This window comes from Saccoglossus kowalevskii, chromosome 8, assembly GCF_978046115.1.
Source record: "Saccoglossus kowalevskii chromosome 8, keSacKowa6.1, whole genome shotgun sequence".
Classification (NCBI taxonomy): domain Eukaryota; kingdom Metazoa; phylum Hemichordata; class Enteropneusta; family Harrimaniidae; genus Saccoglossus; species Saccoglossus kowalevskii.
Window position 1 is genome coordinate 33,718,958 of NC_140648.1, and position 205,129 is coordinate 33,924,086.

At 34.9% G+C, this 205,129-nt stretch overlaps 7 protein-coding genes across 7 annotated transcripts in view; 3 read left to right on the forward strand and 4 right to left on the reverse strand.

Moving 5' to 3' along the window:
• LOC102807083 (uncharacterized) overlaps positions 1–1,150 on the reverse strand; it is an 18,427-nt gene extending 17,277 nt beyond the window's left edge. The window contains exon 1 of the mRNA XM_085503000.1: positions 811–1,150. Within this exon, the coding sequence (XP_085359126.1) occupies positions 811–979 (169 nt within the window). The 5' untranslated portion in view covers positions 980–1,150. The remainder of the gene's footprint in view (positions 1–810) is intronic.
• Positions 1,151–6,254: 5,104 nt separating this feature from the next.
• Positions 6,255–13,445, reverse strand: LOC144361507 (transmembrane protein 145-like). The gene is made up of 6 exons (XM_085503001.1): positions 13,326–13,445; positions 9,149–9,223; positions 8,959–9,027; positions 7,355–7,582; positions 6,984–7,059; positions 6,255–6,384 (listed from the first exon to the last, which is right to left on the reverse strand). Exons 1-6 carry the CDS (start codon positions 13,437–13,439, stop codon positions 6,308–6,310), a joined length of 639 nt encoding a protein of 212 aa, XP_085359127.1. The 5' UTR covers positions 13,440–13,445; the 3' UTR covers positions 6,255–6,307.
• Positions 13,446–26,682: 13,237 nt separating this feature from the next.
• LOC146739533 (uncharacterized) lies at positions 26,683–27,414 on the forward strand. The gene has a single exon (XM_085502847.1). It carries the CDS (start codon positions 26,683–26,685, stop codon positions 27,412–27,414), a length of 732 nt encoding a protein of 243 aa, XP_085358973.1.
• Positions 27,415–33,612: 6,198 nt separating this feature from the next.
• Positions 33,613–80,995, forward strand: LOC144350930 (DNA replication ATP-dependent helicase/nuclease DNA2-like). The gene is given in 31 exon segments (XM_085502848.1): positions 33,613–33,918; positions 42,944–42,994; positions 43,184–43,238; positions 43,569–43,697; positions 45,005–46,161; positions 46,738–46,823; positions 47,332–47,406; positions 49,872–50,033; positions 53,679–53,703; positions 54,541–54,603; positions 57,325–57,410; positions 57,551–57,679; positions 58,347–58,470; positions 58,971–59,072; positions 59,282–59,402; positions 60,595–60,739; positions 61,809–61,985; positions 62,691–62,798; positions 63,308–63,448; positions 63,861–63,983; positions 67,771–67,868; positions 69,956–70,057; positions 70,267–70,382; positions 71,847–71,975; positions 74,393–74,586; positions 74,763–74,964; positions 76,136–76,222; positions 76,613–76,702; positions 78,200–78,400; positions 80,157–80,360; positions 80,924–80,995. Coding segments are annotated over 31 exon segments (4,599 nt in total). The 5' UTR covers positions 33,613–33,873.
• Positions 80,996–89,954: 8,959 nt separating this feature from the next.
• Positions 89,955–112,310, reverse strand: LOC100366661 (lysosomal alpha-glucosidase-like). The gene is made up of 18 exons (XM_085502515.1): positions 112,239–112,310; positions 110,887–111,366; positions 109,929–110,086; positions 109,271–109,439; positions 107,308–107,404; positions 106,397–106,635; positions 105,515–105,646; positions 104,605–104,715; positions 99,462–99,575; positions 98,879–98,963; positions 98,461–98,578; positions 97,310–97,443; positions 96,345–96,496; positions 95,716–95,864; positions 94,608–94,749; positions 92,878–93,100; positions 91,794–91,996; positions 89,955–91,543 (listed from the first exon to the last, which is right to left on the reverse strand). The coding sequence occupies exons 2-18, from the start codon at positions 111,328–111,330 to the stop codon at positions 91,478–91,480; spliced, it is 2,736 nt and encodes a 911-aa protein (XP_085358641.1). The 5' UTR covers positions 111,331–111,366; positions 112,239–112,310; the 3' UTR covers positions 89,955–91,477.
• Positions 112,311–132,912: 20,602 nt separating this feature from the next.
• Positions 132,913–166,036, forward strand: LOC102809469 (uncharacterized). The gene is made up of 33 exons (XM_085502516.1): positions 132,913–133,069; positions 134,572–134,791; positions 134,897–135,377; positions 135,801–135,976; positions 137,809–137,952; positions 138,447–138,553; positions 138,954–139,140; positions 139,871–140,026; positions 141,204–141,404; positions 142,456–142,683; positions 143,811–144,040; positions 144,502–144,694; positions 145,466–145,699; positions 148,032–148,196; positions 148,902–149,114; positions 149,561–149,661; positions 150,539–150,689; positions 151,217–151,390; positions 151,702–151,800; positions 152,785–152,926; positions 153,027–153,169; positions 153,845–154,014; positions 154,802–154,928; positions 155,208–155,377; positions 155,755–155,968; positions 159,882–160,112; positions 160,882–161,096; positions 161,391–161,583; positions 162,539–162,994; positions 163,517–163,731; positions 164,580–164,805; positions 164,996–165,211; positions 165,901–166,036. Exons 2-33 carry the CDS (start codon positions 134,578–134,580, stop codon positions 165,936–165,938), a joined length of 6,210 nt encoding a protein of 2,069 aa, XP_085358642.1. The 5' UTR covers positions 132,913–133,069; positions 134,572–134,577; the 3' UTR covers positions 165,939–166,036.
• Positions 166,037–169,444: 3,408 nt separating this feature from the next.
• Positions 169,445–191,480, reverse strand: LOC102810038 (uncharacterized). The gene is made up of 28 exons (XM_085503002.1): positions 191,217–191,480; positions 190,845–190,925; positions 189,974–190,174; positions 189,121–189,276; positions 184,930–184,975; positions 183,987–184,116; positions 182,523–182,672; positions 181,604–181,773; positions 181,181–181,364; positions 180,955–181,073; positions 180,439–180,559; positions 179,519–179,758; positions 178,846–179,010; positions 177,877–178,053; positions 177,353–177,432; positions 176,706–176,823; positions 176,216–176,331; positions 175,406–175,535; positions 174,950–175,146; positions 174,398–174,488; positions 173,447–173,648; positions 172,780–172,958; positions 171,759–171,914; positions 171,411–171,553; positions 171,141–171,277; positions 170,689–170,786; positions 169,793–169,943; positions 169,445–169,567 (listed from the first exon to the last, which is right to left on the reverse strand). The coding sequence occupies exons 1-28, from the start codon at positions 191,266–191,268 to the stop codon at positions 169,488–169,490; spliced, it is 3,870 nt and encodes a 1,289-aa protein (XP_085359128.1). The 5' UTR covers positions 191,269–191,480; the 3' UTR covers positions 169,445–169,487.
• Positions 191,481–205,129: the final 13,649 nt, after the last annotated feature.

A 205,129-nucleotide genomic window follows, 5' to 3' on the forward strand; every position in this document is an offset into this window, starting at 1 on the left:
GATAGGTACATATTGGTTAAACCGGGTATAGATAGGTACATATTGGTTAAACCGGGTATAGATAGGTACATATTGGTTAAACCAGGTATAGATAGGTACATATTGGTTAAACCAGGTATAGATAGGTAAATATTGGTTAAACCGGGTATAGATAGGTACATATTGGTTAAACCAGATATAGATAGGTACATATTGGTTAAACCAGGTATAGATAGGAAAATATTGGTTAAACCAGGTATAGATAGGTATATATTGGTTAAACCAGGTATAGATAGTTACATATTGGTTAAACCAGGTCAACACTGTACTACAATGTATATAGGCAAGGATCGTAGACAAATTCACAATTAAAAAACACATGTTATTGTTTTTAATAATAAAGATGGCAATTGTCAAATTGATGTTTTTTTTTGAAAAATCCCATATTGAAGAGTAATTGAAAACAATACTGGTTTACCATATGTTAAGCAGACATCAGTATTTATTTATTTATTTGCTCAGTTTTCACAACTTATTGATGAAAAATATGCCTATGCCTCGTACGAATTACACAAAACTCTGCATTATACCTACAGACCCCCGTATCACAGGTTAACAGTTTAAATTTTTAAAAATTATCTCAAAAAGTATTTTATAGTAAATTATTTTTTACTGAGTCACATAATTGAATTCGCCATAAGTGAAAACTCAGTGGTAGTTTGAAACTTTAAACAATTGCGTGTGGCCAGTCGAGTATTGCTAATACATGTATAACAATGTTTATTGTTTACATGCAACATGCGATACGTCATCGAAATGAGGCAAACCTACCGTGTCTTGGCGCATCTAATGGTGGTTGTTGGTTTCCGTTTGAAGTTGTCTTCAGAGGTACACTGTCCAACAACGAATCAATTTCTTCCAACTCATCGATGACCGCAATGATATTTTGTGGTCGACATTCCAGCTCGTCCTCCGAGCTCGTGGTGACGTCTTCAGACATATTGTTGCTATAAACCAAGCGGATACAAGATCTCGACGTCGTTACAGCATTGGGGAGTTACACTGAATATCACTGATATGGGTAGATATGAAGAAGCAACTTCCAATGCAAACTGTTAGTGTATGTCATCTTCCCCAACGACATTCAGCTGTCATCGCTGTTTGACCTAAGTCACATGGTGGCAGTCACGTGATATATCCGGTAAATGAATATAGGTTTCACACTAGAATTAGAAGTTATTTACTCGACGCATGGAGGTATATTTAAACTCAGACTAGTAATATTGTATTACTAGTCTGAGATTTAAATTATACCTCTATGCTCGACGTTATAATACGGCTAGATCTTTTGATCATTCGGAAACCAAGATTTGCAGTGGATTATATCCGATTATATGTCGTAATTCACTCTTTTCAGAGAGACAAAGGAATTATACAAACGCACAACACTACATGGGTTCTTCCCATCCGGGATTCCTACCCCAAACCGTGATGAGATGAGACGGGTGCCGAAATTATAAATTGTTTCATTGTGCCGTTATGTATATATTCATTTCGCCATTATTTAACTATTATTTCATTCATTGTTTCATCAGTATTTTATCATTGTTGTGTTATTTCGTCATTAATGTGTCAATTTTATATTATTCTAACGTTATTATGTCGTGTTTTTTTGACAGTATTATATTATGTTTATTTTATTTCAACATCAGGTAATTATTTGAACATTATTTCACTTTGTCTTATCTTATCGTCATACTTATATATATGAACCAATTCGAAATAAGTCTGTCTGGCTGGTTTCCGATCAGCTTCCGGATTTCCCTGAACACACCCGTGACCAAATACACCACCCTTTCCTAATTTTGAAACAGCGCCAATAAGAATAGTTATTGCCTTATCGCTGCCTTATTGACTGACATGAGAAATGTTTACGCATTTCATTAGAACTTGGCTTCTATGTTTGTTACGTTAATGAACAGCCGTGTGCCATCTAACGGGATTGATTTTCTAGTGATCCTAATTCAATATGGATTCCCCTAAAAATCAAGTTGGGTCAGTGTATTGGCTGCTGGGAGAGAGGTTTTCAAGAAGAAAAGAAAAATAACATTGTAGGTGACTAGAGGTCTTCAAGAAAAATATAATAATTGAATGTGATTGTACGTGACTTAAGGCAAAAACGATAATGATGCGGAATCTGATTTCCTTCGTTCTAGGCTTATTTTGTTTCTTAAAATGTGAATTACGGCTACATAATTACAGCTTGCTCGATCATCGGTCGTTTACCATGTCTCCCGAATGCAAAATAACGACGCATGCGTTGATGGCGAGCGAATGGAAACTGGCTCACAGACGGAGTTTTTTTGCAAGCGGCTAAAAAAGACCCCACAACTTATAGTAGATTATGACTTTGAAAGTATACTTAATCAAATCTTAAATTTGATATCCAGCTACATTATTTACAGTTGGGCAGAAAATATTTATTTATATTGTCTCTAGATTGCAATATTACGTTCGTGGCTAGGAAGACTTTTATTGTTATTGATTAATCATGATGGCGTCAAATAATGTTGAATTAATCGCAAAATAAACAGATAATACCGATGAAAAAATAAAAACAATGGCAAAATAATATATATACATCACATATTCAAGTTAAAATAATGACATAATAATGATGAAATAATGGCATATTAATGAGGAAATAATATAATCAAGACATAAAAATGATGAAATCATGGCATACCTATGGTGTACACATGTGACACACTCATCTTACTTACCCCATAAATTTTAACCAATCACGCCTCGTTTTGAGACGCATATTCTACCAAACTCGTTCATTACATAACAATTTATTTATTACAAAAATGTCTATTACGTGAAGGACAACAAGATAACTTTGCTTCTGAACGTATTTGTTAAAAAAAATATAAATACCAATCTTCGTAACCCGCGTGTTTGTGGACGTGTTCACTCGGACCCACGGCAGTCGAGTCAAGAGTTGGGATTGGGCTGAACAGAACAGATCGCAACATTATGCTCTCCGTAATTAAGTATTCAAACCGAACTTTCAAAAAATATATTTTCACCCACTATCACCGGCGACATAGCGTAGGAATGAGAGAGGGGGATTTGCGCATATAGCCAGAAAAACCATCGTTGGTGGCGCCATAAAATTTCGAAGTCTCGTGTTTATCAAAACGAACTTGTTAAATTCAGTGACTGTTTAATATGATATGAAGCAGGCACAGTCTTCTAATTACCATCATAGACATCACATCAAGGCCATAAATATGTGGGTGCGGTGTTTTCTGATCAATGTTTTCGATTTATAATTGGACTTTCAAATAATATTCATGAGATATCAGTTTTAGTAATTTCTCTCCTGCTTCAAATGTTGATGATATATATAGTTTGGCATTTTATAATTCATCCCAATATTTACTAAATATTCTAATTACATTCTGTAAAATATAGAAATTGAACATTGAAATCAGGAAAACTAAAATTATAATTTTCAATGTAAGGTTCAAAGTTTTTTATGTACAGTTTTATGTTCTATAATAAACGTATCGAGCTCATGTCATCATAGGTAGGTAACCTGGGGATTACTAAAACTCCTTCTGGAAAATCCATAATAAGTTAACTTTAATTGATAACATTTTTTGAAACTTCAATTCAAAAGTATGTCAACAATTTGTAGGCGTTAACTGGAGGACGACTGATAATTCTTGCCTCAGTTAATTAGGTCGTTTCCCTCTATTCATTAAAATAGTTCTTAACATTATAATGGTACGGAATAACATAAATATTGGTACGGAATGAGATAATATGATGAAAATGAAAATAATTTACATAAACATATTTGACTTTTGTTAAAACTATTTTCAGTATTGCAATTGTAGTAGATATTTTCACAACACTTCGGTCACATTACAAACTATCATTGGAAATATTAAAAACAAATTGTTATTTATTTTATTGCAGATTACAATAATGCAACTAAGACCAACCAGAGACTATGTTCACACTCATCAGTCAAGCTAAAATTTCTTCTACTTGAGAACTAATTGATTAGTAAAAATAGTTATCACACAATTTCAATTACTAAAGTTCGATTATAATTCCGTGTTGGGGCCGGTAGATATTTCATTGTCGCACGGAGTGAGAGATGTTGTACATTGCATGGTAGAAACATGCTTGGTAATGAAATGCCTTTCCGATTTGAATGCCAGTATTGAGGTTTGTTCTACGAAAATCTAAGAAATCAGCAATCAGACGCAATATTTGAACACCAGTCTTTTTAATTAATTAATATCAACTTCTTGTTCTTTTCAATTTGTTTTATTGTCGTTTGCTTACAGCTTTCTTGACGATGCTACATCATTCAGTAATCCTGTACTTACGGTCCAAGGCAGTATACTTCAATAGAACTCCTCATGTACTTCTGTGCAGTCACAAAAAATTACATCTCCAGTCCAAACATCTAATTTTTGGTGTTTTTACAACTACATCAAGTTAAAATAATGACAAAAATAATACCTCTCTATTTGCACAGTAATCACGTGATTACATGGTACCATTCTTTTGTTGAAATATTTATTTCATATTATTTGAAAAAATATACTTTCTAAAAATATATAACTTGATGGGATTCAAAGAATATGTTACTTCAGAAATGTGCTATGCAATTGCAATAGCAAAAACCTTTACTACATCCTTAAAACCTTCATGTTTCATAAGCACACGCAACATGTATTTAAACTAAATACAAAGCGTATAAAGGTTTGTGTTTGCGCAGTATGGACGTTATTATGACAATGTGTCTATAGCATGTGTCTATATATATATAGCATTTGGATACACAGCACATTGAACATTCTCGGTTAAAGAAGTCAGACATTGTGGCTTACAATTTTGTTGTCTTATTTATTTATTTGTTGTCGTATTATTAAAATATATTTAAGCATAAACTAATTAGCTTCTTGCCCAAATGATACAATTTAGACAGTATGATATTTTAGACATTGTTGTAAGTTCTCTGAATACCATACATATATAATAAGAATTGAAGTGGAGTTCTTCATATTAGACAATTCCCATCCATGGTGATATATATTTAAATGTATTAATATCATTAATCCTATTCAATGTATATTGAATAATCTTCCAGATATATTTAGAAATGACAGTGCCAGACCAATCATTCTTAATAATAAAAAAATTTTACTCAACACGTTGATGATTTAGATACATGTCAGAGAAGATACACATAACATTGTTGCTCTTCACTATAAGTGTGAAAGATGCAAATTAACTGTAAACAAAACCAAAAACTGTGGGTTTCAACACAGAATAATAATCAACCATTACTATATTGTTTATCTTAGGTGTTAGAAAAGTAACTCCAAATGTTGGCGTGAAAGGTGAAATTGGTAGAACACGAACTTGAATAAGGATCATAAGAACAAAAAAAGCACAAATAAAGCAGTTGTACAGACTGTCGAGAAGTGCACTAAAATAATATATAATAAATGTTACAAACTGGCACACAAATATTGGGAGAAAATCATTGGACAATTTGAATTTAATGAAATCAATGCAGAACAGAAAATAACAAATATCTATCAACTCTGAACAATAATGTAAGTTAATTAAAAATATAAACGATTATGATGGAAGAAACAAATACATATTAATCGAAATATAAAAAAAAAAGTACAACAGGAAGAGAATTATCACAAAATTTCGAATCAGCGACCATAATTTGGAAATCGAATTAAGTAAAGAAAACCGTGCATACAAGAAAAAGAAATTTGCTAGACATATGTAGTAGAGAATGATTCAGAAATTCAATTCTAGATTAATAATTATGTAAGAAAGAAAAGTCATTATTTAAATAATGTGATATCAAAACCTAGAAAAAGGAAAGACTGAACAAATTATAACAATATGCAATAAATATTACAGTATTGTATATCATTTCAATAAATGTTACAGTATTGTATATCATTTATATAATAATTGTTTTCTTTGTAATACTTACTAGTCTATGTGTATTATATTTATGTTTTGTCTTTACTGTACAGTACCCTCAGATGGTACTTGTAGAGTAATACAGTTATAACATAATGTACGAACGTTTTCAGACATTTGTACATTTTATAAATATAATCTAAACAATGTTTGGAAGAAACGAATTAAACGAACCAATAATTGTCATCGCTTCAACAACGGACTCGGTGATTCCGCCGTCGAGAGTACGGTGATTCATGCGAGCCGTATGTCAGACAAAAACACTTTGGTTTAAAAAGAAATAAGTCTTCTACACCCAATTAGCAATTCTGTTCGTCAGGACGCTGATTACTATAATTATCCAAACAGCAACAGACCGCACTGGACCTTAAAACAAATATTAACATAATTTAAATAGAGAAGACAGCATGTCGCGAATAACTTAATGAAACCAATTAATCAATATATATTTGTCACTCAATCTAAACATATTCAACATGACTGTGGTGGCTGTACAACTGGCATAATGTGATTTAAAAAATAAGAATTGCCCTAATAGCAGGATTTTAAAGCACGATGGTTTATTTTCATTAACACCATGTATTTTACGCACGTTGTTGTGTACGCCGCTAAAAGTCCAATATCGAACACCACAACAGAAGGCGGTGGTCGTCGCGCTGCGCATGTACGACATTTGTGTTGATAAACATTGATTTTCGCACAATCCAATGCTCTCTTTGAATGGAAATCACAAGTATGAGGTTTGACCTGGGCACGACTTTCACTAATCACCGCCGGTGATTCCTTCGATACCTTCCATTTATCTAAAAAAAAAACCTAATAAGAACTTGGTAACGTCTCCGTTTGTACAAGTTGATCTGTCAAAGTCGCCATCTTAGTTTATGTGAGACCCATGTATCTCGCGCATGCGTGGCACGACGACTACGGCTGGAATCAAAATACGAGGATGGGTTTTGTTTGCTCACATTTTGTAGCTGTTTCCTCCTCGCATTCAATATGCTGCCCATCAGTGGTGAAATTCATTTGGTAGCGAAGTGATAACTATGATAGAGACAAATAGATAGTTATTACACGTATGCCACAGAGAGATATGTACACGTGACATATTAGTAATCATCAATGCTAAATTGAAACATTTAAATTTGCCACGAAGGCAATTGTTGACAAGAACGTGCAGTTGTTCGTTCATTATTTAAATGATGATACTACATTTTTATCAGATGTTTTCAGACTTATATCACGCCCCTGTTAATTGAATTCAAATTGTTGTTGTACTATTAAGTACATTCCAGTTATTTATGGTATGTACCAGGAAATTATTATTTGCCAGACTTACTTTATTTGCATAGCAATTACTGACCGCGATGTTCCATGTTGTCATGTTACTTTTCATAAAGGAACGCCCACCAACACAGTCAAATATTTGACCACTGACTGTTAAGTTGTAAAGGTCATCTTCTCTCCCAATAGTCTTACGTATACAGCCAGACCATGGGTAAGCGTCTGTTAAATTTATAAACTGGTTGTTTTTTACGGACAACACAGATTCCTTTGCGAAACAGTCCTGTAAAAAGGAAGTGTTTGGGTTACCATTCATAATCCCACCATGACGTCATACTATATTATAGGTGAAAATGTTGTGTAACACTTGAATGCTCGATCTTGTAGTATACACTCGGCAAATGATTGTTACATGGTTTATGCTCATCGAATAAAATATGCCTTTATTAGAATACATAATTATGAGTGTGCATTATAATCATTATATAAATATGTATAAGTATGTAAACACTTGCATTCCTACTTTTTATTATATGCAGAACAATTAAAATTGAGTATTGTGATCGTCGTGAAAGAATAAAATGAAATACGTTTGGCCACAAATCACAAAAACTAATAAAAGCAAGGTCCTGGAAGGTTGTTGTGTAAAATCACCAAAACAAACATAATTGATATTGTTGTAATCACTCGTTACTTCACTTTATTATTTATATAACTACCTTCGATTTCAGGATTTTGGGGGTAAGATATCTCAGAAACTTTACATAATACAAAACCCTTAATATGATGATTAAGATTCAGTGAAAGGATTTCTACAAATCACTCAAAGTTATAATGCTACTTTGCAATTTGCTTTGCAACTTATCTGAGACCTGGGTCACGTGGTCTACATAATGTAATTATATGTAGTATTCGTATTCAATAACTATTCTTCATTTCTTTATTTATCTACATTGTAAATATTTTGAACAATACTATAACTGTAAATTGATTACTGGGTTTACTGAGTGAAGATTTCAGTCAAAATGTGTAAACTTTGTGCATATTATTAGTTAGTGGTATTTGGTAGAAAATGTGGACTGAATCGCGGGATTCATTTCTAACCGCTGTGCTTTTCTCCAAGACATCAAAACTATTTATACATGTATATTGAATAAACGTGTATTGTTTTGAAAACTGTGCGTTATCCTTATCTACATAGATTTGCTTGAAGGAATCATTTGTTTTACGCAAAAAATGCATGAATGTGTTATAAATTTGAAATAGCGCTTGGATATTCAGTGCATACACAGGCTCGCTTTCGCAATTTATCGTTCTGTACCAAGTGGTACTCCTTGTATTTGCATTCTTTTTAAATTTATTTCAGCGGACGAGTCACTGTAATTTTAAAGGAATTGGATGGGATCTATCTTTTGCGTTCATGGCTCGGCGAGTGAATGAAAGAACCCCGTTTAATTGGATTTGAATGAAGTTCGAGGATCTTTTGGGTGAGCCACAAGACATGTTTTTATGCCACAAATAGTGACCTATTTAATCATGGTATTTGAAAAGTGTACCCTATCTGAGAGACAAAAACAAGTCACATTCAAATCCAAAGTAACCGGGCTCATTTGCGTCTATAGGGTTTGCAACGGTTGAAGCGTTTTAAAATTGACTTACATAGTTTGTCTTGGATGCCTGTTCAAACTGATCTTGATAGTACATTAAAATATTCTGAACTTGGTAACTCTGAATTAGTTGATAGAAAATAAAAATTATGACTGTAGAGACAAATCATATATATATTTGTGTCTTCGAGAACATCGCACAGTCGAACAGACATTGTAATTACTATATAATTGGTACTCACCGTCGGGTACTCAAAGTGAAATCGGAATCTGTTAATACCTGGCGGCATACAGCGTAATCCCAAATAATACCAGTTCTGTGAATGAATGAATGAATGAATGAATGAATGAATGAATGAATGAATGAATGAATGAATGAATGAATGAATTTCTGTTGTTATGCGTTCGTAAATCCTCCAACACGGTGGAGTCAATTCCAGAGTTTGACTTCAGTTGAGTGCTCGCAGCAGTGGTAAAAGGATTTGGAAGATTTACGCTAGTATAGCTTCCTAGAAAATCTATGACCTAGGACGTTGAAGAAATTCACCTTAAAGGGTGGTGCTCGTCATGCCGCGCATGTGCAATTTTATTGTTGATAAACATTGACTTTCCCACAATCCAATGTGCTCTTCTATGAAAACCAAAAGTACAAGTTTTGAAGTAAGCACGACGCACACTAATTACCGCCAGTGACTCCTTCAATACCTTGCAATCACCAAAAAAATACCTAGTTAAAGCTTGGCAACAGTCAAAGTCGCCATCTTTGTTCACACGAGATCCATATCTCGCGCATCCGTGGCGCGGCGACCTTTGTAATTATTACTTATAGAGTGTTATCGCCCTCTGTGATGAAATGTCGTGATGAACGTTTTGACCACGGCGTTGTTGACAACCAGTGACAAAACGTGCAACGTGGCACTTCATGGAACTTCAACGCGTGAATATCACCACGCGTCAGTTGTGACGTTATTTGCATCAATAATAATGTGGTCAATGCACAAAGAGAATGGCGGAACGTTCCGCTTTACAATCGAGTTGGAGCTTATTCTATTTTTTGTTTCGCTGAACATTCATAATTGGTTACGATTCCCCACCCCCGAGTACATAATCACATCCTCCTTCACTTTTGTTAATCTACCATCATTTGAAGGAAATGGGTTCATTTGAAATACCCCTCATCTTTGTCGTAACTTGGTGAAAATAAGGATATAAAACATGTGTTTTCTCTCGAACGCGTTGGTGCTTTTAATAAAATAGTTTATAAAATTTACGGTTTATAAACATTTATAAACTTGAATTGCCGTTGACCAATCAGAATGATCGCCGTGACGTCACCGCGGATGAATAGACGCTTTTGAAATTCAGGGGACAACCCAGTCTTCGCGTGTGCGTAGGCGTATCGACCAGATTCTTATTGCAAATTATTATAGTTAATCCAGTTGTGTCAATTGGATTTAAATGAAACGTTTGGTATGTTATAAATTAGTTATAAAATATATAAACGGTTTCCTGAAAGCACTGTATGTCGGGATAAGGTGAATTGGACCTGGGTATATTGAAATGTCTTAAAGTAAAGGGGATTCCAAATAGTATAAGAGACGAAATTAGATCGTCTGAGATATAAAACTCGGGATAAGAACATCGTGCGAAAAAGTGCGATTTTATTTACTTTTATTTGCGGCGATTCACTTAGACAATGCAAGTTTGTGAACGCAAGTCTATGAGAGCAACTGTAGCTTTTCTATATACATTCAATTCCAACTTTTAACAACTTTAAAGACATCAAATGTACAAGCAATAACTAAAATTCCATCGAAAAGACTAAACCTTAATACAAGAAGTACTATGGAACTATGGCTGCCCAGCTACGCGTCAAATATTATGATCTACACAACAAAAACTTTTATTGAAATTAGGTTGTTTTAATTTGAATTGCTAATTGAAAAAGATGCTATAAACACGTATTGAAAAGTGTTTCTATCTAGAACATGTATTGAAAAGTACTTAGTATTACATCACTTTTAAAAGTGGTTTTACTAGACACACATTTTGTAAAGTGTTAACAATGCAGTACACAACTGCCGATGCTTTATCTATTGCACGTTTTTCGTAACGGAGTAACAATATTATCATAACTTCGGCTTCATTTAGGATAACTTCCAGTTCCCTTCTTTCCTCAGAATATCTAAAAGGCGTCACTCGGTCCAAGTTGTTGATGCTTCTTTAACGAGTATGACACCAGTCCACATACTCCCGATAATATAATTCAATCATAAATGAGCGTGCGCACGACACAAGTTACACGCAGCAAATCAATGCCCATCGTGAACACCGTCGTTTACGAAAAGTATCTCAAAATGTTTGCAAAGAAGTAGCAAACTAAATTATTGTTCAATATTTGTTTTCATATTGTATTTATTGTATAAATAACAGTTAAATAATTATGTATTATTAGAGACTTGGTGGAGCTCGTTTAAATAATACGCAAATTTGCACAGGTGTGTGATAATCACCATATTAGATGGAGTTCAAGATGAGACTCCGCCAATAAAATAATAACTATGAAGAAAATGAACCTAATGATTAGATCACAGGAAATTAATAACAACACCGTGCATGTTTAACTCCATTGGTTATGCACACTCGCAAAATATATGAATATATATGAAGTTGTTTATTTATCGAAATTTATCGCTACATTCACAGTATGTCAGCTGACAACTTGAATGGTGAGGTGTGTGAGCATTTTTTTTCTAATAAATATACTGCATACAGTCGATAATAAGCATTGAGTTTATGATAGATGCATACCGTAGACGGTATACAAAAGTGTCCTGTATATAAACACTTACATAATCGGATGTTTTAGGTTGAAATATGTCGTATACATAAACACTTATAGTCGGGTGTGTGTTTTGTGTGTGTTTTGTTTTATGAAGTATTTCAGAATAAAATAGTGTGGAAGAAAGGTGTTCTAGTTACTCTTATGAAATTGTGTACATGTCATATACATAGACACTTATGAAACATGCATATTCGAGTGTTTTACTTAAAATGTTACACGTGTGTTTGTTTTCTGAAGTGCTTCAAAATAAAACAGTTTGGAAGAAAAGTGTTTAGTTACTCTTATAAAGTTGTGTACATGTAATCTACATAAACACTTATGAAATATGCATATTCAGATATATTACCTTGAAACATTGCTCGTTTTGGTTAGGAAGTGCTTCATGATAAAACTATTTGGACAAAAAGTGTTTTAATTACTCTCATGAACACAAATGTGTCTTATACATTAACATTTATAGTCTGTTTTTTGGGTTGAAAGTGTTTCAAATTGAACAGTTTTTATAAAAAATGTTCAAATCATACGTGAGAATGCTCAGATGTGATTGGAACTACAACTACCGTTCACCAAGTGCAGAGTACCAAATTTCGGTAGGTCACGATGTACTTAATTCACCACGTCTCTCGATTTTCAGTTGTATTTATAGGTTGGTAAGACTATATAAGCATACATACAATTTATTCTTCCACAACCTGGTGCTTGACATGAAAAGAATTCTGAACGTAATGTCATGACAATCTAATTATGCCCAGAATTACGTCACTTTCGGTGATTGTCTAGTTGGCATATATACCATAATGCTTACTTACGAGTCCCCAGACTTTTCTCCCATTTATTTTAATACTGCTTGCATAAATTTGGATGCATTAATCCATAAATGTTATATCAATAAATACTTCAATGATACATTTATGTCCCCGTAACAGACTCGGTGAATAAGTGCATTTTTGTGTGTTTACAGTGTGCATAATTTCCATAAAAACGTTTTCTAAAAATATAAAAAAACACTTCTGTTTTGATAGAAAATACGAGTGTTTTATAATAGAATACACATATTTTTAATTGCAACAGTATGATTTTGATGTGTTTTAATGAAAAGCATGAAAGTGCTTTAAAGATTTACAATATAGTACATATTCAAGTTGTAAGATATAGTGTACGTGTTATCCAGACAGTATTTCAGTGAGTGTGGCAATACACATCGACTTGGGAATATAAATGTGGGTGAATTTCCCTGTATTCAAAAATCACATCAAACCCGTACATATTCAACGAGACAATATTGTCTTGGCACTTCACTCAACTTTTCACTCTGTGTGCAAATCAACCGGGTTCGACGATGGTTGTTTACCATACACAACCCGCATTTGCATGTATTTGAAATGTATATAATTATGTGAAACTTACAAAGATCCATTCACTGTGCCCGGAAATGTACGAGTGGTTGAACCCGTTGAAACGTGGGAAGGCCTAGTTTGACCTACTAAGAGACTAAGTTGATCGTTGTTTTTTATTCAGTGTTATTGTCAGTCAGTTTCGTGCTATAAATGCTAGAAGAGGGCAGCGCAACTCACCGTGTTTTTAGTATGTAGCGTTCCTTCTATTACACTGGCACTTGCGTGGGCATACAGTAGAATTAAACACATAATTGGTACCAAACATCTCGTCTTGTAGTTGGCAATCGCCATATTCGCACCGGGATATGCACTCGCCTTACTACATCTATATGTGACCTTCACTACTATTCCCAGAATTCCTTGCAGCAGAACAAACTGCTTACACCATTCAGTATTTCCACGGGGAGTAGAAAAAATATAATATCTTTTATTACCAAACGCTTCAGCGTGGTATTAAGATTTTGTTTTCAGGCTTGGGTGGTACCAAGGTGGAAAATGGTTGCACATATGGGGGGTAATTCCTGGAATTGCAATAGAGAGGGTTCAGGCCGAAATACATATATATAGTGTTTCCATGTTTCGTCTGATATTTCTGTGGTATTCTGCTGCTGTAAATAATGCAAGATTTGTTCCGAAATTCAGTGTGTTGTGTGCACTCCAGGGTTATTCGTTTTTTTGCTCAAAACACCCCTATTTTTTAATGGCAGAGTCGAATAGCTTCACTCCCACTGGGAAATCTGCATTGTTACTTGAATGAGAGCTAACTAAACACATTTTCCAGACCGGCGAAAGTGTATGCAACAGCCAATTTTAACAGCCTGTCACGTGATTTTAGTCTGAATGTCAACATCAAAAGAGGCTAATCCATTTACGCAGGTATAACTGGGAATAGAATATGTGAGGGATTGTATCAACAGAGATGTGTATAATGAAAAGTAACATCTATCCTTCTTTTGCATCGCTGAGCATTTCTGTTTTAGTATACTGGTTTGAAAATGTTGAATTTGCATGATTTGCAATGTGTTTTTTTACTGAAACTCCCCTATTGATCGAATCCCGGGTTTGAAAGAAAACGGCACACCACGTGATTCGTTTGAATACAATGGTGAAGGCACGCAAGCATGACTTACGTTGTCAGCAGTAGTCGCTGAGCTTCACGCTACAACTTCACTTGTTATGTTGCTTGTTAGCCATGGATTGAATTAATCTTGATTACCGGTTAAAATGTTGCTTATTTGGCGTTGGTGATCTTTATTTGGAACTGGGTAACGTCGCCAGCAGAAACCTCCTGGGATTTTGATGGTTGCGCCTCCATGGCAATCGCTAATTTTACTGCGGGTGGATCTTCCAAGAGCCCTTCGGGGTTTATAAAACTCATTCAACATACATAAAGTTCTCTCAATCGTAGTAGTCCATGTGATGTACACCTAATATGCCAAACATGTTGCTGAACGATTTTGCCAATGAAAACAAGCCGGTTGGCGATCCACTCCACTAAAAAAAAAACTAGCAATATGTTTTCGGCTGTTGCCATGGTAGGACATGAACGTGAAGCTAACGTCGGTTTATAACTAAAACCGGGCACCGTATACAAAGTTCGCAAAAAAACATTCAGTCCTCAGAAGTCATTTTATTTTATTGCTAGGACGTATGCTGTTGTTAGGGATTGGTCAGTTACTTCGGCCTGGGGTGGATCAGTAGGGGGGTTACCCTGTTTTTGATTTTGCGAATGGGGGGGTCACCCTGTTTTCCACAATTCACACACGCGCTTATGCATATATTTTTTAAAATTTTATTTCAGAACAATAGATTAAAAAGTTAATCGTACAAATGTGTTTTTAATAATAACTATTACCCATATTGCCTATAAATTTGTTGATGCAAAAAATGTTATAGGCTAAATATTTTGGGGTTGAAGTTGACAAATAACTAACAGATTATGCAATGCGGCAGAGCCCCATGAAATTATACAGTTAAGTTTTGAACACATCCCAAGTCCATGTGATATCAGATTATTTTATTTAAAGTCTGAAGTCACCATTGTATAAGATATTTACTGGATTTATCCAATTGTAGCTCAGGCTGGAGACGGAAAAACACAGCAATTAGTACAAAGAGCAGTGACAGTTTTTGTTCAGCAAATCAAAAAAGTTAAATGGATTCATGTATATAAATAAATAGTTTTTTTGTTTTTTTAACTTTTAAATATGCATATTTTGCTCTGTAAAATACCAAAATCCAACACAAATTTATACAAAAATCAAAGTGTCCTTTGTTTTCATAAGCACAGACTGTGCTTCAGGTGTAAAGCTTTCCTGGTCTATAAGATATGAAAGATATATTAAATCCAAATTAGTTTTCAAACCGCCTAGATTCAAATCCTCTTTTCCTATCTTATAAGGGCGTTTATCAAGTGAGTACTCCACAGCTTTGTTTTTATTTACTATCTTTAGCAGCATAGATTTCCCTACTTCCTGCAGCCTTTTCTGTAGTCGTTTTTTGTCTTTATGCTTCCCCTCCCCTCCTAAGGTGACTGGTCTATTAAATGCAAACACTAAAAAATACGGCAAACCACGATATTTTCAATGCACATCATACATTTTGTAATCATGTCAGAGTCAAAACTTAATGTTTCTTTGTTTTTCGGGGGGGGCAGCATGTTTTAAAATATAATGTTAGGCCGGGGGTCGCCCACTTTTTGTTGTTGATAGGGGTGGGTCAACTGAGATTTACAGCTGACAAAATGGAATCTGCCGACCCCCCCCCAGGCCAGAGTAACTGAACAATCCCTTAAATTTATTATTTCCAACCGATAGTATTTTCTAGATTGCGGGCAGCATTTACAGTTCATTCAAAGTTCAAAGTTGCGTCGGGATTACGTTGATACAGTGTAACAATGTCGGCGTCAGTGATCTCTTACCGGTGTGCAACGTAGCCAAAATAAAAGGCATGAATACAAGACTAGTGGGAGGTAATAAATTTGGGGTAGAAGGTATTCAAAAAACAGTTTTTGGCTGTTGCCATGGTAGCTGTGGACCAGGATTGTTTTGCCAATTAGTGACGGTACGACCTGCCTGTCAATTATAAACAAAATTAGCCAAGCCAAAAAAAATCTCAGTAAATTGTTGCCCACACTCAAGCGGATTAGAATGAGCTACGTCCATGCTTTTTAATCATAGAAATGTAGGGTGTGATACATTTGGCGTGAAGGTATTAAAAAATTCATTTGTTGGCTGTTTCCATGGAAACGGTGGTCAGAATTTGTTTTCAGATTTTACAAATAGTAACTTTGTGCCCACACTCAAGCTGAGCAAAATGAGCTATGTCTGAGGTGTTGTATCCAACATTTGTAGGAGATACATTTCCTGATAACTAGGGTGAAGGTGTGACCTACCTGCTAAGTTTGAGCGAAATCGGCCAAGCCAAACAAATCACAGAAGAATTAATACCTGAAAACACTAGAAATCACACACACACAGATACACAAAATTAAAGTGATTTTAAGGGCAATCCAAATGGAGCGAATCGCCAATACCATGTTCATTTGCATATTGACCGTGAAAATACCAAAAACATCATTGCATGGGTGATATGCAAATTAGTTTTAGTCAAAATAAGTTACTGCTTAGAAGTACCATTACTGTTGTTCAAATTTCATTTCACTCGGCAAATATATTCATGTACCAAAACGTAAAGTATCGTACTTCTAAACATTGTTTTATTTCTGCTATGTTTCGAAAAACGCTACTCTTGAACGGACTACTTTATTCGCTCTCAGACCTCATTTGCATATGGGGTGTGGAAGTACTGATTTTGATTTCAGGGACGAATCAAAATAAACTGCAGTATATATGTAATAATGTGGAATAATTCCTTTCACTGTGAACATTTTTTCGCTAAAATAAATTCCAGTGAAAATGCCATTTCCCTCATACTCTATTGAGACTTGACACAGCACAGTGAAAATTTGATTCACACCGTATGCTTGAAAACTTTTCATCGAAAATAAATTAAGTGAAATTCTGTGTGATTTCATGAGAGTTGAAAATGATTAAAATTATATGACACCCAACCCTACCACTCCATACACAATGTAACCACACCTCAAAAACATCCTTTCACCAGTGTATTCTATTTGAATTCAGGAGAAATTTAAATAAACAAATTACATGACAACGAACTTAATTATAATTTCAACCTCTAGTTCAGCACTGATTAAATAAACTACCTCGTCTTTATGCCAACTTGAAGTTATTCAATGCCTACACCAGTGACTTCAAAATCTATGTTTCATTTCCAGGAATTTCACTTGCTATTAATTGTATGGGAGTGCCAGTCTTTTATTTTCTATTGTAATGTCAATTTCTTGTGATTACTCGGAAAATGAAGCTGTAACCACAGACCACAGTGCTGCAACTAAATCCTGGTATAAGCACCGGTTAGGCAGTCTTGAACTATGCATGTGAAGCCAGCTGAGAGGTATATCCAATCCTATAGATTCCCATTGTTTGGTAACTATTTGCTGCAAATGCAACAAAAATCAATATAAAAATATTACCCACACAGCATTCTACAGGTTACTTGTTTAAAATATAGTTTGTCTTTTATCTACATCCCATATATAATAGACTGTTCTCCTTGCCAATAGTCTTCGCTGCCTGTTTACAGTTACCCGCTTATCTTTATTGATTTATTTAATCAACGACCGACCAATATTAATATTTACTTAGTAATCAACCGTATACAATGTCAATGTTCAGTGCACAGTGGATATATGAACACTGATGCTTACCAAGTGTATATTATTGTGTAAGAAAGTCACTGATAAGTGGAGCATTCCATTATTTGAATAGAGGGCGAAGGTGATTGGTAAAAACGTTTCATTCTACAGAACGGGTAGATGAAAGCCCGGGGGGCACTCTATATGCCGTTACTACCGTTACTATGTGCGTTCCAAATTTAGCGGGGAAAGGGGTGTTTTTAACCTTCTAAAGCGGGCCCGCGCGGGAGGCAAATATGCCCCCTTTAAAATTCTAATGTCTGCAATAAGCCCCCAGGAATTAACTCACAGGGTTGATGCGCCCGCTGTAGGCCTCCTGTTGCAACAACCACACCCATACACCGCCCTAGACCATAGCTTGTTTGAGTTGATCACACCCTACTTGAGGGACAAAAAAACGGCAGAGAATGCTCGCAATAGGAGTAGGATGTTCTCAATAAATGTCTGCACTTGGGGGTATTTTTGTTTTCTTCAATGCCATGATGTCTGCTCTAGGGGTACTAAATTTACAGTGCGTCCGCAATAGGAGGTATGGTTTAGCAATGTGCTGCCAGCCCTAGGGCCTATTATTTATGTGGCTTTAGATTATTTTACTCTCGATGTTGAATCTGCACGTAAATAAACCGAGAATATTATTTTTTAGTTTCGCTGCGCAGACTGACCAATAAATCACTCTAATTGTTCTGTACTACAGAGTCATTTATGATGAATTAGCAATTTATGATGACAACATTTGCAAATTATTATTTGCTTGCTAGGCACTAAAGATAGCTTCATTGTCAATTGCTTAGACAAATTTATTGATTTTATTTAGGTTTAGTTTTGTCTTTTTTTGTTAAAAACAGTTTTTTATACTCAATATTATTTTCAGGAATCATAAAACATGTAAAGCTGAATGCATATTGATTCCCAGTAAACTGTATCAATATTTAATTGGTATTTTTATGTGCTAGTTGAATTTCCAAAAAGAATTAAATTAGTATTTTTGTAAGTGTGGCTTTTTATGTTGTGAGACCTTTTGTGACCCAGGATATTTAAGTTGGATTCTAACTATTGATAAAATTGCAGTAAAAATGGCATTTAGAAATTGCTTTCTTGAAATTCTAGTACTCAACAGTTTTTTGTTGTGTTAATTGCATGATATTCAACTTTTCATAAGTCTTATGTAGTCCGCCATCTTGATCTCATAGTAAAGAGTTATGGGTATAGTGTGACATCATAGCCATTGTTGTGAACAATTGATAGATGATTTTATTATATTGTTTGCCTGGACTTTTTCTTTAAATGAACAAAATATTGCTTCATAAAGTCTTGAATTAATTCTGATTTCTAGTTGTAGACTACATCTAGATTGGGTAATTTATCACTTGTACAGTATCATACGTTTATTTGGTTAGTATTGTATAATATGTATATTTGGTTGAAACACTAAAAAATGTAACATGAAACCAAACCAAACCGTTTTTGAACAAAATAATGCAAGCCATCACTGAGAAACACTGTAACCCAGTATGGCCTGATAAATCTCTGAGAACTGATTTCGAACAAATGCGATCGAAACACCCAAATAACACGACACACAGTATAACATAACAGTATAATACATTTGTAACAAATGTTCAACTGAATCAGGAAATATTCGGACATCGTTCCAAAAATGGACTAAAAACTCTGACCACACTAATAGTGTCTAATCTGTCAGTATATCATTAATTTTGAAAACAACATTTTGTAATAGTAGGTTTTATCAGTCAACGCACTTCAGAAATATTTTACGTGAAAACCATGCAATTACAAAGCATCAATAAACAATTATTTACATACCTAAGTTAATGTTTGGTATTTCTATGAATCGGATGTAGAATGAACTCATGTATGATCTTGTAATAGGTGTGAGATTAGTAATAACAACATATACAAACGATACCCAAATATAAAATCATTTAAAGCGAGAGGGTCGTCAAGCGATAACAACACACGCTAAAAATGCAAAGGCTCATTGTTTGTAAACAATTACAACACTATGGTCATCTGACGTATGCGCAAGCGACGACTCCTTCGCTTTAATGAATGTTACCAAGTCCAAAAAAAAACGCAAATGGCTGACAATCGACAACAACTGACATACACCACATCGTATTAGGTCAGTAAGAAATACTATATGTGAAGGTGTATATGGTGTTTCGCAAAAAGTGAGTTCATCCTGTTCCACATGTGGTAGCCGCCATATATAAGATAATCAAGTAGTTTATATATGAAACCTGATGTCTACATCAACCAAGTGTTTTTGGTATCTAATTGGACAACTGGTGATATTAAAGTTAAAATCGTGTATTTTGTTACAAAGCCTGCCATTAAGAGTTGACCATTAGAAATTCGGGGAGGAGGGTACTATTATTATTAGCTCCACTGTTCAGTTGACTTTGTCGAGCGGAGCTTATCATATGAGTGATTGTCCGTCGTCGTCCGTGTTAATGTTTTACTTTTTCGACTTCTTTTTGAAAACTACAAGTCTGAATACTTTGATACTTAGTGTATATGTACCTTGGGTAGACCTATCTTAGGTTTGTTCATTTCATGATGATATCTTTAATTTTCTAATGTTGGTGAATATTTTTATCATTTTTGGTAAAAAGTGATATTTTGGACTTCTTGTTAAAAACCGCAAGTCAGATTGCTTTTATATTACATATATAGGTACTACATGTTACCTCATTCAGATTTGGTAATTTCGTTGTGATACCTTGAATTCTTGAAGTCCCATTGCTTTGATATATACATATTGTTCATTTCCTGATAATATCTTCTGTTCTTTAATTGAAATGTGCATTGCTAACAGCTATTTCAGCCTACAGGCTGCTTGTTTTCAAGATAATGTTGCTTTTTTGTCTTGTTTTCCTCTTCCAAGTATGTGTGGAATTTGTTTTCATAAATTTATTTGTTTTTCTGCAGAATTTATTTTCAAAAATGTTCTTTGTATAAGTTTTTTTTTTTTTAAATATCAGCATCCCACTCAGACTTTTTTATGGTCGGGGGACATGTCTGGACATGGACATGTCTGACATGTCAAGTTCAGGTATATCTGTATAAATGTACGAGTATATAATTTGAATATAATCACTAATGATGATGATGAAAATCTATAATTTTAGCAAAGTGTCAAGATTAATATATTTTTCAAAAAAAAATACATTCCTTCAATGTTTTTTCAATTTTCTTTTTAATCAAAATACATGAAAACATACACCCCTACTAACTGCTTTAAATGTGCAATAAACCATTAATGACCATGTCAGGTAAACAGAGTCATGTAATTGAGCAGTTATTCCTTAAAACAAATACAATCATAGATTTACAAATGTAAACTGTTACATGTTATGGCGCCATCTATAGAGGGAATGTAGGGAATATGGGTTATGTTTCTACACTCTTTTCACACGTTTCTGGTATTATTTGGAAATAATATTATTAAATAATCAAAATTAAAAGAAACAACATTATTTCCTCAAGTAACATCTAATATTGAATTTATATAATGGTATATTATTACATGGTATATTATTACATGGTATATTATTACATTGTATATTAGTACATTGTATATTAGTACATTGTATATTAGTACATGGTATATTAGTACATAGTATATTATTACATTGTATATTAGTACATTGTATATTAGTACATGGTATATTAGTACATGGTATATTAGTACATGGTATATTAGTACATTGTATATTAGTACATTGTATATTAGTACATGGTATATTATTACATTGTATATTAGTACATGGTATATTAGTACATTGTATATTAGTACATGGTATATTGGTACATGGTATATTAGTACATGGTATATTATTACATGGTATATTAGTACATAGTATATTATTACATTGTATATTGGTACATTGTATATTATTACATGGTATATTATTACATGGTATATTAGTACATGGTATATTAGTACATGGTATATTAGTACATTGTATATTAGTACATGGTATATTAGTACATGGTATATTATTACATTGTATATTAGTACATTGTATATTAGTACATGGTATATTATTACATTGTATATTAGTACATGGTATATTAGTACATAGTATATTAGTACATTGTATATTAGTACATGGTATATTAGTACATGGTATATTAGTACATGGTATATTAGTACATAGTATATTATTACATTGTATATTAGTACATTGTATATTAGTACATGGTATATTATTACATTGTATATTAGTACATGATATATTAGTACATTGTATAATAGTACATGGTATATTGGTACATGGTATATTAGTACATGGTATATTATTACATGGTATATTAGTACATAGTATATTATTACATTGTATATTGGTACATTGTATATTAGTACATGGTATATTATTACATGGTATATTAGTACATGGTATATTAGTACATGGTATATTAGTACATGGTATATTAGTACATTGTATATTAGTACATGGTATATTAGTACATGGTATATTATTACATTGTATATTAGTACATTGTATATTAGTACATGGTATATTATTACATTGTATATTAGTACATGGTATATTATTACATTGTATATTAGTACATTGTATATTAGTACATGGTATATTAGTACATTGTATATTAGTACATTGTATATTAGTACATGGTATATTATTACATTGTATATTAGTACATGGTATATTATTTACATTGTATATTAGTACATTGTATATTAGTACATGGTATATTATTACATTGTATATTAGTACATGGTATATTATTACATTGTATATTAGTACATTGTATATTAGTACATGGTATATTATTACATTGTATATTAGTACATGGTATATTATTACATTGTATATTAGTACATTGTATATTAGTACATGGTATATTAGTACATTGTATATTAGTACATGGTATATTATTACATTGTATATTAGTACATGGTATATTATTACATTGTATATTAGTACATGGTATATTAGTACATGGTATATTATTACATTGTATATTAGTACATGGTATATTATTTACATTGTATATTAGTACATGGTATATTAGTACATGGTATATTATTACATTGTATATTAGTACATTGTATATTAGTACATGGTATATTAGTACATTGTATATTAGTACATGGTATATTATTACATTGTATGTTAGTACATGATATATTAGTACATGGTATATTAGTATAAGGTATATTTGCACATAGTTGATCATTGCGCAAACACTTTAATACAGTTATCCTCTTGGCTTGCCACCACAACATGACCGAATGGCTTATCATTAGTAACACTGATACCTACAGGAATACGCAATGCATTCTGATCGTTATCAATACGAGAAACAAACACACCATGAGAATCATATTTCATAAATCTGTTATTATTGGTATCAGAAACATACATATTGGCATCGTTATCACAAACAACATCATACGGACAATTGAACTGATTATAACCATTTCCCTTACTGCCAAAACTGAATAAGAATACACCATTAGGATTACACACCTGAACGCGATGGTTGCTGTAATCAGCCACGATGACATTGCCCTTGTTATCGACGGTCATTCCCCGTGGATTGGCAAACTGACATTTCCCACTACCATGAGAACCGAATGATTTAATATATCCACCATCTTGGGTGTATATTCTAATACAATGTGCACTGTAATCACTAACATACACTCGGTCATTCAAAGGACTAATATCATTACCCATAGGATATTTAAATTCCTGATTCCCAAAGCATGTAATTACCTTACTGTTTTTATCAAATGCAGCAACTTGTTTGATACTATAACCTGTTATGAAGTAGTAACCTTCCTTTGATATAGCTACATATCGTGGGGCAAATCCGGATGTAAAATTAGTGGACTGAAGTACACGTTGGTGTGTCCCATACAAAGAAAACAACTGAACACTATGATTACCTTGATCACATACAGCAGTTACCCCATTCCCACCTACACTAACACCTATGATATTATTGAACTGGCCTGAACCTTTCACACCATATTTGCATAGTAAACCCTTATTAGGAATTATGGAAATCACAGCTGGTGTTCCCGTAATAGGTTTGTTAAAAACTGAAACTGAAACTGATAATTCATGTGTTCCTTCTACTTTACATTTGCATTTTAGAGAAACTGTTTTGTCTTGGTTTTCTATGACTTTCACCTCCTGTACATTATTATCAGGTGGTCTCAGCTCAGCTCTGATCTTCTTTATTGACGGTAGTCTAGAATAGTCATCATTTGTTGTCAAGGTAACTGTTATTTCTTCATTAATTCTTGCATATTTTGGGACATCTCTGATTTCAAGGATGCATTTGTGATAGAGCGTAACTCCAAGGATTTGTGTTTCCTGAAAATCATATTTCTGGAATTCAATATATTCGTCTTCTACTGGGTGTTGTTGGGTGTTAACTTCTATCAGTTGTTGTATCTGTGATGTCATTCCCTTCTTTGCTGGCATTAGCTGTGCATCATTCCCATAATGCATTAGTTTTTCCCTAAAGTCACGTGTATGTTTTATTTCATTCTCAGCAATTTCAAGTTCTTTAATTTGTGCTTCCAAATTTTGTTTCTGGGATTCATATTCCCGCTTCATCTCCGCCATCAGGTTATTCCCATTTTCACGGATCTTGGATGTGATTTCTTTGATTGTCTTCTCTATGTGTTCGTTCAGTTTCTTCTTTTCTACTTGAAATTGATTCTCTAGAGATTCTGACGTTCTTTGATTTCCTGTTTACTGTTGTTTGCTTGCAGTTCTTTTTTTTGTAGTACATCCATCATTTCCACAAGGTACCCTTTATATTCCGATGCCGCACCATTCAGGTATCGGTAGTTATGCTCCACCAGTTTATGATCCAGAGCAGTACACTCCAAACATATCGGGATATTGCATGTATCACAGTAAAACTTCACCTGGTTGTCATGGTGACTGCTACAGTAAACTGGAAGCTGTATATTAGCTGGGTTAGTGGAACGTGTATCGTTATATGTTTCAAGGGACATCAGACGGTGGGACTTTAAACATGGGAGCTCTTTGTGTCCCTGTGTGCAGACGTCACAAAGTCCAACTGCACAGTCCAGACATCTAAGTTTGGGGTGTTCCCCTTTTACAATTACCGCAAACAATTACCTCTATCGTATTCCCGTCTCACTTCTTGTCAAATAACCCAGCGAGCTCATTGAGAAAGAAATTCTTTGGAATACTTGCCAGTCCTTCAGGCAGGTCGTGACCTTTTCTACATGTCGGACATTGCACACTCTTTCCCCCAGCTTTCTCAACTAGCTTACTGACACACTGTTCGCAGAAGCTATGAAAACACGGCAGATTGACTGCATTTCTATATCGCTCTGAGCAACAGACCAGAAAATCTTCATCGATTTCATCTAGTAGTTTTGACTCAGCGGTCGCCATAACGCCGAAGTTGTGGTCGAGCTGACTGAACTATTATAAACTTTAAATATGCGGTAGAGTTATTTTCGTGAATTTTGCTTTTTTTGTTATTACTTTTGTAAAGTTATTGGGCTCATAATTTTATCAAAATTAAAACTGAAACACATCTAGAAAACCCTTTTTTTTTTAAAAAAATAAGTAAAACTACTTGTATAACGGGATACTGTACAATTTGTTTTTGAGATAAAAGTCTGGACGCAAACAATAACATTGACTTATTGCACCAATCAGCTTCTTTTCGCCAGCCAATCATAGCCAGCTTGTGCACACGGACTGTAGCGTCCCTACCTCTTTTGTTTTCTTTTGTTCAGCAGTTTCATTCATTGTTTTTTACGCGTCACTGCTCAAGCATTGTATTCTCTTCGCTCGTTATTACAATCATTGCATTCTTCTCTTTGTCGAACAATCACTTTTTTCAAGCATACCATGGCTCCTCGTGGAAAAGGGCGTCAGTCAAGGAAAACCAGTGGTGTTTCACCCAGAATACAACCGTATTTGAGGCCTGTGACGCGATCACGTTCAATACCGACACCCTACCAACTAGCCGCAGCCATCGTGCAGCCGTCCGTACCCACCGTCGCCCAACCAGGCCCATCGCATGGTACTATTGAGTCAACGGGGAACGTACAACCAGTAACGTCAGCGATGATCAATGACTTGCAAGGCTCGATTGCAAATTTAGCCAGGTTGATTGCAGTGCAGACCATTCCCCAACCGAATCGTCCATCTGTACCAGAAGTTATGAACGGCACTCCAAACGGAAGTGGAGTAACGAACACACAAACGCAACCGATCGAGAACGAAGCCACGACAACAAATGCGACCTTCCTGGAGCCACGATCAGTTTCTAACCTGCTACAGACCCGAGGCATTTCTTCGGAGGACCTTCCTTACGTAGAGCTCGTTTCATCGTCGATTCGGCGGGATATATTGGCAGGTTCGTCGTTTCCGAGAAGCAGCCCCACTCGCACAATAACAGCCGTGCCCAATACCTTGCGAAATAATGTTCGGCTAAATGATGCTATTTCGCACTTCCAGGATGCTGCCCTCAGCTTGAGGACACACCAGTCCTATGCAACAGGAGTGCGTGCATGGCTCCGCTTCGCCACCCTCTTCGAGTTACCTGGTGCTGCAGCATCCTATCCAGATATTTCCAGACACTGTAATTTACTTTGCAGCTCACTGTGCGTCCAGTCTGCGTTTAAAACTTTCTACGATTAAAGTTTACCTCGCTTCAATTCGAAACCACTACATTCAGGGAGGCTATGGAAACCCCATGATCATATCCGAGGGCTTGGAGTTCACTCGTCTATCCCATGTGTTGAGAGGGATTCACAGGATACAGGGTTCTCCATCTCGCCCGCGTTTGCCCATAACCGTGGACATCCTTAAGCAATTGTGTGTGCTTCTGCAAAGCGGTGTATATGGCAGCTACACGGATTTACTTTTGCGGTCATCGTTCACCCTTGCCTTTTTTGGCTTCTTGCGCTGCAGCGAGTTTACTGCCCCAGTGAATGCGTTCAACCCCAATATTCATCTCTGTATAAAGGATGTCATCATCAATAATAACAAAGATGCAATAGAGTCTGTAACAGAACACATCAAGTCTTCAAAGACAGACCAGTTCCGTCAGGGTTTCCACCTGCAATTATTTCCAACAGGCAGTGCTGTTTGTCCGGTCACCACAATGTGTCATCTCCCGTCTGTTCGCTACCAAATGAACGCACTACCTCATGACCCACTACTGGTGCTACCAGAAGGAACCCCACTCCACAGGGAATTTGTTATCAACGCACTACGTCTCTTGCTAACGCGGCTGGGTCATGACTCACTTATTTATGCCGGTCATTCATTCCATATTGGAGCTGCTACAACTGCTACAACGCCTCATAATCCAGACCATCTTATCAAAACCTTAGGAAGATGGATCAGTGACTGCTACCGGACCTACATCCGCGCACCTCAACAGCTTTTAAGAGAAACCTTTATCGTCCTAGCATCTCCATAAACCGCGTTCGGACAATTACCACCTGCATCACTGGCCACACATGGCTGTCCTAACAGGCCCGAGGCACTTCCCTCGCCCTGTGTTGCGCAGTTCCATGTCACCCATGCCCCTCTCCCCCCAGGCTGCACATAGCTGTCCCACAGGCCATGAGGTTACTACCTCCCCCTGTGCCGCTCAGTTCATGTCCCCTGGGCCGTGAGAAGTTCAGTCTTAGTTACCTTATACTTGAGCAGACCACGCAGACCGTGAACGTTGTTCCCCCTGCACCACTCCCTGGTCTGTTCAAGTTTGAGTCACCCTACTAACTTTTTTTCTTTCTTTCAGGTCTCTTTATTTTATGGGGGTCACTTCGCTCCACTAGCAGCTCGTGTCCCTCGTTTAGGCATTGGATTTCATCCTGACCCCCATTTCAAGGTCGGGCGGCCTCATACAGGTTTTCCCCCTCCTTCTTTTGGATCCCGAAATCCTTTGCTCAGGGGGGCACGTGCTGCCTTGGTGGGTAGAAGTGGGCCCCCTGCCCAATTTTGTAGTTTTTTATGAACTGTATATTTTTAAACTGTAATTTTATTAGTTTTGTAGTTTGTGTATGTAAGTCATTTTTTGCTCAATAAACTTGTCTTTGCCTTTTACTTGTTTACCGTGTGGAGTGTCTTTACAAATTGTTCACTTGTGCCTGCACAAGTGTGAGTTTGTAAAGACATGGAACCCTTGAGCTTGGTACAATTTTAGGATTCTGGTTGCTCCGCTCTCAGCCAATCACAGCCTGTTTATTTCGACCAATCAGCTCACATCTTTGTCAACCAATCAGCTTCTTTTCGCCAGCCAATCATAGCCAGCTTGTGCACATGGACTGTAGCATCCCTACCTCTTTTGTTTTCTTTTGTTCAGCAGTTTCATTCATTGTTTTTTACGCGTCACTGCTCAAGCATTGTATTCTCTTCGCTCGTTATCCCACGACCATCCCCTTCGTCCCCCTCTTTTTTTTTTCTTTTTTTTTTGGCTATCTTCTTCCCACCAGCCTGGGCATTGGATTTCATCCTGATCCCCATTTCAAGGTCGGGCGGCCTCATACAGGTTTTCCCCCACCTTCTTTTGGATCCCGAAATCCTTTGCTCAGGGGGGCACGTGCTGCCTTGGTGGGTAGAAGTGGGCCCCCTGCCCAATTTTGTAGTTTTTTATGAACTGTAATTTTATTAGTTTTGTAGTTTGTGTATGTAAGTCATTTTTTGCTCAATAAACTTGTCTTTGCCTTTTACTTGTTTACCGTGTGGAGTGTCTTTACAAATGACTTATTGCGTAATTGGCATAATCCCTTCACGACGGAAACAGTGCACACTGAAGACGACTCGGTCATATCAACTCCGGCTCCTGATTATTGATCAATCACAAAAAAGAGGCCCCAAGGAAAAACTCAAAACGCAGTTCAGAGGAAGCGAAACTTTACCTATAACAGAAACGCATTGCCGACAGTACAATGGGGTTCACACTTCAAGTTTGAGTATTCAAACCAAGAGGGTAAAATTTCGTCAGCAAACATGATCAATTTCCATCTTCCAAAAAGTCTGGCAGACAATTTAATATCAACCGAAAATCTGTATTGGTCGGACGAGCAGTTGGGAGAGGTCGGCGAGGTTTGAAAAAACTAGTGTCTTATGTGGGATTGCCGCCAGGCCATCCATCGACAAAGTTCCGTACAAGGACGCCGTTTCCGAAGTTGCGGTGGAAGTCGAGTGTCTGCTAGAACAAGACAAAACGTCGGATGTTGTTGAGTTAACTAGCACTAGGGGTTGGCGTTTAGGCATGTCGACCTCTTTCTCCGGTTACTAGGCAAGCGTTTGTTATACAGACCACGCTTCGCATGTAAACATGATTTGAATATATAATGAGATGACGTCATTTATCTCTCTAACTGTTCAACGTTATGCGGGGCCACTGTGTACTGTAACAACTTCGCTTCTTTTTGGAGGATGAATACGGACCCAAAACTTTATAGTTTTGGATTTTAATACTGCAAGGCTACTAAGTGACTCCATGTTATGTGTTTTGTTGTAAAAATCAGTCCATCTGATGCTTTAAATGTCCAAAATTAGCTCAACGTGACAAATGTTTTGTTTTTTGGCGTTTCCAGGCAGAAGAAATCTGACGCCATAGAGGTCATTCAAGTGAGTTGTGCGTTGTCAGAAATTGACCTACTTTCATGAAATTCACACACATTGATAACGTATTGGCGCAGAATAAAACCCTTGAAGCATTTTTTGATAACTTCTCGCAATAAAAAATAAAAGGCTTTTAAATTCCTTGTCTATGGGTGAAATAACAGGAAAAATGTAAATTGTCATCACCTGCACGTCAATAATACGCTACATATATCTTTGATCTGCTTATTCAGTGCATGTACATGCTACTGGCTGTATGACACCCGTACTATTTGTAAGACATTTTTCATTTATATTTTATTTATTTAAAATGTAATACAATGAATAATAAACTAAGCTAAGTAGATGATAACTTCATAAACCCTACGATCTATTGTAGAGTCACAGCATCTCTAACACTAGAACGCAGTGGAACCACTGCTACCACCTGTTCATTTGTGATAAAGTACAGCTGGCTAAGGGGACTTGTTTTCCGGTGCTGACAACAGAATACAAATGTACGTGGAAATTCATTTAAATACGCAGAATAAGTCACGTGAGCGGATATGCTCGATGACCGACTTTACATTTCCCGGTATTTTATAAAGCCTTGATTATGTATTGACACATTAACATGACAAATTTGGTGATTTTCTTAATACAAGACATGAATGTGACTGTCACAGTCTTCGTCATTTATTTTATTTTATTTTATTTATTGTTGCTACCCTTTTAAAGTAGTGGCTCACTTTTACAGGAGCTGCCAAATTAAAGATACATTTCTTAAAAAAGTACAAGAAATGTTACAGATCAACAAAAATAACATATAACAAAATTAATATTAGTACAATAAAAATAACATTACAATCTACTTATTAGTGTAAAAATATTGTTCTAACATCCATGTCATCCTTCATAAGTTTGTCTATGGCGTAACATATTTCTTTGTTATAACCTTGAGTGGTATCTCTTCGTTATTCAGTTGCTGGAAGTTATCAGATAAATTTGTTTCTTTCATCTTCAATAACATTTCTTTTATTTCACACATTAAATTGTCCCTTTTTATTTCAAAACTTGGACATTGCAAAATAAAATGTTGGAGAGTTTCTTCATCTTTTTCACAACATGGACAAATTATGTCATCTTCACTATTATTTTCCCATTTTCTTTTTTTGATGCTAACCTTTAAAGTTATTTATTACCTGAAGATATTTCTCACTTTTCAAGCTAGTTTTGAATTTTCTATAATAATTCAGGCTTGATTTTAACTTCATATCTTCATTTGATATTATAATACTCATAGTACTAGTAATAAAGTAGTGCATTGTGTACACACCCATAGGCGGATGATTCAGCCAATGTGAGCAACGTGGGCACAATTCATCGTTAAATAATTTCCAAAAATATCATGTGATATATCAAATGAAAGGTATTTTAATGTAGAAGTCAATTCTGAAATAGTTTGGTGATTTTTTTTTCTATTTTTTCATATAATACTAAAAAGGCAAATGTATGTAACATATTCACATTATTCTCAGCACCAACATGTAATGCATTAAAATTAAGGTAATTTTATGCAGAAATATATTCAAGATATAAAATTGGATGATTTGTTCACGGGATAAGAGTAATATTATCACCACAGATCAGAGTTCTATATTACACGTATGTACCTTGGCACAAACAATGGTCAATGAGCTACACAAGGATGCAATACAACCGCTCCTCATTTTTTTATTTTAGCTGTTACAGATCTGCCATAATTTTATCAAAGATAACAATATTTTGAGAACCATATTTTTGAACCATGACCTGTGCTAATATTAATTCCCATATTCCGAGAACAAATCATCCAATTTTAAACACATTTCTGCAAAAAAATGCCTTTATTTTTTACGGTAACATGTTGCAGTCTGATATGGTGTGAAAACATTACATAATTTATTTAGGGCTCAAACATTTAAACAAATTTGCATATAATTTGGTCAGTTTTTAGTGTAATAGCAGCTTTTATTACATACAATGAGAAGTTGATAATAATAATAATAATGGGAAGTTAATACTTTGTGTGTCACAGTGATAGTTTTTGAGAAACTATTCGCTAATGTTAGAACAATTCCAAGAAAAAATGCATTTTTGACACTTTTTAAAACCTAGAATATTGAAATAATTTCAGTCACAATATATGATTTTTGATGTTACCAGCCTAAAATTCAAGATATGGAATAATATCTCTGTCATAAAACCCTATGAAAAGAGCGTTATACCGTAATACTGGGGAAATGGACACTATCCACTTACATACAACCATCATGTTCTCAAAATTAGACTGATGGCACCAACATTTTTTACGTTAATATTTTAATATTACTCCGAAGTACAATTTATCGCAATAGATTCTGGGTAATTTCATTTATCAGTAGGCTTCTATCTTAAAATACTTTTTTACGAAATGTCAGTTTGTACATTGCACATTGCAGTTTGTGATGGTTCATATACCACTATGTATGTAGGGTTTCATTAATAACGTGGTGTTAATTTCAGGGTAAATAACATTTTTGAAATTATCATCGGATTACATTTTCTGATTACAGTCATACACACATATATAGGTAAACCCATCCACATGCTGACATAATGCAATTATATAGTGTCTAATATAAACACAACCATCTTAGCACGTTTGCACGTTTATTTTACCAGAAAACACAAATTCATGTCCCCTCCATGCTCTGTCCTTACATATGTTGGTATCAATTGAATTACCAACGATCATCTGGATTACGCATAGCTTCTCTGCGATTTACGCTCTGTAAATTTTATGCGAAACTTGGACCCCCCCAATACATTTTGCTGGATCCGCCCCTGAGTGAGAAGGCAATATATACCTGATTGATGTGGCAATAATATAAAACGATTCATTACTTATGATTGCATCCTGTTTGTAACTCCTCTATTGTAAACTCTTACATTTCACTGGTCTAATATGACCTTCACGAAACTCCTTGCAAATGCTTTCACGTAGTCAAATATGACTTTATGTTCACCTGCCCAATAAATATAGTCCGAGTACTGAATTTCGGCGATATCCCATCATCGGAGTCATGATGGTACGCTGAAGATGTAGGAAATCACGCTATATTTAGACATTACACAGAGCATTTAAGGGCGACCATCGGCAAAAGTTATTGTGTCATTTTCATTGGGATTTTCTATTTTCAGTGTTCTTCCTGTCTGATCATTGTAACGTTTCCAATAGTAAGTTTGTTGTGAGATATCACAGAAAAAAATCAAATGCACAAACGGAAAATGATAAGAATGAAACAATGTAGTCGTTCAAAAAAATGTAAAATCATTGGCCCCACCCACACTAAAAAACTATCTATCACTTTAGTCAGAAAATAAGAATGTTATGTTATTCTGGAATGCAGCTCGCCCTCCACGTCAGTCTTTATCGCGTGTTTTACTTTGTTTTTATAGTTAATAAGAAACTTCTTCACTACGTGGGTTGTTCTCACAAAATAATGTGTACTGGTACGGGGTAAGTGTGTTGTCTTCTCGTTTTAATTAAAACAAAATAATGTGTACTGGTACGGGATAAGTGTGTTGTCTTCTCGTTTTAATTAAAACAAAATAATGTGTACTGGTACGGGGTAAGTGTATTGTCTTCTCGTTTTAATTAAAACAAAATAATGTGTACTGGTACGGGGTAAGTGTGTTGTCTTCTCGTTTTAATTAAAACAAAATAATGTGTACTGGTACGGGGTAAGTGTGTTGTCTTCTCGTTTTAATTAAAACAAAATAATGTGTACTGGTACGGGGTAAGTGTGTTGTCTTCTCGTTTTAATTAAAACAAAATAATGTGTACTGGTACGGGGTACGGGGTAAGTGTGTTGTCTTCTCGTTTTAATTAAAACAAAATAATGTGTACTGGTACGGGGTAAGTGTGTTGTCTTCTCGTTTTAATTAAAACAAAATCCCAAAGTGCGTTATAACAGCCTGTCTATGAACGTTTTCATTTATTGTGCCAGCTGCCGATGAACTTGCAGAGCATGCCGGGAATTATGTGGCGCGAATATCAAAGATGGCGATTTGGAGAAGTAAATAGCGATCACTTCTCCGGGACTGCTTGAGACAGCTTGAACGTATCTAGTGCAGGGGCTGAGCACACGTCATTGATCGGTAATGCAAACTCTGAGTTTCCCAAAGTGATTTTCTGACCAAAGGTCTTCAAGTTGATTAACAGCGAGTTCGAGACTATTCAGACTTGACCGAGTTAAAAGCTAATCAGTCACGGAGGGGATTTGCAACGTGACGATCAGTGATGGTGAAGACAGAAAAGACAAAACGTGTCAAGCGTAAACAGTCAGTAAGTAAGCCAACATTGTTTTATCGACTACTAAAACCAGGGTCAAGCGAAAAAAAATGTAGTAGTCTCTCCTTGCATTGTTTCGACGTACAACTTGACTCGGCTGAAGCTAGCAGACACTCCCAGCAGACAGTCGAACTCGGCCGAAGCTAGCAGACACTCCCAGCAGACAGTGGAAGCTAGCAGACACACTAGCAGCCACAGTCTATCAGGCATAATAATGCTTTGAATCAAAGTTTATCACATCTTTTTGAATCACGTAATCATAGTTTGACATCAATATATTAATGTAAATGGCTAATATTCATTTAAACAGAGAAATTCTAACAAATGTACTCACTCCCCCTGAAAGTGTATCTCTATGTGCATGTATATAAACACTATTCCCAATATTTTTTGGGAAATATTGAGTGTGCACCTTATCCACTTATATGGTATGAAACATACATGTATTGACTACAATTTGTGATAGGTGATATTTAATAATTAGCAGACATTTTTAAAATATAGAAATCATAATTATGGTAGAACTGCTCTTTTTGCTAGCAGACACTAATTAAGTTGCAAATTACAGTTAAAATATTGAGTGTGCACCTTATCCACTTATATGGTATGAAACATACATGTATTGATTACAATTTGTGATAGGTGATATTTAATAATTAGCAGACATTTTTAAAATATAGAAATCATAATTATGGTAGAACTGCTCTTTTTGCTAGCAGACACTAATTAAGTTGCAAATTACAGTTAAAATATTGAGTGTGCACCTTATCCACTTATATGGTATGAAACATACATGTATTGATTACAATTTGTGATAGGTGATATTTAATAATTAGCAGACATTTTTAAAATATAGAAATCATAATGATGGTAGAACTGCTCTTTTTGCTAGCAGACACTAATTAAGTTGCAAATTACAGTAAAAATATTGAGTGTGCACCTTAACCACTTACGTGGTATTGAACTTACATGTATTGACTACAATTTGTGATAGGTGACATTTAATAATTAGCAGACAATTTTAAAATATGGAAATCATAATTGTGGTGGAACTGCTCTTTTTGCTAGCAGACACTAATTAAGTCACAAATTACAGTTAAAATATTGAGTATGCACCTTAACCACTTATGTGGTATGAAACATACATGTATTGACTACAATTTGTGATAGGTGATATTTAATAATTAGCAGACAATTTTAAAATATGGAAATCATAATTGTGGTGGAACTGCTCTTTTTGCTAGCAGACACTAATTAAGTCACAAATTACAGTTAAAATATTGAGTATGCACCTTATCCACTTATATGGTATGAAACATACATGTATTGACTACAATTTGTGATAGGTGATATTTAATAATTAGCAGACAATTTTAAAATATGGAAATCATAATTGTGGTGGAACTGCTCTTTTTGCTAGCAGACACTAATTAAGTCACAAATTACAGTTAAAATATTGAGTATGCACCTTATCCACTTATATGGTATGAAACATACATGTATTGACTACAATTTGTGATAGGTGACATTTAATAATTAGCAGACAATTTTAAAATATGGAAATCATAATTGTGGTGGAACTGCTCTTTTTGCTAGCAGACACTAATTAAGTCACAAATTACAGTTAAAATATTGAGTATGCACCTTATCCACTTATATGGTATGAAACATACATGTATTGACTACAATTTGTGATAGGTGATATTTAATAATTAGCAGACAATTTTAAAATATGGAAATCATAATTGTGGTGGAACTGCTCTTTTTGCTAGCAGACACTAATTAAGTCACAAATTACAGTTAAAATATTGAGTATGCACCTTAACCACTTATGTGGTATGAAACATACATGTATTGACTACAATTTGTAATAGGTGAGATTTAATAATTAGCAGACAATTTTAAAATATGGAAATCATAATTATGGTAGAACTGCCCTATCTATTTGCTTGCAGACACTAATTAAGTCACAAATTACAGTTAAAATATTGAGTGTGCACCTTAATCACCTATGTGGTATGAAACATACATGTATTGACAACAATTTGTTATACCGGTAGGTGACATTTAATAATTAGCAGACAATTTTAAAATATGGAAATCATAATTGTGGTAGAACTGCCCTATCTATTTGCTAGCAGACACTGTAATTTGTGACTTAATTAGTGTCTGCTAGCAAAAAAAGCAGTTCCACCACAATTATGATTTCCATATTTTAAAATTGTCTGCTAATTATTGAATGTCACCTACCGGTATCACAAATTGTAGTCAATACATGTATGTTTCATACCACATAGGTGGTTAAGGTGCACACTCAATATTTTAACTGTAATTTGTGACTTAATTAGTGTCTGCTAGCAAAAAGAGCAGTTCCACCACAATTATGATTTCCATATTTTAAAATTGTCTGCTAATTATTAAATGTCACCTATCACAAATTGTAGTCAATACATGTATGTTTCATACCACATAGGTGGTTAAGGTGCACACTCAATATTTTAACTGTAATTTGTGACTTAATTAGTGTCTGCTAGCAAAAAGAGCAGTTCCACCACAATTATGATTTCCATATTTTAAAATTGTCTGCTAATTATTAAATGTCACCTATCACAAATTGTAGTCAATACATGTATGTTTCATACCACATAAGTGGTTAATAAGGTGCACACTCAATATTTTAACTGTAATTTGTGACTTAATTAGTGTCTGCTAGCAAAAAGAGCAGTTCGACCACAATTATGATTTCCATATTTTAAAATTGTCTGCTAATTATTAAATGTCACCTATCACAAATTGTAGTCAATACATGTATGTTTCATACCACATAGGTGGTTAAGGTGCACACTCAATATTTTAACTGTAATTTGTGACTTAATTAGTGTCTGCTAGCAAAAAGAGCAGTTCGACCACAATTATGATTTCCATATTTTAAAATTGTCTGCTAATTATTAAATATCACCTATCACAAATTGTAATCAATACATGTATGTTTCATACCATATATGTGGATAAGGTGCACACTCAATATTTTAACTGTAATTTGTGACTTAATTAGTGTCTGCTAGCAAAAAGAGCAGTTCGACCACAATTATGATTTCCATATTTTAAAATTGTCTGCTAATTATTAAATATCACCTGTCACAAATTGTAATCAATACATGTATGTTTCATACCATATATGTGGATAAGGTGCACACTCAATATTTCCCAAAAAATATTGGGAATAGTGTTTATATACATGCACATAGAGATACACTTTCAGGGGGAGTGAGTACATTTGTTAGAATTTCTCTATTTAAATGAATATTAGCCATTTACATTAATATATTGATGTCAAACTATGATTACGTGATGCAAAAATATGTGATAAACTTTGATTCAAAGCATTATTATGCCTGATAGACTGTGGCTGCTAGTGTGTCTGCTAGCTTCCACTGTCTGCTGGGAGTGTCTGCTAGCTTCAGCCGAGTTACGTCTTGTACAACTACAAAATGACATTCTGAGATATAAAAGCAGCAGAGCCCACCAAATACGCCTTGTTTCAGGCGGATCAGTTGGTTTAGTCAGCTGATTTGACCTGCCCTTGATTGCAATACCATATTTGGGCATATTACCCATAGTTACGTGCCCATTAATTAAAGCTCTTACACCTATGGATTACTTATCATAATAATAACTTTATTAAACTACTACATGTATGCCATCAAATAAAATACAAATCATAAAAAATACAGCAGCTAAAATAAAATAAACTATGATAAGATAAAATTAAGAGATTTTAAAGACGAGAAGGGAAAAACTGGAAAAAAAAATTTCAAAAAATTTCGGATTATGAAACACTACTGTAAAATGACTAATTTTCACTGGGTTTAAATTTCGCTGATTTACCATTTTAGGCATATTCGTTGGGTTTTAAATGCATGGTTTTATCATTTTAATAATGTGTCTTTTATGCTAAATTTTACATATTCACTGGGTTTTAATTTGGCGCATTTTCCAGTCAGCGAAATAAGCAAAATTAAAACCCAGTGAATAATTAATTAACCCTTTTACAGTATATTGTGTACTTTCTTTATCTTTAGACCAAATTTACTGTGCGCTATTCATTCAGTGCGTAATTTCAGTTTATTCCCAAAAATCTAGTTGTGGGTAAACACGTCCTCATACATTTACATATCATGTTGAGTGACTGACTGAAGACAAAGAATTTAATTTGCATACTCATTTGTTGACCATCCGGCTTTATAATAATAATAATAATGTTTATTTCCAAAGTACCATAGGTTGCAGGCCCTAAGTACACTCAAAAATACATCACTAGTATATGCGGTCACAGGTTACACATGGTAAAGATTAAACAAAAATTAATTACAATAGTTAGATATCATTAAGAATTGCTTCCTCTAACAACATTTCTCTATTAAGAAAAGAATAAAATAAATATTTAGCACAATTTCTAACAGTTCGTGGATTTTTGTTGGTCATTTAGGTTAATGAACTGGTGTTGTAGGTGGGGCTGCTTAGTGTATATGTTTGGAATATAGCGCTGCCTCAGCTCGTCGTAGGCGGGACAGAGAAGTAAAAAATGAAACTCATCTTCAACCCCACTACGACAAACTGGACAGATCCTGTTGGTCTCGGTATGTTTAGATGGCGTCCCTTTTCAATCATTAGACTACATTGTATGTGATGATGTTCTGAATTTTAACATAGCAAGTCCAAAAGCTGTTTTCATTTCAATTACAAGATACGATTCTAGTTCCAGGTTACGTTTATATAGTTTATATGAAGTTAATCTTTCAAATGAGTCTACAATACCACACCATTTTTGGAGATCTATGTCAAAACACCGCTGACGAAACAAGCCAAGAAACGCATTTTCATCCCCCGCACCCTGGTTGTACCACAACTCCCCAAATCCATAACTAAATAGTATTTCTTTTAATGACTTAACCCAGCATGTTTTGTTTGAGTCAGCCAGTGTGCATTGAAAATTGTAACATTGATAAACGTAACCGTTTGGGTTCATTTTAAGTATTTTCAGCCAGTATTTCACCATTCTACCTGAACGAAGAGAATACATTGTGGGACGACCAAGTTCCCCTCTTACTGTGCGTGAATTAATGGTGTATTACGAATGTGAAGCAAAAATTTACAAAATTTGATGTGTACATTTTCAACAGCTGGAGACTCAAAATGACCCCAAATCTCGCTACCGTATTGCATTATTGGAACAATTTTTGTATCAAATATTTTAAAACATAGAGAAATAGGCACTGGTCCAATTTTACATATAATAACCATTTATTTAGTGCATGGAGCACTTTTGTTGCCTGATCTGCTAGATGTTGTTGGCATAATGACCAAGAACCACGTAGTGAGAATTTTATACCCAAATAAACGTATTACGGCACTACTTCAATTATTTTCCCATCGTATCGCCCCTGCTCGTATCTTCGTAACGGTCCTCCATTTCTAAAAACTATTACATTGGTTTTGGTTAAATTAACTCTCAAATGATAATTATCACAATATGATTTCAACTTATTAAGTAATCTTTGCAATCCAATTGCATTATGAGACGTCAAAACTAAATCATCCGCAAAAAGAAGATAAAATAACTTAATTAAACCCACAGAACAACCAACACTATCACGTAAAAGCTTGTCTGCCTGAAGTTCTACGTGAAGGTCATTTATAAAAAAAGAGAACAGAAAGGGTGACAAAATACAACCTTGACGCACTCCAACCGGACAGTTAAAGAAGCCTGTCAGACCATCACTTGTCAAGACACATGATTTTACTTGTAAATACATAGAGTTAAGAATGGAATACATTTTACCTCCAATACCTGCTTTACTAAGTTTGAAAAATAAAGCTACCCGATTTACTCGGTCAAATGCTTTTTCGAAGTCAATAAAAGCACAATAGAAACGTCCCCGTTTAGTTGCAAGATATTTTTGTACCAATGTGTGAATAATAAATACGTTATCTATGGTGCTATAGCCTGCCCTGAAACCCGCTTGTTCTTCTCTAGTAAATTTAATAATTTCATCCCATTTATGTAGCCTATTGTATAATTGTACCATCCGGCTTTATTACAATGTATATCCTGTGTTATCTATAAATAGTGTTCATTACGCGATCGCGATCAAAGCACAGACAAACATCACGCTGTTGTATTTTAAGCTTTTCTGTATATTTCAATTTATAACATAATATATCAGCAGTGTTCTCACCAGATTCTGTTTTTGTGGGGTCATAAAGGCCCATCGTTTGAAAAAAGCAGGGCCATAAATTATATAAAATAGGGCCGGGGTAAATTGGTTTAGGGAAATGTCCACCTACCTGTCAAAGGATGAAAATTTCCATGGTGTAACCATTAATGGGTAAATAAAATTGGATCAAGGTGAAATTGCAGCCCTTATTGAGTTAACATTTATAAATAATCATAAAATCATCACACACATTAGTTTAACATATGTTTATTCCATTACTATTAGTTTTGAAATTATTACTTCCCCGTGTCATAGCAGTATTATTTTTTGAGAATACACACCAACTACAGTACATCAAATCTTCATCATCCCTGTATTTTAGCCATGGATGAGTTGCAGGGGTTTCCCTAACTTTCAAAGTAGGAGGCTAAATTAAAATAGTAGGAGGCTCCCAACGGCTGCGTAGCTTCGCAGTGCAATGCGAGCACGTTGCTTTCGCGGGGAGGGCAGGAGTGGGCCCCTCTCCGTACACCAAAGACTTTTAGAAAGTGCAAGATATATTCGTGGCATTTGGTGGCAGGTTTGAATATATTTTTGCCCATTTTGCATGTGGGCATGTGGTTTAAATAAAGACCAAAATAGTAATTTGTTTATTGTGAAAGATTGTATTTGTGATCATTTTATTTATACATGTAGTAATATTATATAGCAAATATATAGACATCTTAAAGCAATAGCAAAACTACAGGTTTAAATTACCATGCATAACTATAACATTTGCAGTAGAACCAGGCATGCCTTGCAATGTAAGCCAGTTATTACATATTACCGGTACTAACACTACAAACTTAAATTCATAAAATCAGCCACAGTGAAGAAATATAAAATTTAAAATTATAGATTCATGTTTAAAATCTATGAAAATACACCACCACGATAAATATCATGTACTTACTTAAATATAAATACTATAGAATATTTTATTTTCGCTTGGAATTTATTTTCGCTATTTTCGCTGAAAGGATGATTCCGTGAAAATAAAATCCAGCGAATATACTTTTTTTCCTATATTTCACATTAAACTCATCAAAAATCAGTGAAAATAAATTCCATACAAAACGCCCAAAAAGCCTTTTCAGCGAAAATTTAATTCCAGCGAAAATAAAGTATTCCACAGTAATATAAAACATAAATAGGTCTGGCATAAAATATGAATTAAATTATTTTAATTATCTCAGTTGTATTTGTATGTAACTGACGTGATGCTCAGTCTCACCATGGTGTGTCTGAACGACTTACTTTCTCGTATGGTAAACAGGAGAATCGTTCCACATGATAAATCCAAAAAAACATATCCAAAAAAACGAACTCGGTGATCGGTGAATGTTACATTTTTATCCAAAACCATGGTAAACATGATAACAGAACTCGCTAGTGAATGGCCTGAGTTTCACAGTGACAGTGACTCATCACGATCGAGTCAGGGTTACAAAAATCATAAATTTTTCGTAAATAATTGCAAAAATAACGAAACCGTACTCGACCATGTTAGCGCCCAGGGGACTCAACTCGAAAAAGAGTGCAAATGAAAATATTGATTAATAATGTGACATGTACCACCAGAATTTACAGAATTGAAAACATTATCTGTCGGAACACAGTCAAAGTCAAAATTATCTCCACTGACGGAGGTGTTGGATCGTACACAAACTCTCGATGAAAATCACTTTCTGCCATGATGCATTTGGACACAATTTTTTTTCTGCATCAAATGTGGCCCGATTTAATTGAAATTTTGTGCAAATGGCGCAAGGACGCAGCCTGGTGAGTACACTGTATCAGGGGTTTCTAAACAGAGGAACAGGGGCGCAGCGCCATAATACTATCGACTGGCGCCCTCTTACTGAATTGCCGATTTAGCTTTCAATTCATAAATATATTTCTTGATCCACGCACTTCCATGCTGCCGTACAACATGAAATCGTTCTCAATATATTTTTCTTTGTGAAAACTTCCCAGCAACACCAGCTGACAATGTGTCTGGACACCAAATACACTAAAATTACTCTAAATTTATTTGAAAGGTGATAACCTTCCGATATGGCGTTACCAGGTTAACAGGTCGATTGCTTGTGTGTGCTCATTTTTTCTAGAAAAAACCCTGATATATCATAGGAGTTCTAAAATGAAAAAACCTGGCCACCAAAGAATTTATAGTCAGTCCGCAGAGTGCTTTGAAGATGAGCCTATCGACAGTTACAACAAAAGTTGCGATGGTCACGGTGACACCGACAGTTCAGACAACGAAGTGGAAATCCTGGATACAGATGCTGGTTCATGGTGGAATTACAGTCTGTAAATAAAATTGGCAATGATATTAATTTTGATGTGTCCTTACTGTAAAATGGGATTGTCGTTTTGGCAAAAAACATGAATCCAAAATGCAACTCCACGATTGACATTTTTCCGGCATCGTAAAAAGAGTGGACATTTTTTCGATGTAAACCGGTAAAGTTGGTGATCACAGCTTGTGGCATTGGAAAGGGTCGTCGCGCAATGTGTAAATTTCGTAGTTACATAGGATTACCGTCCTATTGTAACAAAGCATGGTTTTACTCATAGTAGAGTTGAGTAAGCAGATACTATACAGATAAAGTATATTGACCTACTGGTTTTATTTTTCCCATTTATTTTGACAATCCATGGAAGCATTCAGCAGGAGTCCTGTTGAATACGGCCATTGTCTTGTAGGATTACTATTTATATCACTAACCCTTAACTTTTTTGTATCTCTATTTCAGCCGTCAGCTGGTGCAACAAACAACTCGATATTACAGTATTTTGGAAAAAAGGTTTGATATTTATATTATTACTGCTGAATGTTATTTATGAATTGATCATAACATTTTTGAAATGAGTATTGCAGCTGGAATTGATGGATGAAATAAAAGTTATGTTGGAAACATATAGCATAGAATCCAGCAAATCTGAGTACACCGACCTATCGTAATGACAATAATAGTGTTTATTTTATTTACTAGCAGGATGTACAGAGTAAATTATTTTCTTCAGTTGGAAGTAAGAAAACTGTCTCAGGTAAGACAATAAATGCTCCAATCAAAGTATGCTAACTAATTACCGTAGTTGTCCAGTCATGTTGCGTTTCACAATTGTTGATTTTTACTCATAGTGATCATAATAACGTACAAATAAATAAATTTGTTGTATTGTTATGAAATGCAAGTAAAATTAGTTTCATCGTAAGCAAATAATTCCGGTCACATATAAACGCTTGATGCTGTCATTTCTTTCTAAAATTCAGACAAAGAATGCAAAACAGAAAGTTGTGATACACATTTTTACCTTATGACCAGAATGAAATTTTAGATGAATACGTAACTTTATGAGTAATTTATATTTCCAAAGGTCAAAAACAAAGTACACCAAAGTATGAAAATGCCAAGAAAACGGGAGAAAAGTCTACCTTCACAACCAAAGACAAGTCAAGTCATTGTACTATTGATCTATGTACACCTAATGCTGCGAGAACTTCAGGTAAGATTCTCCAATGTGCCATAATTAACTTGTCTTGTCTTAATGTAAACCAGTCACATTTGTTATTTCCAATACTGTGTTGCATATATTAACCCTTATCTGGTCAAGTCAGTGTGAAAGTACATGGTGGCTGGCAATATAAAGGTTAAAGCCCATCTCCACTAGAAGCTTATACATAAACTTATAATTGCATTTATTCTATACTGGCTCATTAAAATATGACTTTTTTCTGACCAAAGGCACACCTCTGTTAAGTATATTTATTAAAGTGATGATATGCGCTACTAATAGGGCAAATACAGTATACTTTCTATTAGTACATTGTGATACCCGGCAATCAGAAACTTGGAAAACCAGGAAAGGTGTATGTTCTTGGATCTAGTAGTGTCTCTTTCTAGTGTCTGCATTCCTAGCAATAACAATTACTTACAATCAGCTATTACTGTACTTCATAACAACGTATCAGACTATGGGTTGTTGTTTTGGTACTGTTATATTATGTGAAATGCGTGTGCACAGTGGCATATCATGCCAGATGAACAAACAAACTGTTGACTTGTACAATAACAACAGTTAAGATTAGAGGTAGTAACTTTTATGGTATTGTTTTCTGTCATAAATTTATTTTATTTTGAAGTAGACGAGCCATGCATACACTAATGTAAAAAACTACCTAGATTCTTTATGGACAAGGTTGTAATACCGTACATCCCTGAGTATAAGCCCAGGGGTCTGAACATGTAAAATAGGGAAAAATAAGAGGTGGGCTTATACTAGAGGACCATCTCAGAAAAAATAAATTTTTGGTGCGTTTAAAACACACCAAAAAAATGGGTCGGGTCTGTAGGAAAGTTGTCGAAGGCGTACGAAAACTCTCGATACAAAGCTATTTCCGCCATGCCATGGTTTCATCATAATTTGACCTGAACAATTTCCTTCGACCTACAGGTCACATCTTTCATTAACCAATAAAAATGCTGTGTCATACAGTCAAAGTTTTCCAATTATTGACGAAGTATTTTTTCTCAATACAATGCGGAAGTGAATTACCGCGATGTTGAAATGTGATCTGTTAACACTGATTTCGACAAAAAAACTGTGATGTTTTTCCCTAAAAGTTGTTGATTCGCAATTTTGGAAAGGTAAACTGAGAGTGAGGGAAGTATTCTCACCTTTCACGGCCGCCAACAAGTCGAGTCGATCACACTCCATTCACGATAGTCTCAATAGACAAGATTATTCATAGAAAAAGGGGAGGGGCTTATACTCGGGGAAGTACGGTAGTTACATTATGTTTTTCTTTATAGTTATCCCAGATACTCCTGATAGTACAGCTTCTTGTCACCCTTACTCTGGTGGTTGTCATGGAAATTCACCAGGTGTGGAGAAAGACGAGGTTTTTGTATCACCAGATAAATCACAGGAAGCTAGTAAAGAAATGGACTATACCATTGTGAGTGAGGGGGATGACTCTCTGTTGAGTGAAGGGGACAGTGATGTGATACCAGGAACACCTCGATGTAAAGTCAACGCAAGTGGACACTCAGTTTTGGGAAAATTTGGTTCTCAATTTGGAACACGATCAGATGTGATGAAAGTCAATTCTAATAATAAGGTCCGGGAAAGGGATGTTGAAACAGCGGCATTTCAAAAAGATAGAATTAGTTCCAGGGTGATTATAAAACCTAAAACGGTGTTGAAACTTTCCTTGACGAAAAGAAAGGTCAAATCACCGAGCAGTTTAGATTCAGTACAGAATAGTACCACAAATAAGTGCACTGATGTAGACATGTCAAAATGGAACAGTTTGAAAATCAAAAAAAAGAAAAGTCCTTCTCTGAAAGGAATAATCCAGCTTCCTGACCAGGACCAGGAGAATGATGTTAACGATACTGGTACTGATGAATTGGCAGAGGCGGTTGCTGATTTGAAAGACTTAGGATACATTGGTGATTTGAGAATCAAAAAAACAAGGACTCCTCTGTCACACGGTAAACTCAGGTACTCCTCATGGTCTGGTGCAGTTCTAGGAAAGAGGTCACCGATCAAAGGTAACTCGCCTTGTAAAAAGAAACCCAACAAACATTGCGCTGACAAGGTACCAGTGAGGTCATTGCTTAAAGAATTAAATATCTCTGTTGAAGAAATTGACATCGAAGAAACAAGCTCTGCTGGTGTTTCAAGTACGCCAATAAAAACACCAAACCATAATACGAAAATTGGGCATCATGACATTGACATTGACTGCATGTCTGATGGTGATTCTCTGTGTAATAAGGAGTCACATGACCCACCCAAATATTCGTTTGGTGATGAGTCACATGATCAGTCGTTTCACAGTGCATTGTGGGAGTCTTTGGATGAGTCCATGCTAGCAGCCATGGACATGGAGAGTGATCATGGTAAAGATAAGAATCTTGACAAACCTCAAATGGAGAATTATCACGAACGAGATAAAAACAAGGTAAATACTCACAATTTTGTTTCTCTGGTTTCTGTCAAAATACTGCAAAAATGAAAATAAAAAACTTGAACACCTTGAAACCAGAGTCAAATTCTTTTTTTTAGTCTTTTATACTGTGCCGTATATTTGTAAGAAAAGATTCAGTTTTATCTACTAGATAATACTTATTTTAACTGCAATTATTTTTTACTGTACCTACATTTTGGACTTTTTGTATGAAGTTTACTTCCACTAAAGTTGAATTTAAAATATAGAAAAAAAGTTATTTTGGCTGGATTTTATTGTCACTAATTCATCCGTTCCACAAAAATAACCAAAATAAATTTCAAGTGAAAATATGCTACTTTTCGGTATTTTGTGAAACCATGCAAGACTTGATAATCAGCCATTTGGGTATACACAAACATTAGACCTTGTATTTAGCCCCCTCACTGCTTCCGAACTCAGAATGAGGCTAGTGGGGAATACAAATAACAACATACTTGTTTTATAAGTCTATCACGTTCTCTAGTTCAGAATAAATCTAGTGTGGAATTTAAATAACTGGTTATTGTATTTTTGTATCATGTCTTTTAGATTAAGCATGATGATTGGAAAGGTGAAGAAAAACCGTTATTTCTACAAAATCGCTACAAAGTCGTCAATGTTGAGCACTATCCGGGGTATGTTTTATATATATTTTTTTGATAAGTTTTTTGTGCCAGGCGACAGTTCCCAACTTTTTTTTATGTGCCACGGAAACCATATTCATGTTAGGAACTACATGACAGAGCTGTATGCAGCCATTTGTCTATCAAATGGCAATTTAATGCACAATCCCTTTTTCAACCAGGCCTGTCAAACACAAGCACCTGCACAGCTTAGCTAAGGTTCCCCCAAAGTCTAATTCGACAGTGAATGAATGAAATTGGCCTGGCACACTCACCCAGAGTAGGGGTGTTCAGTCTGAGGTAGAATTTGAACTTTGGTCTATCAATGTCTGATGCAACAACCACTATGTTAGTTCAATGTTTTATAGTTTAGTAAATTGATTGACATGAAAAATGATATATTTGTTTGATGTGCATTATGTTGGTGACGTATTTTCATTCTTCATCAGTTCCCTTTCTTCAGATGCATGTGAGCAATTTCAATCTTTGATAAAATTTGTTATTTTTATCTGGATTTCAGATCCCTTATTGTGAAGGTAGTCTCTAGGTATGATGAACAATCTGTAGAGAAGACGCTAGTATTACAAGGAGTATGGTATGTGATCACATCTTTTATCTGACTGATGTACAATTGATTACTGTAAACCACTGTATAATTGTGAACTGCAATCTCTATTATAATTAGATTTAATTAGTCTGTGGTCCACCAATCACATGTCTGTGGTCAACCAATCACATGTCTGTGGTCCACCAATCACATGACTGTGGTCCACCAATCACATGTCTGTGGTCCACCAATCACATGTCTGTGGTCCACCAATCACATGTCTGTGGTCCACCAATCACATGACTGTGGTCAACCAATCACATGTCTGTGGTCTACCAATCACATGTCTGTGGTCCACCAATCACATGACTGGTCAACCAATCACATGTCTGTGGTCCACCAATCACATGTCTGTGGTCCACCAATCACATGACTGTGGTCAACCAATCACATGACTGGTCCACCAATCACATGTCTGTGGTCCACCAATCACATGTCTGTGGTCCACCAATCACATGTCTGTGGTCCACCAATCACATGACTGGTCAACCAATCACATGTCTGTGGTCCACCAATCACATGACTGTGGTCAACCAATCACATGCCTGTGGTCAACCAATCACATGTCTGTGGTCCACCAATCACATGTCTGTGGTCCACCAATCACATGTCTGTGGTCCACCAATCACATGTCTGTGGTCCACCAATCACATGACTGTGGTCAACCAATCACATGTCTGTGGTCCACCAATCACATGACTGGTCAACCAATCACATGACTGTGGTCAACCAATCACATGTCTGGTCCACCAATCACATGTCTGTGGTCCACCAATCGCATGTCTGTGGTCCACCAATCACATGTCTGTGGTCCACCAATCACATGACTGGTCAACCAATCACATGTCTGTGGTCCACCAATCACATGACTGTGGTCAACCAATCACATGTCTGTGGTCCACCAGTCACATGTCTGTAGTCCACCAATCAAATGTCTGTGGTCCACCAATCACATGTCTGTGGTCCACCAATCACATGTCTGTGGTCCACCAATCACATGTCTGTGGTCCACCAATCACATGTCTGTGGTCCACCAATCACATGTCTGTGGTCCACCAATCACATGTCTGTGGTCCACCAATCACATGTCTGTGGTCCACCAATCACATGTCTGTGGTCCATGAATCACATGTCTGTGGTCAACGAATCACATGTCTGTGGTCCACCAATCACATGTCTGTGGTCCAACAATCACATTTCTGTGGTCCACCAATCACATGTCTGTGATCCACCATTGACATATCTGTGGTCAACGAATCACATGTCTGTGGTCCACCAATCACATGTCTGTGGTCCACCAATCACATGTCTGTGGTCCACCAATCACATGTCTGTGGTCCACCATTGACATATCTGTGGTCAACGAATCACATGTCTGTGGTCCACCAATCACATGTCTGTGGTCCACCAATCACATGTCTGTGGTCCACCAATCACATGACTGTGGTCCACCAATCACATGACTGGTCAACCAATCACATGTCTGTGGTCCACCAATCACATGACTGTGGTCCACCAATCACATGACTGTGGTCAACCAATCACATGTCTGTGGTCCACCAATCACATGTCTGTGGTCCACCAATCACATGTCTGTGGTCCACCAATCACATGTCTGTGGTCCACCAATCACATGTCTGTGGTCAACCAATCACATGACTGTGGTCAACGAATCACATGACTGTGGTCAACCAATCACATGACTGGTCAACCAATCACATGTCTGTGGTCCACCAATCACATGTCTGTGGTCCACCAATCACATGTCTGTGGTCCACCAATCACATGTCTGTGGTCCACCAATCACATGTCTGTGGTCCACCAATCACATGTCTGTGGTCCACCAATCACATGTCTGTGATCCAATAATCACATGTCTGTGGTCCACCAATCACATGTCTGTGGTCCACCAATCACACGTCTGTGGTCCACCAATCACACGTCTGTGGTCCACCAATCACACGTCTGTGGTCCACCAATCACACGTCTGTGGTCCACCAATCACACGTCTGTGGTCCACCAATCACACGTCTGTGGTCCACCATTGACATGTCTGTGGTCCACCAATCACACGTCTGTGGTCCACCAATCACACGTCTGTGGTCCACCAATCACATGTCTGTGGTCCACCAATCACACGTCTGTGGTCCACCAATCACACGTCTGTGGTCCACCATTGACATGTCTGTGGTCCACCAATCACACGTCTGTGGTCCCCAATCACATGTCTGGTCCCCAATCACATGTCTGTGGTCCACCAATCACATGTCTGGTCCACCAATCACATGTCTGTGGTCAACCAATCGCATGTCTGTAGTCCCCAATCACATGTCTGTGGTCATATGTCTGCAGTCTACCAATCACATGTCTGTGGGCCACCCATCACACGTCTGTGGTCCACCAATCACATGTCAGTGTTTCACCAGTATTTCCATTTATTGTTTCTCGCATAGGTGTAACACATTACTGGATGTCGGGACAAAGATTGGCTTGCACGGACAATTTGATTCTTCAAACACTTGTATTTTAAACCAACAAGAGAATTTCCTTTTGGTGGAACCAGATATTTTGTTGACTGGAACCAATATTGCATCTAGTATCCGTTGTGTTAGAAGGTAAATATTGCATCTAGTATCCGTTGTGTTAGAAGGTAAATATTGCATCTAGTATCCGTTGTGTTAGAAGGTAAATATTGCATCTAGTATCCGTTGTGTTAGAAGGTAAATATTGCATCTAGTATCCGTTGTGTTAGAAGGTGAATATTGCATCTAGTATTCGTTGTGTTAGAAGGTAAATATTGCATCTAGTATCCGTTGTGTTAGAAGGTAAATATTGCATCTAGTATCCGTTGTGTTAGAAGGTAAATATTGCATCTAGTATCCGTTGTGTTAGAAGGTAAATATTGCATCTAGTATCCGTTGTGTTAGAAGGTAAATATTGCATCTAGTATTCGTTGTGTTAGAAGGTAAATATTGCATCTAGTATCTGTTGTGTTAGAAGGTAAATATTGCATCTAGTATCCGTTGTGTTAGAAGGTAAATATTGCATCTAGTATCCGTTGTGTTAGAAGGTAAATATTGCATCTAGTATCCGTTGTGTTAGAAGGTGAATATTGCATCTAGTATTCGTTGTGTTAGAAGGTAAATATTGCATCTAGTATCCGTTGTGTTAGAAGGTAAATATTGCATCTAGTATCCGTTGTGTTAGAAGGTAAATATTGCATCTAGTATCCGTTGTGTTAGAAGGTAAATATTGCATCTAGTATCCGTTGTGTTAGAAGGTAAATATTGCATCTAGTATTCGTTGTGTTAGAAGGTAAATATTGCATCTAGTATCCGTTGTGTTAGAAGGTAAATATTGCATCTAGTATCCGTTGTGTTAGAAGGTAACTATTGCATCTAGTATTCGTTGTGTTAGAAGGTAAATATTGCATCTAGTATCCGTTGTGTTAGAAGGTAAATATTGCATCTAGTATCCGTTGTGTTAGAAGGTAAATATTGCATCTAGTATCCGTTGTGTTAGAAGGTAAATATTGCATCTAGTATCCATTGTTAGAAGGTAAATATTGCATCTAGTATCCGTTGTGTTAGAAGGTAAATATTGCATCTAGTATCCGTTGTGTTAGAAGGTAAATATTGCATCTAGTATCCGTTGTGTTAGAAGGTAAATATTGCATCTAGTATCCGTTGTGTTAGAAGGTAAATATTGCATCTAGTATCCGTTGTGTTAGAAGGTAAATATTGCATCTAGTATCCGTTGTGTTAGAAGGTGAATATTGCATCTAGTATCCGTTGTGTTAGAAGGTAAATATTGCATCTAGTATCCGTTGTGTTAGAAGGTAAATATTGCATCTAGTATCCGTTGTGTTAGAAGGTAAATATTGCATCTTGTATCCATTGTTAGAAGGTAAATATTGCATCTAGTATCCGTTGTTAGAAGGTAAATATTGCATCTAGTATCCGTTGTGTTAGAAGGTAAATATTGCATCTAGTATCTGTTGTGTTAGAAGGTAAATATTGCATCTAGTATCCATTGTTAGAAGGTAAATATTGCATCTAGTATCCATTGTTAGAAGGTAAATATTGCATCTAGTATCCGTTGTGTTAGAAGGTAAATATTGCATCTAGTATCCGTTGTGTTAGAAGGTAAATATTGCATCTAGTATCCGTTGTTAGAAGGTGAATATTGCATCTAGTATCCGTTGTGTTAGAAGGTAAATATTGCATCTAGTATCCGTTGTGTTAGAAGGTAAATATTGCATCTAGTATCCGTTGTGTTAGAAGGTAAATATTGCATCTAGTATCCGTTGTGTTAGAAGGTAAATATTGCATCTAGTATCCGTTGTGTTAGAAGGTAAATATTGCATCTAGTATCCGTTGTTAGAAGGTAAATATTGCATCTAGTATCCGTTGTTAGAAGGTAAATATTGCATCTAGTATCCATTGTTAGAAGGTAAATATTGCATCTAGTATCCGTTGTGTTAGAAGGTGAATATTGCATCTAGTATCCATTGTTAGAAGGTAAATATTGCATCTAGTATCCATTGTTAGAAGGTAAATATTGCATCTAGTATCCGTTGTTAGAAGGTAAATATTGCATCTAGTATCCGTTGTGTTAGAAGGTAAATATTGCATCTAGTATCCATTGTTAGAAGGTAAATATTGCATCTAGTATCCGTTGTGTTAGAAGGTAAATATTGCATTTAGTATCCGTTGTGTTAGAAGGTAAATATTGCATCTAGTATCCGTTGTGTTAGAAGGTAAATATTGCATCTAGTATCCGTTGTGTTAGAAGGTAAATATTGCATCTAGTATCCGTTGTGTTAGAAGGTAAATATTGCATCTAGTATCCATTGTTAGAAGGTAAATATTGCATCTAGTATCCATTGTTAGAAGGTAAATATTGCATCTAGTATCCGTTGTGTTAGAAGGTAAATATTGCATCTAGTATCCATTGTTAGAAGGTAAATATTGCATCTAGTATCCGTTGTGTTAGAAGGTAAATATTGCATCTAGTATTCGTTGTGTTAGAAGGTAAATATTGCATCTAGTATCCGTTGTGTTAGAAGGTAAATATTGCATCTAGTATCCATTGTTAGAAGGTAAATATTGCATCTAGTATCCGTTGTGTTAGAAGGTAAATATTGCATCTAGTATCCGTTGTGTTAGAAGGTAAATATTGCATCTAGTATCCGTTGTGTTAGAAGGTAAATATTGCATCTAGTATCCGTTGTTAGAAGGTAAATATTGCATCTAGTATCCGTTGTTAGAAGGTAAATATTGCATCTAGTATCCGTTGTGTTAGAAGGTAAATATTGCATCTAGTATCCGTTGTGTTAGAAGGTAAATATTGCATCTAGTATCCATTGTTAGAAGGTAAATATTGCATCTAGTATTCGTTGTGTTAGAAGGTAAATATTGCATCTAGTATCCGTTGTGTTAGAAGGTAAATATTGCATCTAGTATCCATTGTTAGAAGGTAAATATTGCATCTAGTATTCGTTGTGTTAGAAGGTAAATATTGCATCTAGTATCCGTTGTGTTAGAAGGTAAATATTGCATCTAGTATTCGTTGTGTTAGAAGGTAAATATTGCATCTAGTATCCGTTGTGTTAGAAGGTAAATATTGCATCTAGTATCCGTTGTGTTAGAAGGTAAATATTGCATCTAGTATTCGTTGTGTTAGAAGGTAAATATTGCATCTAGTATCTGTTGTGTTAGAAGGTAAATATTGCATCTAGTATCCGTTGTGTTAGAAGGTAAATATTGCATCTAGTATCCGTTGTGTTAGAAGGTAAATATTGCATCTAGTATCCGTTGTGTTAGAAGGTAAATATTGCATCTAGTATCCGTTGTGTTAGAAGGTAAATATTGCATCTAGTATCCGTTGTGTTAGAAGGTGAATATTGCATCTAGTATCCGTTGTGTTAGAAGGTAAATATTGCATCTAGTATCCGTTGTGTTAGAAGGTAAATATTGCATTGTTTTCTTTCAAATTCCCTATTTTAAATTAATGAACCCATTATTCAAATTAGAGAACCATTATGTAAATTAATGATCAAATATGCAAATTAATTAACCATTATGTAAATTATGAAATCATTGTGTATATTAATAAACCATTATGCAAATTAAAAGAAAACAAAAACATATTTACTCTGTTTTGCAAACTGCATCAGAGGTAAAGTCTACTGGAAATATACAATAACATGTTCATATTATTTATTCCTTTGTTTATTAATTTGTGATATTCTGTTACAGGTCTGTCTTGAGTGAATTTTTCAAGGTATGGTTAATGTGATATTTTTAAAATAAGCATTTATACCTGCACAGTTGTATGCATTACTGCTTTTAATTAATATAAATATTATTAATAGCTGATTTAAAATGTCATTACATCAGAGGTTTTGTTTTCACTGGTACTTTTTATACACATGTACAATACTGTACACTGCGTAATTTTTCACTGCTGGAAAATGTTGTTATATTATGATTTTATGACATTTATGAATGCAAAATTTGGCAAAAGCTGCTGTTAATTCATGTTGCAAAAAATTTTACTGCTATAAATAAACTTTTTTTACCCTTCATCATGTATAGTGCACAGTTTCTTTCAAATTTGTGAATCAATTTTGATCAGGGCGCGTAGGCAATGGAAAATTATGTCCAGAGATTTGTTTAAACAAGAGAACAGGGGTGCAGCACCCTCATGCCATGGGGAGCAGATCCTTTGGCAACTTTAAAATTCTGATTGACCAGAGATCACATGTGGCCACAGTCTTCAACTGTGACCTATCTGATAGTAATTTTGGCCCGAAGGAAGCAATAGAATGATCCATTTTAACTTAGAATTATCAAAAACTCCACACCCTGGTAGGGAGAACCCCATCTCCCCTACTTTGTGGCGCCGCTGAATTGCAGTGCTGCTTCTTGCATTTGTTTTCTAGAAAAATCCCTCATGTCCATGTGGTTCCAAAATTATGAACAAAATTATCCAGAAATACATAAATATGCATAATGATATAATTAAATTGTGGGTGGGAAAAGCAATGCTGTTCAAAAATTAATGTAAATATATTTGCTAGTGTTTATAACTATTCAGTATGACTTGTTTGCTGTCTAGGGCTCTGATTTCAGTAGTAAAGCCATGGCATGCGGTACACTGCTTCATGAGGTATTTCAAGAGGTGAGTTTTTCTTTACAATACAATAGAATAGAGCTTTATTGAAACCGTAAAGAAGATATTACTTTTCTTTTTCGGACAAAAACAAAAGACATCTGATTCACCTTTGGACAGTATCTTCTTCACTGCAACTGTCTAAAGTGTTAATAATATTTCAATATTTGATATTTCAATAATTTACTTTAATATTAACTTTTCCTTCTTAATTCTGTTTTGAAAGTCTGGATTGATTTGTTTTACCACGTTGTTAGTCCCCGTTCGGACGCAGTCCGAAAACGGGGACTTATGTTTTGCCCTGTGTGCGTCCGTCCGTCCGTGCGTCCGTGATCACCTGTATCTCGAACATGCATGGACCGATTAAGTTCAAACTTCACTCATACATCACACATTATATGGGACATATGCACATGCATTTTTTTCATGATCCGATTAACGATAGCCGAATAACGGTCATTTTAAGGCCGAAAATGCATCAAAATCGCACATTTTCATCATTCCGGACCCGGATCTCAGTTATGCATGGACGGATTTTGTTCAAATTTGGTACATACATTAAACATAATAGGACCTTGATGCACGTCATTTTTTTTTGGATCGGGTTCGAAATGGCCGACTGGCGGCCATTTTGTTTTAAAGAATTCAGTTCTGGATCCGTATCTGAGACATGCTTGGATTGATCGAGTTCAAACTTCACACACACAAGGTACATCATGTCACAAATATGTATGTGCATTTGTTTCATGATCTCATTAACGATAGCCAAATGGCGGCCGCTTTAAGGCCGAAAATGCATTGAAATCGCACATTTTCACCATTCCGGACCCGGATCTCAGTTATGCATGGACGGATTTCATTCAAATTTGGTACATACATTAAACATAATAGGACCTTGATGCACGTCATTTTTTTTTTCGGATCAAGTTCGAAATAGCCGACTGGCGGCCATTTTGTTTTAAAGAATTCAGTTCTGGATCCATATCCGAGACATGTCTGGATTGATCAAGTTCAAACTTCACACACACAAGGTACATCATGTCACAAATATGTATGTGCATTTGTTTCATGATCTCATTAACGATAGCCAAATGGCGGCCGCTTTAAGGCTGAAAATGCATTGAAATCGCACATTTTCACCATTCCGGACCCGGATCTCAGTTATGCATGGACGGATTTCATTCAAATTTGGTACATACATTAAACATAATAGGACCTTAATGCACGTCATTTTTTTTTTCGGATCAAGTTCGAAATAGCCGACTGGCGGCCATTTTGTTTTAAAGAATTCAGTTCTGGATTCGTATCCGAGACATGCTTGGATTGATCGAGTTCAAACTTCACACACACAAGGTACATCATGTCACAAATATGTATGTGCATTTGTTTCATGATCTCATTAACGATAGCCAAATGGCGGCCGCTTTAAGGCCGAAAATGCATTGAAGTCGCACATTTTCACCATTCCGGACCTGTATCTCAGTTATGCATGGATGGATTTTGTTCAAATTTGGTACATACATTAAACATAATAGGATCTTGATGCACGTCATTTTTTTTTTCCGGATCAAGTTCGAAATGGCCGACTGGCGGCCATTTTGTTAAAGAATTCAGTTCTGGATCCGTATCCAAGACATGTCTGGATTGATCAAGTTCAAACTTCACACACACATGGTACATCATGTCACAAATAGATATGTGCATTTGTTTCATGATCTGCTTAACAATAGCGGAATGATGGCCATTTTAAGGCCGAAAATGCATCAAAATCACGTATTTTCACAATTCCAGAACCGGATCTCAGTCATGCATGGATGGATTTTGTTCAGATTTAGCACAATGTGTTGTACATATGCAGGTGCATTTCGGTCATGATCTGCTTTGAATGTATATGTCACTCAAATATGAACGGAACGGGGACGTGTCATTGACAATGACTTGTTCAGTGTATAATTTACACAGTTAATAATTGTTTTTTTTTTCAATATCGATCAAAATATAGAAAAGATAACAAAAATCTAATAAGCTATAACTACCTTAGTTGTATTATATTTTAAAAAGTAAAAACATAGATTTATTTACACACAAAAAAATGGCTTCCCCTAACCTGTTGCTAGTGGTAAATTTCATTCAGATTTGGCAAAAATATATTGTGTCTTTTAGCTAAGAGTAATTTTCTAAACAAGAATAATTCTTCTTTTAAAACAATATCATTTCTCACAAAAAATGGAATTTAAACAGAAATACACAATACTAAAACATTTTAATTTTTCTTCACAACCTGACAAATTCATGGTTTTTAAATTTTTTCAATTTCCAAAGTGGCTAAACAAAATTGTATATGGTTAATTGTGACTGAAACTATTTTTTCGAAATCCCAAAAATACACAAGAAGTATTCAGTCATTTTGTCAAGGCAATATATAGAGCTGAAAATCCACTTGCCCAATGTGAATAGGTGACTTTTCATTCACAGCTATATCTTGTGAAATGCGAGAAAACGTCAATCAAATGTCTGCGCCAAAAATCAAATGATTTGATTTGAATATTTTTTTAATAGTTAAAAGAGAGAATTGTTTATTGAGCTGTATCGGTCTTTCAGTCAAGAATTATGGCATTGACATACCCATACTTTACCACCATCAAATGTGTACAACTGGGGATCTGACAGGGAACAGAAAATGGTCTACTGGATCTGTAACATAACCACAATCTGTTTATCTCTCCACAGGCAATATTGAAGAGAAATTTCAGCAAGCAGAATTTGAGTAATATTATCATGACAACAATTGCTAAGCAACCACATCTCAATAACATGTAAGTTACAAGAATGCCTGTTTGGTTGTCAGGTGGTGAAAATGGCCGGATGTTCACTTCTGAAAATACTTTCGCTAAACTCAAATTGCTTTGGGGACAATACAAGTGATTTAATAATACACATAACTATATATTCACAGGTACACTCTGGGATTACAGGAAGCAGATATGTTGGATGTTGTGGAACCTTACATACAACCATTAATGCAATGGGCAAATATCTATCTCCAATCAACACCATCTAATAAATCAGCTGTAGATATCAAATTGTAAGTTACAACACACAGTTTCCATCCAATGTGAAAGTAGGTGCTTGCAATATTTGTGAATTGACCTTTTCTCTGAGTTTCCTAAAATGCTCCATTCTGCCGTGTGGGGGCGCTTCAAAGCAACATACATGTGTATCAAACTGTTCAGATATGGTGGCTATATTGATTTATATTGGAAATGATCTTGAAAATAAAAAACAGTTAATAAATTAGAAAATGAAAATTTAATTTATTGTGTATTACTTCTCGTCAAAGTGTTTGGTTAAGAACATAGAGCATGAGATAATATTGGCGAGTCAAAAGTTTGTTCTAGTATGTTTGTGATACAGTCACCGCATATACCCACCCTCATACAGTAGTAATGGAATAACATTCTTCATTACAAAGAACTCAGTGCAGGGTGTACTTCACTGGAAATGTGCTAGGTACATGTATGTACATGTACCTTAATTAATTTTCGTTTTTGGCATGTGTAACATGAATCAAATTTTTTTCAAGAAAGAGATTCCCTAGTCCCTATGTAATACTGAACAATGGAGTACAATCGTTCTACACCACTCCAACTTTGGTGCATCGAGATATGACATTTTTTTTTGATGTACTAACATGTTGATTGATAAACTATATATTACATGTGTTGACCAATGTTTGTTTTGTTAATACATAGTCCAGGAGATCAACATTCTACAAAATATAATGTATGTGTGTCTGATGTCAGAGATATTGAGGATAATATGTGGTGCCCACATTGGGGAATAAAAGGCAAGATGGACATCACGGCTGAAGTTAAGGTATAATACAATTGCGTCATTTTCACCAGAAACAAAAAATTATGAACTTTGAGGGAAAGTACAATGAAATATGAGTCACACTGATTGACTTTCTCAGGATATTGTGAACTTTCCTGGGAGCAAAAATGTAACAGTAATTTTAAATGAAGATGGTACTGGACAGATTCCAATTGCTGAAGGTACCAGATAGATGTGTAGCAATTGGACCAGGTACCACCAGACAGATGTGCTCAAGAACATTGGCATAATTATCCATGTCTCACAAAATGAAAGCGATTCACTGCGTCAGAATCATTACATATGCTGTACATTGAATTGATATTTATTATTCATGCATATTACTGTGAAAGGGAGTTTTATGTAATATATTCTGAATTGTAAATGAAGTCATCAAACGAGGCACTTTTGAGATGGGCAAGGTTTCCATAATTTATGTATGTTTAATACTTTGGAACATTTTGAGTTGAATTCAGCTTCTGACTTGTATGTCTATTTCGTAGATCCATAAACAAACTACATATCCAAAGAATACAACCACACGAATTGTACCATTAGAGTTGAAAACTGGAAGACCAACAAATTCAGTGGAACACAGAGGACAGGTAACATACATTGCATATTGTCTAGAAATTAAACTTAAAATAAATATATAGCTTATTGCAAGGTGTATGGTTGACTACAGATATGAATTTATACTAAAAATGCCAATTTATACTAAAAATGTGTTTTCAATTTGGCCAAGCCTTTCGTACATATACCCTATATTCTCTTATTAAATATTAATTTGTCTATTTATGTGATTTAATTACAGCTTATTTTATACACGTTAATGTTAACTGATGTGATGTCATCTAATATTGATATGGGGTTATTGCTGTACCTAAAGAACGGAGACATGTTATCGGTTCCAGCTAATCACATGGATAAACGAGGTAGGGCCAGTGTTCACAGTGTGATGCTCTGTTCTTATTTTCACTGTATACTCGGGGCGGACATCCGGGCATTTTCACTGCCTGGCAACCATCGCGGTGAAAACAAAGGCCGAAAACTTTCGGAAAATGATACTTTGGGATGGCTGTTGAGACTCCTCTGAATAGTGTAACAAGATTAGCCCTACGTGTGTAATATATAAAATCAGTTGTTCGGGATTACTTCAAAGTTGAGTTTGTGTTGTTTTCTCGAATTTTCACCGGCTCGACCGGCGTAACACAGCAGCGCGCACAGAGCCTATAGAAATGCATGTACAGTGGTGCACGTCTTAGCAACGTGGAATGTCCTGTGACGTAGCTCCGCCCCCGAGAATTACCAGCATATAGTCGTTAAATATATCTGACACATAATGTGTGGGAATCACATTCTGGAAGTTGTTTGATGGGATCTGCCAAATTCCTTGTTGACATTGAACTTGATGGAATGCGATCTCTCTGTTGGTTTACTATTCATAGTTGTGGTGAAACATTACTATATTACTGGTGACTTATGATTCGCTGTTAATTCAAAACTGACTCTAATTCCTGTATTGTTTACATACTGTAAACCATTAATTTTTCAATTCAGGATTTTATGACATTCGTGAAAACAATATTTCGCCAAAGTCACTGACATGCCCTGTCATAGAACATCAGAGAAATTTTCCTTGCCACAAAATTTCATGATTTTTAATGATTTGCAACAAATTATTGTGCTGTATCAAGTAAGTCTCTGCAATTTGTGTAAATATTTACTATCTGTCACCGAAACGCCATAAGTTGCAGCATGCCATAATTTTGCGGTATTTTCCTGGGTATTTTTATCCTACCATACAAGGAAATGCGAATTCCAAATATGGAATCATTACGCGCGTAAGCGTCCTCTAATAATTAAAAACACACATGGCTGCCACACAAAGAAGTTCGCTGATTTTGTTCTAAACTTTTTTTCAGCATTTCCATGATGTATTCTTGGAAGTAAAAGATGTATAATCATAAGATTATTACGAGGATACTTCAAAATATGCACTCATACAGTACGCCGTCGCATCGACCTCCGCTGCTCCGTCAGTTGATACTCCTGCTGTACTGTCTTCGTGCATACTTTGAGGTATTCTCGTAATAACCTCATAATCTGTATATTTCATTCCTCCAGAGTTACTATATCTTCGAAACCAGTTAGCCTATTATTTATCACAAAAAACTGAAAAAGATGAAAGCAGTAAACTGCCCGATTTAATTGATGATGACTTTACATGTAGTCGATGTCAACACTTACAGAAATGTGCATTACTATACAAGTAAGTATGTCCCAGGTATCTTTCATTTTCTCGATATATATTTTGTCCACTATTTTTCCCATCCCAAAGAAAGTCAATCTTTCAGACCACTTTTGTGCTAAAAATGTATCAAAATCTTGACAGGCATTCCTAAACCAGACCTCAGTCATGGATGTGGATGGATTTTGTTTAAACTTAGTACATACATTGGATATTCAAAATGGTTGACTGGTCGCCATTTTGTTTTAATGAATGCTTCTACAGAGAGCCATATCTCAGAAATGCCATGAGCGATCATGTTTAAATTTTATATATAACTCGTACATTATGTCAAACATGCGCAGACATTCACAATGACCATTTTAATGGTAACCCTTAAGACATGATGTATGAGAATACTAGTAATAGCATGTTCGAATCCCACCACGATATACAAGAATAATCGTAAACATAATTGCATATTATATAGTATATAAAAAATGTATGAAATAAACTTTGAGCTGTATATATATGTGTGTGTAATTCTTGCCTCAACCAAAGATGTAAACCCAATATGTAAATTGCATGTAAAAATTCTATAGCTTGACAGCAAACTTTTGTTTGACTGGCAACACAATCAAAATGGTGACTCCAAATTTGCATTTCAATGACCCTCAATTACAGGACGAAATATTTGCCAATTATGATTCTGAATAAAAGTCATCAAAATAAAGCATTTGAGCCATTACGAAACTAGATCTTGTTTATACATCAATAGCTATTGTTCAAACCTTGTACTTAGAAAACAAATGAAAATGGCTGACGAGTGGCCATTTTGTATTAACAAATGCAATTTTAGAGCCATATCTCTGACATAGCTTGCAAACAAACTTACAGCTACATTATACATCACATTAACGTTATAAATATTAGCATTTCAGATTCTGATTCACTCTTTCCAGTTTTGTTTACTATTGAACCAACTGAGACTCTTGTCACGCTAATTTCAAATTGGCACCAACCCTTGTAGGATATTGACATCTCACTCAACTACAAAGTAATAGACAATCTTAAACACAGATTCATCGAAATATTGTTTTCATTTTTTTAGAACTGTAGACAAGGAGGAAAAAAGTGTGTCTGAGCGAATCCTACAGATACTACATGAGGAAATTGATCATCTAACAACAATTCACTATGAGTATTTTACTAAATGGTATAAATTGTGTCAACTTGAGATGAAAGCTATGAAGAGAACTGTGTTGTGGAAGAAACCAGCAATAGTGAGGTATACACCCCCCCACCCCCCCGAATAACACGGCCCAGGTCCTTTTCCTTTTTATTCATTGTTTACTTAAGTTTATAGAAAGTATCAATGTGATTTTTTCTTTTGGTTCTATAGTTACCAGTAGCCAATCAGCCATGGCCTTCTATAGTTTTCAGGAGCCAATCAGCCATGGCCTTCTATAGTTTTTAGGAGCCAATCAGCCATGGCCTTCTATAATTATCAGTAGCCAATCAGCCATGGCCTTCTATAGTTTTCAGCAGCCAATCAGCCATGGTCTTCTATAGTTATCAGGAGCCAATCACTCATGGCTTTACAGCTAGATGACAGTATTGGTTTCAAATACTCAGTTCTTCATGTAATTACATGTACATGTTCACATGCAAGGGATATTTCAATACAAAAACAACAAATTCAGCTGAATTTTGTTAGCAGTTGGCTTTCAATGTTATGTCCGAATGCTCCATTTGGTTGCAAAGTTTGGTATTTTTTCCTGATTTGCAGAAATTTGAAAAAAAAAAAAAAATTCTCAACTTGTCTCTTTATTTGGTTTTAAGCCGTATTCAAGATGGCTGCCCCCATATAGTAAATATCTATAGAAGATTAATCGGATTTATTTGTTTATCACTTGTACTCAAGCTGACTCTGCATTTATATTAGCCATATCTTTAGAGGTTTAATATTCATACTTGTATACATCCATTGCAGAGAACAGTCTGGTAATTGTCTCAGTCAGATGCTGGTTCAGGGAAGTGTTGAGAAAAGCATTGATGGACATTATGTGACTGTATTTAGCAGATGTGCCCAGCTATCAAGGTATTCAGAGTCATCTACTGTAAAACACTTTAGAATATTAAACTACTTGTCATTTTAGTGGATTGATTCAATCTTAATACAGCTAAAAGTTTCCCTTCAATTCTGTATCTTGGCAAAACTCAGATACATGGAATGTAAGTATCTTGTATCATCTGTGTTGTCATGCAGTAAATTATTTAGCAAACATATTTCCTGGAAGACCCTCACTCTTCATACAGATCCAAAGAATACACTTTCATTGGCTGTAGGAGTCATTTAGTAACGATGAGTTTTTGCATGTTTCCTACAATCGATTGTGATTGGTCTAGTTGCTTTCAACCGGCATTTGATATTTATAAACCATTTTATAAATATTGAAAACTCACTGTATTTTTACAGGAACATGAAGCAAAATTATGTTTATCTGTTTTCTTTGGAGATGTCATTCTACGTTATTAGTTTGTCAATCTTTCTAGGGAAGAAATTTAGTTTAATTTAATTTTATATGTTTTTGATAATTATTTCTGTAGTACTTTGCCACCAATTGACAGCGTTGGTATCATGACTGGTGACAGACTTGTTGTCAGTTTACAAGATCTGAAAAGGATTGCTTTGTGCATTGGATTTGTTTTGGGAATCAATAATAAAACTATCACCATGGCAATAGAAAAGTAAGTCATGTAAGAATTAATCTCTAAATTGTTGAGTAAGTACCGGTAAGTAAATTCATACCACTAAGGAAATATATTTACAAGTTGTGATTGTTTTAATAGCTTAGTCCACAATTGATTGAGCCGAGTTCACAATTGTCAGTAAAACCTGTTGTTTTTTTGATTTTTGCTAAAAATTTCACTAGTTTCATCAATTTTGTCAACAGAAGACACTGTGCAAGGGTGAAATAAGTGGGGAGGGAAGAAGAATGACCGGCAATTTTTTTGATGATGCGCATGCTGACCAAAACTATATTTTTTTTTAAGTTTAAGCGTTACATGATCAAATAAATTTGTATTTTGGTATCAATGTTGCATTTGAATGAAACATAGCGAGTGCAATAAATTGAGATTACCTTGTCTTATTTTTCAGAGACTTGGATGTTTATTATGACAGACAGACCACTGTGTATAGGTTAGACAAAGATGACGGTTTCAGCGTTGTCTGTACAAGTCTGAATAATCTTTCACAAATGCTGTGTAAGAAAACACACTGGTAAGTTTGATATCATATGTACCCATAATGCACTGTGATTTATCACTATAATTAATCTGAAATATTTTTTCATGCTGTGTAATTTGCCAGAATTCTGTTAATGCTGTGTAAATTTTTAAAGTCTGTATTAAAATTACCTCACATGGCTTTATCAGCCTTTTGATATGCATTTTGAGGGATTTAAAAATTTTCATATGCTTGGTAGGGGGGAACGGAATTATGGTAGAGTATCAGGTGGGATTTCAATTTTATTTCGAGAAAATAATGAAGATAATTTTGATATAAAGTTTATTTCTAGTAACTCACAAAATATAAATTGGGCTTTGATAACACAGAGAAACCACCCGATTTTGTTAATTGGTAATGTATATAGAGCACCAGAAAGCTCACAATTTGCTGACAAAGATTTTTTCGATACTTTAGAATCTGAAATGTTAATTTATACCAGTAAATATGAGTGTAATATTATAATTGCAGGAGATTTTAATGGTAGAACAGGTTGCAAATCTGATGGTATTGATCTGGATTGCACATACTTGCCAATGGAGGGGTTTGAAAATATGGGACAAAGGGCTGATAAACGAATTTCAAAAGATGTGGTAGTAAATAATTATGGGATGGAATTACTTGAATTTTGTTCAGTGACTGGATTAAAAATTGTGAATGGGAGATTATTTCAGGAAAGAGGGAGTGGCAATTTCACTTTTATATCAGAACTTGGTACGAGTGTAATTGACTATGTGTTAACAACAGAGGAGGTTCCAGTTAAATTTACTGATTTTACAGTGGGCAATAGAGTTGAATCTGACCACATGCCTTTAGAATTTGTTTTAACTTACCAAAATGAGGTGGGGGTAAATCCAACTAAGGATAGTTCGGACAATTGTATTGTTAACAAAAATGACACATCTAGGTTAAGGTGGGAGCAACAGAAAAAACAGCAGTATCTTGATAACTTTCAAACTGAACCAATTGAACAATTAACTTTTACTTTTAACGATAGTATTATTATGGGAAACCTCGAGGAAGCAGCAGCGGGTTTGGTGAACATTGTCTCTTTGTGTGCCACTGACATGAAAACTGAGACCAAAAATAATATTAAAAAGAGAGAAAATTTAAGGTTCGATAAAGAATGTTCGGCAACTAAAAAAGAAGTATTACGTGCACTAAATCAGTTTAGAAATTCTCAAAATGGGAAAAGTTTGGAATATTACTTAAAATTAAAAAAGAAATATAGAAAATTGATTAAAGAGAAAAAGTTAAATTATTTGGAAATGAGACAAAATGAACTTGTAAACTTAGCTGCTTATTCAAACTCACGGCAATTTTGGCAGAAATTTCGGCAACGAAACGAAAATGTGTCTAAAATTATTACCCAGAAAGAGTGGCATGATTATTTTAAACATCTGTTTAATAACAATTTTATAGGGGATGAGGATATGGCGGATTTTTTTGATTCAGTAAATGATTATGTAACAAGGTTAAATTTTGATGACATTGAGAACACAGAGGTTGATAATACTGACCTTGACTGCCCTATCACACAAGAGGAAATTAAAAAGAGCATAAAGAAACTAAAAAATAATAAAGCCCCTGGGCAAGATGGAATTTCTTCGGAATTTTGGAAAGATGCACCACAGAAAATTGTTGAAATGTTATTTACTTTATTTAATGTATTACTTGAACAAGGTTATTTTCCTGAAAATTGGATTAATAACACCAGTGTATAAAAAAGGGCATAAGGATAACCCTGAAAATTATCGGAGCATTATGCTTTTAAATGTTATTAGTAAAATATATATGAATATCCTGACAGAAAGATTGACAGTATGGTTTGATAAATATAGTAGAATTGTTGAAAATCAGAGTGGTTTTAGAAAGAAACGAAGCACATTAGATAATATGTTTATTCTGAGCACAATTATTGATAAATATGTATTTCATCTCAATAGTCGATTATATTGTGCTTTTATAGATTATGAAAAAGCATTCGATAGGGTCCACCACATTTCACTATTTTATAAATTAACAAAGGCAGGAATGAGAGGCAGACTATTAACAACTTTGTTCTCAATGTATACACATGTTAAGGCAGTAGTTAAAACCCCACATGGTGTGACTGATCTGTTTAAAATTGGAACAGGCCTGCAACAAGGCTCAGTTATTTCCCCATTACTTTTTTGTTTTTATATAAATGATATAGAAAAGGCTCTTACACAAGGTGTTGAAACTGTAATCTATGTAAACACTTTAAAATTAATGTATTTATTATATGCTGATGACCTCGCATTATTTAGTAATCTACCATTGGTCTACAGCATCTTCTCAATAGATTAGCAAATTACTGTAAAAGATGGAGGTTAACAGTAAATTTGAATAAATCAAAAATTGTTGTTTTTCGCAAATCGGGTAGACTAAAGAAATCTGAAAAGTGGTTTTGGAACGGGAATGAAATTGAAATAGTCTCAAAATATAACTATTTGGGGGTTCTTTTTTCTAGTTCAGGTATCTGGTATCAGGCCCAAAAACACATTGCTGAACAAGCAACGAAAGCCATGCACAGTATTAAAAGTATTCTTTACAAATATGATGGGTTCAAACCAGCTATTGCGTTTCGTGTTTTTGACTGCAAAATTCTCCCAATCCTGCTTTATGGCAGTGCAATATGGGGAACACTTAAATCTTACGATATAGAAACAGTTCATCATAAATTTTGTAAATTTGTTTTAGGGGTACACCCAAAGGCCACAAACTCTGCTGTGAGGGGGGAGTTGGGAAGACATCTAATTAGAACACATGTGAACAAAGAAATAATTCGGTATTGGTTAAAATGTATAGGTGGTGATTCCTCTGTTTTAGTAAAAGAATGTTATGGCTATCAATATGACAGGGTACAAAGGGGATTCAATTGTTGGGCAACATATGTTAAGGATTTGTTATGTAATTTTGGTTTTGCACACGTATGTGAAAGCCAGTATGTGAATAACCCAAATTGTTTTCTGCTACAGTTTAACCAACGGTGTCTAGATATTTCCCAGCAACAGTGGCATGATCAGATTGGTAATAGTTCAAAATTATGCACTTATTCTAAATTTAAAAAATTATTAGCCGGGGAAAAATATCTGGATTCTATTACTATAAGTGTTTTTAGAAAATCTCTCGCTTGTTTTAGAATATCTGCTCATGAGCTCATGATTGAAAAGGGTAGGGCATTGGGAATACCACTTGACCAAAGATTGTGTCCTCTTGGTTGTAATCTCATTGAAAACGAGTTCCACTTTCTATTACAATGCCCCAAATTTGAGGAAATTAGAACTCGTTTTATACACAAGTTTTACTATTGCCCAGCGCTTGAATGGAAATTTATTTTGCTACTGCAATCTGAAAATACACATATAATACAAAATCTTGCAAAATACGTATTCTACTCTTTACAAAAACGTCATAGTTTGTTGGAGGGAAATTTAACTGAAATATAAATTTAATTTGGTATTCATAGGTGAAGTATAAATTTGTAATATTCAGACAAGCAGTAGCAGTGATTATTCTTGTCAAACAATTTATTTATTTGTGTTACATTTAAGTGTGTACATTATGGCCTATGGCCAATGGTACTGAATAAATATATATATATAACCTCATTATCTATTCAAAATCACCTCAGTATCAATTTCTTCTCAGCCAATCACAAAATTCTACCAGAACTAAACTTTATTACCAGATGCTGTCAGTTTAATTTATAATATCATGGATGTACAATTTCAATCAGTTGTTTGATTTGTTTCAGTGTGCATCTGAGTGAGTTAGTCGTTGATCTGAAGAAACCAGAAAGTGATGACAAATCTGAGTTTATGTGCAAAGTACCAAATGAGCAATTAGAGTATGGTGAGATGTACACATCATTTTACTACACTGGCACTGTGATGTGCTACACTAGCACTGTGATATACTACACTAGCACTGTGATATACTACACTAGCACTGTGATATGCTACACTAGCACTGTGATATACTACACTAGCACTGTGATATGCCACACTAGCACTGTGATATGCCACACTAGCACTGTGATATGCCACACTAGCACTGTGATATGCCACACTAGCACTGTGATATGCTACACTAGCACTGTGATATGCTACACTAGCACTGTGTTATACTACACTGGCACTGTGATTTACTACACTGGCACTGTGATTTACTACACTAGCACTGTGATATGCCACACTAGCACTGTGATATGCTACACTAGCACTGTGATATGCCACACTAGCACTGTGATATGCTACACTAGCACTGTGATATGCTACACTAGCACTGTGATATGCTACACTAGCACTGTGATATGCTACACTGATGCTGTGATATGATGCACTGGCACTGTGATTTACTACACTGGCACTGTGATATGCTACACTAGCACTGTGTTATACTACACTGGCACTGTGATTTACTACCCTGGCACTGTGATTTACTACACTGGCACTGTGATATGCTACACTAGCACTTTGTTATACTACACTGGCACTGTTATATACTACACTAGCACGGTGATATGCTACACTAGCACTGTGATATACTACACTAGCACTGTGATATGCCACACTAGCACTGTGATATGCTACACTAGCACTGTGATATACTACACTGGCACTGTAATATGCTACACTAGCACTGTGTTATTCTACACTGGCACTGTGATATGCCACACTAGCACTGTGATATGCTACACTAGCACTGTGATATGCTACACTAGCACTGTGATATTCTACACTGACGCTGTGATATGATGCACTGGCACTGTGATTTACTACACTGGCACTGTGATATGCTACACTAGCACTGTGTTATACTACACTGGCACTGTGATTTACTACCCTGGCACTGTGATTTACTACACTGGCACTGTGATATGCTACACTAGCACTGTGTTATACTACACTGGCACTATTATATACTACACTAGCACGGTGATATACTACACTAGCACTGTGATATGCCACATTAGGACTGTGATATGCTACACTAGCACTGTGTTATTCTACACTGGCACTGTGATATACTACACTAGCACTGTGTTATTCTACACTGGCGCTGTGATATGCTACACTAGCACTGTGTTATTCTACACTGGCGCTGTGATATTCTACACTGACGCTGTGATATGATGCACTGGCACTGTGATTTACTACACTGGCACTGTGATTTACTACACTGGCACTGTGATTTACTACACTGGCACTGTGATTTACTACACTGGCACTGTGATTTACTACACTGGCACTGTGATTTACTACACTGGCACTGTGATTTACTACACTGGCACTGTGATATGCTACACTAGCACTGTTTTATACTACAGTGGCACTGTGTTATACTACACTGGCACTGTGATATGCTACACTAGCACTGTGATATACTACACTAGCACTGTGATATGCCACACTAGCACTGTGATATGCTACACTGGCACTGTGATTTACTACACTGGCACTGTGATATGCTACACTAGCACTGTGATATACTACACTGGCACTGTAATATGCTACACTAGCACTGTGATATGCTACACTGGCACTGTGATATACTACACTAGCACTGTGATATGCTACACTAGCACTGTGATATGCTACACTAGCACTGTGATATACTACACTGGCACTGTAATATGCTACACTAGCACTGTGATATGCTACACTGGCACTGTGATATACTACTCTAGCACTGTGATATACTACACTAGCACTGTGATATACTACACTAGCACTGTGATATACTACACAGGCACTGTGATATACTACACTAGCACTGTGATATACTACTCTAGCACTGTGATATACTACTCTAGCACCTGGTTGCATCTAGAAGTAGGATAAATTATAAGTCTGCATTAATAATATCTCATGGGAGACGCGTAGTACATGACAAAAATATTGGATTCTAAATAATCCCTTTTTTATTCTTTATTTCAGTGAAGCAGATTATGAGTTCAGTAAACTGTATTCAACAGAAAGCCATAGAGCGTGTGTTGTTGTGTAGAGATTATAGTTTAATAGTAGGCATGCCTGGTACTGGTATGTATTCAACAGAAAGCTATAGCGTTCAGAACACAGACTCACAGCTAAATATATTTTGTCTTTGTATTGAAAAAAAAAATAATTTTCAGCTTGGTGGAACAAATATTAATCACCAGATTGTCTTTTGAATATTATTTTTGAAATTTTTTTCTGATAACTCTAGTCTAATAATTTATTAGAATATTTCTGATTGTTTTGTTTGTAAGGTAAAACCACGACTATAGTTGCTTTGGTGCGAATTCTTGTAGCATGTAAACTATCAGTGCTTCTCACCAGTTATACTCACTCTGCTGTGGACAATATTCTGTTTAAATTACATCAGGTAAGATGGTGATGACTTGCCATGCGTCTCTCTACTGTTTTTAGTGCAGTAGTGCGTGCACTTGAGATTTTTCTATGGTCAAAATAAATAATATTTTTATAAATTGATGATTTATAATGCAATTGTTGGTTTGTATGTGCTTCTATTAAAGATACACTCACAATAGAGCAAATATGATATATAAAAATACATCACATGCTGTGATCTGTTGCCATAGTAACTTTCTTATTTCTATATTTTGGTCGGCAAGATTGACCTGAGATTTCAACAATGTCATCCCTCTCCATACATAGACTAATATTGTTGGACCAGTTTTTTAGCTCCGCTGTTGACTTTGCCGAGCGGAGCTTATCATATGAGTGATTGTCCGTCGTCCGTGTCAATGTTTTACTTTTTCGACTTCTTGAAAACTACAAGTCTGAATGCTTCGATACTTGGTGTATATGTACCTTGGGTAGACCTCTCTTAGATTTGTTCATTTCATGATGATATCTTCAATTCTCTAATTTTGATGAATATTTTTGTCATTTTTGGTAAAAAGTGATATTTTCAACTTCTTGTTAAAAACCGCAAGTCCAAATGCTTTGATATTACATATATAATTACTACATGTGGTTCTAACTCAGATTTGTTCATTTCATGATGATATCTTCAATTCTCTAATTTTGATGAATATTTTTGTAATTTTTGGTAAAAAGTGATATTTACGACTTCTTGTTGAAAACCGCAAGTTCAATTGCTTTGATATTACATATATAGGTACTACATGTGGACCTCTCTCAGATTTGTTCATTTTGTAATGATATCTTTAATTCTCTAATTTTGGTGAATATTTTTGTCATTTTTGGTAAAAAGTGATATTTTCGCCTTCTTGTTGAAAACCGCAAGTCCAATTGCTTTGATATTACATATATAGGTACTACATGTGGTTCTAACTCAGATTTGTTCATTTCATGATGATAGCTTCAATTCTCTAATTTTGATGAATATTTTTGTAATTTTTGGTAAAAAGTGATATTTTCCACTTCTTGTTGAAAACCGCAAGTCTGATTGTTTTGATACTATACATATTGTTTATTTTCTAATGATATCTTCTGTTCTTTAATTGATGTGCATTGCTAACAGCAGAGCTATCTCAGCCGAGAGGCTGCTTGTTTTTTTTTGCTTTGTTTAAATACGTTTATTTGTGTATGCAGATAAATGCTTGTTTGTCCAAGCATGGTCTACGATACAAGGAATATGTGGCTATGTATAAAGTCAATTATTATCACAGCAGATTGCTCATTTCACTTCATCTACAATTACTCTGAATTTAATATTGAGTTCTGCATAAATTGTGTTACGGAATGTTACATGAACCTCACAAGTTTTCATCTGCACGTGAATAAAAATTATTAAACTTATTGTTACTGTATACTTCATAGATTCTGAGATCCTCTGATCTTTTTCTGGTTTTTATTGTAGCATGATATTGATTTCCTGAGAGTTGGACCGGTTCACAAGATTCATTCGTCAATTCATAAGTACAGTGATTCAAAACTCAGTAAGAAATGTCAAAGTGTTGCAGATCTTTCACAACTCTACCAAAGCAAGGTAGTGTACTTTTATTAGCTCCTTTGTCGAGCGAAGCTTATCATATCAGTGATTGTTCGTGTCATCGTCGTCCGTGTCAACTTTTTACTTTTTCCACTTCTTGAAAACTATAAGCCTGAATGCTTTGATACTTGGTGTATATGTACCGTGGGTAGATCTCTCTTAGATTTGTTCATTTAATGATGATATCTTCAATTCTCTAATTTTGATAAATATTTTTGGAATTCTTGGTAAAAAGTTATATTTTTTGACTTCTTGTTAAAAACCAGCAGGCCCGATTGCTTTGATACTATACTGATTGTTTTCATTTTCTAATGATATCTTCAGTTCTTTAATTGAAATGTGCGGAGCTATCTCAGCCGACAGGCTGCTTGTTTCATGTGTACTCAGATCATTTACAGTGTGTCTCAACTTTACTGAGGTCATTGTTACAAATCCTTCCAAATTCTTGTGTAATTCAAAGTGTGCTCTCTGTGTCATATTTTTTAGCTCCGCTGTCTTCTTTGTCGAGCGGAGCTTATATGAGTGATTGTCCGGCGTCCGTTGTCCGTGTCAATGTTTTACTTTTTCGACTTCTTCTTGAAAACTACAAGCCTGAATGCTTTGATACTTGGTCTCTATGTACCTGGGGTAGACCTCTTTTAGATTTGTTCATTTCATGATGATATCTTCAATTCTCTAATTTTGGTGAATATTTTTGTTATTTTTGGTAAAAAGTGATATTTTCAACTTCTTGAAACCACAAGTCCAATTGCTTTGATATTACATATATAGGTACTACATGTGGTTCTAACTCAGATTTGTTCATTTCATGATGATATCTTCAATTCTCTAATTTTGATGAATATTTTTGTAATTTTTGGTAAAAGGTGATATTTCCCACTTCTTGCTGAAAACTGCAAGTCTGATTGTTTTGATACTTTAGATTTTGTTCATTTTCTAATGATATCTTCTGTTCTTTAATTGAAATGTGCCTTGCTGACAGAGGAGCTATCTCAGTCGAGAGGCTGCTTGTCTTTGAGGACTACTTGGGGGGGGGGGGGGCACCATCCAATGTGGATGGAATGTTTCAAAGTCATTATTCTAACTTAGAGACATCACATAGAAATACATGCCCTAAAATTGTGTCTATTGCAAAATAATTCAAATAAATAAACAGTTCTGAATTATTGTATTCAAAATTGTTTCATTTCAAACTGCGCATTCACACATACAGTTTTTTTTAGAATGCATACTAATTAGGTACCTTGTCACTGGTAAAATTTATTGAAAACTTTATTTGCAATTTTGAGCAATAGTACACATTAAAGAAAACAACTTTCAACAGTTTGCTGGACTTTTAGTTTTTCAGCTCATAGTTATAGAATCAGTGAATTTACAACTACTGTGTTGGCTAACAGAAATCATTTCAGCTCATAGTTATAGAATCAGTGAATTTACATCTACTGTGTTGGCTAACAGAAATCATTTCAGCTCATAGTTATAGAATCAGTCTATTTACAATTACTGTGTTGGCTAACAGAAATCATTTCAGCTCATAGTTATAGAATCAGTCTATTTACAACTACTGTGTTGGCTAACAGAAATCATTTCAGCTCATAGTTATAGAATCAGTCTATTTACAACTACTGTGTTGGCTAACAGAAATCATTTCAGCTCATAGTTATAGAATCAGTCTATTTACAACTACTGTGTTGGCTAACAGAAATCATTTCAGCTCATAGTTATAGAATCAGTGAATTTACAACTACTGTGTTGGCTAACAGAAATCATTTCAGCTCATAGTTATAGAATCAGTGAATTTACAACTACTGTGTTGGCTAACAGAAATCATTTCAGCTCATAGTTATAGAATCAGTCTATTTACAACTACTGTGTTGGCTAACAGAAATCATTTCAGCTCATAGTTATAGAATCAGTCTATTTACAACTACTGTGTTGGCTAACAGAAATCATTTCAGCTCATAGTTATAGAATCAGTCTATTTACAACTACTGTGTTGGCTAACAGAAATCATTTCAGCTCATAGTTATAGAATCAGTCTATTTACAACTACTGTGTTGGCTAACAGAAATCATTTCAGCTCATAGTTATAGAATCAGTCTATTTACAACTACTGTGTTGGCTAACAGAAATCATTTCAGCTCATAGTTATAGAATCAGTGAATTTACAACTACTGTGTTGGCTAACAGAAATCATTTCAGCTCATTTTTACTGAATAGGCAAGTTTTTCAATGCTCAGGAGTACTCATTTATGCAAATTCAGCCAATCATGCCATGAAACATATTTGTCAAAAGATAACAAGTTTGTCTGCAGTATGTGTACGCAATATTAATACAACCTATTCTAGAAGACAATAACAAGAGAAAGTCAGAAAAAGAAAAGCTACTTTATTACTTTATTTCTTTTTCATAGTCGGTAGTTGCCACCACGTGCCTTGGGGTGAAACATGTTTTATTCAGTCAGCGGCGATTTGATGTTTGTATCGTAGATGAGGCGTCTCAGATCAACCAGCTGGTATGTATTGGTCCACTCTTATGTGCTGAGAGATTTGTCCTTGTTGGCGATCATCGACAACTACCACCATTAGTGAGAAGTATTGAAGCTAGGTAAATTTTGCGAAATTATGTAGATTTTTACAACCCATTTGTTAGGGGTAATATAAGTATAGTATACAGAAAATATTTTCCTGCACTGACACTGTTGACAGTGGCATCACAACATATTCAGCAACACTGCTGCATGTTTTGTTGGCATGCTGTAATTACATTGTATTTGTTTTTAGGGAACTTGGTATGGATGAAAGTTTATTTCAAAGACTGTCAATTCATGAGAATTGTAAAACAGAACTATGTCTACAGTATAGAATGAATGAAGAAATTATGAGTATAAGTAATAAACTGGTGTATGATGGTAAACTGCAATGTGGTAACGATACTATTGCTGATGGTAAACTCGTATTGCCAGACAAGGCAGTGTTTGTACAGGTGAGTCATGTAATCTGCTTATGTTAAAATTTTTTTTATTTGAATACAAGTGTGGATGTTGACAATCTACATATGAATACAAGTGTGGATGTTTACAATCTACATATGAATACAAGTGTGGATGTTTACAATCTACATATGAATACAAGTGTGGATGTTGACAATCTACATATGAATACAAGTGTGGATGTTGACAATCTACATATGAATACAAGTGTGGATGTTTACAATCTACATATGAATACAAGTGTGGATGTTGACAATCTACATATGAATACAAGTGTGGATGTTTACAATCTGCATATGAATACAAGTGTGGATGTTTACAATCTGCATATGAATACAGGTGTGAATGTTTACAATCTGCATATGGACACAAGTGTGAATGTTTCCAATCTGCATATGAATACAAGTGTGAATGTTTAATATATACATATGAATACAAGAGTGGATGTTTACAATCTGCATATGAATACAAGTGTGGATGTTTACAATCTGCATATGATACAAGTGTGAATGTTTACAATCTGCATATGGACACAAGTGTGAATGTTTCCAATCTGCATATGAATACAAGTGTGAATGTTTAATATATACATATAAATAAATAAATACAAGTGTGAATGTCTATAATCTGCATATGAATACAAGTGTTGATGTTTACAATCTGCGTATGAATACAAGTGTTGATGTTTACAATCTGCATATGAATACAAGTGTAGATGTTTACAATCTGCATATGAATACAAGTGTGGATGTTTACAATCTGCATATGAATACAAGGGTGAATGTTTACAATCTGCATATGAATACAAGTGTAGATGTTTACAATCTACATATGAATACAAATGTAGATGTTTACAATCTGCTATGAGTACAAGTGTAGATGTTTACAATCTGCATATGAATACAAGTGTGGATGTTTACAATCTGCATATGAATACAAGGGTGAATGTTTACAATCTGCATATGAATACAAGTGTAGATGTTTACAATCTACATATGAATACAAGTGTAGATGTTTACAATCTACATATGAATACAATCTCCATTTTTTTTATTCATATGAATAATAGATTTGAATAAGTTCTTGATTTTTTGTCTAAGAGTGCCCACTATGTTTGTCATACATAATTATTATTGTATTTTTGTTCCCTGTTGGTTTGCACAGATGCTTGAAAACAGAGGTTGGTCACACTCATGGTTGGCTGAAATCATCGCAACTCAAGGACCAGTTAACTTTTTAAACACAGACAAGGTTTGTCATAAAAAGTAATTTAATTTCCTGTCACACGCTGGTAATCTGAGGTCTTATTGCTGTATTGTGTTTTACATTTGACATAAACAGCTTTTGCAAGATGCAGCTCAAAGGTTCTTGCAAATATCCACAAATTACAACATTTTTGTAGATTTGTTTGTTATACGAGTTTTCAGATTCTTAGGGGGGGGGGGTCATCTTGGATGTCATTTTAGGAGATCAATGTTTCAACAGAGTATAGAAAACAATGGACTGTTTGCATGTGTTGTTCTGTGTGTCCTATGTGATATGTTCTACATGTTAAAGTTTGAATTTATCAATATTCATGTCAATGAAGAATTGACATTACTATCACTTTGGTTGCGTAACATTTCTTTGTTTCGTTTTCAGATTCCTGCACCTCATGAGAAGCGTCATACCAGTTTAATAAATAAAATAGAATCACAGCTTGTTAGTTTATTGATAAAGGCTTTGTTAAAGGTAATTGTGTTTTTCTTTCCACCAGCAAAATAGAATTTTTCCACTTTTTTTTTCTTTTTTTTCTTCTAATCATATCATTAATGTTAACTATATAAACATGATTTCCTATTGACTCCAAGTATTGGTCAATATGTTTAAAAAGAATTATTTTGTAGAAGATAAGAAATGTTGCCTTTGAAAGGTCAAAGTTCAAAGTTTAATGATCTTAAATTTTGAATCTGCCAATGCAAATGTAGTGCAGTTCTGAGTTTCATCTCTTGTATATACATAAATTTAAGATTTAATAATCTCTAGAATGTTCAGCCCATACAGAAATGGCTTAACACAACATCTACACACGAAAGATGAACATAATCCCAGAAAGAAAACTCAAATATTCTATTATAATAACATAACTAATTTCAATTTGAACAATACTGCAAAATGTATGTTTGCCAGTGATAATATTAAAACTGATACAACTGTATACTCAGAATGTATATCGTAACAATAGTTACAATAGCTAGTTCTACTCATCAAAGGTCTTTTTAGTCCTCGTTCAGACGCAGTCCGAAAACGGGGACTTATGTTTTGACCTCTGTGTGTGCGTGCGTGCGTGTGTGTGTGTGTGCATGTGTCCGGACCTGTATCTTAGAAATGCCTGGACCAATCACAATCAAACTTCACACATACATCATACATGATATTATACATATGCACGTCAATTTGTTTCACGATCTGATTCAAGATGGCCGAATGGCGGCCATTTTTGTGCTAAAAATCATCAAAATCAAACATTTCTCTGCTGTTTACAGATGGATTTTGTTCAAACTTGGTATATACATTAGACATTATGGGACCTTGATGCAAATAATTTTGTTTTTCAGATAAGATTCAAAATAGCCGACTGGCTGTTGCTGCCCTGCAAAATTGACAACTGGTAGACAGTTTTCAAGACGGCGCTTTCTTCATAGTAAACAGATGTACCCATAAACCAATTTTGACAGGAAATAGAAGCATGGTTTAGAAGCTATTTTTTTTTAATCACTTTTGACCAAAAAAGAACATTTTTGTGCATATTTCAAACTACAGTGTCCATAGAAAAAAAAATACTAACACAATTTTAAAATTCATACAATAAGCTTTCCGAAAATATATAGTTTTGTGGACAAGGGAGGTCATCTTGGTTAACTAATTAACGAATTAAAATACCTGTCAGGTAAACTGCATCTCTACCTTGAATGCTTTGACTGATTATATATTCAAATTTTATATATTCGTTATACATCATGTTATATATATACATGTATTCAAAATGCTGTTCCAGAGCAATATCTCTCAATATGGACAAGTACTTGTTTGACATGGTTATATTCCAGCTATATTACTATAAATAAAACTATATATCTTAAATTTGATAACTAACGGGGACTGTGCCATGATGCATGGCTTGTTCAACATTTTCTTTGCTTTGTTGTTTGTTGCTTTGTAACAGTTTATTTGTGATTGTATCCATAGTGTGGCTGTGATGCGTCTGGTATCGGTGTCATCGCGCCATATACGGAGCAATGCAAATTAATAACCAATCAGCTCACCACACTGCCATCTCATCAACAATTAGAAGTCAGTACCGTTGATAAATATCAAGGACGTGATAAAAACGTCATTATCGTGTCGTTTGTCAGATGTGCTGAAGAGGATAAAGCGGGATCAGAACAGGTATTATTTTTGTTGTTGTAATTCTGTCATTTTTTATATAAATAAATTAACACTTGCTTCAAACATGTTTCAAAATGCAGGCCAAAACATTACCAAATTTGGATATTTTTATTTTTAACACTTTTGTTTCGTTCATTATAAACTTAGCAGACAAGTTAAAATAGTATCTCAAATTCTACAATAATAGTGAACTTGAAACAACTATGGGTCACCCCCCCCCCCCCCCACTTCAGCTTTATTTTATTTCAGTGTTGTGTGATTAATCATGAATCCTGAGAAAGTTCACAGTGTAAACAAAATTCATTCAATGCTTTGGCCATCACAATGTCTGTGACCGGTATTCTAGTGTTTGTTTACCTATAACATATCTCAAATCAATATGCTTTTAATGTGTGAAAATAAAATCCATTCTTGCGCTCAATGTATTTGCTTTGGCCATCACAATGTCTGTGACCGGTATTCTAGTGTTTGCTTACTTATATCGTATCTCAAATCAATATGCTTTTAGTGTGTGAAAATAAAATCCATTCTTGCGCTCAATGTATTTGCTTTGGCCATCACAATGTCTGTGACCGGTATTCTAGTGTTTGCTTACTTATATCGTATCTCAAATCAATATGCTTTTAGTGTGTGAAAATAAAATTCATTCTTACGCTCAATGTATTTGCTTTGGCCATCACAATGTCTGTGACCGGTATTCTAGTGTTTGCTTACTTATAACGTATCTCAAATCAATATGCTTTTAGTGTGTGAAAATAAAATTCATTCTTGCGCTCAATGTATTTGCTTTGGCCATCACAATGTCTGTGACCGGTATACTAGTGTTTGTTTACTTATAACGTATCTCAAATCAATATGCTTTTAATGTGTGAAAATAAAATTCATTCTTACGCTCAATGTACTGTATTTGCTTTGGCCATCACAATGTCTGTGACCGGTATACTAGTGTTTGCTTACTTATAACGTATCTCAAATCAATATGCTTTTAATGTGTGAAAATAAAATTCATTCTTGCGCTCAATGTATTTGCTTTGGCCATCACAATGTCTGTGACCGGTATTCTAGTGTTTGCTTACTTATATCGTATCTCAAATCAATATGCTTTTAATGTGTGAAAATAAAATTCATTCTTACGCTCAATGTACTGTATTTGCTTTGGCCATCACAATGTCTGTGACCGGTATACTAGTGTTTGCTTACTTATAACGTATCTCAAATCAATATGTTTTTAGTGTGTGAAAATAAAATCCATTCTTGCGCTCAATGTATTTGCTTTGGCCATCACAATGTCTGTGACCGGTATACTAGTGTTTGCTTACTTATAACGTATCTCAAATCAATATGCTTTTAGTGTGTGAAAATAAAATCCATTCTTACGCTCAATGTATTTGCTTTGGCCATCACAATGTCTGTGACCGGTATACTAGTGTTTGCTTACTTATAACGTATCTCAAATCAATATGCTTTTAGTGTGTGAAAATAAAATTCATTCTTACGCTCAATGTATTTGCTTTGGCCATCACAATGTCTGTGACCGGTATTCTAGTGTTTGCTTACTTATATCGTATCTCAAATCAATATGCTTTTAATGTGTGAAAATAAAATCCATTCTTGCGCTCAATGTATTTGCTTTGGCCATCACAATGTCTGTGACCGGTATACTAGTGTTTGTTTACTTATAACGTATCTCAAATCAATGTTTTTGGTGTGTGAAAATAAAATCCATTCTTACGCTCAATGTATTTATTTTTTACAGACCCAAGGTATACTTCAAGATATTAGACGACTCAATGTTGCTATCACACGTGCTAAACATAAATTCATAATGTTGGGTAGTGTTGAAACCTTGTCAAGATATGGGCCATTGAAGTCACTTTTAGATTTCCTGCGGGGAAAAAAACAAATATCCTTTTAATCTCTAACTATAAATTTTCTGTGTATTGTGGTACATGTCATGACAGTGAGACACAGGTTGTCTTGTTTCATATATTATCTAGTATCAATTAATTTGCATATCAGTGATAGCGAGATATTTTATTGATTATATGCATAGCATAAGTATCATTATTATACATCTATCATCGTAACGCCATAAGTCACAACGTGTCATAATTTGTGGTATTTAACAGGGTATTTTCATCCTATCATATTAAGAAATGTGAATGCAAATTCAAAATATATAATGATTACGCGCGTAAGCGTCCTCTAATAATAAAAACAAACATGGCTGCCACCACAGTTTGACCGTACTCAACACAAAAAAGTTCACTGATTCTGTTCTAAACATTTTGGATTTCGGCATTCCTATGGTGTCTCTTTGAAGAAAAACATGTATAATAATATGGTTATTATTAGAATACCTCAAAGTATGCACTCAGACAGTATGTCGCATAACGAACTTCGCTGCACGTCAGTCGATACCCCAGCTGTACTGTCCTCATGCATACTTTGAGGCATCCTCGTAATAACCTCATAGTATAACAATATTTTTCAATTTCCTTAATAATCAATATTACATTTTAGATTTACCAGTTGGTGCCAATACTATGTATGAGGAATGCTTCTAGTAGAGAAACAAATCAGGTTCCAGCATGAAACAGATGACTCTGCAGTGCCAGATAAAATATAAATTTATATTAATTATAGAGTAATTTATTTTGTTTTTCTAGTGTAAGTATGTGTATGTAACAATTCATTGACACAGGAAATATCTTCAATTTTGTAATGGTTTGAAAATAAGACTTTTTACTTACTGGTATTGTTACTTAGTATAATTGTAAAAAACTGCCAAATATTTGACCTTTTTTCAGTATTTCAATTATGAAATTGCTTTTATTTAAAAAATTTATATTAATGAAAACTGAAATAGACAATACTAAATATTTTTTTCAAATTAATAATGATAATAAAATTTTGCATAGTAATCTTGATTGAATGCAATGAATGGAATTCAAGAATGGTTTAATTAGTGTGACTCCAGTGTGACCTCTTCGTGATTCTAGTGTAACTGTAGTGTGACTCTAGTGTGATCTCGGCGTGAGATAAACCTAAAAAAAAAAAAAAAATTTGTTAAAGAATTGATATTTCTTGGAAATCTTGATCGATAATTGAGAAAATATATATTACTGTATTGTCAGGACTGGAAAAAAAAATCGGAAATAAATTGTATGTTGGTTTAATTCTTTTTCCGTGTAATGAAAAGTCTGACCTGGTTTGTGTGATCTTTAGAGCATTCTTTGTACCTACACATTCAGCTTGATGTACTCAGGAGTCTGAGCAGATAAGTAAACATATTTTACCATTGTCATTGTCATACTACTAGTATATCATGTACATGAGAAAACAAGTAATTTGTAACTGTCATACTTATCCAACTAGGACAACTTTCAGGTGTGGTGACAATGCTTTAATGAAAATGACAGAGTTAAATTATATATATATATAAAAAAATAAACGTGTATTTATGGATAGATATGATTTAAATAAAATAATTGCTGAGAATCAAGTTTAATAGACTAAGTGTTTTGTTCTTTCAACATGCATACATATTCCTTTTCTGAAATAAATCTCCAGATTGACAACAGCCATGTACCTTGGTTGGCCTTTATCAAATTTCTCCACACCCCCTCGAAATGTCATTGCAGTTGAAGCGCCCTCATAATCGTCGTGGTTAACGTTGATATATTGAAGATAATATTAATAATAATATTAATATTATAAATAATAATAATTTATAATATTAATATTATAAATATTAATATTATTAATATTATCTTCAATATATCATACTTATCAGTCCGAGCAGCGTTTATTTATTTATAAACTACTATTGTGGTTAACGTTGGGGGCGCGCTATATTCAATTTGTGATAGCAGACGACATTAGCGAACCGCAACTTATTTTGAGTTCTGGAGGCCTTGATGTTTTACTGGAAAGTTATTGCACAATGCTTCATACCCCACCAGCTAATAACAATAGATAATCATAATCATCGCGCGAATATTGAAGGAAATATTACTGTTTTGTTAGACCGTCATTTAATTTTCACTGGTCGTGACTGAGTTGTAGTGACCTCCTAGTATGTGGACCGTTGTCATCCAAACTTCTAGTTCCTGGACCTGTAACACACATCGCGGCTGCTAGAACTTGTGAACAGTGAATATTACAATTATAGTGAAACATCATTGAGGTTGTGCCGACTTTGGATTATATTAGTCGTGAAACACTTTTTAAAATGTTCGATCGGAGACTAAAATCTGTTTTTATGCCCGTATTTGTTCATTTGTTGTAAATATTATGTTTATTGCTAGGTAGTAAGTAACATTGCACATAATGCCAAGACTAAACGAACAATCTAAATTAATTTATTGTTATGTCAGTGACGATGACGAATCACACGTTTCTCGTCTTCCATTCATGACATCAACAAAGATGTCGTCAGAACACAATGGAACAGACGCGTTCCGTGGGACGACGACAGATGCCCCACAGAAGCCGCTCTCATCGGAACGTCTACGCTCTGTCGCATCTCCTCAGTATATTTCCCGCAGAAATATCAAATACGATTTCCACTTGAATTATCCATCGGCAATTGTGTTGTTTCACAATACCGGTAAGTTGTCATTCTTTAAGTTCATATCTATATATTATTCTGCATATGGGCGGGGCTGTTGGGAGAACTCACTTTCGTCTGCTTTGTTTACATACTTCCACGAACCGAACGAAATCGACTACACTGTAACTATGCGATAACCACCCTTCAAACCCAGATTAAATTTACTTCGAAAATCATCTTTTTTTTTTCTTTTTTTTTTTGATAAATGCAAAATAAAAAGATATTTTCTGTGTTGCACTGAGTTTTCAGAACTTCACATCACATGAGGACCATGGAGCAGTATGCAAAATGTTCTACATGTGGTCATACCAATTGTTGTTATTACGAGTTTTAAACTATTATGTTATAGCTTAATATTTTCTTTTGCAAGTATTTTTGATTTCTATTCTTATTCTACTTTCAGAAGCGATGAATTCATACCCGTTGCCACCCAAAACGTCTATGGATGGCAATAACCATCGTCGACGTCTTCCTGGTAGACACAAGTATGTTTTTCTTGGTGCAAAGACGGTGAAGGAACTGACTGATGAACATCATAGTTTGTCAGAAACTCTGTTTGACTCTGCTGCTTACAAAACAACACCACCACGGACTATTAAAAGTAAGCAAATACTTTTTTGTTAATGAATAAACATTGTTTAAAAAAGTTAAACAACCCTTCAAAAATATAATTAAACCCTGCAAAGATTGTTCTCAAAACAAAATTTTTAGACCAAATTGATTGTGGTTGCAAAATATTTTTTGCATGTAATGCTCATTAGAAACTAAGATTATAATTAAAAACAATAAACTATGTTGTGCGTGAATTAGTGCACTTTAAATAAACTGGAATAAATGTTATGGTACATGTGACTGCAATTACAATCACATACACAATCAAAAATATTGGAAAAGATATACATTATTTAAAATACATGAGCAATGGTTTAAGCTTACCCATAGATGTAGTTTACTGTCAATTAAAACAAAATCAAATCTGAAAAATGGTGAGTCACAACCTTTCGATTTTTTCTGAGTTTTTATAAAATATCTATACTATTGAGCTTGATAACCCAAAGATAATATTTTATCTCGTGTATTGTAAACTAATGCATCTTGTAAACAAATTGTTTTAACCTAAACATATTCACATTTTAATATTTTTATTATTTATCAAGTTTGTAATTTAGTGAAGGGAAAAAAAGAAAAGTACAAATATAAGTAAAAAAGAATCAGCAAAATCAAATTCAACACAACTGACTGATTCCCAATATTTAATATTTATAAAGTTGAAAACAAATGTCATCGCCAAAAAAAGCGACCCAGTTTGCACATGTGTAGTGAAAAGCTGAAAAAATGGACAGTGTACAGTATTGGTAGCTTTGCAGCACAACATGGAACTAAAAAAAAATTTGTTATAAACGACTTATAAAACACAGCATTGTAATTTCAGAGAAAATAAAAATATACTTCATTCAGAAAGAAATGTTTCATCACTGGGCTACCCCCTCCCTGAGTTTCTAATAGTCAACCCATAACAAAAATATAATATGGTGAGGGAAGGAATAGCCACACTTTTCTTTGATGCAGTATTTTGCAGATAAATACACTGCACAAATAAACTACATGTGGAGGCAGACAACTATACACCTGTTAAGTCTTATTACATCACCTGCTGAAAACCTTCTCCACAAATGAATGTGGATGAATACAACTGCAGCAGGTGGTGTGTTAATAGACGGATGGCTAGCTAGAGTTTTAAATTCATAATTTTATATTTCAGGTGATATGTTACCATTACCATCAGCTGCAATGCCATCAGATGGAGCCTTCTACTATCCGCAGCCTCCTTGTGCACCAAAACCAGCTCCAGTAAAAAGAGGACTAGTAATGAGGCGGGCTGACCCACTTAAGAACCTGATAGCTAGGTGTGCCTCACCTGATGATATCGAAACTGTACATTTAGATGATGTTTTTCCCACTAAGGAATACCAAGCTCATTTCAACAAAGGTAAGCAACTGTAAACTGAGAATAAATTAATTAGTACACAGTCATCCTATTATGAGTATTAATGGTGCAAGTGGATTGACTAGACTGGTAATTGGTAAGAAACATTTGCCAAATCAGCTGACATTGAATAGAGAAATTAGCAAGATATAGCAAATGGGTAAAATTTGACTAATGAAACAAATTGTAAATTTTCTTTCAATTCTGAATAACTTGATGCAAATTTGCAAAAATAATAAAAATATGCTAAATAATATAAAGAACAAAATCTAGCATTTTCCACCTTATGCTTTAAATTTGTTTTTGTACTCATTTGAAGTATTAATTAGATACCAAAAAACATTTTATTTTTTGGTGCAGGAGCTAAAGATGACTATCCACTTGGACTTGAACCTGGTGTTCCTAGAACAGAATTCATGAAAACACCTGATTTCCATATCGTTGGAACAACTCCTAGTCCAACTGATTATTATCGCACTGTGTCTGTTCACAATTTTGAAGAGGATTTCTACAACACACGCAATCTCTCTTCTCCGTACAATGCAGCAAGTGATATTGAATCTGACATATTGCCACCATCACAACTACAGCGAGCCAAGAAAATCATGGATCTTAACCATTTACCTCAATATGTTGGATTGAAAAAAAGGGCTAAACAAAAAGCTTACCTGCAGCATATTAAACATCCTAGCTATGGTGATGTTGATATTACCCAGAGACCATCACATCCGTCTTCATCTATCAGGAACCCACATGGTAAGTACATGTATATGACTTGTATGGAGTTTTGAATTGAGGATTGATACGTTTTCATGAAAGTTTTTAGAAACTGTCAATACTTAATAATAGATTTCTTATTGCTATATAAGGTCATATGTGGAAAAACAATGGGGTCATGAACCAATTATCAAATATGTTTTTTTTGCCCTATGTTATGAGAGATAGCACGTGTTCCACTTTAAACCTACTCATTTTCGTATTGATCAACCTGGAAATAACTGAAAACTTCTTAGCATGTTCGAAAACAATTTTGAGCGCTACGCAATTCCACATGCAGTGATAGAGCCAAGGCCACAATTTACATTGGTGTGTGTACCTCTCTATGGCGTCACTTGTTGATAGATGAACTTTTGAAAATTTCCTCAAAAACTGCACAAACAATTTGTATACCAAATAGTTTTTTTCATAAGCAATATTGTGTCAGAATGCACAATTATAATGAAATTTAACTAATATATATATATATCATAATTGTATTTTTGTAGGTGAAAAGCGACCATTGAGTGGTGTGGCTTCGTCTGCTAGTGAGTATATGGCTGACAATGAGAGCGATGCAGCTCCTTCCCCATCATACCTGCCTAAAATTGACACTCCATTCTTCATTCCATGCCCACCTAAGCAGCCACGACCACCGACCGGTAAGAGAAGGAATAACCAGAAATCAGTAAAATCAGCCTACCAAGATCCATCATTTGAATCATCAGACTCCTCCATTTTCCCAAGCATAAATCAGTCTCAGCCAAAAAGAAGAGTACGTCCAAGGGCAGCTCATCATTCTCGCCGTAAATCATCTGTGCCAAGTCTGCCTGCAGCTGACATCAGCACTGGTATTGTAACTCAAGCTGTTACTCAGAAGAAGAAAACAAAGTCATCCAAAAAATCTTCCCATTTGGATAAAAATATGTACAGGAGACAACCAGAGCAGTTCATTTCAGATGAGGATCTTCTGGAATTGGATGACTATGAACACCTACTGGCTGAAGACACCGCAGAGATGGAAAAAAGAAGGAACCTGAGGGGTGGTATGGCTGCCAGACTGGCTGACGCCAGGCACTGGTAGACCTATGGTGTTCAGGGCGACTGCATGGCATGATTAGAACTGGAAAAAGAATAATGCAGTCTAACATTTTTTTAGGAAAGATATGTATAGAAACAACAAATTATATAAACAATAATTCTTGAACTTGATATCTAGTTCAGGATAACAGAGAAGATATATTTATTCAATTTTTAAAATATTGTGAAGAATTGATGTGAAAGACACTGCAACCATTACTGAAGTGTGACATGAAGACGATGCTTTATTAGCTGCAAAGAACAAAGTATTACAAGAACAGGAATCTACCATCTGATGTGAAATGAGAACTACATGTTCATTGTAATGAAAGTGGAAAAACAACTAGAATTCTTATGTGAAAGATTTCAATGAAATAGAAGTGCAGCTTATTACTACCTGTAACTTGCTGACTGCACTGGACCAAGTTGACTAACATTGACTTGAGAAGCTAATAACTATTTCACAGTTATCCCACAATTCACCAGCATACACTTATCAACTGCACCAAAAAGATTACCAAGTTTCACTGACACAGAGATGCAAATCATAGATGAATTAATTGTAAATGTACTGCAACATTACCAAGTCTGATCAACATAGGCTTGTTGATTGTACCTAAGCGTACTAAAAAAATACCAAGTTTAATCAAAGTAAACTTGAGACATTATGAACAGCAGTATAGAAACATGAGATCATCTGGACAAAGCACTTTGATTGTATTAGAGATCGGACAACAACCAAGTTTCACTGACACAGAGATGCAAGTCATAGATGAATTAATTGTAAATGTACTGCAACATTACCAAGTCTGATCAACATAGGCTTGTTGATTGTACCTAAGCGTACTAAAAAAAATACCAAGTTTAATCAAAGTAAACTTGAGACATTATGAACAGCAGTATAGAAACATGAGATCATCTGGACAAAGCACTTTGATTGTATTAGAGATCGGACAACAACCAAGTTTCACTGACACAGAGATGCAAGTCATAGATGAATTAATTGTAAATGTACTGCAACATTACCAAGTCTGATCAACATAGGCTTGTTGATTGTACCTAAGCGTACTAAAAAAATACCAAGTTTAATCAAAGTAAACTTGAGACATTATGAACAGCAGTATAGAAACATGAGATCATCTGGACAAAGCACTTTGATTGTATTAGAGATCGGACAACAACCAAGTTTCACTGACACAGAGATGCAAATCATAGATGAATTAATTGTAAATGTACTGCAACATTACCAAGTCTGATCAACATAGGCTTGTTGATTGTACCTAAGCGTACTAAAAAAATACCAAGTTTAATCAAAGTAAACTTGAGACATTATGAACAGCAGTATAGAAACATGAGATCATCTGGACAAAGCACTTTGATTGTATTAGAGATCGGACAACAACCAAGTTTCACTGACACAGAGATGCAAGTCATAGATGAATTAATTGTAAATGTACTGCAACATTACCAAGTCTGACCAACATAGGCTTGTTGATTGTACCTAAGCATACTAAAAAAATACCAAGTTTAATCAAAGTAAACTTGAGACATTATGAACAGCAGTATAGAAAGATGACATCATCTGGACAAAGCACTTTGATTGTATTAGAAGTACTGAAAGATAACCAAGTTAGAACAACATTGACTTGCCGATTGTACCCACTGTGTACCGAAAAATGCCAAGTTTGACAAAAGTAAACTCAAGACAATACGAAATAATACAGTAATAGAAACGGGATGTACTGAAAGAACACTAAGTTTAAAACTTAGACTTGCTTTTAGAACCAGATGTGTACTTAAAACGATACCAAGTTTGACAATCAAGATTTGAGACCAAGCAAAAGAGACTGCAGTAATACTTGTCAATGCTGAAAAATAATTAGCTCATCTCATCACAAAATGCATCAGACCCATGAACCTATCATTCACCAGATCAGTGATGGTTGCAGAACACTTCACAATATGCTATACAATTCTTTAATATCTTGTCTTTAAATATTAATAAATGATATAATACTCAACATGTTATGTTGTCAATGTTTATTGATTTTCTCCCAAAAGTCGAAGAAAATAGTTCTTAGAATGGTTTCGTTCTAAATATACAATATGCACACACTACAAAGTATCAGGGCATTCTTGGAAACTTTATGGGTGTATACTCAACTGCAAAAGGAAATATTAGAAAACAACTTTAGATGTCAACTAAATGACTTGTCTTTTGAATTAGCTGTTAGCAAGGCACATTTCAATTAAAGAACTGAAGATATCATTAGAAAATGAACAATATGTTTTGTATCAAAGCAATCGGACTTGCTGTTTTTAACAAAAATTCAAAAATATTTCTTTACCAAAAATGACAAAAATATTAATCAAAATTAGATAATTGAAGATATCATCACGAAATGAACAAATCTGAGAGAGGTCCACATGTAGTACCTACCGGTATATATGTAATATCAAAGCAATTGAACTTGTTGTTTTTAACAAGAAGTCGAAAATATCACTTTTCACCAAAAATAGAGATTTGGACATGAAATGAATAAAATTGACCAAGAAAGAACCATCCAAGGTACTTGCATATCAAAGTGTTGAAATTGTAAAGTTGACAACGGACAATCAGTAATATGAACGGCAGTGGAGCTAAAAAGTTGACATGGACGTCGACGAATAATCACTCATATAAGCTCCGCTCGACAGTGGAGCGAGCTAAATATAAATAAATTTTTCCAAAAAATGTTCAGGCAGTACTGTAGGTTTCACACTACAATTATTTGTATCAAGCACACATAACCCATCCAATTTTGAAAGCAACTTTTTTGAAAAGGATGTCATGTATTTCATTAATTATGATCCTGAATATGCACGCCTTAGATTTGTGATTGGAATGTTGATGAAAACCAACTGGTTTTGAGGCGAGACGATACATTAAGAATGAGCAGTCAGCAGAGTTGACTTTTCAAAATACTAGTGTTGCAAATTGGCTTCATTTTTGGGATGATGCTGATTTTAAAAACTTCACAAATTGCTTTGTAAATTTTCATTTACAAGGGGGTTTACTGCTTGTTTTCTGTATGAAAATATAAACCTTGCAAACAAACCTTGACACAGATACTTAATTCCTCGTCACCTATTCTATTTATTGCTGATGATAATGAATTATGAACACAATTTGTACACTGAGAGTTGTCTACATGTATGGCAGATACAAATAAATTAATCAAACTATAAGGCCTTTGCCTTATAGTTCATTAATTTATTTGTATCTGCCATAAGTAATGTAAAAATCACATGCTTGCAAAATCAAAATTTGTATTTAACATCATGTACCGGTAATGTACATACTATGATAAGTTAGCAAGCAGCTGTCAAAAACACCATATCTGAATAAAACAATCTTCTAAATATGTCATAAAAAAGAGCAATCAACATACATTTCCAGTTTTGACCTAAAACTTAAAATATTTTCATGAAAATCAAATGAAGGTACACTCACTAATAGTATAGTTTATATATTCAGCCATGCATTACTTGTTTTGTAAATTGAAAACCAACAAACTTAGTAAAAAAAACAAATGTCTGCCATCATTCTGTTTCATAAAATTGTATTTTGGATTTATATATTACATACAAAAACACAAATATATAGGTTTGCAGTGTTTAATTTTATTAGGCTCATTATTTCAGATCAGAATTATATTGTATTTGCATATTATGATGTTAAGAAAATGTTTGGCACATCACAATGGACATTTTATACTAATATGAATGTACATGTAAATCTAGCCAAGGCAATCAATGTAAATCAAGCCAATCACAATTGAATAATCTGCTACTTGAAGATCTGGTACCTGCACAATTTAATCTGGTTTCCCTGCCTACTAGTCTGTGATTATCAATATTTTGTGTGTACTTTTCAATTCATGCAAAACAGCACCATGGGATATTAAGTAAAAGCAATATTCATAAATAGCACCTAAACCCCCAGAAAACAAATATTTCTCTCTAGTTATTTGCATGCTGTAGCCAGTGATCCAACAAGGTACATATGTAGGTATCTTGCATGTATTTAATGTTTACTTATTTCTTATGTATCTTATGACCTTAAAGTGGTCCTGAGAATTATTTAGACAGTCAGTTTGCAGGATAGTGTGCTCTGTAGGATTCACTGTTGAGATTATCAACATAGTGATTTTCTTCATTTCTTGAGTATCCACATTGTATGTGATTCAAAAACAATTTTTAAACACTTCAAGATAACCTGCTCATATATATTCTAACGAATGATCTAAACTGTGCATGTGTCAAAGGATCGGCGCCATCAAGTCTAAATTGGACATAATGCAAAGTTACAAGGCATCTTGCTGACTGACTGACTAATTCTCAGAATGGCTGTAAAAGGTGGTGGTTGTCGTGTAGCACATTAATGCATAAAATCTATGTTACATTCATTAATATCTTGATTAATACGTGTCGCAGCGGCCACCACCTTTAAACTATGATTTAGGTCAAAAGTAAAATACAATACTGTGTATATGTTATTTGTTAATATGAACATCGCACGGATCCATATCTTATTTTACTCTTTGATGCTAGGAGTGGCTGGATGCTAAAGTGGTTTTTGGCAGTCTCAATGTCGTAATCAATACTTCCAAGTGATGTTTATTGGCACCTTCATTGGCAATGACATGTCCGATACAGTCAACATCTGCAAAACCAAGTTCACAGTTAGAAATAAATTATGATGATGTAATGTATTTCTGATATTCTGTTATCAAACCATGTGGCAACTTTGCAACCTTGTAGCATGTACAAAGATGTATCCCTCTACAAGCAAGCATGCTCTAAAAACAAAGACAAAAACGAAGTGTTTTCTGAAAATGAACATAGAGGGTGCTATTTGAAAAGAATGAATAAATTTGTTGAAATAAAATGTAGATTTTCAATTCATTACCTACCTGTGTTTTGCTATCATATGTAAAAGTTGCTGCTTTACCATTGGCTGAAACACTGGTTGGTTGCTTAGCAACACCAAACACTCTTGTTGAACCCAGCTCCATTTTATCAGCATATGGATATCCATTTTTAATAACAGTGGAAGTGATTTTATTATCAACAGCTGAAAACTTCATAAATATGTATTTGCCATTTTCATAAGTACCTATTGATATATAAAAAGAAGATTCAGATATTTGAGTAAAAAAGTATTATGGTGGTAATACTTATACAAAGAACAGGGAGAAATATTTAGATTTATTTAAATGACAAGCAAGGGTATAATATCCACATTATAATTAATATTCACATCAGTTGTGAATAAGTTAAAAAATGGTTGTCCCTTGTAATGATTTGAGGCTATGACGTTTAGTTTAGTTATTTGCATAATGATATTGATACATTGTATGGAACATCTCGTGAGTATTTAGACTCAGTTCCAGGGCCTAGCAGTTGAGAATAAACACCTTGGCTACAAGTGCTCCTCTCCAGTGTGTTATTCTCCTCCCGGATCTGGTGACCAATACTCACTTGGTTCACTCTACCTTGAGAAGTCTGTTCTCAGTTTACATCCCTGTTCAAATAATTTCTAAAAACAATTACTTTTCTTTTTTAAATTTGAATACTGTAATATAAACATGATTTTCTCAAAAACGAAGCTCTGTTTTTTATTATTGCTTTTACATTATAAAAAGAATAATATCTGAATGTAAATGAAAAAAATTCTCTGTTTTTGTGAAACTGAATTGCTTATACTGAACATCCTGCAAACTGAATTCTTCACTTTTAAAACACAGCTGCCAGGTTCATCTGTCCATGTGAAAACCGTGCTCTTGTATGAGCAACCAATCAGAGCTCGTTACAGACCACTCTCTAATAAGACATGGTCTAAATGGTTGACAAATCTCTTTAGTAGGAGCTGCCTATGGTCAGATGTAGATGATGTACACCAGAGCCTCTACCAGCAATTTTAATCAAATTTTTGTGACACATCTTGACAAGGTGCTTTACACATCAGCAGGCATACAGTATAGTATGTTTACTAACTTAATGTGTCGCCGTCATCCCAGAATAACTCTCCATTAGCTACAGAACCCATCGACATTGCTACAATCAGTCCATATTTGTTATTTCTACTTGCAGTAGTGGTGGTATTAGGATCCTGTGTCGGCAAGATACGGCCGCCTCTCACGTGTAGGTTAAGTTTATCTAGCGGAGTATCTAGGGTTATCATTTTTCCTTTACTTGGTTGACTGGTCACTCTTGTACCCTGGATAAAATGAATAATGTAACTGATAAATAGAGACATCAGAATCAAATCATATGTAAATCCAAAAATGTCTTGGAATTCCATTTCACTACAATGTAGGTTTTATAAAGCCTACACTCTTAAATACATAATGGACATATCCTGACATACACTGTCATTTAAATAAGAAGAAATGTCAAAATGCAATGGTTTATTTTCTACCTTAAAGTTGCAACCTGAGTTTTATTGGGGTCTTGAGACCATGACAAACATAGGATAGTTTGAATAAATTGTGCATTATGAAAAAACAAACAAGGAATCATGAGAATTCTGATTTGTTTTGAATCACTGTGACCCACAGAAGTAGTTTAAAACGAAAGCATACCTTTGAATCAACGTGTGTTGGAGCACTATATAAAAGTTCAAATACTAATTAAAATTGGTAGCTGATAGATACTCTGTAGAGTATTTGCATTTGAACATTTATTATATATTTTTCACAATCGCCACTAATTCAGCATCACACATCAAATGGTGTCACATAATAGTCCCAAGAGACCCCAATAAAGCTATAGAAATGATCAGAGGTACATTACTTGGGGTTTGCAACTCGCATAGTACTGTATGGTGACATCATGTCAAGATCCAATTCAAGTCACTTCTCGTAGATAGCGAGACTGAGGCTACGACCTTCTGACATGACACATATCAATGTTCAAGGTTTGTAATGAAAAAATAAAACTTTTCTTGTCGCTATCATAGTGAAAAATGTAATACATCGAAAATGTACAGAAAATATAGTTCTCGTAATCCGTCATACCGTGGGCAGCTATTTTGATCCACCTGGACATCCCAGTATCCTAGTTACCTCGGGCATGCGCATTCGCATTTTTCTGAGTTGGAACGCTTATGCGAGAGCGAGATTGTGACGGGATCTTGGTATCATGTCACCGTAGTTACAAACCCCAAGTAATGTACCTCTGAAATGATGTAATGGTTATTGCACAGTATTCAATATATGGGTCTCATTAGACTGGCACAGTCGGGGCGATTAATTTGTTTTTTTTAGTGTAAATAAAATAAAAAATTTCGCGAAATCATCCCGACTGGTTTATTCTGCAGGAAATTCATTGCTATTACATATTCATGAAAGCACATATTATAATGAAGTGGGCGCAGAAATACGTGCATAATGAGGTCAACATGGTAAAGGTCACACTGCACACCCAACATGGCGGCACATTGAAATTGTTGTTGTCGTCGTAAATAGACTTAAAAAGTAACTCGTACTAGTCGTAGAATTAAAAAAAAACACACCTCCATTTCGCGATTTTTCTTATTTTATTTAAACTAGAAAAACAAATTAATCGCCCGACAGCGCCAGTCAAGGGTCCCATATCAATGAATACATTGTTTGTTCAAGTTCAGTACAATGACATTGTTCTCATGCAATGCACTATGGGAATTTTATGCAAATAGCAACCATACATAAGAATCTTGTATCACAAAGAATGGCCATAATACTTACAGTGTAAAAATCATACCAGGTGTCAGCCGGAAAATAAGCATTGACACTGGTCGCATTCTCCTCTAATACTGGTGATATGAGTAAAGATGATCCCCACAGAAACTGTCTGTCAATGGTGAAGGCCTCTTGGTCCATTGAGAATCTACAGTGAAATTTTGGCAAAATATATTGTAATTGTACAATAGCTTCAGTTGTATATAATTTACAGCAGACTGATTATGCAAATGGTTGCTGAGATCTCATGGAGTAAAAGAGCCTTTCCACTACTACAACGCCGTTCTACATAACCATGGTATTCAGAAGAAATGAAACACGAATTTGGCAACAAAAACAATCAAATGGATCGATTGGTGATTTTCGGCTCACTGTCAGACCAGATATCTGCTGCACAAATTGAATGATATGATTTTGAACTTAAATTTTTTTTTTTGTAGCTCAATGTCAAAATGTTGATCTTTGAGAGGGAAATATGACATTGAGATATCCTTACTTCGTCAAAGTGACCATCATCAAATGAGTATAGCACCATTATTGAGTTTGGAAATGCATACATCTAACGCAATGTTTTTACGATATGACCTTTGACTGTCCTGCCTTTTTACATTCAATTTCATGGATAATGCAAGATCTCTCAGTGAAGAGAAAATAGTCTACATAAGCACTTGGTCCTGAGCCAGTTTGCCTGAATGCACATCATCTGTGGCTGTTGTTTCCAAAGATATCTTCCGAAATTCATATGAATACAAGGATGTCACAAAATATATTTTGTTGCCCTTTATTGTGAGTGCATGAAGGGAACATGTTGTTCATATTTTATAAATATTTCATCATGTGTAAACTGGATGCCTTCAATACTGAATCAACATACAAAACAAAACTTGTACATTAAACTATCTGCCTAAAGCTGCATGATCCATCCATGGTAGCCTGAGAAACTGAAACAACTCAGACTTCTTTTTAAATCTATTTCACGCACAGTTTAACATTCTACAATTACATTATACAAATGTATTTATTATTAAATCAGTAAAAAGTGTAATCAAAATAGATAGCATGACAATACTACCCAAAGACATTATTTCTCTGCAATACTGTTAGGGAAACTTACTCAAAAAATAGTGGTCTGACAATGGTTGAACCAGTCACATGACCTTTGTGGAATAAAGTATATAGATATGGTAATAATGAATATCTAATGAGAAGAATATCTCTGGTAGATTTCTGCATTGCTGGACTAAATGACGTGGGGTCTTGATCCTATGTATAAAAACAAAGAAATAAATATACAACTCTCCATACAAGGTAACAGGGCAATGTGGAGTACTTCACATTGTGAAGCTTTGATGTAAATTCTTTTTTATGCTGTAAAAATGTGATGCAACTGTTTGTGACATTTTTTTGACACTAAATAAAAAGTCTGACCCACATTTCAGTCAAAATGTAGAATTTAGAACCTCCCATTTTTCAACAAAGTATAGAACTTTCATTAAAAAACTGAAGATCTATCCATACTTTATGAAGATGTCTCTGAAAAGTAACATTTTCAAATAGCACATCAAAAGCATACGGTCCACTCGGTTGTGAAGTTTACACTAAAAAATAATCACAGCCATCAATATTTACCCCAATATTAACTTTCAAGTTGATGATGACTGAATGCATAGTACTAGCTTCACAGGCTGGACATTACTATTATAAATTATGAATTAAATTTAAACCTCATTATTTGCATCCTACCTTTGACCCCAGTGTGTTGTGATTTCGTGAGAATGGATAAAAAGCTCCTAGTTGCTGCCATCTTTGGCAAAGTTCTTCTGTGGTGGTACCACCAAAACCACATATGTCAGCACCAACCAATGGAATACCAAACAAGTTGAAATTTAGTATACCTGAAAAAAACAAGTTGTTATAAAATATTTTCATTTTAAAATGAATATAAATTTAAAGGCCCTGGGCAAATCAGAGTAAATACTAATTTCCAATTGTTTTAATGTACTGTAAGTCACGTCAACTCCCGCAAGAATAAGATAATCCACATTATGAGATCATTGGTCATTCTAAAGTGCATTCATTTGGGGGGGGGGGGGGTGATTGCAACTTTTGAAAGTTCAATTAGTGATGGAAAATACATGAATACAATAATGTCCTATTAATTAAAAAATTTCCAAAAGCAACAGAAATAATTTGTTTTTTCATTCAAACCATATATGAACACTTGAGCCACATTCATGATGGATTTGCATAAACTCGTATAAACAAATTTCTCAATACTCAGACAAGTAGTAAATAAATAGTAGTACAACTAAAAGTGGTCAGCTATTTGATTCATTCAGGTGAAAATTTTTCAGTTGTAAAGTTTGATCGATATAAGATACAGGTACACGCAGATGGTAGCAGACACAGTGATGATATTATTTAAGTCCCTGTTTTCGGACAGCAATAATCTCACTTTTATTTCTGATATGCGAAATATCTCTCCATACCATTAAGCCAAAAATGGCTAAGTCTATATTAATGGTATTGCAGGCACTTTTTGTAAATAGCTTAGAAAACTGTCAGGAATTTGTTATGTCAATAGCGTTTTAGACACATACATTATTAGGATGTATTTTCCATCTCAATATATTATATAATTCACTAACATTATTGTAAACACTATACATGAAAATCATTGAATGTAAATCATATTACTGATGACTCACCCGGTATTGAATACCACATATCTTTCCACAAACTGTTATTATCTCCCAACCAATGCCCACCATATTTGCCACTACTAGGGAACGTAGATCGTGATATCACTAACGGTCGCTTTCCTCTGATGTTAGCAAGGGCACTGTAAATGTAAGAGAAAGAAAGAGGCATGACATCCTATTTAAAAATATAAAAATTCAACTTTACTATTGTATTTCATGTATTCAATCCATTATAATCTTGCTTTTTGTCTATTTGTGAAAGTTTCAGCAATTCAGAATTTTCTGAAAATACTACAGTAAGACATATTAAAAATGCAATCTATAGGCCATATATTTGTTTACATTCTACATGCTTGCACAGTGACTGGTTGGCAAGAACCGGGGATTTGCACTTGGAGATAACATAACAGTGTTGTTTACTGCTGTTGTTTTTAAAGGGCGGTGGTCGTCACGCTGCATTTGTGTTGATAAACATTGATTTTCCCATAATCCAATGCACTCTTTTAATGGAAATCACATGTATGAGGTTTGACCTGGGCGCGACTTGCACTGAATACCGCCGGTGACTCCTTTGATACCTTCCAATCACCTAAAAATATATAATCAAAGCTTTGTAATGTCTCAGTTTGTACTCGTTGTTAAGCGCAACAATCAAAGTCGCCATCTTTGTTTATATGAGACTAATATATCTCACTCATGCTTGACGCCATGACTACCGCCCTTTAAATATACATGTAAATGTATATGTTCCTGTTAATAAAACAAGTTATAATAGCAGATCCCAAGCCTGTGTAGACCAGTAAGGGGCATTTGTTATCACAGATTTGCATGACGGTTGGCAAAAAATGTAAACATGATGTCACAGTACAACAGCCAATAACATGTGAAGCTTATTAATGAATCTACATGTATACAAAAATAATTAATAATTCTGAACAGTATCTGGTCTGGTTAAATCATTGACTCTACTTATATTAAGTTTGTTACCTGATGGAGAAGCAACAAGTATTATTCAAATCCAGTGTTCTGATCAAAATATTGTAAAACCTTGATTGTGTGCATTATGCAATCACAGATCCAAATCCATTATTTTTTTTATTTTTCATTTTTAATTTAAAAAGCTCTTGCAAAGTTTTGAAACATGATATGATACCTACTCATGGGAAGCGATCATTTCTGACATTCCATATAAATTATGTACATTATAATGTGTTGACCAGTATTGCTTGGCTGATACACATACAGTAAATGCTGATAACTTATCGCCAAGTACATCTGAAATAAAAATAATAATGACATTAGTCATGAATCTCACTTTTTGCAGAGATATGCCATGTTTGAAAATACGATTGATAACCCTAGACATAAAGTCCTGGCTTTCAGTTCATATTGAATTATATAATATTAATTCATTAACGTCTATTATAAATCACCACTATCAGAATTGGAGATTTTTATGATGTCATAGCTTGGTAATGTAAACATCTAATCGCAAGTAAATTTATTTCAACAAAAAGCCTACAAATTTAACTAAATTTATAAATATATGTAATATTAGATTGTGAATACATGTACCTGGTGTATATGGTGGGTGTTCATAACTGTTGTCGGGGCAACCAAGTATTGATCCATCAACAAAATTAGAAGGTTCATTCATATCCTATTTATTAAAATAATAAAAACCAAGCATTATTAAAACTATTTTCATAAGTTAATTTGATAAAAGTAAACACAGCTGACATTGAACATCTAGAAAAGTTTGTTTGTTTGTTTGTTTTGTTTGTTGTTGGCTCAAAATACAGTACAAAAGTACAGTCAGCAAAGCAAGGCACTTTTGCCAAAAATGGATTATCACCTAAACAGGACTTACATGCATTACACTCAGATCATACTTACTGTAAAATACTTTATTTTCACTTGGAATTAATTTTCGCTATTTTCGCTGAAGGAATGATTCAGTGAAAATAAAATGAAAGCGAATGTACTTTTTTTTCTATATTTTACATTCAACTTGTCAGAAATCAGTGAAAATAAATTCCATACAAAACACCCAAAAAGTCTAAATTGTAAAAGTGTAAATTAACTCCAGCTAAAATAAAGTATTTTACAGTATAAACAATTTTTAAACAAGTTCACAGTTATTTTAGTGAAAACTTACAATCCATAAACCATCGTAATTGATTTTATCATGATACGCCTTGGCTTCAGCTGTCCACCATACTTTTGTGACTGGGTTGGTAAAATCTGGGTACACAGTCTCACCAGGCCATACCTGTATAGAAGAAAAAACATTTTGAAGCAGCATATCCAGATGTTTGTACATCTATTGAGAAGAAACATTCATGGAAATCTGTTACCACCAGACTTTCTCACCCACATTTTTCTGTACTTTTTCTTTAATATTTCTTCTATATATTTTTGAGCCAACAGAAAAAATTTGAGTCAACTTTCAGTTTTTACTCCAAAAATTAGGTTAATTTCATCCCTATCTTCTGAAGGAAAGTGCAGACTATAAAAAAAACTATTTTGTGAATTTGTGATGAAAAAGTTAGTTTATAAAAAAAATATGAACTGCCTCATTGTGTGACTACTGTATTATATGAAAAGTAAAAAAAAAAAAACACCCTTTATGAATAGCTATCATGTTGCAAGCTCTGCTTTAAATAGTTAGTTGGTGTCCAGTGGAGGGAGAAGTCAACAGTACTATTGCCTCCTGAGAACCTACATCTTCAAACACTGCAATCTTTGTTTGAAGTGAGTTTTTAAACTAGTATTATAAAAACTATCATTCTGTTCTAATAGCTGAAACATATTCCTGTGAGTTTTCATTTGTCGAATGAACTGTTTGTCAAATACAGAATACATATATTTTAGAACAATTTTCTTTTTAAAATGTGGATGAAATGTTTTGCTTTTTATGTATTGTTTTTGATTTGATAACTTTGAACTAAACAGATTTTCTATTAGCTTCAGATCTTGATCAAAGTTTGGCACCCAGTTCATAGGAGTGCCTATATTGATTTTCTGACATCTTGTTTTCTGTAAAGATTTATTGGTAGGTTTGCAAATGTGTATCAGACTGTGCAATCTCTCCATGAGTTGGTTTTGAAACCCAGTAAGGGATTCTGAGATACATTACCAAGGATATTATTACAAGATAAATCATTTGCTTCATTGAACACATACAACAAAGCATATTTCCACTGAGATCAGTGACCTTTGATGTGTATCACCAGTGATCAGTCAAGTAGAAACAGTCGAAATATTTTATCAGTTTTTCTCAATTTTTGCATGATATTTTCATACAGGACATCTGTTGTTCAAACTCAGGGAAGACGTTATACTGATGAACAAGGTGACCAAGTTTGATAAAGTTTGGAATAGAATTAGTAAAGTTATCATGCACACAATAACAATTATTAACGACGACGACGACGACGACGACGACAACGCCGGACAAAATCTTTCCCTTAATATACCTTTCCCTTCCATCTTTGATGGTACGGGCAAGGTAAAAATGCAAATGATATTAGACCCAAGCGATATCCCCTGAACAACTAGTGTATTGTTTGTACCCATCTTTTGAGAAAATGATAGAGAAATCACAAGCATGACAGCCAGAAAGATAAAGAAATTGTAATTGGCATAGTAATTATGCAAATTTGACATGACCTCCATAGTTACAGTGGTTTACACTTGCGGCCACTGATGGTTTGGTATCTTAGCTACAGATGTTCAAAACTAAATTTTGATTGACATTGTTATTGGTTAGTGTAATTGTATTACGTCAATACATATTATACAATAAAATTATCAAATTACTTTTCTAAACACATAAAATGATGACTTGTAATGCAAATATGGATGTTTATCATACTATATTAACTTGTGATATTACACACTCCATGTCACTTGTGAATACTATAAACTACTGCCATATGATACAAAATAAGTGAATTAGATGAGTACACTTAAGGCAGACCTCAGTTTTGAAATACGGTAACACACATAATAAAGAAAACATTATCATATTGCTGATTAACATGTAATAATTAATGTGTGATACCAAAACATTGACAGACAGGGTAAAAAATCTAATTTTGATTACAGTCCACATAATAATAACAAGCCATGCGTGGCACAGTCCCAGTTAGTTATCAAATTTAAGAGAGTTTTGTTTATCTTAATATAGTTTGAAAATAAACATGTCAGAGATATGTATCCAGAAGCTGATGCTTGATTATGATGATTTTTTAACTTTAAATGGTTGACATTCAGTCATCTTGTATCTGATTATCGAATGAGTACTTGTCCATATTGAGAAATATTACTCATAGCAATACATCTGTGTTTGAACATAATCCGTCAAAACATGTCAGAGATATGGCACTAGAACTGCATTGATTAAAACAAAATGGCCACCAGTCAGCCCGTTTTGAATCCGATCTGAAAAATAAAATGATGTGCATCAATGTCCAATGTATGTACAAAGTTTGAACAAAATCCATCTGTAAACAGCTGAGATCCGCCGATCACTGGTAGCATAGTGGTTGTCGCATCAGACTCATGATTGGTAGACCCAAGTTCAAATCCTACTTTAGGCTGAACATCAAAGGGTCGATAGCTACCCTGGTTGAGTGTGCCACAGACTCAATAGGAAAGCCAATTCCACTGGCCGAGATTCATTCACTAACGAATGCGACTTTGAGGGAACCTTGGTTAAGGTCCGCAGGTGCTTGTGTTCGACCGAGCCTGGTTGACGCCAGGAAAGCGCATTAAAAAAAATTACCATTTGACAGAGAGCTGGCCACACAGCCCTGTCATGTAGTCCCAAACATGAATATGACTTCTGTGGCAAAATGCATCATGTGTCAGCACTAGCACTTGCAATTCGCACATACAAAAAAAATTAAAGAAAGCTTAGGAAGAACTCCCGTGTGCTGAGAGTATTGAAGACACATTAAAAATTAATTCAAAATTACTTGTACTTGAGATATTGATGGAATAGCTGAAAACTAATTATGTAAATCAGGTAACTGATATGAACAGATTTGAGTGTGAAACTAATAAGGCCTGCGTAATGTAATATCTATGTACCAAGTTTCATTATAAATGTGATTAGAACAAAAAAACTATGAATTATTATTATTAGAAATGTGATGATGAATACTCTTTAAAAGTTTCATTAAAATCCAATTGGTGGTTCTTTATATATCAGTGGAACATTCATGGAAAAAATTAACTAATTATGCTAATAAGGTGATTAATATGCACAAATATTTACCCCAAAACTAATCAGGTCTCTGCACAGTTCTTAAGTAACTGTGTACCAAGTTTCATTGAACTGTGATGATTACTACTTGACATATCAAAAGCTGAAAATTATGCAAATTAGGTAAGTAATATATACTTATATTACCCTATCACACTATCAGGTCTGTGCAGTGTCCTATGACATCTATGTACCAAGTTTCATTGAAATGTGATGATTACTACTTGAAATATCAAAAGCTGAAAATTAATTAATTATGCAAATTAGGTAAGTAATATGTACTGATATTACACTAAAAACTATCAGGTCTGTGCAGTGTCCTATGACATCTATGTACCAAATTTCATTGAAATGTGATGATTACTACTTGAAATATCAAAAGCTGAAAATTAATTAATTATGCAAATTAGGTAATTAATATGTACTCATATTTCCCTAAAAATTATCAGGTCTGTGCAGTGTCCTATGACATCTATGTACCAAATTTTATTGAAATGTGAGGATTACTACTTGAAATATCAAAAGCTGAAAATTAATTCATTATGCAAATTGGGTGATTAATATGTACTGATATTACTCTAAAAGCTATCAGGTTTGTGCAGTGTCCTATGATATCTATGTACCAAATTTTATTGAAATGTGTTCATCAGTACTTGAGATATCAGAGGAAAAGCCACAAATTGATTAATCATTATGCAAATTAGGTAATTAATTAATATTGCACAGATTTTTAGCCAAAACTAATTAAATATGCGCATTAGTTCAGAGCATCTATGTGCCAAGTTTCATTAAAATCCAATGGGTGGTTCTTTAGATATCAGTGGAACAGTCATGGAACAGCTAAAAATCAGCTAATTATCATGCAAATTAGGTAATTAATATGCATGGGTTTTACCAAAACCTAATCAAATCTGTGCATTGGCCCAGAGCATCTATGCACCAAGTTTCATCAAAAACCGATGTATGGTTCTTGAGATAGCAGTGGAACAGTCAGATACACATACACACACACATACATACATACAGACACACTAACTGCAAAGACACACTAACTGCAAAGACTCCCATTGTGTGCTTCGCACAGGGGAGTCAAAAAGGTCAGGAGAGACAGTGACACTCAATGTCCAGAACTGTCGCCTGGCACAAAAAAAACAACATTTTTTGAAAATGAAAATGAGGTCAACATTTGAACAACATACAGAGAAAGCCATGGTAAATATAAAATGAAAAAATAGTTTTTTTGAAATTCTTATGACTGACATTAAACAAAATGATTTTAGCAATGACTCCAAGCAAGTGTAGTAGAGCGCATTGATAACCTGACTTGTATCCATGATGTACGTACAATTACAGTAACCTTGCTCCCTAATTTACACAACACAGACAGTGTGACGAATACATACCACACCAACAACTGTGTTGTTCCTGACTTTAATAAAGACATCAAGGGCTAAACCATTCTCATAGGTTGGGTAAGTACCACTTGGCTGAACATTACTGATACCTGGGTCCTGTTATTAGTTTCAAAACATATTGAATATATTCATTTCTAAATAATATTAAAGAAATGAAACACAACTTTAAAGGTATATAACAGTAATCATATTTGTTGTGCACAAGTTTTATAGCTGTATATTACAGTTAATTTGTTTTCTAAGAGTGATAACTGTTACATCACATGGTTATGTTATCTAGGGTACACGATTACTGTGAACCGCTTAATTTTCACTGCCAAGAATTCTCATGATTTGAAAATTTTATGACATTTGGAAGAGAAAATAGTAGTTGACAGTATTTTCTACCTTTGTACCAATTTAAACAAAATTAATCAAGTAATAATCATTATTGCATAATCATATCCTTATTTGGATATTGATTCAGAAAAAGAAAATTACAATAAAGACGACAAATGTCTTGAAATGTTTTGTTTTTGGGAGGGCTGAAACTCAGGTAGTAAAAACATGGACAAATATCCCCATCACTGTTATAAAACTACCTAAATGTTGTGTTTCATATTACATGTGTTTACCTGGCCTTTCACAAGTGAACCATTAGCAAAAGTAATGAATGCTCCAATTGACAAACCATCATCATAAGGGGCATAAGACCCCTTAGGTTGTTGGTTACTGATGCCTGGATCCTAATGGTGGAAATAGTTATTATTTTCATGAACAAATCAAAACATTCAGCAATGCATGATGGGAGAAAAATGGCAAAAACAAATTTACACTTCAGACAAATTAAATTGATATAGAATGAAGCCATACAGTAAATTTCGTAAAGACAAACATTTTTTATATAAAATATTCATAAATGTTTTATACATTTCAAATGACGACATTGTTTTTACCAGAAATAAATTATTATATATATCTAGCAAATTAAATCAACCAATGATCGGAGGAAGAAAACTCACAAAGACTCATGGGTAATTATGGGCATTACCAAATGGCTTCTATATATCCAATGACAATTTATTTCTGGATTTTAATAAAGTGTAAACGTCTTTGCAGGGTTAACATTTATAAATTTTTTGTCAAATTCCATAAAAAAAAACCCGTCATGTCGTCATTCAATTCACTGTATTCAATGGACACACATATAAAGCGGATAATTTTAACGTGCACTAGATGAGGTAATGACCCTTGACATTCAATCTCATAAGAATACATCATCCTAATAAGTTGAAGTTGGTTCAGATTGGATATAATCAATCTCTAATGTGTGCAAACCTCACTTTCTGGCCAACTGCAATGATACGATACGTACGATTCATCATCGATATATTCCGTCAATGTGAAAATGAGGCTTGAAAAACAGTCAGAAATGGGCGTGGCATGATAAAAGCAAATTGGGGTACTATAAGTATATGCACACTATCGGTACCTTTTACAGCCAGATATCGATTATAATATGTGATGTACTAGCAAAATACTTACAATGATATTAACATAATGTTGTCCATGGTCGTGTAGATCTTTCACAACATCACTTAAACCAGAAAAGTTTGTCTTATCATACGTCCAATCAAGATGTTTATCCATATAATCAATGTCATTCCATTGGCCATCCTACAATTTATAAAAATAGAACTTATGGGATAAAACTGAACCAACAGAGAGATTTCTTTCAGCACAAGTTATTCATCTTAGGATGTCTATGGGGGATCTCAAGGTTATTCTCTACAATGGCTCCACATGTCTGCATAAATTATCACAATGCCATACTAGTTTAAAGTCAACATTATAGTTGATCCGTCGTCATGAATATCACCAAAATATGCTTGGATTTTGATCACTGTAGCACCCTGCATGCCACTCTCCCTTGCAGAGTCTTCTTGACCTAGGGAGCCACAGAGAGCCACAACTAGTGGGACGTTCCCTGGCAACTACCTAGCTTAGTGATAAAAGACCCATAGTCTCAGCGACGGAGAATGCCTGCATGCAAAACGTAATTGAACTGCGGCTTGGTACAATGCAACAGAGGAGATGTAGCTTCTATTTTCTATTCTTCTATACATACGAGAAATGGTGAATTATGGGGTCTCAATGTTCAAAAAGAATCAGTGCAACTTCTATTAGGGATGAGGCTTCTATTATGTACTGGATGCCATGAATGGACTATGTACTGTGAATGCATATTCCATACATGTAGGGCCGAGATCTGATTTCGGAATGGTTCTCTTGAAAGATGAATTTTTATTTTATAGTTAAATTGTAAATCCAATAATATTATGTATTATACTGGTTGAACTAAATCTACAAGCTACTAGTCTGAAAAAAAAAGTAATGAAAATGTTATAAATAAATTTTGTACATTACCTGAGGTATTCCAGCTTTTCTCATTTTCTCTACTACTTGCTGTGTTTTATCAGAACTGCCATACCCCCACCTGCATAGATGAAATCCCAGACTCCAATATGGCGGCATAAACGGTCGGCCAATCACCTCAGTGTATTGCTGTATCACCTGATCAGGACTGGGACCCAAGAATACATAGAAGTCTAGGATACCACCAATAGTTCTATAGGTTATAGCTGGTGTGGGCTGCAGAATCACATCTATGGGAGTAAGAAGTGAAGGGATTCAAACATGAACATAAAATATAGCATTTTCTGAACTTGGCAATAGATACTGTAATTTTTTGCTGCTAGAAATTTTCTCATTTGATGATATAATAGTACGGTATTTGTGAAAACAAAACTTTGTCTCTGACATTCCATGATGTACATAGGACTCAATAGGAATTATCACTGCTATAATGAAATGTGTCTCTGACGAAATAAAAGTAGTATACTGTACGGTAGTACTCACTGCTGCAGAGATAATTTCTGGTTCAAGAATTTGACAGTGTGCTTCAAATGTGATAGAAAATTTTATGGAATGTTGCAATATTTAGTAACCAATCAGAATGAACGTAACAACAAGCACACTGCCAGGATGAAAAATTGTCTATGCAGTTAGTTCACATTAATTATTTTATCTTTTGCATTCATGGCAGTAAATTGACTAATGACTGAAATGATCAAGCAAGGACTCTTGGGAAATGGACGTTACCGATGCTTGCAATATTTAGTAATCAATCAGAAAGCATGTAACAATATGCACACTGCCAGGAGAAAAATTATTGTCGTCTATAATTGACTGTGATCAGAAGGTATTTGCATTCATGCTTTTTCTTACAAGATTCCCTTACATAATTTTCATTTGGGTGATTCCCAGGGTGTACTCACCCATTGCATTACTATTCAGTAGAAATACTCCATGTGAGTAGCCATCTTTACCAACTGCCAGATAAAATGGATGAGATGCATACAGATTGGTATTTTCCTGAAAAAAAAAAATAATAAGTCTGACTCAAATGCGAATTTAACTTTATACATTATTATTTGGGGTTTTCGGGGTGCATTCTGATACACTGTATTCAATCTACTAGAATGTATCAATATAACAAACATATTCAGTTACAGTGAATTTTATAAAGTGATAGGTCAAATCGCTAATTAACCAATCAAAATTATAGATGATATCAACGTGTTCAAATTACCATAGCTCATTTAAATATGTTAATGCTAATGATCGCAACACGGAAGAGATTTGCCAATGTTGTACATATTGTACAATCTTTTGGCTTGGATTTTGATGGGAAAATGGCATGATTTTTTTTAAATAAAAAAATAAGTTGTTTTCAAAAGATAAACTTAGCATTTGAAGAATAATTTACATTGTTTACAGTGATAACAGCTCGTTAAACATCATACTCTTGAATAGGTGTCAATGACTGTGGTAGAACTTAAATTTGACTCTTTTAGGCGTCAGGAATGATTAAAATAGCACCTCAAAATACTGCCGAAAAATCATCATCCTGGGCGATTTCTTGGTCCCATTTTTTTTTTTTATGTACCAAGATTCATTGAAATAATATGATACGAACTTTAGATATTGATGGAAAAGCTGAAAACTGACTAATTATTGTGCAAATCAGGTAATTAATATGCATAGATTTCAATGTTAAACTAATAAGGTCTACACAATGTCACATCTATTTACCAAGTTTCATTGAAATGTGATTAGAACCAAAAAATTATGAATTATTATGCAAATTAGATAATTAGATAATTATTAATATGAACAGATTTTAACCCAAAACTGAGCATTAGTACACATTTAGTACATTTTTTGAGATACACAACATCCTTCGAAAAGAATGAAAAGGATTACATTTCTTACATGTAAAACTAATAAAATTCCCACAATAAATTGACTAATTCTAATAAGCTAACAACTATACTACAACTGTACTGTACTATTTTAAGATAATCTTAATAATGTTGTTGCGTTAAATTTAGGGGAGGTGCCAAAGGGATAGACATTTTGTTGTTGTTGTTTAATAATATTAAGAATTTGTTTTCATTTTCAAGTGTGGCACTTCTTTCTCTGCTGTTTCAAATAAGCTATTCCTTTGTGTCTGGTATCGTGAACATGTCATTATGAAATGATATTCATTTTCAATCTAGTCATTGGTACAGAAATTACAACTTCTCTTTTCCACTGCAGTGTGAGTATGTCTGCCTGTTTCTATTTTGAGGCAGTGGTTTCCCAATCTGAATTTTATCAGAATTTGTCGCAGTTCAATATTTTGGAGTTCAGTTAGGTAGCTTTCTAATTTAAACTCTGTTTTAAATATTCTATATGTTCTAAGTTTATTTTTTGAATGAGCATTTGGTCTGGAGTCATTATGAATTTCCTTTTTCCAAAAAAAGTGAAATAATTTTTTCATTTCATCATTGATGTTTTGTAATTTTTGTGGTGTTATTATTTCATGCAAATTATGTTATTATATATTTTACCACTGTCACACATCATGAAAAAATGATAAAGCAATTTTACATAAATATTAATTTATTTCAAGACAATAAATATGTGATATATTTCTCGTGGTTGACAATGCAATAACAAAACAAGCCACTAGCACTGTGTATATTTTCCCCCCAGATCTTGTGCCATTTTACCCCTAGATCTAGTACTATTTTGGATTAGTGCTATTCGCACTAACCACTAGCACTACGCCCATTTCAACACACATACTTGCACCTTGGTACGGTATATTCAAAATACCAGTAAATAAATGAATACGAGAATTATTCAGGTCAGCAGAAAAGCATAAGGAAATGTGAAATTAAAATGTATACATACCACAGGTGGTATATCTCTGGCCCACATTGTTAACCTTGTCCAGTTAAGACTGTGAAGAAATCCTGCTCTGTGTTCACCCAAACCATAAATGTAAGAAGTTGGTAGAATTGACGAGATTTGAATAAACTGATCAGTAAACATAAATGATCTTGTAATATTGGTATTAAATCTACAGAAAAATATATTCATAAAATTAGATTAATACACTGATGTTATTTTTGCGGTTATTTATGTATGGTAAGCAATTTTTGTGATATGAAGCTTCTAGTTTCTAGAACAGTCTGCCACTTGAGGTGAGAATTCACCTAGAGTTACCAAATTTAAAAGGACTTTAAGACGCATCAATCTATTTTGCTGAAAGTAAAATTCCTCATAATTTATTTTGTTGCTATATGCAAGTTTCATTGATTGATTTATTGTCATATATGTGTACCGTATATGATTACTGTAATTGCTTCAATTTTGCGAAGGAAACATTTTTCACAATTCAGAGGGTCAAGGAAAATTGTGAAATTTTGTATCCAATCAGGGAAAATTTTTTTTTATTTCTACAGCATGTCATAAAATCGTGAAAATTTACATTTGTACATGGTTTACAATAATTTAAATCCTCAATAAATAACACAGCTCTACTTGTCTATAATAATACACAACTTACAAAGTCTCATTCATTCCTTGTCCCGAGTCAAATCTGGCTACTCTTAAACTGAATGGCTCATGCATGAAGTCCACTTCATAATTTGGACGAGGCACCTTCTCAGTAACCTTTGGTGTCTCGATGGGTACTTCATATCTCTGACTATTAGCATCATAAATCTGGAGATGAAAAACAGTTATGTATTGTTTTCAGATTAAAGTAATTTATGAATATTGAATAATTATATAATATTTAGTGTTAAACATACTCTCAGCCGAACTAATGCATTCCCTTCATCTTTATAAATATTTAAAATGTTCATAATTTGAACTGAAATGAGAAGTTTTAATTGGTTGATTGAATAATAATAATTGATCAATTGTTGTGCACTGTGCTTGTTGTATTCAACTGATATTGACATTTATAAATATTTATAAAAATGAGCAGAATGCACTGCGTGGACAAATCACAGAACTGCTTGCCTTGTGTACAATGTATTTAGTAATGTTTTATAAATTTCAAACACAGACTCTTGGGAAATGGGCATTACCAAATAGTTTCTACAGCCAATGAAAGCAATCTTCTTTAGATTTGAATGAAGTATGAGGATTTTTCAAGATAAATGTTTGATAAATATTTTTCAATGTTTTTAAAAAATTATATTTTTGCATTATATCAATATATGCACTTTTACTGGAAATATTCCATTTTTTATCAAGAGAATAATGAACAAGTGGATCTGTCCTGAGGGCTGTTGGTGGGCCTTACATACGGGTCAGTCTGCGAATGTTCCCATGGTAATGTACTGAAGTCATGGAAATGCCAATCAGTGATGATACAGACTTCTGGACCATCTACGTATTTACATAGCAAATCACGAGGCCATTTTTAGGTCCACTGCCAAGTGCACTCTGAATGACTGGATTCCAGGCTAATTTGAGATGCACTTCTTCACGGCACATGCAATTGGGTGATTTACCTTGAAGTGTAGTCGAGTATTTGTTTCAAAATAAACATCAAGTTTTAACTGCATGATGTCTTTTGGGTAATAGCTGTGAGTGCTTCTCCTCAGATCACCAGTATACCCATAATCTGTTTCTTTCAAATTAGACAGACTATACGTAGGGTAGTCAGATGGATAAAAACAGTATGGCACATCTTGTGTAGGAAGTAGTCTACCTCCACGGCGGGGAGGAGTAGTGTGGTTTCCAGATGATTTAGGAAGTCTCCAACAACAACCCCGTGCTTCACATTTAGACTGAGTAACACCGTCTTCAGGAAAGCAGTCAAATCGAACATTGTCATCAACGTTGCACTGTTGTGTGTGGGCCCGTCCTGCGACCAGGAGGAAGACGACCAATGCCAGACACCGAGACATACGGACAATGGTGGCGATGATGTAACAGCTATGTGACGATTTCATGCTGAAAACACTAGAAGAGCATTCCCAGAATACAGCCTGTGAAGTAAGAATTGAAAATAGAAAAAAATGTGTCTTTATATTTCAACCCCGCCCACACTATTTGTTTTTATAACCATGGACATCCATGTTATAACCGATGCTAGCCCTGAGTACAGTCCTGTAGGTTGGCCTCCTTCCGCTGATCATTCGGCCCCCACAGTCCTGAGAAGTCGCATAGACCGGGGATTCGACACCCGCCTACAAATTTATGGCGGAGAACCGTTCTGCAGTTTACATGATTGTAACCAGCTAAAACATCTATCGATCAAATCCAGCGATCACAAATACCCTTTTTGTGGCCGAAAAACGAACCTACAGCACTGGAACGTTGGCAAAAACTAGTTTTACGCAACGAAACAACATTTTGTTTATAAATACGTCAAGAACAAGATGGCGGCGTATACTTTCGGTTGACGTTGGAAAATGTCGATTTGATCGACTAGAGTGGGAAATCTTATGTAATTTCACTTCCAGTTAAGGCATTCAGAATAGTTAGACGTGACGACCTGCTTATTTTTTAACTGCAAAGCTGAATGCCTCTTAAATCGCCCAATACATTCCTTCACAATAGTGTCGAATCCCTGCTCTATGCGACTTCTCAGGACTGTGGGGGCCGACTGATCAGCGGAAGGAGGCCAACTTACAGGACTGTACTCAGGGCTAAACCGATGCTTGCTGCAGTTTATGCAGCTCTCTTGGTCGTGGTATACGTCAAAATAGCTTAAACGGCCAATAAGAGCTGCTAAACTGCAGCAAAACCGATGCTTGTTATCAGCAGTTTATTATGAAAGTAATATACACAAGGGTTGAATTTTGAAATTCAAACTATACCATCTAATGAATGCATATGTGGGCTCTCGACAACTTACTTCGTAGCTGTGCGTGCTAAACAAGTGATTTGTCTCGTTAAAAGTCCGTCCAACCACAGTCCCTCTATTCGCTGATTGTAGCACAACTAGAAGGTCAGGCTGAATACTGCGTGGCGCACGTGATTGTGATGTCAGGTGATCAGAAATAAACAAATCTCCCGTGAGTCAATTCGATATTAAAAGCACCCCCCCCCCCAAAAATCACCCCATTTCACACTTCAAAACGGCAAACCCTAAAACGCAGAATTCGGAATTGCATTAAAATAATATATAAATTATAAGTGGACTTTAATTAGTCCAATTTATGCCAGTCACATATTTGGTAGCAAAATAAATTGTGGTTTTCTATAAATTCTCCAGACTATATTTGAATCGGGCATGCATGTGAGCTCATATTATATAAAGTGCCTGAGAAATGGTCACCCACACATTTCCCATTTTGGATTTGTGTTACAATTAATTAGACAGTTATTGAATTTTTGGTTGAAAATGATTACTGGTGTTCGAGTAAATTTGAGATATTCCCCGTGTTGTCGCTAGTCCACATATCCCGAAACAGTTGACTCACGACTGTTTCCTTCTCTAGCCGAAGGCGACACCACAGTGATAGAGGGACTGTGGCGACACCAAACGACAAAGTATGAGAGGAAGCCATACACTTGCACTGTGCTTTTATTATACTGCGTCATTTCACGATACATATTTTTCGGTTGGCGCTTATTTGAAACGTTGTATTGTTGGCGGGCTTAGCAATGCGTATAGTAATTGTGTGGGAATTTATGCGTTTCCAGACGATCCGAAGGGTGTGACATCAATAGACAAAAGCCGTAAAATCAATGAGAAAAAGTTGAGATGGACATACTCCGTATACAGCCATACCTCAGATTCTTACGCGAATATCTGTCTTTAATAGTCCCCGTAAGGACGCAGTCCGAAAACTTAACGGGGACTTATGTTTTGAACTTTGTGCGTCCGTGTGTCCGTGCGTGCGTCCGGACCTGTATCTTAGCAATGCCTGGACCAATCACAATCGAACTTCACACATACATCATGCATACATACGCACATTATTGTGGTCATTTTTGTGCTAAACAATCATCAAAATCAAGCATTTATGGATGGATTTTGTTCAAATTTGGTACATATGGCACCTTGATGCACCTCATTTTATTTTTCAGATCCAATTTAAAATGGCCGACTGGCGGCCATTTTATTCTAATGAGTGCAGTTCTAGTACGATATCTCTGCCATGCTTTGACTGATTATGATCAGATTTTATATACTCCTATAAAATTATCCTATCCTATATTCATTATAAATCATGACATAGATATATTGGTTTGACTATTGTAGTAATTTGCATGTCAATGAGCTTTAATATATGTATATACATAATTACAACTGCCCTGTATTTGACCATCTGGTTAGTTATGTAACTCTCTTTATATAAAGGCTGTACATTTACAATAAAGTTAGTCTGTATTGGTGACTGCTGTGTGCTTGTCTCTTTCTCTGGCCTGCAACCATGAAGTATTACATTGGCGACGAGGATTTGTGAACCTATTGTGCACAGAATTACTGTAATAGTCATGCTATGAACCAGAAAATACCACACGATGAGACATTTTGCAATAGAAAGGCCGAATTATGAACAAGGTTGTTCTCGCACATCTAGCTCTAGTGCTGTGATACCCAAACTTGATCGTATATTCACTTCATTTGGATATTGATCAAATTTGAAAAGTGACAACGGTCCCCCATATATTTCAAATGTATTTCAATTTTATTCGAAAGATCCAGGTTCCCATCACCAGAAAATAACACCAGAATTTGCCCATGCGAATGGACTAGCAGACAACTCTTTATGAAATGTAATTTCTGAAGATCTATATGCTTTTCATCTGCGAGGTGCTTCACCCACAGTAATAAGTTAATTTTAATTATCTTTGTTTTTTTTATTCTTAGTTTTATTTGCTTGCATTTGAATTTGCCAATGCTGATTAATATTTATGTCGTGTTCGTCGCGTTGTACCGAAAATAAAGTTGTTAAAGATAACATGTTATAACATGTCATTCTGTCTTAACTTGTCAAAAAACGAAACTATTCTGAAATGAGTATACCACACCTGTTGCAAAACAGCGATCAAAGCTATGCAAAGTTATGTAGAATTTTGGCAAAGTTGCTTGGAAATTTGACCAATTTGTTGTCATATTGAATCAAGTAGTTAAAAGTTGGAAAAGTGATATCAATCGTTCAACTCCCGAATTATATAACTTCAATTGATAAAATAAAATTAAAAAAAAAAATCAGTCAACTGCTGGAATGTTGTGGGAATATTGAATTACGTAGTAGAATTAAGTGTGTGTGAGATATCTCGGTGCTATTTTGTTGAAAGTCACGAAAAAAAAACAACTTAGATATCAAAGGGATGTTTTAAGATTTGTATGAAATGTCAATAAGAAATTGGCTTCTGTGTTTGAAAAAGTTGGCCGAAATCCGTTGAAAACAGGGTGCAAAGCTCTTTTGTAAAGTCCTACTGTCAGCTCGTGCGAAAGTCCGCTTATATAATGAGCAACCAAAAATAGTTCACTGGCTTGTTCAATTTGGTCTTCCATGCAAGTACTAGTACTAGATATGTGCGATTATCTGCATACTCTGCTATGACTGTCTGCTAAATTTCATTTCGTACTTGTTTATGAATATTATTAAAGTGTATAAAAACATTTCTATACATTCGGGAGTTGACCTTTGACCTGTACATGCTTTGTATGGCAGTGTGCTAGTATAATGAGCATTTACGAGTCACATTATCGACCTTTCAAATCATTTATGAAAACAACATGGGTACAAATTTGCATGCAACCTCGGCATCTACCCTATCACTTTGCGCGCTGTTTTGTAATAGGTACTGGTCAGCTCGTCCGGCAAGTCTCCTGAATTCAACAACATCGGTCAAGTTTTCAAGAAACTTTTCAAGAATCACTTTGCAATTCCCAACTTTGTAGTTGACTTTTGACAAATTTTACAAACAACTTTCTCATTATCAGAAGGACTGTTTCCACTTTTACCAACAACATTTAACAAAACAAGGGCCAACTTTAAATGAAAAAAAAAAAAAAAAAAATCTGTAGGTTGAACATATTCTGGATGTATACCCGACAGCATAATGCAAGCTACCATTGTGTATATTGTCAAAGAGAAGACGAAATACATCTAAAAATAACTATAGACTGATTGCCATAGTATTCGTTTTTTCTTAGGTATTGTAGTTGTGTATTTTGTCGCGGGTGCAATATATATACTTAGTCCAGTTATTTCCATTTTGATTTTTGAAGTAGCCATTCAACTGATATGTGCATTTTTGTTACAGAAGAAATCATAGATGTTTATAAGCGCCGTAATTACGCAGTATTTTCTTGTTTTATAGATGCTATTAAGGCACTCAACAGGATTAATCACTGGACATTATTTAAAAAATCGTCCAGTTTGTATTGCGCGTATTCTCACCGTATGGAACAGGGAGTAGTTATTTCGTTGGCAGTAGCGGTGTGAGAACAATTTTGTCTCTAACTGAGTTTTTCAAGAATGCATCATTTCTTCACGGCTGTTTGCTGTTTATGTCGATAATTTAAAGGAATGACTGTCAGAATAATGAACTTACGTTCAGAATCAGAGCTGGGAATGACTGTCAGAATAATGAACTTACGTTCAGAATCAGAGCTGGAAAGGACTGTCAGAATAATCAACTTACGTTCAGAATCAGAGCTGGGAATGACTGTCAGAATAATCAACTTAAGTTCAGAATCAGAGCTGGGAATGACTGTCAGAATAATCAACTTAAGTTCAGAATCAGAGTTGGGAATGACTGTCAGAATAATGAACTTAAGTTCAGAATCAGAGCTGGAAATTACTGTCAGAATAATGAACTTAAGTTCAGAATCAGAGTTGGGAATGACTGTCAGGATAATGAACTTAAGTTCAGAATCAGAGTTGGGAATGACTGTCAGAATAAACAACTTAAGTTCAGAATCAGAGTTGGGAATGACTGTCAGAATAATCAACTTAAGTTCAGAATCAGAGTTGGGAATGACTGTCAGGATAATGAACTTAAGTTCAGAATCAGAGTTGGGAATGACTGTCAGAATAAACAACTTAAGTTCAGAATCAGAGTTGGGAATGACTGTCAGAATAATCAACTTAAGTTCAGAATCAGAGTTGGGAATGACTGTCAGAATAAACAACTTAAGTTCAGAATCAGAGTTGGGAATGACTGTCAGAATAATCAACTTAAGTTCAGAATCAGAGTTGGGAATGACTGTCAGAATAATCAACTTAAGTTCAGAATCAGAGTTGGGAATGACTGTCAGAATAATGAACTTAAGTTCAGAATCAGAGTTGGGAATGACTGTCAGAATAATGAACTTACGTTCAGAATCAGAGCTGGAAATGACTGTCAGAACAATGAACTTACGTTCAGAATCAGAGCAGGAAATGACTGTCAGAATAATGAACTTACGTTCAGAATCAGAGCTGGAAATTACTGTCAGGATAATCAATTTACGTTCAGAATCAGAGCTGGGAATGACTGTCAGAATAATGAACTTACGTTCAGAATCAGAGCTGGAAATGACTGTCAGAATAATGAACTTACGTTCAGAATCAGAGCTGGAAATGACTGTCAGAATAATGAACTTACGTTCAGAATCAGAGTTGGGAATGACTGTCAGAATAATGAACTTACGTTCAGAATCAGAGTTGGGAATGACTGTCAGAATAATGAACTTACGTTCAGAATCAGAGCTGGAAATGACTGTCAGAACAATGAACTTACGTTCAGAATCAGAGCAGGAAATGACTGTCAGAATAATCAACTTAAGTTCAGAATCAGAGTTGGGAATGACTGTCAGAATAATGAACTTACATTCAGAATCAGAGCTGGAAATGACTGTCAGAACAATGAACTTACGTTCAGAATCAGAGCAGGAAATGACTGTCAGAATAATGAACTTACGTTCAGAATCAGAGTTGGAAATGACTGTCAGAATAATGAACTTACGTTCAGAATCAGAGCTGAAAATTACTGTCAGAATAATGAACTTACGTTCAGAATCAGAGCTGGAAATGACTGTCAGAATAAATAAACTTAAGTTCAGAATCAGAGTTGGGAATGACTGTCAGAATAATGAACTTACGTTCAGAATCAGAGCTGGAAATTACTGTCAGGATAATCAATTTACGTTCAGAATCAGAGCTGGGAATGACTGTCAGAATAATGAACTTACGTTCAGAATCAGAGCTGGGAATGACTGTCAGAATAATGAACTTACGTTCAGAATCAGAGCTGGGAATGACTGTCAGAATAATGAACTTACATTCAGAATCAGAGCTGGAAATTACTGTCAGGATAATCAATTTACGTTCAGAATCAGAGCTGGGAATGACTGTCAGAATAATGAACTTACGTTCAGAATCAGAGCTGGGAATGACTGTCAGAATAATGAACTTACGTTCAGAATCAGAGCTGGAAATGACTGTCAGAATAATGAACTTACGTTCAGAATCAGAGCTGGAAATTACTGTCAGAATAATGAACTTACGTTCAGAATCAGAGCTTGAAATGACTGTCAGAATAATGAACTTACATTCAGAATCAGAGCTGGAAATGACTGTCAGAATAAATAAACTTAAGCTCAGAATCAGAGTTGGGAATGACTGTCAGAATAATGAACTTACGTTCAGAATCAGAGCTGGAAATGACTGTCAGGATAATGAACTTAAGTTCAGAATCAGATTTGGGAATGACTGTCAGAATAATGAACTTACGTTCAGAATCAGAGCTGGAAATGACTCAGAATAATGAACTTGCGTTCAGAATCAGAGCAGGAAATTACTATCAGGATAATCAATTTACGTTCAGAATCAGAGCTGGGAATGACTGTCAGAATAATGAACTTACGTTCAGAATCAGAGCTGGAAATTACTGTCAGGATAATCAACTTAAGTTCAGAATCAGAGCTGGAAATGACTGTCAAAATAATGAACTTAAGTTCAGAATCAGAGTTGGGAATGACTGTCAGAATAATGAACTTACGTTCAGAATCAGAGCTGGAAATGACTGTCAGAATAATGAACTTACGTTCAGAATCAGAGCTGGGAATGACTGTCAGAATAATGAACTTACGTTCAGAATCAGAGCTGGGAATGACTGTCAGAATAATGAACTTACGTTCAGAATCAGAGTTGGGAATGACTGTCAGAATAATGAACTTACGTTCAGAATCAGAGCTGGAAATGACTGTCAGAACAATGAACTTACGTTCAGAATCAGAGCAGGAAATGACTGTCAGAATAATGAACTTACGTTCAGAATCAGAGTTGGAAATGACTGTCAGAATAATGAACTTACGTTCAGAATCAGAGCTGAAAATTACTGTCAGAATAATGAACTTACGTTCAGAATCAGAGCTGGAAATGACTGTCAGAATAAATAAACTTAAGTTCAGAATCAGAGTTGGGAATGACTGTCAGAATAATGAACTTACGTTCAGAATCAGAGCTGGAAATTACTGTCAGAATAATGAACTTACGTTCAGAATCAGAGCTGGAAATGACTGTCAGAATAATGAACTTACGTTCAGAATCAGAGCTGGAAATTACTGTCAGAATAATGAACTTACGTTCAGAATCAGAGCTTGAAATGACTGTCAGAATAATGAACTTACATTCAGAATCAGAGCTGGAAATGACTGTCAGAATAAATAAACTTAAGCTCAGAATCAGAGTTGGGAATGACTGTCAGAATAATGAACTTACGTTCAGATTCAGAGCTGGAAATGACTGTCAAAATAATGAACTTAAGTTCAGAATCAGAGCTGGAAATGACTGTCAGAATAATGAACTTACGTTCAGAATCAGAGCTGGAAATGACTGTCAGAATAATGAACTTACGTTCAGAATCAGAGCTGGAAATTACTGTCAGGATAATCAATTTACGTTCAGAATCAGAGCTGGAAATGACTGTCAGAATAATGAACTTACGTTCAGAATCAGAGCTGGAAATGACTGTCAGAATAATGAACTTACGTTCAGAATCAGAGCTGGAAATTACTGTCAGAATAATGAACTTACGTTCAGAATCAGAGCTTGAAATGACTGTCAGAATAATGAACTTACATTCAGAATCAGAGCTGGAAATGACTGTCAGAATAAATAAACTTAAGCTCAGAATCAGAGTTGGGAATGACTGTCAGAATAATGAACTTACGTTCAGAATCAGAGCTGGAAATGACTGTCAGGATAATGAACTTAAGTTCAGAATCAGATTTGGGAATGACTGTCAGAATAATGAACTTACGTTCAGAATCAGAGCTGGAAATGACTCAGAATAATGAACTTGCGTTCAGAATCAGAGCAGGAAATTACTATCAGGATAATCAATTTACGTTCAGAATCAGAGCTGGGAATGACTGTCAGAATAATGAACTTACGTTCAGAATCAGAGCTGGAAATTACTGTCAGGATAATCAACTTAAGTTCAGAATCAGAGCTGGAAATGACTGTCAAAATAATGAACTTAAGTTCAGAATCAGAGTTGGGAATGACTGTCAGAATAATGAACTTACGTTCAGAATCAGAGCTGGAAATGACTGTCAGAATAATGAACTTACGTTCAGAATCAGAGCTGGGAATGACTGTCAGAATAATGAACTTACGTTCAGAATCAGAGCTGGGAATGACTGTCAGAATAATGAACTTACGTTCAGAATCAGAGTTGGGAATGACTGTCAGAATAATGAACTTACGTTCAGAATCAGAGCTGGAAATGACTGTCAGAACAATGAACTTACGTTCAGAATCAGAGCAGGAAATGACTGTCAGAATAATGAACTTACGTTCAGAATCAGAGTTGGAAATGACTGTCAGAATAATGAACTTACGTTCAGAATCAGAGCTGAAAATTACTGTCAGAATAATGAACTTACGTTCAGAATCAGAGCTGGAAATGACTGTCAGAATAAATAAACTTAAGTTCAGAATCAGAGTTGGGAATGACTGTCAGAATAATGAACTTACGTTCAGAATCAGAGCTGGAAATTACTGTCAGAATAATGAACTTACGTTCAGAATCAGAGCTGGAAATGACTGTCAGAATAATGAACTTACGTTCAGAATCAGAGCTGGAAATTACTGTCAGAATAATGAACTTACGTTCAGAATCAGAGCTTGAAATGACTGTCAGAATAATGAACTTACATTCAGAATCAGAGCTGGAAATGACTGTCAGAATAAATAAACTTAAGCTCAGAATCAGAGTTGGGAATGACTGTCAGAATAATGAACTTACGTTCAGATTCAGAGCTGGAAATGACTGTCAAAATAATGAACTTAAGTTCAGAATCAGAGCTGGAAATGACTGTCAGAATAATGAACTTACGTTCAGAATCAGAGCTGGAAATGACTGTCAGAATAATGAACTTACGTTCAGAATCAGAGCTGGAAATTACTGTCAGGATAATCAATTTACGTTCAGAATCAGAGCTGGAAATGACTGTCAGAATAATGAACTTACGTTCAGAATCAGAGCTGGAAATGACTGTCAGAATAATGAACTTACGTTCAGAATCAGAGCTGGAAATGACTGTCAGAATAATGAACTTACGTTCAGAATCAGAGCTGGAAATGACTGTCAGAATAATGAACTTACATTCAGAATCAGAGCTGGAAATGACTGTCAGAATAAATAAACTTAAGTTCAGAATCAGAGTTGGGAATGACTGTCAGAATAATGAACTTACGTTCAGAATCAGAGCTGGAAATGACTGTCAGGATAATGAACTTAAGTTCAGAATCAGATTTGGGAATGACTGTCAGAGTAATGTACTTACGTTCAGAATCAGAGCTGGAAATGACTGTCAGAATAATGAACTTACGTTCAGAATCAGAGCTGGAAATTACTGTCAGAATAATGAACTTACGTTCAGAATCAGAGCTGGAAATGACTGTCAGAATAAATAAACTTAAGTTCACAATCAGAGTTGGGAATGACTGTCAGAACAATGAACTTACGTTCAGAATCAGAGCTGGGAATGACTGTCAGAATAATGAACTCATGTTCAGAATCAGAGCTGGGAATGACTGTCAGAATAATGAACTTACGTTCAGAATCAGAGCTGGGAATGACTGTCAGGATAATCAATTTACGTTCAGAATCAGAGCTGGGAATGACTGTCAGAATAATGAACTTACGTTCAGAATCAGAGCTGGGAATGACTGTCAGAATAATGAACTTACGTTCAGAATCAGAGCTGGAAATGACTGTCAGAATAATGAACTTACGTTCAGAATCAGAGCTGGAAATTACTGTCAGAATAATGAACTTACGTTCAGAATCAGAGCTTGAAATGACTGTCAGAATAATGAACTTACATTCAGAATCAGAGCTGGAAATGACTGTCAGAATAAATAAACTTAAGCTCAGAATCAGAGTTGGGAATGACTGTCAGAATAATGAACTTACGTTCAGAATCAGAGCTGGAAATGACTGTCAGGATAATGAACTTAAGTTCAGAATCAGATTTGGGAATGACTGTCAGAATAATGAACTTACGTTCAGAATCAGAGCTGGAAATGACTCAGAATAATGAACTTGCGTTCAGAATCAGAGCTGGAAATTACTATCAGGATAATCAATTTACGTTCAGAATCAGAGCTGGGAATGACTGTCAGAATAATGAACTTACGTTCAGAATCAGAGCTGGAAATTACTGTCAGGATAATCAACTTAAGTTCAGAATCAGAGCTGGAAATGACTGTCAAAATAATGAACTTAAGTTCAGAATCAGAGTTGGGAATGACTGTCAGAATAATGAACTTACGTTCAGAATCAGAGCTGGAAATGACTGTCAGAATAATGAACTTACGTTCAGAATCAGAGCTGGGAATGACTGTCAGAATAATGAACTTACGTTCAGAATCAGAGCTGGGAATGACTGTCAGAATAATGAACTTACGTTCAGAATCAGAGTTGGGAATGACTGTCAGAATAATGAACTTACGTTCAGAATCAGAGCTGGAAATGACTGTCAGAACAATGAACTTACGTTCAGAATCAGAGCAGGAAATGACTGTCAGAATAATGAACTTACGTTCAGAATCAGAGTTGGAAATGACTGTCAGAATAATGAACTTACGTTCAGAATCAGAGCTGAAAATTACTGTCAGAATAATGAACTTACGTTCAGAATCAGAGCTGGAAATGACTGTCAGAATAAATAAACTTAAGTTCAGAATCAGAGTTGGGAATGACTGTCAGAATAATGAACTTACGTTCAGAATCAGAGCTGGAAATTACTGTCAGAATAATGAACTTACGTTCAGAATCAGAGCTGGAAATGACTGTCAGAATAATGAACTTACGTTCAGAATCAGAGCTGGAAATTACTGTCAGAATAATGAACTTACGTTCAGAATCAGAGCTTGAAATGACTGTCAGAATAATGAACTTACATTCAGAATCAGAGCTGGAAATGACTGTCAGAATAAATAAACTTAAGCTCAGAATCAGAGTTGGGAATGACTGTCAGAATAATGAACTTACGTTCAGAATCAGAGCTGGAAATGACTGTCAAAATAATGAACTTAAGTTCAGAATCAGAGCTGGAAATGACTGTCAGAATAATGAACTTACGTTCAGAATCAGAGCTGGAAATGACTGTCAGAATAATGAACTTACGTTCAGAATCAGAGCTGGAAATTACTGTCAGGATAATCAATTTACGTTCAGAATCAGAGCTGGAAATGACTGTCAGAATAATGAACTTACGTTCAGAATCAGAGCTGGAAATGACTGTCAGAATAATGAACTTACGTTCAGAATCAGAGCTGGAAATGACTGTCAGAATAATGAACTTACGTTCAGAATCAGAGCTGGAAATGACTGTCAGAATAATGAACTTACATTCAGAATCAGAGCTGGAAATGACTGTCAGAATAAATAAACTTAAGTTCAGAATCAGAGTTGGGAATGACTGTCAGAATAATGAACTTACGTTCAGAATCAGAGCTGGAAATGACTGTCAGGATAATGAACTTAAGTTCAGAATCAGATTTGGGAATGACTGTCAGAGTAATGTACTTACGTTCAGAATCAGAGCTGGAAATGACTGTCAGAATAATGAACTTACGTTCAGAATCAGAGCTGGAAATTACTGTCAGAATAATGAACTTACGTTCAGAATCAGAGCTGGAAATGACTGTCAGAATAAATAAACTTAAGTTCACAATCAGAGTTGGGAATGACTGTCAGAACAATGAACTTACGTTCAGAATCAGAGCTGGGAATGACTGTCAGAATAATGAACTCATGTTCAGAATCAGAGCTGGGAATGACTGTCAGAATAATGAACTTACGTTCAGAATCAGAGCTGGGAATGACTGTCAGAATAATGAACTCATGTTCAGAATCAGAGCTGGGAATGACTGTCAGAATAATGAACTCATGTTCAGAATCAGAGCTGGGAATGACTGTCAGAATAATGAACTCATGTTCAGAATCAGAGCTGGGAATGACTGTCAGAACAATGAACTTACGTTCAGAATCAGAGTTGGGAATGACTGTCAGAATAATGAACTCATGTTCAGAATCAGAGCTGGGAATGACTGTCAGAATAATGAACTTAAGTTCAGAATCAGAGCTGGGAATGACTGTCAGAATAATGAACTTACGTTCAGAATCAGAGCTGGAAATGACTCAGAATAATGAACTTACGTTCAGAATCAGAGCTGGGAATGACTGTCAAAATAATGAACTTACGTTCAGAATCAGAGCTGGAAAATGACTGTCAGGATAATGAACTTACGTTCAGAATCAGAGCTGGAAAATGACTGTCAGGATAATGAACTTACGTTCAGAATCAGAGCTGGAAAATGACTGTCAGAATAATGAACTTACGTTCAGAATCAGAGCTGGAAATGACTGTCAGGATAATGAACTTAAGTTCAGAATCAGATTTGGGAATGACTGTCAGAATAATGAACTTACGTTCAGAATCAGAGCTGGAAATGACTCAGAATAATGAACTTGCGTTCAGAATCAGAGCTGGAAATTACTATCAGGATAATCAATTTACGTTCAGAATCAGAGCTGGGAATGACTGTCAGAATAATGAACTTACGTTCAGAATCAGAGCTGGAAATTACTGTCAGGATAATCAACTTAAGTTCAGAATCAGAGCTGGAAATGACTGTCAAAATAATGAACTTAAGTTCAGAATCAGAGTTGGGAATGACTGTCAGAATAATGAACTTACGTTCAGAATCAGAGCTGGAAATGACTGTCAGAATAATGAACTTACGTTCAGAATCAGAGCTGGGAATGACTGTCAGAATAATGAACTTACGTTCAGAATCAGAGTTGGAAATGACTGTCAGAATAATGAACTTACGTTCAGAATCAGAGCTGAAAATTACTGTCAGAATAATGAACTTACGTTCAGAATCAGAGCTGGAAATGACTGTCAGAATAAATAAACTTAAGTTCAGAATCAGAGTTGGGAATGACTGTCAGAATAATGAACTTACGTTCAGAATCAGAGCTGGAAATTACTGTCAGAATAATGAACTTACGTTCAGAATCAGAGCTGGAAATGACTGTCAGAATAATGAACTTACGTTCAGAATCAGAGCTGGAAATTACTGTCAGAATAATGAACTTACGTTCAGAATCAGAGCTTGAAATGACTGTCAGAATAATGAACTTACATTCAGAATCAGAGCTGGAAATGACTGTCAGAATAAATAAACTTAAGCTCAGAATCAGAGTTGGGAATGACTGTCAGAATAATGAACTTACGTTCAGAATCAGAGCTGGAAATGACTGTCAGGATAATGAACTTAAGTTCAGAATCAGATTTGGGAATGACTGTCAGAATAATGAACTTACGTTCAGAATCAGAGCTGGAAATGACTCAGAATAATGAACTTGCGTTCAGAATCAGAGCTGGAAATTACTATCAGGATAATCAATTTACGTTCAGAATCAGAGCTGGGAATGACTGTCAGAATAATGAACTTACGTTCAGAATCAGAGCTGGAAATGACTGTCAGAATAATGAACTTACGTTCAGAATCAGAGCTGGAAATTACTGTCAGGATAATCAATTTACGTTCAGAATCAGAGCTGGAAATGACTGTCAGAATAATGAACTTACGTTCAGAATCAGAGCTGGAAATGACTGTCAGAATAATGAACTTACGTTCAGAATCAGAGCTGGAAATGACTGTCAGAATAATGAACTTACGTTCAGAATCAGAGCTGGAAATGACTGTCAGAATAATGAACTTACATTCAGAATCAGAGCTGGAAATGACTGTCAGAATAAATAAACTTAAGTTCAGAATCAGAGTTGGGAATGACTGTCAGAATAATGAACTTACGTTCAGAATCAGAGCTGGAAATGACTGTCAGGATAATGAACTTAAGTTCAGAATCAGATTTGGGAATGACTGTCAGAGTAATGTACTTACGTTCAGAATCAGAGCTGGAAATGACTGTCAGAATAATGAACTTACGTTCAGAATCAGAGCTGGAAATTACTGTCAGAATAATGAACTTACGTTCAGAATCAGAGCTGGAAATGACTGTCAGAATAAATAAACTTAAGTTCACAATCAGAGTTGGGAATGACTGTCAGAACAATGAACTTACGTTCAGAATCAGAGCTGGGAATGACTGTCAGAATAATGAACTTACGTTCAGAATCAGAGCTGGGAATGACTGTCAGAATAATGAACTCATGTTCAGAATCAGAGCTGGGAATGACTGTCAGAATAATGAACTCATGTTCAGAATCAGAGCTGGGAATGACTGTCAGAATAATGAACTCATGTTCAGAATCAGAGCTGGGAATGACTGTCAGAACAATGAACTTACGTTCAGAATCAGAGTTGGGAATGACTGTCAGAATAATGAACTCATGTTCAGAATCAGAGCTGGGAATGACTGTCAGAATAATGAACTTAAGTTCAGAATCAGAGCTGGGAATGACTGTCAGAATAATGAACTTACGTTCAGAATCAGAGCTGGAAATGACTCAGAATAATGAACTTACGTTCAGAATCAGAGCTGGGAATGACTGTCAAAATAATGAACTTACGTTCAGAATCAGAGCTGGAAAATGACTGTCAGGATAATGAACTTACGTTCAGAATCAGAGCTGGAAAATGACTGTCAGGATAATGAACTTACGTTCAGAATCAGAGCTGGAAAATGACTGTCAGAATAATGAACTTACGTTCAGAATCAGAGCTGGAAAATGACTGTCAAAATAATGAACTTACGTTCAGAATCAGAGCTGGAAAATGACTGTCAGGATAATGAACTTACGTTCAGAATCAGAGCTGGAAAATGACTGTCAGAATAATGAACTTACGTTCAGAATCAGAGCTGGAAAATGACTGTCAAAATAATGAACTTACGTTCAGAATCAGAGCAGGAAATGACTGTCAAAATAATGAACTTACGTTCAGAGTCAGAGCTGGAAATGACTGTCAGAATATTGAACTTACGTTCAGAGTCAGAGTTGGGAATGACTGTCAGAATAATGAACTTACGTTCAGAATCAGAGCTGGGAATGACTGTCAGAATAATGAACTTACGTTCAGAATCAGAGTTGGGAATGACTGTCAGAATAATGAACTTAAGTTCAGAATCAGAGTTGGGAATGACTGTCAGAATAATGAACTTACGTTCAGAATCAGAGTTGGGAATGACTGTCAGAATAATGAACTTACGTTCAGAATCAGAGCTGGGAATGACTGTCAGAATATTGAACTTACGTTCAGAATCAGAGCTTGGAATGATTGTCAGAATATTGAACTTACGTTCAGAGTCAGAGTTGGGAATGACTGTCAGAATAATGAACTTACGTTCAGAATCAGAGCTGGGAATGACTGTCAGAATATTGAACTTACGTTCAGAATCAGAGCTTGGAATGATTGTCAGAATATTGAACTTACATTCAGAATCAGAGCTGGGAATGACTGTCAGAATATTGAACTTACGTTCAGAGTCAGAGTTGGGAATGACTGTCAGAATAATGAACTTACGTTCAGAATCAGAGCTGGGAATGACTGTCAGAATATTGAACTTACGTTCAGAATCAGAGCTTGGAATGATTGTCAGAATAATGAACTTACGTTCAGAATCAGAGCTGGGAATGACTGTCAGAATATTGAACTTACGTTCAGAGTCAGAGTTGGGAATGACTGTCAGAATAATGAACTTACGTTCAGAATCAGAGCTGGGAATGACTGTCAGAATATTGAACTTACGTTCAGAATCAGAGCTTGGAATGATTGTCAGAATATTGAACTTACATTCAGAATCAAAGCTTGGAATGACTGTCGGAATAATGAACTTAAGTTCAGAATCAGAGCTGGAAATGACTGTCAGTATTCAGGTGCAGCCGGCGGCAAAATTTTCCAAAACCGTCATTATTAATAATTGTCCATCATGTACATACTTTTTATCGATATTTGACACGTTTTTAAATTTGGTGGGGAGGAGTTAAGCTGTTCGTAATTCCCCTCCCACTAAGGTCAAAAAAATGCCCTCCCACTGCATCTTGGTTCCCGCTGCCCTCTCCCCACCCATCACCCCTCTCGCTACCTCCCCTCCCACTAGTGCCTGCAAAAAAATGCCCTCCCACTGGGTAGTGGTCTTCAGAGCCCTCTCTCCACCTGTTCTTACACATCTTCGAAATTCATTGTACAAGAGCTCAACCTACTTCAATCCTACATGCAGTTAATTCTTCAACTTGATGTTTTATGTGTATATTCAAACCATACTCAAGCATACCTCAGCCATGACTCAGCATATTTCATTAAACCTCAAGTAGTGTACGGGATTTGTTTTGTTTTTGCTAATTATTATTTTGAATTTAATTACTTTTTGTCAACATCTAATCATAATGTTGTCAAATTGGCGTGCCCACACCCACATGTTTCCCATATAAGGGCAGACGTTGATTTATCAACAAAAGAAACTAATATCAACAAATATAAAACTCGATTGATCACTGATGGACGAATGTTATCCTGTCGGCTTCTTCGTCGCACTGAACTCTTCGCTGTTTGGTGGCGTTCATCATATCAAAGACACAACTGACCTCGCTTGACCCAATCTGGCAACCTGACGATTCATCTGTATTCTACGGGTATTATCTCTATATTCTCCCTCCCGATATTGTAACCACAAGTTCCCCTTTACCCACTGATAGTTATAATTGTCTGCCCACCATATGTTAACAATTCTGCCTGCCCACTTCCAAAAATGCATTACCCACACCCACTCCCCACAATATTAAGTCAAATTTTTCTCCCTCCCACTGATTAAATTAAATTTTGCCTGCCCACAGAAAAACGTTCGCGAACACCTTTTTGCACGAACAGCTTCGTTGACTGCACCTGAGTATTATATATTACTGCCCGAATATGGGCGTCTGTGCCCGAGCGCAGGTGATCATTTGCCTGACGTTAGCACTAATGCCCATATTCGGGCTGAAATACATGCATTTAATTACATAAAGAATACAGGGTTTATATCTTAATGTTTAAAGGTAATCTTTTATTGGTAAAAAGGTACATACCCGGGGCAGTTGATTCATAGCTGGGTAGGGAGGTGCCCCTAAGTGTTCAAAAGTGTGATCATTTTTATATCTGGATAGTGCCAAAATCTATACCCATATTTATACCAAAATACTATTTCAGTAATCACTGTTTATTCCAAATAAAACAGTTACCGTATTTACTTCATTAGAAAAGCATCTTTAATAGAAGCACATGTAAGCCAACAGTGGCATTGTATGTAAACCCAAGCGGTGGGTTGCGGTCGATAGGACAGTATGAAGTTCTTGGACCAGCACCAGAAAATGAAGTTCCAGACGAAGTGGACGGTTTTATAAAAGCACGCCAGAAGCAAAGTACCGTTAAAACCACCGAACGTGATGTTCGTTGCAGTACCGAGTGGCCAGCTCAGAATACCGGTGAATTGCGGCGCCTCGAAGACATACCACCGGTCGAGTTGAATGCTGCTCAGAGCAAACAGCTTGTATGATACAAATATGCTTAACTGTAATTCAGTACATCTCTGGTGTTGCTCAAAATACAAGATCAATATTCATCAAAACTATACATTTACAAAAAAATTTCAAAAACTTTGATGTAGTCAGATCAGTGCAACCAGATTGTTTTATTTGATTAAAGCATCGCCTTCTCTTCTTTGAATATATCAACAGCTCTTCTGTATAGTTGAACATCATAACGTAAAATCTGTTTTACTTCCGGGTCATCTAACATTTTTTTCATCAACTCATATCTGAGTGGTTTGTTTTTGTCGGCTTGTTGTGATGTTTAGATGCTCTCATTGTATGCAGCGAATGACAAGCCGTATGTCTTCTCCAACAAATCAAAAATCACCTCTATTTCATTCGATAAAACCAAGTGAACCAATTATGCATATTTATCAGTGTGTAACCCAAAAAGGCGTCTTTTTCTTTCTCGGTTAATACGTCCTTGAAGTAGAGTACAGCCAGCCTTCTGACGTCATCGTGCGTGTTTTATAATAATAATAATAATCTTTATTGAAACCGTATCCCGGAGTGGGATCTTAGTTGAAAATACAATAAAGTAATACAAAAAGATAGCAAACAAAAACAAAAACAAAACACACATAGACAATTGAAAAGAAGAAGAAGAAAAAAAAATATTTGGTGGTTGGTTGAGGCATTTGGCATTTTAAGATTTTTTCTTGTCGTAATTTGAAACAAGTGTGGATGAATTTTCCTAGTTCAATGATTGTATTGTCATTTTTACTTTTTAGTATATTTGTAAGTTTTTCGTCATCCGTCCCCAAGTTGCTTATATTGTATTTAATATTGTTGATCATGATTTCTCGTTCCTTCTTGTATAAATTACAATTGAGAAGAAAATGTTTTTCGTTTTCAATTTACGATAGAAATAGTATAGCAGCTTACATTCATGTGATGTTCCCAGTCAACCGTGAGTGTTCACTTAGCTTACCGGACAATTACAGACATTTGTTGATTAACGTTTTTTAGTAACTTGAAAGATTGTTATCGTAGGTCGATAAGTCGACTAGGTAAATATTTTGTATTACAACAAATATATTGTATGAACGATTGGATATTTTTTGTTGTTCTCAATTATTTCAAAAATCTTGGTTTAAAAAATGTTTGAAACAGTGTTTTATGGAATTGTTCTAAAATAACGATTTGTGAAAAATATTAGAACAAGTTTCCCAAAATATTTCACTGTAACACACAAAAGAATTATATTTCGTGGTACCACCGGACAATAGCTTCACGATTTTACACAATAAACCAATGAACATTGTCATGCGATTTATGACCAATTTTCTCAAAAAATATAACGGTGTCAGCGTGTTTGCCAACTACTTACAGTGTGTACTGAGTAAATAAATCCTCACTCCTTTATTTTCTACCTCCATGTGTCAACGTACGTACAGATGATAAACAAGTTCTAATCGCCGAAAACACCATGGACATGTCAGTAGTTACTTTCCAGCTGATTGCCGGGAATCATTGACGTACTGACAAGAGGGAAGTTGTGTCACATGATGACAAATTAATTTCCCACCCAACATAGTTCGATCTATAAACATCTTCTTGTACCAGTGCATATGGACGAAACTGAACGCCGACTTGAAAAGTTTACACATTACACTATAATAATAATTTTATACTTCACGCAACTAATATCACAAATAGCACATTAAATACATATAATTATAGAACGTGGAAAAACATAAGCTCTCTCCACCAAAATCACGAATAAAACATTGAATGAATGTAACCATGGAAGAAACTAACGTACCTTCCATGATGTAACTAAGAATGGAAGAAAAAACATGAAAATTAGTATAACAATAAAACTACTGAGCTACTAAATATGTCATTGCATTGAAACTACCTGCAGACCAATTTGATGGAGTTGTTATGTTTCATCTCTTAAATTCATACTTGTAGAAATGAATTGTGCAGTTTCTATTCCTGCAAAGCTTGTCATAATTAATCGATATTTTTGATCTTCATTCGTTTTCAAGAAGTCAGATTTGTTTCCCTGTATATATTTAAATAATTTATTACGGGGCACGTCATATTTACTGCATCATCCTATCAGGAAATGGTATTCGTATTTCATCATCTGTGCAAAGTTTAGATATTCTTTCATTTCTAGGAATTTTCAGAGATGTTATCCTAATATTTATTTATTAACGATTATTAGCGTACGACGTCAATGTCTACTAGTATTCTATTTTATGGACTGTATTACGTTTCTTTGGTTCACTTTTAGCATAGACCCTGGTATTAGCATGGACCCTGGTATTAGCATAGACCCTGGTATTAGCATAGACCCTGGTATTAGCATAGACCTGGTATTAGCATAGACCCTGGTATTAGCATAGACCTGGTATTAGCATAGACCCTGGTATTAGCATAGACCCTGGTATTAGCATAGACCCTGGTATTAGCATAGACCCTGGTATTAGCATAGACCTGGTATTAGCATAGACCCTGGTATTAGCATAGACCATGGTATTAGCATAGACCCTGGTATTAGCATAGACCATGGTATTAGCATAGACCATGGTATTAGCATAGACCCTGGTATTAGCATAGACCCTGGTATTAGCATAGACCATGGTATTAGCATAGACCCTGGTATTAGCATAGACCCTGGTATTAGCATAGACCCTGGTATTAGCATAGACCCTGGTATTAGCATAGACCCTGGTATTAGCATAGACCCTGGTATTAGCATAGACCCTGGTATTAGCATAGACCCTGGTATTAGCATAGACCATGGTATTAGCATAGACCATGGTATTAGCATAGACCCTGGTATTAGCATAGACCCTGGTATTAGCATAGACCCTGGTATTAGCATAGACCCTGGTATTAGCATAGACCCTGGTATTAGCATAGACCCTGGTATTAGCATAGACCCTGGTATTAGCATAGACCATGGTATTAGCATAGACCATGGTATTAGCATAGACCATGGTATTAGCATAGACCCTGGTATTAGCATAGACCCTGGTATTAGCATAGACCCTGGTATTAGCATAGACCCTGGTATTAGCATAGACCCTGGTATTAGCATAGACCCTGGTATTAGCATGGACCCTGGTATTAGCATAGACCTGGTATTAGCATGGAGCTAAATCCTCTTAGTGATCTGGATAAAGCTCAATGTTCGCGTCATGATGTTCGCGATGATTTACTTAGACGATTTACCACGCCGCCACCGACAGCTCATGGTGAAGAGCGACAGTGAAAATGGCTGAGTGACATCGCCAGGCGGGAGACTACGAACTCAAATACACACGTTACACGTCACTGTTATCATACGATTTTCAGGGCACATGTAACTTATTTTTGCACCGCAATGTTAGGAAGGACTGCCTTTCACGACCAGATTTTCACAGATTCCATATGTCCCTAACGTTCTGCTCCATCGCAAGATCCGGGCATCAACAGAACCTGACGGGTGGCAACTTCCTGTTTCTCAAGATTTGCATTCTGCTACATCCAGTTGTCTGCATTTTATGAATAATTTATCTCTAAAAAGGGTTGATTGGCACATGAGCAGCACCTGGTTGCTGACGTCACAGGGCTTGGTAGTCAACTACGTCGGCTGACCACGTCATTCGTCGATTTGGATTTCACCAGGCTTTCACCTTCAAGTTGTCGAGGCAAAGCAGGACCACCGATTCAGGATCAGGACGTGGGTGAGTTCCTAATTACACTTCCGTGACATGCCGCATGCTATTATTTAATACTGCTCTGGTATAAACGTGTTAAATTCACTTCGGATGATTAAATTCTTCCAGTGTTGTATCAACAACATGCTTTTCCTAGAGTGTTCTACCGAAAATTGCAGCGTACGCAAAACTGAACACGCGGGGTTAATGACGCGTTATCGTACAGCCATCTTGATTATCTTGAATTAGTAATTGAATCATCAAATCTATTTTATTTCTTAAAGTTGTTTGCAGTATAATAATTCCACCAAGCCTATCTTTTAAAAAATGGATTGATAGCTAAAAAATAGTTCTCCTGCGCACTGTAATGAGAGTGATTACGGGAGCTGTCTTTTGATAACTTGCAAATAAAAGTTAAAATGTTTTGTTCATGGGCATTATTGAGTAACTTTTATATAACTATATACTAGTGTATTCTTAGGATTTGAATATGTTTTAAATTTTGATAGCAAAAAAAAAATTGACATTTTTTCATGGAATTCACTGTGGAAAGACAAGTTTATTCACATTATACTTACAGCAACAAAGGCATTCAATCATCTTTATAAATATTTATAAATTTCAATGGCAGTTAAATCAAACCAGCCAATCAGTGAGCACAGTGTTTGACTATGTTAATTAAAAACATTCCTAGGTTATTCAATCTGCCAATAGAAACCTCTTGTTCACACAAATGTTCTATTGACAACCAGCAGTGCGTAATGAGGTGTTTGTATGCAGGTGATATTTACTATGCAAAAAGTTGAGAAGTTTGTAGGAGTCCATATGGAGGGGAGTGGGGATTTTCAATTTGTGCATTTGTTTAGATTTGTCAAGTCAAGATTACGGTCCCCATATAGTAAATATCAGTAAGTTAATGGCAGTTATTTGTACGCCAGCTGACTGGTCGTGTAGGTGCCATTCACTCAAGATGACAAATGGTAGTGTGGCTTTAGCAAAAAATGTTTTGGCTTGCAATATCCGGTATTAGATAAAATAAATTACCAGCAGTATGGTGCCCCTTCCTTTATGATTGTGTATTCCCCTCTTCAGAATGTGTCTATGGGGGGCTGGAGATCAAAATCGGAAATCAGAAACTACTGGTATTTGGGTTCTGTAGGTCATTCAGTCTGGAGTTTAATTTTCAAACCGGCTTTGACTGTTCACATAATGTTATTGACATTATTCATTTTGAATAGAATATAGTCAAATGCTATTCTAAAAAACAAAAAAAAAAAGATGAAAATATCGTCTACATGCACATTTCCCATAATTTATATAAACTTCATTATCTAACATATTGAAATGATTTGAGATTTGTGCTGATTGAAATAGCTTAATTCTTGCTTCTTTGTGTTGACAATCAATCAGAAAATGAAATTCATCCTCAACTTTATTAGTACAACGCCTTTCACACTTTTATCATCCGCTCTTGTTTTTGGTCTTGTAATTCTGAGTTTGCCAAAATGTTTCTTGTCTTAAAATTGCAGGTCAAGATGGTGAACAGAGTAATTCATCAGATAGTCCTTGCCTGGATAGTATTGCTTCAGCTCTCTGCAAGCAGTTGTTCAGTCATTAACTTGCCTGTTCTTAGATCAGACGTAAAAAACCACCTTGCCACATACCTTGATGAAAAAGTGAATGAATTTAAGACTGAACTGCATAGATCTTTTGAAATGCATAGACACAGGCAGAGAAGAAATGTACAACGTAAGAGTTTATATAGCTTGTTATTTAGTTCTCTTATCCTACAATAATATATATTGATTCTGATTGCAATTATAAACATGTTATACTGTTAAATACATTTTACAGAAGCAACTGTCAGAGAATGGTTCCTTTCCGATATCCTAGAGTCAAGTCCCCTACATTTTGATGGCTCCACGGTTGAACACTTCACTTTTGGTGGCAAGGATTATCTGATTGTGGGAGACGTCCCTCAAGCTACTATGGGTGATATTCACTCAATGGTTTACGTTTACAACACTACAAGCGAAGCCTTTGAAGATACTGGCATATTCTTGGATATCCAAGGTGTGGCTGATATTGAAGTTGTCCACCTTGATGGCTCTACTTATGTTGCAGTTGCCAAGAATCATAATGCTGCTAATAGACATGATATCATCTCGACAATCTATAAATTTGACACATCCAGTTCGCCAGAGTTCACGGTCTTTCAGGAGATGTATACAAATGGTGCGACTGATTTTGAGATTACAGTCTTCAATCAGGAGACTTATCTATTTGTTGCTAATTCCCGGACTGACTTTTATGCCAGGCACAGAAACAAGTTAGAGTAAGTAAACAATTATCTCATTTCTTGGTGTTGTACATAGATTACCTGGTATACGTATGTATATTCAGAGTCCTGAATATTCAGTGTCATAGTTGTGTAGATGTGATGAAAATTCATTTTCTAGTTGAGAAGTGAGCCGACTGTAGTATCAAATTTGTAATAGATGCACTCTATTTTCAACTCCTCCACTTTATTTTGCTACGTTAAGATGTCAACAGTCCCTGAATTCAAATAGTATACTGGACATGCTCAGAGTTTCTTTTGTATGACCACCTCTACCCTCCAGCCCTCCCCAATTGAATCGCACATTCCCCTCCTAAGCTAATTTTGACAGCTGTAGATGAGAAATTGCATAATGTACCATCTTCAAGGGATAAAATGTACATGCTTGTTGATCTAACAAATTATACATTTTTTTTATAGGGTTTTTCATTGGTCTGGTGCTTACTTTGACCGTGTTGCTAAAACTTGGTTATACTCGGCCCAAGATATTTGTACATTTGAAATTGACGGCGAGTTGTTTATAGCAGTAACACAGTACACAGACAATGATGGAAATCTAGACATAGGAACCAAAGTGTTCAAATTTGATGATATGAGTAAGTACTAAACGTGTAATATCTTTCTGCCCAGCAAAATGCTTTTCAACACTTCTGGCAATTCCATCAAACTATTAAAGTTACAAAAGCAATAAGCACGCATTACCAATGTAGACATTGTTCATTGTGGCTCGTTTTTATTCGAAAATATTTTTTTGTGAGAATACTTTTAAAGTACGTATAGATTGAGCTCAGGTCACTGATCGTGACTTGATTTTGAAAATTGGATGTAAAATTTTACCAGACAGACGCCACCACAACCATCCAATCATAGTTGGAAATGTACGCACTTGTTTTGGAACTTTGTATCAATATGGCAGGTGACAACTCCGATGCACCAGGCGGCGTTCGCGTGTTTTGCATGTATTAGTAGTCCGGGCATGGAATCGGACTCGGCTAAAACTAAACGAAACACAGAAAAATACCACCAAAATGAGGAATCTGAATCTGTTCTCTTACCAGCAAATAAAATGAATGAAAATAATGTAAATTTATAACAAGAACAGTTTTATTTCGTATAGCAAATTGTGGTGTTCCCGAATGACGATTGCATCGTGTGATTTAAATTAATCACGTTTTTCCTTGCAGTCAATATGACACTCGTCATAGTTTTTGGTGCTCAATACTCGCAACATTAAATAAATTAAACAAGGTATCTTTTTAAAATGTCATTTTACTCTTGGTCACATTATTTTACTCCCCTTACTGCATTGAATTTCGAATCGATTACATATTGAACTTCTGTACATGTGTTTTTCTCTACTGCCTTTCCATGTGAAAATAATGATCATACTCGTGTCATAATACTTTGAAGTTGATGCCATGCGACTGTGAAGCTGAGGCCATGATGATGCCACAAAATAAGAGGCGAACACTGCTTCAATTGTCAATGACGCGAAGCTGATGCCACAAGGATGCGATGCTGAGGCGACAATGAAGCCATGCGTAGGCGACAATGATGCCACAAAAGCCAAAGCTTCCGCAAGCACTGTACTGTATGCCTTAGTTATGCACAGTTATCTGTTGTAATTTTACTTTAAATAGTACTTCTAATAGTACTGTACAGTACGTGGCTCTTTCACTATGTACATGGAAATTTAAACCTACAAGTGATATAGTGAACTAGTTGCCTTATTTTTCATTCATTTAGAGCATGAAACAAGACAGGCAATCGAGTTTTCCCAACAATACAACTTCAACTGACAGTTGTATTGGTCCTTGGAGTACCTTCTGAATACAGGACAGGAATCCCTTGGATCACTCAACTTTTTTCATACTGATAGTTGAAATAGAATGTTCTTTTGTGCTTAAATTAAATTGCTACTCTCAAGTCACCGTGGTTACCCTATTTGGATCTGTGTTCCAATGATATGATCAGTACTCGGTCTATGAATATTAATTATCTAATTTGCATAATTAGTATATCAATTACCAACATCATTGTTGTACTTGGCTACTTTAACCCAAATCTTGTCAGCTCTACCTGTATGTATTTTACATATAGACTTGCATGACTACTGATTAATGTAAGTTTATTCTATTTATATTGTATTTAGTGTGTTTTTAAATCTGCATGCATGTCAACCATACTTTCTTGCCCAAAGTTTTCCTGTAATTTTTCCTTTTATTCTCAATTATTTCTGGAAATAAACCCTAATTTTTGGAGCCAACAGACAAAATTTGAGTCAATTTTCAGTTTTCACTCAAACAAATTTATCTATTGTCCCAATGTTCTGAAGGAAAGTGCTGAATATAAACAGGACTATTTTATGAATTTGTAATGAAAAGATGGAACTGGTAGAAAAAATGCAGAATTCTTTGTTTAATTTCAGTGTATGAACTAATTGAGTTACAAACACTCAAGTCAACTGCTCCAAAGGATATAGAATATTTTGAAGCAAATGAACACCATTATCTGGTTATTGCAAATGCCTTTGGTACAGATGAATCCCATTCTATAATATATTGGTGGGCTGGTAAGTCATAATTGCTGAATGAAAATGGATCAACCAATAAAACGTGGTTATTTGAAGAAGTTGCTTTAATGTACGATGCACAAGAACGTTAATTTCAGTATTTTGTGCACAATCTTGTTATACTGTAGAATACTTTTATTTCTGCTTGGAATTTATTTTCTCTATTTTTGCTGAAGGATGCTTCAGTTAAAATAAAATCCAGTGAATGTACTTTTACCTTACCTATTTCACATTAAATTCATCACAAATCAGTGAAAAACAAATATACAAAAAAGTGAAAATTAATTCCAAGTTTTACAGTAATATGCAGCCTAATGCTGTCTGCACATGATATCAACACATTTACAACTCTCATATTGTCTCAACTCTCACTTTGCATATTAAATCCTGATTTGGCTTCACCACCTGCAGCTTTTTCAATGTATGATATGACACTGTTGTCGGAGCTTTACAACATTTCACGAGCCTCGACATTTTTTAAAAATATTTTTCAGGAAGTGGATTTGTGGAATATCAACGTATTGCCACTTTTAATGCTACAGCTATAGAAAGCATTAGAATGCCCAATGGGGAAGTCATAATTGCCATTGCCAATTCTGAAGTGAGTCAAGTTTAACTTGAAACTGTTTTGTTAGAACATTTTGATGCTGATATCTATTGTCCCAATAGCGATTTAGTAACATAGCATTTAACCTAATGTTTTTCACTCAACGTCTGAGAATCTAGATTTACTTGTGTGTGGGTGAATTTCAGCTGACTTGAAAGTGAAAAGTTATTTTCTGATTCTCTACTCAACATCCAATCTGTAGTCACTAAGTTTTCAGTCAGTATGTTTTAATTGCATGTAAAAAATGGGAATGCGAGTATTGTGAAGTTAGTCTTGAAGGAAAAGTAAGGTTTTGCTAGTATCGTTTTTGGCTAGATTTAACATTACCAAGTTTTTACATGTCTCGCATTGTACCTTTTTAAAACAAACTTCTAATAAGTTGTTCTTTTTGCAGGATGTTGGTACAGTTTTCTATAATGTAGACCAAAGTGGTATGTTTGTGCCAAGTACTGTGCAAGGATTGGGAACTAATTTTAGTAATCCAGAGTTCACAGATCTTCAAGAGTTCACAATTGGAAATTCTTTTTATTTGGCTGTATCTACTATGGGCGTTTTTGAACTTGTATTTGATTCTCAAGTAGGTGGGTATACTCGGTAGTTCATGCTATAATCCGAGATAGTTTACCTTGTGTGTATCATTTAATTGGACTGAAATTCAACGCAACTGTAGAAAGAACTCCCATGTGCTTTTGAGTATTGGCGAAATATGAAGTAAAAATAAATACAATTGAGAATTTGAGCTTGTAAGCAAGTCAAATAAATTGCAGCTATTGTAGGTTTGCTAATCATGTCTGAGCATTGTGTACCAAGTTTCAATGATTGGTTCTGGAAATAATAGTGGAACAGACATGTACTCGTATAAACATGTATGTACGTGCAGGATCATACAGACAGGATTGTGCTCCTTGCTGAAAAAGACATTTTTTTTATTCAATGTTCTTACACGTGCCTAGACTAAATAAAATTAAACGTCCTGCATGCATTATACATATCTTGGCTGTTCAGATGGCTTTTGGATTCAAAATGGCCGACTGGCAGTCATTTTTTTTTAATGAATTTGGTTCTAGGGCCATATCTGACATTCTTTGATAATGTTCATAATTTGTATATTCATTATACGTAGTGTCGTACATATACAGATGTGTTTAAAATGGCTTACCATAATTATTGAGCTTCTAGATCGATTTATGACATTTTTATGTTCCAACTATATTACTATAAACAAACTGTATTAAATTTTATAACTAATTTTACACTTTTTGTTGGTATTGATAAATAACAGTATTTTTTCTAATATGCTTTTATTTTCAGTTCTGCCATCACCTAAGCCGATATTGACCTGTTTAGCTGATGTCATTGCTAATCTAACAGCCCAAATGATGGCAGTAGCACAGTTGCAAGAGAGACTGAATAACAGATTGAGCCTGTCCATGGAGCAAACAGTAGATGTTCCAGTAGTCTTTAATGGTAAAATTTGACATTTCTTCAATAGTTGGCTGTCATTCTGAGGATTGTCAGTTACGAGTGTCTGATCCTCTCGCTCTTACTGGGCTGTGGCTATCATTCTAAAATGTTCTAGCACAAATATTTTACTGGCACGTCCCTAAATTTCATAAATATTGCCAGAGCTAATACTTGTCGTCATAATGAAATCTCTTGGTCAATCTTAACCAGTAAATGTGTTTTGAGTATCACCATCAGTTTGTTTCTATGCAAAAATTGGGGGTGGTGGTGTGATTACCAGCTTGCAAAATTTGTTCATTGGTTCCCGGTTTTGATGAACTATTGACCCGTATGCAAACAAAATTGCAATGTTTTTACAATGGAGAACATAAATGTGTAAGATAATGGTGCATCTTGAAACTTGGGCGCTATAGTTAACTTTTTAATTTTTTAAATTTTCATCAGTGGAAAATTGTTTTTTTTTTATTAAAAAATGCATGCTGTAACAAGTGAAATCTTTCTCTAAACTATATTTTGAAAATTTAGTTTCTAATCATCAGTATATGCATACCAATTCATTGTGTGGACTTCCCAAGATAACACTTTAATACTGCACTGGATATTCAGTGACTTGTGGGAAAACCAGTGCCACTATAAATATTTGGGCCTGAATGATTTTAAAATTTTTAAACCACTGGCCTGACATATTTAATTTTAAGTGTCTTCTTGAGAATTTTCTTGCATCTGACGTGTCATACTTAAATTAAAGTGTTTTTTTTTTTTTCGAGAAGTTCAGAAAAGGGTCAATTGACAATTCAGAGGTTCCAGGAGATGCTAGTTTTCCAATATATACAATTGGAAGTTATCTCCCATAATGCATTACATATATACACCGTCCCTCGTGTTGAGGGACCGTGATATATATGAGCAGTATTAAAATGCTCAGTAGTGCAAATTTTGTATTTGCTTAATGACATGCATACTTAATAAATTCTTGAATGAATTTTACTCAAAAAGGCATTTATCCTATTAATTGCATGTTTTTGTGAATTTTGCTAAAACAAAACTTGTGAACTGATCATGCAGTTGAAGATATGTAAATTTCTCTACATGGCTGCAGTTACTTCTAGGAACTGATAATTGTAATAATTTTATCCATTGCACATTGATGTTTATTTACTAATACATAATTATTTTGCAGTGTCTGTGACGTCACAGAAAAACTTTACAACTGAAGACCTTGTACTTGATAATGACAACAGATTTGACTTGGATGATTCATTAGAGCCAGTAAATCGTCGTGATGTCAAAAAAAATCTGACAGACATTCTGAATGACCTTGATGAATATACCAAGGAATCTAAACAAGTCGTGATGGTATCTAAAGTGCAAGATATTGGAGGTAAACGGCAACAATTTGAAAAATAAAAATATTTTCATTCTTGCAATAAATGATGCAACATTTGTGAGGATATTTCTGTATCATTATTGCTGGGAAACTATTGAGCTGCTTTGTTCACTGTTGGGAGGGGAGGATGGGGTGGGTGAATTGCATGCACTTTTTTTATCATAACTGATAATGAAGTTTCATTCTAGTAACAATTTTGGAAAGTGTTGAATTAGTATGAAATAATTTTACATGGTTGTGTATTGACGGCAAATAGTTTTGTTATTGACCACCTGATTTTTAGTCCCGTTCGGACATAGTCCGAAAACAGGGACTTATGTTTTGCCCTGTGTGCGTCCGTGATCACCTGTATCTCGAACATGCATTGACCGATTAAGTTCAAACTTCACTCGTACATCACACATTATATGGGACATGTGCACATGCATTTTTTTCATGATCCGATTAACGATAGCCGAATAGCGGCCATTTTAAGGCCGAAAATGCATCAAAATCGCATTTTTTCACCATTCCGGACCTGGATCTCAGTTATGCATGGACGGATTTCATTCAAATTTGGTACATACATTAAACATAATAGGACCTTGATGCACGTCATTTTTTTTTTTTGGGATCGGGTTTGAAATGGCCGACTGGCGGCCATTTTGTTTTAAAGAATTCAGTTCTGGATCCGTATCCGAGACATGTCTGGATTGATCAAGTTCAAACTTCACACACATATGGTACATTGTACATCATGTCACAAATAGATGTGTGCATTTGTTTCATGATCCGCTTAACAATAGCTGAATGATGGCCATTTTAAGGCCGAAAATGCATCAAAATCACGTATTTTCACAATTCCGGAACCGGTCATGCATGGATTGATTTTGTTCAGATTTAGTACAATGTGTTGTACATATACAAGTGCATTTCGGTCATGATCTGCTTTGAATGTATGTCACTCAAATATGAACGGAACGGGGACCTGTCATTGACAATGACTTGTTTTCTTTTGTCTTGAATTGATGACATCGCCTAAACCTTTGTCAATCCTTCTTTTCAGGTCGCAAGACATTTAATGAATCTGTTGAAGTTGTAGACACACTTAATGTGGCTGATCTCTACATTGAAAATGGATTAATTAGTGGTGTTGATGTCGTTAAAATAAACAACACTGCAGTATGGCGAAATGCTGATCAAACAATTACTGGCAATACAACATTTTATAACAATGTCAGCATCAACTCTAATATAACTTTATATGGACTGTTAAACAATGTTGACTTTCCTGGTGAGTAAACAAGAGCATGTGTGCAAGTAAGATAAACTATATACACTAAAAGACAGTGTCTGAAACTGATATGTTACCACAACATGGCCAGATAAAATATAACTAGGTCTCTCGAAATCAGCATTCCTTGTGTACTGTCAAATGACTAATTTCCGCTGGGTTTAAATGTTGCCGATTTACCATTTGAGGCATATTCAGTAGGTTTTAAATTAACGGTTTTGTTATTTAGATAATGTGTTCTATGCTAAATTTTACATTCACTGGGTTTTAATTTGGCGCATTTTTCCAGTCAGCGAAATAAGGAAAATTAAAACCCAGTGAATAATTAACCCCTTTACAGTACTGTGCAGTTCGAAATCAAAACTGGTACATGGACATCATGATTAATTCTTGAAAACTACCAGCCAGATTGTTTATGATGTCTGATGCATCTTAAATTTCACAAAGTAATAATATCAATGCTACACATCTGTAATTTTGCTCATTCATAATTGGGCATATTTTCAAATTGAAAAATTAACTTGAAAATGGCATTTTTTACCAACTAAATGGCAAAAACTTAATTTGCTCTAATACAAAACTAAAATTTGAAGTTGGCCACCAAGATGGAGTGCCACCCCAAAACAACTCCTTTATCTTTTGGCGAACTTTGAACCTGTTATGTACATTGTATAAGAAAAATCCCACCCACAAGAAGTGGGTCAAAAAATACAACATGCATTACAAATGATCTGGAAAATTATTTTGAGACTCCTAATTTCCACATAAACAGAACGGTGCTTTGAAACTCTTCAATTTGAGATTTTACCAGTAAAGGCGTATACGTGGCTGATATATTATAGGATTAGTGGTCTGTCACCACTTCAGAGAATGTTTTTGGACGATTGCAACATAATTTAATTGTAACTACCGACTGGCTAAAGATTTAGTGAAACCATACGAAATAGAAGACTTGTAAATTTATAAATATAGTAATTAAATGCAGGGAAATTTGTTCTTGCATGTATCCATGTCAAATTTAATTGAGCAGTCTGCTCAGAAATTACCTAACTTATCCAAATTATAACTGTTGCTTGTTACTATGTTGGAATTGCAAGTTAAATTGTATCGCTTTTTGGCGTTTCCAGGAAATGTTCTATTAAATCATGGAGATCAGAACATTACTGGTAATATAACTTTCGAGTCTGACGTCAATTTCGAAAGTAAGATTACCATATACAACCTGAATGGCATCAATTTATCCAGTGAGCTCGTGACTACATTTGGTGAACAAGTCATCCATGGCAACAAGACTATAGAAAGCGATATTACAGTCAGCGGAAATGTGTTGCTTCCAAATGGAACAAGTATAAATGGGGTAAGAATATTGTAAAAAAATGCATCCCGGTAAGTTGAATAGTTTAATAGCATCCGAGAGGAGTGTTCAGGTTGTTTCCTCTCCAGTGGGGAGAGGGTGGGGCATACCTATGCCGCAAAAACATTACAAGATCGAATTTGTCTACATTGCGATAAGCATGAGGAACATTTACTTGTAGTTTGTTTTGTTACTCTCGTACAATTCTCCCAAAAGAAATCAAAACTAATGAAAAATTTCAATTTATAATGAAAATAAGACAGAACTTCAATTAAGCATGTTGCACAATTTATCTTCATGGCATTCCAACATTGCATAAACGTGCAATTGTTAAATTCTTACCAACTTGTTATATTTTATTTTATGTATTAATATCTCTATTGCTTTTTACTGAAAGAAATTTTTCTGAAGATGTAATAAACTATAATTTTTATGTTCATGTCTCAATTTTATATTTTTCACAGGTTGATCCATCAGAATTTGTAAAGACTGCTGTAAGCCTAGCGGAGGATGGACAAATAAACGGGAAAATAAATTTTTTCAGAGACTTGGATATTCAAAATGATTTACTTGTAACTGGTTTGATCAACAATGTGGATATAGGAGATCTGGCTGCAGAAGTGATTTATAAACACAAGGAATACCAAACTGTGACGGGTATGTTGCTATTGCTCCAGTCACAAGTTTTTATTTTTAGTTCCACTGTCATTGTAGATGACAGAGCGGAGCTGTTTGGATAGATGATTGTCTGCCATTTTCTTGAAAACTACCAGCTGAACTGTTTTGATACTTAGTCTGTAGATATACATTTATCGGGTGGACCTCTATAAGATTTGTTCATTTTTGACGATATCTTCAATTCTTTACTTTTGGCAAATATTTTTGTCAATTTTTGTAAAAAAGTAATGCTATTTTTGACTTCCTCTTGAACACTCCCAACATGATTGATTTAATATTTGAGATGTACATTATTTGTGTGAACAATTTGTTCTTTACTTGGCTACCAAAATGTTCTTGTAGGACACCAAAGCTACATGTATTTCAATCATCGGGTCACTTGTTTGATCAAAGTTTTTCAGGCCATTTTGTGACTTGAAAATTACTTGCTTTTGTGTTGTAACCATTGGTGGCTGTTCAGGGATTAGATTACTTGAACATAATTTTTTGCTGTTCATTTACTATTTTACAATGCACATTTTCCTAAACCTCAGAACTACACATTTTTTTTTTATGTCCTGTATTTAAAATTTGTGTATACTTAGCAGTCAGACAGGATTGATCATGTCCCTAACCACTGCATCTTGCCCTGGTATGAGTAAACGCAGTCGTAAAGGCACCATGCCCAGGTTTATATGGGAGAAATAAAATCCAACACCTCATTAGTAATAGATCCCAAATAAAACAACTATGAATTATCATTAATTACAGCTCGAAAAGATTTCCTGAATAATGTTTATGTGAAAAATGATATTACTGGAAATGGTACCATAAATGGTATAGACATCTCTGAAGACCTTGTATATTTGAACACAGATCAGGATATTCTCGGCAAAGTTACTATATCTGGTGATGGAAACTTTACAAGTATTACATGTGATTTGGTTAATGGTGTGGATTTGTCTCTAGAGGCGATATTAGTGTCTGGTGCACAAACAATGTCAGGTGTGTGTTTTTTTTACATCTTCCAAATATCAAGCATGTTTAATGGACTTGGACAGGAAATTGTTTATGAACTTAGAAGACATTTATGTTATTTACCATCATTCTAGTATAGATACTTCGCCAAACTTGAAGCAAGCATTATGACATTAGTTATCTTGGCCATGTGATTTTAACAGGGGATGACTATTTCTCGGGATTCTTACAAATGTATACCAAATTGCCCAAAGTACAACATGAATAAAGAGCTCAACAAACGGAACACTTTTGACTTTGAGGTAAATGCACTGGGTCAAAATATCATTGGGAGATTTGGAAGGAAAATATACTTGTTCTGTAAAACACAATACAGAAGCTAATAAGTGTAAAATAAGAATTATCTAGTAGGTACATTTATTTGGACAGAAAAGTCAGGTGATTTATTTAAATCAGTTTTAGATAGTTGGAGAATAAATGATGGTGTTACTTAAGCTAAATCAAACATAAGATATAAATAGTATTATCAATTCACTAACGCGTATTTTAGTTAGCACTGGCGAGTCCTGTTTTATGGCTATATAAAGATAGAATAAAATAAACTACACTAAGATACAGTAAAGTTAATCAACTACACAGAATGCTAAAAAAAGCTAAATATTACAAACTCGCAAAAGATCACAATGAACTTGTATGGTACAATAGACTGGCCAATATTGTTAAGAGGTAAAAAAATTATATTAAGTCATAATTATCCTGGAAAGAATATTTCTAATTTTGGTAGTTGCTCACATCTCATTTGTATAATATTAAAAATAACTCCCATGTTAATACACTCTCATTTATTTGATACAATGGTAATGCCAGTTTGTTTATATGGCAGTGAAGTTTGGGAGCCTATAACATTAACAAACTGGGTCAAAATGGTATCTTGAAGTCATTATTAAATGAGAGCAGGGATTGAGAAAATGCTCGGGGGGGGGGAGGATTTGTCATAAAATTACTACCGGTAATGTATGAGGAGAGTTGGGTAAATGCCCAATAGTTAAATAGTATATGCAAGTCAGTTTACCAATTGAACAAAGAGTTACAAAAACATTTCACAAACTACGTGAATATGCAAAATCTGTGATGAAAAGCATTACATAATGTAATGCATCACCGGTAATGCTAAAATTTATTCGACAAAATTAGCTTTCCATAGTTTGATAAACTTAATGCTGAATGAAAGTTCATATATTTAAGTGCTTTAGACACTTGTTCTTTTGCCAAATAAGTATATTCTATTTTGAAACTAGTTGATAGTTCCGTTTAGTGACCATATTGCTATATAAACTAGTGTTAATAAATTAATTATATGCTTCTCAAGCAGATGTCTAAACCAATCGCATTAAAACTTTGTTAGTCCCTGTTCGGACGAAGTCCGAAAACGGGGACTTATAATTCGGTCTCTGTGCGTCCGTCCAGAGTCGTATCTCAGAATCCCTTGGATCGATTCCGTTCATTTTTTGCATGTGCCTAGTACTTTATGTGGGACATATGCACATGCAGTGGTTTAGCGATTGGATTCAAAATGGCTGACTGGCAGGCATCTTGTTTTTGTTTTTTTATGCGGTATCTTGGGCGTGCTCTGTTAGTTTTCATTCAAATTTGGCACATACATGTACTTTATACAGGTTAGGATGCATGTTCATGACAATTTGTTTCAAAATCTGGTCAAGGATGGCAGATTGACAGCCATCTCACTTTTTGGCCTTACTACTATATTTCCACAATTTATGTACCATTTTCATTCGTATTTGGCACGTACATCATACATATCAGTGTTTCATAATCAGATCAAAGATGGCTGAATAATGGCCGTTTTTATTTTGGCCATATTACTATGACACGAAACGCGTGTTTTGATGTAAATAAACAATCTGTTGTATACGCCACTTGGAACTCAAGTTTCAAGGACACACTCGCGAAAACCCCTCCGCTTTAATATGATGAGCACAAAGAGAACTTAATGGGGACTGTGTCATTTTCAATGACTTGTTTATCATGCCTCTTGATTTGTAATCATATCAAGATGATTTAATCGTTGCCAATTGGTGCAGAAAACTGGGTTGCATATTAACGGGTTCCGTTAAAACATTAGACATTGTGGAACCTGGTGTTTTATTTTTAAAGTCTGGTAGCCATTTTGTTTTAATGAATGCTTTTCCAGGGCCAAAAAATCATTATTCAAGTTACTAATCACATGTCATAAATATGCACTGATACTTGATATCAGAGTTTTATTCAAAAGTAATCTTTAGTTACTTCTGTGCAATGTCTTCAAAACTATTAAAATATAATTCTTTTTTTCTTTCAGGTGCAAAGAGTTTCAAAAATGGATTCACTGTTTCTGGTGACATTATCATGTCTCCCCTTGCTACAGTTGATCAGGTTGATATTGACGTGTTCAACTCAACAGTCATGAAGTTGACAGAACCAGCGTCTTTAGAAGGGATAAAAACATTCAAAAACAACGTCACAGGTGAATAAGAGTTATCAAAAATGCTCAACAATTCTGAAGCAATGTCATTGTCACTTTCGCAGTATTTTTTCAAATTTGCCCAACTTGTAAAAAGAATTTGCACTTGCTGAAAATTCCCAACCTAAGCCATTGTGTCAACACAGGTGGCGCTATTCAGCACAGACCTGTGTCTTATGACGCATAACTAGCCTCTGAAGGCTAAATATCCACCCGCTACCATTTTTCTCAGAGTTTCTGCCGCGGAACTATATAAAAGTATTTTTCTTTTGAACACATCCTCCCCCGATTTTTAGCAAGATTTAATCTTTAATGAGTTGATCAATTAAAACTACACACAACACTCATCAGAATATCTTATTTTATTAACATTAAAATGCATGTAAATTGGGAGGTCAAAGGTCTAATTTTTCTCAATATTGCATTGACACGCAGATTGCCGCAAACCAATCGAATAGTGCCACCTGTGTTGACACAAAGTGGAAATAGTTCCGACCACTTTTCTCATAGTTCCATGCGCGGTACGTGTCAGATCGGTTGGTTTGCGGCAATCTGCGTGTCAATGAACCTAAGCACTAGGCCAAGTTCAACATTCAGAAATGGTAGTCACATATACAAATTTTTCATGATCATTCACACCATTTTTGGTGTGTCCATTGATCCTATGGCGATAGATAATTTGATTAATTAACTGCCTTTGTCTCTCAGTTAATGGTTCTGTAGTGCTTTCTGACATTTTGAATGGTCTGAATATTAGCTTTGCAATGGATGATGTCTTGACTAAGTCAACTGATCAGATAATCAATGTACCTGTTGATTTAATTGGAGACTTTGTTTTCATGGGTAATTTGAATACAAGTAGATTTGATAACCTGCACATGGATGACTTCATTCTACTGGAAGCACCAGGTCAAATTGAAGGTAATTATACTCAAATTATGCATTTACGGTAAGTATATGTATGTATTCTCGTACATGTTAAATTACTCCAGAGGTAAATGTAATTGATAGCGTCTGATAGTAACCGAATGGAATATATGGTGGAGGAATATTTTTATCAAAAGTAGAACAGAGTGAAAGAATTATTACTGAAATAATGAATATATCGTTGCATGCCATTAGTGTGAGATGGCAATCACTTTGTATATGCTGTATGGCATTTCTTGATTTGCTAGGTTTTGTGTAATAAACTTTCTGAGCAACTGAAAAATGCATGATCTTGCCAACATAAATTTTCTTCCACCATACAAGTCCTAGAAATGTTCCCTTCTCACCCTCGGGCGGGGGTGTATAAAAAAAATACTGAAGTTGCATAATTAAATTGATTTTCAAGGATTTATAACATTTAAGTCTTCATTTGTTCTCAGGTTTCAAAAACTTTACAGATCATGTTAACATTGTGGGTGATTTAGATGTGGACAGTGAAGTCAAGATTAATGGTATTGACTTATCTGCATTAGACAATAGTGTAAGTTCACGCCTTCTTGCAACGAGTTTCAATGAATATTCATTTTGGTGGTCATGGTAACCATGTCTACATTGCAGTGTTTGCATTGTCGGTAAAAGTCAGATACTCTTAAAGGCCCAATTCACTTGCCTCCCCCCTGCCCCCCTGGGCAAGTGTGAATTGGAGGTGTGGCTATGCAAATAAGTGTTAATCACTTGCATAGCCTATGAAGCATCCTTTTTCAGCAGTTCAACATCACGTTACTTTGATTGACAGCAGTTAATTATTCAAGATTAGTAGCCAGTCCCTTTTCCCGGTTCGTGTTTTTGACTTTTATCTGCCAAAATCTCAACTAGTACACTATATATTGTCATAAATACTACAGTCACTGCTGTGATATTCATTGTCACATCCATCCACTTTTGCACAACATAATCGACCTGTAAAAACGCATTTTTACCGCAGCTTGGCTGGAGCAGTTTACTACAGTGTGACAAGCAAGGAAATGATCCCTATTGTTTAGAAGTGTTTTTATAGTATACCTGGGCCTTTAAACAAGATGATAAACATTGGCCAGAAATTTGCCAGCATCTTATTGCATATTAGGTCAACAAATAAACTCTGTCGTGAATGGTGACTCTTTAATGGCTGTCACTATAAGACATTTGAAATTTGATTGGTAACTACAAAAAAAATCTGGAAGTGAAACTACATTGATCTGTCAGGCATGTGTTGGGTTTGGAGCACTGCAGAGGGTACAACTCGTGTGACCTTGTCGGGTTAATTGCTTAATATATCACTGCTATGAGTGGGTCAGAATCACTAATTTTTTGATACTAAGGAGCATTTTTTTATATTGCCTTGTACAATGTGTTTATCGTGATGGTCTTGTTACCAGGTTGTGAAGAAAGAAGGAAATCAAACTATTCTCGGAAACATTGAGTTCTCTGATTCAATTAGTGTTGATGAATCAATTGAAGCTTTCAGTGTAAATGGCTTTGATATACTGCAGGACTTGGTCAGATTAGATGACCAACAAACAGTAGCAGGTAAGAACTACCCTATAAATGTGTATACATTCAAAGATTTAATTTGTACAGTGTTGTGTATAAAATAAATGTTTGGTGAAATGGCTATCTACAAAAGTTTTAAGTTTGAGGACAGCGGTCCTGCTGAAAGTAATTTGTAGTGTCGTTTACTGATGCTAGTCTGGTGTGCTCGCTGTTAAAATTACCAGGGGATTAGGAGGCAAGTTTGAGATCACCTGTAATAGGCATTCAATAATTTTATTACCGGTAATGGTAATCTTGTGTATACGAAACAATATATATTGTCTAACTTGGTATCATGTATTTGTATCTGATCTATATACTGGTTGTTTGTATACATTTTCTAGTTGATCCTTGTGCAGAAATTATTGAATTTATTGCATCCTTGGAAAGTTTCCATTGGTTAACAGCAATGAAATGTTTGTGATACAATACACAATACTAAAGCTTTTCCTGGATAAGGTTCTCGGTGAAGTAAATGCAATGAAGAATTCTTTGATTTTCTGTCTCCTTTTTTTTACTCAAAGGTCAGAAAACATTGCGTTCTAACCCTGTGTTCATTATGGGTAATCTGAATGTGACTGAAACCTATGTAGACACTATAAACGATGTAAATATCACTCTACTAAATCAAGAAGCTGTTCTAGTTGATGGAAGTCACATCATAGAGGGAAGCAAAGTCTTTATTGGCACTTTAGAAGGCAAGTAAATTGTTTCTTCATATCAATAGTTAGAGCTGGTTTTTAATTTAAGGGAACTGAAAGAAGCAATAGCTTTAAATATCAATCTTCTGATTTATATTTAATATTTCATTTCCTGTGTAACTACAATCACACTTGGCATGTATGCTATATACATATGTTGTACCTTAAAATCATGTGCGAATGGAAAGATGGCCATTTTTTTTGGGGGGGTGCCATCTATCAAAATCTAGTTTGGTCAAGCGAATCTTGAACATTAGCGAGTCTTTCTATGCTGCATTTCCAACTTTTAAACTTTTATTTCTGTGCAGTCACTGGATTCCTAGATGTAAATGGCCTTGTAGATGGTGTGAATACAACTGAATTTACCGAGAATGTGGTCATGCTCAGTGGTATGCAAACTATATATGGTAAGTATGCTATACATCTTTTGGCTTAAAGGAAAAGTCAAGGCTAACATAAAACGCCCAGATAAAAAAGCTCTGCAAATGTAAAAACTTGCAATTTAGTTTTTTTATATCGCTTTTCATTCTCTAGATATTCAACTTTTCATCAGTATTATGTAGTCCACCATCTTGATTCTTTAGAACATCACATATCCACTGTTGCCGAACATGAATATAAAATGGTTGGAAATATTAGAACTGAAAATATTCATCTTTGTGTTTCTACCAAATCCTTAATTGTTCTTGTATTGTTTACAATTTATCTTTGCGAGTAGGTTTTACAAGTGATTAATAACCTGTTGACCACAGAAAGGGGGACAAGTGTCATTAACTAAAAAATCAAAAAATTGTTTTTTTGGCAATATCTTTACTGTTTGTGTATTTGTAACATTCTAATTTAAGTAATATGCACACCTAAAATTTGAACGAATTACTAATACTAAATCAGTATTTCATGCGTTGTATAGAATTTTCTCGGTGTTTCACACAGTGGATGTCAATTCTTTTGCTGAAGAACCAAGACGGCAAACTACATAATACTGATAAAAAGTTGAATATCTAGAGAATGAAGTTATACAAAAACTGTAAATTGCATTCTTCTACATTAGTGGGAGCATTGGTTGCCTTGACTTGGTGTTTAATATTGCTATTATGGTTATGTACTGACCTATGTGTATGCATTAGGAACTGTATTTTGGATATATCTGCCAATCATTCAAACTTCACACGTAATTCTAGGGATACATAGGAATGTCCAAATGGCAGCCATTTAATTGTTAAAATTACATCAGAATTGAACTTTTCTGCCATTCTGGAACCAGATCAGCATCATGAATGAATTTTGTTAAATACACATTGCGGGTTTGTGAAGCATGTCATTGTTTTTCATCAAAATTAAGCATTTCTACTTCAACAAAAAATTGTTGCATTTATTCTAACATTGCTTAGGTGAGAAGAGTTTTATGACAGACGTGTATATGATCAATGTGACGGTTAATGGCACTGTAAATGGTATCAATCTGGAAGAGTTTTGTGTTAGTGTAGTGGACTTGTCTACTGATGATGTCGTCAATGGCGAAAAAACATTCGAGTGAGTATTCACAGTACGGGTTTACATACTGAAAGACAATATTCTTGTTGCTTAAAAAAAAAAATTCTAACATCTGTGGCCATTGTTTCATTTCCTGCAGTGAAGTTGTAGTGAATGGCGACTTGATGCTTGGAGGTTACGTCAATAGCTTAGACCTATCAGAATCTTCTGGGCTGTACTTATCTAAGACAATACCACAGCACATTGATGGGTATAAGGAGTTCTCACAGAATATAACCTTGAGTAAGTGGATAATACAAGTCTTGAGTATTTTTTTTTTATTTTTGGAATTAGGCTTTGAGATGCTGATTACTCTATTACAGTACAAATTTTGTACCAAGATAGTTTTAAATAAAACTTACCGTAGTTGTCAGAATATAAACTCCTCAAGGGAGGGGGACGACAAATTAATGAAAAATTAGAGGGGCTTATAAATGGATAAAAGTTAAAACTTCTTCTGAGCGATAATTTATTCATAAACAAATAGTCGCGTGTACGATACTAGTCTTCATCAACTAGCAACGTCCAAATTAACTAGAGGACAGGCAGTTACCCCGGGATCACTCTTGGGTACGTTTACTAAGTGGAACAGCATTTGACCCTGCGTTTCACGTGAATATTGGGGTAATGAAATTATCGGTATATTCTAAATGAAGTTTCAAATAATCGGGTAAATTACTTGTTGTAAAATGCTGTAAATTTGGAGGGGGGCTTATATAACTATGCTACATACTTCACGGTAATCTCGTGGTACACATTTTTCCTTCTGGAATTGTTTTGTACACTGTACAAACATTTTCTGGGTGCTAGATGTATATTTGTTATTGCACACTATAACAGACTGTCCAGTGATTGCCTTGTCAATAATAAAAGGTGCACCCTAATCTTTATAAAACATGTACTATTAACTTTTGTCAGATGATTTGATGATAGACTCTGGTTTTCTGCTGGATGGTGTTGATATCAACGATATGGCATTAATTGATCAGAATGCAGTGTTTTCTGTTGATGTTTATTTTAACAATACACTGACCATCAACGCTGATATTATAATTGAAGATGGAATCAATGGAGTGGATATAGTTGAGGTAATAAGATGACTAGTTGTAACTTTTGAGGGAAAACTTTATTGATTACCAGTACACATTGGTTGTAGCAGCAGAACAAAATGTTACCTCTGTTTATTCACTTAAGTCTGTAATTTGTTTCCAACTTAACTTTTTGTATACATTGCTCAAAAAACTTGCTTGTAAGTCATCCCTTTATGTCAGTTATTTTTTGTTCCTGAATAGTAGTTATCAACCTTTGTCAAGACTTTGTTACAGCAAGTGAACTGTCTCTGTGACACTAAGTCTATGTTGTAAGCATACAAGTTTATATAACTGATAATAATCGGAGCAATATGTTTATAAATTCACTTGTTAGAAATTAAATTACAAAAATATGTTTGACATTTATTAAGACTGTTATAATACAAAACAGGCCATTCAGTAACGAGTCTTGGTAGATTTAACATAGTTTTATGATCACATCATAGTACAATTTATTTTCTAATGAGACCTATTTATCTGTTGACAGAGCAGATTGTCTATCGTTAATATTTATTTTTTAATCTGTCAGCTGGTTGTCGTACTTGCTACAAAATGTGCTGTGAATGGTTTTCCCTCATATTTGTTAAATTTGTGACAATACTTAAATACAAAATTTTTGACTTTTTGAAAACATCTACCCCAATTGCTTGGACAATTGATGTAGTTTAGATAACTTTAGTTTCCTAATTTTAGTGTAGTCTTAACATGATCATTAAGTATCCCCAAAATTTCTCATTGCTGTGTATAAGGACTTTCATTGCAGATTTTTTTTGTTTTTCCCCAGCTTGACAACACAGCTGTTAAATTGAATACTGGAGAACAGCTGATTTATGATATTAAGTCATTTGGTGATGTTACAATTGACGGTGATTTGGTGGTAAATGGAACCATTAATGCAGTTGATGTTACTGGTATGTGAACTTATTTTGGAGTTTAGACTTGCCATCAGATTGTTTATTGCATTGAGAGTTTATTTTTATTTGCCATCATTGGCACAGAACTACGTTATGTATTGATCTGAGATCAGATGGAGTTGGGTGTGTAAATCTTCTCGAAAGAATCTTGTTCTAAAACTTTTTTTGTGCTCATGTATACAGTATTTATAGCATTTACTATCTGGGAACACTTTATAATTTACTTTTAAATTAAGACTTTCAACTGATTATTTATGTTCTCATTGTATTCGCCAGATCTGGCAGCTCAAGCAGTTTCCAAGACAGCTGGTGATATTTATGTCCATGCTAACACAAATTTCTCTGAACCAGTGCAAATTAATGGTGATGCTTTGTTCATGCATGATATTAATGGCGTTGATTTGCATGCACTTTATGAAGATGCTGTTAACTTACACGATGACCAAGTAAGAATTAGCTGGTATTAATCTGTACATTGATTGCTGATATCAATAACTGTTCAAGATTAAGGCAGAATCTCGGGGCCAAGAACCCCGAATTTTTATTGAATTTTACTCCTTCCCTAGGGGAAAGGGAACGGTCATTAAAGAAATAAACTATGATAAAATCACTAAAATGCTGACAAAATTTGAAAAACAATAGTTGTAGAGAAAAGTTCTGGTGAAAAATTGTTTGTCAGATAAGCGACCTTTTTCTGACTTAAAAAATGTTAGGTTGTCTGTAGGAGTTTGCCTAATTGTGAGGAATTTCACTACAAGCAACTGTGAACATGTTTATGCCTTGCATGAAATGTTAACCATATATTTGTTTGTAACTTTGTAAGGACATTGATGGAGCCAAGATTTTAGTTCACTCGTCTGGTATTTATATGAACAATGTAGAGGTTACTGGTGATGTCAATGGTGATTTCAATGCACATGATGTACATGTTGGAAACTTTGTGAAAGACTTGGTCATGAAATCTACAGACCAAGATATTTACAGCTCAGTGGTATTCAACAGAAGTCTGGTTCTTAACAGCAACCTTATTGTTAATGGTAAGATTGGTTTTATGTGAACCTGGTGTGTATATATGCACATGTTTTAAAGGGGCACCTTCCAGTTAAGCCTAATCTCACAACAAATTTACTTTCTGGGTTAAAATAACAATAGATAACAAAAGATAGAACATTGTAAACATAAACAATAGTGTCCCATGATTCTTTGGGGCAATCCATGGGATTGAGCCGTTCCTCTTTAAGTATGTACATTTACTTGGTTATGGCTAGTGTGTTAACTGCTCATCCAACATTACTTTTTGGACATGCCTTAATTGGCTGATTTTGTTCAGTCGTAGTAATTTACCTAATACATTTGTACATCAACTTGTTTCATTGACCTTTGACTGACCAGGGGCACCTTGTCTCAATTCAACATTTGGAGCATGGCAATTTTTCCTGCCATGCCTCGGCAGATCCATTTAAAATTCATATTGACATTACACATGGTGAGGTTACATTTATTTAGTCCTAAATCACAATCAAACTTCAAACATGCATCATACATAATATTTTACACATCAATTTGTTTCACAATCTGATTTAAAATGGCCGACTGGTGGCCATTTTGTTGTAATTAATGCTGTTCCAGAGCAATGTTTCTCAATATGGACAAGTACTTGTTTGACGATTAGATGCAAGATGTCAATCATTTTATTTTTTGCAAAATCATCATAATCAAGCGTCGTCTACTTGACTGAATCAACCCTAGACAGTGAAGTATTAATTAAATCAAATCATGTTTGATGGTTTGATACAAACTATTCAACTGGTTGCCACACTGCTGGTTTTATTTGTACAGATCCACGCAATGACAGTTCTAATATGCAACAGTCAGTCAATAAAAATTCCCCTCGTATTAAATATCCAATTTGTGTAATTATCCAATTTTTGACTCCCATGTGCGAAGCACATAATGGGAGTCTTTGCAGTTAGTGTGTCTGCATGTATGCATGTCAGACTGTTCCACTACTATCTCAAGAACCACTCATTGAATTTTGATGAAAATTGATACATGGATGCTCTGAACATATGCGCAGATTTGATTAGTTTTTGGTAATAATCCGTGGATACTAATTACCTAATTTGCATAATGATTAGTCAATTTTGGGTTTTTCCACTGATATCTCAAGTACTAATCATCACATTTCAATGAAACTTGGTACATAGATGTCATATGACACTGCACAGACCTGATAGTTTTTATGGTAATATCAGTACATACAATTACCTAATGTGCATAATTAATTAATTTTCAGCTTTTGATACAAGTAGTGAGCATTGAATTTCAATGAAACTTGGTACTATGCAGAGATTGTTTTGGATAAATAATTGTGCATATTAATTACCTAATTTGCATAATTAATTTTCAGCTTTTTTACTGATATCTAAAATACTAATCATCACATTTCAATGAATCTAGAATTATGCAGAGACCCAATTAGTTTTCGGTAAATATTTGTGCATATTAATCACCTAATTTGCATAATTAACCAATTTCCAACTTTCACACTGATATCTCGGGTACTAATCATCACATATCAATGAATGTTTGTACATGGATGCTGCAGGACAATAGACAGACCTCGATAATTGTTGGTTAAAATCTGTACATATTAATTACCTAATTTGCATAATTAACCAATTTTAAGCTTTCACACTGATATCTAAAGTACTAATTATTCCATTTCAATGAAACTTAGTACAAAGATGCTCTAGGACAATGTACAAACCTAAATAGTTTGGGGTAAAAATCTGTTCATATTAATTCCCTAATTAGCGTAATAATTGATAATTTTTTGGTTCTAATCTCATTTCAATTAAACTTGGTACATAGATTTTCTGTTACATTGCGCAAACCTCATTAGTTTTACACTAAAATCTGTTTATATTAATTTTCTGATTTGCATAATTAGTTTTCAGCCAAGTAATTTCGAATTATATTTAATGTGTTACAATACTCTCAGCACATGGGAGTTCTTTCTAAGCTTTCTTTGATTAGCCTTTCTGTTGCCCTCTGGAACTACTTTAATAGATTTCACTGAAACTTAATATACAGACGTGGTCTGGGATTATTTGTATTTTGCAATATGAATAACGAATTTTCTGCTGTTCCACTGATGTACCCTCAGCACACAGGATTGTGTAGGCTGTTAAGGTTGGTTTAGCAGCACTGGTCATTTAAATGTATTTGGTTTTTTTAAAGTGCACATTTGCAACCCAAAATGTGCATGGTAGAAATTCAAAAACAGATTTTTCATTTGTCAGATGAAAACTGGTAATTGAATGCGTTTATCCATACGTATATGCCTCTATCTTGAACACTAGTGTTAAAATTTCATTCATATATCTTGGGATACATGTGCTACATTAGTTTGTGATCAGATTTGAGATGGCCATTCGGTGGCAATTTTTCAAAATTAAAAATGCATTTAATTTAAACATTTATTTGAACCAGATCTTCGCATTGATTCTCTCAATCGGAGCAGCATGCATAGCAACCATTTATTTGTTTTAGTGAATGCTTTTGCATAGCCAAATTTAACATGTCTGCACCAATCGTATTCATACATCACGTTTCATGATCGGGTCTTCATCCACAATAGCTGACTGGTTTCAGTTTGGTTTGCTGTTGCACAACTGGGACTCTAGTGTTGATGAGTTGTTTGGCAAGATTTTTAATTTCAGATATTCACTCTAGTTTATGTTTCAATGCAATGTACATACATGTAGTACTACAAAATGAAACTCTATACACACAAAGTGAAAAGTAGGGCAATTTTACAGATGAGTGGGCGCTGTAGTTTTTAAATTGGTATCAGATTTTGAAAGTCTCACAAATTGAATTTTTACAAACAACTTCTAGGACTGAACAAATTTGTGGCAAACATTGCATGCAGAGCCGAAGTAGAATTATTCCCACTCTTAGTAGATATTCAGATCAATTTAATAAAATACTGGACTCGTATCAGTAAATTACCAGACAATAATATCACAAAACAAGCATACCTTGAACAAAAGAAATCCAATTTACAATGGTACTCTTAAATACAAAAAATGATGAACAGAATGATTTGTTAACAAAACATATACAGAAAATTGGCAAAGTTGTCAAACAAAAATACATAAATTTCTGGAGAAAAAATATAACTGAAAAAACAAAGCTGAGAACTTATGAAAAATTCAAAGACTTTTATAATTTTGAAAAATACTTAGATGTGCTAAATTTGAAACAAAGAATTTCAATGACAAAATTTCGAACTAGTAATCACAATTTAGCAATAGAAAAAGGGAGACGTATGCAACCAAAAATACCTACTGAAAATAGAATTTGTAAACACAGAATGAAATAGAAGATGAACTGCACTTTGTTATGAAATGTCCACAATATAAAGTAATACGCCAACAAATCATACAAAACATTATATTTCCACAAGAAACCCAGGATGATCTCCAGAAATTTAATTTCTTGATGACTTCAAAAGATGATGTAATAATAAAAAAGATTGGCAACTATATTCATTATGCATTTCAATCAAGAAATAAAAATGCCATTTGATATGTAACACTTGCTTTATCTTTTTTTTAACAACTAACTTTCTTTTTGTAGTAGTAGTTATCACAACTAATCTTTATTGCTATTAACTGATAGAAACATTGTATTTCTAAGGATGCAATAAAGTTATTATTATTATTGAGTCGATACAACCACATTGCTATTGACTGCTCGCAATCAATCAGCTCACCACTTCAAAAATTTCACTAAAATCAAACTCTCAAATAGGTTGGTTTATCTGGTATCATAGCCAAATAATTTACAAAATAGGATATTACATTTTTGTGTTATCTACTTGACATTGTTCCTCAAAACGTATACTTAAACTGTTTTAATGTAAAATATTCTATTTATTAGGTTTTATTGACTTTGTTGATCCTTCGGAAGACCTTGTTTTAGTGCATTCTAATGGTGTCGTGACAGGTGACAACACTTTTTATGCTAACATCACAATAGATGAAGACTTAGTGGTGGTAGGATTTGTTGATGGAGTTAATGTCACCCATCTTAACAACAAATATGCAAGTTTGTCTCGACCTCAGGAAATCACTGGAGCAATCACTTTTCAAAACAACGTCACTGTTGTAGGTAAGTAACAAACTCATTGTATATAGATTAGTAGTATAGCTTACTTCATTAGTAATGTTTGAGCTTAAGACTTATTTTGACCATAGACGTCTCATTCCTATCTTATTTTTAGTCAGCCTTGTGGATTGACCTGTGTCCGTCTGAACCTGTATCTTGGACATGCCAGGACCAATTACATTTAAACTTCATACATGTATCATGCATAATATTATACATATGCACATCAATTTGTTTCGCCATCTGATTCGAGATATCTGAATGACGGCCGTTTTTGTGCTGAAAAATCATCAAAATCAAGTTTCTCTGCTGTTTACAGAGATTTTGTTTGAACTTAGTATTTTCATTAGACACAGGACCTTGATGCAAATAATTTTATTTTTCAGACAAGTTTTAAAATGGCTGACTGTTTTAATGTATGCAGTTTTAGAGCTATATATGAGATTCTTCGTTTGATTATGTTAAATTTTATATTCATTATACATCATGTCATAGATATACACATATATTCAAAATGGCCAAAGGCTGGCCATGTCTCTCAATGTGGACAAGTACTCATTTGAGAATTGGATACAGAATGACAATCTCAACCTAAAATTTAATTTGAATTTTAATGTTGAAAAATCATCAGCTTCTGGATCCATACCTGACATGTTTATGCTGCAACTAGATTACCATAAACTATATCTTAACTTTAATGACTGCCATACATACTTTGTTTATTTCATTTGGCCTTATCTAACTTGTTTGCATAAATTCATAATTCCTACAGATGACATTAATATTAATGGTACACTAAATGGAGTTGATATTGACGACATAGTTTTAATAAATGGTGACCAAACTATCGTGGGAAACAAGACATTCAGTGATGGTGTTGTGATTGTTGGTGATCTAGTTACTGATGAGATCAATGGACTAAACTTACAATGGCTACATGATAACATGGTTAGACAATTTTGTGATCACAATGTTACGGGTGAAAAGGTAATTTTTACTAAATCAACAGTTCTCGTGATTTTAAATTCCATTGTTGGAGGGGGAAAAAAAGTCCCAAGTGATGTTAACATTTGCTAAAAATGCAAAGGCTCATGGGTAGACGCTTGTTTGTAAACAGTGACACGCTATGGCCATCTGATTTGTGCGCAGGTGACGACTTTGCCGCTTTAATACAAATGATATAAATGTAACCCTTTAACGGCATGTACCCTGTGGTGACGGTTGTACTTACAACTTGCATGTCGCTATCGTTTAAATTTCACATGAATAATAATTTTATAGGTATTCCAAAATGATGTGTACATTATGAATGATATGGTGGTACTGGGTTTGATAAATGGAGTCATTGATATACCAGAATTACACAACGATGGTTTGAAAGTATTTCAGGACAGTACACGGATGTTGACACATGTAAATGAAACTATACGTGGCCAATGTGAGCTGGTATTCAATTTATCCCAAGCAACTGCTGGTAAGTAACAATAAATCTGGTACCCCCACCCCCACCACCTCTCTCCACCATGTGTATTCTTGCACCATACTGCTACCAACATGGAGATCGAAAGTTAACTTGATTTTGTTTCTTTGCTCCTGAAGAGAACAAAGGCAGGAGACTTGTGTTGTAGTGATGTATGAAAGTTATAATTTGTAACTATAAACCACTGAATGAATTGGTGTGCAATTTGGTACAAAGCAACATGTTGGTACAAATCTGTGAATAATTTGCATACTAATTAGCTTCTCTTTAACAGGTTGTTATAAAATACCCTACTAGTTTGTTCAAATGTATTCAAACTTCTTGTGATGTTGAATATCTAACGCTACTTTGAATTAAATTTGCATATTAACTGAATAAATCAAAATCTCTAAAGCAGTATTAACATTTTACCATTTAATCTTTTCACCAACTTTTTACAAAACATTTAAAAAAAGTCCTCTTTATAGTCTGCACTTTCTGCACAAGATTGCAACAAAAATGGCTCTAAAATTAGGGTTCGTTTTCAGAAATATTAAAGAATACAAATTTGAGTGAGGTATGGTAAAGATTATCACAAAAAACTCAATTTACAGGGAAAAATTCTCTAGTATTGTGTAGTTTTTGCATCTTGTAATTCCACCACTAATCACGCACGTGTGCATACTTGAAGCTTGGACATGCCTAGGCCAATTTTACATAGGTAATTACTTTCTTCTGCAATTATATGAAATTGGTGCTTTTCCTTGGGATGTCTGGTGGTGATCTCTTAAGAGATCACTTTGAAAACTTGCCAAGAGGGACTGTTTATTTTGAATTGAGGGTCTTCCCTTGTAGACATCAGTTTTGGGTGGGGGTTTATCATCTAAACAGGGCTTTGTGGTGTTTTGAGGTTACAAGCTGAGCATGGCCTAAAGCCTGTACTTAACTATAAATCTTTATTTTTGTGCAGGGCAAGGTATGAGTTTCAGTCACTTTGAAGACTTCCAGGATTTATATACTATCAGTGCCGCACAGTTCAACAGCGTTCAGTACGACAGTGGTGTTGTCTTGTTTCTAACAGAGTCTAACTTTCCATTTGTTCCACGATGCACAGAAGGACATTTATACATGTGCCCTCAAGAGGACACTATCTGCTGGGAAATTCAGAACCAAAAATTCCCATCTACTTCAAGTGTCAAGGGTTATAATATTGGAGAAAGAACTTTTGTTGTTCTCACCCACAGTGAAGAGATGATTAGTAATACTTGTGTAATTAAACAAAATGACATGGTGACTAGAGTGCTGGACTTTGATGATGCTTCCTTTGACCAGAATCTAACTACTAGTGGTTCTGTTGACTCGGTTATGTTTTCAATTGATGGAGAGATTTACTTAGTAGTTGCCAATGGTCACAACAACTCGTTAGGTAAGATTTATTCCTCTTATGTATATTTAAAGCAAGCCAGTTCACTGAACTTCAATATTTTTTAACTCGCAAGTGTTGATCAGGCTTGTACATGTACACTGAAGCTCCTAACATGACAATGTTACAGCATGGTCATGTTAGGAGCTTAGAGCCCTATTACCATTCAGAGTTCCATCCCATCCCACCTCTTCCCTGGCGCATATTTGTTTATAAGAGGAAGTAGTTCAATACAATTTTTATTTAAAACTAGTTTTCTACTATGACTAATATTAACCGTTGATATTTTGAGTCGTCATGTTTGGCAGAAATATTTGTTGAATTTTAAAAACTTCACACGTCATTTGCCGAAAGCTAACTTTGTTTTAAGATCTGACATTTGTGTATCGTACAAGTTTATTGTGACATGATGCATATCATTGGCAATTGTGAGTCTATTAAACCAAATGAAAACTGTACATGCAGTATACTTTGGTTGTCCCCCTGTAGTTCAGTTTGCAGCTTTACTTTGTTTTTTTTTACCAGTAATCTCCAACAGCGACTCGGATGTATTCAAGTACAACGAGGGCATCAATGCCTTTGAGGAATATCAACAACTTCCAACATATGGAGTGAAAGCTGTAACTTTCATTGACATCAATGGAGTTTACTTCTTGGCATTTGCTAATTCATACGATAGTGAGCAAGCAACTGAGGAAGTTGATGCCACTGTGCATGCATGGAATCCTTCTAAAAAACGGGTAGGCGACGAGTCTTAAATAATCTTGACACTTTTGTTGACTATTGGCGAAACGATTTTAGTATTGAAAAATTTGCTATAATATTAATATACTGTTAAATAATTTTAGCTGGAATTAATTTTCGCTGAAAAGACTTTTTTGGTGTTTTATATTTAATTTTTTTTTTTTGACAAGTTTGAATGTAAAATATAAGGGTTTTTTTTAATTTTCACTAATTCATTCCCTCAGCAAAAATTAATTTCAAGCAAAAAGTGTTTTACAGTACTAATTGATACTGTTTTTACCTCGGCTGTCAACTTGAAAGCTTGATTGCTTTGATACGTGTATCCTGGGTAGATTGATTGATTTATTTGATTTGATTTATTGCGTGATATCTTAAATTCTCAAATTGTTATTTTTGTTAAAAAGTGATAATTTTGACTTTAAAAATTCTGATTGCTTCAATATTATACATACAAGTACCTCAGGTGGTCCTCTCAAATTTGTTCATTTTCTAATATCTTCAATTCTCTAATTGAAATGCAAGTTGCTATCTCGGCTGGGAGACTGCAAGTTTTAAATAAGGTTAGGCTCAAAGCTTTGCATGTTTAGATGTGCATTTTTTATTGACCTTGCAGAAGCGCTTCACTGCCAGTGTGCAGTTTGTTTGAATGATGCATTGTGTAGCCTTTTACTGAATAGACCAACAATTGCTTATGGTGTAACAGTATTTGCGTTGTACATTCTCAGATTATATTCATATCAACGGTGGGAGGGCTTAGTTTGGCTTGAAAAATGCATTTAAAAACCAAACAGTTGTCATGGTTACTGTGGCGGTGTTTTAAAATAGCTTTGTAACTTTTCTTTAGTTTGAAGCAGCTGAATCTATTGTAGATGGATATGTGACTGTTGCTGCCAGCGATGTCATTAATTTCAGCATAGATGATGAGGTATACGTTGCTTATGCAAGTAAAAACATCCATAGTGGTAATGGTGGTGATATCAATATCTTTAAATATGAATCCACTGGGTTCAAACACCAACAACGAATAGAACTAACTAATATTGTTGATTTAGAATTCTTTGAGGTGTCCGGTAAGTTTGTATTTATCATAGTCTTCATTCTTGTTGTTTTTTTAATAGAAACTATCTGGTTGTATTTTTTAGAAACTAGTAATTACACAAAAGATACTGCATTTGGTTCCTTTTTACCTTACAATAAACTATTCGCTACAGATAACTTCAGCAGAATTCTATAAAAGTTTTTTTTTTTCACTTTATACAGGCATGTCATTCATTCTGGCAGTGGACAGTACTTATCATATTCATATACAACAATGGGCAGCAGCCAGTAACTTTGTGCACATGCTTTCTTGGAAGTACACTGGTATACGATCTGTACATGCCTTCAAACGAGGTGATGCATTGTATATAGCAGCAGCTGTACATGTTGACCAAAGTGACCAGTCAATGTCAAAGATAATGAAGGCAGTTGTTAAAGGTTTGTCTGGTTTCCTACTGCAATTTACGAATGCGTGGGCTATATACTTAAACATAATTAGCGAGGGTTTTTATGCAATAACAGTATTGCTGAATTTAATTTAGATGAAGAGTGCAGTATAACTGCATTCAAATAGATGGTGTTGTCTTTTATGCGAAAGTTTTTATTCTACCTAGAAAAAGTGAAAACATAGTTCTCTTTACATATTTTTTTGAGATTCATCAATTGCATGATTCCTGTTCAATGAATTTGATAAATGCTTTCAAATATATGCATTAAAGGTTTGGATTGACAAAACCTTGTCTGAAACGAGTAGTTCCCCAATTCTACCTACCACCTATTTTACTTTTGGCCAAAACTCAAGAAAAAAGGCAAACCTACATGAAAAGCAGAACTTATTTTTTTTACTTTATTACCTTGTAACAAATTGCATTTTTAATATGTAATGAACATTTGAATTCCTGCAGTTTTTTAGTCTAGATATGTTCAAAATAAAGTCACTAGTGAAAGTTATCAAAATGCTGAATACTTGTGCTGTTCACAGAATCTGAAATGCATTGAATAATCAGTCAAACTTTACAACTACTACATTTATGCGTAATGTCATGTTTCGTGTACTGATTGTAAATGCCAGATGCTTTTTTTTAGCAGTTTTTACTATTGACTTGTTTTTATTTATTTCCTTGCAGGTGACCGATCCATGCTGGAATTTGAAATCCAAAATTAATCACCTAGAGTTTTCAATATTGTATAAATTATATTTATATATAGTCAAAATTTATTTATGGTGTAATGTTGTATGTAATAAATTGAACTCCAGCTAAATTCTTGTTAATGTTTGGTGTACTTGTCTTAGAAGCTACCACAGTGGGGGTGGGAGGTGGCTAATAAGACTGAGGATAAAATTGCTGCCAGTCAGCTTTTTAGCTCCGCTGTAGACTTTGTCGAGCATTGACACGGACACTCACTCATATAAGTCATGAGTGAGTGTCCGTCATCCGTGTCAATGTTTTACTTTATCGACTTCTTGAAAACTACAAGCCTGAATGCTTTGATACTTGGTGTATATGTACCTTGGGTAGACCTCTCTCAGATTTGTTCATTTCATGATCATATCTTCAATTCTCTAATTTTGGTGAATATTTTTGGTAAAAAGTGATATGTTCGACTTTTTGTGAAAAACCGCAAGTCCAATTGCTTTGATATTGCATGTACTACATGTACTACATGTACTATATGTACTACATAGGTACTACATGTGGACATCTCTCAGATTTGTTCATTTCATGATATCTTTAATTCTTTAATTTTGATGAATATTTTTGTCATTTTTGGTAAAAAGTGATATTTTCTTGTTAAAACCCACAATCATCTATGGTCAAAAATGATATTTTTGAATTCTTGTTGAAAACGGCAAGTCCCATTGCATTGATACTATACATATTGTTCATTTTCTAATGATATCTTCTGTTCTTTAATTGAAATGTGCATTGTTAACAGCGGAGCTATCTCCTGTACCATGTTCGGTCCAAATTAGTGGTGTCAAAACAGGAATTGATTGAAAAACCTGTCAACGAATCTCTCCAACTGGCAATCCCAACACCTCAAAGAGCAATGCTGCTAGCACTACAACTGAGATGCAAGCTCACAAATGTAATTGTGCAAAAATTTCTTTTCATAGTATGAAAATAGTTTCTATCATTTTAAATAGGATGGCAAGACTCGTTAATTAAATCTGTGAAAGTAAGTATCATTGCCTCTGTAATCAAATTAAAACAAGTATTTGCAACATACAAAATATTGACTAATTGGGAACAAATCCCGGAAAATAATGAATATGTAGCTTGCACATGTTTTTTTTTAACTCTTGGTTTCATGAAGACTCAAATCTTGTTTGTTTTTTTTTGGGCCTTGATAAAACATTTGGCCCAAATAGATTTAAATTATAAAAATGCTTTTATTGGCTGTAGAAATGGTTTGGTAATGCCCATTATACCCACGAGTCTTTGTGTAGAGTTTCTTTGATCCATTGGCAGATTACCTCATAAAATTTACTAATTTTAGAGGACAATACTTTCAATTAGTTGTCCGGACAAACTAATTGAAAGTATTGTCCTCTGACGGTTAAATGTTGAACTGAAAAAGTGAAGTTCATATGACTACCTCGTATGAACTTGACTTTTCAGTTGCTTTAGCATGGATTTGAAATTTATAAATTTTATATAAAACAAAACTTGTTCTGGAAACCTGGTGCGGGCATGCATGCTTTCTTCAGGACCTCTTATCTATATCTTGGACATGCCTGGAATGATTACATTTAAACTGTACACATGAATCTAATTCAAGATTAACCAATTGCAGCCATTTTGGGGCATTTACAGAGGGATTTTGTTCGAACTTGGTGCATGCATTGAATACTAGGACCATCCATGGTGTACTTTGCATGGCTTGATCAAATTACTTGCTTAGCTTGGAAGGCATTTTAATCTTTTTGAGTATTTTGTAGACTCCTGACAGTTCCCAAGTGTCAAATGCAACCATTGGACCAATTTCCTTCCAAATTCACATAAACTACAATGTAGCAGTTTGGATTGCTGTAGAATCAAGCAGTCGGTCTTAAAAGTGACAATTTAAAAATATTCAGACTAGATAGTTGCATAATTGCAGAGTCAACAGTGTTCTTGCTGTATCCTGAACTTCTGAAGACCAAATTACTCTGCACTGCACTATGGCATTTCAGGATCAAAATGTAGTTTCAGCATGGCATGTAGTTTTGCACATGGAGCTGGCTGCCATTTGTAGTTTCGATTAGTATAATTATATATTTGTTTAGTATAATAATCGGGTATCTTCTAATCGTAGCAAGGGCGCAGTCGGGGGCGATTAATTTGTTTTTGTAGTTTAAATAAAAAAAACTGCGAAATGGAGGTGTTGGCGCGAAATCACCTCGCCTGGTTTATTCTGAATGGCCCTCTATTGACTATGCAGGAACCTGTCTATTTTTCAACGGGTAATTTCTTAATGAGTGTTCTAATTGATGATCATCTCAGCCAATCGAGTCTCTTCAACTGACCTCCGACAGAGAAGACGTCAGCAGTGTGACCTTTACTATGTTGACCTAGTTATGTACACATTTCTGCGCCCACCTTGTTGTATGTCCGTTCATGAATATTTAATAGCAATGAATTTCCTGCAGAATAAACCAGTCGGGGGTGATTTTGTGCCATTCAATGCAGCAAAATAACACTGATAAAGCTAGCAAAAAATACTGAAAGAGGGGCAAATCTCGTCTGGACAATAAAGATGTACATGTAGTGCAACTTGCCACCTTGCTCGTGGAGAATTTTTATTGAATACCTGGATACAAACAATGCAAAATCCTTTGCATAGGAATGCACTATTTTAAAACTGTTTTGCTTGAAAAATGCTTGCTAAAATTTAAGTTTCAAGGAAGCTTTACAACTACATTTATCCTCTTGTACGAATGAGATAAAATCTATACAATCATTGACAGTAAATGTATTGGAATCTTCCATGGTTGTCTTGTTAAAACAGGGAAACGGAGACAACAACCACTGTTCTGAATACACCAAAACGCCTACCTACCTTCATTCATTCATTCACAAGTATTATTATGGTAAATACTGATAGATACAGGGTCAGTGTGGTGGCAACTAAGGTGAAATAAACGCCCTACCCTATAAACTGACCAGCCAACTGAACACCCCATGAAAGTTTGTGATTGAGTCTGGTGTGTTGTATTTTCACAGGTCATTTGCCCACCCACTGTCCTATACAAAAGTGCTATTTGCTGTTGATTAAAATCTGAATTTTTTAATTTTAAAGACAATTGTCTTGCATTACAAGCACCAGTCAACTTTGGTATTCAATTGTGACATTTATCTTTGGCCTGTGATTGCTACCCACAATGTATTCTGAGGACATGTATTAAAACAATTGTCCTGGTTATATCTTTAAATTGATGAAGCAATTATCCTGCCAGGCACGTGGGAGTAATTTTATTTAACCCCTCTATAAATTGCCTTTTACCTAAATTCGACGTGATCTGGTATTGCAAAACATACTTTTGAAAAATAAATGCACGATTCCATAATTTTTGGAAGGAGGAAATGATTCATATTGATAGTTTACAGCAATATTCAACAAGCACTCAATATTCCAAGTCGATTTAAATCTTGTTTCGCAAAATAGCACAAAACATAAATTGCTGTTAATCCAATCAATTTTATTCATCTTTACTCAAATGCCTTGTACTTTAAGCGAATTGCATGTACAGCGCCACCGTTAATACTTGCTGGAAAACCATTATGGCAGTTGCTGAGCTCTGCTTGCCAGCTGTAATGAGAAAAACAAAAGCAGTTAGTAGAATGAACTGTAGGTGGTGTTTACTCAATGTTGCAGGTATAATTTTGTTGATCTATTGTTGGAGTTTACTAAAAACTCAAAAAAAAATTGGGTATCTGATTGGCCTCATTTATTATGTACCGGGGGGGGGGGGGGGTGTAATCAAGATTATCAAGTCAATATAAACTAGAGGGAACAATATTGTCATAACAATACCTGCTCCTATATCCATTTGATCTTCATCAATAAAGCCTGTTGTTGACAACGCACTTCTCTGCGATTCTGATAACTCTGATTGCTGTGCATCAGTAATGGCTCCCACTTGATCCTCGTCAAAAATCAACAGCTGTGCCGAACTGAAACCCAGCTGTAATACAAGAGGAAAATATTAGAAACTCTTCTATTTTGAATGACATTTCCTCCAAAAATTTTGCATATTCTAATTTATGAATGCATTTTTTATTCCTTGCAACAGATGTCGATCAAAAATTAACCCAATTCCTCTATTTAGATTAGACTAGAATACAATGGCATACTAATTTGCATCGTTCCAAATTTATGCAATTGAATACTACTATGCGTGATCAGAATATGAGGTTACTGTATTACAAGGATATCGCAGCAGAGGTTAATGCAACTACGTACTGTATGAGTGCATACTTTGCGGTATCCTCGTAATAACCTTATTATACATCTTTTTCTACCAAAGGATATGGGAATGCCAAAATCCAAAACGTTTAGAACAGATTTAGCAAACTTCTTTGTGTGGGATCTGGTCAAACCCTGGGGCTGCCCCCAAACGCAGCCATGTTTGTTTTTATTATTAAAGGACACTGGTGCACCTAATCGTTCCATATTTGGAATTCAAATTTCCTATTATAGGATGCAAATGCCCAGTGCAATACCACATAATTACGACACGCTATAACTGGCGTAACGTTGACAAATGTATGATAATATTTATGATGAAATAAAAATGGAAAATAAAACCCAAAATACTCATTATCACTATGATTTAACCAGGTTGATGTAATTCTATGTTCACCGTCTATATTGCATTACCAATCAAAACACAAATAAAACCAGTGTACATTCATGTTGGTACTACTTACTGCAAATGTTTCTTCCGGGATGAGAGCAATGGCCTCTGCTGCAATGGCAGCTATGGATGCATTACTAAGACTACTTAATTCTGTTGTAGTGAAACCAGCTACAATAAGAAATGAACAGTATGTAATCTGTGTATATTTCAACATCTAAAATAACATACTTCAGCAAACAAACCAGTATTTAAGTAGATCAAGGAATGCCCACATTTGTGCGTTACAAATAAAATACCAGAATGTATGAAATGGTGATGATATTCTCTACTTCACAGAGCATGACAAATAATTCAGTCTTAAAATCGCTGATCTGCTAGTCAATATAGATCAAAATACGGATTCCACAGAGAAAGCAATTAGCCATTATACTAATTTCAGCAAAAGTCGTATGTTATTTTGAATACAGAATCTTTGAGAGTCAGACATCATGGAACAGAGCTAAGAAAAAAAAGGCTACTTACCAACAACAAATCCAATTTCACTGAAGATTTCTGGCTGCCAGTCATCTAAATCCCCAAAGGCCTGGAATGCTAGACCTTTAAAAGCTGCCCATTGTTCTGTACTACAGCTGAGACTTCCAACAACAGAAGACACTTCACTGTGTGCAAACATTAAACATAATATTAGCAGGGAAACTTACCTGGAAAGTTGTAACAGAATATAAATCTGAAGAAAATGACAGTCATACTTTCAATATGGCTCAATATAGGTTATAGGGGGTTATTACTCACCCATAGGCTTCAGCACTTAATGTTGATATATCGTCTACTGAAAAGCCGCACAGGAAGTTTGACAATGAAATAAAATCTTGACCAGTAAGCGCAGATGTGCTGCCACCGTTCAATGCCACATAACGAGCAGCAGCGGCTTCCAACTGAAAATGAAATATATGCCTTTAATTACGAGACTGTAGGTAGTGTTAGAGAGTTCATGTGGGTGGACAGTTGCCTCCCTACATTCCAGATAGTTTTGAAAGAAAAAGACTGTAGTACAGGAAAAAAATAAATATATGTTCCCCTTCAACACTTGCCCAATTTACAATGAAACTGCTTCACAGCCACCTGTTGAACAAAACTCACCTGTTGACTCGTCCATCCGCTGTATTGTGCAATAGCATAGACAGCATCATTATCAGTAAGGTTTAGTTGACTAATTTCATCAGCAGTAAATCTAGTAGCGACTACACCTAGCTGTTGAATCTCAGTACTTGTCATGTCGCCAGCTTCTCCCCATGTCTGTAGTAGAACATTACGTTAATAGATTAATCATAGTCAGTAGAATTTTTACTACAGTAACGTTATCGTTGAAAACCATATTTAGTGTGTTTTGATGTTGATAATTTCTAAATATTTATTGATCTATGTGATTTGTTCCAATATAATGAGTAATTCAGAGTTTATAGATAATTATTCCGCTCCAGTTTGTATAAAAATCAATCAAAAACATTCTATCCTTCCTTTCTGGCTAATATTCCATTATTAATTTAGGATGCAGTCACTGATTGCTTGACCTCTGTCTGTGTGGAAAACACTGTAATTTTCCTTTTCCCTTTTAAAAGTTAAACAGTACTTGTGTCTAGTTTTGTCTAGTTTTAGTCCATCTGTTTACTATGCTAACTCACTCAAACCTTTTAAGTCAATTTTTATCACTTTTTGTCAAATAAATCAAAAATGTTGATTAGGATCTAGAGCAAATAGGGAAATTATGTCCACTTAGTTCCAAATTAGCAACGGAATTGGAGAAAATAATTTCAGCAGGGAAACTTATAATAGCAGCATATGTTATTTTATGAATAATCACAAATTATAGGTAGATTTCAAAGATTGGAAACTTTGTATACACACTTGAATTTTATTCAATACTCAGCTGAGAGCTTCTCAAAATAAAATTCAAATGTAGCAAATGACATCAGCACTGAGAACTGATCATCAGAACATGTGACAGAATGTTTTGTTTATTTTTAAGTTCATGAACTTGGCAGGAAAACAATGAGTCCTATTGTTATTCAGAATTTTCATGTGGATTTAATTTAGCAAATTGTACTTATTAATAAAATTATCAAAATACAATATCCAATGACTCTCATAGTACAAACATTACCTCTATAGCTTTGTCCAATAGAGCATCTAACTGATCATCATCAAAGCTTTCAATCAGACCTAATGTTTCAGCACAGTTCTCAAACTCTGCTGCAGTGATGGCTGAGAGTTCATCAGGTGTCCAGGCAACGTTGCCTTCTCCCAGTACTTCAATTTCTTCACATGTTGGAGAGTAAGTTTCTGTAAAAGGAATGTAAGTATTAAATGTAAGTTTTTTTTTTACAAGAAAGAAATTGGTTGAATGTTGGCTATTAAAAATACCAAATGACACAATGGAAAAAAAACACAGTCTGCATCTGTGCATTTTGTTCTATTTTGCATGAATTGTTTAGTATGCACTACTGTAAAATACTTTATTTTTATTTGGAATTCACTGAGATGATTCAGTGAAAATAAAATCTAGTAAATATATATTTTTTCCTATATTTCACATTCAAATAAGTTCCCTACAAAACATACAAAAAGTATATCTTGTTTGGTATAACACTGTATGGAACAAGGTAAATATTTATAGATAACATTCATATTCCCATAGGTACTGGATTTCCAGGCCACCAAATGGAGGATAGTTATTTAAGTCAGTTTTAAGCTAAGATACATGTGATCATCACTAGTAATCAGGGAATTAAAAACACTGTCAATTGCAGTATGAATGTAAGATTAAATACCTCTTCGCCATCGCTGTGCTTCTACACTGACAGCACCAAATACTAAAGCATTTTTGGCAGAGATTGCGACATTAATAAATCCATCTTCCAAGACTCTGGTATCTTTGTTGTTCATATCCACATCTTTTTCACACTCCTCCTTAGTTTCCAAGTATGTTTTAAATCCTCCCATTACTTCCTCAGCAACAACCGAGAATTCACCCTGGAAATGATTGGGTAAAGTTTACTATTACAGTGAAAGTTTAGCTCATGTTAGTTTACTATCACAGTGCCAGTCTGACTCATGTCCATTTACTATCACAGTACCAGTCTGGCTCATGTCAGTTTATTATCACAGTGCCTGTCTGGCTCATGTTCATTTACTATCACAGTACCAGTCTGGCTCATGTCAGTTTATTATCACAGTACCAGTATAGCTCATGTTAGTTTACTATCATAGTGCCAGTCTGGCTCATGTCAGTTTACTATCAATGTATCAGTCTGGCTCATGTCAGTTTATTATCACAGTGCTTGTTTGGCTTATGTTAGTTTACTATCATAGTCCTAGTCTGGCTTATGTCAGTTTACTATCAATGTATCTGTCCGGCTCATGTCAGTTTATTATCACAGTACCAGTCTGGCTCATGTCAGTTTATTATCACAGTGCCAGTATAGCTCATGTTAGTTTACTATCATAGTGCCAGTCTGGCTCATGTCAGTTTACTATCAATGTATCAGTCTGGCTCATGTCAGTTTATTATCACAGTACCAGTCTGGCTCATGTTAGTTTATTATCACAGTGCCAGTCTGGCTCATGTCAGTTTATTATCACTGTGCCTGTCTGGCTCATGTTAGTTTACTATCATAGTGCCAGTCTGGCTCATGTCAGTTTACTATCAATGTACCAGTCCGGTTCACATCAGTCATTGCGATATACTATATATATTGCAATGTCTTATACTGTTGACTTACCTCTGGTATTTTTTGGATATCAGAATCTTTTATCATCATTAAAAGATTGCCTACATTAGATATTATATCACTACTCCACGTATCTGGTGAACTGTAAAATGAAAAAAAAAAAAAACAGTTATATACTTGCCTTATTGTGAATTAATATATTGTGGCAAATGAAAGAGAAGGAAACTTGCTTAGTATGTTCACAGATTCTTAGCAAAACAAAAAAACTTGTTACCTATTGCAATTATTGCACATTGTCTCTGAGTACTGTAAAATGACTAATTTTCACTGGGTTCAAATTTCGCTGATTTATCATTTCAGGCATATTCAGTGGGTTTTAAATTCACGGTTTTATCATTTAGATAATGTGTTATATGCTCAATTTTACATAATCACTGGGTTTTAATTTTCCAGTCAGCGAAATGAGCAAAATTAAAACTCAATGAATAACTAACTCTTTTACAGTACATCATATGGAACTGAACATAAAAAAAAAAGCCTGAGTTGTAGATCACTGCCTCAAAATTAATACATGACAATGTATAGAGCGAGTTACAATCTTACCCAAAATCAGTTATGATACGTTTTCCAATCACTTTTCTCTGTTTCATTGACAAGCAACAGTGTTGGAAATCATACAGTGCATTACTGAATACATCAGTGGACAATCTCTCCAAGGCATCAGCATCAACATCACAAATCAATTTACCCAACACATCTAGATCTTCACTATCAATTACTGAACCAGCTCTGTCCTTCTCCTGAAAACACATTAATCATGATTATTGACTTTGCCAGATCTTGTTATGGTTTGTAGCAGCCTTAAGACAATTATTGTACAGAGATCAATTTTTGTGAAATAAGATTGTCGGTTTTGTTTGATTTCTATACTTCTGAACTATACAGAAATTTCTCAGACAATCTGTAATGTACTTATCAGGAAATAGAGCAATATACCCAATAAAAATTCTTTTGAAAACATACAGATACAGACACAAAATAGACTTTCACTCAACTTACCCGCATTTTTAAAATATCATTTGCAATTCGTTCTTGTTTATCTCTGTTCATGTTGGTTACGTCCACTTGACCTATAGCGGTGTAAACGTGTTGACGTTCTTGTGAACCTATATTTGTTAACTCATCAGCTCTGTAACAGCAATTGAAATATTAATTTAATATAACTTCATTATCTACTCAAAAGTAACGAAAAATTGAGTAATTCATTTCTGATCAAAAATGTTTGAATACTAACAAAAAATTGAGAACAATGGTTAGTATATGTAGGCGATCAGTCTAAAATTGCCATGACAACCAAAACCAGTTCTTTACATTAACTCAACTGTTTGGTCACTGGTAGCATAGTGGTTGTCGCATCAGACTCATGATCGGTAGACCCAAGTTAAAATCCTACCTTAGGCTGAACATCAAAGGGTCGACCCCCACCCTGGGTGAGTGTGCCACAGACTAAATGGGAAGGCCAATTCCACTGGCGGAGATTCATTCACTAACGAATGCGACTTTGGGAGAACCTTTGTTAATGTCCGCAGGTGCTTGTGTTCGACCGAGCCTGGTTGACGCCAGGATAGCGCATTAAAATTGCCAATTGACAGAGAGATGCCCGCACAGCCCTGTCATGTAGTCCCAAAAATAAATATGACTTCTGTGGCAAAATGCACTATGTGTTGTCACCAGCACTTGCAATTTGCACATACAGGAAAAAAAATTAAAAAGTCAGGAGAGACAACAGTGACACTCAATGTCCGGAACTGTCGCCTGGCAACTGTTTGGTTCAATCTGTGCATGTTTGAAAACATTATGTACACTTACGTCAATTCTTTGAGTAGCTGTCCAGTCAATAAAGTGATATCAATTTCATCTAGGCTTGCTGTCATGTTGTCTGAACCTCCTAAACTGTGTCTCACTTTGTCAGCCATACAGCTGAGCTATAATTTTGTGAAATAAAGTTATATGGTTCAGTAAATGAATGTAACAGCATGAACAGTAATCTGACAGGTGGATAGAAGTTAAGCTAATCTACAGCAAATTTACTGTACCGGATAATATAGACCAATGACAAGAATAATACATTGTCATAGCCATAGAGTGACAAAAGTGGGATAATTTGATGTAGCCATGACGACTGGAAAAGTGTTACCAGAAGCCCAGATAATTTAATTACTATCTATAATCACGTCAATGCCATTCTCAAAATAATAACTGTCTCACAAAATTATTATATTTATCTGATAGTTTTGATCTTGTCAATATTTAAAATACAATACATGTTGTCATTCAAAGATAAGGGCTATGTCAATACCTGTCTTTTATCCCATCCATCTTGTTCCATCAATACACCAACTACTGATATAATGGTATCATCAAGCAAAGACTCAATATCATCACACGTCATTCCTAAAGTTAGGGTACCCAGGAACCTAATAAGAAAATAAGATCCGTATCAAACTTGTCCTACATATGTGGGTTTAATATAGTTGTCATGACAACCAAGTTGGATTCATCACCTGCATATCCAACAAAAGGATACAATGCAGGCATATCACCAGCAGTGAAAATATGCGTGATTGGAAACAAACTAAACCAGTTCAAAATCTGTTTTTGTTTTTTTTGTTTTTGTATGTATTTGAAAACAACTCAATGGCTATCTGCTTTGGCAATGAAGCCCTGCGTAAAGTGGTTGGTATTTGACAATAATAGCTCAGTGACAAGAGTTTAATTTGACATAGATAATGATGTCATAACAAATGCTGTCTTTGTTGAGAGTGATATACACATAAGCTATGCAGTACAAACAGAGCCCGTAAAATACAATTATTGGTGATGTAGACATCAATTCATTGCATCTCAAATCTAACATGTACTACTACTTAATTTGATGGATTAATCACACTTTATAAAATGAAACTTATCCCGACTGTGATGAGCTATAAGTATTTATCACTTTACCTGAGACTGCCTGCGGAAATCATATCTAAACCATCTGCAAACATCTGCTTTTTAACCACTTCACGGAACATCATCATACTCTGTCATTCAAACAACAATAAAAATTACTATTTATAATACAAACCTTGACTGTGTCAGTATTCAAAGCTGAGCCAGCTATTCTCTGGTTGTTTTTTTAAAATCACAGATTCGTTAATAATGGTCAGAAACAAAAGGCTTGATTTGTCAAAATCTGCATGCACAACTCCTTTGCACATCAATAAAATGTTTTGACAAAATTGTGAAGATGACTTGAAGCAATAACTAGCATAGCAGTATGTTTATGTTATTTACAATATTTGGAGTTAATAAATTACAAAACTGCATGGTAACAATCTTTAACCAAACTGTCCTATTCTATGTACGTTTGTATCGAAAAATTCAATGGTATAGACCATGATGTCAAAGTAGATGAGACAATTCATCCATCTTTAATGACAAGAAATAAAAACTAAAGGATATGATACATAAAAATGTTATGTTACCTGACTCTTCTTCCAGTGAATTTTACCAACATTAGACACTTCTGAGACATTGTCACCTTCCTGTTCAAATCCCATTTGTTCCACTGATATGGTTTCCAATGAACTCAACGGCACCTCAGAAGCCAAATCACCCATTTCTACCAAAACTTCACCAATACCGCCTTCAGTTTCTTTCAACTAAAATTCAAATGATAGGAGAAAACTACCAGTTAGCAATAACTGCATTAAAAAGGATTAGACTCAGTACTACAGGAATGCATGTATTAACTTTCTCACCACATGTTCTCTCTTTTCATCACAAATTCAGAAAATAGTCCTGTTTATAGTCTGCACTTTCCTTCAGAAGATTGGAACAAAAATAGCCAAATTTGTTGAGTAAAAACAGTAAATTGACTCAAATTTTGTGAGTTGGCCCCAAAATTAGAGTTCATTTCCAGAAATTTTTGAGAAAATAAGAAAAAAGTGCAGACAATTTTGGGCGGAAAGACTGGTGGGGAAAGGTTAACTGAATGAAGGGCTGATATCTGACTATAAATATTCACACACAATTATTTACATAACAATTGTACTTTTTAACCTGTGAAAAACTCAACTTCATAAACCACGAGTAAACAAGAGTAATCAGGATTACTTGCTTGGCATTATATATGTCACTTATTGTAAGTGAAGGCACTGGTAACTGCATGACGCCATCATGAAAACTCTTAATGCATAGCAACAGTCTGTTCCCATTGTAACAGTACTTTATACAAGCTTCACAAAATACCCCTAGAATGTATATATTCTAATATGCATGCAGCTAAGGGTAGATTAAACATACATGCACACAGAAACTGTTAGATTTCACAATCTTGCATGCACATATCCAGAACTAACAATTGAGTGCAGCTAATGTGTCGAAAAAACATTCTTTTCTTCAAGGGGTATTGACAAATGATTTTTAACACAAATTATTAAAATAATACAAACCTTTTTGATGATTTCAAACTTCTGAGTCTTCTTCATTTCTTTTCTGGCTTCCTTAAAGGTTTCCAATGACTCTCTAATATCCTGTGGTCTCATCTGTTTGAAGTCACTACTCTTCAATCCTGCAGCCAGTTTTCCAAGCTTTCTGAGTTCTTTGCCTGATATAGGCTACAGAAACAAACAAGAAATTGACATACATACATACAATGACTGAAAATGTCCTGAGCTGATATTCACTTTTATCAGCACATTTCTGGCCTATATTTTGGGTGCATATTTTATGCCCCTCCCCCAAAAGTCTTGATTAAAATATTAGAAAAGTCATGTGGCAAAAGGTTCAATATTCTCTTAACCTCAAAGTAGTACAAATGTAAGCTTGATAACAGTATTCAAATGATGTCACTATAATCATTCAGTCATGTGATTAATTATTCATGAGGATGTTCGATTCAAATAAACAAATGAGTAAACAAAAATTAAAATAGTGACAGACATATATGTTGTGGTGTTGAAATAATTTTTCATACAATAAACTTCTTCCGGATCACTAAAAATCATGGCAAAATAACTTAGTTGATGCTGAAAATGTCTATCATCTTTGCATATCATTTCATCTCTTTGAAATGCTTCACAGCATTCATTTTTATAAGATCTTGTAAACTTGACAAGCACTCACCTTAGCAGTATCATTTCGAGCACTTTTAAATTTATTCATTAGGACCTCCTTCTGTCGTTTACTAAAACTGCCTTTCCTCAAATTTGTAATCTCTTGAACTACAGCAGTGGCAGGAAGGTTCTTCAATTCTTTGACATTCAGACCACTAATAGCTGGACCCATGGTTTGAATTTCCTCAGCGCCCCAATCTTCAACTTTACCCATTGACTCTTTCATCTTTTTAGCAAGGTTCCTTACTTGCTGTAAAAACAAAAGAAGCAGATCCGAGATAAGCTCTAGCAGAATAAGTATATATAGTTATTTACTTGCACTCCCATATATCCAAACTAAGTTGTGACATTTTGGGACTACTTCATTGCAGGCGTCAGAATACATACTTTTGTAGTGGTGGTATGTCACCTGATCCCCCAAGTGTATTGATAAAAAAAAAAAATTATGTAAAAAGTAGTGCCATTGTTGTAACTGAAAATGGCAGAATATACAAGAAGTTAAACGTGAAAGCTCTTCGGTTTTTTTGATGTTTCGTGTGTTCCTTAGTCAATGCATCATATTAGTACTAATCATCAAATTGTTGTATGTGAAGATATTTATACAATGAATAACATTATTAAAGAGTTACAGCTGCCGCGCTGCACATGTCTAAACTTTTCATCAACAATAATTTACCCACACTGCATTGCTTTAGAAAGATGGCGACAAGTGAAGTAGTTTTTTTGCAGAGTGGAGGTGTCATGAATAAAAATCGTAGCAGCACTCCAAGCCTGCTAGCCTTTTTCGGCATATCAAGTTTGTGGCAGGGCATTGTGGGAGTACAATCATCACCAAATATTACAATTATTTCACTAAGAATAAAAATCATGGTTTAGGATGTTTTGTTTGTTGTCATGGCAATTACTATGAAAATACAATATGTTACTGACCGATCTAGTTCCATTGTTACTGGTGACTGATTTCACTAACATGTCACCTGTCTCTGCAAGCACATCACTGGGTAAGTTAATAATCTCTGAACTGTGTAAATACTGTACCAAGGAACCAAGGCTGAAAATTAACATAATGCCATTAACACAGGTAGCTATAGCAACAACACATTATGTACATTAAGGTGTTTTAATTGGGTTTCCATTAACACCTACATAAAGACTGTAATCATTTATTACTCATGTCTCCCAGTCTATTTTCCCAAACATAGTTAGACATCGAACAATTACCAAAATCTAGCAAAACGTTTATGATGGTTACTATCTTGAACAGTACACGAGTGGAAATGTTAAAATTTAAAGTTTGATAAAAGTAACATAGCATCCATAAAATAAGTAATATGTTCCTATTCTAAAGTATGTATCATATTTGCATCAAAATAGAGGCGTATAAAAAGAGGGCACCCACAATAAATTAAATAATCAATACATGTACACTTTGACATTTAGACTTACTCCTTGACTTGATCCGCAGTCCATTTCCATCCAGGAGACTGTGTTGCAACATTTACTATAATCCTACCTCGACTGTGTTCAAATCCAAACTTGCTGAGCATAGGCAACAAATTCATCATCTAAAACAAAAAGAAAATCAAACATGTATATCAACCTGAAAAGTTTTTTTCTTTTGCGTTAAATTGAACAAATTTTTTTTTAGTTTTAAGGATGACCTCATACTTACAATGGCAGGACTGATAGTTTTCAGCTCGCTGGGTTCCATATATGCCATAAGAGAACCAATCATGGATAGTTTCTCCTCATCCCAGTAGGAGGTTTTACCCCAATGTCTTAATCCAGCTTGCAAAATAGCTCGTGCCTGGGCTGACTGAAGTTCCTTACGAATATTGGGTGTTAGGTTTTCGAGACTGGAGGTATTTAGTGAAGAAAATAAATTAGTTTATTTATTTCAAAAACAAAGATGGCCATTCTGGGCAGTATCATGTTTACTAAAACAAGGATGGGCATAAACATCAGAATAAATATTTCATATACAAATATGGTCAACTAATGGCCATACATGTATATAATCAACTGATGGCCATTTTGGTCAGTATTAGTATAAATATTTCCTAATAACTGATGGCCAACTAGTGGCCATACTTACAGCGCTAAAAATGTTTCTTTGTCTTTCATTCTCCTGATAGAATCAACACTGATAGAAGCAAGAAATGGTGATAGAAGCTCGATATCTTCAACATTCAATTTTTTACCAAAGTGAAATTCAAAAGCAGATATAATAACAACTCTAATCTCAGGTGATGGTGCTCCTTGTTCCTAAAATACAAAATTGTTAACAAAGTTTTAATTTTGATTCCTGGTTACTTAAAGTTGTATTGTCAGCACAATTTGGCAGTATGTGTACTGTAACAGTCATACAACAGTCATGGACATCTGCATCATCGATTGAGTTTTCAACATCTGGGATTCTCTGTTTGACGGTCAAAGATGAATTGTATTACAATATTATTATTACATAAAAACATTTTTCATTAAGATTATATTATTTAACAAAATAGTCATCTAATAACCTTTTCACTACATTGTAATCTTCCACAAAATAGTCCAATTAACCCTTTCACTGTACTTACGTTTTGTAACCATCCACAAAAAAATAGTTTGGTTAGCTTTTCACTGTATTGTCATGTTTTGTAACCTTCCACAAAATACTGTAAAATACTAAATTTTTGCTTGGAATTAATTTTCGCTCATTTCGCTGAAGGAGTGATTCAGTGAAAAAAATATTTCCATACAAAACACCCAAAAAGTCATTTCAGCGAAAATTAATTCCAGCTGAAATAAAGTATTTTACAGTAGTCCATTAAACCCTTTTACTGCATTGTCATATTTTGTAACCTTCCACAAAATAGTCCAGCTAACGCTTTCACTACATAGTCATAATTTGTAATTATCCACAAAATATTCGAAACAATAGGTGATATCTTCATCATAGCATTGCTTCTGTAGATATTATAAACCTAAATATTCTACAAAGTGATTAATACTGACAAAATAAGTTTACTCACGTCAATTAACTGTTGTGCATATTCAAGAAATTCTCTGAAGACTTTTGGATTGAGATGAGATAGAAGATGGAACAAACCCTCTGGACTGTTACCAACATACATAATAAGTTCACCGACATCTTCAGCAGTAAGACCTGACAGTACATTTGGCTGTAATATAATTGTAAGAGTATATTAAGCACTTTTTGTTCACATTACTGAGTGGTATAAGGGCCCTAATGAATTTATCATTTACTCAAGCAGGATCCTAGTTTCGAAGTATATTACTAAATTTGTGTGGATTCCCAGTAAAGAGATGTACAGCACAAGTACCAAACAATTAAAGTAGATGAAGTTTTGCTTGCGTTTTAGGTTTTGTACATAGTTAATTGTACTAATTAATAATAAACATTAGGGACGACATTAATCTTTTCACCACCAGACATTCTTGTCAACATTTTTCTGCACTTTTTTCTCATATATTTATAAAAATGAACCCTAAATTTGGAGCCAAGAAACAAAATTTGATCCAATTTTCAGTTTTTACTTTTAAAAAGAAAATTGGCTATTTTTGTTCCAATCTTCTTAAGGAAAGGGCAGACTATAAACAAGACTACTGACTATTTGGGAATTTGTGATGAAAAGGTGGTGAACAGGTTAACAATATGTTCATTTCAGGTAGATGGTAAAAAAAAAAAACTCTGTTATTCTGCTCTGGAAATATAGAATGTAATATAATTTACTTATTGCCTAATGCAAGTATACATATGTAAATTGAGAACTGATTTCTCAGCGTGGAGTGAACCAAGTGAGTATTGGTCACCGAATCCGGGAGGAGAATAACGCACTTGAGAGGAGCACTTGTAACTAAGATGTTTATTATTCAACTGCTAGGCCTGGAACTGAGCCAGAGTGCTCACAGATGTTTCATACAATGTATCAATATCATTATGCAAATAACTACACTTAAGTCTTACATTCTTGACTACACTACCTACTTACAACCTTCATATATGCTTTGTTTGAAACGTCAAGCTGGTTACTGGACAGTAATATCTAAATATTTTTAGTAATCAGTCCTGTACTATATATCTGTTTTAAACAAGTCATCAACAACTGACACCAGAAATTTATCTAATTTTATTTTCTGAAGACATCAGAGCGACTCACTGTCCAAAGAATAATTCTCATTCATAATCAAGGTTGTTTATTTATATTAATATAAATTTATATAATAAATATGTGGAATACAAAACCAATGCAGTTTATATGATTCCACTGTAAAACTGTAAACCACAAAAGTTTTGTGTTTTGTGGATTATTCCACAATCAAGAAGACAAAATGTTGCTGCAGATGCTGACATTGTAGAGCCCCAGCAAAATTTCTACTAGTACAAAATTTCATGATTTACACTGACTCACATGAAGACATGAAAACCCAATCTGATTAAAATCTGATAAATTCATTAAACAATGTTTACTTACATTCAGTCTCTTTATGATACTTTCTGGCAGTCTGGCAAACTCTTCCATACTCAATTCGTTTCCTGCCAATCCAAGTTCTTCTATTTTTTCCTTGATTACATCGGGCAGTTTGTCCAACATTTCATGCAACCTGTAATGATATAAGTGACATGCTATGAAATAACTCATCCTTTAAATGAATAAGTGACATGCATGAAATGACTCGTCATTTAAATGAATAAGTGACATATTATAAAATGACTCATTCTTTAAATGAATAAGTGACATGTTATGAAATGACTCATCCTTTAAATGAATAAGTGACATGCTATGAAATGACTCGTCATTTAAATGAATAAGTGACATGTTATGAAATGACCCATCCTTTAAATGAGTAAGTGACATGTTATGAAACTACCCATCCTTTAAATGAATAAGTGACATGCTATAAAATGACTCATCCTTTAAATGAATAAGTGACATATTATGAAACTACCCATCCTTTAAATGAATAAGTGACATGCTATAAAATGACTCATCCTTTAAATGAATAAGTGACATATTATGAAACTACCCATCCTTTAAATGAATAAGTGACATGCTATAAAATGACTCATCCTTTAAATGAATAAGTGACATGCATGAAATGACTCGTCATTTAAATGAATAAGTGACATATTATAAAATGACTCATTCTTTAAATGAATAAGTGACATGTTATGAAATGACTCATCCTTTAAATGAATAAGTGACATGCTATGAAATGACTCGTCATTTAAATGAATAAGTGACATGTTATGAAATGACCCATCCTTTAAATGAGTAAGTGACATGCTATGAAACTACCCATCTTTTAAATGAATAAGTGACATGTTATGAAATGACTCATCCCTTAAATGAATAAGCGACATGTAATGTCTTTCAATTAATAACTCGGTCACATATTACGAGTTAAACAACTTACATTGCATCCGTCATACTCTGCATCATTCTTTCATGGTAGTCAAGACCTACCAAAATAACAAGAAAAAATATTACAACCACAATAAAAGAATATTACATATTATCTTAAACTGGTAGCAAATGTTGCCTTGACTTAAAAAGTTGTGTATTATACTAAAAAAAAAGTTCATAACATTTTTTTTATTAACTTGTCTATATCATCGTAGATGTAGGTTATAATTATATGAGAGGAAAATGACCGTTTTGGTTGTTGTTGTTGTTGTCATTGGCAATGTCATAAAACATTTTTCTTGTGGTTACAATAATTCAAACAGGTTTTATCCAATTTCTTCCAGGCTTGGATATTGTATTACCCAGTGTGATTCAGTAATGGCCAAGTTTGATTTTTGATTTTGGTTTATGCTTTACAAGATATTTGTTAAAATTCACTTAAAATGTTCTTCTTTTTGTGGTTACTTTTAAAATTGTTTATCTTTAAGAATTTTATTAATCACTATGAAAAGTCAACTAAGTTCAATTTTGGTCAGCCTTTCAATCTGTTTTGAAATCTAAATTAGAATACACATTTGCCTTCAATAACGTTTCAGTGGCTGTCACTGTCGTATTTTGTGTCTTGCCGATATTATTTTGGTACAAATTCATGTAGCTATCGCCGAGAAAACTTTTCAACTAAGATACATGTCGCCATATAGAGTATTTCCGACAATTCTTATACAACTTAAAAACATTAGTAGGGGGGAATTCACTCGCATTAAATTGTGTTCGCCATGCTAGGCAATCAAAAAATGTATTTGCACTAAAGTACGTTCAAGATCTGTTCTTTCTTATAGCCACAGTCTAGGTTTTACTAAAATTAAAATATGATTGGGTCACAGTCACCGTAGCTATCGCTGCAATAAGTAGTCTCTCACCTTTTGGTTATAATTGTCGTTTAAATAATTCACGTCCCAAATTTTGGTTCCCTGGCGCCTCTAATAAATGAGCTATATTACCACTGGGTTAGAGTAGCGGGACTATTATTTGCATACTTGTTTTCATCTTCTAATTGTGACCAAATGACTACAAATAGACCCAGGAAAGTATATATTTTTGGAATCGCCAGACTTCAAGCTTGTCAACGGTGTGTTTGCCATGCCCTTATCTGCATTCTACGGTGCGTTACTTAATGAATAGTGAAAAATTACTTTTTTTGTAAAAAAAATAAATACGCATTTATGCTGGTGATAAGAAGTTTTGTTTTCACTTTTCCTAGTTGTTCAATAGTCTGGTAAATTGAATGTGTCTGGTTAGTTTTATTCAAGCAACGCGTTTTGAAAAGTAATGTCCTGAATTTTAATTTCTGTTTTAGTCGCATTGCCCCCAACTCAAACCACAACACGTTGGTAAATAATCTATGAAATAATTTGTATGGACACATTCAAGTTCCTCTCATTGTCACCTTAAAGCTGTGAAAATTTGGTGTTAATCCGACGACAATAAGTATACGTTATTTTTTGTTAAAGACCATAGACCCTCTATGTTAAAGACCTTGTATTTTGAAAAACATAAACTCCTAGAAAAGGTTGACGAAGTCACAGCAAAGATTTTCAAGCTTGTTTATCTGCACAAGTGATTTGTTTTCCCATCAAGATCTGTTTTAACTTGTGTAGGGACATCCAAACGTGTAAGGCTATTGGAAACCAAAAAATAAAAGGAATGGGATAGCTATAGTTTGATAAAAACGCCAGATGAAAATACCAAAATCAATGATTTTTTTCAGTGACTGTGTGACCTTGTGTCTGACACATTCATATGCAAATGACTAATCTGTGAAATAAACAGGGGCTGAGACAAACCACTCAAATGTTTGGAAACACTCATTGTGTGTCAGATAGCTACTGATAGCACATCCTTACATTGCTTTGTCTTTAGTTAATCTTTGAAACTTATAGGCATACAGATTAAACCCGTGTTGTTGATTTTGGAAAACACTACTGAAGCTGCCTTGCTTCCCTTCAGAAAATCTACATTTTAACCAACTTACATGACATTCTAGGTTACGTTGACTTTATCAGATGAAGGTTTATAGTGCATTTCATCAATTAATAAATAAATGTGAAAATCGTAATTTTCAACACAAATAATAGTCTTGCTACCTTAAATCAATGATATATCACCCAAAAATTGGATGATTGGGCGAAAATCGCTTTGTGATATTGCACTACTTGCATTACAATTACATTGCATTTTTGTCGTGCCATACATTGCGATTTTAGAGTCCCCCAATTTTATTTCAAAGACAGCAGTTGCACAGAAATGGCCGGAATAGCTGTATTGTTCATTTCTATGCAATTGTGATTCTCAATTTCTATGTGTAAAATATCGCTGGGATGGACAGCAATGGCTGACAGACTTTTTTGATTCTGTAAGCTTTATTGACACAGGCAACAGACTTTTATCTTTTTGTTACTATTCTGACTTTTTCTCGGTCGAATTTTACACTGATAAGTAAGTAAACGATCCGGCGCATAGTCAACACAAGACTCTGAATAACAGGTAGAACCTAAATGTAGCATCAATATACATGTACAGCATTAATGGGCAAGTGACAATCCCTTCTATTAAATCTCATTTACTAGGATTTCTGCATGAAGTAACACATTATCATTATATCAAGAAAAATTAAGAATTTCTTTTGTCCAGGTTGTATAAAAACTTCAAATGCAATCGTAGTACACATACAGAGTAACAAAAATTATCGAGAGTGATTTTGGATGACCGGCAGTTAAAATTTTGCCAACATGATGTGACATTATATGTAATTGGTGGTGGGAATTACCAAGCCATTTTATAAAATAGTGAACAAATATTTTCGTAACAAACAAAAAAAATGTAAAATACACCCATCATTGTCACTGATGGAATATTTTATATTGAAATTTCTTAAATTATATTTTTTTGTATTGCAGCAGTGATACGGTGACCCCTCGCTAAATCGTGGGTGTCGGGATCCAAACAAAAAACACGACATATCAGGGTTCGTGAGGGGAGTTTCATGCATTGAAAACAGATAAATATCACATATACACACACGTGTTCGTAGTAAGTTTTTTTTATTGAAAAACATTACAGCTTCCATGCCCACATGGATTCAATTCATTGTTGTGAATTTTATAGAGCTATATCAAAGGCAGACAGGCCAAGAAGTACGTAAAGTCGTGTTTTGACTCAGGCGGCTGTCACCCTTTGTATCTCAGTAATTGACAGACATTAAGTGTTAAGTTGTCTCCACCAGCCCCTTTACGACCAATTAAATACAAGATGCAACAAAACATTAGTTCTTTTACTTACTGGGATGTAACTTTTACTTACTTCTGTTACATCAGAGTTAACATATACCAATTTTATAGCTTACAAAATATTTGTAGACTATTGTCAAGTAATATGAGAGGCTGCACTAGAAACTAGCTAGGATATGTTACATCCCATTGTATATGCATTCTTACTACCTTATACTAAAATATGAAGTTACACAGATAGGGAAAATTTTTCATGGCATGGAAAAATTAAGCTTTCTATTGTCCAGATTATATGATAAATATTTCGAGTGTGTATGTATTAAACTATGCAATAATAGTACACATACATAGTAAACAAAATTATGTTAATTTGCATTGGTGGTGCGGAATTTCCTTGCCGGTATATATTTGTGAACAAATATTTTCGTAAACAACACTAATTCTCATTAAGGTGTATAATTTATGCATATAAGTACATATCTCATATACTGTGTATAATTTTAATTATACATGGTATTTCCTGATTAACACATACAACATTAGATTCTCAACTCCGATAAAAAGACAAGTTTCTGCCCCGAAAGCCAATCATTGCGAAGCTACTAGTAGAAAAAGTAAAAAAAAACTTCAACATAGAAAAATCATAAAAATTTTAAACAAAAAAGAAGCATTAGACGATTAGAAAGTGTTTTCTGGGCCTACCTGTAAAATCTGTATTAAAAGCCGCATCCCTAATAGAAGTCACACCCATTCCTTTTGAATAATTAAGGGCCAAAAATTCATCATTTCTCATATGTGTAGGTGCTCTAATAGAAGCCGCATCCCCTCTGTTGCATTGTGCCATTTTAATAGAAGCCGCGGTTTCTAATACAGATTTTACAGTAATAATGTACACACACTGGTTAGAAACTCACCCATTGCGGCAGCATCTTCATGCCAGTAATGTTCACCATTGTATTGATTATAATCCCCACCATCACCATAGTTGTATCTATTATCGTATTTTTCATACACTTCTTGTGACTTATTCGAGTGACTATCATCTACTTTATCACTGGTCCGTTCAGTTACTGGTAATGTCATGGTAATGAAAATGAAAATTTTTCATGGCATGGAAAAATTAAGCCTTCTATTGTCCAGATTATATGATAAATATTTCGAGTGTGTATGTATTAAACTATGCAATAATAGTACACATACATAGTAAACAAAATTATGTTAATTTGCATTGGTGGTGCGGAATTTCCTTGCCGGTATATATTTGTGAACAAATATTTTCGTAAACAACACTAATTCTCATTAAGGTGTATAATTTATGCATATAAGTACATATCTCATATACTGTGTATAATTTTAATTATACATGGTATTTCCAGATTAACACATACAACATTAGATTCTCAACTCCGATAAAAAGACAAGTTTCTGCCCCGAAAGCCAATCATTGCGAAGCTACTAGTAGAAAAAGTAAAAAAAAACTTCAACATAGAAAAATCATAAAAATTTTAAACAAAAAAGAAGCATTAGACGATTAGAAAGTGTTTTCTGGGCCTACCTGTAAAATCTGTTTTAGAAGCCGCATCCCTAATAGAAGTCGCACCCATTCCTTTTGAATAATTAAGGGCCAAAAATTCATCATTTCTCATATGTGTAGGTGCTCTAATAGAAGCCGCATCCCCTCTGTTGCATTGTGCCATTTTAATAGAAGCCGCGGTTTCTAATACAGATTTTACAGTAATAATGTACACACACTGGTTAGAAACTCACCCATTGCGGCAGCATCTTCATGCCAGTAATGTTCACCATTGTATTGATTATAATCCCCACCATCACCATAGTTGTATCTATTATCGTATTCTTCATACACTTCTTGTGACTTATTCGAGTGACTATCATCTACTTTATCACTGGTCCGTTCAGTTACTGGTAATGTCATAATGGAACGTTTCACTTTACCATTAATGACAGCTTTATAAATAAACACAAGGAAATGTTTGAGACTTTGAGAATGTTGGAATCATTGCTATGTATGAAAAACAGCAATTACCGTGATCATCTGTATAGTTGAACTACCTACTAGTATTTTTTGTTGTCAAGGACAACTTGTTAGCGAGTTTATGACACAGTTAGCGCCACTCAAGTGGGTTGTAACAGGCTTTGTTCTTGATAAATTCTGAATAGACCATGCCTCAAACTGTACTGAACTGTGCTGTATAACAGTTAACCTTTTTGTAAATGAAGTCTAATTGTGTAGTTTTCTTGATTTATTCTACCAATATCGGTAAAATAAAGGTCATGTCTTTGGCAAAATTAGAAAAAGCAACTAATATTCTTCAAGCTGGTATTTTTTATGGATTTTATTTTACATTCTTTTCGTCTGTTTTTAATATGGGCTCCCTGGAGTCTTCAACCCTTGAATGTTTCTTACGGTACATTAGATACCAGCAGATACCCTCCTCCTGCATAGAGACTAAGGTGTACAGTTAATTACAGTTCCTGGACTCCCTGTGGTTATACATGGACGCCTTCAGAAGGTGATGTCACATGATGTCGTACAGCATGTGTCAAATTACAATAACAATGTATTTTACAAGTGTTGTGTAGACTGAAAAGAATAAACATCGAACACACGACTCACCTTTCCAAAACGTCTCAGCCACATCTTTATTCACACCATTGCTTACATGATTCGTGCTTACACTTGCACTTTCAACAAATACTGAAGAATAAAAAATAAAATCAGCATAGGCATGAACATGTTTTAGTTTTGTTTTTTTAATTAAAAAAAAACGAGTGATACAATTTAGAAACATCTTGTCTAATATCATTGATTTGTTTTGCAACAAAGTGAATTACATTCCAAATGTTGGTTCTATGTCATCTGCCTCGAAACTTTCTGATTTGCACAAACAATGTTATGACATCGCTGCCTTAGGTATACAGATATCGAATCTGTTTTAAATGACAATTATGGTATTTCTGTCAATTCAGAATTCGAAGTCAAACTTACCAAAAAGAAAAATCACACCAACGGCCAGCAAAGGCAGTTTTTCCATCACCATGTTGTTTTGACTTTCAACTTAATGACACAGGGAATGGGGGTTACACAATAACGAATGTTCCGTGACTGTCTCAATATGTTTCCAATTCGACGCCGAACAAATTTGTGAAGATCATGATTCATTATTCCAGGTAAATATACAAACGTAAGACAATCAACAACACACAATAACAATGGCTGCTACGCTACCATTGACGAGAATGATCGCGTGAGGGCGCTATCAAGTTCATTCTTACGTAAGTTCAACACCAAACAAAATAATTATGTATGTACGAGCGTTTGTGACATCACAACTATTCAACTTAATGAGCATATTACAATAAGCGAAACTGGAATAGATTTGACTTTTACTAGTATTTCTGTATTTCGTTTGAAAACTTGTTACATTGTCGCTAAGACTATTATCCGCAGACTGTTTTGCGAACACAGTGACCATAGCTGAATTCGAAAGTCGATCATTCAATTTTTTGTCCGAATTGGCGCCATAGATTTTTTCAGTTGTACTTTGAATCAACAGCAAGGTCACCCAGACCTAGACCGAATATTACATTCCAATTCAGACCACCATTTCATCACGGTGTCGTCCGTCTATCACAAAGTCTGGTCGACCAGGCAGATACTGTTTAAATAAACTAAAATACAAGAACCCAAACATGCTAAAAAAAAAAATAATGAGAATATTTATTTATTTTATTTTATTTTATTTTATTTTATTTTATTTTATTTTATTTTATTTTATTTTATTTTATTTTATTTTATTTTTTATTTTATTTTATTTTATTTTATTTTATTTTATTTTATTTTATTTTATTTTATTTTATTGCATTTTATTGCATTGCATTTTATTGCATTTTATTGCATTATGAACTTTTTTGGTAGACATTACATACATCCTGAGACCCAATTAATTTTTGACCAAACAACTTTTTTAAATGCGAAGGAGAAATGCGTAAAGTGAAGGGAACAAGTCACGTGTCTTTTACAATCCAGATACAAATTATGGACGGTGTGGTGTTGCCATGGTATCGAATATGTTCACACGTTCTAAACTATCATATTTGTTGCCATGGTATCGAATATGTTCACACGTTCTAAACTATCATATTTGTTGCCATGGTATCGAATATGTTCACACGTTCTAAACTATTATATTTGTTGCCATGGTATCGAATATGTTCACACGTTCTAAACTATCATATTTGTTGCCATGGTATCGAATATGTTCACACGTTCTAAACTATCATATTTGTTGCCATGGTATCGAATATGTTCACACGTTCTAAACTATCATATTTGTTGCCATGGTATCGAATATATTCACACGTTCTAAACTATCATATTTGTTGCCATGGTATCGAATATGTTCACACGTTCTAAACTATCATATTTCAAATCGAGGCACTAGCCTGACTTCGCCCGTGATCTTGGTGTTATTTCCGATAGTTTCTTTAACGCGATTTATCCCGAACATCTGGGGCTGATGCAAGTATTAATATCCCGGGATTAACGCCATACTTTTCTCATAACGCCCGAGGTGGGAAGGGTCATGGCAGGTTCCAGATAATGTACTGTGTGTTATTATAATGTCAAACCATTCATAGCCTGCGAATAGTAACAATTTGTTTCAGTTTTAAAGAGGGAGAGAAGCCGACTGACGGCATACCCAAATGATTTTTCCCAGGGATGGCGGGGCATATGATATTCAAGTCGGTTCCATTTCTAGCAGGGTGTCTTTTTTCATCCTTGATAGAAAATCTCGACGCATCAAATCAGTTTGCTATTAGAGGTGCCTAGTTCTAATATGCAAACTTCCTGTCGATGCGTGGTTCGCAAATACCTTGGCCGAATTACACACACACATACCTGCCGACTACATGGGCTTTACATTATGTGCGCGGAGGCATGTAGCACTTTTGTGAGCAATGTGTTGTAAGTTATTCCCCTTCAGAAAAAAAGTCAAGATTATTTTCCGATTGATTTCATTTAATTTTCGAATTTATTTCTCAGGCCTTCCCGTTACTATCGTTACTTGGTCTTAGCTAGACCAAATGATTTATTTACAAGTCATATTTGTTACGGTTTTCGCATTTAGTGAAAGCAGCCTCTGTTAGTTACTCAACATGTGCTAAGGTCACATCTATCTTCTCGAAGTTTGTATATACGATTTGGAAACCAATAGATAATAGCATTCTTCGCTCTGTAGATTATAATACGATGAATCCCAAACCTTTACACATAGTGCATACTCTGCTGGAATATCAACGACTGAAGTCTCGTAAATATACGCCTTTATTTGGGCTGAAAATGTTACTTACAATTGTCACTTTTCCTTTTTTTCGAGTCACAAAAATGAAACCGCGCCAACTTTTGTACCAATAAAAATTTTGCGTTGTTAATTTGATATACAATATGTACCAAATTATGTTATGTTGTCTTACACCAGGCCAACTAAATGTATTGTTTAGCATAATTAGGTGATCCTATCGTGTCGTGTTATGTCCAACGATGTAATGACCAGCTATTCACATATTTAGTTGGACGTCGATACTAATAATAATTTTACTAGAGTGGGTAGCAGCTACGTGACAAGCCATGAACGCCATGATGCAACCATAACGACCATATCCACCATATAAACTAGGCATTTCAAGACATTCCCATTGCACCATAGTACCCATACATTGGCATTATACCGCCCCAGTGATGAAATCCACCATGACCGTACCCATGACCGTAACCATACCCATAACCGTACCCATGACCGTAACCGTATACATGTCCGTAACCGTACCCATAACCGTACCCATGACCGTAACCGTATGCATGTCCGTAACCGTACCCATAACCGTACCCATGTCCGTAACCGTATGCATGACAGTAACCGTACCTATGACCGTACCCATACCCATAACCGTACCCATATCCGTAACCGTACCCATGTCCGTAACCATACTCATAACCATACCCATGACCGTAACCGTATCCATGACCGTACTCATGACCATAACCGTACCCATGTCCGTAACCATACCCAAAACCGTACCCATGACCGTAACCATACCCCATGTCCGTAACCATACCCATAATCGTACCCATGACCGTAACCGTACCCATGTTCGTAACCATACCCATGACCGTAACCATACCCATGACCGTACTCATGACCATAACAGTACCCATGTTCGTAACCATACCCATGACCGTACTCATTCCCAACTTTATTGAGAGTTGAATACTGACAAACAACGGCAGTGTTGACTTAAAAATAATCCTCAAATATCATATATCGAATATATAATATAGACTTGTTAATGCCATCTGTGCAATTGGAACCATTTCTTTGCCGACCACTTTACTTCGTGGATCAATTCAAGTTAGGTCTGATGGCCATATTGCCTCGTGTGTGAACAACACAATGGAGCGGGGGGGGGGGGGTAGTGGTGTACTGATGTTTGTTTGCATGAATGAATCTTGTTCCACAATATCCCAAGAATCACTGCAATGTAATTTGGTACACACATGTTACGATGAACTGCAGACCTGATTGAATTGAATCTGTGTTGAGTATTTTGAATCAGTTTGACTAAATGCATTAACAACTTTGCACGTGCTTGCTGTTTGAGTTGATGTGAATATATGATATTGATGTGTGCATATTAGATTAGTTAATTTGCATATTGATCAACTTTCGGATTTTGGGTTCAAGTTGTCAACTGAATCATGGAGCTAAAAAAAGGAGAGAGGACGCAATATAAGCCAATAAACCCCTTTGTTTCACGCCCAGATTATCCAATTAAACCCATTGAATTTCGTTCTATGGAAATCCACGATAGCTGGTGTATGTTTGCACAGTGAGACGTGCCGTAGTCCTGTATTTCAAGTGAGATGTACGCCCCTCTCATAAAATTGAATGCGCAGTTAACAAATAAGGTCACTGCGTATGCGCAGTGGCGTGTGATTGGTGCATTAGGTCATTCTGCGTATTTGAAGACCGGAAGCACAACAGTCGGACGATTATTCAAGAATTGGCGTCAATTTACAACATTTTTGTGCTCCGTGAGTTGACGATTTTCGAGGCTTGATTACCAAATTTTCCGCAAACATTTGCAAAACAGTTCAACTTGATTTATTATCGTTGTGAAGTTGGCTTTTAGACTCTATTTTCATTTTCTGCGAGCGCCGTCCAGCGATCGGTAAAGATCGCATTTCATATGTCGATGGTTCGCCGCTAGGTTGGAAGATTACTGTACTGTTTGTTACTGTGCGCATGCGCAGTCAACTCTAATCGCGCTCTCCGTCCCAGAGGCCTTTGCACACAGTGTGCCGGCGAATACCGAATGCGTTCCGAATATACACGAATCACGTAATCCAATTAGAAGGGATTAAACAGACAACAGGGAAGAGATTGTTTATCTTTTGGCTAAGCAAACAAGAACCAACTAACGTGGTACACAGGAAAGACAATAGGGTCCTCTCTCCTTCTTTTTTTAGCTCCATGACTGAATTAATTGAACATCGTTCATCATTTCAATGTCACCACCTTCACTAAAAAGCAAGCAATGACACAGTTTCCCATATAACACAGTTCCTCAGCTGTGCATATATGGATTTGTGTGTCCACCAAAAAAACTGTAAGCAACTCTCACAAATGACTAACATATCAGCGTGGTGATCATTTATAGCTCTCTAACATATCTTCAGCAGATTTGGAAAGGAGTCAGTAAACAGTATCCGATAACAGTCAGTTTAAACATCTGTAAAGCGTTCATTGATTGGTCGCTGACTCAATAGAATGCCCGGATGTAAACTATGGCAATTAACAACCATGATTGTATACTATCAGAGGTACATACATTACTTGGGGTTTGCAACGCGCATAGTACTGTATGGTGACATCATGTCAAGATTCCATTAAAGTCTCATCTCGTAGATAGCGAGACTGATGCTACGATCTTCTAACATGAAATAGGCGGTTTGTAATAATCAAGAAAACATGTATTACCACATTCATAGCAAAAAAAATTAATACATAGAAAATGTACAGAAAATATAGTTATCGTAATCCGTCATATCGTGAGCAGCTATTTTGATCCACCATTATCCTAGGGTAACTCGAATAGGATGGAACTGTAGCTTGGTTTCGCGTTAACACCACGACGAACGAAATAACCGACAGCGAAACCAAGTGAGCTACAGAACTGCAGCTAGTGTGACTAGTGCATTGTTTTTGTAGTGTCTTGTCTGTACATTTTTATTTCTCGAATGTGCCAGCATTTTTTTCTGCGACACCCTTATTAAACTTTGTTTCTCTTGGTGTCTACTTTGCATTTTTTCTTTTCAACAAATCTTTCAGCCACCCATATGATTCCAAATTGTCGACACCTAAACTCTAGTCGTCTTATTCAAATGCAAGGCTGCTCCGTGCATATTACTTCACAGAGCATGATTTGTATACCCTAGTACATGTTTCATTTAGCTGGAATAAACTGCGAGTATAGATGCAGGTAAATAGATAATTGTGTTATTACCCCCTCACAGTTCACAACTAAATGGATCAATTAAAGTATCCTAGATAGAATGCATATTATACGAATCATATTATATTTTCAATTCAGAATACACAAATTTATTTCTCATATACAAAATTACAGGCTGTTAATTGTAAATACTGTGTCTTTAGTATAATCGCCGTAAACTCGGATTTATTATACAACTAAAAATCATCCAATTCCTTGTTTCATCCATTTCCAGGTACTTTCATCCCACAACTCGCTTCTTTCTGATTCACAACTTTGTTGTGCAGGGGTAATCGTAGTCGCCGTGTTCTCTTCTTTACCACAATACGGGCATGGTCGGCGTTCATTCGTCTCCATCTCTTCAAATTCTCTAAATTCAGACTCAACGGATCCAGGTTGTTCTCCGAATGTTGCTAGGCAACAACAAGATTCGGGTATATTCTCATCATTTGCATATACCGACGGTGAAACCTTTTTATATGAATCTGGTTGTGTCGTTACGTCATTAATATAATCTGAACCCCATGTCTGGGATGAAGCAATGACGTCACTTGAGCTGAAGAAAGAAACAAATAATCACGTGACACACAAATGACATTTATAAACTACCAATCATGAGATAGCAGTCAATATTGACGTCCAGTACTACCTGAATGTAAACGCGATCCAAAAAGGTTAAACATTATAAAATGTTAAAATGTCATTCATATATCGTTTATTTAGACTCGGTGTCAGTGCATATTGTCAAACCTACCAATTAATAGATTCAAGGCACATCTCGTTTCGTTCGACTCCGTTTAACCAACATTCTAATACATGGTACGTCCATTCCTGCAGTATCGCGTGGTTATCGATGACGTGGCTTTCACTTTGCCATGCAACATTCTATAATGAAACGAACACATGACATCAAATTAAGGCATTGACACGTCAAGGGGTTTGTTTGTGTATTGGTGCTTATCGCCAAAATAAAGTTATAGAAATTCCAGTTATGTGTATTGCAATGTTTAGACATAGATTGTCATAAGAAAATGTACTTTAAATTAATTGAAAATTGTAATATTTTACCTGGCTTTCTGTCTCTCTGTCTCCATGACAACTATTTGGTACTTCCAACGGTGGCCAGCAGTAGTCACAATCTTCGTCATATTTAATAAATTGAATTTGATTGTCAATTTTTTCATTTTCATCCGTTCCATCCAATTCCGAAGGTTCTTGAAAGTCCGCCAACTCTGGCTCCGGTGTGTCAGCTCTTGATCTGAGAAAGAAATTGTTAAAATTACTCCTAAACCCAAGATCGCATTCGAGGTAGTACGTTAAACTTTTTAAAAAGTTTATTTCTCTGACACGAGATTATACTTAAAAGTGGTTACTCCCGTAGTCACCATGGTAACAGACATATGAGAATAAATATTTGTAATATAAGCAAGCAATGAGAATCATGAGGTCACAATAGGGTCACTTTAGGGTGACCTAGATAATGATAATAAATACTTAAATGATGATTGATAATAAATGTTACATACCCTATATAATATTGATGTGAAGAAAGATAGATTTCGCAAAATTGTCTTAGTTGACCTGTCTTTGGTATATATGTGTGTACATACTGGCCATCTTGCCAACCACCGACTACATCTATAGGATTAAAAGTGGCTTGTTCTTGAGAAGTCAGCTGTGCGTATACTTGGGTTATATCGGGATCACAATGCCATGCTGGATCCTGAATAGTGTATCAAAGAAAGTTATTTTATTACGTAACTGGATTATATACGTACTATGGTATGTTAGCTATTTATGTATGTACGATTGGGTTTTAATCGGGTCGTCGCGAGATCTCGCGGGTTTACATTTCAGTAGTGTGCGATATGTTATCTGTTCTCTATGTCATAACAATTTCTCACCTTTGGTTTTTGGCGAGGAGCATTGAAGAATTTCTCCCCGTCATTATTTATATACATCTTTGAAGGTGGACACGACGTCTTCTGTCCTTGGTTTTCTTGACAATGGCGCTTACGTGTTTCATATAACATCGGATCGTTGCTGGCTGTCACTGGGTTATGTTGACCAAATGTCACCTGTGAACGACATATTATATCTCTAAAACAAATTCGATATGAAACATGGACCCAACATTTGTTTGTTTCCATATTTTATTTGTTTTTAGTTTTGTTTATTTTTCGATTTGGATGTGCGTGTTGTTACTCAGTGTTCCATATGTCGTATCTCGCCCGTCATGATAAACCTATGATCATACTGCGCCAAGGCAATATTAGTGCACGGAATCGTTAATATTATAGCACATTACAAATTCTCGGTGACAAATGTCGTACCATTACGTACATTAAAATAAGTAAATTGTAAAGCAAATATTCCTACCAGACATCGTGGATCACAAATCTGTTGACTTTGTGTTGAGTACGGTAACGGCATATAAATTTGATCTGGCCAACAGTAGTCATGACACTCGTCACTGAAAAACATGTCCATGTCGTAATCGCAAACTCTTGTAGGATATCGAAGACTGGCGTATTTTTCCAGACAGGTACTTCTCAGTTTGTGTTCAAATGTCACTTCTCCAAGATAATAATTATGGCAAGACACGCATGCTCCGTGCAGAAAATTTCACTGTTTGAAATTTGACAATGTTCTATTGTGACCTGCCTAGCGACGACGATTGTTCTTTCGCGACCAACGAAACGCGAGGACTGGAATAGATTTGCGCCCTCTAGCGTTCTCATCACGTCCCGACACGTCTCCCGACGCACAGACTGACGCGTGGTCCCGATGTTTGTCTCAGCGTTCGCTGTGGTTTCGTGCGCCATGACACCTGAGACGGGAAGCAACCAAGTCCCAACGTTCAAACTCATAGTTGCTGTCGACATAGGAAGTAAAGTAAGCAAATAACACCGAATAAACGGCAAGGTAAAGACTATGTCTAATTATAGTAAACACATACTGCGTGCGTGACTCGAACCGGCGCTCGCGTACGGCACCTAATCGCCTAGCTTCACGCCACTACACGTCTTCCCCTCGGCCACCGGGCATCCCCAAAAAAGGATGCTTAATAACCGAGCTTATTACGTGCAGAGAACATGAAACCCGTCCACGCGATCCGCGCCACACAGCGTGGCCAGAATGCGGCAAAGGCCTTCAGATCTGGCTGTAGTAGGATGGTGAAAGTAATGGTACAGCATTGTAACAGTGAATAAGTACTGAGAAATAATTTCAAACTCATGAAACAACAACTATGAGTCCCAAGTCCCAACGTTGCAAATACTTGCCATAATTCTTTATTATCACTACATGTTTGTGTTAGGGGCCACGTGATAAACTGTATGTTGTAGTATAATATTCATTATTATCAGAAACTAAATATTTAAAAATAATATACTTTGTGTTTCATATATACCAATGTCTTGTTGACATGTTTGTGAATGCGTTTTGCAGAACCAATAAGATTAAACACCTTCTTCACAACGAAAGCTTTTCCCAAACTGATTTTATTTCACACGAACGCAATTTGCATATCAGTAAGAGTGTGTATTAATCTATTATGTCCTAACACACAGAATATTTTTTATATGTTTTTTGTTCTTGATATGGATACTGATTTCGCTGTGAACAAATAGTTACTTTTTATTGTTTGCGTTATTTTTTTTTATCATGTGAAGTCAGGTGAAACTTTGTAATGAGACAATTTATCTGTTGTGGTTCATACTATCATGAGGGAAATTCTCGTCTTGTCTCTATCACGTCTGCTTGAGGTACCGGACCGGGAAAGTCACTTAAGCTTTACAGTCAAATATACGCACACAACGAAATAAGTTTCAATAGCTAGTCTTTAGCCACACCGAGACTCTGTCGGAGACTCTGCCCAGGACTGACGAAGAATCTCTCGCCTCGCGGAGCTCTCTCTGGGACCAAGGACTAAGACCGTTTATTACGTATCAAAACTTAACCAATTACAAAGAAGTTCAGACTTTGGCCTTCAGTCACACAGCCAATCACACGAGTGCTGGAAACGTCATATCTTTTGATTAATCGTCTGCAAATACTAAACTGTCAGAAATAGTCCGGATGGGTAACCATGTCATCAGGGTGTCATCCACGTCCGTGACTTCCACCACCACTCGCCATTATTATTCAGTGATGCACAACACTATTCCACTACTTTACACTATAGTTTCACATTTTGCACCACTATTACACTACTTTACACTATAGTTTCACACTTTGCACCACTATTCCACTACTTTACACGATAGTTTCACATTTTGCACCACTATTCCACTACTTTACACTATAGTTTCACATTTTGCACCACTATTCCACTACTTTACACTATAGTTTCACATTTTGCACCACTATTCCACTACTTTACACTATAGTTTCACATTTTGCACCACTATTCCACTAATTTACACTATAGTTTCACATTTTACACCACTATTCCACTACTTTACACTATAGTTTCACATTTTGCACCATTATTCCACTACTTTACACAATAGTTTCACATTTTGCACCACTATTCCACTACTTTACACTATAGTTTCACACTTTGTACCACTATTCCACTACTTTACACTATAGTTTCACATTTTGCACCACTATTCCACTACTTTACACTATAGTTTCACATTTTGCACCACTATTCCACTACTTTACACTATAGTTTCACATTTTGCACGACTATTCCACTACTATACACTATAGTTTCCCTTTTTACACCACTATTCCACTACTTTACACTATAGTTTAACACTTTGCACCACTATTCCACTACTTTACACTATAGTTTCACATTTTACACCACTATTCCACTACTTTACACTATAGTGTCACATTTTGCACCACTATTCCACTACTTTACACTATAGTTTCACATTTTGCACCACTATTCCACTACTTTACACTATAGTTTTACATTTTGCACCACTATTCCACTACTTTACACTATAGTTTCACATTTTGCACCACTATTCCACTACTTTACACTATAGTTTCACATTTTGCACCACTATTCCACTACTTTACACTATAGTTTCACATTTTGCACCACTATTCCACTACTTTACACTATAGTTTCACACTTTGCACCACTATTCCACTACTTTACACTATAGTTTCACATTTTGCACCACTATTCCACTACTTTACACTATAGTTTCATATTTTGCACCACTATTCCACTACTTTACACTATAGTTTCACATTTTGCACCACTATTCCACTACTTTACACTATAGTTTCACATTTTGCACGACTATTCCACTACTTTACACTATAGTTTCATACTTTGCTCCACTGTTCCACTACTTTACACTATAGTTTAACACTTTGCACCACTATTCCACTACTTTACACTATAGTTTCACATTTTGCACCACTATTCCACTACTTTACACTATAGTTTCACATTTTGCACGACTATTCCACTACTTTACACTATAGTTTCACATTTTGCACCACTATTCCACTACTTTACACTATAGTTTCACATTTTGCACGACTATTCCACTACTTTACACTATAGTTTCATACTTTGCTCCACTGTTCCACTACTTTACACTATAGTTTCACACTTTGCACCACTATTCCACTACTTTACACTAGTTTCACATTTTACACCACTATTCCACTACTTTACACTATAGTGTCACACTTTGCACCACTATTCCACTACTTTACACTATAGTTTTGTACTTTGCACCACTATTCCACTACTTTACACTATAGTTTCACACTTTGCACCACTATTCCACTACTTTACACTATAGTTTCACATTTTGCACCACTATTTCACTACTTTGCACTATAGTTTAACACTTTGCACCACTGTTCCACTACTTTACACTCTTACGCTCTTATTTATACAATAAACGTGGTCCTTCGCTCATATTTATAATATAAACGTGGTCCTTCGCTCATATTTATAATATAAACGTGGTCCTTCGCTCATATATATAATATAAACGTGGTCCTTCGCTCATATTTATAATATAAACGTGGTCCTTCGCTCGTATTTATAATATAAACGTGATCCTTCGCTCATATTTATCACGTAATCATGGTCATTCGCTCATATTTACAATAAAAACGAGGTCCTTCGCTCATATTTATAATATAATTGTGGTCCTTTGCTTTTTTATTATTTTTGTAAATTTAATCGCTACTGCATATTTTGTGAACAAATACAACATATAACAACGTAATTCGCATCAGCGTTTTATAGTCATTACAACCGTTTAAGTCCTTCAGTCTTTCGGTTAGGTCCTTCGGTTCTTCGCGGTCCTTCGTTTTAGTGAGTACCTGCATATAGCTTATAACAATGGAATAACAATGGAATTTTAAGAAATTCGATGAAATGTTGAGCCCTTATTGTTAGTTTTACCATGCATCTGACTATTTACTCCAGTGTAAAAATGAAATAAAAATTTAAAGTCATTTTATCATGTTAATAATGTGTATGAAGATTGAAAGTAAGTAAATGTGTTAGAAAGGTTTCTTGGAATATTATGGGATCTTAATATCTTAGGAATGGTAAAGGGTTCACATTGGTCAAATGAAGACCGTGTTATTTATTAAACATTTAATTATCTATTAGTAGGTGAAATATTGAAATCATTATTGAAATGCTCACATCTTGAAAACTGCATTAGCTATCACTCCAGAGAAGGATGCTTTATTTTCTTGTGTTTCACAAAAAATATTTAAATTGAAACCTTTTACTGTGAGTTGGCTTCTACCTTAAACGTGTCTGATAGTGTCCATATTCTTTGGGGGGGGGGGTCAGATTCCTGTGTCACGAGCTACAAAGACCATATTAACCAGCCAGGAAGTGACGTTTTGGAGAACACGACCACAACCGACACAATAATGAGTATAAATGGATATTTGTGACACCTAGCAGCCTGTTTAAAACCGTATTCATACGTTTTTGACCGGTATTGGTAGAAGAATATTCTATAAATATCATATTCAATAAATATCATACCTAAGGTAGTCGAAAATTGAAAGATAATGTATTTATTTTAAGAAATCATTATGAATAATATTCGTACCTTTCTCAAAATGTACTCGTAATCAACTGATTCTAAAGCGCCCGCGTTCCAATTTCTAGCTTCAGCATAAGATCAGCGTACGTGAATGCAATCACAATATTTGGTGCGATGGAATGATTAGCCAATCACGGCTCATTATTCGATGTTAGACCAATCAGCTTTCGATTTATCTGCTCCAATTTGAAAATGTAAACAATCCTCTGCAGTCTCTATAAGCGCTACCGTTTGATGCAAGTGCCATTTCACAACCTATGTCCTGTAGTAAACTATTGTTTTATTGTTAACCTGTCTGAATCAAGTCAGGTAAACGGTGTTTGTGTCTAAACTTTTACACAAGTATGAGCCAAAGTTATGAAACTTCCCAGCATGCAATTTTACACAATTTATGAGCTAAAATTATGAAACTTCCCAGCATGCTGAGAATTATTCAGTCAGTCTTTGTTTTTTCCTATCTCGACTAGTGTCATTGCAATGGCACATGCATTGCTTAGATCATTCCATTATCATACTAGACGAGTGTAAAACGCAGATATACACAATTATACGCGTCCTTACACGTGGAAGAAATGGGATACGGATAGCCAGAAACAATGAGACCCGAATGACCCAATGTAACTGTTTCGGGAGATGTTAAGGGACCATATACGTTATCTTCAAAACTTTTATTCCAGTGAAATCGGCATTCTGGGTTATTTACCCAGTTATATTTCTATTTATATGTTAAGTATATGGTCTTACTTCCTAATTATTTAAACTGCAGTGAATTCCATGAAGGCATAAATGTTTTTTTTTATGTAAAATATTTATAAACTTGAAAATATGTAATTGGCTAATTATGATATCTTAGCAAAGGCTCACCGTCCTGATATAGTATCATTTTTCTGCTTGGTAGAAAATATGCCAATGATTGCAGTAAACCTGCAAAGACTCATGGGTAATGGACATTAACAAATGAAACAGTTTTCTTTGGATTTTAATTAAGTGTGTGGGAGTATCGAGATTAAAGTTTTATAAATTTCCATAAAAACATTCATGCTTTCATGCAATTTACTGTATTTTAAAATTTTTATAATTATGAGTTATTGGATATCAGCCGGCATTTTTTGTTGTTGAACATTTTAATCAGTAGTGCCGATATTGAATATTATATATACAAATTATACTAATAATATATACCATGGATAATTAAAGGGGCACCTTTCAGTTAAGCCTAATCTCACAACAAATTTACTTGCTGGATTAAAATAACAATGGATAACAAAAGATAGATTAACATTGT

Coding starts and splice junctions, on each gene's coding strand:
- LOC144361507 (XM_085503001.1), bottom strand. CDS start 13,439: ATGGCGATTGCCAACTACAAGACGAGATGTTTGGTACCAATTATGTGT. Junction 7,583..8,958: donor AGGCATCCAAGACAAACTAT/GTAAGTCAATTT, acceptor TCCTTTTTACAG/GACTGTTTCGCAAAGGAATC. Junction 6,385..6,983: donor GGAGGAAACAGCTACAAAAT/GTGAGCAAACAA, acceptor ATTTGTTTTAAG/GTCCAGTGCGGTCTGTTGCT.
- LOC146739533 (XM_085502847.1), top strand. CDS start 26,683: ATGATCATATCCGAGGGCTTGGAGTTCACTCGTCTATCCCATGTGTTG.
- LOC100366661 (XM_085502515.1), bottom strand. CDS start 111,330: ATGAAATCGTCACATAGCTGTTACATCATCGCCACCATTGTCCGTATG. Junction 105,647..106,396: donor GAAAAGCTGGAATACCTCAG/GTAATGTACAAA, acceptor TATAAATTGTAG/GATGGCCAATGGAATGACAT. Junction 98,964..99,461: donor ATTACGATGGTTTATGGATT/GTAAGTTTTCAC, acceptor TTTAATAAATAG/GATATGAATGAACCTTCTAA.
- LOC102809469 (XM_085502516.1), top strand. CDS start 134,578: ATGGTGAACAGAGTAATTCATCAGATAGTCCTTGCCTGGATAGTATTG. Junction 135,977..137,808: donor GTTCAAATTTGATGATATGA/GTAAGTACTAAA, acceptor GTTTAATTTCAG/TGTATGAACTAATTGAGTTA. Junction 155,969..159,881: donor CAGCAACCTTATTGTTAATG/GTAAGATTGGTT, acceptor TCTATTTATTAG/GTTTTATTGACTTTGTTGAT.
- LOC102810038 (XM_085503002.1), bottom strand. CDS start 191,268: ATGGTGATGGAAAAACTGCCTTTGCTGGCCGTTGGTGTGATTTTTCTT. Junction 181,774..182,522: donor ATGCACAACAGTTAATTGAC/GTGAGTAAACTT, acceptor TTTGTATTTTAG/GAACAAGGAGCACCATCACC. Junction 171,554..171,758: donor GCGGATGGACGAGTCAACAG/GTGAGTTTTGTT, acceptor TTTCATTTTCAG/TTGGAAGCCGCTGCTGCTCG.